Raw genomic sequence first — 288,358 nt, forward strand, 5'->3', positions numbered from 1 at the left:
CATAGATTGTGAATGTACTTACTAGATTTTTTTGCAGTATGAGACCACAACGACCTTGAAAGCTGCTTCACTTTATGTGCAAAGAAGTCCTATGAATCTATATTTTAAATTTACTGAATCAGTGAAATTACTTTGTCAGTTAATTTGCAAATGCAAGCTGTATTCTCCAGTTTTATTTTATGTATTGACACTAATCAGCAAAGGTGTACAATGTGATTAGAATGCATTTTGAAGATGCTTTCTGTACAGATACAAAATACAGGGACTAAAATAATGCTGTGCAGTGTATAGCAGAGCCATTTTTCGGCTTTGGTGTACTCAACTTTTTCAGTATTTAAAAAAGTGTTTTGAATAACATAAAAGTCTCTTTATTGTATAAATAATAAAATGTCACCTTATTGTAAAGTGTCTCTTGTTTAATGTCAAAGCAGATTTTTCTTAGTCAACAAGAGTTGTAGTATGAAAAAAGCATGTTTGTTTTAAACCAAAAACACAAACATTGTAATTAACATTTGAAAATGTAACTTTTATTATGAACATGTACTATTTATCTTTATTAGCAATGACTTTTTTTCATAATATGAGCATGCCTCAATCATCCAAAAGCTGTCTGTCTGTCTACCTACCTACCCACCTATCTACCTATCTATGCACCGACCCATCTATGTTAATATATATTCTACTGATTGGCTACTTAATAGAATCACATAGTAAGTTTTATAATGACTTACCAGCCTAGCCTACTTCTGATATTTCTAGTGTAAATAAAAAAGTTTATATTTGATATTTATTAAATGAAGTTCGCCTATAACAATTTCCCTTTTAGAAAATTACTGCATGACTATAAGTTTAGTCTTATGAAGATTATAAGCAAATTTTAAAATTAAGGTCCTGGAAATAAAATTTAAAAAATACACAAAGTTGGATCAACAGAGTAGATTATGTATACAAATACCTGCTTACTAAGTATTTAAACAAAGTACATTTCAAGATTTCTATGCAGTATACATTATTAGTCATGTTCTGTTGCTAATATCATAGAATTAATAAAAAAAGGTCTTCAGTACTTTTGTAAAAAAAGAAGAAAAAGTATTTTTTAACTGTTAGCACTCTGCAGAACCAATCTCTTTAAATTTCTTGAATCTAGAAGTACCAGATTATTGTATGGAAACTTGATACTAAGACATTTTTAAAAACCTTGTAAAGTTTTATATTCAAAATTGTGAGAGTAATTATAACAACACTTACTATTTTCTCCACCAATAACTATATCATGTAGCATTTCTGTGACATTAGAAACCTTGACAAAATGATTTCATAAAACATGGGGAAAAGGCTAGAAACATTTCAACTAGATTAAAACAAAAACAATATAGTGAATGTTAATTTAAAACTTATACTGAGACCAACTACATCACAAAAGTCCTATCATCTGTAATGAAAAGTCTGATTTTTTTTAAATGCCAAAGAACAATACTGAATAAAATTCAAGTCAATTTTATATAAAAATAAAAAGATAGAAATTGGATGGTCATACTCAAGTCAATTGGTCACATTATATGTAACACAAGCAGAAATGAGGGGAAAACCCATTTATACAAAAACACTTTGTCATTATAAAAATATTAAAACTACATTAAATAAAAATTCACTTTTGAAGACACTGTTTTCTATGTTATAAGGGAATAAAAATGAGTAAGATAAATCTTGTGCAAAGCATTCAGAACGTATGTATGCATACTATACATGTTATCACTATTACAAATGTACACAACACCTTAGAAAAATGTTATCAATGTAAGAATTCTAGGAATTAACATGACCAAGATTATAAAACAACTCTAATTTAAGTAGGAATTCGGTCCCTCAAATATTCCAGAATAGCGGCTGTTCCTTTCATTAATATGGCTGCTCGAGGAACGCGGAATGGATTTCCATCTAGTAGTAATGTTCTAAACAAAAGAGAGAAATTAAGAACTTGAACATTTTCCATTTGGGAGGCTTCTAATTTCATTCATAATTTTATAAATAAGATTTGTGTATTTTTTCTGTTTGTCTCTTTCAAATCTAAGCATTTAAAACAATTGGAATTATAACTACAATAACCAAAACAACGTTAACAAGTTATTACGTGAAAGGTACTGTGCTAAGTAATTTAAATTCACTCTCTTAGTTATCTTAACAACCCTATAATGTAAGTACCATTAATTTTCCTATTTTAGAGATAAGGAAACACAAGCTCAAGAAAGTAAGAAAGACTTGTCCAAGATCACACAGCTATTAAAGAGAGGAGCTATTATCATCTGAACCACCATTTAACCCACCCTTTCCCAATCTTACGACCATATACTAAATGGTTGAATTATACAGGGTGGGGCAAAAGTAGGTTAACAGTTGTGAGTACACAAAACACAATTCTTGGATTACTATTTATTAATTTCCATACGAACAACTGTAAACCTACTTTTGCACCACCTTGTATTTACACAAGTACAGAATGAGCATACTGTACCAAGGACTAAAATGTAATCCAAATATCCCCCTCCACCCTGGGAAACGTTGATCCATGTCTACTCTCTCCTACCCTTGATCAGACACACGTGTAAAAATCTACATGTTCTGAAATGGGGTTCAATTTAAGATTTAAGGGTTTGTTAATTTGTTTCTTTAATAATTAATGAAATACCTTAAATTATAAGATTAAGGGACTTGTAATTTTCAATAACTTGTGTTTGTGTAAACAAAAGTCAAAGGAATCACACCCCATTATATACAGCAGATCTAAATTATATCTTCAAATACTTCTATGTGCCTTGGGAATTCTTTAAAGATTGATTTTCTTAATTCACAGAAAAAGAAGTTAATTACAGTCAATTCTAAGTATCTGCTAATTTGTCTACTTGCTAAAATGTATTTCTAACCCAAAATCAATGCAGCTGGCACTTTCAAGGTCATGTTTTAACACGCACAGAGCAACAAAACATTTGAGTTGCTGGATGGACACATTCTCCACTGAGGCTGACCAGGTGATACTGCCTTCTTGTTTCAACTCTCATTATGTAAACTAGTGTCCTTTTCCTGGTCTATTTCATGAGACATTTTTTGCATTTTTGTACTTGTTGGTAACTTCACTATTTAAAATGGCCTGCAAATGTAAGGCTGATGTGCTCTCTAGCTTTCTTAAACAAGAAGGCTGCCATGTGGCTTATAGAGAAAATACATATCAGATAAGCTTCATTCAGGCATGAATGATAATGCTGTTTGGCCATAGTTCAATGTTAATGAATCAACAATATTATATAAGGTGTCTTAGTACAGAAACACACAAAGGAAAAAAAAGGCTATGTATTGATTAGCTGAAAATGTGACCAGAGGTTCGAAAGAACCAGCTCTTGAACTTCCCGAGGAGTAACGGTTCCATATTCACTAATTTGGTGCTTACAGAGACTTTATAGAATACAACTGCTGCCAGTAACGAGAATCAATTGTACTTGCCCCCTATAAAGCACTAATAAATGCTACCAGAGCAGATGCCAGCAGAGTAAAGTAAAATATGCCAAACCATCACCTACAGTTTTCAATGATGAAATTACTTGACATGTTCTGCTTAACTACTTGGCTTTCTGTTGACATCTCACACTCCCTTTATAGCCCCTTGACAAGCATTTATTGGGCGCTTACTGTGCTCCAGGCATTGGGACAACTCTTTTCTAAAGGAGCACAAAGAAAGGATATAAATGAGTCTAAACAAAGCAGGACAGGAAATCAGAGGAGTGACTAACTGCCTGGAGAATAAGGAAGGTTTTCAAATGTGATGTTTAGGTCGATTATTGATAAAAGCAGGGTAAAGGCACTTGAGGCCGAGGTAACAGCAAACAGGGTGAGAAAGGCCATGCCCCAGCATGAAGCCCACTTGAAATAAATGGTGGTAATCTGTAATTAGGTTTTGAAAAACCCTATATGCATGGCTAAATATATTTCCCTGACATTTTTACGCAGTAGTTTCAGGTTACATAGCGTGATGAGAAAAGTATCACTAGAAACAATCAGTTACTTTATTTATACATATAAAATACCATATAAACAAAGCTAAAAACAATTAATTTGGTAAAATCTGGAAAACAGAATTGGGATTCTGGGTTATTTTTAATAGGACACTACATTTTTTACTTCAACATTCCTGCTAGAGTACCTCAACAGAAACAAACAAACAAAATGACACTTTAACAATGCAATCAAGCAAATGGAAAAACTTAGTAGAATGGAGTAGTTACCTCAAGTTCACACAATTACCGAGCTCTGGTGGAATTTGTAAGAGGTCATTATTTTGAAGGTCCAAGGTGACCAGATTTTCCATTGTCCTCAGTTTCTCAGGGTCCAAAGATCCAACCTGATTGTTACTCATCAAAATTGTTTCAAGTGTAGGGATTCGATACAGAACTTCAGGTAGTATTTTGAACCTATTTAAATAGAAGAGAACATCTAAATACATTGAAATCAGTGGCAAAATCATTCCTTCAAATAGACGATCGTAAGTTTGATATCTTTTTTTTTTTAAAGCAGTCTTTCTTTTTAAAATATCTTTATTGATTTCAGAGAGGAAAGGAGAGGGAGAGAGAGAAACATCAATGATAAGAGTCATTGATCAGCTGCCTCCTAAATGCCCCCAACTGGGGATTAAGCCCGCAACCCGGGCATGTGCCCTGATGGGGAATCGAACCCTGATCTCCTGGATCCTAGGTCGACACTCAACCGCTGAGTCACGCCCGGCTGGGCTTAAGTTTGATATCTTGATACACTTTTCTTTAGTGTAAGTTATTTTATATTTGGTTTAAGTCCTATAGTCAAGTTTGTCAGAAAATAACTGATTAGGGAAACCTTGAAATATATGTTAAATGGAAAGATTTGCAACAGTTTCTATTTATTATATAAAATCAAACGAAATTCTCCAATGTTTTCCTTTTCACATTCAGGAGACAAGGAAATCTTCCTGAGATTGTGTGTAAAATGTCTCCATGTAGGTATTCTTCCTTATTTCACTTTTATTTCTTATGTAACAGAATCACTGCCAATATTAAGTAAAAATTCAAAGTTCCTATTTTGCTTTGACTAAATTTTCAAAAATGAGTGCATTTTTGGTTCTTGAAAAGATGACAAACTAGCATAGACTGCCAGCTTCCTCATCCAAAGCAACGATGAAAATGCCACAAGAGAGATAAGAAAGCTCACGGCTCTCAGAGCAATTAACACAAAATCCTTGAGGGTCTCGGGTGACAGAGGCTAACATGGTTTCAGTGTGAGACAAACTGTTTCTCACAAAGTGGACTAGAACAGACAAGCATGGGCTGTAGGAGAACTTTACAGCCTTTCACTTCCCCATACTGCCCTTCCTTTGCTGCCTTGATATAAAAAAATGCAATAGTAAAGGGTAAACTCAAGGCAGCTCTGAAGGTCTAGCGGGACCTCGGAGTCAATAACTAGGAGTACAAATGGACCAAACTGCCTCCAAGTAGTCCCTTTTCTTCCTCTTTCCCACCAACCCATGAACAAGGTAAATCAAAAAGCTGTGGTTCAACTGTTAACGTCAACACAGAAGAGAGGGTTAACTCTTGCCACTTCCGAGAGACATTCCTTGACAATGCAAATGATAGCTCAATTGACAGTTCAATAGGGAAGTGACGGTTAAGCCGGAAACAAAAATTAGGAGAGATCTGAAAATGAATATATTTTTAAATAATGATGACAATGGCTCGGCCAATGTGACTCAGTGATTTGAGCAGCGGCCCATGTACCAAGAAGTCACCGGTTTGATTCCCGGTTAGCATACATGCCGGGTGGGTTGTCAGCTCAGTCCTCAGCAGGGGGCATGCAGGAGGAAGCCAATCGATGTTGATGTTTTTCTCTCATCTATGTTTCTCTCTCCCTCTCCCTTCCTCTCTCTCTCTCAAGTCAATAAAAACATTTAAAAAATGACAACAATGGTATAACTTACACATGAGAAAGCAAAAATAATGAAGCTGAAAGAAAATTTAAATAGGCAGCATTTTAATATCACTATGCCTTAGCTTCCTCATTCATCAATGCAGAATCAAAATAGTACAGAACTTATACACTTATCAGTATTAAATGAATATATTTGAAGTCTTAAGATAGTAGCTGGAATACAGTAAATGTTAGCTACTAATATTTAAATTAAATTGTTACCAAAATCAACTTTTATCATAGAAAACAATTGCGGTTGAGCCCAACTTCTGAAGTCAAACCACTTCGGTTCAAATCCCAGCTCTATAATTTACTATCTGTGTGAATCTTAGGTGAGTTAGCTCCTAATCCTCCATTTTTAAATGGACATAACTGAATGTGCCATGTCAGCCTTTTGTGAGAATTAAATGAGAAGATACATGTAAAATACTTAATCCAGTGTCATCAGATAAGTTCCCAGTAAATATTAGTTATTCTTAATAATTAGCAGTATCTTTATAGTATTTAAAGAATAAACTCTAAGTTTCATTTGGCATAAAAAGCTCTTAAAAGTCTGGGTACTACTTACATGCCCAACTTCATTTGTTACTTGCACTCCTCTAGCTCCTCACTTGATGGTCATTTAATATGGCCATATTAAACTTCTTGAAGCATCCCAAACCCAGCATGTTCTCACATATGTGTGCCTTAGCACATGCTACTTGCTCTAACCTGGGATTTCTTCTCCCTGAGTGTCTGGCAAATGTTGGCCTAATTTTCCTGTCTTAGTTTCAATGCTACCTCCTTTACCTTCAGGCAATTTCAGGAAACACTTTTGTCTGTGCACTAAGTTTCCATTACAGCAATTAAAATTATTATAATGATTTCTACAATCAGTTGTGAAAATCTACTATAAATCAGTTGGGAAAATTCTAAGAAAGCAACATCACTTTAAATTCTAGGTAGAACTAAATGAAAATAAATCTGGATATTTAAATAAAGTAAAAATATAGAGCCTTTTTGTTTGGGTTTTTCAGTTATATTCTCTAATTAAACCTACAGATTTTCCATAGAATAATGGTTAGTCACAGATTTGTCTGTTCTGTGTCTTACCTATTAAAGGAAAGATTGATTGTTTGAAGTCTTATCAACGATTCCACTTCTTCAGGCAAAGAATTTAAAAAATTGTTTCTAAATTAGAAAGAAAAAGAAGATTTATAAAAAACATTTGTTCAGCTTTAATTTATAATTAAAGTGTTGATCAGACAAAAGAATACATAGTTCTGTTTGTCAATCTTCTATCTGGTTTGCTTAAGGCTAAATCCTGAGAATGCTAAATCAGTCAGTTGCATCAAGTACTTGATTAGTGTGCCAAATTCACTGATAATGTAAATAACTCTTTAACAATAGATTTAACAGGACAAAATTGGTAAACAATCCTCTTATCTCCTTCAAACTGAGTTCAGTAATACTTCTCACAATCAGGGCCCTTTAGATTATGCCTGTAAATACCACATTATTTGGTACCGCAGATATTTGGTCGGTGTCAACACATATATATCTTGCACACAGACATGAAATTCTATTCAAAAAAAATTTTTAATAGTATATGAAAAAAAACAGGAAAGTAGAGAGATTCTACTTTTATGCTATTTACTTTCAGAAAAGGAACAATGTGAAGCAAATATTTTTATGTGTTACTTATAATTTTGCATAAGCATGAATCTAAAGAATGTGTTAATATTTTCCAGTATTTTAAATAATTCTGCCATATCACTTAACTTGTAAATTGCCTAAAAATGATAGATATATGATTAAAATACTTCCTAAATGCTTAATTTTAGAGTTATCCTAAAGTATTATTAATAAACTAAAGACCAATTTCCATACTTAGGAAAATATGAGGGAACAGGCAAAAGTTACGCAAAACTCAAAGACAAGTTATAATGGGAAAGTGAAGAATAGTATCAATACATACCTGAGATCTAAAAAAGTCAATTTCTGAAGCATGCATAATTCCAAGGATATAAAGGAAAGCTTATTAAAACTGAAATTGGCATCAGAAACCATTTCCTTCAGTTCTACAATCCTGAAACAAAAATAATTTTTAAATGTTAGTACTTGAATTCAGAACTTCAAAACTACAAAAAGACCATAGTGGGGGGAAATCCTATATTATTTCTGCTAATTAAGATTTTCTGTGACTTTTACTTTTCTCACAAAAATTTCAATCAGTTTAGCTGTGTAACTGATAAAAACAGATTTTGAAAAACAGTCTTAATATTATCTGTCCCAGAATTTCTACTTATCCTTAAATGTATGTTGAAGTTTAAGAACCCATTTATTTTATATTTAAGCCAATTATGGACAAAGAAGAAAAATCAAATCTAGGCAATTTTTACGCTGTATTTCGTTAATGACTTGAATCCATAAAATAAACTGTCAGACATACATCCTATAACAGCTGTTTTTTTTACTGCATAATATAATACCATCTGGGTACTTCAAAATGTTTTTTAAATATTACATGTCCACATTTTAAAAGTATAGTGTAGTATTTATTATCCTAATTATTATTACATTTACTCATGACTGCAAGAGAACATTAAGTTAATTCCTAGGTTTGTTGTCACTACTAAGCAACTTAAGACTTAAAGAGGAAGACTTGCCCAGCAGGGCGTGGTTCAGCGGTTGAGCATCAACCTAGGATCCAGAGATAGGGGTTCGATTCCCAGTCAGGGCACATGCCCGGGTTGTGGGCTAGGCAGCCAATCAATGACTCATCACTGATGTTTCTAACTCTCTCCCCCTCCTTTCCCCTCTCTGAAATCAATAAAGATATGTTTAAAAAAAAAAAAAAAAAAAGACTTAAAGAAGAAGAATTAAAAATTTCTAAGTAAGCCAAATCAAGCTTAATAGTTTAAATGTACGCTATTAATTTAAGTATAAGAACAAGAAATGCTATATATGGCTATCCAAGAAATGAACTAAACTATGACTATAAATCACTTTTGTCTATATTAGCAAGAAAGAATATCAAATATTGTGCTAAAGAAGATACAATGAAAGATGAGTTTGGATGTGTAACTGATAAAACTTTTTTGGAAAGTTTTTGTATATATATAGGGAGAGACCATGCCCATATTCTTTGATTTAGTAATTCATCTAGAAGTCTGGCCTAAAGAAATATGCTGTTTTATTTATTGTCATAATCAACTTTATAATATATAGATACATTTGATTTTTAAAATATTGTTTATAGCCTAGCTGGAGTGGCTCAGAGGTTGAGCATCAACCTATGATCCAGGAGATAGCAGATGGATTCCCAGTCAGGGCATATGCCTGGGTTGCGGGCTCGATCCCCAGTAGGGAGTATGCAGGAGGCAGCTGATCAATGACTCTCTCATCACTGATGTTGCTATCTCTCTCCCCCTTCTCCCCTGCTCGCTCAGAAATTAATAAAATATATATTAAAAATAAATAAATAAAAGTATTGTTTACAACATAGGGAAATACTTATAAAAACAAACCACTCAAGATACAAACTGTAATATAATTATAAATGGGGAATAACTCGAAATAAAATATGCCATTAGTTAATGTCAGTGATGGGACTATAAGCGATTTGTCCCTTCATTTAGTATAAAATTTTATGAATAGATACTATTTTTACAATCGAAAAATAATATGGTGAAAACTTTGACTTGTGAAATAAAAACTTAAGAAACAGAGAAAGTGGTTCAGAAACTGTAGAGCAAGTTATGTCTTCACTATATTTCTTCTTTGGCCTTCTAAACTGCTAAAATTATGATAAAATAACTGTTCTAACAGAATAACATTGCTTTGCATAACCAGATTGTGGGATAAAATGAGGAAGTAAGCAATAAAGTCAAGTCTTTTAACTACTTTCATCTTCTTTCCCAATTAGCTTATTTGAACCAGGATCCACACGACAATCTTAACCTATCTGACAGCAACATTAAATGCTCAATTATTCTATCAAATATTCTCCAAGCCCTTTAACTAAGAGAGAATGAAAAGATGAACTAGATCTCCTTTTGCAGTGGAATCTCTTAGTTATCATCTTTCAAGATCTACATTCCCAAACTATGCTCTGTAAAACAAATTAGTTTGACCTTTTTTAAATTTTAAAGGTCTAAAAAAATTTTTTTGCAGTCAGATGAAAGCCATTCTATTTTCCAAATGTGTCATTTTTTTCTTCTTTTTTAAAGTATTTAAGTACTTACTAAGTGCTAGGCACTGGTTAAATGCTTTATGTGGATTATGCCATTTAATTTAATTCTTATAAACAGGTACTAATATAGGTAATAATAAATAAATTATTATCTCTACTTCACAGGTGAGGAAACTAAGGGCAGCTAGTTAACCTGTCCAAAGCCAAACAGCTGGTAGATCTGGGCTATAAATACAAGCAATCGACTCTACTGTCCCAATTCTTTAACTTTGTCCTATCCTGTCTCCCATACTGTTGTTTTAATTGCGAGGTTATCTGTCACCTTTCTCTAGAGATAGAATTTACTGCAAGAGAACAATCATTTATAAAAGTTCAACATTATACTAATTTTTTCTCATAACCTAAAAATTTTGCTATGATTTACATCAGCAAAGATATATTAAACAAAATATAATGCAAAAGACTTCTAATATTGGAAAGTGAAGAATCCTTTGCTGGGAGGAAAATATTAACAGGATTCAGTCAATTTTATTTTTGCTATCAGTGGAAAAATTCAGTGGCTTGGCAATTCATTAATATAAAGCCCCAAATGAAAATTCCTATTAACCTACATGAACCTGGCTTTGGATAGTCTCTTAAAACTTTCCTCATATATTTCCTTATGTGGCAGAAAGTAATTTAATACTTTTAATTCTAATATCTATTATCCAAGTTTAAAATGTAAAAAAAAAAGTTTAAAAAAAACATACATATATACACTTCTCGTAAGAAATATTAAAAGTATGTCAGGAAATACTTAAGTACATTTTGCTAAATCCCTCAAGTATTATTAATGCAAGAAAATTTTCATATACTTTCAAATTTAAAAACTATGAAAACTATTTCGGTAACTAAGATGAAACAAAACTTAGGATGAGTCACAACTTAATAGAAATGGCATCACGAACAGTTCTTACCTTTTTGGAATTTCACATAGCTGATTCTTACTGAAGTTAATAGAAGTGATAATGTTGCTTTTTACTGCATCAAACACTTCATCAGGAATCAAGGTTGTTTGTTTATCACTAAATAAAAAATGTTTAAAATCTGCATCATTCTTACAAGCCCAGACAAAATATGATTATTACTTTTCACTTTTAAAGAACTTTAAAGATTTTATAAGAAAATTTTTGAAGGGAGTTGATTATTTAGTTCTGTAAAGAATTCCACAAAAACCTGCCAACCCACAAAATGTTAACTGTCAGGAATTCAGACAGCATTCTGTGTCACAACATATTATACCTTCTAAGCATTCATATACTCATTATGAATAAAAACAGAGATATATCTTCAAAGTCTAAGGTCTAGAAGTCATATAGTAAATGGATAGTAATACAGTAAATGGATTCCTCTACCTCAGAGTTAAACTAAATCTGTAATTTTAAAAACTGTTTTGCCCCTTTTTAAAAAAATCTCTTAATAGGGGTTAGCTGTCAACTTTCTTTAGGTATATAGTTAAGTGCAAGATAAGAATCATCTTTAAATGTTCAACACTGTATTAAACTAGTGTTCTCATAACCTAAACCAATTTCTCTTTCCTTAGTGTGTAACAAGGTAGACGGGGTAGTGGCCTTAGAATAAACTATTCCTGGTTCTACCATTAAGGAGCATTGTAATTTACCTTCCCTGAACCTCACTTATGTGAAATTAGAATCTAAAGAGTTATTCATTGTTATTTATGCCATATCTTTTGCAAATGTAAATATAAATTTCCTTTTCAGTAAGATTAAATTTTTCAGTAAGATTTTTAATAAAACAAATTTAATCTTAAATAAAAGTACAGAACGCTAACATTTAAGTTTATTGATGTTATAATTAGCCATTATCCTTATATTCTTCTTTTATAATTTTTAATGCTTAATACATCATCCATTTAAAAGCACCCTTGATGAAATATCCACTGAATGACAGTATGTACAAGACAATATTATGTGTACAACATGGGAGAACTGTGTAAGAAAATCCCTGTAACACAAGTAGGAAAAAAGACAGCCTAAATTTCATAGCTATTATGCCTTCTACGTTTTCTGCTTTAGGGCCCCATTTTCTGCTGTGCATATGCAGCATTTTTATCTTTTCTATCAGCAATGTTCATCATGGAAAACTGATTTATTCTAATCAAACTCTGATTCACATTATTTTTAAAAATTATGTTGAAGGCATTTATGCCTTAAAATTGGAAATTAATTTGTATCTTAAATAGTGTACTCCTTTCCAATTAAAGTCTCTGAGGAAAACAAATTACAATAAATACAGAATCTAAATAATCTAAGATGTGTAGTCTTAAGTGCTATTTTTTTTATGCTTTTGTGATATTTGTCCCTTTAAAAAGTAGGAATGGTTACCCAAATAAAACTGTACCAATATTATTTTATAGATTGTTTGGAGGATTAAAAGCAATAGCATATGTCAAGTACCTAGCACAGAGCCCTGCACAAAACAGAAGTTGAATAATGGTGTCTATTCAGGGTGGAGGGAATGGAAACCAGAGATAAAAGAAATTCTAAGCTAAGACATTCTAAGGAAATAAATGTCTCATCACTCAGCATAGAATTTGATATCTAGTAGGCTTCAAAAATATCTACTGAATAAGTGGGTATATAATGTGGAATATAAAACATGTGAGGTTGCCATGCTATGGCATGAGAGAAGAGAAACACAAATATAAGTATGAAAAAAAGCATACTTACTACCTTGTGTCAAAGAAGGCAGTTGGCTTAGAGTAGTGATTTCTAACATACACAAGAGTGGCAGACAAGAGGTGAGAAGAAGGTGAATGAAAGATAACAAATCTGAAATGAAGAGTGTATCCTGACTGCCGAGATGGTGGCTCCTACTGATACATTAGGAAAAGAGGCCAGATACTGAAGTTGGCTGTGTAGATGATTAAACAAACCTGGTCACTCATATGACCTGAGTGACCACTGTATTTCCCTTACATCACCAAGCCAACCACTGCAATCACTTTGATAGTACTGGTTATTTTTATCATTGTTGCCTCACTACTGATAGAACACTTGACAACCACTCCTAGTCGTTGCGTAGGTATCTTCTTTCTCCAGTCAAATACACTTTCATAATATATAAAAAATTTTAGGCTTTGTCTCAGTTTATATACCAACACTGTAATTGTTTCAGATTGAATATATGTGCTACCAGAGCACATTATTACTATGATATTATTTGACTTTCATTTAGATATATTAATAGGATACAACCTCTCAAGCTTTGCCTGCTTGGGATGTTCATTAACTAAATGATATTTATTTCTTATTTACCAAAATAGACCCTCCCCCCCAATATAAATCCTCTCTAGATGCTTGAGTCAGGAAACTTTATTACCAACCAATACTGCCACACTTTTATTTTTTATAATAGCAAAATGTACTTTATTATAAAAATTTTACTATTAATAACCACCGATTTATCTTTAGCATAACAAACACAAACCACCTAAGGAATGGGCATTTAAGTTCACTGTACTTTTAATATGCTTCTATCTCATCACTGTTTTTACAACTGCTATTATTCTAAGTGAAGCATACTAATGCACTCTTCCTCACCCTTGTCCTTTCCAGAAGGATTATTTCTGAAAATTTCCTACATTTTGTTATGTTTAAAAAAATGAATTTCAGTCCCCAGCTGGTTTGGCTCAGGGGTCAGGGGTCAGAGCATCGGCACAGGGACTTAAGGGTCTCAGGTTTAATTCCAGTTAAGGGCATGTACCTCAGTTGCAGGCTCGATTCCTGGCCCCATTCGGGCATGTGTGGGAGGCAACCAACTGATGTATCTCTGTCTCTCCCTCTCCATTCCACTCTCTCTAAAAAAGTAATGGGGAAAAAATCCTTGGGTGAGGATTAACAAAATAAATAATAAAAAAATCAATCACATACCTATAGTCTAATATTTTTAATGTGATGATGGCGTGTACATTGACTCTGGATTCACTTGGTAGTGTCATGGCAGTCTCAATAGCAGAGTCACTTTGGCTAGGTCCATCATCTGGGGGGAAAAAGTTATATAAAACATACACACGCATACACACACACATACACACACATAGATAGTACAAAGTCATTTTGAAAAATTATGAAAATGCATAAAAATAATATATATGATTTCTTGATATAATTGGTGAGAATGTCCTTAGTCGTATGCTTTATTTCCAATCACTCAAATCTGAGTTTGAATTTAATATTAACAGAAAATAAAGTTACTATAATAAGGCTTCAAAATCTATTAATTAATCCTACCATAAGGAAACTTAGAAGTAGGAAAGAACCTTCAAAGGATAACTAAATTGTCTCAGAAGAAACAACAAGGAATCCTTCCTCTTAAGCAAAATAATATGGTCCACTAGAAAAAAAATGTTAACACTGCTACCAAAACAGGATTATTTCCCACAAAATGTCTACCAAACAGGTACATGCTTCTCTTTTCATTTTAAGATACAATGGAGCAGGTTACCCCCAATCATTTAAAACCTGGCAATTTGCATAATCCAGTAAACTTTTAATATATTATCTGCATTAAGATTTAAAAAATTTTTTTTTACAAATGCAAGATTTTATTTTCAGTAGACATTTCCTAACATTTCTGCATACTCACACATTCACACACAATCAACCCTCTTACTAATCTAGAGACTGTTTAACACTACCTTGGCAATATTCCCCAGAGTGATCTACAGATTCAATGCAATCCCCTAGCAGAATTCCAGCTGACTTCTTTGTAGAAATTAAGTTGATTCTAAAATTCGTATGGGATTGCAAGAATCCCAGAAGAGCCAAAACAAGCCTGAGAAAAGAATAAAGTAGGAGCTACTTCCTGATTGCAAAACTTACTACAAAACAATGGTAATCAAGATAGCATAGTACTGGCACAGAATAGAAAGAGGTCAATGGATTAAAACTGAGAATCCAGAATGAACCCTACATTTATGGTCAATTGCTTTTCAACAAGGATGGAGAGACGATTTAATGAGAAAAGAATCGTTTTTTCGACAAATGGTTCAGGGAAACTGGATAGCCACATGCAAAAAAATAAAAATAAAAATAAAAATAAAAAACGAAATTGGACCCATATCTCACACCACACATAAAAATTTACTCAAAGTAGATCAAAGACATAAATGACCTAACATATAAAACTTAGAAGAAAAAGTAGGGGAAAAATCTTAATAAAATAAGATTCCAATAAGAATTTTTAGATATGAAACCTAAAGCATAAGCAAATAAATCAATAAAAATTGACTTCATCGAAATTCAAAAAGACTTTTGTGTTTCAAAGAACACCATCAAGAAAATGAAAAGACAACCCATAGTGGGCTAGAAAATATTTGCAAATCATATATCTGACAAGAGACATATCTAGACTATATAAAAAACTATTACAAATAATTGATGAAAAGATAAATAATCTAATTTAAAATTGGCAAGGGATCTGAACAGACGTTTCTCCAAAGACGTACAGTAGCCAATAAGCACATGAAAAGATGCTCAAAATCATTAGTAATCAGGTAAATGAAAATCAAATCTACAGTGAGATACTTCCACCCACCAGGATGTCTAGAATCTGAAAGTCAGAAAACACCATGTTGGTGAGGATGCGGAAGTATCAAAACCCTCATACAATGCTGATGAGAATAAAAAGTGGTGCAGCTGTTTTGTAAAACAGACTGGCAGTTCTTCAAATGACTAAACATAAAGTTACCACAGACCCTGCAATTCTGCTCCTAGATATAAATGCAAGAAAAATGAAAACATATGTTCACACTGAAACTTTTAAATATACAAATTTAAAAGAATAGAAATCATACAATGTCTTCTTTCATATACAATGTAATTAAACTAGAAATTAGTAACAGAAAGACAACTGGAAAATGCTAAAATATATGGAGATTAAACTAAACATCTCTGGCCAGTGTAGCTCAGCTGGTTGAGCACTATCCCATGCACCAGGAGGTCCCTGGTTTGATTCCTGGTCAAGGCACATGTCCAAGATGAGGGCTCAATCCCCAGTACGGGGCATGCAGGAGGCAGTCCATCAATGTTTCTCTTTCATTGATGTTTCCATTTCTCTCTCCCTTTCCCTTCCTCTCTCTGAAATCAATAAAAACTTATTTTAAAAAAACAATAAACAAGACATTTCTAAATAACATGTGGTTCAAAGAAAAAATCTAAAGAGAAATTTTTAAATAGTTTTAACTACATGAAAATGAAAACACAATTTAACAAAATTTGTTGGATGAAGTAAAAGGAATGTTTATAGGTAAATGTACAGCACTGAGTGCATATACTAGAAAAGATAGTGAAGCATTAAAAATTTAATTTGTAGTATCATTTTCTCCTTTGGTAAATGTTCATGCTTAATGAATATATCCTGAAAAATGTGTTTTGTCTTTATTTTTTTGTCAGATTCAGCAAATGCAGAAGATATTCAAATACCTGTTAATATACTTCCCAATCAATATTATATATACTCATATATATTATTATATATAATTATGTATTATACCATATATATAAAACTCACACATTATGCCACATACATATATGCATACATATGTATACATATATATGTGTGTGTGTGTATATATATATACACATATATGTATAATACCCATACATTATACCATAAAAGTTACATTTTGCTTTGTTACATTTTCTAATTGGTACACTGTAACACACAAATCAACATATTAAAGACAGAACATTATTATTGTTGATTTAAGGATATTTTTATAACTTCAACATACTTATGGCCTATATGGATTCAGAATTAGAGCCACACCTGTCAAGAATCATTTCCTCTATTTATAACCAAAATATATGTACATTAATGTACTATTAACACTTCACTACCTTTCATATTCTCCTTCAAAACACAGAAGAAAATTGAAAAGTACCTTTAATCTTGCTTCGTAGATATTTTAAGATTTCTTGGGTCCCTTTCTGAAAAGGTGAAAAGACACATATTCACTAAGACATTTCTTAAAGTTTTTTACATCAACATGTACATTTGAACTTCGAATTTAAGAACTGAGGCTGATTTCTAAATATGCTTACATTCATAATTTCTCTTCGAATGGTTCTCATAGGATTTCCTTCTAGAGCCAGGAATTTCAACTGAAGTTTTCCCAATGAATAGGGCAAACTACAAAAGATTAAATTGATTTCAGGGAAAACATTAAGGGTAAGTATAATTCACTCAAACAGTTGACTATAAAACTAACAACATATATGTAAGGGTCAAAGAAGACCCAAGTAATGTAGGCCTACAATACTTCCCTTTAAGGTAAATGCTGTACATGTAAAAGAAAAACCAGATTTGTTTGAAATTGCCATCTTGTGATTGCTAAAAAAGAATGTGATCTATAAAATATTCACTAAATTGTATCTAGTGCTAAAAATTAAAAGTTCAATATACTGTATAAATTTTAATGAATCAGTGATTCAAAATAGCCATTCTCATTGATACTAAATGTTTAATTTTGCCCTTCAAGCAAGTAAATAAAATTCTTCCCAAATTTAAAAAAAAAGATTTTAATCACCCAATTCATATTTTCATTTGATAAGAAATTTTTATCTTTGTCACACAAAAAGATAACCTGTTGGATATCCAATCTCAAAGGTAAACATCTATAATATACTAGGTACTGGTGTAAGGATATCAAGATTCTTGTCCTTAAAGAGTTCTCGGTTCAACAATGAAAAAAAGAGACATATACAGCTAAGAAAATTATAATAAATAGGAATTCATTTATGTTGCTGGTAAGCATTTAAAATAGTACAGCCACTCTGGAAAGCAGAGTCTTTTAAAGTTAAACATACACTTTCCATACAACTAAGCAATCCTACTCCTTTAGATTTACCCAGGAGAAATGAAAATAATGTCCACACAGAGATTTTTACATAAATATTCACAATAGCTAATAAACTAAAAATAATTCAAATGTCCATCAACTAACTAGTGATGAGATGAATAAATTGCAATATAGTAATAAAAATGAACTGCTGATACACACAATCACATGAATGAATCGCAAAAGCCTTATGCTACCTGAAAGAAGACAAACACAAAACTACATATCGTGTGATAAAAAAGGCAAAACTACAGTAACAAAGCACATCAGTAAATGCTGGAGAGTGGGATATTAAAAAGGGATAGACTGCAAAGGGTATGAGAAAACTTTAGGGAGATAGAAATGTTCTGCATGGCTGTGACGATGATTATACAAACATATACATTTGTCAAAAATCATCAAATCGTATGCTTAAATTAGTGCATTTTATTGTATATAAATTATACAAATGCTAACAAGTATAGTTGCTATGAAAGTAGTGATATAGAAATTAGCAAGGGGGAGAAGGGAGTAGCAAAGCCTAAGAAGAGAAATGGGATTCCATCAGTAAGGGAGGACAAGGGCATTTTCCGGTAAAGGAACAAAATAAAGTCAGTACATTTAGAATTCAGTGTAGTCTGAGAACAGCACACCTATAGGAGTGAAAGATGATATAGAAAGAAAATCAAGTCTGACTGTGAGATACTCTTAAATTTTATACTAAAAAGACTGGCCTTTATTTTGCAAGACACTGGTTCCCAATTGTTGGAAAACCAGAGGCATCAAAATTTCCTAGGAACTGTTTAAAACAAAACCCAAAACAGTTCTACAATCCCATCAGTAGAGATTCTTACTGTTCTTCATTTATAAATTAAACTTTATCATACGCATATATGTGTATGTAATAAGAAAAAAAACCTATAAATAGGGTTTGGTATTACCCATGGATTCAGGCATCTACTGGGGTCTTGGAACATATCTCTGGCAGACAGCGGGGGGACTACTGTATTTTTTTTTTTCCTTAAAGCTTCTTAGTGATTCTGATGCATAGCCATATTTGGCGAACAGTGCTATAACAATAGAGAACCATCAAAGCTTTTTAGTAGAAGAATAACCTGATAATTTGTATTTTATAAAAAATTTTCTGCTGGCAGTATGATGAATCAATATTTTGGTTAGAGGAGATTCTGGAGAGGTACACAATGAACAGAATTTTCTAAGTAGAAAGTATGAGGTTAGAGGTAACGAGAGAAACTAATACTTATTAACTACCATTATGTTCTAGGCTCTGTGATAAATACAGACATACATATAGATACAGATAGATACAGATATAGATGACATATAGATGTATAGATACAGGCATATAGATAGATATAGGTATAGATACACTTTATATCCAGAGCTCTGGAAAAAGAGGAACATATGTGTCAGAAATATTTCTACCAATTACTTTATTTAATATTATGTATCATAGTTTTTGTTTTAAATGTTTGCTTTCCATTGTCTTTATACAGTAGCCAAAATAAAACTACCATGTGGAAGAACTTACATGTCATTATACATAAGAGGCAAGATAATATTTCATTCACTAGTTGTAAGGTAAGTATTTCCAGGGATATCCAGGTCACTTACTAATTGTCATAAATAGAAGTTAAAAGTGTCATTGTCCAAGCATTCAAAACTATGGCCAAGACATACCATATGTCATATGTACATTGTGAAAAGAATTATAATTTTTAAAAATGCTTATTAAAATATACACAGAAGAAAACCTGCCTTGCCTAACCTTTCACCTTCCATGAATAGCAAACCATGTTTTTGACATCCAAACACAAAACCTCAGACATCTAACAGGTAGTCTAAATCATATTTTTTGTATCTATAGAAATAATTCCATCTCTAAGTACAGGGTGGGGCAAAAGTAGGTTTACAGTTGTTCATATGGAAAATAATAATACAAAAATAAACCCTGTGGTTTGTATACTCAAAACTGTACCTACATTTGCCCACCCCACCCGCATATTCTAATTTTATAACATTTTGTTATGATTCTTTGCTCACTACCCTCCTTCTCCCCCGTCTCCAACACAGGCAATCAACTGATAAAGACTACTTATTCTAACTCATCACACCTCTCACATCTTTCCTCTTCTTTCCATTCCCATTTTCAACACAGTCTAGGTCGTTATTACATGAGAAATCTACAAAGCTGTCAGTACAGTGAACTGGAACTAGAAAGTGTTCCTTAATGCTAAATATTATTAGATTAATCTAATAGAATTTATTTAGATTTCTCCCCTACAAAACCACTCCTATCCAATGTATCCTATCCATTATCTCCAATTTAATTTTAATGAGGTTACAATAAAATTGGTCCTGTTCTTCATCTTTCAATAGTTCCCCACCTCTTAACTAATGAAAAGGGACACTTCATAGGTATTTCAAGGACCTCTTCCACGTGGCCTCAACTTATCTTTTAAGCCCTAAATTCTCATAACCTCCCTACTTGCACATACATATTCATCAATTCAACTTGATTCCTTGTTCTCTGAATACATCTCCACAATTTTCTGAGCTTTCAAAAGCTTTGTTTGCACAGTTTCCTCATGCCAAGTGTTTCATTCTCATCATCTTACATGTGAAGTTGAAAATCGCAGTCATCCTTTAAAGATCACATGGTGGGACTAGAATGAAGCATGACTGTGAAAGTGAGCACATTCTTAAATGTGTGCCCTAGGCAATGAACTTGCCTCACCCTAGTCCCAGTCCTAAAGATCATCTAAAAATATTACTTCTTCCACAAAGTCTGCCCTGACACCTCCCAATAACTTATAATTCCTGCAGCTACTTCAAGGCCCCAAAGCATTTTATATCTCTTCCATGGCTTTGCATGCATCTAACAAATTCAACAAATATTTATCAGGAACCTTCTATGTATCCAGGCACTGATCTAGATGCTAGAGCAGTGAACAAAAGATAAAAATGCAGCCTTCTGAGAGCTTGCTTTCTAATAGGTCAGAGTAACTTGTAAATGAATCTCATTCTATCAATATATAAGCTTGCTGTCAAGGCCAATATCTAATTATTCTTTGTAGGTCTGTACATGATACCTGCTCAGTAATGTTTATTAAATTTAATTTAGAAAAAGAACTCTACGTGTTTTACAAATATTTTAACTTATTAATTATAACCAAATACAGACATAATTTCTTATTCATTTGATCTTTAAACTTACCTACTAATATCATTGTTGCTTAGGTCAAGCCTTTCTAATGATTGTAGTAGTGTAATTTCATCTGGAACAGATTTTAACTTGTTATCCCGAAGGTCTAGCACAAGGATAGAATTCAGATGCTTAAGATGTTCTGCCCCTAACATTTCAATTTGGTTTTCACCTAAATGTAATTCCTACAAAACCAAAGATCAATCATGTGTATTTCTGTAATCAATGTTATACTACATAATGAAAATAAAATTGAAATCTTAATTCTGAATCACTGAAAAGCACATAGAAAAACCATAACTTCCTAATTACTAACATGCTTAACTTTTAAATTACAATTAAGCTACCTTACGGCTAAAGAAAAATGGCAATAAGAAATTTTCAAGTAATTTAAAAATAATTAAAGGTTTAACCTGGTATAAGGTTCTAAGTTTATAAAACCAAAGAAAAACAATGATTTAGTAGTTACATTTATAGAATTAATAAAAATACAAATCTGAGAACTCTACTGATGAAAGATTAAAGTTTTAAAACAAATCAGTATAAATTTTCAAAGTTATTTATATTGTTATCAGTTTGTTATTCAACATTTTCAATAGTAATTATTATATATACTGATTTCCCATTAACAGTATCTAGAATTACCAGATGGATAATTCATCTTATAAATTATAACTTTTTCAGTTCTTATAACAACATCAGCATCCTGTGTAAGAGGAAACTCTTTTTAACACTAATGCATAAAAGTATACACAAAGGAAAGCAAAGCATGGCAAATTTAAAAGACAACGTTAATGCTACATACTTATAACCAAAGGAAAGTAATTAATTTTAAACAGAACTGATTATGACCAGGTAAACATGAGAGGTGGCAACTTACAGAAATAGATATATATTCCTTCCTGGTTTGCTGGTATTCCAGGTCTCCAACAGTATGACCCCAAAGTACCATGTTAGCCTCATCAGCTACTACTTCTCCAGTTATAAACTACTCATCAGATAAAATGGACAAATTTCTATTTTTCAAGTTGGTTATTTCTTTTTTTTTTTAATCTATTACTAATAACACGATCAATGTATTTAGTCATATTAAAATTCTGAGAACCATTAATATAGGAAAAACATAGCACTTACAATACATATTTCCAATGTAAAGCAAAATTAAAATTTTTTTTCATAATTAACTTTTGGAAGATATATAGTTATTTAATAATCAACTAAATAGTACCTTTAATAATTTACAAGAAGGAAATTCTGGTAAAAAACGTAATTTATTCCTCCGCAAATAAAGCAATTCCAGTGATTCCATGCCAGCTAATTCAGGAGGTATAGTTTCCAACATATTCGAATTACAATCCAAATGCTTTAATCCTGTAATACATGTTTAGCAAAAAATTAAATTACTTTAATAGAGAAAAAATATTGGTCTATAATTTTATGTACATTCAAAAAATACAATCATGAGAACTTATGTACCTGTGCTATTGTATACTGCTATAGTAATCAAGAATCCTAGAATACCACTGAATTAAATGAACATGAACTAAGATTTTTTCATTTAATTATAATCAAACAGGACTGATATTAAAATTAATATTTAATAATAGTCCACATCATCTTTCTAATAGGATTTAAAAAACAAAATACTTTGGCTCTGGCTGGTGTGCTCAGTGGTTAGAGAGTCAGCCTGCACCTGAAGGGTCATGGGTTTGATTCCCAGCCAAGGGCACATACCTGGGTTGCAGGTTCAATCCCCGGCCCCGATCCAGGGGCATGTTGGAGGCAACCAATTGATGTCTCTCTCACATCGATGTGTTTTTTTTCTCTCTCTCCTCTCTCTCCTCCTCACAAATGTTTGCATCTAAAAACCCCTGATTGCAAATACAAGCAGTATGCAGTGGAAAGAGCAGTGGGGATGGAATAAGAGGACTCAATCCCTGGCTCTACAATTTATAACATAATTTCTAAGCCTAGGTTTATGAATCTTTAAAATGTAAATAATATGCATCTCCTGTAAATTACAGAACTGTTGTGATGGCAAAACTTTATAGTAAAGCATTTTGAGTTAAAAAGAACCATACAAATGTTAGGTATTGTTCTGAGGATCCAGTTATTAATAGTGAAATAACTACTAAATGTCCTACTGATAATAGCTTAAACGTGTCACTGTCATGGCTGAAGGACAGAAAGCATCTGATAATTAATTATACAGTATATTAGGAAAACTGCTGTATATTCAAAGTATTTTTTCTATTGATTTTCCCATCTTTTCATGTATCTCAAGATATTTCCACTCAATTTATGAAAAAAATACACACACAAAAAAACAAAAAACACGCTTCTTATATACTCACTCCAGATACCATGTTTTATGTTTAACTCTACTTTCTAATACCTTTATTTAAAAATTACAAAGACAAGCAGTCTTAACTATTGGTATCACAAGTAAAGGCTCCCTAAAATGTCAATTTGACTTATGCAAATATAACTTCTGAATTCCTATTATAAATGACAAATAACTATTAATCTAAAATAAAATACACAATTTTACAAATTCACCTCAAAATGATCTGTAATCAACTGTACAAAATCACTGCTATGATTTCCTTTACACAAGGGAGGGGGACTTAAAAAAAGAAGAGGACCTTTATATCATTAGCAAAATAGACTAGATAAGGTAAACAGTCTACAGCTAACACACACTGTGGTCATCAACCAAGAAATAATAATATTTTGTCTTTAAACAAAAAAATCAGTTTAATGATTTTGGACTCTAAATCAATAATTCTAAGATTAAGTATACTTATTTAAAAGGTACTAAAATGTACCTTATACTTTAAATATGATGGCTCAATGGAAAACTGTAAAAACACTAAATTTTAACATTTTAAAAAAAAGGATTCATACTTTAGACAAAAGTAGACTATCTCTTGTCATTTTAATTATGAACTACGAGGAGGATACAGCTAAGACATAACCATATGTCACAGGCAGAAACACCTATGAGAGGGGAATAACCTCTTAGTGAATGTTGAATAAATTAAAGAAAATTTAGCATAGCTCAAAACCTTAATCAATTTCTCAGGTATAACATTTTATTACAATTTATAATATTATTTTATTTTCCTTTTTTTGATATGCCAAAGTATCTTTTTCGTGTTAATTATTGAGGAAGTTGATAGACAATAAAGGCCTGGAGAAAATCTGACTAATTGCTATTGTCTATATTTACCACAATAAATCTATTATTATTTTACTGCTCTGCAACTACTAGTATTAAAATTTATTTTTCTAAATGTAAGTTGCACCAACTTCAAATATATGTATTTTTTAAAATAGAGGTTTACTTTTCATTCCACTTATTTCTGCTGGCAAATTCTTCAGTTGATTACTGGAAAGATTGAGTCGCACCAGACTGGATAGAGAAGAAAAACTAGCAGGAACAGTTGTAAGACAATTATTTGAAATATCCTTTAAAAAGAGAAAGACAGAACAAATGAATGAACAAGTAAATAAAAATAAATAAATTATCCCTAAAGGGTATTTCAGAATTTTGCAAAAATTGAAACATTATTTTTTAAAAATGATTTCAGAGGCGATATGTTTTATAACCCTCATTCACTGCCAATTTCACAAATCATCATTCATTACCTCAACATTCTGCGGGCCCAGTACGTGACCAACAATGTAGCAGAGAGAAATCAGAATGAATTATGACTTAAGAAATAGTTTACAAAAGGGGTTCTATTAAGTCATGCTATATCATGTATCCTGTTTTCAATTAAAAAAATCCATTTGTTTCTCCAATATTTATTGAGTATCTGTGATAAATAGGGAATAAACTCTATGGGTAAACTGTAATATGAGATGAAATACAACTATGTAAGAAAGAAATAGTCTTGAAAAAAAGAAAAATAAAGCTGAAAATATGGCCATTTTAATTTTTGAGGGACAAATATTCCCTCATGATTTTCTACTGACCTCAGCAAGTCTACTATTCATCCATTCAAACTTGCCTCGATCAGCATTTTTAAAAACATGCTGTTATATTGTAAGCAATATAAAATAACATATTATCATAATCTACAACATACAACATAATAATCTATAGCTCCAATACTCTAAGCTCTAAGAAGTAACAGATTAATAAGTAAATATTATATAATATTAGAAGTTACTAACACTAAATGCAATGTAGTATTCTGGATTGGATCCTGGAACAAAAAGAAGAACATTAGTGGAAAAACCGGGAATCTTAATAAAATCTGTAGTTTAGTAATATTGTACCAAAATAAATTTTTTATGTTTTACAAATGTCCCATGGTTATGTAAAATGCTAAAACTAAGGAAACCTGGGTGAAAGGAATTTGGGAACTCTGTACTGCCTTTACATTTCTATAAATCTATAATTATTCCAAATAAAAAGCTTAAAAGTTTCTACTAGAGAAAAGATATTAATTCTTCACAAATTCATTTTAAATACCCAAATCAACATATTACTGATAAAGTTAAACATTTAATTATTGTAGTTAATAATTAAATTAGATATAAAATATAAGCACATTGTATATAAATTAATCAGTATTTATGCTGCCAATTCTTCAATAAATATTTATTTACTACCATTATGCTAAGTAGTTTTTACATAGCTAAGAAATATTACTAGCATAAATTATTACAGATGCTTATACTTTTAACATTTTAATTACTGTTGCTCACATTATGGTTTATTTGATGCTGAGTCCTTAACACAATTCTCAACTGAATCATCCTTTCATTATGCTACCTATAATCCAGGAACCCATAAAAGGAAACAACCGGGAAACTGTTATAGTTTACTAGGTTTCCTTTTTATTATAGACTCTGTTTTTAAAAAAAAAATTCACTTGCTACCTTTAACAAGTAAATTTCATAAGAAAATATGATGGTTCCTTCCTTTGCCATTCACTTATCTACCTCTGTCTTTTACTTTCCAAACCTTATTTTCAATCTAACCAGACTGACAGAGATACTGAAAGAATGGTTGAGGAGAGTGTGTATTTTGATTTCAAACACTAGAGCAGACAAAGGGAAATAATCACGAGGGATGTTTTTACAGAAAAAAAAAAAAAACAGACAGAAAAGAAGTAATTTTTCCCTTAAAAAAAAAATGAGTTTTCCAAACATGCAATAGGGAAAGGAACAAGAATATAATATTAAATAACTATGTGGAATAGAGATTGTTACAACATAGCTAAAGTCTTTCAGATAGGATACCTTACAGTGGAATGTTACTCCTTCAGAGGTAAAAGGGGGGAGAGGATACACTTTGAAGTCAAATTGGCTTATGTTAAAATCCTGAATTCCTTACTTACTAGTTGAATGATTTCCAATAAGTTGCTTCTTTTTTAGAAGCCTAGTTTCTTATCTGTATTATGGAATAAAACTATCTACCTTATCATATGTAAAGCACAAAACAAAGTACCTATTATTTATATAATACTTAATAATATTATTAAAATAGTACTTCTATTGCTTTAGTTATCTCTACTTAAGATGTGACACAGATGTAAAAAAATTTTGCCAGATAATGTGGCCATTTTGAAAAGTAGAGAAGAAAAGGCAGGCCTTAAAGGGATTATATGGGTACTCAGAGGGGACGCTCAAAGGATGGGAAACTATAAGGCCTATAAAGGAGGAAGTGGAATGGATATAGAAAAGGGAATTGGTATAATTGATATATGCTAAAGACACCTTTCCTCTAATTTGCTAAGCCATAAAAACCTCTCAATAACAAAGTTATCCCCATCACCCCTTTTGAAAACTCTACTCCTAAATTAAAACCTAAGGTGATTTTATAAGAAAACAGGAAAAAACAAATCTATATTACTAATGTTTTTAACTACCTAATTTCTGGTAATCTAATCATATAATCAGCTTCCCATTTTCTCATGATTTTAATCATATATCCAAATTCTCAGCCTAATGAAAAATGCAATCAGCCCCAAATTATATAAAAATTGGAAAATCACAGCTTACCAAATCTTCTAAATTGAAAAGTTGTTGAAATCCTTCTGGTATGCAAGTTAGTTCATTATGCTGGAGATACAGGCCCTTTAGGTTTCTTAGGTTTGTAATTTCTTCAGGGAGTATTTTCAGTTTGTTATGGCTATTAATTAATAAATGTTGAATAATTGGTTGACAACATAGTAAATATTTATAAAGGTTTTTTAATGCTAACCAACTACATGGACTCATTAAAAACATGGAATATGGTTACTAATATTAAAGTTATCAAACTTCATACCTTAAAAGTATACACACATTAAATAATAATCTAAGGTTATTACATTGAGGGTTTCAAAGGAAAACAGCAAAAAAATAAAGGTTTTAACCAAATAAATAAGTTGTGAACTTTTGATTGCTTCCTTGTAATCAACTCTTAATTTTGCATATAATGTGAAAGGATACACTGGACTCTTAATATTTTATACTGTATTTTGTCAGAATTTTAGAATTTTGACAAAAATGTGCACACATACACACTACAATGGAGTCACATCTTATATGGAGTTAGGTTTTAAACTTAGCATCCAACACAAACATAGCTATTTCTGTCTGAGGGCCTGTTCATTTGAATGTAATGTAAAACTCCACTCTTCTTTGTACTTTGTTTTAATGTTTCAGCTCAGTCCTTCTATAGGGATATTTAACTTATTTGTTTAAGAGAAGTCCCAAGTCACCAAGGATGATACACACTCCCTGATAATTAAGAGATGACTTAACTTGTTCCCAGATTTATCTCAACTATTCACTTAGGAATTCCACTCTATTTTCATGCCATATACAATTATTCAGCAAATAATGGAGAAATGTGTAAGGGGGTAACTAACCATAACCTTAAGTTATACTAAAATAAAACTAGTTGGAACAAAAATGCTAAAAGATGTGTTCTAAAATAAGAACCACTAAAAACTGTCAAAAATTAGTTACTACTGTTGGTTATGTAATTAAAATTTTTGTATATTTGATAAGGATGTAGTTGAGCAGAATTATATTTCTAGCTATATACTTCCTCCATTTATTTTCCTCATTTATTTCCTCTACCCTAATGTTCATATTTGTTGGAAGCTAAAACTAAAGCCACATGCACTCTATTCTCTCTCACCTCTTCCTCTCAACCCTCCCTATTCCTGTTTTTGAAAGCCACATCCATGCTTTGACTTGTAAGGAGAAATTCTAATGTAGTTCTAAACAATAAGCACCTATTTTTTGTGTACCTATTTTTATATATTTTTGTTAATTTATGATGATTTTAAGTTTCCACCAGATGAGTACTGTTATTTGAGGTACTGTTTTTCTTCAAACCAGTTAACATACCTTCAGAAAACAGAGACTTGGCTATATTAGATAGATCTGTAACAATATCTATTTTATAAACCATAGTTTTCAAACTATGTTTTGAATACTTAAACCTTTTTGCCTTTTCTCCTAAATGAAATCTGCCCTAACCCATTTTCTCCTAATCTGTGTATATGTAACATATAAGGCAGTTATTCTTTCTTGAAAGTCTGGATGTGCAATAAAGAGCGTTAGCCGCCTAGCCTCCCATATATCTATCAATGAGTACCAGAAGCATATCCATGGAACCCCAGGAGCCCACAGAAAAGATTAAAAACCACTAATATCAAAACCATAAAGTTTTTCATCATTAATGAAAGAACTGTTTTCAATATCTTCCTATTGCTTAACACTTAGATATTTTTAGAATATCAAAGTAGCTTAAAACTTGAGATATCAACAAAGAGGTTTTCTAAAATAACCACATAAAATTGTTTCACAAAAATAAAACAGAAGTTGGGTTTTGTTTTTTTAAATCCTCACTGGAGGATAGATTTTTATTGATTTTTAGAAAGAGAAGAAGGGAGAGACACACAGAGAGAAGAAAATCAATCAATTGCCTCCCGCATGCCCCAGAGGGGATCGAACGCACAACCTAGTTATGTGTCCTGACCAGGAATTGAACCTGCAACCTTTTTTGGTATGGGATGACACTCCAACCAAGTGAGCCACTGGGCCAGGGCAAAACAAAATTATTTTTAAAAAATCAATTGGCCTTAAATTTGTAAAGCCAAAAAGCATGTAGACAATTCTAAAACAAAAAATAAAAATAATCTGAGAATTAAAACTTACAATTCTTATTCTGCTTTAACCACTTTCTGAGGCAATACAAAAATACTTTATAGTGTTAGAAAAAAATTTTAAAGAATACCAGGTAGATAGCATTGGGGGTGCTAATGGTGGTGGTAGTAGGGTGGGGGGGATTAAGAAAAAAAGAAAAAAAGAACTCGCCCGGCTGGTGTGGCTCAGTGGTTAAGCATCAACCCCTGAAGCTGGAGGTCACAGTTATATCCCTGGTCACGGCACATGCCCGGGTTGTGGGCTCGATCCCCAATAGGGTGTGTGCAGGAGGCAACTGATCAATGTTTCTCTCTCACTGATGTTTCTATCTCTCTCTCCCTTTCTCTTCCTCTCACCGAAATTAATAAAAAACAAAACAAAACAAAAAAACAACAACAAAAAATGGAACATTAAAGTACACTCTTAAAAAAAAAGAACTCACGGACATGGACAACAGTGTGGTGATTGCAGGCGGGGGGGGGAAGGTGCTGGAGATGGAAGAGGGCATAGAAGGGATAAATGGTAATGGAAAAAATACAATATTTTTTAAAAAGAGAAAAGAAAGAAGTTTAAATTTTACCTGACATTAAGTTTCTGAAGATTTTCTAATTCTCTTATAGCAGAAGGAAGGGATGTCAGCTGATTGTCATGTATCTAAAAGTTATTAAAAGAGTCAATATCTTAATCTTAAAATTAACCATACATTAGCTTTGCCATTGTACAAAATTCTTCAACAATAATCCCGTTCTTCTAATTCAATAGCATCGAGTTGGGTATTGGAAATTTGTTCTGTGTATAGAAGAGGAAAAGGATTTTGAAACTGATCAAACTGCTGTTCAGATATCATGAAGTTATGTCATCACTATTAAATATTACAATTAAAAAAAAACTTCACCTCACTGAGTGGAATTTCAATCTCAAATATGAGATGAGAGGATTAGACACTAACAACAGCCCTCTGATGGCATGATTTATGTCAACATACACAAAAATAAATGAAAGTGGATAAGGGATTTCTCTCAAGTACTCAAAGAATCATATCGTTTTCAAGATACCAGAAACCTTAGAGAATACCTAAGCCAATCCATTCATTTCACAAATGAAGAAAATAAAAAACTTCTCTAGAAATTTGACTAGATTCAACTTTTCAGATATGAATGGGAAGATATTTGATGTTCCTAAGTTAAGGACATCAGAATTGGATAGATTGTGAAATAAACTACTCATTTTATCATATGCCATGGCAACTACAGACTAAAACATAGTCCCTGAATAAACACACAAAAATTTAAGTTAAAAAATTTAAGTCAATGTTGAAAGTTAAATTAAAAAAAAATTAATCTTAAGTACAGTTGACCCTTGAACAGCTTGGGTTTGAACTGCATGGCTCCCCTTATTTACATTTTCAGTAAATACTGTAGATGTAGTTTCTCTTATGATTTTCTCTTTCCTTTTTTTTTTTTTTTGTTAATCCTCATATGAGGATATTTTTTTCCATCGTGTCTCAGAGAGTGGAAGGGAGGGAGAAAGGGGGAAGAGAAAGGGAGAGAGGAAGAGAGAGGGGGAGAGAGAAACATAGATGTGAGAAAGCCACATTGACTGGCTGTCTCCTGCATGCGCCCCAACCAGGGCCAGGGAGCAAACTTGCAACCCAGGTATGTGCCCTTGGCTGGGAATGAAACCTGAGACCCTTCAGTGCACAGGCTGATGCTCTAACCACTGAGTCACACCGGCCAGGGCCCTTATGATTTTCTTAATAACAGTTTCTTTTCTCTAGCTTAATTTATTGTAAAAATACAGTATGTAATATATATAGCATGCACAATATATGTTAATCTACTGTTTATGTTATTAGTAAGGCTTCTGGTAAACAGTAGGCTATTAGTAATTAAGTTTTGAGGGAGTCAAAATTCATACAGGGATTTTCAAATGTGCAGGGGACTGGTAGCCCTAACCCCTGCATTATTCAAGAATCAACTGTACTTGCTTTAATATCTAGAATAATAATGATATTAAAAATAACAGCAATAGCCTGGCGAGGCATGGCTCAGTGGTTGAGCATCGACCTAGGATCCAGGAAATCGTGGTTTGATTCCCCGGTTTGGGGCTCAATCTTCAGTAGGGGGAGTGCAGGAGGCAGCCGATCAATGACGATCCTCTCATCACTGATGTTTCTCTCTCTCTCTCTCCCTCCTTCTCTCTGAAATCAATAAAGATATATTTTATAAAATAACAGCAATAGAAAAATATGAGTAGCAGCAACCACTTGTTAAATACTAATTCTGTTTGTATGCATTAACTCACTTAATTCTAAGAACAACGTTTATAATTAGGTAGTAGTATCAGTCTTGGTTTATAGATGTGGAAACTGAGGCACAAAGAGGTAACTTTCCCAAGTTTATACAGCTATCAAGTGGCAGAGTCAAAATTTGAAACATGATGTTCTGACTACACACTCATAACCATTGTTATGACTAACGATAATTTGTTATTCTTCCTTGTATTTTACCAACTGAAATGGGTTTTCTGCTTATCAAAGCCTAAATTTAGAATCAGAGTCTCCTCAACTAGTGACCCATTTTTATAATCAGTCAACTTACATCAAGAACAGTGAGTGCAGGCAGGAGTCGGAGGTCATCTGTAAGTGACTGAAGTTTATTGTTGGATATGATTAATTTGGTCAAATCCGTCTGTTCCCACCATCGCTCAGTAGTACTGAATGAAAGATTCTTAGCTTCCTCAGGGATATCCACATTTATTCTCCAGACACATTGAGGAACTATTTCCAACACAATCAGAGCCAAAAAAAAAGGGGGGGGAGGGACAGAAAACAAGTAGTTAGATACTAAGTGACATACTTTTATTACTTTTGTAATAGCTATTCAGTTTACCTACTAAAAAGCAATTGCTGAAACAGTAAAAAAAACATTTCAAATAAGTCAAATAACAATGAATTGTAACTAGATTAGAGTAAAAGTTGATTTTATTCAAAAACAATATGTGATATGTATTTTACATATTAGATCTCACTTTTATCTTTATTCAACTATATTTACTATATATGCACTCTGCATAACACCTAATGGGTACATATATACAAGGTAAAGAAGAGATTCTACTATTATTCTAACAGAGTAACAAAAGGCATGAAAATCAACATTTATAGTCTGAGAAAGCACTGGTAATAACAATAGCTAATAATAATAATAGATATGATTTACAAACAACAGGCAGTTTTCTAACATACTAACTCATTTAAACCTCATAACAACTCTGTGAGGTAGGTGCTATTACTATCCTTGTTTTATAGATGAGAAAAATGGGACACAGAGAGAATTGTAATTTACCCAGCATTATACAGCTACTAAATAGCAGCGATGGGATTCAAACCCTGGCAAAGCTATATTGTCTTGCCTCTCAGTGAATATTTAGAAGGCATATCTGACTCTGATAGCTGCTCTCTATTTTATCTGGCATATTCAACAGAAATGATAACACATGTCCACACAAAGGCTGTACTTGTAAGCTCATGGCAATTTTATTCATAATAGCCCAAAACTAGAAAAAACTCAAATGTCTATAAATAGGTGAATGTACTATTATTTTACAATAAAAAGGATAAGCCTCAAAAAAAAAACACCCAGAAAACATTATACTATGCAAAAGAAGCCTAAAACAAAAAAATCACAAGTGTATAATTCCATTTAAATGAAATTCTGGAAGAGGCTAATCTCTATTGCAAAAAGCAGATCAATCACTGGTTATGTGGAGTACTGAGGTTAGATTGACAGCAAAGGGGCATAAGGGAAATTTTCAAGTGTTGGAAATGTTCTATAACTTGATTGTGGCAGTAGTTACCCAACTGTATACATTTGCCAAAACTCATTAAATTGTACACTTAAAATGGATGTGCATACTGTTTGTAAATTATACCCCAATAAGGCTAACTTAAAATAAAAAAGGATGTCAATTTTTAAAATACAAATAATGTAATTTTTGAACCTTATGTGCATATATACAGGTAAATGAATAAACAAATATCTACATATATGTGTGCATATATATAAAGGAGAAAAGAAAGGCTTGGAGTATAACAAAAACTTATTATTTAACAAATACAATTCTTTTTTCTTTTTTTTTTAAATATATCTTTACTGATCTCAGATTGAGGAAAGGAGAGGGAGAGAGAGAGATAGAAACATCAATGATGAGAGAGTCATTGATCGAGCCCACAACCTGGGCATGTGCCCTGACCGGGAACCGAACCCCAATCGCCTGGATCCCAGGTTGACGCTCAACCGCTGAGCCACGCCCGGCAGGGCTACAAATACAATTCTTAATAAATAAATTTGAATAAAGCTCATGTTAAAATGCTTATGTGACTATGAATTGTTCGAAGTGTCATTTTGCTTCCTTGGTACCTAGTACAATATCTGGAAGAAACACAGATAGTATATGTATATAACAAATGCTATTTAAATAAGTATGCGGCACTCCCCATGGCACACAAACACTTTCATATTTATTACCTCATATACTTCACATAAAATATCTCTGATGATGCCTCATACATATTGACAGCAATCTGAAAGAAGCCAAGTTTAATAATATCTTTTGAACATAATTCATAATTTTGGGTAATAATATTTGGGGATAATAATAAAGATAATGAGGGGACTTTTTAAAAAGTTGGTATATTTTAAAAAGTACAACCATGTGTAGGCCAGTAAAAGGGACAATTTAGTAAAAGTTTATCAGAAAAGAGAGTAATAATCATTTTCTTTAATTACTCTGATTATGTCAAATATGCTTCTGTAGATTTTTATCTATACTTCCTATAACACAGATTTTAAGACCCGTATCCAACACGCTTCTGTGCTACTTCGATGTATCACTTACTATTAAGTTATTAAGTGGAGACATATAGCATAAAAAGATAAAGGACAAAGATACTCAACAAGAAGAAAACAAACAATCCAATTTAAAAATGGGCAAAAAATCTAAACAGGCACCTCACCAAAGAAGATATACAGATGGCAAATGAGCATATGTCTTTAAGGATCAGCAAATTAAAACAACAAGATACCATTATATAGCCGTTGAATAGATAAACACCAAAAACCAGATAATGCCAAATGATGGCAAAAATGTAGAGCAACAGGAACTTTTATTCATTGCTGGTGGGAATGCAAAATGGTACATACACTTTGGAAGACTGTCAATTTCCTACAAAGCTAAGCATAGTCTTACCGTGTGACCCAACAATGGTGCTCCTAGATTTATACCCAAATGAGCTGAAAACATGTCCACACAAAAACCTGCACACAAATAGCAGCTTCATTCATAACTGCCAAAAGCTAGAAACAACCAAGTGTCCTTCAAAAGGTGAGGGGATAAACAAAATGGTAAATGCATACCATAGAATATTATTCAGTGATAAAGAGAAATGAACTATCAATTCAAAAAAAGAAATAGAGGAAACTAAAATGCATATTGCTTAGTGAAAAAAGCTAGTCTGGAAAGCTTCATACTCTGACTCCAACTATATGACATTTTGGAAAAGACAAAAATACATAGAGTAAAAAGACTGGTGGTTGCCACAGCTTCAGGGGAAGCAGAGTAAAGAATGAATAGACAGAGCTCAGGGGATTTTTATGGAAAGAAACTATTCTATATGGATGGTAGATACATGACATTATCAAAACAGACTGGTACAACACTGAGTAATATAAACCATGGGGAAAAGGAATTTGTTTTTGTCATTCTTATAGTATAGGATTCTGAAAAGAGATGGGAGGTCTTATCTAGATACCTTGGAGTAAGATTTCAAAAGGGTTTTTGTATGTTGTATTAAGAACTTTACACTGAATCTTGAGGGCTATGGGGAGTAAATGTTCTCAGTGACATAAGATCTGTGCTTTGGAAAGATAACTCTTGGAAATGACACTGATTTAGGACAAGAAATCCAGGAAACCCCTTAGGAGGCTATTGAAATGATAACAGCAATAGCCAACTTTTACTGTGTACTTTTTATGTACCAGTCACTTTATGCATATTAGCTCCTTTAAACCTTAGAAGGTTCTATTATTATTATTATTACCACTTTTTCTTTTTTTTTAATATATCTTTATTGATTTCAGAGAGAGGGAAGGAGAGGGAGAGAGAGAGATAGAAACATCAATGATGAGTCATTGATCGGCTGCAGCCCAACACTCGGGCATGTGCCCTGACCGGGAATCAAACCCTGATCGCCTGGATCTTAGGTCGACGCTCAACTGCTGAGCCACGCCCGGCCGGGCATTATTACCACATTTTAAAAAAGAAAATAAGACACAGAAAGATTAAGCATCTCAAAGTTACATTAGCAAAGAAATGGAAATAAGGAGCATGACTCATAAGGAACTATAGACAGTTCAGAATTACAGTGGTTTGGGTATTTAAGGTTGACTGACAAGAGATGAAATTGAAGGCTACAGCTAGATAAATACTTTCTATATTATAAAAACATAAATTCTTTTTTGACATAAGCTACAAATACCATGTGCCTCTCCCATTTATAGCTTTTCTCTCCTATGAAATGTTGTACATTCACCCATTCAACATCGTTTTACTGAGTACCTAGTGTGTGTCAGGTATTGTGTTAGGCCCTATTTATACAATAATAACCTAAAGAGCACTGATCCATGTCATCATGGAACCAAGAGTCAAAATTCATTTGCTCCCTAAAATTTTAACAGACTAAATCATCTGGGTCTAGTCAATAAGTACATTCCAACACATCACTTTGTTATTTGGAAATACTCATTCACTTACTCCACTCACAAATGTTTAATAAGAATCTACTATGTACCAAGCACAACTTTAGTACTAGGAATACAACAGTGAAAAAACTAAGCTTGACCTCATGGAACTAACATTCTAGTGAGAGAGCAGAGAAATCAATAAACAAAAAAATACATACTATAAATTCTGAGAGTAATAAATGCTATTTAAAAATTAAACAGGTAAGAGAACAGAGTGTTAGGAATGGTATTTACAGGAAGGGTTGTTAGGAAGAGCCTCTCTGACCTGTGACCTCTGAGCAGAGTCTTACAGGAAGCAAAGGAGTGAGCCCCAGTCCTTTAATATAAAGAAAAATATTTCAAGCTTTGGGAAAACCAAGTGTATATGCATAACTGTAGTTTTAAAATACTTATGTTCCCATTGATTAAAAGCTTTATGAGGTAGAGCAGAGATTTTATGTCATTCATTCATTCATTCAGCAAGTATTTGCTTGGTCTACTCTATACACAACACAATTAAAAAGCAATCATTAGAAGGGAAATGAAAAGTTTTAATACAAGATAGCCTAAAACCTGACTATAAATAGAGGAAAACATTACAGGAAGGATGATATATTATCTCTTTCCCCACTTCGCACTACCTTCCAGATAGTCAGAAGAGCATCTGTCTATTTATTATTCATTCATGGTATCCAAATTTGTGCTTGTTGATCTTTATTAGGTTTATGAGGATGGTCCCAAATTCACTCTGTATGGCATCTGTCTTGATCGGCAATTTAAGAAATATGCTCATTATTCCTTGTACTTGGGACTGCCCAGCTGCTCAAAGTGTCCTGTCAGGGAACACTGGCATTCACTAAGTTCACAAACGAACTGATAAAGTACAGAATTTTAGATCGAATTGAGAGGAGGGAAATGAGGGCCAAAGAAAAAGTATTTGCCCATCATTTGATAGCTAACTTAGTCACACGTTGTGTTGTTTATCTCAGAGACTGGGAATTCTGGAAGACGCCCCGTTTAAATTTTGGCCCTATTCCCATCAGGGTCCCTTCACCAGACATTCCTGGAGAGAAAGTAGGAACCGAACTGGGCTGACCTTGTCAATGGAAGTGCGATGAGTGCCTCAATTAAAGCAAAGAGATCCTGGCTAGAAGGGTGAGACAAAGGCGGCCAAAGCCAGGCTAGAGGACAGGGAGGCTGCCTGGAACAAGTGCTTTCTGACAGGACGCAAATCGGCTCGTACCCTGGATCTTACCTTCACTGAGGTTCCGACCCGACAGGTTTAACTGGCCGCTCTTCCTCGCCGCCTTTAACAGCCCCTGGGGTACTGAGGCGCCGCAGTCTCTCCTTTCAGCTCTGAATCCCGCTCGGGGATCCCGCTCCGCGACTCCTTTCAGACGCGACATGTTTCAACCACCGCCTCCAGCAGCGGATCCCCGCGCATGACGCTAAAAGGCGGCGCCGCTGTGGGCCCCACCCCTCCCGGGGGCGCGCGCTCTGTGCGCCGCGCTCGTGGCCGGGCGCCGGGCCTTCGCTCTTGGCGGCGCGGTCCAGATGACGTCACTGTCCGTGACTGGGGCTGGAGGACAGAGGAGCCCTTCCCGTTGCCGGTGCTGGCCTTGTGTCTTGGAATTACTTCGCTCAAGTAAGTGTGTTTAACCAGCTGAGGGAGGACTTGAGGGTTTATTGTGCGCAGGATTACTGCGACGCCATCCTTCTCATCTGTGCCCCCGCCGTGGTCAGGGTTTCGGGAAAGAACCACCTTCCCCTCTTCCTTCCCCTGGCCTGAACTGAACGTGGGCCTTGACTAAAACTTGAGACCTGGGCGCGGTCTGCAGCCGAGCTGGACCCCGGCCTGTGTTTGTCGCTGGTCGTGGCGGCGCCAGACCGCCGCCCGGCGTAGAAAATAAAACAGATTTCTGTTCTTCCGGACTATACTCGATTCCTAGAATTCGTGCATCTGGCCTGTTGTTGGAGTTCATAGCCCAGCATAGGAGGTAGTGTGAGATGGAAGGGAAAAAAGCTTAATAAATGATCTCTCCACCGGACGGTTTTGGTGGGTCTAGTGGAGGCGCAAGCTTTCGTGTAGCGAAAACAGCTTGGACTTTGGAATCCCAGCTGCTTCTGCATCTTACAAGCTATGTAACTTTAGGCAATTTACTTTACCTCTTTGAAATCTCACTTCTTTACTCATTTAGAGATAACAACTTGTATCTCATTTGGTTTTTAAAATAATTAAGTGAAGCTAAAGTTTTAAATATTGAGCCCTTGGTGAAGCAAGGGACTCCAGAGTAGAAAGGGAAAATTTTGTTAAGTCTGTTTTCCTGGAAAGTTAGTTTCTGTATGAAATGTATAGTTTGATTGATTGATTGATTGATTGAAGAAATAATTAAGCATCCATCATCTTTAGAATTGTCCCGTATACTTGACTTTTCTTTTCCCTGAAGTGATTTTGTTTTTAAAAGCATATACCGGGAAATGTCCTCCTAAGCTCCCATCAGCTCGGGCTGGGGATCGGTAGGATATTTGGGAGGTAGAATGACAAAATCTGCACCACACAGTTTTGCCTGAGTCCTGGCTCTTGCTACCTGTAACATTGGATTTTTAACCCCCCTTCTCGCTTTTTTCCCCCCTCCTTTTTAGTTCCGTAGAGTCCTGTACACTAAGAGTGAACAGCAGAAAAGTACCAGTAGTTATACTACCAAGCAAGAAAAGAGTGGGTTTTAAAGCAAGGTCGATCGCAGTTTTTTAAAGCTCACTAATGAGGTCTCCCCTCCCTCCCAGTTTGTCTTGACAATAATGATAATAGCCACCTTATTAAAGCCCTTAATAAGAGCCACACTCAGTGCTAATAATGCCTCTTTTGCTGTCTCTTATTTAGCACAATGACCAGTTTTGCACATGACAAAATTGATGCTAAAAGGAAGTAAGAAACTTGCCTAAGGTCACAAGTTTCTATAAGTTTTATGGCCAGGAATTTGAACCTAGATCTCTCTTCAAAACCCTTCTTATTAATCATTATGATTTGCCTAGTGGCTTTTATTTCATCATTTTCAACTTGCTTTACATCCTGGAGCCATTTTAAGGGACCCTTCAATTATGTTTTAGAAGACATTTATTTATTAGAGAAGACCCTTTTTCTCTCTTGTAGGATTTAACAACCTATCTTTGGAGGATGAATTGCTCAAGTATCAAGTTTTACAATAGCCACCCCTCCCCCTACAATAAATTTTTCAATGTTGTTTTAGATAACATTTAAGGTGTAATTTGTTAATTTGTTTGTTTATTTATTGTGCTTCTACTTGAAGTTAAATATTTCATTACTGATGTTTAGTTTGCCCTGGCTGGCAATCGGATCAAACGACAACCTTGGCTTATCTGGATGACACTCTAACTAACTGATCTACCTGGCCAGGGCACATTGTTGCATTTTGTGTAAGAGAAGCATAGCCTGTTTAATGGAAAAGTAATTCTGAAAAATCCAAGTGACTTATGCTCTTGGTAAACTACAATAGATATAAAGTGACATGTAAAAATTTTACTAGTATATATCCATTGGACACTATGTATTGTACCTGTGTAGCAAGTGTAAATGAAGGTGAAAATTATTTCCTCACGCAATTCGGAAAAATACATATTTTATCTCAAATTTATGGAAACTGAAAGCTTATCAACTTGAATTGAGCTTGATTAGAGAGTATATTTATATATAGTTATATGTGGGAATTAGCTTTTTATATCAACTGTATTACTTTAGGAAGAATGCATTACAAATTTTAAAAACTCGGCCCTTTTTAAACTCGGCCCTTTTTCAACATGAACATTTAAGTGAAAGTGTTTTTTTAAAAAATGGGTTATTACAGGGGCTGGAGTCTTCTGCACAAAATTTTGCCACAAAATTTGTCTACCTATAATTTATTCATTTTATTAAAGTAATGGAAGGTTTCACTCTTCTAGCTTTGTGAAATTAAAAGAGAATGTGAAGAAACCAAAAATATATTGAGCCTAAGAATTACATCGGCCAAAAAATGCTGTTTTGTTTAATAAGGGAAAATAAGACTATTAACACAGTAAGAGTAGCTTATCTCCACCATTAAAATTTAATGACATTTTCAAACAGTGTAATATACAGATCATGCATCATAAAAATCTACACTTGAAACCTATATAAATCCTATTAACCAATGCCACACCAATAAATTTAATAAAAAAAGTTTAATGACATTTTCAAACATGGCTGTGTTACTCTTATGAGCATTGCTACATTAGATTTTTTTTGAAGCTGAAAGGCACAAGTCATAAGGTGGATTTATAGAGGCAAATGGAGAAATTGTAGTAAAGGAAAATGCCATTACTTTGTGCAAAATTTTAAAGGACGGTTATTTAAAAAAATGTTATCAGATAAGCAAAGTGAATTTGCTTTGCAGACATTTCTAGGAAGTTTCTTTTTGTGTGAAGTAACAGATGTAGATTTAGCCTACTTTGAATCAGTATTGTTTGTCTTTCAGAATATTGCATTATCTGTGAGAACTCCAATTTTATGATAAAGTTATTTATTGAGTGAACATTTTACTTTTTAACACTGGCATTATTATTAATATATTGCTTATTAAATGTTTTTTTAGTTGAATTTTTTACATTCTTATATACTTATTACTCAAAGTTTTCTTTCTGTGTTTTTCCCTTACTCTATCAATAGGTGTCTTTATATTATCAATATTGAGTACAAAATTATATAGGACACTGAATCTCCATGTTTTAAGTATTCAACTTTAAAGATGTTCGTTATATGTCTTAGTTCCCTTTAAAAATTTCAGTTTGCAGTTTTGCATTTGTTTTCCTTTCAGGTCTATAACTGCCATCTTTTAAAAGTAGTAAAAAATATTGTGTATTATTTCTTTGAACGTAGTACATATTTTGCATTTTTAGTCATAGTTTCAGATGTGGCTTTGAATTGTATTCTGTTGTATTGGAGTTGTTTGTGGCAATTTTTTTTCTGATGGAGACAGTGTATTTTATTTTAGATTATTCATTTGTATAGTTTTTGTTCGCAGTGCTTCTCTTTTGTTGAATCAGAAAGTAATGAACTTGCTCTAGGAAGTTTAATGTTTGATTCAAATGTTGGGTTATAGTCCACCTGCTTTAGGAAAATATTTTCATTTTCATTTTATAAAAAGGCTTTTAACATGTTAGTGTTTTTCATGTGGAGAAAAGTGGAGGCACTACTTTTAAAATATTTTTCTTTTAATTCTAATTACTTTTAGTTTTCTTTTTTGGTTTATTTTCTTTTTATTTAAAAAAGCTGAAATCGGGTAGTTGTAAAGCACTCTTATATCATTACATTAAAATATTATGTTATCATTTATTGGTTTTTCTTAAATTAGCTGAAAGTGTTCCCCATTCATTATTCCCAGTGATTCTTACTCCTAACCTTCATTGGCTGTTTTCTTGCTCATTTTTCAAGATTAATGTATTCTGCGCTAGCCAGTTTGGCTCAGTGGTTAGAATGCTGGCCTGCGGACTGAAGTGTCCCGGGTTCGATTCGGACCTGGGTTGCAGGCTTATCCCTTGTTTCTGGATCAGGGGGTGTGTGGGAGGCAACCAATCAAAGTGTCTCTCTCACGTTGATGTTTCTCTCTCCCTTCCACTCTCCCACGCTCCCTGAAAAGCAATGGAAAAAATATCCTCAGGTGAAGCATTATGGCCTTTAGCTTTAGCATGTGTCAGGAATTCATATTGTTTCAAACACTTAGTAATATTTTCCTTTGTTTTTTTAAATCTGTGCTTATGGTCATTTCCTAGTCTGTTGCTCTCACCCATGTCAGAGTATACTATTACTTAAGATAAATCAAACATATGTTGTGTCTTTTGAAAATAAGAATAATACTCTTGCTCTGAAAATGTAGAAGGGTAATTGAATCCTTCCTAGAAAGAGTTTTTCATGAGCCCTGTGTTTTGTCAGAAAAGGAATGTTTTGTTTGACCACCCATCTGTCTTTGTATGCAATTGGTAAAGTGCTTCCTTAGGATCAAAGTGAATGTGAAAACTTGAAATTTGTCGGTATCATGTTTCCATTGCAACAGACTCTTAAAGGAGAAAGGGCATCTAATAATAGTATATTTCATGTTCACTACCACTTAAACAGTTTACAAAGTATTTACACATTTGACAATAATATTCTAAGATAAGACAAAAGTATTATTCATCCATTGAAAAAATGAGGAATAGTATTATTATTCATGAGAGAGTGGAACACAGACTTGCCTGTAATGGTATTTACCATTTGTTGAGTGCCTTTGTGCTGTTGTAGGTGCCTCATTCATATCCATAGTATTTCAGATCTTGGAAACTTTAAATGATGTCATTATTCTCATTTTTCACATAAGGGAATTGGGGCTCACATGGCAAGTTACAGGCAGCATTTATAGTAGCTGACAACATGCATAGGAGAATGGAGTGGGAGACTTCTACTTTGTTACACTCATATAGCTGTACACTCATTTAACATTTTGCATTTATTACTTTATAATAAATTTTTACTATGCCACACACAAAAAAATGTTAAAATGTAGGATCTTAAATAAGAAACTTCTGTGTATATATTCACTCTTCTGATTCATATTTTTCATGTTAATGATGAAGTAGCATTAGTCCAAGGTACTAGCCCAGAGTAATTGTAGAACATGGAACCCAGTAGAGGTAACCCAACCATTCATTTGTAGAGTAGTTAATGTTTATCTTTACTAATCGTTTGCATTAGTGGTTCTCACGTCAGCCTCACAACAACCCAGTGAGGCAAGCATTATAATTTCATTTTTCAGAGGAGGAAATTGAACCAGAAAGTAATGAACCAAAGGTCACAGTTAACCTAATTGGTGATAGATTCCATGCCTATTCTCTGTATCTATGAGTCTGTTTCTGTTTTTTGTTGTTGTTGCTCGTTTATATTGTTCTTTATGTTCCACATAAAAGTGAAATCATGTGGTATTTGTCTTTCTCTGACTGACTTATTTCATTTAGCATCATACGCTCTACATCAGTCCATGCTGTCACAAACAGTAAGATTTTGTTCTTTTTAATGTCTTGCCTACATTCTTAATCAATTGTAATGCCTTTACATGTTGTAAAGATTAAAAGGCATTTTAAAAACATTCAGTTAAGGTATGTTATCTTGTTACTGGGTTGAGTACACTTTAGTTTTTTATAGGTTTTCTAAGACCTTAGAAATAATTTTCTTTCATGAAGAGAAACTAAATTTTAAAACATAGGAGGAAAAGAGTTCAAATGGTGCAAATGTTTAAGTCCTTGATTAGAAAAATCTGTTTAATGTTAAACTGCTTGAAACTGTTCAGAGTAAAGATACATATAACTACTGGATTTTTTTTCCACTGGATTTTTTTTCCACTGGATTTTTTTTTTTAAGATTGCGAAACCTTTTCTCAATTCAGACTGCAGAAGAATCTCACATAGCATAGAGGATAATACTGAGTAGTCAGTACCTTGAGCTTCCCCATTCAAATATTTCTGTTGACCCCATTCAATCAAAAAAGCCAAACGTGTACAAATAAATTGACTGATTTCCAAGCATGTGCGCCATAGCTGAGAATACTGTGCATATGCATGTAGGCAACAGTATCTTAATGCTCAAACTACTACTTTTTTCTCTTTGTTCATCATAAAAATAAAGCTTTGAAAAATGGGCACATACAGATTTTTGCCTACAATTTCAAGGTGCTCACAAATCCTGTGCTGTCAATTTTTAAATGTAGGTCTAGAATCCTTGCTGTTAATAGACAATATAAGTTGAACAGTATGAAGCAAGAATTTGGAAATAAACTTAAGTAGACTTTTATTCTGTCTTGGGGTGTGTGTCCATCCATCTGTTTATCCGTCCTCTAATGCTAACTCATTCTTTAATCTCTTTCCTTCATTTAGATGAAGCAGAAGAAAGGGGAGTGTGGGATTTACAATTTTGATTTTAAAATAGATATTCATATTTGTAGATAGAACTAGGAGTAGAATGGAAATACACTTATCTAATTTGTAGAATTACAGATACAAATTAAAATAGATCTGCAGATAAATCTCTTTAAAGTTACAGATTTGTAAGCAGCAATTTATTTCCTAGGTTTTTCTTACTCCTTTCTTTAGCCAAATACTTTGAGAGTTTATCTCAATCAAATTTCCCTGTAAATCAAACAAATGTATTCCTGTCTTTGTTCACCCAGACTTTGTTGAGCAGATTATGTGAAGCATTTGTAAAGTTTCTAGCACATAGATGATACTCAGTAAGTTTTGTCAAATGCTGAGTTAGTTCCAGTGTAATATTGCTGGGCATTAGAGACACAAAGATCAATGCATTGCCTTCCCTGTCCTCAAAAAGCGTATTTGCTAGGGGAAAGGATCTGCTTAACTAGTAATTTGATAAAAGGCCTGTTGCTTTTGCAGATATGCAAAATTGTGTCCATTTGGAGGACTCCACCATCTTTTCCATTAGTGGATAAGAAGGTGTTTAACAGCAGAGGTGACTTGACTTAGCCAACTGGGAACCTGGTGTCCAGCGGTAGAGTAATAGTAGAGACTTGTACCTATTCTGTCTTTTAATTTGAAAACTTCTAAATACATGAAGTTTTTATTCCTTAGAAATGTCTTTGCTACAAGTGGTTTTCTTCTGTTGTTGTTTTATTGAGATGTAATTGACTTATAGCACTGTATAAGTTTGGAGTATACAGCATAACGATTTGATTTGCATATATCATGAAATTATTACCACAATTAAGTTTAGTTAACATCCATCATCTCATATAGAAGTAAAATAAAACGAAAAGATGTTTTTTCTTGTGATGAAAAATCTTGGAATTTACTCTTTTAATAATTTTCATGTATATCATATAGCAGTGTTAAGTATAGTCGTCATGTTGTACACTACATCCCCAGTACTTATTTATCTTATAACTGGACGTTCATACCTGTTAACCACCTTCTTCCAGTTCCTCCCCCCCCACCCCCTTTCTGGTAACTACAAATCCTGTCTCTTTTCTATGAGTTTGTTTATTTGTTTTAGATTCCACTGTGAGGTCATATAGTACTTGTCTCTCTCTGACATATTTCACTTAGCATAATGCTCTCAAGGTCCATCCATGTTTTTGTAAATGACAGGGTTTACTCATTTTTATTGCTGAGTAATATTCCATTGTATACAAATACACCACAACTTCTTTATCCATTCATCCATGGACACTTAGGTTGTTTCCATGTCTTATTGTAAATAATGCTGCTGTGACATGGGAGTACAGATACCTCTTCAACATAGTATTTTCGTTTCTTTCAGATATATTCCCACAAGTGGGATTGCTGTATTTTATGGTAGTTCTATTTTTAATTTTTTGAGGAGCCTGCATATTATTTTCCATAATGCCTTATGAATTTACAGTCCCAGCAGTAGTGCATAAGGGTTCCTCTTTCACCACATCCTCCCCAGCATTTGGTATCTCTTGTCTTTTTGATGCTATCCATTCCAGCAGGCGTTGAGGTGATATCTCATTGTGGCTTTGAATTTCATTTTCCTAAAGATTAGGGATGCTGAGCATCATTTTCTGTACCTATTGGCTATTCATATACTTTTGACAAACTTCTATTCAGGTCCTTTGCCCATTTTTAATAGGAGTATTTGTTTTTTCTTGTTGACTTATATGACTTCCATGTATGTTTTGGATATTAACCTCTTTTCAGATATATGGTTTGCAAATATCTTTGTCTTTTCATTTTGTTGATGGTTTCCTTTGCTGTGCAGAAGCTTTTTAGTTTGTTGTAGTCCCATGTATATATTTTTTATTGTATTTGTTGTTTGTGTTTTTGGTGTCGAATCAAAAAAATCTTGTCAAGTCCCATATCAAGGGACTATTTTCCTGTGTTCTCTTCTAGGAGTTTTATAGTTTCAGGTCTTTAATCCATTTTGAGTTACTTTTTGTGAATAGGGTAATATAGGGGTCTAGTTTCATTATTTTATACATAAGATCTTTTAGAAGCTTGATACTGGAAAGAACTTGAAGCTTATTCATTATGACAGGATTGGTATTGTTTTAGAGGGTTTGCTTAAAGCATTATTTTCTAATATTATTTGATAGACTTTCTTGCCAATATCGAGCACCAGTTAAAATTTTTCTTGGTAGTGTGCTCGTGGTGGTCCCCCACCTATGAGCATTAGGGCACCATTATGGAGAACCTGTAAGTTTTCTGAATTTCAGAAGCCTATCAGAAATTACGCATTATAATATGCATGTAGAAGCTATATGGCTATATAGGCCAAAATGGCAGGACACTTTTTCCTTGGTATTAGAAACATTCAGATATAACAGGAATCCTTCCCTAACCCATTCTCAAAAATGCTCTCTGACTCTTCTCTATACATACGTCTTTCACATGATAATGATAGGAAGGATCTCCATATAAGTCTCTTTGAAATATGAACTAGAAAACATTCATTCAAAAAAAATGGTCTTCCTACTTTTCTTCAAACTTGTTCTTATCCTCAGGACCTTTCTAATTTTCTATTTCATCTGCTTGGATTGTGTTCCCCCCAGAAATTCAAATGGCTCAAATAACACCATCTCCCTCATCGTCTACCCTGTCTTATTTTCATCACAGCACATTTCTCCCTTACATCTTTGTATTTTTTATTGAAAGTTTCCCATACTAGACCCAAAGTTTCATGAGATCAGGGACACTGCCTGTCTTTTCTCTGCTATATTCCAAATGTTTAGGAAAAACCCTGGACCATAGTAGGTGCATAATATTTGAAAGAATTTGCAAGTTTTTAAACAGCCTCTTATAATACTAGAGTTAAAGTAAATAACACAGACATGATACCTGCCTCCAGATTCTGTACTACTTGTAATCTTGCTTAGTTGGGAACCTAAACAAATCTGAAGTGATTTAAAACTAGCATAGGTTGGATATATTTGCTATTTTACTTTGAAATATATGTTACTTGCCTTTAGCTTTTCATTTCTATGGGAAACACAGTAATACGCAAAGTAGTTAAGTTATTTAATCTATTTATTAGACCTAAAATGATTTTCAGAATTACAATTCATCTCCTCAGCTCCTGACTGAAGTAGGTTCTTAGAAGTGAAGTGAATTTTCTCAAATCATGCTTAATGAATAATCAGGTAGTATTTTAAGCCAGCCTTCTAGCTCCTAGTTCAGTATTTTTTCTAGCTGATTGATTATTTGAAGTAAAATATTAAAAAATACTCCATATTAGAATAAGATTTTTTCCACTTTGTTTCTTCATATGGAAGCATCATCTATCTGTATGTTCAATAAGTTATTATACACAAACTCACTTATGATTATTTAAAAGATTTTTATCTTATCAGAGAACTATCTTTTTCTTTGGTTTGAGTATGTAATTTTAATTATGAAATATGTCAAACATACAGAAAAGTGTAGAATAACAAAAGATTTCTATGTATCTCCCACAGAGAATAAAAAGATTAACATTAAAAAAATATGCATGAACCTTGCTCTTGTGTTATTTGTCCTTTTATCACAACATTGTAGCATGCTTAGCACATAGTAGGCACTCCTACTAAGTATTGAACTTGTTATATGACAAAATTAAAACAAGTTTGATGTCCTTTATTCAAGGAAAACAATCCATAGATTGGGGACTACATTGCCTCCCAAGCAGTAGGGCACTCTTTCCAAGGGATTTGGGACAAGAGTAAATTTTAGACCATTAGAAGAGGCAATGTGGAAATGGCAAGACTGGCCAGGATTTTCTTCTGAGACTTTAGCAGTTTCTATTTTCTGAGGCAGCAGTTTTCAACCTGTGTGCTGCTGGTGTGCTGCAAGAATTTTTAAAACATGCAATACCTATTTAGTCAGGGACCGCTTTTCCCTTAGAATGTCAGATACAAAATGACAACAGCCAACACAGCAGTAGTCATCCGGTGTAAGTCAAAATCATACCTTTTTTTGCTGTGGCTGGTTTGTCTCAGTGGTTAGAGCCAGACCAAAGGGTCCTGGTTGGATTCTAGGTCAAGGGCACGAACCTCCCTTGCAAGTTCTATTCTTGGCCCCATCCCGGGCCTTGTTCTGGGCACGTGCAGGAGGCAACCAATTAATGTGTCTCTCTCATATCGATGTTTCTCTCTTTCTCTCTCCCCGCTCTTTCCTCCCCTCCCCTTTCTCTAAAAAATTCAATGGAAAAAATATCCTCGTGTGAGGGTTAACAAAAAAATTTTTTTTTCCTTTTTTTTTTTTTAGTAATTTATGTGTGTCATGAGATGAAAAAGGTTGAAAATCACTGTTCTAGGGTAAGGTAAGCCCGCTAAAGCTCATTCGGATGGTTTTGATTGGCGGTTTCCTTCACAGGTGTTTTCCCTAAGTGTAAGGTTGACAGATTTAGATTTGTGATATGGGTGGGGCCCCGGGGGCAACCTCCATTTTGTATGTCCTGATACACAGATTATTTTTATGAAACTTAAGAATCTAATTGGCCGTTACATATGTTGTTTCAAAATGAGAAAATACATTACTGACATTTTTAATATTTGTAGATACAGATTTATGACTGACATACAATTAGTTGTAATTTTGCTGAGGGTTACATTCACGAACCCATCCCTCTTTTATATAAAAGTTAGCACAAGTGTGTTAGCTAGTAAGTAAACTAGCCGGTTGGCTCTACATCAAATCTCAACAACTTTGTGTTCTAATCATCTCTCACAAATTACACTCTTGACTGCATTATTTCATACAGGTATATTTACTTATGAAAATATTCCATAAGGCCTCAGTTAACCTCCAAAAATATTCCAGATCGGGTAAATTAATAATTGTCATAGAATACATGGCTCTTTATTAAGGCTTATTTATGCGTGTGTTCAACACATTTATTGAGCATTGACTCTGACAGACGTTGTGCTAGGCCCTAAACTGACCCAGAAGATTCACAGCTTTGCGGGGGGGGGGGGGATGCGTGTCAGCACAAAGTTAAATATCCCCTGTTGTTAGGCAGAGGGGAGGAAGCCCTGCCTGCCTGCAGACGCGTGGCAGCAAGGGAAGAAGGGCCTGCGAAGAGGGCAGCTAGATACCAGGAGGGCGGCCATCGGTAACTTCTGCAGGCGCAGCGCAGTGGGAGCTTCAGGCAGGTTTGGGGGCTGCAAGTCGTTGGATAACACTGATGGAAGTGAGAGTGTAGATGAGGCCGGAAAATTATGCGAGCATGTAGTTAGAGTCAAAAGCTTCAAAAATTATTACGCAAAAATATGCACGTAGAGCAAGTTTTTCTGCAGTTTTCAGATCTTATACTTGAAGTATATTTAGATACCATACAATATGCTTTTAGATAGTCGACTTGTGAAGTAAATTAGCTTATAAAGCACTAGTAAGTGTAACATTAAAATAGATATTTTTGAAGGTTTACCGACAAAGCAAATTATAACTTAATGTTACCAAAATGTATGTAAAGATGCAGAAAATCTTATACTAGTGGAGAGGAAAATCTTGGTGGGTAGGGTGGGAATTTCATGGCTTACTCCACAGACCTGTAGTTGACTGTATAAAGAAATATCGTGGGCATCTTTAATTAAAGAAGTTACTAAAGTGTGCATTTTTATTTTGCAGGGGAGTGAATATTGCCTTTAAAAAAATGATGCCTTTCACTTCTCTTACCAAAAAATATAAAAAAGGGGGGAGCGAAGAGGGATGACGTCTTTCAGCAGCCCGCGGGGCTTCTCGCGGTCTCCCGCCTGCGCGAGACTCGCCGGGCCTGCGCGGGGCGGAGCCGGCGGTGACGCGCCCGGGCCGCAAGGCATTGTGGGGAGTTCTGGCCGCGGTTGAGGTGGTTGGAGGCGAGGTGGGGGTGGCCGTTTGTTTGCTCGTGGTCTCGAACTCGCGCGCTCTGTCCCCTCCCCCCGGCGAGTGGCGGGGCGGAGAAACGGCGGCGGAGGCAGCAGCAGCGGCTGTAACAGCGGACAACCTCCTGTCCCCTCTCCGGCGAACCGGTTCCTCTCTCCCCTCCCTCTCACTGTTTGTTGTGTGTTTGATGTGTTAAAGCAGGAGCGAGAACGCGAGCAGCGCCATGAGCAACACCACCGTCGTCCCCGGCACTGCGGGCCCGGGCCCCAGCGGCGGGCCGGGCGGCGGAGGCGGCGGAGGCGGCGGCACCGAGGTAATCCAGGTGACTAATGTCTCCCCGAGCGCTAGCTCTGAGCAGATGCGGACCCTCTTCGGTTTCCTAGGCAAGATCGACGAACTGCGCCTCTTCCCGCCGGAGTGAGTATCGTCCACCATCACCGTTTTTGCTAACTCCTCCCTAGCCTGGGCCTAACCACACCATTTCCTTGTCGATGCTTCCCTATACCAGGTTGCTTTAGTTGAAGCTGGCTGTTGCATTTACTTATAAAAGAGTTTGCATATTAGGCTTACTAATAATGCGAAGAGGCCGGACCAAGGTTTGGGGGATTAGGAGACACTGGCTCTTAATCTCAGACTTCCCCCTCCCCCTTAAATTGTGCCAACGTGGTCGTTCTTTGGGCAGTTAAAGCAAGATTACTGCTTTTTATGTGTTTGGGTTTATCTTTTTTAAAAATCAGGTGTTTCTTTGAGTTCTTTGGAAAGTAACAAAATTGTCCATTGCTATATAAATGTATTATTAAACTTTGTAGGCGGTGGTTCACTTATTGCTAAGTATTACTGTTCCGGGATTCTGGCCTAGTGAATACAGATTTAATACTCTGACAGACAATAAATTCAGTGAACCTGACTAGTTTTAATGACAAAAAATGGGTTATAGCCGAACGCTAGAGGTTTTTTTGTTTGAATCATGTATACATTTATGATATGTTACAGTTCTAAATTTTTACTAGAGAGTGCATAGCATTTTGTTTTTATCCTGTTCTCACATTTATTATTTTAATTGCAAAAGTATTAAATGAGTGGATTGTAAAGAAAAAAATAATCTATGAAGTTAGATAAGATGTGATAAATATCAGAACAGACATCAGGAATAGAATAATCATGATAATAATTCGGAAGGGTGAAAATTCAAATGTTACTGTCAGTATGTTCTCCCATCCCACTTAGTTTTATAATTTCACTTAAGTACTAAACAAGAAATAGAAATCTATTGTTTTGGTGGATGTAATAAATTGTAACTCTACATACATTTGTACGCCAAAATAATAGAAGTTGACCATACTGTGGTATTTATTAAGTATTCTGTGTTTCATCACTTTCTATTTAAAATACTTTGAAATGATTCTTGGTAATTTTCAAATTGTTTTTGTGTTGTCTTTACTATTTAGGGGAATATACATTTGGAGAGAGATTTTAGGATTATTTGCATGAAGTGTACATTTCTGGGAACATAGTAGTTATTTATAGTAGTTATTATTTATAGTTGTTATTTATAGTAGTTATTATTTATAGTAGTTATTTTGAATGGAAACTCAATTTGCTTTGGTAATGACGGACAAATAACTTTAATAATATGAACATAGAGAAATAGATGTTTTGCAACTACTTGGTTTTTCTCACAGCATACCCCTTATTAAGTTGTTAGTAAAATTAATAAACAGTAAATGGCAGAAAATGAGTGACACATTTGATTATTATAATCATGTTGAAGTATTTGAGATACTGGATTTATTTTACAGAATAATTTTTTTCCACAAGTTAAGAATTTTGTTATAGTTGCTGACCTTGAAGTGTTTCATTTTGAAAATGCTCTTTTTATGATTCATTTATTTAAAAGATGACAAAGGGAGGTGTAAACAACTTTCTGGTTTATTTTTTACCCATTGTGTGGTCAGGATCTTACCGGGAGTTGTGATGGACCATCATGACTTTTTTACTTTATAATCAAAGGAGTAGTTTCATCATGTAATCAGGATAGTTGATGTGCATCAGATGACATGATATGGGATACTGTACATTAAGAGGACTTTTCTGTATTGGAAGGAGGAGTTGTATATTGACACGTTTTGCTCTTTGACTCCTTCATATATGTTCCCACATACAGACTATTTTCTCTTCTGAAAATGTACAAAGTTACAATATAGTGAATGCTATATCACCTTAATGGCTTTCCCAAATTGAACAGTATTTATGTAGATATCTACTTTTGTTGCTAATCTTAAATCCCAATAGCTAATCTGACCTGCACAATTTGGAAATATTTTATTGATAATTTCTTTAAGCTTGCTACAGTTTTCAATAGCTTGCTGGTGATCATGTGCTATAGAGTCTTAATAGTCCAAAAGGGTTCAGATTACGTAAAACTGACTATTATGAAGACATTTGCCACATGATTTTTTTTTTTTTTTAGGGTATGTATTTTTCCCCCCAAAGGCATTCATATCCACCTGAAACTCTTCTAGATATAGCCATGACATGCGTGTTTCCTTTGTTGCTCAGATGCCACCTAATCTGTTCCCTGATCGTCCTGTATAAAAAAATACAGCACCCCTGCTTCGCCTTTATTCAACTTAACTGCATTGTTTTTCTCTATAGTACCAGTCATCAACAAGTTAAGTTTAACTCTCCCTCTTTAGAATATGAGGAGGCCCTTGAGATCATCAATAACTTGTGAGATGGGGAGGGGGGGGCATTTTCTAAAGTATATACGTGACTAAGCCCCTGCCTTTTTGGGGTGAGGGGAATCCTGGGATCTGGATCATGCCAAATACTTCAGTAGCAACCTCCTCAAGAAGGTTTCTCCCTTTGTCTTATAATTGAATCCTTTTATTTCTTGGTTTTTTTAAGCCAAAAATTGCTGGCTTAAAATTTTACCTAGGGATAAAATTGTCTGTCTTCACAACAAATAACATTGTAACCTCTCTTCAGTATGACAGCCTTACAGCCATTGAAAGTATCTCTCAGTGTTTCCATTTATTCTCTTTAAAAGAAGAAAGGTTACTTTAATTCTGGTCCTAAAATGCATGTTGGAAATTCAACATTGTGTGTTTATTATACGCTAGGTGCTTTCCAATTTTATCTTACTCTTCCCTTACAAGTGTAGGGAGAGAGTGTATTTAACCCTATTTCACAAATGAGTGAACTGAAATTCATGTAGGTGGTTTCGTACACCCACGCCACTCTACCAGTGTCAGACCTAGTATTGGAACTTAGATATTGTGATTGTCCTTTATCACTTGATCATGATTTTTTGATTTAGCCTAGCAACTTGTGAGTGGAATCACTCTTTTACACTTAGTAGGTATTCTTCGTGTGTTTGGTTTTAGTGGGATTTCATTATGGAAAATACAACTGGAGTGTTGATAGGGTAATGATCCCAGTAAAGCATGTATGTCAAAAGTATACAATAACTAAAGGCTAGTGTAACACTGTAGGTAAACTTAAATTCATAATTTAAGTAATTATTTCAGTGACCAAAAATAGATACTTTAATCATCATATAAGTAACTTTGTATAGTTAAGTAAGGGAGAGGACTTAGTTTACCTTAAAAAATTTTTTTTTTAAATAAATGCAGCATTTTACTGCATTCAGAACTGAGTAAGAACACACTGAGGGAAAGGGCACGTGAGGTCAACAAGGTCAAGTTTCCAGGTTAATGTTATTTGTTACAAACCTGCTATTTGGGGGGCTTAGGAGATGCTTTTGTTTATAAGCTCAAATTTATCTGCTCAGAAATGGTTAGCACAGTATTAAGGTGGGAGTTGAAAGAGTGGCATCAGTGGCCTAAACCAGAAATTCTCATACTTTAGTGGGCACAGATATCAACTGGGGATCTTTTAAAAAACAAAGTCCTCCTATAAAAGGGATTCTCAGATTTAGTGGGCTCGAGATGGAAAAACGTCTGGATTTTCTATATGCATCTCACAAGAATCTCAAACAATCCTTACAGGACACTTGAAACGTTAGGCACAATACCACCACTCCTAGGTAGAGGGCAAGAGCATCTGCAGAACCCCCTTTTCCTGTCTTTTCCTTAGTTCTTTTTCCTGCCCTGTCTTGTTTATATTTGTGAAGATGAGTAAAGACAGCTACATTTTTAGAACTGGTACTTGCACAGAATACTAGGGTATGAATATTAAATTCAAGCATCCGTCTTTTATCTGTTTCTTCATAATAAATTTTAACTGAGAAATTGTAAGACTATAATTGCGGGGCCAAATAACAATGGTTTTAAATTAAACCATGTGAAGTGGGGAGAGATGCATTATTTGCCCTTCTGAGTCATCTTACTGTGGCTGTCTTTTTCATAGTGTTTAAATTAATCGTATTTTACCTCACTACCGCTTGCAGGTTTGCTATAGCCCAAGTAATAATGGTAGCATTCCTATGACGAGTAGGTAGAAAAAAAATAGTAATTATTTTAGGATTGCCAAGTAAATGGAAACACATGAGCATGTAGGTAGTACTTTCTAATGTTTTGTTGTTGTTTTTTTAAAGAACTCATTATATTTATGTTCTTTAAGAACCTAATCCTTGACAGTCATTTTTTTCTTTAGTCACATGACCATAGTGTCAAAGAAATGGTAGGGGTCGCTTTTTAAGAAATTTAAGTGCCTACTACTTCCCAAGACATTGTTAGATGTTAAGAGTATAAAATGATAGCATTTAAAGAGCTTTTTAATTTAGTGGTAAAAATATGGATGTCAGAAAAGAAATACAAAGTGCTATATATGGCTTTAGTACTAAAACTGCTGGAATTGCCTTCTTTCCACATTTTTATGTACACTTGGAAATCTAGTTTATTAGGAAGGTTAACACTAAGCCTCATTCTAATAACATTCAAAGATACTACAGTATTTTCCTTTTCATTATTGAGTCTTAAGATGTAATTGGCTTATTATAAAGCAGAGGTACCCTGGATGCATATAAAAATTGTCAAAGAGAATTTTAAAAAAAGAAGGGAGGAAGCGCTTAGTACTTCATCAGAGATCTCAGTTTAATTGCTGTGGAGTAGAGAGCCAGGGTATTTTTTTCTCCACAGAAGATTCTAATGTAAAACCAGGATGATGTGATTACTGCTGCCATAGGGCATTGGTTTTAAAATAACTTTAGGTTTGGGATTAGGGAGCAACCCCTGCCCATATTTAATCTTTCCCTTTCACCGAAAGTTTTGTGGCAGAAATTTGAACCACCCTATATTTAAAACAAAACAAAATCCACATTCTTTATCTTATTATTTTTTCTTTAAATATATTTATTGACTTCAGAGAGAGAGGAAGGGAGAGAGAGAGAGAAAAACATCACTGAGGGAAACATCAACATCAATCAGCTGCCCTCCTGCACACACCCTACTGGGGACTGAGCCTGCAACCTAGACATGTGCCCTGACCAAGAATTGAACCATTGCATGGGTTGACACTCAACCACCGAGCAACACCAGCCAGGCTAATTTATCTTAACAGGCTGCCATAGCTTGTACTTCAGTACTTGCTTTTGTTTCATCTAAGAAAGCAATTCGCTAAGGGAAGTGACTCCTTTGCTTATTGAAATTTTCATAATACTAATACTTAGGGGTGGAGTACTGTCCCCATGAGTGCTTAAATTTTTTTTTTCTGATACCATCAGTGAAAGAGGACAAGGGCATTTATTTAGCAGGCAGGTCCAAAAAAACTCAATTGTCAGATAAGATACACTTTTCCACGATATTTTGTTCCTGAATTGGCAAATTCTGTATGTTTTTTACTTTGAAAAGTTTTCTAAGCCAAGACTTCTTGTTACCTGTATTTAAAAATAACTGGTATTGGTATTATTTTTAAAATGTTGACACTTCTGTGGTCTGCTCTAACTCTGAAACTTGAGTTTCAAACTGTTTTTAACTTGGTAAACTGTAAAATTAAACAATAATTGTATACATGCAATTTGCTACATGAGTTTAGTGGATAGTACTTTATTTGTAATGTCATTGTTTAAAACTAGTTAACTAAACTAATATGTGCAATTAGTATTTTTATCTGCCTATTTTGATTTTGGAATGCAGGTATGGGTTTATGAATCATACATTTATGTTTCAGCTGATGTTCTTTTTCTCTACTTTTATGTAATTTGTTTATCTTTCAGCGATTCACCTTTGCCAGTCTCTTCCCGTGTCTGCTTTGTTAAGTTCCATGATCCGGACTCAGCAGTTGTGGCACAGCATCTGACAAACACTGTATTCGTTGACAGAGCATTGATAGTCGTACCATATGCAGAAGGTTTGTGCTTTGTTTACCTATCTATGTGGGCATCCAATGATGACCATCTACCTCAGTATAGTTTTAGAGTGAGCATTAGTAGCATGTTAAAAATCTAAGCTATTAACATTTTGAAACCCTTGTTATACTGTGGCCCATATTTTTACTTGTAGGTTTTAATTCAAAAGTTAGAAAACATCTGTTTTTTATAAGATACCTAACTATTCCATTCTTTTAAAACATTTTTAAGTTTAAAACCATGTCCCTAGTTATAATTCCTTAAGATACATTTACTTAGTTATTGTAACATTAAGTTTTATGAAAAAGTCCTGAAGGTGAATGGTTCACTCCATGCACATTTACACAGGAACCGTCAAATAAATGCATGATGTTATTTTTGTTTTGAATAAATGACTAGGCTTTATTTTCTTAGTGCTTCCACTCACTGATAACTTTAAAAAAAAAAAAAAATCCCACATTGAATTCCAGTATACCAAGGGTTGCAATTATTTTGGTTTGTATGAAAGTTCAAGATTTCCTATACCCTAGGTGCCAGATGGGCACTGGGTGTTGTGTTTTGTTGTTATTGCCAGATTTTCTTGTTCATTCTTGCTATATTTTCTAGAATATCTCTAAATAATAAATTCTTCTCTCTGTTATTTGTGTGTGTGATTTTTGTAGTGGAGAAGGCAAATGCAAAACTCTTCCAGATGACTGAAAAACAGTGGGTCCTCTGCAGCTACAGGGGATTCTAGACATTAACTAAAGGCCAGCAAGCACTCAAGTCCCCCAAGTGTTTTCCTGGTGTAACCATTTGTTAACTACATTTTCTCTCTTTTTACATTTTAGGCTGTTAAAGTAATTTGACAGAAATAATGAGCAGGGTTTGGGGATCTAAAAAAAGCCACTGTGACGAGACAACACTATTTAATTCCATTTTGTAAAATTTTCTAAGCCATATTTTATAGTTTGTTCCCAATGTACTGCTACTTTATTTGCTTTTTGTTAACTATAAATTTTGATCTAAGAAGTAACTGAAATATAAAATTACTGGATTTTAAAGGTGAAATTACTGGATTTTGATTAAGTTAATAATTACGGGGTTTTAAGTTAATTTACAGCATTAAGTTAATTCTGACCAGGAAATGCTTTCCCCTTTCCTTAATGTACCGGTCAGTGGAAGCACAATCTTGATATTGTTAACTTTGGATGCTATCTCAGATCTTTGAGTACCAATGTGAACATTTACACCATACCTTGTAAAAGTTGTGAAATGTGTAGTCCTTAAACGTAGAAAAATTGCCTCTGGTTTTCTAAAGAAATTAAGTTGCATTCGTAGATGGGTTAAAGGCATCTTTATCTCTATGATATTAAAGTGTGTGAACCCAGTTTTAAGGTTTTAAAATATATATACTGATAAACATTTGATTTAGTGTGTTCTGATTAAGCATTTCCTTTTATATCAGTGTGCCTGTTGTAGGATAAAACCTATCAGCAAAAGAAAATTTACAAATTTCAAATTTAGGATAAGTTAAATATAGTTTTTGGAACAAGGGTCAAATCATGTGAGTAATGTGCAAAACATTAACCTTTAAATTTAAAGAATTATTATTGGCTAAGTATTATATCATAGTTCCCAAGCCCTGAACATAATACAGTATATCATCATATAATTGGCCTTCATAAGTATTTTTAGACCATGGTAATTTTTCTGGATCTGTTTCAAAAGTGAAATATTTAGGAGAGTATGTAGAATTTCTGAAATAATTAGTTCTGCAATCTATTTTTAGTGTATTTAATAATGGTATGGTATGCTGTATTAATGTTATCTCCACTAAATAACCGATGTACTCATTCCCTTTGTCACTATTCACCCTAGTTTTAGCTCTTACACTTTGGTGTTGGTTCTCGGTCATGTTTTAGAACAATAGACACAAAGTCTACGGTAAGGTATAGTCTTAATTGGTAAAATTGAGATAGCTGGATTTGGAAGGAACTCTTAATAGTAATGGATTTGGGGGTTATTTAGGTTCCTTGGTTAATGTTTGTTTCTTTTGTCTGTTTCTTTTTCTTTCATTTCTACACATTCATGCAGTATTTCATGGTTCTATCAAAGCAGCAGTAAAAAAAATACTCTTGACGCATGAAAATTAACTGGTGAGGGGCCTCATTGCTATTTTTAAATTGTAGTTTTATTTTTAAATAGTCTTTTTTTAATCAGAGGATCAGATGCATGACTTTTTTTTAATGGATGCAGATCTTCTATCAGGTGTCTCACAGTAAATTCAAGAGGATTTTAGTTTTCCAGAAATGTTGCAAATGCACTAATTTGAGTAAGATGTTGATATTTAATATTATCCTCTTGAGACATAATTTTGCATGCAAGATTATCCCATAATCTTTGTAGGTTTGTTAATATTGATGCATTAATGCCCTATATCTAAATGATCTTCTCCCTCCCCCTCCCTCCATAACTCTGGGTATCTAAATTGATGACAGCTCTGACACAAGCAAGATAACAGTGCTGTGTAGTATACATTTGTTTATATTATCGGCACTTCTCAGTATAGGTGGAAGGAACCATTACCTTTATTTAACAGTGGTTTTTCTTTTTTGTTGTTGTGTTTTACAGTTCTTTTCCCTGGTTCAGCCTGAACTATATACCAGGCCCTGCTGAAAATACCACCCAACAGTTTTCTTCTGCAGCTTATCCAGTTTCTCTTAAGTGCCCTGTACATATTGTATGTTTTATGATGAGATGCAGTTTCTTAATATGTATTACAGAAATACTACTGGTATTTGCAAATATATAGTTTAATTGTATTATTGAACTCTCATTTTGGGGGCTTGGGCACATTAACAGATTAATCCATCTGTATAGGGCTTTTGCTGTTGGATAGAATTTAAATTGTGTACATAAATAATTGTCTTAGGACCCTTAGATGTTATCTGAATACACAGATTAGGCTTTAAAAACAGACATACATGTTGTTTTTGGCTTTAGGAGTTTGGCTAAGTTAGCTTTTGAACTCACACTGTATAGCAGCATTTTTTGGTATGGTTAGCATGGCACATGTTGGAATATAAAGCATTTTACTGTACAGGTAAGGAATGTGCCATGTTGTTTTACCTATTCTCTCTCTCTCTTATTCCCACACACACATCCAGTGTGTATTCAGAGACCTTCAGAAACATTCATTTTCATGAGTCAGCAAAAGCCCTACACTTGATTCCAACAGAATATTTCCTTACATACTTTTCTTCTCTTAATTTTTACAAAATTTGTATGGTAGGTGTAAAAGAAAATCATAGTAACTGTACCATATTATTAACCCCTAAATCAAACTTTTTTTGTCTTGTGTATCTTGATTTTTCTGTGTGCTTTATAGTGAAGCAGCCGACACGAGTCGTTGTTCATAAAACAGCTTTTGAAAGTTGAGAGCACACCCCTGGAGAACCGACTGTGCTTGCTTACGTTTGGTTCATGACTTAAAAATCGAGTACAGGTGATGAAATCTTGGCAGTGTTAACAAAAAAGTAGTGTGTATTGTGCTATTTTTTTTACTCTAGAAACTTAACCATTTGTAGAGAAAAAAAGGAAACAAATTTTCACACATTGAAGTTTCATTCTGACATAAAATTAATGATAAATAATCATAGAAATCAAGCTTTATATTTTAGCGAACATAAGTACTTTCAGCAAACTCAGGTGGTGTATCAGGGAGACATTTTCTGGGTGTTTTTGTGTGTTTTCTGTCTTGCAAAAGGGTGTGTTCTAATGCAAGGCTGTTTCTCTGCAGGAGTTATTCCTGATGAGACTAAGGCTTTGTCTCTGTTGGCACCAGCTAATGCAGTGGCAGGTCTTCTGCCTGGTGGTGGACTCCTGCCTACTCCTAACCCACTTACCCAGGTACTAGTTCTAATTGAAATCTTAAAGGATTGAAAGAACACAGAATTGTGGATAAAGCTAATCATATTTGAGCTTTTTAAGTGCTGTGATTCTAGTTCACAGAAGGATGTCACATGTATAATATTAAAGGCTATTGCAATCATAAATCCTAAAGAGAATCTCTTGAAGGTTGCATTTTAAGAACATTCTGAAAATCACGAATATCTGTTACATTGGTTATGTCCCTGACTCTCAAAATAACCCAGTAATATGAAAAAAATCTCATGGAGCATAAAGACTTCTGTTGAACATGCTGTTAAAAAGAGTATGTTCATTTGGAACTAGGAAAGAAAATAAAAGTGAATTTCAGACTGTTTTTTCTTTGCCAATACCTTTTGTTCTTTTGCTCTTATCTTGGGGTTTTAATTAAGTAGGTGGCTTGAAATAAAAATGAATTTGTGGATATATATTTGATATGGGGGGGGAAGTATTCAAGTTGGAGAAAATTTTACTGGGTAATGTTTCTAACCCTGATAATGCTGTAAAAAGCGTATCATTTTAGAGCCAAAAGATTCTTTGAATAGCATGTATTATAAAAACTCAAAGATTGTAACTGGTTGGTGGTTTCACAGATAAAGCAAATGATGGAGCCTCAATTAGAACTTTATAACAACTTTGATTCCTTTTATTAAATCATTTTGCTTGTTTAAATAGTTTAGTTAACTGTTAAATGATCTGTATGGTATTATAGAAGGAGACAGATCAGGAATGCCCAGCTTTTTTAGTATGATTTTGTCACATATAAAATGCGGGTCTGAGAAATTTGTAAATACCTTTAATGTATAAAATTGTGTAATAACTGAAATAGTTTATGTAATAGTATTAACACAGTATTTTAACAGTACTCAGTAAATAGTTAAATTACAGAATATTTGGAACCTTGTATTTATTAAAAATTGAGGCGAGTAGAGCTTTTAGCAGTGTTTTATAGAGAAGGTCAAACTGCCTTCAGAGTTACAGGATTTTGCATGGTTTGTGTCTTAAATTATTAATCAGAATTATATCAGACAGGAGACAGAACCACACAGTAATTTGAACAGGGAGAGTTTAGTGTAAGGAATTAGTAGCTTGTAACTGGAGCTTTGCTAGGGGAACTCTTAAGGAATTACATGAATTGCAGATATAGGAAGCAACCATTACTTCTAGTGTTCAGGAAGAAAGAACACAAGGTAAAAAGAAACATTTAGATGAGAGGGCTTTCCAACCCCCCAAGATAAAATTCAGACATCCTTTGAAAGGGGTAGATACTAAAGAAGTTTTCCAGGGTGCCACGGAACTTGTTAGGAAGCTGCCCAAGAAGATGGCTCTGAAATGTTCTGAGAGGTGAAGGCCACTGGGTATCCCACATAGCTCTGCAGTAACAATCACAAAGGGGACATAGGAACCAGGAAGAGGAAACCCTTCCACAGTGTCATTCCAGCTGTTTTAACAAGCCATCTGTCACTGGAGAAATGCTATCTTCAGTATCACAAAACGGCAAAGAACTGGATTTGGGGCTGAGAATCAGTAAATGTTTATAATTGGAAGAATATATTGAAAAAATTTTTTTCTAAATTCTGATTGTAGGAATAAATGTGCTATAATGACAGATGGAAAATAAGGCAAGAAGTAGGCAAACTATGCCCATTTGTTTATGTATTGTGTATGCCTGTTTTCGAGCTGTAATGGTATAGTCGTGTAGTTGCAGCAGAGATCATGTAGCCTAAGGACTTAAACTAGTTATTTGCCCTTTAGAGGGAATAAATTCCCCCACACACACACAGTGTAGGGAACAGAAGTGAAATTTTAGATAAATAAAATTTGTAATTTCACAGATTGGCGCTGTTCCATTGGCTGCTTTGGGAGCTCCTACTCTAGATCCTGCCCTTGCTGCACTTGGGCTTCCTGGAGCAAACTTGAACTCTCAGGTATAATTTAATACCCTTCAACTTTAAGCTCATTCTTATAATTAAAGACTTTATTTTATCAACTATTATTATGCATTTCAAGAGCTAAAGATAACTGATTGCTATGATACAGCATTAACTTTTTTCTTATATAATCTTGTTAAAGAGAGACTTAAATGGTCACTGCATTATTAGCTCCTTACCCATTAAGGAATTTTTCTTTATTTTATTTATACATTTACTTTTTTTAATCCTCACCCAAGGATATGGTTTTTTATTCATTTTCAGAAAGAGAGGAAGGGGGGGAGAGAGAAACATTGCTTGGTTGCCTCTCTTGCTCGCCCTAACTGGGATCGAACCTGCAACCTAGGTTATGTGTCCTGACCCAGGAATCAAATCCACAACTTTCTTGGTGTGCAGATGGATGCTCCAACCAACTGAGCCACCCACCCAGCGCCAGAAGTTCTCATCTTACGTAGTTCAAAGTAGAGAGTTCCACGGGAATTTTAACATAATCGTCAACATGTAATGGAGTTTTTGTTTTCCTGTCATTTACTCACTTGAAAATTTCATTTTCTCGTAATTTGGCTGAACTTTTTTGGAAGTCCTTCCTTTGTGGAAATTTTTTGATTTATTATATTGGTTTTGTTTTACGTTAAAGCATTACTTTCCCTCAGAAAGTCTTAAAATAAGTAGGTGGTAATTGTTCTGTAAAATCTGGATTGTTCAGCTTTATAATGTTCATATTTAACTTGGTAAAGCTCCTCTGGATATCCAATCAATACTATAGCCACTAATGTCACCTGTTTCTTTTTTTGTTTGTTTTAACGTGGCTACTAAAAAACTTAATATGACATTTGGCTGGCATTGTATTTCTGTCGGTCATCCATGTGCCTGAAATGTTACTTTTTGTAGGTTTGCCAGGGTGTCCTAGAACATTTCAACATCCTAGAAAAATAAAATAGAAATCAGTATTGTTTTATGTATTCTCACTGTTGTTACATTTTTTTGTTTTCACAGTCTCTTGCTGCAGATCAGTTGCTGAAGCTTATGAGTACTGTTGATCCCAAGTAAGGACTTTTTCTCTTTCCACTGATGATATGGATATAGTATATGAATATCTAGAGAACAGTTATTTTTTGGTAGCTGAAAAGAAAGTTATCTCAAGACATTCAATACATAATTCAGTTTTCTAGAAATGGGGAGAAAAAATCCAGTGCTAAATCCATCTGTAAGAGGGTTTTGTTTTAGTGTAATTTTAGTTTTCAAAAGAATTGTGAATAGCTTATACCAAAATAACGGGAAAAGAACTAAACATTATCTTTAGTTGGTTCATTTAAAAAATATATATTGAGTACCTGCTATAAACTTGTACCTTTATAGCATTTATATTCTATTCTGGAAGGAAGACATTATTTAAATATAGTAAAGCATGTGTATCCAACTAGAGGAAGTACAGAGGTGCTGTGGAAACTTATTACAAGAACTTAGTTTGAAGATCAGGGAAGCTAAGCCCTAGCAGATGAATAGAAAAGTTAGGAGACAGAAGTGAGGGAAACACAATCCTAGAGCAAAGGACTGGCATGTGTCACCATAATGCCATATAGTTTAGGTACTTCAAAGAGCTCTCTTCGTGCTGTAACTTTTATATTTCCTACTTGTAACAAAGTCATAGTTTAATTGGTAATTTGATGGTATTTTAAATTTGAACTGAATGCTGTTTCTCCTTGGTGAAAGTCACTGTCAGTAAGTGGGAGGGTGTGGGAGGAGAGAGGACAGACTCATTTCACTATAGTGGTTAGTGGACTTTTTTCTTAAAAGTTATCAGATAAAATCTAAGCATGTAACTATCACCTAGCTTATAAAATAAAATATCATCAGTAAAGTTGAAATTTCCTGCATACTTATTTTCACTTACAGTTCCCACTCTCCCTACAAATAACTACTGTCCTAACTTTGGTGTCTAATTTTTTCTAACATGTATAAACCCTTAGAGGTGCATCTTTAGCCTTTCCAATTAGGAATTTCTGAGTAACTTTGGTGTAGCATTGGCCTCTGCCTCAGTTTCTTCCACAAACTTAAAATGCTCTTCCCCAACAAATTATGATGTAAAAAGTTTGGGGTTTTTTATATCCTCACCAGAGGATATTTTTTCCATTGCTTTTCAGAGAGAGTGGAAGGGGGAGAGAAAGAGAGAAACATCGATGTGAGAGAGAGACATCAATTGGTTGCCTCATGCACGCACTCTGACCAGGGCCAGGGATCGAGCCTGCAACTGAGGTATGTGCTCTTGGCTGGAATCGACCTGAGACCCTTCAGTCCATCGGCCAACACTCTTAATCACCAGTTAGAGCAATGTAGGAAGTTTTTACATCATATAAAGAAAAGTTTTATTAATCAAAAGTCTTTAGCATCAACATATTCCCATGCACTAGCATTTCTCAAAATGTATTTATAGAAAGTTAATGAAAGATCAGCAGAATTAAATAGGCATTTTTCTTATTTCAGACATACTCTCTTTAAAATGCAGGTGCCATTTAAATATTCTAAAGGGTACTTATACTGTGTATGGTTTTACCAAAATAATAGAGTCCTCCCCCTTTTTTCCAAGCAATATCTTACTAAAATGTTACGTGAAACATTTATGTATTTATTTGAAATGCTGTTTTGCGTTTTAAAATATTTCAGGTCTCAATTATTGGTTCTCTTTTAGGTTGAATCATGTAGCTGCTGGTCTTGTTTCACCAAGTCTGAAATCAGATACCTCTAGTAAAGAAATAGAGGAAGCCATGAAGAGAGTACGAGAAGCACAGTCCCTAATTTCTGCTGCCATAGAACCAGGTAAAATATGTTTATGCACTTGTGCTGAATCTTAAACTATATGATTGCTTGCAAAAATGATTATTGCATCAGTTTGGAAATTTTTTTACTTAATATTGTCATTTCCAAATTATGATTAAAAGATCATGTAGTGGAGTTATTTTCAGTAGGGTTCTATAAGTTGGGTTGGAGTTGACACCCAGACCTACTTGGAAATATCTAGAGACATTTAGTTGTCATGCTCGTACCAAATGTATCTCGTGGGCAGAGGGCCAGGGATGTTGCTAAAACATCCTTCGGCATACAGGACAGCCACCACCCCTGCTTTCCAAACAAAAAATAATCCATTCCAAAATGTTGGTAATGCCTAGGATTATCTAATAATTGGTGTGATATTTTTGCTGTTTTTAATTTATGGTTTGGAGGTTTGTAATCCTTTATCTTCAGTTCTGGATTCTTTTTCCACAATTAAATGTTGTTTTATTCATTTTTCACTGTTACTTTTTAGTAAGTGAGAAAAATTCTAGTAGTTACTGTATTCAGAAAGTAATTTTAAAGTATAATATTGGATAAATTAATACCAAGTGCTTTGTGTGTGTTACCTCATTAACAAAATACTAGCCCAGGGTCACATGCCAAGTAGTAGGAACTTTTTAGTACACAATTAGATCTATGACTCCAAAGCTAGAACACCATGCTGTAGCTTTGTTCATTGAAAACATAACTAGAATGACTAAAAGTGTTTTCTATATGAATTTTTTTCTCCAAGATTTTTTGTTAATTACTAATGATGACGTTAACAATGAATTGAATTCTATTAATGAAGTGATCTGAATGTGTAAGGGGGAGCTCATTCTCACTGACATGGTTGTTCATAAATGCAGTGGCTTTATTTCTCTTGTTACGGGTTATTTAAAAACTAACAAATGGGACAAATCATTCTGTGTTTCTCTCTTACACTTAACACAGTTGAAAATTGGTGAGGAAGAGGAGAGACAGATTAAGAAATGTAGTGAGAACAGAATGAATGACTTTCTGAATTTTAAGCCCAAATATTGAGCCTGTTTATCAACCACTTTAACATAATATACATTAATTTATTTAACAAAGGAGCATAGCGCTAAGTGGTGAGGAAAGAGGGAACATCTTGCTGGACCAAGAATTTAAAATACTTATTTATTATTAAATTACATTTATTTTACAGTTAAGTGCTCATTGGGGAGATGTTATTAGTACATAAACAGAAAGTTAAAGTATTAATCTTGGTGAAATGTAGTTACATTTAGGAAAGTAGAATCTAGGAGTGGGAAAAGGGGCCACTTGTTTATAAACCTCTAAAAAGAAAAAGGGTGAGATAACCATTTTCATAAATTATTTTGTGGACAACACTTGACAGCCTCCTGAGTCTAGAAAGTGAAATTGTCCGTTTGGCTAGCTGAAAATCAAAAGTCTATTTTTGGATCTACCAAAATCCTGCATGATTTGTATAACTTAAATAAGCTTCAACATTTCAGTTGTAAAATGATCACTTGTAACATTTAAGGATTATATGTAAAAGCTGAATATTAAGATAAAGAAATTCTTAGATTAATGCATGAATGAAATTAATCTGTTTGGTAATTTAAAAATCTGGCCCGGCCGGGCGTGGCTCAGTGGTTAAGCGTCGACCTAGGATCCAGGCAATCAGGGTTCGATTCCCTGTCAGGGCACATGCCCGGGTTGCAGGCTGCAGCCAATCAATGACTCTCTCATCATTGATGTTTCTATCTCTCTCTCTCCCTCTCCTTTCCTCTCTCTGAAATCAATAAAGATAAATTTAAATAAATAAATAAATAAATAAATAAATAAATAAATAAATAAATAAATAAATAAATAAATCTGGATTTCTTTCCTTTTAAATCCAGATAAAAAAGAAGAAAAACGAAGGCACTCAAGATCGAGATCACGCTCTAGGAGGAGGAGGACTCCCTCATCTTCTAGACACAGGTTAGACTGTGGTATTCAGTCGCTTTTGGTATTCAGTTGTGCCTTAGACAAAGATAAGTTCTCTGTGTCACATCCTTCTTAATTTGCTTCCTGTTCACCTAGCAGCTTCTGGTTAAAGTGTGCTTTAGTAACTAGTGCTGTTAGCAGAGTATGCGAATAAGTGTTCACACATGTATAAATGGAGTAAAAGTATGGGCTAATAGAGGTGATTGATACTTTAAAACGCCAAAATATCTAGGGGTAAGTTGAAGGCACAGGGACTTGAGCACTAAATTAAGTTTAGTACCATGGGAAGAACCTTACTTGAAACTGGACTTGAATTCTAGTTCTTGCTTTTCACTAAACTTCTAAGGCTTAAGTTGGAAGGTCATCATGCAACCTATAGATTACTTCTTTGATGCATGAATATTTATTTGCAAATCACACGACTTGCTGTTGTTTTGAGATTGTTTTTTGTATTACTGGATAAACTAATTGGTTGTATAACTTTTGTCCTACCTAGAGTAGGACTGAATATAAGTGTATTCTCTTTTCCACATGACATCCCTGTGTAAATTTATAATGTTCTCTGGACCAGTGTATCTCAAACTTGCTGGTATTGGGACCTCTTTTACTTAATGGAAAATATGAGAATTCCAAACAGAGTTTGTTTATGTTGGTTATAGCTGTTAATATAGGCCATATGAAGATTTAAAAACAGTGACAGTAAACCCATTCGTATTAACACAACTTAGAAACTAAACTTTTTAAAGAAAAGAGTAGAAGAGTGGCTTTGTTTTACTTTTTTTGCAAACCTCTTTAATGTTTATAATATAGACATACAATATTCTACATTCAACTTACTGCAATAAATTTTGGTTTTATATAGAGAAAATTTGGCTTCACACAAACATGGTCAGAAAAGGGAAAAGTTATTATATAGTCTTCTCAGGTAAACTACAACTAGTGTTCTTTGCCATAACACCAAAACTTGACGTGATAGTTTCTTAGAAGAGCTGCAGTAGGGGATCTGAAACCATAAATGAACCTTTCATACACTGTTACATTAAAATCTATTGATCCTTCCTTACACTTTGAGTGGGTCTTTTCCCCAAGCGTGCTTTTTTGTAAAATTGTGCTTTGGTGGTTTGCAAAAATAATTGATTCACTGCTATGTACAAGTTTTCAAATGTTGAAACATTTTGTGATATAACAATAAAATGACATTTGGTGCTCCCACCACAAATCTTATTAGAAAATGCTGTCAGTTCAGAATGGTGGGTTCAAGTTTTCCAAAATTTTCTCTTGGAAGCTCAGATTTTTATCATTGGCAACAAATTGAGTTGTTTTCCTTGAAATGATAGTCTTCATTCATTTTTTAAGAAAATGGCTGCCAAATACCCAAGTCTGAACAACCATAGTTGACCACTTGTTCTTTGAAGTAAAAGTAATATTTCATGGAAAAGGCAGTTTAAGTTCAAAACTCAGTCCCACAAGTGCCTCTCTTAATACAGCCATTGAAGTTTAATAAATATCAGAAGTGATTTATCCATACTTCCGATTTTATTGTATAGGATATTGCTCAAGGGACTAGATTTAATAAAATTGATATTTGTTACTGCTTCATCAAAGACATCCCATGTGAAAATGACATTTTGTTTGTTTGTTTTTTCTTTTACTGCAAGTGCTTACTACAAATGCCTGTGAAGAATACAGTGACTAGGGCAGTTCAGTTGCCACTACCTCGGTTTGTGCTAAGGAGACGCCAGCACTTTTACACCACCATTGCTTTTGCACTCTTAGTGAAAATGTCAAATGTCAACATGGTGAAAAAGGCAAATAATATCTGTTATTATTTTGAAAATAATTTTGACCTCATGGACCCTATGACATTATCAAGTCATTTCTTGTTCATTGTCTTCATCTACTCAGCTGCTATAGTAGAATCCTCTAAACTGAGTGGCTTATAAACAACAGGTTTGTTTGTCACAGTTCTGGAGGCCGAGAAGTCCAAGATCAGGGCACCAGCAAATTTGGTGTCTTGTGAGGACCTACTTATCAGTGAGCCATCTTTTTGCTGTGTCCTCACATGGTAATGGGCAATGGGTCTCTCAGATCTCTTTCAAAAGGACATTACTCCTAATCATGAAAGCTGCAGCACCCTCTTGATCTGATCGCCTCCCAAAGACCCCCACCTTAAAATATCACATTGGAGGTTAGGTTTTGAATAAGAATTTGGGGAGGGACACATTCAGTTCATAGCAAAATAGTAACATGGTTGTCCTATCTGTTATATCTGTTTCATTTCCTTTTACCTGTCTTTCCCCACCCTGTCTTATTTATTTAGTTATTTATTTATTTAATATGTCTTTATTGATTTCAGAGAGAGGAAAGGAGAGGGGGAGAGAGAGAGAGAGAGAGAGAAACATCAATGATGAGAGTCATTGATCGAGCCCGCAATCTGGGCATGTGCCCTGACCGGGAATCGAACCCCGATCCCCTGGATCCTAGGTCGACGCTCAACTGCTGAGCCACACCCGGCCAGGCCTGTCTTACTCTTCTTAAAGATGTCTTTTAAAAACTAAGATTGGGATCATGTCACAACTCTATTAAACCTTGAGAAGTTCCCTATTGCCCTAATAAGATGTTAAATAAAACCTTAGAATGGCATTCAGGGTTTTTTTATCTATTCAGCCTAGTTTTCCTTTTCACACTTGTCATTTGCCACTCCAAAACAGTTAACTACAGTACTGCTGTGTTTTTTGTATATAATACCAAGTACATCCAATGGCTGTCGTATTTTAATTTGAATTACTTTGATATGACTAGTGGGAAATAACAGTGAAACATTTATTTCCTTGAACAGAGTGTTTTTGGACACTTGTAATAACACTTCATAACAGATCATTATTATGGATTGTTGTATCTTAAGCATCCTGGCTTATAAAATTGACCATTACTTTCAATAAGCTTTCTTACTTAGATACATTATACACTAATCTGTATTTTCTGATTTTTTAAAAGCTCATATAAACTAATGTGTTCAAGTGGCTCTGTAGTACATTACTCTTGAAAGATAACTGTTTTGGGACCTTAGAGTAAATAAGTTGATGTGGTACTTCTGCTTACTAGATTTTTTAAAATTTTTATTAATCACGTTGTTTAGGGGAAAAAACCTGTAAGAATGAGAGTGTGGTTTTCTACATCTATATTTTTTCTGTACACATTCAAAGGCAGGAAAAATGTGTGGTTCAGCTTAGCTAAAATAATTGTGGAATCTAATGAACACAATGAATTGACCAACAAAATAAGCCTCGAGGCATGGAACAGAGTGACATATCTCAGAGGGTGGGGGACGAGAAGAGATAGACCAAAGAACTTCTATACTTATGTGCATAGCCTATGGACAGAGACACAGTAGTGTGGTGAAGGCCTGGCGGGGGAGAAATGGGGGACATCAGTTATACTGTCAATAAAATATATATATATATTTTATATTTTATAGGGTCAGTGTTTCAAAAATACAGGCGTCCCGAAAAAAATGCACACACACTTTAACAGCTGATAGCTCAATTTTTAAAATGAAATGTATTTTAATAAACACTGTCTTTATAATTATTCAAAGTGTGTGTGCTTTTGGCGGGGTACACCCTATATTCGTACGTTTTAAGTCAGGGCACTATAGTAATTTCTCAAGGGTACAATGGCCAATAAGATATAAACACCTCCTGTCCTTACGGAACTTACAAAATGGTAGGTAAGCATTACATGAAAATTTCCTAGGATATAGACATGTTAAGAGGGAATTGTTTTAGTGAATGGTTTCATATGTGGTCAAATATAAGAGGTGATTAAAATAAGAATTTATTGGATTTAATGAGACACTAGTGATGGATTTTGAAACAGCTGTTTTAGAGAATGATGGCAACAGAAATTTTGTTAACACATAAGTTAGATGAAAGAAGAGGGTCAATATTTAACGCATACGCCTATACTAAGGCCATAGTGCTAGGCTTTATAATTCTATTTGAATTATGACTATTTTGCAATGTAAGTGCTATTATTTTTCTTTGCTGAATAGGCTCAAAGGTTAGCTGGCTTATAAATGAGATAATTTCCATTTATAAAATGTGTATCCTCTGGCACCTTGAAAAGGTGAAGGCAGAAGGTTTAGAATATATTTGAAATTTTTCATTGAAAGTGGTTGAATGATTACTAAAAGTTAAATGATTAAGCAAAAGATTGCAGTTTATTTTTAATCTTAATATAGAAGAGAATAAAATATAGGAAGGAGGATTAATGATAACATCAAAAGGGTTCTTTATACTTAAATTCTGGGAGAGGAAGAAAGTATAGGATGGCGGAGGATCGAAGAGGGTCCGGAGAGAAACGTTTCTGTTACACGGCATGAAACTGATACAGAGACCGTGAGGAGAAATGAGAGTAAGAAGTAGTTTGTACTGGATTTTATAAATCTATAAGGCCTGCATTGCTCTTAAATTGCAAATTAAAGAAGTAGGATATATTTTAGAGGAAAACAATTAGAAATTGTAGAAGGCAACTTTAAGTGGTTTCCATTTATAAAATGGGAATAATAATGGTACCTACATTATAGGCTTACTATGAGGATAAAATGAGTATTTGTAAAGCACGTAGTAAGCATATATAAGTATTTGGTAATTGATAGATTTAACGTGCAATAGTGAGGAATCTAACATAATACGCTAAAATGCTATATAATGACAGTGATGCAAATAAATCAGGTTTGGTTTTTTGGTTTGCTCTGGTCTTTTTTTCATTCTCTAGCAGTATTTTTAAGTTCGGTGTTGTAGTTTCAGTGGGCATAGGACTAGTTTGACAGGTTTAACAAAAGGTATTTCATATTTCTAGGGTATCAAAAATGTTTATTATAATGGACCAAATAAATAATGGCAGCAAATGGCAGGAAATTGTCTCCACTTACTGATCCTTAGCCCATATATCTGATGTCTTTTATCTGATACTAAGTGAAATGGTCACAAACAAAACTAGTCTTATTCTATTTATATATGTGTATTGGCTTTCTTTCATTAGGCGGTCAAGAAGCAGGTCGAGAAGGAGATCACATTCTAAGTCAAGAAGTAGGCGACGATCCAAAAGTCCCAGACGGAGAAGATCTCATTCCAGAGAGAGAGGTAGAAGGTCACGGAGCACATCAAAAAACAGGTACAGTAGACTGTTAACAGTGGGTGGGAAGACAAATTTTAAGAGTTCCCAAGACCCCAAATACTGTGCTACTTAATAAAAGAGGTGGTAATGGGAGATAGAGCTAGAGCCAGGGAGAAACTATTTAAAATTTGATGAGGCTGCCCTGGCCGGGTTCTCAGTGGTTAGAGCATTAGCCCTCGGACTGAAGGGTCTTGGCTTCGATTCCGGCCAAGGGCACACGTACCGCAGTTTCAGGCTTGATCCCTGGCCCCAGTTGGGGCATGTGCTAGAAGCAACCAATCGATATGTCTCTCTCACATCAGTGTTTTCTCTCTTTCCCTCCTTCCTTCCTTCCCTTCCTCCCTCCCACTCTCTCTCTGAAAAGCAATGGAAAAGATATCCTCGAGTGAGGATTTTTTTTAAAAAATTTGATGAGACTAACAGTTGTTTTCCTGTTTCCTTGTAAACTGGAGATTTCTACTTGGAACTAAAGACCTAGATAAGATTTCTTTGTAGTAGAAGTTTTTAGCTGTCCTACTACCTTTCTTTATTTCCTCCTTTCCAGTCAACCACCCTTAAAGGATTTAGTGCTACCATCCATTCCTCATGATATACCAAAGAGCTTATGGCAGATAACCATGCTTTAATACTTATTAAGATTTGCTATATGCCAGAGAGTAAATCATACTTAGAGAGTCTCTTATCCCATGATTTGGGACCAGTAGAGAATTGAAGTGAGGATTTATTAAAAAGCAAATATCCCCACCCTGACGTTTTACTTAGACTTAAACGTGTTCAGTAATCAGTCTTTCTCATTTAAGGCAAAACCTTTTAAATTAGTATGCCTAGTCTTGAGTAACACATACCAAATTATTCTTTTCATTCATACCACCTTTAAAGTAGCAGCTTCCCTTTATCTCTTTCTAAAATATTTGCTTCATTTTTCTAGAAGCAGTTCTTTATACTGCTTTATCTATTTATGTAATTATGTAGTTAAAGGACAGCAGGGGCCCAACAAAATTTATTCTTGGTAAACATATAACTCAACTGGGAACATAAGTCCTGGGATAGCTTTGCTGAGTGTCCAGCCTGCAGCAAGGCTTTTAGTCACGTTTTACAGGGTGAGTCATCTCTTAATTCAGTCAAACAAACAAGCTTCCCTAATAACCATCTATCATACAAAAAGGAACTAGTCATTCCTTTGCTCAAAGGACTTTCTTTATACTGGTAAAGAGATGACTATATGCAGGAAGGACCATTATTAGTGATGAGAGGCTCAACTGAGAAATGACTCGAGTATTAACTTGAGATGGATTTGATTGGACCCAATGAGGAGTGCATGGTTTCAGGTAGGGAATGTTATTTACGGAGTTAACATAAATTCTTGAAATAGCAAGTATTTTGGTGTAGAACGACCAGGAAACAAGGTCAAAAAATGTAAGGAGACTACAAACAGAAAGCTTTATTGTTCACACTTAGGAGTTTGCACCTGACGCAGGAGGCAGCTGGAATGGATTGAAAAGTGATGAACAGGGAGTTGATATTTTTGAGTTTGTACTTTGAAAAGATTTCTGGTAAGAGGGTATAGGATCAGTTTGTGGAAAATATGACTGGACTGCTTAAGGAGGGACTGTTATAATGACCTAAGAATTAGATGGTAAAGACTTGAATGAAGAGAGGGTAACTGATGGAACACGGTGACCAAGGAAGGGAGGGGTGGGGGAATCAGTTTAGAGCAATGAAAGGGACACCTTTAATCTCTAAAATTATAGAATAGATAAAGATGGGGGTATATGTATGTGTTTATGGATATAAGGGATTTCTCATTCAACAAACACATTGATCCCTTTGCTCAGAGTCTTGGGGAGAATGGTAATCTTAAGAAAAACGTGCTGTGGTGAATAAAAGTCAATTTACAAGAATCTGTAAAAAGATTTAATATTGAGGTATGGTTACAGTACCAGTCAGTTATGATGTAATATTTTTTCTAATAGCACTGAGTAGCCCAGAATAGGCAGCAGCAGAGAAAAAGGTGGAAAGTTGGCTTGGTCCATGATAGAGGTTAACTTGAGGTGTGTGCTTTGGAAGAACATTGAGCATTAATTTTGGTAGCGCATTATGGGCTATTGCCTGGCAGAGGACAGAGCGCCGTGGTGGGTTGGGAGACAGAAGTCATGTGAGAGAAAAACTATTGAAGAGTGTAGAGACAATTATTAAAACTACCGATGTTTATTCTAGACAATCAAGAAACTGGCCAACATCCTTCATCATTTTCTCACTACAGTCTACTTTGCTCTCTATTGGAAAGAATTTTTATGTACAATACCAGAAAAACAGGATTTAAAAAAAATTTTTTTACCACAAATAATGCCATTCAAATTATGTTTCTATACAGTATCAGAGTAACATTCATATTTTAAGAATGGAATTAAATCTCACTTTGCTTTTGGTTTTTATTTATAGCACTGTGTAAATTTATATGAGCTGCAACTTCTAATGTATTCATAAATTGTGTTTATTAGAGACAAAAAGAAAGAAGACAAAGAAAAGAAACGTTCCAAAACACCACCAAAAAGTTATAGCACAGCCAGACGGTCCAGAAGTGCAAGCAGGTAAGGCTTTATGAATTCTTGGCATTTCTTAAACTTTATTTGCAAGGATATCATAGATTGTGAATACATGTTTTCCAGTACCTACAGGGGTAGGCAGAAGTAGGTTTACAGTTGTGAGTACACAAAACACAGTTTATTCTTATATTATTGTGTTTATTTTATATGAACAACTGTAAACCTACTTTTGCCCACTCCTGTATATACTTCAGTGTTGACGAAAATGTATGCACACTTCAACACCTGATAGCTCAGTTTTGAAAATGAAATGTATTTTAATAAACACTGCCTTTATCATTATTCAAAGTGTGTGTGTACATTTTTTGGGACACCCTATATTAAATGGCATAGAATAATGCATACAGTTAGCCCTCACATCTGTGGATGAGAAAATGCCAGAGTATATGAATGCCAAACTAGGTCTGAATGGAAGATGGGGAGTGTGTAACATATTTTTCTTACCTTACTAACTAGAGGCTTTTTTTTTCCTTTTTTTTCTTTTTCCTGTCGCTTTATTTAATGTACTTAATCCTAAGCACTCTACCTTGCTTAATTATTGGATCGCCTTAAGTTAAGGCATATTCTTTAAGTTTTTATCAAATACCTACTATGTGTTTGCAGTTGTGCTAGTCTGTCAAGGAGCACAGAAATAAAACAACATCTCTTCCACCTAGGGAATTTGGAGTATGAGTTATACAAAGCAGTAGCAAAAAGTATGAGGTATACAGCCCCAAGGAACTTAATAAATATTTGATGAATGAAAAGTTGTGTGTAACGTTTCCAGGACCTTGAGGGCGAAGAAGGTGTGAGGTACCACACAGGATGATAAAAGGGTTTTATTTAAAAAAAAAAAAAAAAAAACTTCTATAGAAGCTAGGCAACTGAAATTACAGGGTTTTATTTTTATTTTGTTTGTGCCTGAATTGTATAATGGTCATCTCGCAAGTCCTAATAACTTCTGAGAATATTAACAGAAGCTGTACATCTTCAACACTGGTTGCTCAAATCAGTGTTATGGACATGGTTTGCTGGAGTATAGGGTACCAATTTGATCTCTGTTACCATTAACTCTTGTTCTCTGAATTTTACCTAATGATTTAAAGATAATTTTTTACTAGCCACCTACCTTACATATTACAACATATGATCCTGTATCTCTTCTGGACACAGATGTATGAATCCAAAACTGATTTCTTGAATTTTCAGACAGGTTTTATCTCTTGAATCAGAACTTTTGTTAATCAGTCTTCCCTCAAGATTAGCAAATCTAATATCATGATGATGTAATTTAAGAATTGCTGGAGCACTTGCCAGTTTGCTCAGTGGTTAGAGCATTGGCCCATGGACTGAAGGTTCCCGGGTTCGATTATGGCCAAGAACACGTACTTTGGTTGCAGGCTCAACCCAGCCCTAGTTGGGGTGCTTTCAGGAGGCAACCAATTGATGTTTCTCTCTCCCTCTCATCCATGTTTCTCCCCCGCCTTCTCCCCCCTCTCCCTTCCTTCCCCTCCCCCATCCCCCCTTCCACTCTCTGAAAAGCAATGGAAAAGATCCTCAGGCGAGGATTTTTAAAAAAGAAAGAATTGCTGGAAATTAGGGGTTTTCTTAAGGGCATTAAAGGAAAGGCACATAGTTTGAAAAAGAATTGTGGTTTATTATTATTCATTTGCTTCTTTAGCTCAAAACCATGTTTGAAAATGTGAGTTCCTAGTAGAGCTCTGTCATAGATACCTGTGGTGTGATGTGTCTGTATTTTAAAGTCTAGTTTGTACATTTGTGGTCCTAGAGAGAGACGACGACGACGAAGCAGGAGTGGCACAAGATCTCCTAAAAAGCCTAGGTCTCCTAAAAGAAAATTGTCTCGCTCACCATCCCCTAGGAGGTAAGAATGTTAATGATTTAGATCTCTTCTTTTGATTTTTGAGAAACTTTGTTTTCTGTAAAGTTCTTGTGAATGTGCTTTTATGAGACCGTTCTAATAAACACTGTTGGGGATTGGGCATTTTAGACCTGTGACCAAATTAGCTTTCTTGCCTCTCTTACTGTGCACGGCTAGTATCCAGTGTTTTGAAAATGGATCTTTGCTTTTTTTTTTTTTTTTTTATTGATTTGAGAGAAACATGGATTTGTGCTACTTACTTATGCACTCATTGGTTGCCGCGTGTATGCGCCCTGACTGGGGGCTGGACCTGCGTCCTTGGCGTATCAGGATGGCGCTCTAACCAACTGAGCTACCCGGTCACGACCTGTGTCCTCTATATCGTGTGGACTTGCTTGGGTCAAGTTCAGCATCTAAATAAGCTAAACTTATACCATTTCGGGTGAAACTGCTCCAGTGTGTCCCTTGCGCGCCTTGTTGAGAAGGCCTTGCTGTCACCCTAGGCATAAAAAGGAGAAGAAGAAAGACAAGGACAAGGAGCGAGGCAGGGACGAGAGGGAGCGGTCGACGAGCAAGAAGAAGAAGAGCAAAGACAAGGAGAAGGACCGGGACAGGAAGTCGGAGAGCGACAAAGATGTAAAAGTAGGTTTACAGACTAATTTAGTTTGGCATTTTGGGTGGTACTAGTACTTGTAAGAAGTGATTTTTCTGTGAAGACGTTTACTTTTATTATTCTCATTGGCAAAGCAGGTTACACGGGATTACGACGAAGAGGAGCAGGGGTATGACAGCGAGAAAGAGAAGAAAGAGGAGAAGAAACCAACAGACACAGGCTCCCCCAAAACAAAAGAATGTTCTGTGGAAAAGGGAAGTGGAGATTCCCTAAGAGAATCCAAAGTGAATGGGGATGATCATCACGAAGAAGACATGGATATGAGTGACTGAGCATCGCCTCCCGGAGTCCACCTGTGTACATGCATCAGTGTCATTCCTTTGTGTGATTTCTTCATGCTGTATTTGTTCATCTCAAACCTTAGATGTATACAGCTCTGAGCTATAAATGGTTATAAAGCTTCTGATATTGATATTATTTACATCCAAAAGCTTTTAGAAAATGATATGTGGGTAACCAATTCTTGACATGGTGAAATCTGAAACCAAGCAGTTTTACTATTCTGGTGCTGCTTCATAACAGAAGTGAAAAGCTGCATGCATCTACAGCAGGCATGGATTGTTTATGTTGTATGATCTCCTTTATTAAGTAAGTTCACTTATAGTATTTCTAGAATTCGATTCATTGCCATAATAGAGCCATGTAGGGAATGCACTGATTGCATGTTAATTGTGGCAGGAATATCCTCAATGTCATTAAAATCCTCCAACATGATGGATCTACTTATGGTCTTCTTTGTACACATGACAAATTAACATTGTTATAGTTACATCTGGAAATAAGCATTTGAAATAGATAATCCTTTAAGCCTTGTGGCTGAATTTTTGTGGCTTTTGTTTAACTTTGAAAGGTTATATATGCACTAACCTTTTTTGATGGCTGCTTAGGCTTTAATTACAGAAACAAGATTTCAAATGAAACTGTCTTTGGCAGTGAGTAAATGGCATATTTTGAGTGGAGTTGTATACTTTTTCATAAGGTGTTTGGGAATTTTTTTTTCCTGAAATAAATTATTCCACACCTACATCAGTGAGTTATCCGCCTATCTTGAGTCCATCTGTAAAAGAAAGTTGTATCTTGTCCTAATTTTCAATTTTCCACTTTTATTAATTTGTTTTAATCTAGTGTTGCAAAAAGAGGGTAGTGCATTTTAAATTGACCTTCATATGCTTTTAAAATGAGACAAATGTACTTGATAATGTACTTCTTATTTGATCTCAAGTTGTATAAAACCAATAAATTTGTGTTACTGGTACTGCAGTAGTAATCTTATGCCCACAGTGATTCCATGTTAAATGCAAAGTAGTTAGGCAACTGTTTTCTTAGTTACAGGAGTTTCAAGCTTCACTTTTGTGCAGTAAAAGCAAAAGTAGGCTACAGTCTGTGCCATGTTGATGTACAGTTTCTGAAATTGTTTTACAAGACTTTGATAATAAAACCCTTAAACTTATGTTCATGTTCCTGTAAAACCGTATTTGTATTTATTTACAAGCTGTTGAATGTATGACATTTACCTCATTCATTTTACAAATCAAGTTCTTTCCCCTTCAATCTACATATTTACATAAAAAATCCGTCACTGTAGTGATTAGTTGCCATCAGAATTGTCAACAGTTTAATTTCTATCTAAAACAATCTGTTTCTTAGTGTAAATTTCTCCTATTTTGGGTGTAGGGATTGGGTTGCATAAAGCAGTGAACTTTAGGATAAACAAATGATCCCACCTATACCTAGTAAATTTATATTTTCAGTGAAATACTTGCCTTTGCTGGAATAGTATAGCAACTGTCAATGGTATGTATCTATTGTACAATACTACATAGTATATTTATTCATTTATAATATGAGTAGTAGTAGAGTGGCTGGGATTAAGGGGGAAATAAGACTTGGACGTATAGCTTTTATCCAAGTCTGACAATTTTTTTTAACTTTTAAAATTGAAATGCCATATAGAAAAGCAGCATTGTTTTTACAGTTTGTAGTAACTTTTTAAAGATTTTATCAAAAGGAATTTTTGTCTTCTAGTAAGGTTCCTAATAATCACTTCATTTTAGAAACAGTTGATCGCAAATGATATTTACTTAAACCTACAAAAACTAGTAGGTGAAGGTTGAACCATATGACATTGCCATTTTTGTAAATCAATACAAGTAAAATGTTGGCGGTTTCACCTGGTTAAACCTAGTATTAGTCTACTTCCTCATTTGTAATCTCTGAATACAAATATACTTAACTTTTCAAAAGGGATTAAGAACTTTTTGGCTATAAAATAGTGCCACTGCTTTAGATGCTGCAGTGCAGGGAGTCCATACTTAGGTTATTTTTCAGAGAACATTTTATGCACAGTGGTAAGGTTGCACAGGGACACAAGCCTTTTTTAACACAATCAGTTGAAATCCAGTGAACACTGCCTCCACACTGAGTTTTGTTCTGTATTTAGTAGTAAATGATTAAAAAATAAAAGTGGTTTTGTTAGAAAAAATGTTTGTCCTATTTATTTGCTTAAATTCTTCAGGAGTGAATGAGAGGTAGTAGCTATATGAGAGTCCAGTCATGAGTTTCTGTTTCACTTACAGCGGGGAAGACCTGTGTCTGTTACTTTGATTTTCCTAATTGTAAAGATTGATAACCTATCCTGCAGTGCAGTTGGTAATTAGGGAAAAGAGTGCAGGCCTGCGTTGCCTGGGTCAAAAACTGGTGCCTTCTATGGAACCTTTCAAAATTAGTTTAGTTTGGGTAATGTTTTAGCAAAAGCATGCAGATAAGACGGAGGAGGCTATGTCGCGCTCCATTGTGAAGCCGGGTTTTAGGTGATAATCTAGTGACTTCAGTATAGGTCTGGAAGGGAGGTGAATGCCAGGTACTTAGGAAAACAATAAAGGGGGGCTTCTGCTGGAACAGTACAAACTCATTTTACTTGAAGTTGCATCTTACAACTAAGTTCTGGTGTGGGTATCGGACTGCACAAGCCAACTTCCTCTAGCAAGAAAAACAATGCCACTTCCTTCTGCTGAGCTGCAGATGAAGTGCTTCGGGTCCATACTGTTTGAAGACGGACAGATTTTCAAACTGGAAGTGAGATTTGTTCCTTTTTTCTCAAGCCTAGCTGATGGACTTCATCCCTGTACTATAATATTTCTCTAATCGAGTACATGAGTGGTGTTTACTTTGGTTAAATATGGATGGTACGGAAATGCTACTGGTACTCTCAAAAGCTTCCAGAATGTGAGGCTTTCTTAAAGCAGCAGTTTCTAAGTGAGACTAATTCTGGAGCTGTCGATTTTGGAGTCTGTTTAACTCAGTTTTAATTTTGTTGCCATTTTCATTGTATGCAAAACTCATTTAGAAGTTCTTTAGCAAAATAACTCATGTGTGAACCATACTAATTCTTTGCCTGTGGGAATAATCTTGAGAATATAATTATTACTAGCAACCTAAGGCAATTCACAGAATAATATTTTTAAAATGTCCTTAAAAAAAAATCGGGCAAGTGACATGTTCACATTCTTTTCAAAATTTCCCTTTGTAAAGGTTATTTTCCCAGTGCACTGTCACTAAAATTAGTATCATGTCTTTTTCTTAAAAGCTAGTTAGCTAAATAAAGTAGGATGGTTTGCATAAGGAATGGGAGGCTAAGGGTCACGGCAAATGGAATGTTAAAATTCACTTAGATACCAAGTTTTGGAAGGAAGCATGTAGATTAAAAACATTTTAGCAGTTAGCATTCAATCAAAGGAGAAGGAGATTTGTTAGAGGGATTTGACCTTAATTATGGGAGCTGGTTAAGCAGTCTCAAAGCCGTATGGTCTTCGCATGATGCTGGAGAATGAGATTCACAGGCCGTTGGGAAGGGAAGATGCATCTTTGGAGAAGGAAGAGTAACTTAACCGTAGGCACAAGCTGGCACACACAAGGATGGGCTAAAACTCAGGTCTCACTGCTTCTGACCTGGGTGGCATGGCAGGAGCCAGGACCCTTCATCAGGAAGCTAAACACACACCTGAGAAGGTAAAGTAACTGCAGGCCCGGTTCTGCCTCATCCCAAAGGGGCCAGCAGGTACCCCACAATGTGTAGAAACTATGAATTTCTGCTTCACTTCTCTCCACAACTCCTTCACCACCCATTTTCATTAAAGCATCCCAGCCAGTCACTGTCAGCCACCTCTAGTGGCCAAGCATGCCCTGGGAGGTAAGTAGTGGGTTTTTTTATTTTTTACACAAAGTTTTTACTTTAGGCTAATTAGTCGCTTACCTGCAAAACATGATTAAATTCAGGAATGATTGCCAAGTATATTCCTTTAAAACCCTTAGGAGATTTTGCTTAGTTATTTGCAGGTGCTGTGGCAAAAGTGAAACTAACTGTACCTACCACAGGAGCCCAAAGTACTAAAATAAGCTGCTAATTTTAGTTCATCATTAGGTAGTACTGTAAAGAGGGTCACATGACCTGAAAAATGCAATAATACTTGAGATATTTTTAGATAGCAACCTAAGATGCTATTGCCTCAGATTTCTGACATAAAATGCTTTGCAAAAGTGGTTTTCGCTAATTCATAGTACACAACTGATGGGCTATTACCAAGTTTACCAGTGGTGTAATACCCACTCTGTCCATTTATCTCTTGGGCAAGTTTCACTGTCAGTTGTCTTTGAAAGTTTCCGGTTTCTAAATATAGCAACTTTAGTAAGAATACATTTTGTTAATTTTAGGAAACATGGTTAAGATACCTTTTGCTGGATTAATAGCAGAGGCATATTGTGTTCCATACTAAATAATTCTCTCACTCAATTTTAAAGGTAGGACTTCAAATTCACCTAGTTTTGACTGCAACTTTCTCAATCATGCTGTTCGCAAATAAAAGTAACATAAATGAGAAAAGGAAGCACCCCTTAATTCAATCTGAAAACATTTACCCCAGCCCTTTTTTGTCCGCTTGAAACAGGATCAATTCTGTAGACTTAGTGAAAAGCAGGGAGAAGGGGCCACTAAAGAATCATTCACTACCCTCCCCAAAGGTGTGAATTACAAACTGTCCATGAACAACACTATGAAACCCATTTCTATTAGCGTGAGTGGGCTCAATACCAGTTCAAAGCAGAAAGAGACTGAATTGTTTTTCAGCTTCTGTCAGCTATTAGATTCTCTGAAATGTGTTCATTTCCAGACCATTGTATGTTCCCAGATTCACAATAATCGGAGCACATCTGCTTTATGCTTCTTTTTTATGAAGTCTGACAATTCTCTATGAACATCTACAGACAGAAGCAAGTTGTCTCTAGGGAATTATTTTCTTTAAGACAAATATCCTATCTTTTGATACCACACTGGTGGCAGGAATATTGAGCATTTCAAAATAGTCATTTAAGGTGGCCATTTCACAGTCCCCCATTTAAATTACCTTCAATCACAAATAGAAGGCATATAGAATTTTAAGGACCTACATTATAAAATTGAATTTTCATGTGAGATTAAAATATATGGTGTTTTGATTTACTTACTTGAAACAGAATATAGCTTCATTCATTAACTGGATTAAAAGGCACATTTTGAAAAGTTTACTGTGAAAAGTTTATTTGCATTAATAACTCCTTGTTTTCACCATCATAAGAGATACTGACATTTGCTTGTCCTTTATGATCAAATAAAAGACATTTGGAATGGATCATCTCTTTCTACTATTCTTTACGAAAGAAAAAGGTAAGAGTTAAGAACAAAATCCAAGTGCAAAAGTTTTCAGTAGTCTTCCTACCTCCAGTGTACCCCAGCAAAATATTCACAGCTTTTAGGAAATTGATAAATTCCAAGTTGCAATTTACCATGTTTTTCCCCCACTAAGTTGTATGTCCTTAGGTAAAAATCTACAGTACATTCCTGAAAATGTATCATTCCCACAAAGTAAGGGAGCCTAAAAGCAACAGTGATCACTACCATTCTGTGTCTCAAACCTCACATACTCAAATCACTGACAGGATAATTCAATCTCTAAGTCACTTGATCGATAAGCATTCCCAAAATAACTGGGATCAACTTTCATTCAATAAACCTAGTCTGGTTTTACCAACTTTTCCACAAAATTCAACAGACCCACATCAGGTAGTAATTGGTCTTTGAATTTTTAACTATGATTATTTTTCTCATTATAAAATGTATTTAATAAAATGTCAACATATGCAATGTGTTATTGGCATGAAAGATGCAGCTTTAAAGATGTTTATTATAAAAATTTTCTTATGATTGATGCTTTGGATTTGTAAATAATTAATCATCTTTTCAATAAAGGTTTCTAAACTCATTCAAATTATTTAAAATTCTGGAAGAAGTTCAAACTACTGGTCACTCTAAAAAACCTGACAGATGCATTCTGACACATTTATCAGGATACATTTAAAAAACATTTCTTGAGCTAACTTCTTAAATACAACATAACATTAGGACTGTTACACATTATTCTCCCTAATTTATTTTCATTCTTGGACCATCAAACCATCTTGGAATAAACATGAAAAATTTTAAGTGCGAAAATGAGTAATGCATGATTTTAACACTTTGAAGATAATTAAAACCAATAAATATTTTCTTGTGACTTAAAAAAATAAACAGTAGGAATTATCAGTCTTGTGTACATTTCTGGAATTTAACTTATAACAAATATATTCTGTTAGCATATAAAATGTTTTTACCTTACTCTGAAAGCATTAAATATGTAGGGATGTCCAAAATGTGAGTTGTTGTTTAAAACTGACATGATCGCATCCTTACTCCACTAAAAACAAACAAAATAATCAGAATGATGTGCACTTATTAGGAAGCTAGTTTAAAATTTTGGAAGATTTTTAAAGTGCTGAGATTTGGAAGAGGACTATCTTTAAGCATGCTCATCATACCCTACTATGAACACAAAAAAGACTTTAAAACTCAAGTTTAGAAAAAAAGAAGAGAGGTTCTATGAAAGGAAGATTAGTAACAAACATTTACCGTTGAAAAAAGAATTCAGGTAAAAACAAATAGCACCACAATGAATTGCACTAAGGTGCTAAAGGAGGTACCTTATTCCCTGCAGAGTGAACGCTCCCTCTGAAATGTATTGCAACATATAAATGCAACTGTTTAATGGTTACCATTTGGTTCATTCATCTACAGAAAACCGCATTCCTTTCTAGTTCATCATATTGAACAAACATTCAAATTACTGAACTATACATAAAGTTACATAGTTTACATTTTATGAAAACAAAGTTTGAAGGAATATTTATAAATGTCACCTTGAATATAAGATGACAAGTGTAAAAGGGCTTCATATCTCTTAAGACATTTAATTTATGTTAATGGTCCAGGAGTGTTTTAGATATAACTATAGATATAGATATAGATATATATGCATATATATTTCAACAAGAAGTGTAAAAATTTTTAAAAACAAATCACAGCACTCATAGCTGTTTTACATAAGAAGTACTTAGGGTCATTAAGGTGTCAAACTATTACACTATAATATGTATATTTTTAAAAAGACTGAAAATGGCACATCAGGAAACTTGCTGAGATACTTATTAGAGGCCTATTTCATCATGTCATATCACTGATGTGTCAGTTCAACGAAATTCCCTTTTCTTCGCTGAAAGCATCTGTCCCTTCTACTTCGCTTCACTGTGGGGTCTCTGCAGCCTCTTGCCTTCCTTGGTGAGGTGGCATCATTTTCCATGTCAGTTAAAGATCAGGAAAACGGCTCGGATCTTCCTTGTAGTCATCAGGTATAGTAAAGATGGAGCCATCAAATTCATCATATCGAAACTCCTGAAAAGTCACAGTGGCTGTGATTGTAGGAAACACAGGTATATCTAGAGAAGACAATCAACGACAACATCGTAAAATGAAATGTTAATCTACTTATAGACCACAAAATACTATTAAAGATATCCATACTTCTCAAATGTTAAAAAAAGAAAAAACATTATTTAAGTACCAAACCAATCCTAATACCTGTTTATTACTTAGTGTGAGTGTTTTGGGGAAGGATTTATTTATTGGTGAGAAGAGAAAGATACCGAAGCATCAACAATTACATGACAATCTCAAGTTCCCATTGCTTCCCGATCTTAAATGTAATGCCAGCCTCCACCAGTCTTTCTTTATTTTTCTTGGGGGCAAAGGGACAACTAGCGACATTTGTACTTTTTGCATTCTGATATCTTTCCTTCAGATTAGAGTATGTATTATTCTGACTCTGAGCTAATTTATTTTCATTCTAAAACAAAATCCTTTTTGGAAATACTTTCAACAAAATGAGTCCTTTTTGTCTTAAAAAACTAAAAACAATCCATCCCTTAACTATATGGGACAAAGATAGTCTCATCAGAATTAGGTTAATATCATGCCACTACAACCCAATATTCCTCTAAATAAAATACATTTCTGGCTGAAATTATGAGTGAAATGTTATATTAAAAATTGCCAAATACTTTAATCACTCTGCTTAATTTTATTACTAATATAAATTATTGGAAAGAACAGAAATCATAAAATCTGGGTTCTGATTCCTACAAATCATTTAACTGATGTGCCTTGGGGATTTCATCTACAAAATACTCTAAATCTCCCTTGAAACTTTGGATGATTCTATGAAAGCTAAATCAAGTGTCTACCTAGATAATAAAGGCACACAGTAAATTAAGTTTATTTGACTGTTACAAACCTAGTATTTTATTGCAGAAATATTCTTATGATTAAAAAAACAAACAATTAACATAAAGAAATAAACATAGTTTCCAGTTATTTCTGGGGGGAAAATCATTCACTTGTGCCTACTACATGCAGATGCTGTTCTAATTCAGGCATCAGCAAAGTAAAGCCCATTGCCTGGCCTGTTTTTGTAAGGCTTCTGAGGTAAAAAAAAGATTTCACTTTATTTTTTAATTTTTCTAAATATATCTTTATTGACTTGAGAGCGAGGAAGGAAGAGGGAGAGAGAAAGACAGAAACATCAATGATGTCATTGATCGGCTGCCCCCTGCTGGGGATGGAACCCACAACCCGGGCATGTGCCCTGACCGCAAATCAAACCTTGATCTCCTGGATCCGAGGTCGATGCTCAACTGCTGAGCCACGCCCAGCTGGGCGAGATTTTATATTTTTAAATGGTTAAAAAACAATATTTTGTGCCGATAAAATTACATGAAATTCAAACTTCAGTGCCCATAAGTAAGGTTCTATTGAAACACAGAGTGCCACTCATTTCTGTACCGTCTATGGCTGCTTTCATTCTCCAACAGGAGTTGGGCAGTTGTGACAGAAACCATATGGGCCACAAAGCCTAAATATTTATTATCTTTCAAAAAAAGCTTTAGTCATTGGATATACAACTATAAATAAGAGAAAAACATCTTGTATTTATGTAGATTGCATTCTGGTTGGGAGACAGAGATAACAAATAAGCAAAAAGTAATTGTGACTAAGTAGACAAAAATAAAGCATGGCAGGGAGTCCCAGTGTTTGGGGATAAGAGCTCTTGAATAGGGTGGTCAAAGGAAAACCTTAATAAAGTGACCTTTCAGCAAAGACCAAAGATAAGAACAAATCATACAGTTGACTACAGAAAGAAAACTCCAGGAATAAGTACAAAAGCCCTAAAAAGAAAGTGTTTTATTCCGGGAACAGCCAGGAGACCAGTGTGACTGCAGCCACTGAGTAAGGGGGAGATAAGCAGATGAGCTCAGAGGAAAATGGGCACCAGATCAAGTGGGATTAAGATCTAGGAAAAGTATTTGGTTTTTACTCTGGATGAAATAAAAGCCAATGGACGGTGGTGAACAGAGTAGTAACATGTTTTGGCTTACATGTTAGCAGATGAAATGCAGCATGACAAGAGTAAAAGGGGAGCAGCCAGAGATGCAAGAAGAAAACCAAGAGAGGACTCTATCCAAGTACTCAGAGGAAATTTGAAGAAAAAATATCCTTCATTGGGACAAGGACTCCGCAAAAAGTCTCAAATCTTGAAGAGATTTAAAAAGGACAACAGTGCCCGGCAGGCGTGGCTCAGTAACTGAGTGTTGACTCATGAACCAGGGGATTATGGTTCGATTCCTGCCTGGGCACATGCCCGGGTTGAGGGAAAGATCCCCAGTAGGGGGTGTGCGGGAGGCAGCCGATCAATGACTCTCATCATTGATGTTTCTATTTCTCTCTCCCTCTCCCTTCCTCTCTGAAATCAATGACAACATATTTAAAAAATTAATAAGTAAATAAAAATGAAAAGAGCAACAGAAAAGTATCTGGTACATTTAACATAACAATATGATTATCAATAATAAACACAGTAAAAGTGTGGTTTCGGTAATATTGATGAAGCAAGATAAAATGGATCTGAGGAATTATACAAAGGTTATATTTACTGTATGTTTATTTTTCTCCCCCACTAGAATGTAAACACCAAGAGGGTGGGAACTTTTACTGTCTCTCATGCCTAGAAAAGCATCTGGCACGTAGCAAGCACTGATTAAACATCTAACAGCTGGACTGATGGGTGGCACTAAAGGCTCTCCTGCACAGAGCCTAAAGCTCAGAGGAAAGTCAGTAGAGAAGAGACTTATATTTCTCCTGAAGCTTAAATTGATGTAAATCTAAGCCTAACCTCCTAAAGAACCTTTAAACAGTCTCTTGTTCCCAGTGTTCTGTTATAGTTAAGATAAATATGTACAAAATGAGATTTTACTGTTTCTAAAGATAAAATTAAGTTTAAATATTTGAAACTAGAATGTATGAGTATTACTTATCTATAAATAGTGGCTGTTGTGTTGACTCCAAAAACATTCCCACTGTCCACAAACTCAGAATCTGTTAAAAATTTGGGCTTAGATCCAGTCTCCCTATTTCACATTAAAAACATTATCACAGTGCATCATAAGTTCACCCACAACCTCTGGTATGAAGTATTTGCATATCTCATACATTTCATTTAAATCAAGTAGATTTAGAACTATCATCAGGCACTTTATATACTTGACAAAAGATGAATACCAAAGCATGTAATTACTGAAAAACTTAAAAAATTTTTTTAGCAACTAGGAAATCCATTTTCCTTCAAAGCATATTTCTTATTAAATGTTAGTAAACAATTCCATATTTCTAATACACACAGAAATTACAAGCAATTTTTCTCTTACCTAGTTTTACAGGGAAGCCTGGAGGAAGCTTCATTTGAACAAATTCTCTAAGCTTGTTAAAGTGCTTGAAGGGAGCTATTACTTCCAAAACATTCAATATTCTGAAAGGTAGAGAGAAAAACATGTTCCCGTTGGTTAAATGGACTTCTCTGTGTCTTCATGTTGTTTATAACCACAGGCTTCAAACTGAAGGATGAGGAAATGATACCTCCTTCTTCCTCTGGAGATTTTTATTATTCTTTTTAACATGTCAAAGTTCAAAACTTTTACATTTTATATTGCAGGCATAATTTCCACAGTTGTTTGATTTTAGGTCTATATTTAAATGTATTCAATGCTTACACCCATCTTCTTCCTGAAGTTTACACATCCTCGAATTCTTTACTTCGCGTCACTGTTTGGGTATCTAAATTTCACTGTCAATTTTTTGTGTGTGAAGGGCCTTTATGTGCTTAGTATTCCTCGATTCCTTGAAGATTTGATAAATGAGTGTTTCTTTTTTGCACAGTCAAAGGGAAATTTGGCTGGCATAAAATTTCAGTTTATATTTCTTTCCCTCTCAACTACAATTTCATAATGTCTCCTAGCAATGAGTATTGGACTAGTCATTATACTGTAGCTTCTCTTTTCATCTTTTGGTTTGATGGATTTTATTTTCAAGTAATATTATTTTTCTTTCAAAAAGGGGCCTATGACTGCTATACTTCTTGAATTCATCTGTCTTTTTTAATTGCCTTTATATGTAAATGACATCTTAGCTAGATATACTATCAGATCACACACCATCAAAGCAATGGCTATTTGTTTTTGCACTTCAAAGGTCTCAAATGAACCGCTCAGATGCAAATATTATTACAGCCTTCAGGGTTGATTAGCTTCTTTCATAAACTTATATAGTTAATAACTAACTTACGACTGAATTCCCAAGGGAAATTCCTGGCTCATGGCTATCGTGGCTTTAAATGTTTTCTTACTCTCTTTGCACACCAGTTCTCTACCGAGATGAGGAGCTCTAAAATGGAAAGAAATAGACATATATTAGTAAATATATTAGTAAACTTTCCCCATGTGCTATCATCTTCTTAGGAAGAATCAGTCCTCTTCCAATGACACTTATTAATATCACAGATTTTCTTACTCTGAGCACAGAAATAAATTTAAGTTTCGCTAAAAGAAAATGAGATGTATAAGAAATAAGACAAGGATAACAAAGTACAAAAGTGGAGAAAAATGATGAAACTCAATAAGTTTCACACTGAATATAATTTTAATAATCACTTTTAGGAACAAAGCAAATCACAAAAAACCTTTATAATATCATTGTGTATCTTTAAAATAAGTTATTCAATTCAATCTCTTTTACTGTCTACAGTTCTCAGTGCTGATCAATAACTATGTGAAAAATAATGAATTGTATATTAACTATAGAATAGTGTACGATGGAAACATTTTGGAGAAGTTAGAAAAGTATAATAAACCTTCAATACAAAAAATAATAATCATTATAACCTCTTCCTAAGCATGGGGGTAGGTAATATTTTATTCTCTACTAAAGGAAAATAGTATTTTCTACAAAGGACTATAGTTTATTTCACATGGTTGGCCAGAAAAAACTTTTTATTTATTGATTCATTCAAAATATTTGTAATTCATCATTCTTTTATTCAATAAACATTTGCTGAATATAAACTATGTGCTAGATACGCCACTAAGTATTAGTAATGTAACATTAAGCAAATGTCTTACGTAAGGATGGTGAGAAGTAGTCTGGCATAGGCTAAAGCACAGAAATAATGACAGGAGATGAGCTTGGAAAAACCAAAAGCAGATAAATAGTGAACACCCTTACACACCGTGCTAAAGACTCAGGATAATGAGAGAACACAAAGGTTTAGCATAAAGTGAACCCAAGTAAGCAACAGCACTGGGCAATTCCTCACATTATATTTCCTTAGAACAATATCCTATAGGGTTTTTAGTGAATGTAAATTGGCAGCAAGGATATAAAAAGAAAGCTCTAGCCCGGCCGGGCATGGCTCAGCGGTTGAGTGTCAACCTAGGATCCAGGCGATCGGGGTTCGATTCCCGGTGAGGGCACATGCCCGAGCTGCAGGCTCAATCAATGACTCTCTCATCATTGATGTTTCTATCTCTCTCTCTCTCTCTGCCTCCTTTCCTTTCTCTGAAATCAATAAAGATATATTTAAAAAAATAAAAAATAAAATAAATAAAATTGTTATCCTAAGCTTTTTTTAAAAAAAAAGAAAGCTCTATAACTTAGTGCACATAATTGGGGATACTTCACTTTCATCATGCCTAATCCATATTTTTAAAGGTAAAAGAATTGCTTCAGACAAAACTACTAATAATTCTCTCTAAAACATTTTTACACCTAAATATTCATGTGTTTTTATAAATTATTCTTTTTAAAAACCAAAGAACACAAAATAAACAAACTAAAACAAACAAAACTTACTTTCCATTTTCAGCAGATATATATTCTTCCCATGTAATAGTGTTCTGAGGAGGAGGGGTAAGGGACTGTCTTCGAACCGGCTGCCAAAAAGGAAAAAGAAATAAAGAGGGAGAGGGAGAGAGGCAGAGACAAATACATGGAGTGAGAGACAGAGACAGAGACAGAGACAGAGACCGAGAGAGAGAGAGAGAGAGAGAGAAAGGAAGGAAAAAAAGACATATTTTTAAAAATATAAAATCAAAACATACAATATACTATTAACTGTTTAATCTCTTCAACACAATGCTTTAAGAATTTGCTTCTGCCTGGCTGGCCGTGGCTCACTGGTTGAGCAGCGACCTAGGATCCAGGAGATCGAGGTTCGATTCTCGGTCAGGGCACATGCCTGGGTTGAGGGCTCAATCCCCAGTCAGGAGCGTGCAGAAGGCAGCCGATCAATGACTCTCTCATCATTGATGTTTCTCTCTCTCTCCCCCTCTCCTTTCCTCTCTCTGAAATCAATAAAGATATATATTTTAAAAAAAATTGCTTCCAAGATAGTTCCATAGTGATTTAAGCTCTATCAGTAATATTTATTATGAATTTTTTTCTAAATCTCAAATAAGTCATCAAATAAAACCCATTCATTCAATGGTTTGATCATCTAAAATGTTCTTGGCATTATGCTAGAACGTGAACATGGGAACTACAGAGAAGTACAAAAACTAACCCTGACTTCAAGGAGTTTACAACTCGAAGGAAAAAAACATATATGAACAGTTAATCAGAAATATAAAATACTGTATGATTAAAGGCCAAATGAGCTTACAAAAAACTGAGTAGTACAGGAGTTCAGAAAAGCGAGCAATCTTCTATGGATAATAAACTCAGACTAGGGGATTGGGGCTCAGATTTATATGAAAGTAAAATATAGACAGACTGTTTATTTGATCAGTAACACTGGTAAAAGGTCATGTCAGATTTTAAAACTTACACCTTGTCTTTGTAAAATATGCCTTTTGGATCACTAGAGAGAAGCAATATACTTAGAGCAAGAAACGATTGGGGTAAACCTCAAAGACTCAAAACCCATCTTTAGTACTTCTAGCTTTGTGACTTCAGATAGATTAATTTCTTTAAGCCTCATATTCCTTTCTATAAAGTGGAGCAATGACACTCATTAAATCACTGTAATAATTAAATGATATGAAAAATAAAAAATACAAAATATTTAATACAATGCCTATGTTAACAACTCCAATGTTTTAAAACAGCAAAAAGAAAAAAGAAAACTTGTTGAGGTGCATATGAAATCATTTTTTAACCTGTAGAAGCTGAATTTGAATATGGCGCTCAATTCAGATTAGGCCACTAGAGGATCCTTTGTTATTCCCCAATATAATGTTTTGTTATAATCATCACTAATTAAAATTCATACATTCGGCCCAGGCTGGTTTGGCTCAGTGGTTAGAGCATCAACCCGCAGGCTGAAGGGTCCTGGGTTCGTTTCTGGCCAAGGGCAAGTACCTCAGTTACAGGCTCAATCCCCAGGCCCAGTCGGGGTGCATGTAAGAGGAAACCAATCAAAGTGTTTCTCTCACATCAAAGTTTCTCTCTCTCTTTCTCTCCCTTGAAAAGCAATGGAAAAATATATCCTCAGGTGAGAATTAAAAAAAAATTTTTTTTTTAAATTCATACATTTGAGTAACTAACCTATGTTTACATGACTTGCAAGTTCCCTTGACCAGGAATCAAACCTAAGACCCTTCAGTCTGTGGGTCAATGTTCTAACCACTAAGCCAAACAGGCGAGGGCCAAAAGTATCTTCTTTGATTTCTGACCAGAAGTTGAAACCTTAATTATTTAATCTGTATTACTTTGTTCTATTATATAGCTATCTGAAATTATACTACGTCTTAATTTCAATGTGCAAAATTATAGCTTACTAAAATGCCATTTGAAGACACCTTTAACAATTCAAGTACATCAAGTTACAATTTCTGTTCTAATGAAAATTACGTTGTATGCTGTAAGTATAGATAAATCAATCGAAGACGACTGGCAAATGCTCACGAAATGCTATTCTATAGTTTTTTTCCATGTACTTATCCCAAAATGGTTTGCTGCCAAAATTAAAGATAGCAGTAACCACCACAACAAAATCATTTTTTAATAACTCAATAAAATTTAAATCACAATATAGGTCCAAAGAAATTGTCTGATCAACAGTGGGTGAGGGAAGCAGCTTTGTAAAAAATTAGCTCAGCATTTCCTCTCTCAACTCGTTTCTATTTCCTGAGCATAGCATGTCCTATATCTCCTAGTGATCAAGATACCAGTAAAAGGTGGCTTCTGAAGAATGAAGTTTGGTGAAGCTCTTACTCTATCCCAAAGCCAAAAGAAAAATGTAGAGTACAAAGAGGATCTGGTGGGAGGAAATAGGATCACACTACACTAGCAAGATCACAATTTTAACTTAAACACTGAATGGGGATTCTCAAACGCTTTACATCCTGTACTTATTTAATTGAACTATGGGTGATTCACTCAACACATGAACTTTCTAAACATTAAAGTATATGCCTGGCACAGACACACACAGTATTACCATGAATTAGTTGGGACCTGGCATACCATTCCGAAAAAATCTGTCTATCCCAAAAACATAATCTGGCACAATACCACAGGGGAGAGAAAGCATTCAAGGAATTCAAGCCTCCTCATAGTAGCTTTTAATCTTTTTACAAATGTGACACATTTTACACCACAACCCAGCACTCATACATATACATATTTACACAACACATACACCCTGAAACTATTGTTTTATAAAGTAATAATGATCTGTACTGTGTGATGTGCTCTGGTTTTTCTCTATTATCTTTATTTGGATTTGAATTTTTTTTTTAAAAAAAGGGTGGTCACAACCCACTAAAATTGATTTCATCATTTACTAAGAAGTCCCTATGCTGCAATCTAAAAAACACTGCTTTAAAATTTGATAAAATGTTACCATTTGATGAATCTTGATAAAGGATATTCAAAAATTCTTTGAATTATTTTAGTACTTTTTTTGTAAGTCTAAAATTGTCAAAATAAAAAATAAGAGCCCATCCTTCACCCTGTTAGGGAATAAGACTGCAGAAGCAGTTAACATGTCTCATATCCCTTTGCATTTCCTAACACATGCTAAATAAACATTTGTGGGAAGTTATAGGTTAGAAATGATTTCATAAAGTAAGTGGGCCTTTGCTTAGGCCTTCAAAGCAGTCGATGATTTCACTCGGTGAAGTAGGAAAAAGAATATATGCAAGGGGACATGGATTAAAAATGAACTCTGGGTTTCACGCTTATAAAATGATTTAATCTGTCAGTGAAGCCTCAAAGACCAAGAACAGATTCACACAAGTTATCACCAAAGGCCATATCAAAAAAAACAAAAGGTGTACATAGTGAACAAAACCGACGAGTGTACTTACATAAACTCCCTAAATGCCAGGAGTGAAGCATACCACCTCTCTCCTTACAACATTACAAATTAGGAGTGAAAGTTATACCTCAAAATTCTGCTCCATGATGTTTCCACCTTTACTCAGACTCTCCATAATGGCCTTATTTCGAAGAATATCTTCTTCACTGAGGTGTTCTCTTCTTTTTCTTGATTCTAAAACAAGCCCATTCACCAAATAAAAGTCTGCCAAAAAGTTTCCTACTCTTTCCTAAAACAAAATCAAATATTTCAAAATAATAAAAAAATTAAGTTTGCCTTAGATTAGAAAGTCTCAAAGTAATATACATATACCTGTTTTTTCATAAACATGTAACATTAAGGTATAAATAAATATTCCTTTGGTACTTGAAATTATCTAATTATCTTATGCATTCTAGAAGTTGAAAAATATTTAAAATTACACATTTCAAACTTGTAAAGAAAAAATTTAAATGCACAGATGTATGGCAGCTAATCTGAAAATGAATTAAATTTAAATAAAAATACCACATAGTATTCCTTTAGAATCTACTCCCAAGTAGCACAAAGCTATCTGAAATCTTTATTTAGCTGATAGTCAAACATCATGAGTAACAAGGAGGGGTCAGGGATAATTATTGTTCCCATTTTATAGATAGAAAAGAAAGTGGAATAAAAAGAAACAGTCTAAGTCACATAAAAATCTCTGGTACAACTAGAAATAGTTAACTGTTCCAAACCTCAAGTTACAGCTGCTTTCAACAAAGAGTGAAGAACAGAGCAGTCCAGCTCACCAATACAGCTGTGAACATTAGGAACCGGGGAGAGGGGGACTCGAGAGGTGTAAGGGGCAGCAAGAAGAGAGTCGTTTCCTTTCAATGAAGCCCCCTCCAACATCGAAGTCACCTTTTTAACAGGCCCAACAGGTGGTCAGAGTTTGAAATGCTTTACTTCAAACAACATGATGAAAAGCAAGCTTCCCATTTCCACCTGCATGCAAATCACTTCATCTCCATCTTACTATGTTTTCTGGCATTCCGAAACTATGTGTTTAGAGTTGTTTCCATGTCCACCTTGCTTTTGGTGACCTCCTATCCAGTCACCAGAAAGCAAAGCATTCTGCACCTGTTTCTACCTACAAAATGGGAACCATAAGCATTACTGACTCCCTCCTTACCTGTCAAAGATTTAAGGAGATCACCTAGGCGCTGTTCAAGAGCTTTGAGCTGCTTAGCAGTAGCACTAGATGAATAGCAGCTTCAATTTTTATCTTCTCTTGAAGTGATCCTTCTAATGCTGTCCAGAAGAGCAGAGTACAAAAAATGAGACTTAAGCCAAAAAATGTATTGCAGTGTATGATCTCACAACTGGGAATCCTATAATGCTATTTGTTGCCAAAGAGGCTTAGAGAGGAAAGTTAATGAGCCTAGATCTAAAGTGAGGATTTTTCTGCGGCTGTGAAATACTCAGGTGATAATTATCAGTTTTTGAAATCTTACAATAAAAAAGCATTTATTAAAAGTAAACCATCATAGGCTGACTGGTGTAGCTCAGGGGTTGAGTGTTGACCCATGAACCAGGAGATCACAGCTCAATTCCCAGTCAGAGCACATGCCCCGGTTTCAGGCTTCATCCCCAGTAGGGGGCGTGCCGCAGGCAGCTGATGGATGACTGTCACCATTGATGTTTCTATCTCTCCCCCTCCCTTCCTCTCTCTGAAATCAATAAAAAAAATTTTTAAAGAAAAAAGTAAACCATCATAGAAATAAAAATTTTAAGTGTGTATTTCTTATAATTCAGCCATTTTATTTCTTGCTATCTATAACAGACACTGCAAAGAAATGTAAAAGAATGGTAAATGCAACATCATTCATAATGGCAGAAAACTGGACACAAATGTGTGTCCATTCATCTAAATGTCCAAAAATAAGAGACTGGATAAATAAATTACAATACAGCCATACTATGGAATACTATGCAGTGGTTAAAATATCACAACTAAAGCTACATATTACTACAGATATACGTTTATGGGAAGCATAAAAAAAGTCTTAAGGATATACAAATGGATAACCTTCTGCAAGGTGCTCTGGGATTGAGTAGTGGTCACGGGGGACTTTTTAGCTCTGTGTGTAAGGTTGTGTGGAGGTTAATTTTATGTCAACTTGGCAAGACTATGGTGTCCGGTCCTTTGGTCAAGCACTAGTTCTAGATGTTTCAGTGAAGGTATTTTTTAGATGTGATTAACACTTAAATCGGTAGATGTGGAATATAGCAGACTACACTCCATAATGTGAATAGGCCTCATGCAATCAAATTGTAGGCCTTAAGAGCAAAGACTGTTTCCCAAAGGAAGAGCAATTCTGCCTCAAGACTACAGCAAGAAACCCTGCCTGAGATTCCAGCCTGCAGAGTTCAGAATCAAGACCACATCAACTCTTCCCTGAATTTCCAGCCTGCTGGACTGCTCTATATATTTCAGACTGGCCGGTTCCTACATTCACATGAGACAATTCCTTAAAATAAACCAATCTCTCCCTACCCCTCTCTCCTTTTCTAAATATCTATTTGTATATCTATAAATCTCTATACCTATATCTATACCTATATATCGATATACCTATATGTATATAGGTAGATATTTAGGAGAGAGAGATCTCCTATTCTTTTTGCTTCTCAGAGAACCCTGACTATTAATATGGGCTGTTTTTGTTTTTCCAGTAACAACATATTCATTTTTACTGTAATATAAAATTAAAATAATTTTTGAAAGCAGTAAGTCCTGCCCCTTACTTGATCTAGTTACTTACTCTTCGCTTTAAAATTTTATAAAATGCTTCTTCATGTGTCTAATTTAAAATTTTTTTGAGTATATTTTGAACATTAAAAAAATTTTTTTGATTGATTTTAGAGAGGAGGAGGGAGAGAGAAAGAGGGAAAGACAGGGGGAGAGAGAGAGAAACATCGATTTGTTGTTCCACTTACTTACGCATTGTATTCACTGGTTGCTTCTGGTATGTGCCCTGACCGGGGACCAAACCTGCAGGCTCGGTGTACTGGGACAATGCTCTAACCAACTGAGCTGCCTGGCCAGGGCTTGAACATTCTTACATAGTCTCTTGCTGACAGATAAATGGTAATTATGGAAAAAATTTACAGTTAACTAAGGGGAAATCTCTACTGAAATTTAGTAACAATGTTGTAGAAATGTAAGCATATTTAATTGTAATCATAAAAAGAGAATACTGAGAAACAGAAATTAGATAAATAGTTTAGAAGTCTAAAAGTAGAAAGAAAGAAGGTCCAGGGAAATGAATGCAAAGGTGTGTCCCTCTTTGTGGTCTTCCTAAGGAACAAAGCACTAGGGAATATAGTGAAACCATGTGAAGACACTGCTCCTTGTATGATAAGGCAGCTGACAAAAAGAATCTTTCCCAACATAGGATTCAAAATGAGCTAAACTGTCTCTCCTGGCTTCTTTAAGAATATTTTCCGCCCAGCCGGGCATGGCTCAGCGGTTGAGCATCAGCTGGGATCCAGGGGATCGGGGTTCGATTCCCAGCCAGGGCACATGCCTGGGTTACAGGCTTGATCCCCAGTCGGGGGCATGCAAGAGGCAACAAATCAATGACTCTCTCATCATTGACGTTTCTATTTCTCCCTCTCTTTTCCTCTCTCTAAAATCAATAAAGATATATTAAAAAAAAAAAAAAAAGAAGAATATTTTCCAACTCTGCAACCAACCATTATAATTCCCTATGTGGATGCAAAGAGGAGAGAATAAACTACCTGACGACAATTCAGTAAGCTACTTTTTCCTGCATTTCTATGACATTATTTTGGCAACATTAAATACTAAACAATCCTTAATGTTTAAAAATCTAAATTTGTACATACTGTTTTATCTTCCCGAAAAAGCCATCCTGTCTGGGCACGTGTGAAAGAAATTGATTTGGTTGATAGAGTTGCAGAGTAAATATCACTACTCATTAAAATGTCAACCTCTTCTTCTGTTTCCATCTCTGATTCCTGGGGAGGGGGTAAATGTTAAATATAAGAACCTAGGTTTTCAAAGGTTATTAGCATGACATATGACAATAACAAAATGTTAGGAATTTCTAAAAAGGAAACATTCTTAAAAATGTGAAGCGCTACTTATTCTAAAAACAATTATAGAATTTTAAACTGCATATATTTAAATAAGTTAGAATTATGACTAATTATGAATCTATCAATTATATCCATTCAACATTTATTGAACAGTTACTACTTATATATGCATATTAGAATAAACAAGTATTTCCTGCCTTAAGGATTATTGCTCAAAACCAGCTTTTCTGTAATTTTTAGGCATAAAATACACACATATACATACCCTAAATACCAGTACTTTGGTAATCTCATCAATACTATAACATCGGCTAATGTTTATACTACTAACCTTAATCTCTGGTTGACCTTTCATCAGTACCATATTTCTAACTTATCTCTGCCTAGTTAGCAATGCTGTTCTCATTTAATATTCAAGAGGTCAAACTATTTAGTAAATATCTGAGTCAGGAATAAAGGTCAGCAAACTATGGCCAGCAGGCCAAATCCAGTCCACTACATTTTTCATAAAGCTTTATTAGAATATAGCTACAATCATTCATGTACATAATGTCTATGGCCGCTTTTATGCCAATAACAGCCCAGTTGAGTAGTTGTGACAGAGACCATATGGCATACAAATATATCTAAATATCTAAAATATTTATTACCTATACCTTTACAGAAAGAGTTTCCCAAACTCTGGCCTAGAATGTATTGATGCTGTATTAGGCACCAGAGAATACAACTAAATGAAACCCATCCCTTTGAGGAGCTTAACCCAACAGAGGAAGAAAGCCATATAGACAAATATAGCAGAAGACACTCTATGATACCATATTCAATGGAAGCATAAAAAAAAACAAGGGCCACCTGGCAGGGGAGGAAGTGACATTAAGCAGTGCCCCACAGGTATGAGGGTGCAAGAAGAAGGGCATTCCAGGAAGTGGAAACAATGTGAACAAAGAAATGATTGGCTAAATAGCCTGGCAGATCTGGAAAAATGCAAAGAGCTCAGTACTAGGATATCTACATAGCAAAGTAAGAAACAGACAGGAAAGTGAGCAGGAGGAACCATGTCATGCTAAGGAATTTGGATTTCACTCTGTAGGAATAGCAAACTTTTAAAATGTCTTTAAAGAAGGCAGTTTTCATGAAATTGTTTTCCATGTTCAATCTATCTCCAATATGTGAGAAAATTTAGAAGCAGACAAGAAGGGGGCCAGGAAGATCAATTATAAGACTTGTGATAGTCCAGTTGAAAGATAATGTATCTAAATTAAGGCATTAAAAGTATGAATAAAAAAGGAATACTTATAAGACACAGGGAGAAAGAAATGACTATACATGATCTTTAATTAGAAAACATGGGAATACAAGAAAAGATGTCAAAAATAACTCCTAGTTTTCTGGTTGAATAGAGAATGATGTCACTCACCAAAAGGAGGAAAATGGAAGAAAGGGCAGGTTTGGAGGGAAAATACTGAATTGAGCTTTAGACAAGCTAAATTTTGAAGTTATCTGGGAGACATACATGACATCTCATTAGGCATTTAAATAGACACATCTCTGCTCAGATTTATCTGGGATACAAATATATGCTTTGTGAATCATCAACCTATAGGAGGTAGGTAGAGCTGTGTGAATGGAAGAGATTATTCTGCCAGTCTGTAAAAATAAGAACTACATCAGAGGCAAATCTATATTCAAGATAGCAAGGGGACGGGAAACAATGGACCAAGGTCAAATCACAAGGAAATGAATATTTTAAGAACTGAGTTATCAATAATAGCAAATACTTCAGAGAAGTCTAATAAAGAGAGGGTTGAAACAAGTGCACTGATTTTAGCAATGGACTCAAAATGAGCATCATCCCAAACTCCAAACCTATTTCCTTTTCCAAATGCCCCAGTTCTATCAGTGGAACCACCATCATCACTCCACTCTTCAAGATAGAGTCACTACACTCACCCTTAAATCTTTCCAATTCTTAATTCACTCAATCTATTAGCAAGTCCTATTATTTCATTCTTCGAAATGTAAGTCCTAATTTCTCTTTCTTAATTCTGCACTACACCACCCCAGTCAGGAACCTCATCCCCCCTCAACTGTATAACCATAAAAACTTCTCCCATAATTCCCTGCCCTCAATCTCTTTCTTTCCAATCCATTTTGCAGATTAACTGTGTGACCTTGGAGATGTCATTTAACATCTATAAGCCTCAATTTTCTCATGTGTAAAATGAAAATAATACAAGTATTTTACTTTGACAGGCTATTTTAAGAATTTAATGAAAAATACTTTTTAATTAACTAATGCTTAATATAATACTAATATATGACAGTACTAGATATACACTATTAATACAGTACCACTATCCATAGCACCTAGCAATGTCTAGCATTTATTAGGTGCTTGATAAATGTTTAAGAAAGGAAGGGAGGGAAGGAGGGAAAGTGAAAGAAATACATAGATTAATTCACTTATATTACTTTTGGATCTTATCAATATCTTGTTTAAGAATCTATAACTCTGGCCCTAGCCAGTTTGGCTCAGAGGTTACAGTGTCAGCCGGCGGACCAAAGGGTACTGGTTCGAATCCCGCCAAGGGCACCTATATTTGTTGCAGGCTCGATCTCCGCCCTTGTTGGTGTGCATGCGGGAAACAACCAATCAGTGTCTCTCTCACATTAATGACTCTCTCTCTCCCTTTCACTCTCTTTGAAAAGAATGGAAAAAATATCCTTGGGTGAGGATTAAAAAATAAAAATAAAAAAAAAAAAAAAGTTAATTAATTTAAAAAAAACAAACAAAAGAATCTATAATTCTGTTACCAACTACAGGAAATCCTAAGTTATCTTTCTGGCTCTTAAGGCCTTCCATAAACCATATCGCCATACTCAACAAGAGGAACCTTCACTGTACTCAGATCTCCTTTCTGCTTCCCCAAAGACCATTCTTATTCCCACTTCCCTGACTGTACTCACCCTGTGTGCTCCACAAGGAATACCTTCTCCTCTTCAATCTAAATCTTCATTGCTCAGAGCCAGTTAGGAAACTACTTTTCAATAGTACCGTACAATGTAACTAAGGTCTCATCAACAGATACGGTAGTAGGAAGGTCTAATCTAAGAGATGTTGAGGAAGGAACCATAAGATGTGGTGAATGATAATATGGGGAAATGAAGTGGTGAAAAATAAAAACAAAATTTAAAAAGCAACAGTGACAAAACAAAATGCTAAGAAAACTTTGTAGGCCTATCAATGATACTGAGATATCAGAAAAGCTTTGTCTTTCCAGCATCTCTAAAAGCTGGGAAAGGGGCCTTCAGGGAACAAAGGATGAAGATATTGGTGCATACAGTTCTCAGTGGTGGTTCTGGAGGCAATACCAATATGGATTTATGATGTAACAGAAGGAAGATAACTTTGTACTCTAAGAAGGAAAAGATAAGGGAAAAGAGTGAGGAAAAACAAGAGTACAGGCAGAGAATCAAAGTAAGTGTTCATAATCAGGAGACAGAGGTGGTCAGCAACATTTTAAAAGAAGCTAAGGTTTCAAGATACTAAATAGTGAAAGGGCCAGCACAGGTTCAACAAATGAGAACTACAAGGAGAACTAAGAGAAAATGGAGTTCATTTAACTAGCAGATCACCAGTGAATTATGAGCAAACAGCTTCAATGGATTGGTCAAGATGAAAACCAGATGATAATTAAAAATAAAAAGCTAGTAGTAAGAAAATGAAAGCTTTAGGATTGACCCATCCAATTATACCTTATGCCTTTTAAAACAATTACACTGAAACTTGGTTGCATACAAAGACATTTTTTAAAAACCATTTAGAATAATGCTCACCTCATGGTGTATTCGCTGATAAACTTTTTGTTCATTGTCTAATACTACAAAAGATTCAGAGGGTGCTGCATCCCCATTGAAAATGAAGCTTAAATCCCCTCGTTGGCACTTCATGTCAGTAAAGTCAATGAGAGTAGTGTCAAGCCTGTGAAAGATGGGTAGATGAGAAATTCTGACAAATTTCAATAAAACTCCATAATAATTAAACAAGCTTTGTTCCTTTCAAACTCAAACCAAGATGCTAATACCATATTAAAAGTCAAATTTAAAGATAAGCCCTGCCCAGCTGGGCACGGCTCAGTGGTTGAGCATCGACCCATGAACCAGAGTCACAATGTGATTCCCAGTGAGGGCAGGTCAGGGCACATGCCCAGCTGTGAGCTCGATCCCCAGCAGGGGGCCTGCAGGAGGCAGCCAATCAATGACTCTCATCATTAATGATTCTATCTCTCCCTCTCCCTTCCTTTCTCTGAAGTCAATAAATACACACACACACACACACAAATATATATTTTTTAAGATAAACCCTGGCAGGTATGGCTCAGTGCTTAGAGTGTTGGCCCTTGCACCAAAGAGGCGGGTTTGATTCCCAGTCAAGGGCACATATTTGGGTTGCAGGTTCAATCCCCGGCCACAGTTGAGGTGCATGCAGGAGGCAACCAATCAATGTGAGATCTTTCACATCTCTCTCTCTCCACCTTCCTTCCCTTCCACTCTTTCTAAAAATCAATGGGAAAAATATCCTCAGGTAAGGATTAACAACAACAAAAATTTAGAGATAAAAGCTAAATTTAAAATATCTTTTCTACCTGCATTTCATTTTTCTGAATATATAACTCATTAAAAGATTGTTCCCCATTATTGAAGTCTTGTGCCCTTGCTCCCTACCATTTCCTTACTGTAGCTATTCCATAAAAGTAACTGGGAGGAACAGAAAAAGAAAGCAGACCTAACGTTCCTTGATTCCTCTAAGACCATGTTACTGGTTCAACGGAGCATTTAAGAGGGATGAAGCAATGGATATACCACATTCTTGGCCTTTTGCTCTACATCTATGTCTTAGGCCTAACCATCAGGTACCAAAACTTGCTTCATCCTTCCACATAGTAACCCATTTAACTTACTCCAAATTCTTAGCCTTTCTGTTTGACTTCCCAGATTCAACTAGCATTCTCTTTTCCAACATCTCCACGGCCCGAAAATGTTATGGATCATTCCTGTGTCAAAAGCTCACAGATTCACACTCTTGTGCTCTTTGGTAACCAATACCTGGCATATTCTACCTCAATGAGTTGGTCTCAAATAAAATCCACAAATCACTACTTGCTGAAATTAGGGAAAATACTGGAATGGAAAAGTTCCCAAGTACCCTGAAGTCCTTCAATCTTTGAAGGCTTTATAAATTGCATCAGGACCTCGCTGACTGGCTGCTCAAAATATAGTACTTAACCGAAGAAATGGGTTCACACATCTGTTATAAGATGCTGATCATGCCCAAGGAAACACCTTTACATCTTTGTGAGAGACTCACTCTGGCTACTGAGTTTCTAATGCAATTATAAGAATTCATTACTTTGTAGGCTTTTCAGTTTTTACCCTGGACAACGCAAAGTGAATGGGCATTTGTGGTTTCCCTACACCGAAAAAGCTGAGAAATGGAACATTTCTCACATACTGCATCAAAAGAATAACTAGGTTTACATCAACAAAACTAGTGACTTTTAAAAGTGAAAGTGAGCCCCGGCCAGTGTGGCTCAGTTGGTTGGATATCATCCAGTGCACCGAGAGGTAGCCAGTTGGATTCCCGATCAGGGCACATGCCCAGGTTGCAGTCTAAATCCCCAGTAGCGGAGGGTAAAGAAGGCATCTGATCGATGATTCTCTCTCAACATTGATGTTTCTATCTCTCTCTCCCTTCCTCTCTCTCTAAAATCAACAAAAACATCTTTTTTTTAAAAAGTGAAAGTGATACTATTAATAATTTTACCAGAACAGGGGTGAACCAGAGAGAGAAGTTTGATTACCCTATGTGCAAGAAGCTCTTTTCTGAGCCATAGAAAATATACGTATCCCTCAGAATGAAATCAAGAAGCACTAAAAAAAGCAAGTCAACAACTCCTATAGGAGTGAACCCTGTCTGCTGCTTTATAGCTACTATTGTGCTACTAGTGCCTACACTACTAAACATGTCCTGTTATTGCTTGTACACGTGGCATGAGAAAATAATGCCAATAAAAGAGGTTTATCCCCTACCTTTATGAGGTGTGGACTAATGATAGTATCAAAAAGAAACATCAATTTATGTAAGTGCCCTATTTGGACTCCAAGCTTCAGCTACTAGGAAACTCTATACCCCAGATAAAAAATTAAAATAAGGGCCAGAACACTCTCTGCCTCCATTCCATTCTTGCCCATCTTGGATGAGAGTGGTAGTGAGCTTCAAGGGGTTAAGGGTGAAAATAGTGAGAAAAGAGATACAAAGGGAGACAAAGACAGACTGACATGGTGATATTTAAGCTCCTAGATGTAGTCACACCCAAAATCAGTCACAGTCGATTTTATTTCATCTGTGTTTTTATAATTTGCAACTGAAATAAGACTATCTAATACATCGTCTGCAATATCCCTGATATTAGATTGCCAGGTAAACATCACACATGCCTCATAATGAATGATAAAATTTATCATGATGGTATTTTAATGTATTAACTAGTCTTTGGCTTTAAGCATATGAACCTAAATATTTTAACTTTTTGCACCATGATGGCTATGAAAAACAAAACATTCTTTATACAAATGCAAAGATTTACATAAAAAATATTTTTTATATAAAAACTTGAAAAATGCTAAATAAGACTGAAAAAGGAAATAGAATCTTCTCTTGAGACAGGAAAAGACTGAAATGGGGCAAAGTTTGCAATGATCACTTCAGTCAGTGGGTAAAGAGCACCCCAAATTATTCAAATTAATAATAAAAATGTTTTAGTACTTGCAACAATAAAGTTGCTCACACTTTCCTATTTCTACTAAAGTATTAATCTCTCCTTGACACCAGAGAAGACATTTTACAAGATCAGCTGGCTACCATGAGATACAAGTAAACTTTAAAGATTTCTTTGAACATAGTTTAAAATTCAGCTTCATTTGAAGTGATATTTTTTTAAAAAATTAATAGTCTCATGACATTTAAGGCTGAAAGTTTTTATTTAACGTTAACAGACTTTTTAAAGTCAATTCTTGTCATATATGCAAAAAACCTTTATCAAACATCCTAAAATCCAGCCTCTCCATTAATGTGGTAAACTGTGTTTGGTAACAAGAGCTTTAGAACCTATCACATTTCTCCTTCATCCTCGGCTGCTAGTAAGCCCTAGGTCTGAGTGTCTCGCTACATTACAGTACCTTTCCCTTAACCTGTATTCTTTAACACAGTGATCCTCCCTCAGGCTCCTATTCTCATGTCTCTATTTTAACCATTTTGTGCTTTTATTTATTACCTTATTATATAACATTTATCATAAAATTTACTTCCAAAAGTCACATATAAACATGAAACAATTTTTTAAAAGAGAAAGATGCTCTTTTTTTCCTATTTCTAAAAATTAAACAAAACTAAAATTAACCTTTTTTAAAAAAAAGCAGCACATGGAAGAAAATACTATTCTCCCAAAGTATCTACTACCTTTGGCAGCACCTATATTAAACATTTTTAAATTGATGGATAATTTTTTGATGACTCCATAATATATTGCAAACAATGGGCTGCTGAATTAAATCTACATCATTATCAAATCCTTGCTTAGTTTCTCGTCTATATTTTTCTGCATTTTCCAAGGTTTTATAATTATCATAAATTTAATGTGCATGAGCACTACCATAATTAAAAATATCTGAGGAGGCTATTTTGAAAAAACAAAAAACCAAGAAACTTCTTCTTTAACCAAATTCTACTGCTTGAGAATAATTACCCTAGAACTTACTTCCAACTAAAGGTTATCTCTTCACTAGAATTCATATTACATAATGAATTTTATAAAGAGTATATTTTTAAATATTTCTGCCTTGTTACATGGTGAGAACTGATAGGAAGTCAGAGGTCCTGGCTCAGCTATTAACTTGCAATAGGCTCCTATAAAAATCACTTCACCTCTCTAAACTGTCTCATCTATAAAACAGTTTATATGAAATAATATTTTAAAACATTTCCAGTTCTAGACCCTTAGTTATCCAAATTACTATTCTGGATATGTATAAATATATATATGTATATGTAATGTTTTATATATATAACTTATAAATATACTAATATACATGTATATATAAATTGGCATATTCAGTAGCATTATATATAGTTTCCATATTTATATTTAATTTATAAATATACCTATATTAATATAAAGCTAAAGATATAAGGAATGCTAAAAGTAAAATTCTGAAATGAGTAAAAGAGATTTCCCATAAGATCCAGTAATCAATCTTAGTTTTAAAAGGAAACAAAAGAAAATTAAAATTAGCCTTAAAGAGTACACTAGAATAGGTAAATGACTGAATAAATGAATGGATTCATGGATGGGTAGATAGGGGACAGAAGGGTATAAGAGTGATGGGGAAGAAAGGATATTATGAGTTAGGTCTTCCTTATGTGTCCCTTTTCCTTAAAAAGCCAGGATCAAGGAGATGACCACCTTAAATCTTCTTAGTATTACATCATGTTCTTCACTGTTTGCCTTCTAGATACTCTGTAGCTGAATAAGAATAATACCTCTGTTTTAATCGAGAGTTTATGCCTTTGGTTATCTGTAGTATGTCTCAAATGAGAAAAAATATTGTGACTATACTACAGCATGTTTAAGTTATAAAATACTACATCCAAATGTAAGCTTTAACTCAAGAGAGAGAAAAAAACCTTTCTCTAATCTCAATTTTCTGTTATTCAGAAAAAAAACTGAATCATCTTACCTGATATTGATACCTTGTTTGTATATTTTACATGCATCAGAAGGCAGAATTCGGGAAAGTAAAGGCACTGTATTTTTTTTAAAAAAAGAAAAGGTAAAAATTAATTAGAATGTAAAGATTTTAAGAATTTACCAAAATTCTAATAATTTCCTTTAAAATAGTATTTTCCCACTTAATATATAAAGCAATTTTGAGCAACTTCAAGTATCTATTAATTTAATTATATTTGCTGTATAGTTCACCACATTCCCCACCACCACCCCTGCCCATCCACCAATACAGTAGCAGAGCTGATATGTTACTTACGGCTTTATATTGCAGGATATTATTACAGATGAGAAAGCTATGCCCTATGGTAACTAAACCCTCCTGAATGGATAACCAGATGGCCCTGAATCCTATCTGATCCTTTATATAAAATGTGATTATATAATACAGTAATGTGTATAACAGAAAAAGATATTTTTAAAGCTAAATAATTGAATTTTGAGTTTGAATCCCAAATATGTGACCTTGGTTACTTAAGCACACTGTACCTCAGTTTCAAAATCTATAAAATGGAATCATACTATTTACCTAGAGATGTCTACATTCCACTGTTGCTCACATTCGTATGACAGCTACCTTTTGATAGTTTTTTATTATTTATTATCTGCTACGTTTGGGGGAAATTCAAGTTATTCTATGGATGAATAAATCTGCGTTAACAGGCGATAATAAACTACCACATACCCAAAAAGCTCAAAATTTCTGAAAGATCACATCAGATATGTATGAGTGTGTGTGTGCATGTGTCTGTGTAAGATATATTACAGGTATATTTTTAAAAATTCAGTGCTTAAAATGGGTGATAAATCAACATGGGTTAGAAAGGAACAAAAACTTAAGGGAAAACTGAAGACTAGTTTTTAGTTAACTTTTTCAGAAGTATCAATATTTTCTACTTAACACTAAAGGTACACTTAACATATCAATGCCTTTTTAAAATCGTGAGAGGTGCTTGGCTCAGTGGTTGAGCATCAACCTAGGATCCAGGAGATTACCGTTAGATTCCCGGTCAGGGCACATACCCGGGGTGCAGGCTCGATCCCCAATCGGGGACATGCAGGAGGCAGCCGAGCAATGACGACTTTCTCATCATTGCTGTTTCTCTCTCTCTCCCTTCCTCTCTGAAATCAATAAAGATATATTAAAAACAAAACAAAACTGTGAAAGGTTGTTTAATCCAAAATGATTTCCAGCAATGAAGAGTTTTCTAGACATTTTATTATACAAAAGTAAGAAATGTTTACTGCCCAAAGAGAATGAAATACCAACTAAGAGTTACACTAGTCAAAGAATATAAGAAATCATTTTCTGATCAAAATTTCTTTATATGAAACAACAGAAGAGCAATAATAGCATAAATTTATGTAAATGGTCAAAGTTCTTCTTTCATGCTAATTAACTGAGATGCAGTTTTCCTGTTCTCAAGCATTTGATGTAGGATGAACAAGATGGTTAGAGGAAGACAGCACTCTAAATCATTAACCGAATTTATTACATCTTTTGAAGTAGTATGGTAACCTAGAAACACACAATTTAGGATCATATCCCAAAACCCACTTGTCAAAAAATCAAAAAAGGAAGAAGAAAGGAATGCAAAGAAAAAATAACAAGCTTAGAAGTAATTTTTCATAAACACAATTTCAAAAATTATTTCATAAGTAAATCCCAAGAAAATAATCTAATGCAGCAAATAAGAAAGCCACTTAAAAATGAAGCAAGGAGAATGATGAAATATATTTGTAGTGATTGAAAATGTTTCTGGAGAACATTTAAAGATGTTAAATATGTTTATGTAAAATATAATATAAAATAAAAAATCAGGATATGAAAAAAAGAAGCTGGGGGATTTGAGGGACTGACATAAAAAACTAAGAAAGGAAAGGAAAGAGGGAAAAGTACAAGCAAAAAAGAGTGCTGCTATTACTGCGTTCTAAAAGTAGAGCAATTGAGCCCTAGCCAGTTTGGCCCTGTGGTTAGAGCGTCAGGCTGAAGGGTCCTGGGTTCGATTCTTGCCAAGGGGACATGTACCTGGGTTGCAGGCTCAATGCCCGGCCCCAGTCGGGCATGCGTGGGAGGCAGACAATCGATGTATCTCTCTCTCATCGATGTTTCTCTCTCTCCCTCTCCGCCCCCTTCCGCTCTCTCTGAAAAGCGATGGAAAAACTATCCTCAGGTGAGGATTAAAAAAAATACAAATAGAGCAATTTACATTTTTCCATTTCTGTGATGACTTTTTCCTTTTCCCATGTAAATTGAACACTTAAACTCTCTATATTTTAAGTTATCTAAGTGTAATCTGAGAGTCTAACACAGTATTGCAAAGGTAGCATAATTCACTGAACTGAAAAATGAAGTCTCTAAATTTAAATTTTGATTTTGCTACCTTACTCCCTGATTTTAATTAGCATTTCTAAGCCTAATGTTTTCCATCCATGATATGCAAATAATGATCCCAAATATATAGGGTACAGTGAATACTCTGTAGATTATGAGATAAAGAAATTTTTTAAATTATCAGTTTTTCTGTTGAAACATGCTATATGCACAATCCTAAATTTGAAGTAGAGATTATGATACTGTAAATGAACACTTTACAATATATACAGGGCTCCCTTAAAAAACATGATTTCATTTCATTCATAGCAGAACAAAACTTTGCAATAGATTGGGCAATTATTATCCCCACTTTAACCAAGTCTGAAGCTATTTTCATCCAAACACTGAGTATAACCCTCTGAGAAAGTGTGCATGCTCCACTATCTGTAAATTAAACTGAACCCTGGGATCTCAATATTTCTTAGATTCCCCTTACTTCTGGGTTGCCTTTTTTTTTAATATTAGGGGTTTCGACAAGGAGAAGAAATATGCTTAAACTCTAAAATAAAGCTTGATACTCAAATCTAATAATAGAAATTATCCAGTGTTTTTTAATCCAAAGTGTCTAAGCTAAATCTAGCCAATGAGTTTTAGTTTTTAGAATTAAGTATGACATCTAACCATCAGGTGCTAGTTTTGACACAAAATCAGAAAAATCCTTTATCAGCAATGAAACCGATGTGCTGACTTTTTGGTGACAAAGTCAAGTTCTCAAAGAAGTAACACTTTCAACAAGTACCTCAGTGGTTGCATCATGAATTTGATTAGGCAGCATGTACAATGTGTTTATATACAGATGCATGTACAGCTTCAGGAGTGATTATATCCATTTCTATTTCTTTATACCATTGAACTGTCACTTTTAAAATAATTTAAAACATTTTGCTCAGCAAGATAAAAAGACTATTTTGGAATTTTTTAATTTATTTTTTAATCCTCACCTGAGGATATATTCTGTCTACTGCTTTTCAGAGAGAGTGGAAGGAAGAGAGAGACATCAATGTGAGAGACACATCAATCGACTGTCTCCCGCACGTGCCCCAGTTGGGGCCGGGAACTGAGCCCAGGTACGGGCCCTTGGCCAGAATGGAACCCGGGACCCTTCAGTCCGCAGGCCGATGCTCTGACCACGGGGCCAAACCGGCTAGGGCTATTTTTGTATTTAAACCACTAATATTACTAAGAAAATCAGTTAAAGAAACAGTATACTCAAGGGACATCCTTAGTTTAAGGTCATGAAGGAAGATAGGGGTCTCTATAGATGAGATAAAAAACAAGGTGAAAAAATGTATTCAGGCTTTAGACCAATTTGACTTGGCACTCTGTTATTATACAAAGCTACTACAAACCTTTTTTTCTCAGTGGTCTATTACATCAGGGCTTATGAATGACATATAAAGCATAAAGGCAAAGTAGGCCTATCAGAGTAACAAAATCATGTGTGATTTTGATGGAGCCAAAACTAGCCTGATGAGGTAGAGTTGTAACAATTTTGGAAAGAACTGATTTTATTTAGGAATTAAAACTTTACATTTAGAGATTAAACATACTAGGAAAACCTTAATAGTTCACACTGTAAAGTATTATGCGGCTATTAAAATAAATGAAGTACTTCCTCGTGAACTAATATGGTAGGATGCCTATGATATATTAAGTAAGAATGACAAATTGCATAACGACATAATAGTATGATTCCATAAAAAAAAACTGAATGCTCAGTATACACATATATATATACAGGGGTAGGCAAAAGTAGGTTTACAGTTGTGAGTACGTAAAAGTTTATTCTTGTATTATTTATTATTGTTATTGTATACATTTTTATTACAACTGTAACCCTACTTTTGTCCACCCCTGTGTGTCTTTGTGTGTGTGTATTTGTGCATACACACACACATTTGTAAACATTAAAAAGGGTTTGAATGTATTAGCATGAAACATTAACAGTGGTTTCTATAGTTGTCAATATCTGATTTACTTTTACAATTATTTTAAGATTTATTTTTATGATTATTTTGGGGATAAATATCACAGAGCATTCATGTATCTTTATGTAATAAAAGTTAATTCAAATGCTTTAAAAAAACATATGTAAACTCATTATATCCCAAACTATATATAGATTACATTTTTTTAAATTTTTTAACAAAATTTAGTTGTTTTTGTAGTTGTTTAGTTAGTAAAGGTCACTGGAATCAAACTTCCTATTTGGACAATGGAGAGAAACTTATTATTAAGGTAAAATAAATGACTGCAAAATATCTAGGAATTAAGGTGTTTCATAAATAACAAACATGTGTGACCAAACAGTATGTTAAGACAGTGGCTATTAAGTATACAGGAAAAGTAGCAAAAATGACTGAAAGTTAATAAAATATACATCAAATGTTAACCAAATTCTGCACATTCAGGGATTCAAGTACCATATTTCAAACTTCCTTAAATTCCAAAATCTAATAATTTCATAATTATACTTCTCTTCCTTCTGAAAATTCCTTATAGTAAAGTATTATAATATTTAAACCTGCATTTTATTTTTTAAAAACGTAAGACATTTTTAATTTTAAAAGTAAGAATTATAGCCCTGGCCTGGTAGCTCAGTTGGTTTGAGCGTCATCCCGATACTGCAAGGTTATGGTTTAATCTCCAATCAGGGCACATACAAGAATCAACCAATGAATGTATCAATAAGTGGAACAAATCGATGTTTCTCTCTCTAAAATCAATATATTAAAAAGAAAAAAAAAGAATTATAAAAGTTACTATTTAGACCCTGGCTGGAGTGGCTCAATGATTAGCGCATCAGCCTGCTCACTGAAGGGTGCTGGTTGGATTCCTGGTCAATGGCACATACCTGAGTTGCAGGATCAATCTCCGGTCCTGCTTGAGGTGTGTGCCAGAGGCAACCAATCGATGTGTCTCTCTCACATCGATGTTTCTCTCTCTCTCTCTCCTCCTCGCTCCTTCCCTTCCACTCTCTAAAAATCAATGGAAAAATATCCTTGAAAAGTTACTAATCAGGTTGAGATAATTAAATACCACTTCAGTGCTTTACATTCAATGTGATGGAAAATATTAATTTTCTTTAGGGCAAGTATAAAATTTTTGTTATGTAACAAATATATACAATTGTTATCTTTTATTTTATTTTTTAATATATCTTTATTGATTTGAGAGAGAGGAAAGGAGAAGGAGAGAGAGAGCCAGAAACATCAATGATGAGAGAGTCATTGATTGGCTGCAGCCCGCAACCCAGGCATGTGCCCTGACCGGGAATCGAACCCCGATCGCCTGGATCCTAGGTCGACGCTTAACCGCTGAGCCACGCCCGGCCGGGCCAATTGTTATCTTTTACACTTGCAATTCTGTGTGTGTACATATTTCATAGTAAAACATAACACACTCTTACCCCAGCTTTGAAAATCCCAGTGAAGTTCTAGATAAAAGTCACCTAGCTGGGAAATGAAATATGAATAATTATAAATGCACCTTAGTTAATAGCTCTTATATCTACTTAACATTTTACTTTTTAAAAGCTGTTATCATTTAAGGTCTATAGACAAAAACAGAAAATTTCATTGTTTTAGAATTAGATAAAAAGAAAAAAGTTTATTATTTAAAATAAAACATTACAATAGCACACATTACAACATTTAGCTACAAAAGAAAATATGCACCACTGTATACTTTATAACAACATTTTAATCACAAAGGAAAATATCTGAAACTGAGAGGCATTTAAATTTGCATCAATAAATATTCCATTTCTCAGCATAACTAAAATAACAATAAGTATTATTGTAAAAATAGTTAATGACTTTAGAAGTGTACTAAAAATGATTTCCAAAATGATTATTTGTGTACCTCATAATGGTCTAAAAAAAAAAGACCCATTATAATAGAAACTTTTATTTCTGAAGGTGGTAACACATAGATTTAGTAAATCTGAAGTAATATAAGAACTATGTAAGAACTATAGAGAAAATTTTTATTTCACAAATTAGAAGCTAAACACCAAAAGACTATAAATATTAAGTAAACTATTACAATCAAATATTCTCCAAAAACAATTATCTTTTCAGAACTAAAAAAAAAAAAAAAAAAAAGCATACACTAAGAAAAGACACAGTCATCCTCACAAGTGTATCTTTCTCCCACAGTTCTTTTAGGCATCAAAAATACAGAAGAAAATATCAGAAAATAAACCTCTCTTTCTGTGCCAGCACCCTCAGTTCTTACTATCATGAAGCAGGACACAAAAAAAGTTCTGTTACATAAGGAAAATGCGAACTGCTCCTACTAGGAGCAGTTGCTTCAGCTCTCAGAGTATCTTCTAATCCAAAGGACAAAAAAAATTGTCATTAATTATGACCTACCTCCTTTTTTCTTAGAGCCCTCATCTAATGTACTGAGAGCAGTAATTCTTTATCTACCTTCCTAGTTCAAAGTAAATGGTGCTTCCCGTAAGAGTACATTTATACATCATAATCAAAATATTTTATTTTATTATTCCTTAATTTAAGCAGGATTTTTACCACTTTTTGACCCTTAATAATTAGTGAGAAATTAGACCGTAGTTTTTAAAATGCTTAAAATTACAGTGACAATTATTCTTGGAGTGCAAAATCAGCAAAAAAATATAGCCTACCTCTTTCAGGGCTTTTAATAATCGAGGTCGTTTTTCTTCCACACTTTCCCTGGATTGCTGCTTAAGCTTCCTTAAAAGAGCTGTAACTAAAATTTAAATTAAAAAATAATTAATTTAAAATAGATTTCACCCTGCTAGAAAACACCACTAGCTTTTATACAGATATATTGAGAGATATAGATATTGTGAATAAGTTTAGTAAGAGTATTATCCTGAAGGATATTGAGATTAGATACCTCAACATCAATTTATATTCATTCACACTAGTTTTCCTAGTTTTTAATCATCCATACGAATTTACCTGACTAAGCCATGATTTACCAATCCCAGTCAGATGATGCAATGTCCTGCTATTAACACTGATCTAAAAGATCTCAAAGTTAGCAGATCTCAAAAACCCCATTGGATACGACTTTTCTAAAAATATAATTATCTGCAATTGTTACCAGGTACTGTATATCTGTTCATTTCTTTCCCTAGAGGTTGTACTCTCACATACTACTAATACAGAATAAAAATACAAAACTCAATCCTATTCTATCTGTGAAAATAACTTCTGAATCTAAAAAAAACTGAAAACCTCCTTAGTATTTTCTCATTAGTTAAGAGATCGTAATTTAAACACTGCGTTAAAATGCAAACCCCCAGCTTTACTACTTATTTATTAGCTATATATAAACTTGGACAAGTTACAGAATTTCCCCAAATTTAAATTTCTTTTTTTTTCATTTGTCAAATAAGAATAATGTCAAAATCTAATATCGAGTTACTGTTAAGCCTCAATATAAATTGCTTACAATTGTGCCTATAATTAAGTAAATATAATTTTTATCTATCAGAATGAAGGTCTAAAATTGACTAGCAAAATCAGTCAATCCCTAACATTTACTGAAATAAGGGAAAACACTAGGCTCGAATGAACTAGCAAAAATAAGGCTAGCAAAAATAAGAAGATGGAAAAATGTGCACTGAGATAAAAAAAATGTATACAAGGTTAGGCCAGTGTTGCTCAGTGGTTGAGTGTCGATCTATGGACCAGGAGGTCATGGTACAATTCCCAGTCAGGGCACATGCCAGGGTTTCGGGCTCAATCCCCAGTAGGGAGTGTGGAGGAGGCAGCCAATAAATGACTGTCTCTCATTGATGTTTCAATCTCTCTCTCCCTCTCTCTTCTTCTCTCTGAAATCAATAAAAACATTTTTTTAAAAAATGTATACATCAATACATGCAGATTTCCTCCTGGTACTGACATATTTTTTCATAAACATATATACATATATATGCAAAAATACTATTTTTTTCTATTTTACAGTATGTGTTCTTATAAACTATTGCAAGCCTATGTGGAATAAGGACAGAAACAGAGGTTTATAAAAAAAATTAAAAAAAGAAACAGAAAGAAGATGGTAGTGAAAGATTGGACCAGATTTTTTTTGTCCACATAGGCCAAATTAGGAAAAGGCCAAAGAAAAATTCTGAAGAACAGTAAAATTTATTCTTACTTTTAACCACCAGTCTAACAATAACTCCAACATATTTCAAAAAGCCAAAAATCAGTCCTAGCAGGTTTGGCTCAGTAGTTAGAGGGCAGCTGGCTGACTGAAGGGTCACAGGTTCAATTCCAGTCAAGGGCACCTACACTGGTTGCAGGCTTGATCCCCAGCCCCAGAGCTTGTGCAGAGGCAACCAATTGATGTGTCTCTCTCACATCGCTGTTTCTCCCTCTGCCCCTCCCTTCCACTTTCTCTTAAAAAAAATCAATGTGAAAAATATCGTTGGCTAAGGATTAGCAACAACAACAAAAAGCCAAAAATCAAAGAACAATGTTTAAATTACTAAAGGTCTTTCAGAATAGTACAAGAGGCTGAAACCTAGAAGTCAAAGAACAAGACACCTGATCTCGTTTATAAACTAGCTCTGTGCTACATATATATTTAATACGATAAAAAACTCAAAGTAAAAATAAACAAACAAACTAGCTCTGTGACCTAGGTCAATAGTTCCCAAATACAAATCTGCATTTCAGTGCCCAGTTGTTCAAGTTTCCAGTGATATGTAGCAAAATAAAAATATTGGGAACTAGGATGGGGTTTTTTCCTGTATAAATCACATACTATTTTAACTCAAGAACTATTCTTGCTACTATTTTTGGCTTCAAAATGTCTTCTTTAATAAAATGATCATAGAAGAAAGCAGTTTGCTTTTTTTAGGTTCTTCTATGCTAAAATAAAAATGTTAGCTATTCTGCATCAATCCTCAAATTTTTTTTCTGGTATGTGAAATCCAAATAGTCTGGAACCAATGACCTAGATAATCATTAAGATTGTTTACAGATTCAAATTTATATGAATCTGGTTAGCCTTCATGTTGGTTATAATTTAACTCTAATATCAGAGATACATTACCCAAATGTAGTAGCTTTTCTTCCTCACTATAAGCTCAAATACTTTAATAAATCTTTATTCAACCTCTCTTGCCTTCAAACTGAAGTGGACCTCTGTTGAATGTAAAACATGAAAAAAATTCAATTCCTAGATTGAAAAGATATCTTAATGTAAAGCAGAATATTTTTTCAATAACTAAATATGCTAGAACTGACTGAAGGCATTTAGTAAACAACACAAAATGACATAAAAATGACCAAACGTTAGCCCGGCTGGCATGGCTCAATGGTCGAGCATCGACCTATAATCCAGGAGATTGAGGTTCGATTCCCAGTCAGGACACATGCCCGGGTTGCAGACTCAATCCCCTGCAGGGGACCTGCAGGAGGCAGCCAATCAATGATTCTCTCTCATCACTGATGTTTCTATCTCTCATTCCCTTTTTCTCTCTGAAATCAATAAAAAAATATATATTTTTTAAATGATCAAACATTATGAGAACACTGATCTGTAGTGAAGTTACTGAGGTCCTAAATTAATTCTGGAGGAGTCACTGTTACTCGAGATAATAAATTTTCCTTATTCAAAAAAAATATTTTTTTAATGACCAAACATTATTAAAAAGGTAGTGACAGCAATATATAATACAGTAATATATGCAAAAGATTTTTTTGTTGTTGTTAATTCTCACTGAGGATATTTTTTCCATTGATTTTTAGAGAGAGTTGGAAGGGATAGGGGGAGGGAGAGAAAGAGAAAGAGAGAGAGAGAAAGAGAGAGAGAGAGAAACATCAATGTGACAGAGACACATCGACTGGTTGCCTCCTTCTCATGCCCTGACCGGGGCCGAGGATCAAATCTGCAAACCCAGACACATGCCCTTGACCAGAAATCGAACCCACGACCCTTCGGTCAGCAGGCTGACACTTCAACCACTAAGCCAAACCAGCCAGGGCACAAAAGAGATTCTTGTTCTATGAGACTTCACATTTTAAAAAAAGTACATCAATTCAAACTTTCTTATGGAAGCAGAAGTAAACATTCAGAATGCAATTATACAAAATTACCACCATATTTTTGGGGTCTCAGTATTTGTACTTCCATACTGTAAGAATCTTAACATTTTTAATTGATAATGAAACTAAAATTATCTTCATTTAGAGGATTTGGATGGTATTAGACAGAATTCATACTCAAATGAACAATTCCAATAAACTACAATTAATTTAACTTTCTCTTTCCTTCTCCCATATAAAGTATTTTTAAAGTTTTCAGTTTATTGTTCCAAAGCTTCTGGAACTAAGCCCTATAGCTCCAAGTATTACTTAAATCTGTATCTTCTGCTGTCCACTTTCTTTTATGCTCCAGTCTAATTACTTCTCATTTCTTACTTGGACAGTTCTTCCTGGATGAACCACACATAAATCAAACTCACCGAGCTTAACACCTAATAATTGAAATCCCATATTGTTCTTCCTTCTACATTCTATAAATCAATTAATTAATGAGATCCCCATTAATCCAAGATATAGATCTTGAAGTTACTCATAATCCTTCTATCACTACCCAGGAGATAATCAACCATTGTCAATTCTTTCATGTAATTATCTTTCTAATCTATCCCTCACTTCTGTAAGCACAGTATCTCTTATTTAAGACAAGATTACCACATGTGATCTAAAGATATTTTTTTCTAAAAGTCTACTGCCTCCCACTCAATTAAAAAGTCTTGGGTTTTATCTAATAATCTCAATCCCTGCTTTGAAGTCGTCTGGGGTTTTGCAATGACTGGAAATTGAGCTTAAAATCTTGAGTAGCATATAAAGCAGATCTCGGTGTGTCCCCTTTACCATTACAACTTCATCTCCCAAAACTACTCTTCCTCCCTTCACCCATGTTTGCCTTGTAGTCTCATTTAGGAAGCCACACTGAAATACAAGTTCTCTAAAATATGCTTTGTTGTTTTTCACATTTCCAGGCTTTCCACACATTCTGCTTCTGTATGCTAGAATGTCTTTACCCACCTTATTAAATCCTAAAATCCACTGAGAGTTCAGTCAAATAACCAACACCTTGCAAAAACCAGAATTACTTTCTCCCTCAACTGTTTCACCCTAGTACTTTGTATATGCTTCAGAACACTACAGAATATTCATTGCTCTCTCTTATCAAATTACAATGAGTTCCTCAATGTCAAAGCTAATGGCACATCCCTACTTTATTTCAGATGCATGTGGTAGATACTTAGAAGACAAACCTGTTCCAATGAAGCTTACTGCAGAGAAGGCTCCCTTGTAATTGAACTGAGATCTGAACAATTATAAGAAGTTGGGGCAGAAGGATGTGTAACTATGAGAAACTAAAAGGCTAGCAATGCTGACACACGGAAAGCCATGTAGAAAGAACAAGATAAGGAAGATAAAAAAGTGACACTATCATTCTGGATCTTATAAACCAAGTTAGAGATTTTGATCTTCATTCTAAGTACAGAAATTTTGAAAAGGTTTTAAATAGAAGAGTAATATGACTAGAAAAAGAAACTAAGAAAAAGTATGTGTGTGTAATAAAATATTAACAGTGGTTATCTCTGGTAAAATAATTTTCTTCTTTTTACTCTATAATTTCCTAATTTTCTATAATGAATATCATTATTTTCTTATAAGAAAAACTATAAAGTTTTGAACAATTCAGGAGAGTTATGGTAAACAAAAATCCTAATACTTTACAGAAATTTTTTTTTTCTCTTTTTTTCTTTTATATCTTTATTGATTTCAGAGAGAGGAAAAGGGAGAGAGAGAGACAGAAAATTTTTAATTCTTGATAAGTAGTCTTAAATTTTCTTTGCTGGTTTTAGTCATATCTTCATTAATTCATTGAACAAATATATGTGCCAGGCACTGTTCTGGGAGAGAAGAGATAAAGGATGAATAAGCACCTATATGTGACTGAGTCCTCACAAGGCTTCTATCAGGACACAAAGTAGGGAACAGGCACTGTTGAACAATTAATTAGAAGTGTGCTGAGTACTGCAAAGAAAAAGAGTGGACCACTTCAAAATGTATGAAAAGGAGAAGTTAATCTACTCCAGGAGTTGAGGAAAGATTTCTCCCAGGAAGAACTAAAGTTGAAATGCGAATGAAGACGACTGCCAGTTCTGGATAAGACTGCAAACCAACATGGAATGCTGTCTCTTTCCCTCCAAACTAACCTTTGCTGTGCTACAAAAATAAGACAGAGGCTAATAGAATTCCTAAAACTACCACAACATACATGTCATAACGTAAATCTGTACAAACTACGAGCAACTCCTGGAAAGATAGCTAAGTCTCAGTATGGATAAGAAATGAGCAGTCTAGATCAAAGAAAAGCTAGAGACCATGGGTGGGGGATAAGTCAGGAAAAGACTTTTAGATTGTATCCTATCTCTCCCTGATAAAGGCCTGGGCTGATCAGTGTTCACCAGGTAACCATTATAAGGCAGAGAAGCAACATAATCTTGAAATTTCATTAATTTTAAAGGAAATAATTCTAAATAGTCTCTGAAAAGTAATTTAGAATTAGCTTGCTGCTCTGTAGCCCAAAAATATTAGCAGAAATCAGACCAAAAAGACAAACAGGTCACAAAGTTTTCACTAATAATTTATAATATTAGATTATCTATGTATTAATGTAATTTTCTATGCCCAGAAAAGTTTAATGTAACATAAGCTAAATAATAAAAAACGTATGTCATAGTAATTTAAAAAAATTTCAAAATAGAAACATGTTTAACATCTTTATAAATACATTCACATTAATATTTCTAAATATGTACCATAAGGGTTGTGGAATTAATTGTCCTTTATGTTAGTAGTTAAATATTTCTTTCATGTGATAGGAAGTAATAAAAATACAATTATTGAATAATTATGGACATACAATTATATAAATAATTGGCAATGGGATACTATTCAGAATGTGTTTCTAAGATATCACTGTACAGAAATAACTTTAAAAACAGGCCTTAATTATGCACCACAATTTTTACATTAAAATTTATTATTATATATCCAATAACTGATTTTCTTAGAAAACTCTGTTTATTGGCCTTCCCATAGATTATGAATTACTAAAGAGTAGAAACTATGTCTTCATTCTCTACATCTTATCGTATACACGTGCTTTCTAGTAAGGACTCATTAAATATTCACTAATGCTGAATAAGAGAATCCTTGAAAGGCATTTAAGTCTCAAGATGGGTCAGAAATCCAGGAGCCCACCTGGTTTCCTCTCTACTCTGCTAATCTTTAGAAATACCAGAGCCCTGTCTGCTAAGCTCAGTTGGCTAGAGTGTCATCCCGATACGCTCTAGGTTGTGGGTTCGATCCCCAGTAAGGGCACATACAGTTCCAAATAATGTTCCAAAAAAATTAAGCAGCTGTCAGAAAGGACAGTCAGGTTTCAATGTTTTTTAAAAGTCTTTCATTCTAAATGATATAAAATAAAATAAAAATAGGAGAACAACAATAGGGCAGAATGCTGTAAAAGGAGAAAAAACAAACATACTTTTAAATGTAATTCCTCCGTTATCTTTACGTATTATCCAATGTTCAAGTTCCTAATAATTCATATATAAGTTTATAAATAACTACACACTTTTCATAGTATGGAAAGTAACACTAGCAGAAAAATATTTCAAATGCATCCCTTCATATTTTTAGACTATATAACAACAATGGTAATTTATATTGCTTACTCATCTGTCTATCTCCATAGCTGATGGCTTCCGCCAGCGGGCTCCATCCCTGAGCATTTTTCACCTTCACTGGAGCATTGTGAGCCAAAAGTAAATGGGCACATTCTGAAACATAAAGTGGTAAAAATATCAAACATAATGCAATTTTTAGAATTTCAATATAAAAATCATGTAAAAATTCAGGAAACGAAATTAATAGAAAATAGATCTATAAAATAGATACTGTACTATGGAGAATTAAATATATTTTTTAATTCCTATGTGTATCTAAAACAGGTTATTTCAGATCCTCAAATTCAGTAAGTATAAACTGGATCTCTCTACAATAGAAGGATTATGCCCCCTAATAACTGTTCTCAAGAGCATGTTGAAAATATTTTCTACTCTAAAAGATAACCTAAGAACCTCAAGAGTAATTTACATCAAACAAAAAAGATCTGACTGTCTATAATGTCAAATGAAGAGGTCATTATTTATTTTATCTCTTAAACAAGTGAACAAACTTAGTGGCATTAATAGTGAGATACTGGACATTATGTATTTCCTAAAGTAACGCAATATAATAAAGTTCATAGTGCTCCCTGGGTCCCTTTCTAGAGCCCCAATGCCCCTTCTCCCGGCTCCCTCCCCTCATCTCCCCAAACCCTCTCCACTTCCCAGGCCCCTCCCCTAACCCAGAAACACAACAAAAAGTTCATAACATCGCTTATGCAGTACTCTTTCCAGAAATGTTTAACCTGAACCTAATTAAGTCTCTATAGCTAATTTTCAATTTACAGAAAAGACAGGAAACAAAGAAAAAGTTAAATAATATGAGAAAATAATCAGATAAATCTCAGATGGGGACAGTCTACAAATTAGCTGGACAAGACACTTCAAAAAGGTACACAGAAGGAAGAAAAATCTGGGCAAACTTTTCTAGATTAAAATAAAGACATATCAACCAAATGCAATGAGTAAACCTCGAATGTGTTTTGGTTCAATATAAAACACCTATAAAAAACATTTTCGAAACTGAAAAAAATCTGAATTAGATATCAGATATTATAAAAATATTATTAATTTTCTTAGGTGTGATAATATCATAGTTATGAAGGAGAATGTCCTTAGAGATGAATGCTGAAGTATTTGGTAGTAAAATGTCATTATGTCTACATCTAATTTGCAAATGGTACAGTGACAGTTATATAACATGCTAAGATAAACAAAAAGATAATGTAAATATGATAAAATGTTAACAATTACTGAAACTACGTGGAGAGTGTTTCATCAATGTTCATTGTGATAATGCTTCAGTTTTTCTATATATTTGAAATTTTTCATAATAAAGTGTTAGAAGAAAAACGAGATGTAAAAAGTTTTTAAGGAATAAATTTAAGCTATCTCAATAGACTTAAAGGAATGTCCACATTGTACTACTAAATGAAAATGCAGAAGTATATTATGACCCCATTTTTTTAAAAGGAATAAAAAACTACATACATGAGTGTGTATTTAGATACATACATACATATTGGTATATAATAGTAAGCATGGAGAAAAGTATAGGATAATATCCAGCAAGTTAACATGGGTTTATTGGGAGAAGGGGGGTAATAAGGAGAGAAAATGATAAACCACATAAAAAGAATTTTTAGCCCGGCTGGGTGTGGCTCAGCGGTTGAGTGTCGACCTAGGATACAGGCGATCAGGGTTCGATTCCTGGTCAGGGCACATGCCCGGGTTGCGGGCTCGATCAATGACTCTCTGATCATTGATGTTTCTCTCTCTCTCTCTCTCTCTCTCTCTCCTTTCCTCTCTCTGAAATCAATAAAGATATATTAAAAAAAAAAAAAGAATTTTTAAAAACAAATAAATAAATAAAATTGACCCTCCCCTCAAAAAAACCTACCAGGGGATTTTATGTAGATATGTGTATATATGTGCACATATAAATAAGTTAGGGAAACATAAACATGAATAGATATCTACAGACTTGTAAAAGTATTTTATGATAAAGATTGGAGGGAAAAGAAAAACATGACGAAGTACCGCATGTAGTGATTCAACTTCAGTGAAAACAAACTAAGCCTCAGTGTTATAAGGAGGAAAGTGTACAATGATACCCATTAGGTTATTAATGTTAATTACATCAGAAAAACAAGTAGGAGATATGATGCTTTTATACAAGGGGTTGGCAAAAGTGGGTTTACAGCTGTTCATAATGAAAAAGACATGCAGGTTATGACTATTACAGTAGCTTTTAGTAACTTCTATGTTTCTCATACTCACAACTATAAACCTACTTTTGTCCACCCCTGTACATCTTTGTTCTGTATTATTTCAATTATTTCAACAGGCATGTATTAATAACTTAAAAATCATTAAAGAAAAAATTTTAATTTAAAAATATTAATAAGCAAGATGCACAACAGTATCTAAAGCAATATCCCAATTGTGTAAATGAAGGTATAAGATTAGTATGATTTCCATATATTCTAGACATGTCAACTATGTTTTCTGATATACCACAGACGCTGATGAACTGGTGACCTTCACTCACCAATCACAACTCAACTGACGCAGGAATGAGCAATTAAGGAAAAGTCAGATAATCATAGATGTGCCAGTGTCCTACGACATATTCTCATATATTAAAAAAAACCTGGATCAATCAAATGCCTTCTCTCTGTAATTTAAAAATGAATAATAAGAAACAAGGTAGTTAACAAACAGGTACTAAGGCTAAAAGAATGCATGAATGTGGCAGAGAGAAGTTAAAACCTGAGTAGTGTGGACAAAATAAAATTCCCCCCCAAATTACATTCCAATGTATGAACAGTTTTTGGGAAATACACAAAAAATGATTTTGATTAGTGGAAATAAAAAGCTTATAGGACAGCCCGGCCGGGCGTGGCTCAGCCTAGGATCCAGGAGATCCCTGTTCGATTCTTGGTCAAGGCACATCCAGAGTTGTGGGCTCGATCTCCAGTGGGGGACCTGCAGGGGCAGCTGATCAATGACTCTCTCATCATTGATGTTTCTGTCTCTCTCTCCCTCTCCCTTTCTCTCTCTGAAATCAATAAAGATATATTAAAAAAAAAAAAAAAAAGCTTGTAGGCCAATAGCTATTAATGAAATTGGAAAGATTAGCAAAAAACCTATGAGAACCTGTAGGCTACACTATAGAGTTCAGGCTATATCCTATAGTTGATGTTATAGGATGACTAATTTAATTTCCAAATGATATCCCAAGTCACACTTACAGCCAAAAAGCCTCTGACTGGGAATCGAACCTCCATCTCCTGGATCATAGGCTGATGCTCAACCACTGAGCCACACTGGCCTGGCTTCCTCTGTATTTCTGATTCCCTCTCCCACCCGCAACTCTCACCCCAAGCCAGCCTAGGCAGAACTAATTTCACAAAAGAAAATATGTATCCCCAAAATAATTCATGAGCATGCCAGTCATTCATCACTGTGGCTTGGCTTGGCTTGAGATGAACCAAACCAATCAAACATTTTTGCTCAAAAATTCAGAAGCCCAAAAAACTAAATAGTTGGTGGTGAACACTGAAAACAGAGAGTCATGAAGATTTAGGATTCCAGAACAGTTATTTTATGTCATGTTCAATTTCCTTAAACACTGAAAAATAAATCAAGAAAAGGGAGAGCCCAGCTGATGTTGCTCAGTGGTTGAGCGTTGACCCATGCACCAGAGGTCAAAGGTTCGATTCCAGTTAGGGCACACACCTAAGGTTGTGGGCACAATCCTCAGCAGGGGGTATGCAGGAGGCAGCTGATCAATGTTTCTCTCTCAATGATGTTTCTGTCTCTCTACCCTTCTCCCTTCCTCTCTCTCTCAAATCAATAAAAACATATATTTAAAAAAAAAACCAAAAAACTAGCAAAAGAATTGTTGCTTTCAACAAAGCAAGTTCTAGTAACATCCCTGGGATCAAAATATATTGAGATCAAAATAAAATTAAAAATATATATACATATATATATTGAGATCAAATGTTTATACCAACAACTACATTACACTATAGTACTATAACAGATGTTCATAATAATACATGTGGATCATTGGAAATGAAAGTCTTAAAAATTAATGAGCCTGTTTAAAAAAAATCAAGAGTATATGTTTTAAAAAAACTTTTAGCAAACACATCTAAAATTTTAAACTCTAGCACTCAAAAGGTTGCCAATCAGCCATCTGGAATCCTCACTTTTCAGGATTACTGGGAATCCAGACGACTAAGATTTTATGACATCTAGGAATAGCCTTATAAAGTAGATCCTTTAAATCACTTGTCTATGAGTTGTTTTTTAAAGAATAAACAAGTGTTAAATTTTTACAATCATCTATTATACAAAAGGCTAGACTTTGAGTTTTGGTATACAAAACAGTCCATGTTAAAGAATCTTGTAAGCCTTTGAATATTAAAAGTACTACAACACTTAGTCTTTTTTTTAAATATATCTTTATTGATTTCAGAGAGAGGAAAGGAGAGGGAGAGAGAGATATAGAAACATCAATGATGAGAGAGTCATTGATTGGCTGCCTCCTGCACACCCCCGACTGGGGATCAAGCCCCCAACCCGGGCATGTGCCCTGATTGGGAATCGAATCCCGATCACCTGGATCCTAGGTCGACGCTCAACCGCTGAGCCACACCCGGCCGGGCAATAAATCTTAATATATGAAAATAAGAGTCTCCTGAAATTATAAATACTTGCCTGACAGAATAACCAAGTATGAAAAAAACCCACAAAAACATAGTTTCACAAGGCATAAAGGTAAGTACAAGATTTCCACTAACTCTTTGAAAAACCTGCTGTAGAAACTGAGAAAAGATTTATTTTTAATATAGTGAATCCTAAGCTCAACGAGTAAATAAAATAATCAGGTTAATTTTTAAAACCTCAAAAGAAAAAATTCCCATGAAATTTTTAAAACTGACTATAACAAAAGTGGAGTTAAATGTAAAAACAGAAAATATTTACTAACCTTTATTTCCTAACATCACAGCAAGATGTAAAGGAGTGTTTCCTAAAATAAAATGAAAAATTAAATTAGTGTAAAAACAGGAAAATGTGTATTTTAAAGTGGTTTCAGCTCCTTCACAAATTTCACTGACAGATTTTAAGCAAAGCAAATGTGACTGCAAAATGACCCTGCATCAAATTTCAAGTTAAAGGATGCCATGGTTTCCAAACATAATGCATCCAACTCCTCTTCCCTCTGCCAACCCACCCCGACCCACTCCCCAAAATATACCCATTCTGCTGTAGGAATTTCTTCTCCAAACAGATTTCAAGCTTCCTTTGCTGCTAATTTCTCTATCATATCGTTCTTTGTTCATTCAGCAAACAATTTAAATACCTACTATGAACTCATTCTTGGGGACAAATATCAATAAGACTCAATCCTCAAGTTCTCAAAATTCTTCTGTTAGAGACTAATATGAAAATAAATCATTGTTATATTATTTACTAGAATAGAAGGGAGTGTAGCATGATAACAGAACACAGGGCAGAGCTCCTAATTTTGCCTATGCAGAGAGACTTAAATATTTAAGACAGACCACACTGAAAAGAGTCTTGAAGAATGTGTTAGAAAATTTGTAGACAAAATGCAACACTGACCAGTCTTCCCTGTAGCAAAAAAAAAAAAAAAAAAATTCCCCCAAATTACATTCAAATATATGAACAGTTTTTGGGAAATACACAAAAAATGTTTATTAGTGGGAATAAAAAGCTTGTAGGACAGCCCAGCCAGGCATGGCTCAGCAGTTGAGCATCGACCTATGATCCAGGAGATACCCGTTTGATTCTCAATCAGGGCACATCCAGAGTTGTGGACTCAATCTCCAGTGGGGACTTGCAGGGGACAGCTGATCAATGATTCTCATCATTGATGTTTCTCCCTCTCTCCCTCTCTCTCTCTCTCTCTCTCTCTCTCTCTCTCTCTCTCTCTCTCTCTCCCCCTTTCTGTCTCTGAAATCAATAAAGATATATATATATATATATATATATATATATATATATATATATATATATTTTAATTGTAGGACAATAGCAATTAATGAAATTGGAAAGATTAGCAAAATACAAACCAATGAGAACCTGTAGGCTACACTATAGAGTTCAGACTATATCCTATAGTTGATGTTATAGGATGACTAATTTAATTTCCAAATGATATCCCAAGTCACACTTACAGCCAAAAAAAACCTCTTGATTACAGAAATCAAAGCTTTAGTAATATTTTAAAATAAAGTTACTAATTAAAATTTATGTATATTCATTTTTAGATATTAGCATTTTTACAGAAGTCTCTACATGAAGAGGTTTTGCCAATAAAATGAGCTACACATGTATCAAGAAATCATATACAAGATAAAACAAGACTTGATTACTTTTCTAAGAAGTCTGTATATGATCTACCCTAATCTCATAGCTGGGCAAAACCTGCCAAGATGATTAACACACACACACACACACACACACACACACCTCTTTTGCTCAATAAAACCTGAAGAGAATGGGGAATTGTTGACAAAGACAGCAAGATAGTATTTTATGGAAAATTTACAAGACACAAATTCACTAAACTTAAATTGTATCTATAAATAATTTTACCAAAAAACAAACTGTATCACAGTAAATATCTTCGTCTTAGTCATTAGAAACAACAGAAATGGCAGACTTCAAGATATAATTCACATTCTGGTTTTCAGAAATAAAAATTTGAAGAACAAATTTCCATCAGTGACTAGGCAATATACTCCCCAGGTTTCACACCTCAGAATTCAACCTAGCTGAGATCTGGAAACCACTATGATACAATTGTTAATAATCATACATTGAAGCATGTCCCAGAAAAGACATGATTACCAAAGTCACTGGTATAAGCTATTTTCCAAAAAGACAAACTTCAATCTCCCCAAAATGTCACACAATTAGGGTGAGCTATCGTCTCAAAATGCTATGTCATAATGTTAGAAATACTTATATGGGTAATAATAAAAACAAGTCCAATGAAAAGGTATTTTGGTTTTAGAACAGCATTGTTGATGTATATAATTCAATATGGAATATGCAATAAAGAAAAGTATTTTTCGCTGCAGATATTTTTATATATGAAGTTATTAAAACTGATTCTCTCTTCCCATGTTGAAATCATATACCTACCTCATAAAGACACTACAGAAAAACTCTAAGAAAAAAAACCAAGCTATGTCAGTGAATTTTCTATTCCCCCACCCCTACCCCCACACCTGCAAAAAAAAAAAAGGTTAGGGACTTTCAAATGATTTTTCTTTATAAGGAATTCTCAGTAATACGCAATTTTTCTATTGACTAACATGTACAATTCAAACACTAAATGAAAATGCTTAACAACAATTTTAAATAGTCATCCAGTGATACCACATTAGGAATCATCTGTGGGTCAGTTCAGTAAACTATTCAGTGCCTTCAAAGATTTCAGCATATAAAAGGTTAAAAAAAAAAAAATTTTCACATATAAAAGATCCTGAATACCCAAAGCAATCTTAAGAGAGAACAAAGCTGGAGGCATCGTGCTCCCTGATTTCAAACTATATTACAAGGCTATGGTAATCAAAATAGTATGGCACTGGCACAAAAACAGTCACACAGATCAATGAGACATAACAGAGGGCCTAGAAATAAGCCTATGCATGTATGGTCAATTAATTTATGAAAAAAAGCCAAGAAGATACAATGGGAGAAAGGACAGTCTCTTCAATAAATGGTGGTGGGAAAATGGACAGCCACATGCAAAAGAATGAAACTGGATCACTATCTTACACAATACACAAAAATTAAAGTGGGTTAAAGACTTGAATATGAGACCTGACACCATAAAAGTCATAGAAGAAAACATCAGCAGTAAGTTCATTTTAATAATTTTAAAACAAATACCTGACCATGTTACACTTCTACTCAAAAGACAGGAAGCACCCCATATTTTCTCTTTGACATGGAATAAAAAGTTCTTGATATTTCCTTTCTTTCTTCTATTTTCTTCCTCACTCTACATCTCATCTGAACTGCATACAGTATTCTCTATTAAGCCACATTCTCATGCTTTTACACACATTTTGTTAATCCTTCATAATATGCCATCTGTCTGGCATATTAATAGTCACCTTTCAGGACCTAAACATCACCTCTTCAGTGAATCCTTCTCTGGTCCTAGGCAATAAGATGCCCTATGCTCTCCTCCAAAGCTCTCTATACCTATCTATTTATTGCAGCACTTGTCATACAAAACTCTACTTTTAATTTTGTGTAAACATCTCTCTCCTTCGTTAGATGTTAACCTCAGGATGACAAGATACATATTTTGTTCATTTATGTATAACAAATACTTTGCGTACACATGACATTCAAAAGTGTCAGTAAGCATTGGTGTATAAAGGCATAAGAAAAAGCTCTGCAGTTACAGAAACGCAGCAACTAAACTGCAACAGGTACTACCTTAGGCAAGGGTTGCAAACTCAAATGTTTCCATGATTAGATAATGTAATTGGAAAGGTTTGGGTGTTTTCTCCTAAATAGTTAGAAGAATATACTTGTAAAACCATCTAGCCCTGGAGTTTCCTTTGAGTGAACATTTTTATCATCAGGTCACTGTCTTTAATAATGACAAAGGTACTTATGTTTTCTAATTTCTGTATTCATTTTGAGAAATTAAAATTTTCCAGGATTCTGTCCGTGTCATTTAAATTGTTCTTTATTGGTATGCATTTTGCTAACAATATCCTTTTACATTAATAACCTCAGAATTAATATATAGATGCCCCACTTTCACGCATATTTGGCATTTGTGTGTTTTTGTCTTTTGATCAGTCTGAGGTTTATTAATTCTATGCACCTTTTTCAAGAACAAAGCTTTGGTATATTGCTAATGTTTATCAAATTCAATAATTTTTGCTCTTTTTATTATCTCCTTTCTTCTACTGTAGTTGGGTAAAATAAATTTAAATTGGAAAATTAAGCAAATTAAGTTGTTCTTTTTCAAAATTCTTGAAATGAATTCTTAGATGACTGATTTTTTGGCCTTTTTCCCAATATGTCTTTATCCTATTAATAATTTCTAGCTTAATTACAATGTGACCAGAGAACAGACAACATAATTTCAATCCTCTGAAACATGTTAGATTTGTTGTATGGCCAAATCTGGTCAATTTTTATAAATTCTTCCTCTATCTTGAAAAGAACATGTAACCTGCAGTTGTTGGATCCAGTTTTAATTCTGTTCATATTTTTCTTTATATTGACTTTATCTTTATTGTTGAGACCATTACAGATGTCCCCCGTTTAACCTCATTGATCCCCTCCACTCCACATCCACCCCACCCTCAGGCCCTCCCCACACCAATGTCCACATCCATGGGCCATGCCCATAAACATACAAGTTCCCTGATTAATCTCTCCCCAACCACACACACACCCCTCCTTCCCTCCAAGATCCCCTCAATTTATTTCAAGCTTCTATGTCTCTGGATCCACTTTGTTCATCAGTTTCTTTTATTATATTTCACATATAAGTGAGATCATTTGGTACTTGTCCTTCTCTGACTGGCTCATTTCCCTTAGCATAATACTCTCTAGTTCTCTCCATGCTGTGCCAAAGGCCGAAAGGTCCTTCCTCTTCACAGCTGCATAGTGCTCCACGGTGTAAATGTGCCACAGTTTTTTTATCCACTCATCTACTGATGGGTACTTGGGCTGTTTCCAAGATCTTAACTATTGTGAATTGCGCTGCTATGAACATAGGGGTATATAAGTTCTTTGCAATTGGTGCTTGGGGTTCCTTAGGATATATTCCTAGAAGTGCAATCACTGGGTCAAATGGCAGGTCAATTTTTAATCTTTTGAGGAACCTCCATACTGCTTTCCACAGTGGCTGCACCAGTCTGCATTCCCGCCAGGAGTGCACTAGGTGTCCTTTTCTCCACACCCTCGCCAGGACTTGTAGTCCGTTGACTTGTTGATGGAGCCCTTCTGACAGGTGTGAAGTGATACATCGTGATTTTAATCTGCATCTCTCTGATGATTAGTGACATTGGGCATTTTTTCATATGTCTCTTAGCCATTTGTGTGTCCTCTTTGGAGAAGTGTCTATTTAGGTCCACTGCCCATTTTTTAATCGGATTGTCTGTCTTCCTTTTGTTAAGTTGTATAAGTTCCTTATATATTTTGGATATTAACCCTTTATCCGATGTGTCATTGGCAAGTATGTTCTCCCATACAGTGGGCTCCCTTTTTGTTTTGTTGATGATTTCCTTTGTTGTGTAGAAGCTTTTTATTTTGATGCAGTCCCATTTGTTTATTTTCTCTTTACTGTCTTTTTGTCAGATTGTCATTATAGGAGAAATCTTAAAATCTCCCACTATAATTGGAGTTTTCTATGTCTTGTAGATCTAGCAATTTTTGCTTGATATATTTTCAAGTTATGTTATTAAGTATAAATCAAATCTTTATATTTTCTTGGTCCAATAAACTATTTTTCATTATGAAGCATCTCGACCTCAGGTGTTTTCTGCTTTTTAACCTATTGTGATGTTAATAAAACTATAACAACTTTTTTGGATTGATATTTATATGAAATATATATTTCACTCCTTTCATTTTCAACTATTATGTCATTACATTTCAGATGTGTTTCCAACTGCACGTAGTGAGGTATTTTATCATACAGTACAACAATAATTATCTTTTAACTGGAGCATTTAATCCAGTTTTACCTAGTATACTTACTAATATATTGGAGTTTAAATCTACCACCCTGTCTTATGTTTTCTATTTGCCCTGCCGGTTCTATGTTCCTTTTTCTCATCTTTGTTACTTTCTTCTAGATGATTACTTTCATCATTCCATTTTGTTTTTTTATCTATGAGATGAAAAATATATTTTTTTATTTCACTATTCTTTTCATTGTTATCCTAGAGATGCACTGTCTCTAGGATGTGGGTGGTCTACACTGACATGTGCCATCGTGAGACTTTGAAGACAGTATGAAAAACAAGAATATAAAAATATCTCAATAATGTTTTATACTGATCATAATGTTGAAATATTTTGGATATACTAGGTTAACTGTATTATTAAAATTAATTTTGTCTACTTTTTATTTTATGTGGCTTTTAAAAAATTTAGTTTAATATATGGCTTGTTGCACTTTATTTAGCTATTAGCACAGCTCTAGAGTTTCAATACACATCCTTGATTTATCAAAGTCTAATGTTAAATAGTACATTACCCCCATTCAGAGTTATGCAATTAACTTAGAAAACTAACTTCATTCCCTTTATCTAGGCTTTAATGCTGCTGTCATCTAGTCCCACATGGTTTTATTTTTACCTTATAGAATCAATATTCATTTAGATTTACTTACCATTTTTGTTGCTCTTCATTCCTTCCTACATCTCTAACCTCTCAACAGAATCATTTGTCTTCTATCTGCAATAAATCCTTCAGTATTGCTTTTAGTGATGGTCTGGTAAGTGAATTCTCAGATTTTTGTTTGTGAATGTCCATTCAACTTCAGATTTGAAGGATATTGTACTAAGGGTACAATTCTTTTTTTAAAAAAATATATCTTTATTGATTTCAGAGAGAGGAAAGGAGAGGGAGAGGGGGAGATAGAAACATCAATGATTTGAGAGTCATTGATCTGCTGCAGCCCGCAACCCGGGCATGTGCCCTGACCGGGAATCGAACCCCGATCGCCTGGATCCTAGGTCGACGCTCAACCGCTGAGCCATGCCTGGCCGGGCAAGGGTACAATTCTTGATAGGCTGTTACTTTCTTGAGCATTCTGTTTGGCCCTATGGTTTCCTCTTTGTTGAGAGGCTAGCTACAGGACTTTCTACTGCTCCTTTGAAAGTAATGTGACCTTTTTTCCCCCAGACATTTCACTCCAATGTGGATTCCTTTCTTTTAAGTCTGCTTCGGTTGGATCTCTGAATTGGTGTCTTTCAGCAATTTTAGAAAATACTCAGCAATTATCTTTCCAAATATAGCTTTAGACCCATCTTTATCTCCTCTCCTGGGGTTCAATTAATGTAGAAGTTCTCCGACAATTTTTTTTTTTTAAATTCTTTCTCTGTCTTCTTCAGGATCTAAACTGTGATTTCAGTTATATTTTCCATTTAAGAATTTCTACTTGGTTCTTTTTTAAATATGTGATTTAAATTTTTATAGTTTCCACTTCTCCAATAAAGCATGTAAATTTGTCTCTTACCCCCAAGAACATAATGAGGCTCTGATGGGTCTGTTTCTCTTACTGTTTCTCCCTTGTTTTCATTCATGTTGCTCAGCTTCTAAGTTATCATGCTGATCATCTTTAATTATACACTGGATATGATATTTAATAAACTCTTTCTATAAAAGCCTAAGAAACAAATCCTCCAGAGACTTACATCTGCTTGGGGTACTAGACTACAGGATCAAATAATTCCAGCTTTTTTGCAGAAATTGACATGCTAATCCTAAAATTCATATAAAAATCCAAGGGACCCAGATATCTAAAGCAATCTTAAAAAAAAAAAAAGTTGAAGGACTCACACTTCCCAATTTCAAAACTTGCTATAAATGCACAGTAATTGATACAGTATGTACTTGCATAAAGATATATGTATACACATCAATAGATTCAAATAGATCATAGACCTAAATGTAAGAGCTAAAACTATAAAACTGTTAGAAAATAAAACAAAGGAGTATATCCTTGTGACCTTGGATTAGGTAATGATTTCTCAAATACACCAAAAGTACAGCCACAAAAAAATAAATAAATTGAACATCAAAATTAAAATGTTTTGTGTTGCAAAGGATGACACCAAGAAAGTGAAGAGACAACCCAGAGAGGAAGAAAATACTTTGCAAGTCATATATTTGTACCCAGAATGTATAAAAAACTCTTCAACTAAATAATAATTTTTAAAAAAATTAAGGTAGGAAAGGCCCTGGCTGGTGTGGCTCAGTTGGCTGGAGCATCGTCCTATACACCAAAAGGTGGTGGGTTCAATTCCCTATTGGGGCACATACCCAGGTTGTGGGTTCGATCCCTAGTCTGGGCATGGGAAAGAAGAAACCAAATGATATTTCTCTTTCACACTGATGTTTCTTTCTCTCCCTCCCTCTCTCTCTCTGTCCCTCCCTTTTTCTCTCTCCCCCTTCCTCTCTCTAAAATCAATTTAAAAATGATTTAAACATGGAGTCTGCATAGCCATTTCTCTGAAGATATACACATGGCGAATAAAAGCACATGAAATGATGCTTAAAATCATTAGCCATTAAGGAAATATATCTCAAAATTACAATGCAATACTACTTTGTAATTATTAGGATGCCTATAATAAAAAAGACAGATAATAAGTGTCAACAAGGAGGAGATATTGGAATCCTCAAGCACTACTGTTGGGAAAGTAAAATAGCACAGCCACTTTAAACAGTTTGGCAATTCCTCAAAATAGTAGATATAGAGTTACCATATGACCCACCAAGAGGTATATACCTAAGAAAATAAAAACATGTACACACAAAAACTTATATACAAGTACTCACAGCAGCATCATTCATAATGGGCAAAAAGTAGAAACAACTCAAATGTCCATTAATTAATTAATGTATAAATATAATGAGATACACCCATGCAATAAAATATTATTCAGCAATAAAAAGGAATGAAATACACTGGTACATGCTACAACATTAATGAACCCTGAAAACAATGTGCTAAATGGAAAAAAAAGCCAATCACAAAGACCACATATTGTGTAACTGCATTTATATGAAATATCTAGACAATCAAATCTACGAAGGGTTTTGTGTCATATTATATTGCTTCCAGGATAGAACACCTGTTAGTCCTCAATATAATTTCTGTATATAATCACATTAGATTACTGTTAATAAAAATTTCTCTCATAATCTAGTTTACTTGATTGTAGTGGCATTATTGTATTTTAACGAGTCAGAAGAGTTCATAGGTTTTGTTATTTCTACAACATTTTACCCAGAAGTAAAATCCATTTTCATTCAGTAAATATTTACTGAGCACTACTATGTGGTAGACACAGTGCTAGACATTAAGAGATTCAACCATTAACAAGCTAAAAATAATTCCTGCTCTCTGGGAGCTTATATTCATAAAAGAGAGTAAGAGAAAAATAAAACAAATAGATTGTGATAGGTGTTAAGAAAAATAACAAAGGATAGGACTGAAAATAATAGAGAGAGACATACTTTTTGATACTTTGGTCAGGAAAATCTCTATAAAAAGATAATGTTTAAAATGAGATCTGCCCTGGCTGATGTGGCTCAGTTGGTTGGGCATCGTCCCATGCATCGAAAGGTTGCTGGTTCCATTCCCGATCAGGGCACATGCCAGGGTTGCAGGCTCGATCCCTGGTAAGGTATGCAGGAGGCAGCCAAGTGATGTTTCACTCTCACCCAAATGTTTCTTTTCTCTCTTTCCCTCTCCCACGCTCTCTAAAAATCAGTAAAAATATATTTTTTAAATGAGATCTAAAAGATAAGTAGGAACTAAGAAATCAAAGAATGAGAAGAAAAACATTCCAGACAGAGGCCAGAAATAACCTGTCAGATTCAAGGAACTGAAAGAAAACAAGGCCAGAACATAGAAAAATTGACAGGTTTGTACAAGATTATATCAGAGAAGTAGGCAAGGCCAAATCATGCAGGGCCTTGTAACTATGATAAAAAATACAAGCTTTTAAGTGGAGAAGGCATTAAAAAATCTTGAGCAGGGGCACTGCTTTTCAGAGAGAGTGAAAGGGTTTGAGAGAGAAAGAGAGACAGAGAGAGAGAGGGACAGAAGAAACATCAATGTGAGAGAGGCACATCGATTGGTTGCCTCCCGCATGCGCTGCCCCTGGGCCAGGGAAGAGCCTGCAACCGAGGTACCGTGCCCTTGGCAGGAACCAAACCCAAGACCCTTCAGTCCGCGGGCTGACGCCCTAACCACTGAGCCAAACTGGCTAGGGCAAAAGTGGTGTTATTTTAAATTCTTTATTTAAAAATTAAAATAGCTGGTGTGGCTTAGTTGGTTGAGTATCATCCCATTCATTGAAAGGTCACTGGTTCGATTCCCAGTCAGGGCACGTGTCCAGGTTGTGGGCTCTCCATCCCAGGTCAGAATGCATGCAGGAGGCAACCGATCAATGTTTCTCTCTCACAAAGATGTTTCTCTCTTTCTTTTCTCTCTCTCTCTCTCCCCCTTCCCTTCTTCCCTCTAAAAAGTCAATTAAAACGTATAAAACCTTTTTAAATTAAAATAAATTTCTTTAATGGCTGGCTTAAAGATTTTTATTACTGTTTCTGCATTCAGTTGGTATAAATGTTGTTTTGGTTTGCAGTATATAAAGAAATCCAGATTCAGAATATATGCAATTGAAAAAAGAAGTATTTTGATAGCCTTTTCCAATAATTGGGTATATTCTTTGACACTACAAAACTCTTAGTAAATGGTTATGTCTTAAAGGTTAGTTGCAATATGAAATTTAAAACCACATCAATAACTTTTTGTACTGTGTTTGTTAAATTGAAATCCATTGGTTTCTCTTGTATTTTAAATAGATCTTTTACCGATATATGATTTTGTAACATCATGCACTGATCATCTGAAAAATACTGGTTGACTGAGTTACGCAGATCTTCTAAATGTTAACCATTTTACTATACAAAATTTTAAAAATTACTGCCTGGCCGGGCGTGGCTCAGCGGTTAAGCATCGACCTAGGTTCCAGGTGATCAGGGTTCGATTCTGGGTCAGGGCACTTGCCCGGGTTGCGGGCTACGCAGCCAATCGATGACTCTCCCATCACTGATGTTTCTATCTCTCTCTCCCTCTCCTTTCCTCTCTCTGAAATCAATAAAAGATATATAAAAAATAAATAAATAAAAATTACAATTGGTAGTATCACCAATCTAATCAGTACAGTCTTTAAATACTGGGAAACTGTAAAGCTTAAAGTGAGAAATCTTTTCCAAATACTAATTTTTGTTTCAAAGTTTGACTTTCTTCACTGGCAATAAATACTGTCGATTGTTTTCCTTGAAGTCACAGGCTCACTTCAGTTATTTTCCAAAAAATGTCTGCCAAATATCCAAATTGAAATAACCATTGTTTGTCTGTAAACTGGATTTTTTTTCCAAGTAAAAAGGGGGTTCTGTGACAAAAGCAGCTAGTTTGGCTTACAACTCAAGCAACTATACAACTGTTTTCCCTTATTTTCTCTTTAGTATGCAGAACAACATCATGCATAATCCATATTATGTTAAAGAAAATCAAAAAGATATGTACTTGAGATTAAGACAATAAAATTAATAATTTCTACAGCTTCATCAAAGACATTAAGAAAAATGGCCTTTTTAATTAAAACTGCATGTCTACTGGCAGGCTGGTGCCTTGATGCATGCTAAGGTTCTAACAATTTTATCCACTACTGCTTTTGTACCATGAGCAAAAAACGTCAGCACAGAGAGAAAGGCAAGCGATGGCTGTGTATTATCACAAAAACAGTTTTGACTTGATGTGCCCCCTAACTTGGGAGCAAAGCAGGAAATTACAAGTACTAGAACCAACATAGCTCCAGCCTCTACAGACACCTTCAAGTCTCATCCAAGCAAGGAGTAAGGGAGAATTTCTGCATTTTCTCTTATAAGTGTTACTATACTATATACTAAATAAAACTCAGACATGTGCATGTTACATCCAGTCTGTCTTCAACTCCTAACCAGCTCTATCTACCTTCTATTTCCAGAGCTACTCTCCCTTACTAAAATAGCATAAGTTGACCCGTGCCCATCCAAGTTTTTGCTTCAGAGAACAGCCAGAGTTTTACTCCTCTACTCAAAATCCTCAAATTGCTTCCTATGTTGCTTAGATAAAAGCCAAAATCTTTAACAACGGTCTACAAAGTTCCCCCAGCACCTCTCAACCTCCTATCTCCTTCCACTCTACTCCTTGTTCCAGCCACACTGGCCTTCTCCCTATTCCCTGAACACGGTACCTTTCTCTGCATTTGCTGTTCTCTGCCTGAAACTGTTCTGCCAGATATCTGCTCCTTAACTTTTTTTAGATAACTGCTAAAATTTATTTTATCACTGATGTCTTCCCTGAACCTGACTTCAATGAAATACTTACTATCTCCCCTCTCCTCTCTATTCTCCTCATCCTGCTTTATTTTACTCTATATTTATCATGACCATAAATTTCTTGGTTTGTTTATTATTTACCTTTCCCCCTTTAAAATGTAAGCTCTAGGAGGGCAGGAACTTTGTTTTGTTCACTGCTATAAACCAGACCTAAAACAATGTTTATCACATATTGTGAGCTCAGTATATGTTACATGAGGGAATAAATGAACAAAGAAAAGGGAAAAAATGACAAAGAACCATTAGAATAGTGTTAAAACCTGTTTTCACTCTCCAAAACACATTTCACCCCAGGACAAAGCAGGTCTCCACAAGAAAGTCAACCAAAGGATATATACACATAAGAGAATATGCAAGACTGCACCCATGCTTTTATATAATTCAGTACAGTGCTGAGTAAGAGGGAGCATGCATTAACATGCCTGATAGATATCTACCACCAAGAATCCAAACGCACTGAACTCAGTTACACCAGTAGCAAACTACAGATGACTTGATCAGCCAAATAGACCTCATCTTGTAGCAAACTAACAGGCAGTATAAATTCAAGTATCAGATAAAACCTCAAGTGAAGTCCTGAATCCAAACCTCAAAAACAAGAAATGTCTTCTGTTGTAAGGTACTTAATACCAAAAGTGAGAGCAAGATGTTGCTATTAATGGGTATTACTATTATACGAGCCTTCGAAGTAAAATATTTTCAAATGCAGTCTCCCATTTGAGACTGTAATGTCCCAATACATTATTACATCTACCTATTTCAGTAGTTTAGTAAATAGTATAATTTCATAAAAACCAGTTTGTAGAGAAGCATGGTCTCAACCTCAGATCTGCTTCCTAGTGTAGAGATGGCCTTCTCATTTTGCTGATAATCTTCAGGATTTCAATAAGAGTAACAGGCTCAACAATAGATGAAATGCAACTAAATCACACAATTAAACCTCACATATCCCAACACCACCATTCACAATCTTCAGTTAGAAAAAAGGACCTTTTCTTTTTTTCCTAACCCGATTTTACATGCTTCAGTCTTGCTCTAAATCTGATTCTTCCAAATCACCTCCAATGAAATAAATGGTATATATATGAACAGGAACATAGTGTCTGTCTACCTAGCCCCCACCCAATTTTTGAGAAACAACATTCGTTTTCTAGAACCCAAAGCATCCTGACAATTACACTGTACTCTGCATTAGATTCCTATGACTTAATAGTGACATTAACTTGGGGCAAACATACTCAATTCTCCAATGAGACTCCAGATTTCTTCTGCCTCACAGAGGATGCCCAGGACACATCACTCATTTCTGCTTCCTTTTTTCCCCAGAGTGGAGGGTCAGAATTCCAACTCCTATGGTAGCTCAGTGTAGGAAATAGGAGAAAAGGATTCCCCCCTCTCTCTTCTGAGGTAGCTCTGCAGATGTGTTCATATCACAATTCTAAGCGGTAGGTCACATTCTATAGTGCTAATGATGACGCTATCAGGAAACAGAACCACTTAACCCATGGACAGTCCTACTCTGCTGGAGGTGCACATGAGGGAAGAGGTGAAAGGTAGAAGGTCATATCCATATAGTCATTAAGATCAACTGAATCAACCCAATAGATGAACAGAGTGACAGGATTCAGCACATCACCCTCATATCCAGTGAAGGCGTGTAACACTTTAATGGATTATCTTGGGTCTCCAGAACCATTCCAAGGAAAAACAAGGTCTGCTTTTCAAAAACAAAGTTCAGAAAAGACTACAAAACATGAGGAGAAGAGATATACAACTACTAATGATCTTTTATTTTAATATGTTTTTCTTGATTTTTTAAGAAAGAGAGGAAGGGAGAGGGAGAGACAGAAACATCAATTGGCTGCCTCCTGCACGCCCCCTACTGGGGGTCAAGCCCAAAACACGGGCATGTGCCCTGACCAGGAATCGAACCAGCGACCTCTTAGTTCATGGGTCCACACTCGACCACTGAGCCACACTGGCCGGGCTACTAGTGTTCTTTTAAAGATGTGCTATCATAACCCTCCAGGCTAAAACTTCACCTGAGGCTTAATTCAAGATTTTTGCCATGCAAAGTTTAGCTTTACAGTTATTTCTTCTCATACAGACATATTATGCATTATTCTCTTGCATCACCTACTATAAAGATTTTAGTGACAAAAACAGAGAAAATAATATCAAAAGGGAATTTAAAGACTTATAGAGAATAAGTCAGAATAAATATACCATATGAACACCAAATAGATTTGCCTCAATTCTCAGCTACACATTAATCATTTCCTTATCACTTCAATGAGTTACTTGCATTGGCAGGAATACTCTAAATTGAATTTTAAATTTGAAATCTATAATCACTGTGTGAAATAGCTTCAAGATGATTACACTACAACTCAGTAAAAATAAAAATTAACTGTGTATAGAGAAAATGGCTTATCGCATGCCAGGCAATGTAATTAAAGGCAGTAGAAACTGCCAGACCTCTCAGAATAGATCAGAAATTGTTCATCAACTAGAAAAGGCTGGTTTGAGCAATTTATATATCAATGACTTTCATTTTTGACACCTAAAAGCTTCTGACTAATGGCCAAGAGAAGGTGCTTAACTTCTAAGGATATGTAACTCAATTAAGAAAAAAGTAAAATTACATGTTTAACAAATAGGAAGTGCAGTCAAAATCAAGAAAGTCTTCCATATGCTTCACAGTCTCAATTCTAAACGTGAAAAAGAAAATCATGATGCTTTGTTTAACTACCAATGGCTAAAAGTTATTCAGGAAAATCTAATACTCAATGCGAAAAATAGCTGAGACTTTAACTTTAATTCTATGCTAAAGAAAAAAATGGTATATAACTAAAGATATATCAAAGATATAAAATTTAATAAATGTGAATACATTTAATGTAATGGGTCTTTTTACCCACCAAAAAAAGCTGTTACTAAATATACAATGAGTCACAATCATTTGGCATATCTGAACACAGTATATATATATGATATTATGGCTGTTACTGTATTTAACTTACATTTCAAGAGATTTGTTTACATCCAAATACAGTAGTCCTCAAAATAATTGATAGCTCAAAAAAAGCAATTCATACTCAACCAACAATTTACCACAAAAGAAAAGGCTCTATCCTTGCTCCTATTCAATTTAACAATAAAAAAGGAAGAATTAAAAAAACCAGAGTTTCACTAAAAGAAGATGATTAAAATTTTCATTTACTTTTTTAACACACACATAGCATGTACTGTGTTTCAGGGTCCACTCTAAGCACTTCGTAAACAATGTAATATGAAGAATGGATCCAGAAGTTAGGAATGTTTACCTGATGATAAGGAGAACATGATAGCTCTTGTCAAATATCTAAATGACTATCATGTGAACAAGGTAGCCCATTTATCTGTGCCATTAAATAAAAAAGACACAAAACAAACAAGAGTGAGAGATTTGGGCTCGGTAGAAAAACTATGAGCGCTCTCCAATAGCAGAATCTCTCTACACGCCTACTATAACCATTAAATGGGAAAATATATATTAAAACACTTTGCTGTAAACTGCCACATACACATTAGAATTGACTTCTTTGCAATATATCTTTTCTATTTATCAACAGAAATATTTATAAAGAGGTTGATCATGGGCTTTGGAGTCCTAGCTATTAGTGCATTTCTCATCTTTGCAACTTACCCTAAGTATGCAACTTTAGGAAAGTTTTCTTTAAAATAAGGATGAAACTATCTGCTTTGCAGGTTATTGTGAGAATTAAATATGATAATGTGTATAAACACTCAGCATAGTGCTGACACACTCAATAAATTCTATCTATGATGCTATGATGATGATGACCACCATCATCATCTCATCATTATAATGTGGAAGGAATCTCTACAGTGAATATAAAACTATGTGATATGGCATGGTATGACTGTATGGCTCTGCTATGCACTGGTATGAGTGTACCATTCTGCTATGCACCTGTCATGTTACAACAATCCAAATATAATATATAGCTTGTTTCTGTCTGGGTGACTTAAAGAAGCATTTATCTTTTGTAATTTGAAAGGGAAAATATTCTAAAAAATCTAAATGAAGTATCCAGGTTACTAAAAATCAAGAGTAAAAGTAACAAAATATAATGAGGAAATGATGCAGCTATAGAGGAAAAGGGGATTAAAGAAGTACCATATTAAATATAAGCTACTCTTCCTAGGAACCGTGACTGCAGGACATGAGAATGTATACTGAAGGAAAAAAAAACAATTAAACATTCCACAGGTATGCAAATCACTGGTTACATCCATCAGAAACATCAACAAATATAAGGGTAGCTAAGCACAATGCAAACATTTGGTATATCAAGGCAACTTAAAAAGTAAATTTCAGTGGGCTAAGGGCAAGCGTTTAGGGGTATTTAGGATTCCAATTACTTTGAAAAGAATTTGTATTTTAACAAACCAGCTTCTAAATGTTGCATTATAGAATATGGAAGCCCAATAATCTTGCAATTCAGTACCATTTGTGATCAATGAAGAAAATCAGTTCTAACATACCATACTATTGTACTTAGTCATATTCATCTACCTCTTATTTAAAAAGGAATTAACTCTAAGAAGGAATCTTTCTTTCAAAGGCAATGGCCATAAAATAAAACAACTACTATGAAGACCAAATCTGAAAACCTTCTTAATAATTGACTAGTGACCCATAGCTACAACACTTCTCCCACTAGCAACTCTTTCCCAAAGAGTAAATTATAATTACAATCAACAAGCAATATTATTATGCTAATTGCAACAATAGTAAAATAATTAAATAAATTATATGTAGGAATGAAAAAATGGGTGCAGTTTCCAGGTATTTGATTTATGATAAATGACAGGTAGTGATATTATTACAATATCACTAAATTCAGAATTCAAGTGCAGTTGTTGAAAAACAACCAACAGAAATCTTACTTCAGCTCAATTTTTGCCCTAATTTTAGGTAAGAAGCCTAGAGTCCAATGGAATTGACAGCTTATTCCACAGGCAAGTATTTTATCAATGTATTATATTATTTTGAGCAGAGTTCAGTGTGTTCTAACTGAATGTATGCAACAGTCATGTTCAGTTAAAAGCAAAGTGAGCATCATTTGCCACCTACCCAGTTAAAATGGTCTATTTATGAAATGTTGAAAATATCAGTGTTTACATTCATTTTCATTAATAAATTTACTTTGCTTAGAGGTCAACTCAATCACATTGTTTTTAGAACTTAAAAAAACTGGGGGGGAAAATCAGCTGACAAGTCAAGAAGTCAAAAAGTAGAAATAAAGCCTTTGAATAACAAATGATACTACATTTTGTCATATTGGCTTTGATGAAGTTACTATGAAAAACGACAGTAATATTTTTAGTCACAGTCATCAAGAGGAAACATTAATATTAGCAATTGCCTATTTTAAACACGCAAAAACCTCAAAACTCCACTCCAACAAAATGTTAGCTACTCAGAAGTCACTTTACTTGCTCTAAGTTATCAACTGCCAAGAAATTTAAACTGTGTGGCTTTCAAAAATCAAAGCATTCTATAGTCCATCTTAAATGCAAAGTGCAGATACTTTGTATCAAACTAAGTTTCCTAAAAGCAGAAAAACAACAACAAAGAAACAACAACCTGGCAGGTAGGAATCACGACCAGTTTCAGTCAAGCTGGGGTCTGAACCTCCCAACTTGGTCAGGAAGGTAGCTGAGCAATATATATAAGTCCAAATTCAAGATCCCAAGGTGGGAGATGGGGAGAGAAAGCAAAGAAACATAGTTCCATAAACAAAGGAAGAAAGCCAGGGTGGATGAGAGGCAACCTAAAATTTCTCATAATCAAGAATCAACACACATTGAAGGCCTGTCTCAAAGACAAGCAAAACGGCTTCTTACAGGAAACTTTGAAGCGGGCAAAGAGGAAACATTCCTTTGCACCCACAAGAACCAATCCCCTGACCACCGGCATGCTATTACTGAATCCGTCAAGATTTACGGGCATTTGGCCCGGATGGTGAGCAAAGGAAAGCAGGGTCTGTTAGAGGAGAGCCTAGGACTGGAAAGGCCTGGGGAGGCACACCCTAGGATCGGGAAGAAGAGGTGGAGAGGGGCGAGCACTCCTCACCGTGATTATCTTTCTGCCCGATATTGTGCGTGCGGATGAGAGAGGACAGTCTCCTTACATCCCCCTTGAAGACGCACTCGTGCACTGGGTAGTGTGCCGGGCAAATGCCTCCGTCTGCGGCGACAGCAACGGGGCCGGTGCCCGCTAGAAGAGTCTGGGACTGGGAGGCGGTGGAAACCGAGGAGTTATGCAGCGGCAGGGCCGGCGCGCCTGGGGGATTGGAGGAGGCCGGAGCTGTCTTCAGCTGGAGCCGGTGATGATGGTTACTGAAGATCTTATGACAGGCTTTGCCGCCCTTGCCGCCGCCGCCGGTGCCGACCCTGCCTCCAGTAAAGGTGCCGCCGAGGGCAGCCGCCGCTTCTTCATCCCCAGGCTCCAGCAGGTCCCCCTCCTCTTTGCTGGGCTTGTGGTCCCTCCGCAGTGAGCGGATCTTCTCTCCGGTCATCGCCGCCAGGGGCAGAGAGGGGTCCGGGGGGCTCACCGCCGGCGACGGAGCAGGCGCTGCGGCGGCACAAGACGATTAGAGCGGTGGCCGGGCGCCTCCGGCGCAGCATGAACTCCTGGCGAGCCCCCGAACCCGGGACAAACGCATCTCCCGGGGGAAGAAGAGCAGGCTCTCGCCTAGGTACGAAAGAGCGCGCGCTCGCTGGGGGGAGCTAGTGCTCAGGGACCCACGACGCCACGATCCCGGTGCCCGCCGCCGCCGCCGCCACAGCCTCCGCTGCCTCAGCCCGAAAAACAGGGCACTGCCATCTTCCTCCGGCTTCTCTCGCGAGAGCTCCCCCGGGAGGGAGAAGAAAGGAAACACCGCGATAGGTGAGCGGCCCGCTCCCTCCCCCGCTCTGTCTATTCCCGGAGCGAGGCGGAGCGCCGACGCCTGCCGCGCCCCGTGATTCCGCCTCCAGCTGGGGTTTCCGAGCCAGAAGACGGGGAGCCGCACCCGCTGTGGCCGCGGAGGTTTGATGCATCTAATTAACAGTGACCGAAAGCCTCCGACCTGTAGGCTTCCCGCAGAGGGCAGAGCGACGCCCCCGCACACAGGATGTGATGTCACCGAGATGCACGGGACGTCCAGTCAATCAACGTTCGCTGAGCGGCTACTTCGCGCCGGGCGCGGGGCTAGTAGGTGTTTAAAACGCCGGCCCTGGCTCGAAGGAGCTCAGCGGAGGAAGGAAGATAGACAACTGGGTTTCATATTTAACTGCACGAGGAATGAAGTGGATGCGGGGAGCTAAGTTGCACACACAAAAAAGGAGAGGAACATTTTAGGGTTGGAGTGTCAGAAAAGTCACCATACGAGAGCTTAGGGGCTGACCTTGGAAAACAGGCTGTTCAGCAGACGGGGAGACGGAAGGTCACGCAAATATTTGTCGATGAATCAATTTCGGGCACGCGTCAGAGTGTGCGTGGGCCGTGGACGAAGGAGGGTGGCAAATATGATTGTGTAACTGGAAGCCCTGGCTCATCGTGGGCTGTCTCGACTCAGCGTGAAATTCTAAAGGAAGGTAAGCCTGACGTCCATAAAGCTTTGACCAAATAACTCAAGCTGTGGGGAACCGGAGTGGAGGGAAGTTAGCAAAATGTCCTAAAGATCTTACTCATTTCTCTCTCCAAAGCCCCGTTTCCTCCGACAGCTGCTGCTCTCAAATCTCTTCTGTCTGCATTTTTATTACCACCTCCCCCCCCCCCCCGGAAAAAAACCCCCTCTGTGGGAACTGGCCTCTCTTCCTGCCCCCTGCCACTCAGGCTTTCACCTCCCATCTTCTTTTAAATCTATTCAAATCAGTTTTTCTTCCCTTCTTCCTTTTTTTAAATTTTTTTTAAATTTTTTTGGTGGGGCGTGGCGTGGAGTTTCTGCTAATGACGTTCAAGCATTGCCCAATTAGCACCTCAAAGGATCCTACTCGGAACACACACACACGCACACACACACGCACACGCACGAATATTTTGTTCTTCAACAATAGCCAATATTTATTGTTAACTCCAGACCAGGCAGTATGCTTGGCACTTTATATATTATCTCCTTGTGATAAGTATTATTTTTAATCTTCACTTGATAGTTGAAAAAACTCAGTGCCTCAAAGCTGGAATGCAACACAGTCAAGTATGATTCCAGGGCTAGAGAAATAAGAAAGGATCAGGTCATGTAGGACTCTGTCATCTTAAACATTTAGACTTATCCTAAAAGAAATGGGTAGCCATTTAGGGATGGTAAACGGGAACAGCATGATGAAATCTGCCTTTTAGAAAAGCCATTCACTCACTCATACTTTAGAAAAGTATGTATTGAGAATAGATTACAAGGGGGCTACTCTAGAAACAGGGAAACAGAATAATAATAATAAAATATAATAATATGTTAATATTTGAATACAAAAGTCTGGACAATATATAAATCACACAGGGTGAACAGTCATTATTTGTGGAAGATGGAATTGTTAAATCATATATTCCCTGCATTGCTTGAATTTCTTTTTACAAAGTATTACATTTTTATTAATCAGAAAAATAATAAATTAATTTTTAAAGAAGTAATGACAGATTATGAGAGTATGAGCCAAGTTAGTCTATCTACCATTATATCCATAAAGTATTACTGGATCCAGAATTTTTAAGTACCTTATTAGTAGTTGCCTCTCTTGGACAAGTGTGGAAACTCCTAAGCATCCTCCCCAAAAAATCGAACACTATAGACATCAAAAATAATACTCAGCTCTTACTTTTAAGAGGTCCACAGTGTAATAGGGGAAATGATATTGTGAAAAAATACAAGAATTGAAATTATGTGAGATTCTGATATAATACAGAAGAGAATATTATTCGTTATATCTGGAGGAAATGAAAATCAGATGAGCAGGAAATCTTTCAGGAAAAGGTAATGTCCGGACTAGGTTTTAAAGAATATACAGGGCCCGGCCCACATGGCTCAGCAGTTGAGCATTAACCTATGATCCAGGAGATTGAGGTTCGATTCCCGATGAGGGCACATGCCCAGGGTTTAGGGCTTGATCCCCAGTAGGGAGCGTGCAGGAGGCAGCCAGTCAATGACTCTCTCATCATTGATGTTTCTATCTCTCTCCCTCTCTCTGAAATCAATAAAGACATATTAAATATATGTATCGATATAGATATATCTATAGGAGTTGGTCAGTTGGGCAAGGGAAAAAGATATTATAGATAATAATAGCTATCATTTATTGAGAGCTTCCCATGTATCAGGCCAGACAAGTTTCAATAACTGTTGATTTAATCCCCACAAGTCTATGGGGTACTTAGTATCCCCATTTTACAGATGAGGCAGCTGAGGCACAGAAAGCAGCCATTCAGCTGATGAGTAGAGGTAAAGAGAATAGTATGTATAAATATAGCATGATATCGAGAATCACTGGAGCATAGTATGTGATGGGAAAAGTGATGGTAAATGAGACTAGAAAGAAAAAAGGAAAGGGTGGGCTAGATTATAAAAAGCAACTGTATGAAAAAAACTTGGACTATATATGCTAGTGTGAGAGAGGAACAAACTTTCCTCTGCCCTCAAGGTTCTTCTGGCTGGTCTAATAATCAAATAGACATGAGACAAATTAGCAAGAGAAAATAACCATATTTAATACCTACATATGTATGGGAACCTCTCATACATGAGTCAGAAACCCCACAGGCATGAGAGGTTCAGAGATAGAAAGGATGATTAATTACCTAAGACATCCTGAGCTAGGGATGAGGTAAGGTGCCTTCCAGGCTTCAAAGGATGATTACAGGATGATATAAGAAAAACAGACCTTCCAGAGACCTAGAAGCATGGAACAGACTAATGAATCTCAGAGGGCAGGCAGGGATTGGGGAATAGTGGAGAGTAACCGAAGAACTTATATGCATGTATGCCTAACACCCCATGGACACAGACAATAGTGTGGTGAAGGCCTGGGGAAGGCGGGGGGTGTCAATGGGGAAAAAAAGGGGGACATATGTAATACTTTCAACAATAAAGATAAATTTTTTAAAAAAAAAGAAAAGCAGACCTATAGAAGTTTGCCTTACCCTATAGATAGATCAAAAGAAGTTCTCTCTGATAATCTCTTATAGGCAAGGCCTCTAATTCAAATTCTTCTATGTAGTTAAGGGAAGCAGGCAGAAGTTTCTCTTGAACCTGAGGTTAAGTTGCCTTCAGCCCAAAACATTGTGCATACCACAGAGGCACATCTTAACGAGACTCATTCTGGACCCCACACTAGGCAATGGAAAGTTTGCAAAGGATTTTAAACACAATAAAGACAGGATCACATTTAATCACCGTAATGTAAAATCAACCCATATGAGATTTTACCAGTGTTCTCAGCTTCACCTACTATCACAACGTCAAATTCATTCTTCATTCTAACCAATGCAATCTGCTGACAGTCGCTTAGCCTCTCTCATGCCTCCTTCATATCTTTGCACATCAGTTCCATATGTCCCACACTCATTTCTGTTTCATTCACCTAGGTACTTCCTTTAGCCTGTCTAAAACTTGTTCAAATTTTATCTCTTCTTAGCACCAGTTTTTTGTTTTTTTTAAACTTGGTATAGAAATCAGGGGTCCAGAAAATTAAATCAAACTAAACCTCTAAATAAAAATTCAGCACATCCTATTATGAATGTAGGCCACAAACTACATAATGTTAGCAATACCTATGCTTTTGCAACCAAAAGAAACCACAGATATTTTCATATAACATTACAGTTGCTCTAGATCACTCAAAATATCATTTACATTCATCACTACCTCAAAATTATGTTAATAATTATGCCCACCACTAGATCTTGTTCTTTAATGAGTTAATAAAGAAACACATATATTATTATATCACAAATTTGTTTTAAAAATTATTTTAATAGCTTTTTTAATACACTATATATTTTTTGTTAACCCAAGGTATTGTATGCATTTAAGACATTGTCCTGCCTGGCCCGCATGGCTCAGGAGTTGAGCGTGGACCTAGGATCCAGGAGATTGCGGTTCGATTCCCAGTCAGAGCACATGCCCAGGTTGCTGCAGTAAGGGGCCAGCAGGAGGCAGCTGATCAATGACTCTCTCTCATCACTGATGTTTCTATCTCTTTCTCCCTCTCCTTTCCTCTCTGAAATCAATAAAGATATATTTAAAAAAGAAAAGAAAAAAGAGGGGAGGGGAGAGGAGGAGAGAGGAGAGAAAAGAAAACCATTGTTCTGAAAGTGGGTCCCTAGGCTTCACCATACTGCCAAAGAGGCCCAAACAAAAGTTAGTAACTCTTTCTTAGGAGTCTTTAATGACACTTGCCCTTTCCTCCCCTTCTCTCCTATCCAACACCCCATCATTCTGAGTAAGGTGCTTCTCCTTTGCCTTCTTTCAGATTTCCCATTTTAACTTTTGCATCCCTCTTTGATATTCTTGTCTGCCTCCTTAACTAGTCCTTTGAGCTCTGTGAGTGCTAGAACTATGTTTATCACTGCTGTATGCATACTGCCTGACAGATAGTAAAATAGTGCTTAATATTAATAATAAACAGCCCAGCCAGTGTGGCTCAGTGGTTGAGCATAGACCCATAAACCAGGAGGTCACAGTTCAATTCCCAGTCAGGGCACATGCTAAAATTTTGGGCTGGATCCCCAATAGGGGGGTGCAGGAGGCAGCCAATCAATGATTGTCTCTAATTCAAATTCTCTCTCTTTCTCCCTCTCTCTGAAATCAATAAAAACATATTTAAAAGTATTAATAACAGTTGTAGAATTAATCAAACATTAGAACATAAAACCCCAAGGTATCTACAATGTACCAAGACAGCTATAAACTAAGAGACAAGATGCTAAATACATTTAAATAATCCCAATCTGACTACACTGAAGTTGACTACTAACCTCTTGGATGCTTATGTGAGGCCCAAGAGGAGATATAACATTTTGCTTTTTTTTTCATTTACAGGTAACAGTAAATTCAACTGAAACTGGCCTAAATTAAGGGGATGTATTGACCTCTATAACTTAAAGGCGAAGAGATGTTTTCATGGGTGACTGTCTCCAAACCACATGTCAGTTTTTCGGTGACTCTCCATGAACCTTCCCCTGTTTGGAACACCCCCTGACGGCCCGCTTCCCTCAAGGACACAGATGGCTGCCAGCAGGAACAGGAGCCACGTGCGCCCACCTTCAGATCCTGAAGGAGGACCCTTGACCACAAAAGTCTGGTGCTTGACATCCATAAGAGGACTCCCTCCAAACCAGGCCTGAGATGCCTAAACAAATCCCGGTGGCAGAGTTTACCCTGATGAGCTTTGCGCAGTGAGCACTCATTTCTGAGCTCCGAGGTGTAGGGCCAAGCCTCAAAACTGCAAAATTATTTCATAATGAGAATGAGGTGAGAAAGATGATGGGGAAACCAACTCAAGAGAGGTCAGGAAAAGTGCTGCAGCCAGAGACTTAAAATGAAATTTGACTTGGGTAAAAAACAAAACAAAAAAATGTTATCACAATGTCTTGGACTAAACATGATTAAATATGTTGTGATTTTTAATTGTATTAATATGTAATCAATAAATAACTTCACTGTTACAAAATATTTACTTTTTATTCAAATGTTATCAATACAGAATTCAATCTAACAACTCAACTATGTAACTCAGTTATTGAATTTACTAGGTAACACTCTGGTCCTATAGACTGCACTTACTAATTTCCCTCCTGGAGTGACTAAGAATCCAAATAATGACCTATTTGCTTTGAATAGTGGAAAGAAATACCTTCTGGTAAGTGTCTTTCAACTTTTTTAATGAGGATTTTGTTAAATGCCTTACAATTCACTAGTACCCGACAACAACTAGAGGATTAAGCCTGGCTCTAACAATGTATATTTCTGAATTTTAGCAGAAACGTATGTATGTGTTTTAGCTTTAGATAAACAGAGCACCTAATCCCTACCCTGGTATTTTCATCTAATAAAAGGGATAGTATCACAGTATGAAATATAGAGTGTACTGTACAAAGTAATAAAACCTCATTGGTTATATTTTACAAATGTGTCAACGAACCTAAAATTAAGAATGGTAGTTCCTAATCTTACTCAAGTCTCCTTATGTTGTATACTGATATATTTCCAATGTAAACATTAGAGCAAGTTTAGTCTCCATCTTTTTTTCTTCTTCTCTGAAGGTTTGTGTTTCATATTTTCACAATAATCTAGAATATAACTTCCTACACTCCATATTGGTTGAACTAGGCCTTGGAGAATTTAGGATAGATGATACAGCCGCCAGCCTAATGAAATTATCACCTTGAATATCCCCTGACAACATTACTACCAGTACACTGACAAATGGAAGTAACAAATCCTATAAATCAATGCCTTCTTTACACATTTCACATCTATCTCCCTAGGTTTTGGTGTTTTTCTGTTTTCTCTACATCTGCACACTTCCTTTCTCAGAGGCAATGACAGTCACTTTCCTTCTACTATTTTTGATCAGTAATTATTAGTGATTTAGTCAGATTTCTATTAAGTAAGCAGAGAAAATCAGAGAGACGAGTTGCCAAGGAAACCCAGAACTAATAGCTGTGGAAGTTCCAGAAGGAAGCAATTCCTCTGAGACAGATGAAACACACAGACTTACCACAGGAGAAGGAGGGAGGAAAGATGCCAGGAGCATAATGAGTGTACAAATCAATATGAGATGAAAGAGAAAAAACAAAGTGCAACATTTACAAATGAAATTATTTTTAGATCACCAACAAAGGCTCGTTACAAAATATAGGACACAGATGAATGGGCTTTTCAGTGAAAGAAGAGATTAAAACTCAATAGGTAGATATAAGGGTCAGTGCTCAGCAAATGTAATATGGAACCTACCTCCATCAGTAATACCAGTGGCCATACCTGTATATCACTTTCATTATTCTTAATTCTTCCTTCTCCCTTAGCCCCACATTCAACCAGTCACCAAATCTTGACCTTTATAACTCTGAGATAGCTCTAAAATTGATCTCTCGATTTTGCACTGGCCATACCTGAGATCAGGCTACTATTGTTTGAAACTGTCTCCCATTTTCCATTCATGCATGCATATGCAAAGAAACCACATCCTTTCACCCCTCGAATTGCCAGATTTATCAAATTAAATTTGACACTCAGTTAAATTTGAATTTCAGATTAAACAATTTTTAAATTTTATTTTTCAAATACAGTTGACATTCAATATTGTTTTATATTCGTTTCAGATGTAGAAGAGCGCTTAGACAATTATATAATTTGCAAAATGATTCCCCCAATAATTCTACCCACCTGGCACCATTCATAGTTATTACAATATTATTGGCTATGTTCCCTATGCTATACTTTATATCCCCATGACTTTTTTGTGACTGCCAATTTGTCCTAATCCCTTCACCTTTTCACCCAGGCTCCTAATGCCCCCCTCCCTGACAGCTGTCAGTCTGCTCTCTGTTTCTGTGAGCCTCTTTTTATTTAGTTTGTTGTAGTTTTTTAATATATCTTTACTGATTTCAGAGAGAGAGAGAGAGAAGCATCAATGATGAGAGAGTCATTGATCGGCTGCCTACTGCACGCCCCCTACTGGGGATTGAGCCCAAAACCCAGGAATGTGCCCTGACGGGAACTGAACCGCAATCTCCTGGATCCTAGGTTGATGTTCAATCAGTGAGCCATGCCTGGCAGAGCAAGATATATTAAAAAAAAAAAAAAAAAAAAGTCACGAGGATGTAAGTAAAGCATAGGGAATATAGTCAATAACATTATAATAATTATGTATGGTGCCAGTTGGGGTACTGGAAGATTGAGGGAAACACTATGTAAAGTATAGGATTGTCTAACCACTAAGCTGTACACTTCAAACCAATACAAAATAAAATTAAAAGTTAAAAAAAAACACATAATAAAAGAAAGAAAAATGGTATTGGAGGAGAATGATATGGAAACCCTGGATCACCAGAAAGGTGAACAAGAGGGTCCTAGAGCAAATTAAGCCTGAAACATCACTGGAAGCAAAACTGACAAAACTGAAGTTGTCCTACTTCAGGCACAACATGAGACGACAGGGTTTTGGGCAAAAATAATAGTGCTGGGGGGAAAATATCAGGCAGCAAGTAAAGAGAAGACCAAATATGAGATGGATTGACTCCATAAAAGAAGCCATAAGCTTGAGTCTACAGGATCTGGGTAGGGCTGTTGAAGCCAGGACATTGTGGACATCACTCATTCATAGGGTCCCTAGGACTCAGAGGCGACTCAATGGTATATAACACACAAGGAGGCATAAAGAAATTCCATCATGTGTGTGTTTGTATTATGTATGTATTTTTAGTTTTTCCTTTTTTAAAGGATATTTTTGTTTTATATCTTACGCTTAGTGGTGCATATACAGATTGTTAATATGATTAGGTTTGTTGTATATGTCAAGTATTTATAATAAATATGTTTAAAATCTTTAATAGCCTTCTAGATAAAGTTCTAAGAACCAAACATGGATTACAAACCCTTTCATGGTTTCACTGGTCCTGTTTACTCCTCCTGCCATTTCCAATTTGTAAACAATAGTCTGGTAATGTTGAACAATTTTAGCTAAAAGTTCTCCAAGCCTTAGTCCATACTATCCCCTTCAGCAAGAACTCAGCTCCACCTTCCTTCCTCTTGTCATTAAGTCTCACATTAGTTGTCAATATCTTCAGGAAAGCTTCTCTGGCATCTAATCTATGTTTGGCTTGGATACTTTTAGGTAGTTCCAGAGCAGTCAGCTCCTTCACCATTACTTACTTTTCTGTATCTCCCATTAAAATATAAACTCTAAAAGTATAGAGATATGGCATATTCACCCTAATATCCATGGCCCCTGCCCAGTGCCTGATACTAATGGGCCCTCAGTAAATATTTGTTCTAGGAATTAAGTTAATTAATAATGGGCTGGTTTATTGAACATTCTTGACACATGCTATAACTTTACTTTTTATATAAACTCTGCTTTATAACCAGTAATTAGATGGAATCATAAATCTTACTACCTCATAGTGTGTAGATTAGAAATCATTACCTGAAATAAAGTTCTCTTCTGTGGTTTATATTGCAAAGTTTGGTCTCAATATCATGTGTCACTAAAACTAGGTCTTGTTTTTGTTGTTTAGGATTAGCACATTGTGAGTGTTCCTCAGCTTGTACAAATCACACTTAGGTATATGCGGTAAGTTTATAAAAACTGCTCTGTATGTCTATAAATTCAAACTTGGTGAATATAGTAGGCATTATTCTGTTATATGGTAGGTATTATGCATTGATACCACTTGTATTATGGAATCTAGTAAAAATTGTGTTGTTATCTATATTTTCTTCTCAGTTTGCACACTTTTCACTCATTCCCTTAAAGTCCATGTGCTGCTAACTAAAGATTATGATTTCCTAACAGTTCATAACCTTGTATATAAAATCCAGTGCATTATTACCTTAATAAAATAATTCAGCTTTTCTTTACTATGGATTCTCACCTTTAAGTTTTCTCTCTTCTGTTTTTTTTTTGTTTTCTGGATATTGTTATTAATTTTACCAGTACTCTTCCTTCAATTCTGATTTTAAGTTGTTTTGTAGAGTCTTTGCTTCTTAGCATTTCCTCATTCTCAGTAATAGAAGAAAAAGGAGACAGTGGGGAATAGTTGAAGCTGGAGCACTTGGCACAGGGAAAAATAGTATATGGAACAGGTATCATGAGGATACCATCTTTACTCCAGATGCACTCTCTTATTTATTTCCACTTCTCAAATTTTCCATTTCCAGCTCTCAGGTAATTCTTATCTTCGAATTCTACTTTTGCAGTTTCCAAAATAGTATTACCTGGGTCATTTTGAAGCAATATCAAGAGTAGAAAAATAACAAAAGTAAGTCTAGCAATCATTTGAGTATTGAGGCCCCCCTATGGCTGAAATCTAAACTACTGTGGTTCCTTGACTGTTAGGAACATTTGGCTCAGGGAATGCAAGACGACTATTGTTTGGGGAAAGCTGGCAGACAGTCAAGAGCCTTCTATCCTGTCACTTGCTATAATGGATTTACTATAGTCTGTAAGCTGGTCCTCAGTCTGACAAATAAAGAAATCTAATTTTGTCAGCTCTCTGAGAGCGAGTCCATTTTCCAGAGATGGATTTAAGATAGCCAAGGATAAAAGACTAATATATCCGAATTCCAATCTTGAATGAATGATCAAGTGGACTAGAATTAGTCATCAGCACACCTCCTTGTAGACAAGCGCACAAAAGCCAAGTAAGCAGAAGGCTGCCTGGTGAGCTTGGAATCAGAATGAGACGAGTCAGTTATTTGATTCTAATGTTTAACGGCATTGTGTTTTGAGAGCCTGAGGTACCCTTTTCCACAGGAGCAAAATTTCTGTCTGTGGAGCAGATGGAGACTTACAGACCTGAGAAGCACCAGCCCCCTCCTCACAAGCACACCATGCGTGGATGGCCAGGGCCAACTCCTGCCTCTGTGGCTCCTTTTTCTGTGCATACTTGGATGACTAACACCCCTAGTTCCCCATTCCCCAATCTCATATGCATCTACTTGTTACTTTTTTTCTTCAGATATATTGAAACAGTCCATGTTATTGTGAAGTCTGAACCAAGACTCCATAATGTTTCTCTATGCCTTTGCTCATCTCTCCTCAAATTCACTATGGAATCATTTCAAATTTTAACTTTCAAATAACTGCTTATGTCCCTTATTTTTACATCTTGGGCATTATTCTCACTATGGTATCTATATACTGATAACACATAAAATAAAAAGCAATGTTTCGTCTCAGGAAGTAGGAATTAGGACTATTGCTAATGAATGAAATCTACCAATTAAAATATGTTAGATTTTTAAAATGATCCTTCAGCATGTGTACTCAGGCGTGTGTGCACACACAATATAGGGCAATTATTCTTAGTTCTTGAATTAACTATAGATTTTTTTTAACGGAGTAGGAGGAGAAGAAGAAGAAAAGCAGGAAGAGGAGGAAGGAAAGCAGAAGAAATTCATTCACATTAATTTTAAGTAAAACATTATGATAAATGTATGGCTTCATTTTGATGAAGTAGTCTCCGATACTTAAAGACCATCTATTTTTTAAAACACCATCTTTTGCAAGTGGTCTTTCATACATTTAGGCATTTCCTATCATTCTGTGTTCCTGAATTTTCTACAAGTCCCAGATATTTGCATTTTCTTCTTTCCACTCTCTATTGTTCCTTGTATAAAGATTAGGTCGCTTGTTCGATTCCCAGTCAGGGCACATGCCCAGGTTGCTGGCTCAATCCCCAGTAGGGGGCATGAAGAAGGCAGCCGATCAATGTTTCTCTCTCATCAATGTTTCTATCTTCCTTCTCTTAAAGTCAATAAAAACATTTTTTTAAAAAAAGACAATGTAAAAAGTAATAATAATTGGTCTTTGTAGTTTCTATAGTATTAAATCCTATCTTTTAAAAAAAATCATAGTATAAGTTATATTCTTATACAATATACAGGATTGCATTAAGACCCAGTATTTCTTAAACAATATTATCAAATAAGCATATAAATCTCAAATGCAGCAAAAGCTAATCTTTTTCTCACTGTCATTTTTTAAGACTTTTTTTAGAGAAGTTTTAGGTTCACCACAAAATGAAGAGAAAGATGCAAAGATTTCCCATATACTTCCTGACCGCACATACGCATACGCCTCCCCCATGATCAACATCACTCATCTGCTACAATTGGGAAACCTGCATTGACACATTACATTTACCCAAAGTCCACAGTTTACACTAGGGTTCCTTTTGTTCTTGTACATTATAAGGGTTTGGGCAAATGTATGACATTTATCCACCGTTATACTAATATACAGACTATTTTCACTGCCCTAAAAATTCTCTACATTCCATTTCCATTACATACACTTTTTACTCACTCAAATACATATTGTTCATTAAGCACTTAGACTAACAAACTTTATTTCTTACATGCATTATTAACATATTCTTCAATTAAGGTACAATCAATCATTAGAGTGAAATATATTGCTATTAAGTCATAGTGACTCTAATTTATTGTGCCTTATGGTTGGCTGTTCAAATAAACAGAGACTTGCAGGCCTGGACATGGTTAACCAGTTACAGAGTCAATATAAACAATGGGGTTATATTTTGAGTAATCCAAAGGAGAAATTACTTCTATTATCATAGGAACAGAGAAATTACAAGACTGATGTTCATAAGAATAGCCATTCATCAGTTGCTGGCTACATAACAGACACTACACTAGATCCTTTACTGTCATTTTCACAGTGAATCTCTCACTGTACATCTCAAACCACCTGTGGTAAAGAAACGGCTTTGTTTTATTCACAATCTGTTGCAGACTGATAGTTTTGTACAGTACAACAAAAACAAATAGATAGAAAAATGAAAATTTTAAATACCATAAAACTATATTAGAGTCAAAACACATAAAATTCCTCTGTCAAATTTATAAAAGTTTATTTACTATAAAAGTTTCTATTTCTCACTCTTAATTTCTGATCTTTAACAAATAGTTCACTGATGAGCACTGATATGCAGACACGAAGTAGCACTATCCTATACAAAAAGGAATTACTATTTACACTCTTCCGTTGAAAAAATAGAGGCTCAATAACTAAAGTAACTTACTTGAATTTATTCAGATAATCAATGGCAAGACCAAATTTATCCAGAATCGATTACTAATTCTGAAGTTTTAAATAGATATGATACACAGTTTCATAAACAATTCTAAAATTGTGCTAATACAGTAGCTGCTAGTCTCATGTGGCTATTTTAATTTAAATTCTATAAAATTCATTTTATTTCTTCAGTTCTTCAGTTGCACTACTCATTTCAAGTACTGAAAAGTCACGTAAAGCCAGTAGCTACTATATTGGAGAGTACAGTTAGAGGGACTTTGCCCCTTCACAGAAAATTCTATCCAACTGTGTAGCTCTAGAATATCAATAATTCCACTTAGGGATTATTTCATTTATAGGCTAGTATTAGACACATTTGGGTTGCCTGCTTGGCACACAATGACCCCCTCTTCTTCAAGAAACTTCCCTCTCATCCCCTGCCCTCACCTGTCAGTCATGGCTTATTGAACCAGCTGTGGACACCTTTCTAAAGCAAGCCACATAAATGTGTCTTTTATCTTTAGGAGTAGGTACCCACAGATCTTACAGTGATTCACTTACATGAAAAAGAGAACACTCATAATCTACTAATCCCAAGTGTTCCCCTGATATTTCCATTACCCACCTGGCATCCTACATAGTTATCACAGTATTATTATTATTACTTAAGTATTATAAGAGTTTGAGCCAAACTGAGGACAACTGCTAAGAAGCAAAATCTCAACAGATTGAGAAAATGCTCCAGAGAACCGCAGTTTTGCAGTTTATTTATATATCAGAATCAAAGGAGAAGACAAGGTTAGTTAATGAAACCCATTGGTGGCAGATTAGGGAGGTGAGAGAAAGCAAAGAGGGAAATCTCTGAGACTGGATAAAAATGGAGAGACACGTACTTCTTTTATATTAGTGAGTACAGGGTAGTTAACCATTAACGTTTGCAGCACATAGAGATGGTATTTGGGCAACAAGAGAACAATGAGGGGTTCTGTGAGCTCCTGCTGCGGTGGGAGGTTGTGCCCTGAGGGGTCTGGAAAAAGGGGTTACTGACATTCCAAAGGTATGTTCTGTTAGATGCAAAAAGACAACAGACAAGCTCAATTAAAGTACAGATTGACCTTTTTCAAGGAAGATACCAGCGTAGGTTGTGACTACCCACAATAACTTGCTTTTAGTTAGGAAGTTTTAATTTCAGACCATCCAGTGTGGTTACTTTCGGTCTCTGAGTTTGTAAGGCCTTTGCCATGCAGGTCTTCCCTGAGCTTGTCAGGTTTAGTATGTGGCCCTTTTCTTCTTTTTGTCCAGTTTCCCCTTTTAGTCATAAATCAACCCAAAAGTATTACCAGTGAGACAACGAAGCTTCAATTCTTGTCTTCTTGAAAGATTTTAATCAAGAGACAAAGTGTACAAAAGGAAGCAAGAATTTATTGACCGCAGCAAAAACTCACTTAGGACAGTAAAACAAAGGGCACAGAAGAGGCAACGGGAGGGCCTAGGCGGGGCTGCCTTGGCTCACTGGGAAGCCAGAGAAAAGGGGGCCTTGGGGACAGGTTCAGGGGGTTAGCCCGGGATGAGCTGCCGCTGCCCATTGCTCCCCTGGTTGCAAGTCTCACTGGGTCCCTTGGAGGTTAGGGGATGGGAGCCTGTGGGGGAAGGAGAGGGGGAAGGAACGGCGCAGGCGTGCTCCCTGGGGCAGTGCGCGCTGGGACTGTTTTCAGGGGTTTTAAAGGCCGCATTTAGGGGAGGTCTTAGGGGAAGATCAGTAGAAAGCTGATGCTCCAAAATGAGGTTTATTCTCTTAATTTGTCTGTTCTTGGGTGTGGTTGGCAAATGGCACTAATTGGATCTGTTATCTGTCTCCCTGGGTGGGGTGATTTAGGCTATTTACCCTCTGGTTGTGGAGAAGTGCAAACCATTTACTCTTTTTTAAAATTTACCTTTATTGTTGAAAGTATTACAGATGTGCCCTTTTGCTCCCTTTTTTTTTTTTATCAACTGAGATAATTTTTTATTTTTTAAAAATAATTTATTTTCAATTACAGTTTACCTCCAATATTATTTTGAATTGGTTTTAGATGTTCAGCATAGTGGTTAGACAATCATATACTTTACATATTCTTCTCATATTTATAGTACCCACCTAGCACCATACATATTTATTGCAATATTATTGACTATATTCCCTATGCTGTACTTTACATCCCAGTGACTATTCTGTAACTACTAATCTGTACTTTTTAATTCTTTAACCTTTTACCCAGTACCCCAGTCCCCCTCCCCTCTATTAACCACCAGTCCACTCTCCGTGCCAACTTGGTTGACCATGATGTCAAAATATGTGGTAAAATATTATTCTGGGTGTTTCTGTGAGGGTGTTTTTGGATGAAATTAACACTTAAATCAGTGGACTTCGAGTAAAACAAATGGCTCTCCATAATGTAGGTGGGCCTCATCCAATCAGTTGAAGGCCTGAGTAGACCGACCTCCCCTGAGAGAGAGGGCATTCCTCAGATTGACAGTCTTCAGACTTAAACTGCATCTTTAGCTCTCTCCTGGGTCTCCGGTTGCCTGCCTACCCTGTAGGTTTTGGAATTGTGAGCCTCCGTTATCATGTGAGCCAGCTCTTTAAAATAAATGTCTCTCTATAGATCTGTATCTGTATCTATACACATCCTGTTGGCTCTGTGTCTCGGAGGAACTTGACCAATACAACAAATATCAAAGCGTTAAATTTACTTAAGAAAATTCTCCCCTTACCTAGACTGTTCATTCGTTTTGGGCACAGTTTATACTGGTTTTCTGATGATCAAACTCAACTCTATGATAAAACAGCTTTCTCCAAGCTTTCATGGGTGATAAAAATCCTCCAGGATATTCTACTTCATTTCAAAGACCTCTTTTCACTTCATGAAAGTAAATTTTCCTTACAAAATTCTATTAAATCGGGGCCCAGGATCATTTAAACTACATCAACTTGTTACAGTTAAATATTTATATTGCCACTGTCAAGCAATATTGTATTTTAATACCGATTGCATTTTAAAAAAGAAACAATCTTGAACTTGCCAAAATAGCGTTCTTGAAAAACTTCCAAACTTATGTCAAACTCCCCTCAGCTCATGCTCTCCATGGCACTGTTTATATATTAGTCAATGTGTGTCAAGATGATGATAATTAAATTTCACTTGAATTTCAAAGACAAAGTGATTAAATTTGAACCTGAATCTCTTTAAAGGTGGCTCTCTTGTATTTCTCAGAAGGAAAATTCTACTTGAGTGTTAGGAAGAATATAATTATTTGTTCAAGATACTGGATCTTTCAAGAAACAATGCAATATTATCTCCGGTGGGAAGAGGGTAATCAGAAATTCAAAGCAGATGTCCCCTTTTGCCCCCATTCTTGGTTTAAGGAAGAAGATAGAATTTACTAGGTGGGTGCAAACTGCTGCTTAACTATCTGTCTTGGTTTCCCTATTCTGCTTGTCCTGGAATTTTCCTAGCTTCTTACTATCCTAGAACAAAAGGATGCATTGACAACAAAACTTTTGGTTGGAAAGTCTTAGTGTCAGCATTCCTCTTGCTGGGGATGGGGCAAGACCATAATCTTCTATGACAATCAAGGCTGCATTTTTCAAAAGGAGAGGCGGGTGAATGAGAGGGCCTCAGATACTGTATGTCTTCATTAAAAATATTCTGTCCCTGGCCAGTATGCTCAGTAGTTAGAGCGTGAGCCTGCACACAGAAGGGCGGTGAGTTTGACTCCCGATCAAGGGCACATACCTGGGTTGCAGGCCGGGTCCCCAGCCCTGGTCGTGGTGCCTGCAGGTGGCAATCAATGGATGTGTCTCTCTCATATAGATGTTTCTCTTTCTCTCTCTCTCCCCATCCCTCCCTTTCTTCCATTCTTTCTAAAAGTCAGTGGAAAAAATATACTTAGGTGAGGAATAACAAAAAAAAATAAAAATTAAAAAAAAATATATTCTGGATTATTTCTAATCTTCAAGCTATTTCTACTCTGAGTTTTTTGCTGTTTGTTTTAAGTTTTGTTTTTTTGGCATCTAGTATAACATTTACATACTAGGAACGAGAGCAATAGTATTTATTTTTTATTTTATTATCAATTAGGAACAGAAAATGCCCAATATTGGACACAGATGAGCCTGAGGGAAACAAACATCTCAGCCAACCAAAGAACCCTTTGCATGTATCATCATAATTTTTATTAAGCTAATAATATGTTTTCCTCCCTTATCTATCATTTGTACTTTATGATAAGTTTGGCCAGGTGAATGAAGACACCACTATTTCATTATTCAGAAGCTCTAATTTTTCTTCTGCCAATTAGTTTCCATAGAAATGACTTCATGGAGAGGATTAAGTTCAATTTCCCAATACATTGGATTTTCAGTATCAATATTATAGGTTTTATTAGCCTCAGGTGAAGTTATTTTGCCTATAAGTTTAGTATTATATCATATTTCTGTAGCATTTAATGTAAAGTTGGTATCATTACCAAAGTCAGTGTAACAAAAGAATTTTCTAAACTTTCCCAACAAAAATGTTCCTTTCCCATATACTGTATATTGTTATTTATTGGGGTAGATATGATAGGCCAGAACTGGGTGAATTCAAAATTCCATATAGATTGAGGATATAACCATTCACCTTTCCAATTTTCATAAATCAGATGAGATGGGTTCCCATTTTCGGTTAGTACTATGATAATCCTGTTTTGTTGTTGCAAGCTAACTTACATGAAAAAAAAACAGCACACACCCTAAAATATATAGCATTTATTATGTTGAAAGTATCTTTTATTCATTTAAAAAGTTTATTATTCTAAATAACATGTCTAATTGTAATTTTTAAATAAAGATTTTTGGTATTATTAATGTTGAGAAGGTAATATATGCCCATGGTATAAAACTTGAACACAAAAGTAAATACAACATAAACAAAAGTACTTTTCCACTGCAGAGCTATGGTCTCTACTACCACAGTAATTTTTATGCACAATAATCCATATATATCTGTCTAAAATGATTACAAAATGGAACATATTTTTGAAAAAGTGGGTGAAGAACATATACATCGTTTCTACATTGCTTTGCAGTCTCAGAAACTAGAAATCATAACATACCAGCTCATATAAATCTCCTCCTGCGTCTTGTCATTCTGCAGACTGACTGACCGATCTCCTATAGATGGATACATAGGCTGTTTTCCACTCTTTTGCTATTAAAAATTGCAAAAATAGGTATAAAGAATACCCTTGCTCATCTTTACATACACGTAGGAATACATATGTAGGACATATTCCTGTAAGAAAAATTGCTGAGTCCTAGGAATCCTTGATGCATAATATTAAGCTACCATCTAATAAAGTTGCCTCAATTTATGAGAATAAAAAGTCTTCATGTAGAGCATTTATATTGGTGCCATATTTTAAATAATCCTTTATTACAGTAACACTAAATAAAGCATTCATATTTATGCAACTCAGAGACTGTCCACAAATAGTAGGAGGTAAATTTATTAGAGCTGTTTTTGACCCTCCTGGTCCCTAAGCATCATATCATATAAATGTACCTATGTACAGTTATACATAACTCTTGGGATATTGAGAGCTGTTTATTTTGTATTCTCCTCTTTTTTAATTGGTTTATTAAAGTTCCAGATCTTTAGCTAAGACTTTGCAGGAACAGAAATATTCCTAAATTCCCTACTCCTAGAAAATAGTCACAACAGTAAATAGGACAAGTCTGTATTGTTTAGGGAACAAGGAGATTTTTGTTGTTTCTTTTATAAGAGTGATCCTTGTGAGAGAGTAGGGCTCTGGGTGCAGGTGACTGGTAAAAAACAAGGGAGTATTCCCTTTTTTCTACAAGAATGTTGCTGTCAAATGTGTGACAAAGAGAGCATTTTTTTTGGTAAGGATTTGAAACTCCAAATAGTTGTGTGTTTTTTAAATTCTCACCCAAGGATATTTTTTCCATTGCTTTTCAGAGAGAGTGGAAGGGAGAGAGAGAGGGAGGGAAACATCCATGTGAGAGATGTTTCACATCAACTGGTGGCCTCCCAACCAAAGTCGAGGTACCTGCCCTTGGCTGGAATCAAACCCAGGACCCTTTGGTCCATAGACCGACTCTCTAACCACGGAGCGAACCGGCTAGGGAGCTCCAAAAAAGTTTTTTTTTTTTTTTAATCCAGACTATTATGTTTCTCACCAAGAAGAGTTTTTCTGGGTACATCAAAGATAACGATGCTTTAAAAAAGCTCAAGTTTGAACAGCTGTTAGGATGCTTGCGGGAGTTCTGCTCGGAGACACGGCAAGTCCTGGGTCATTCCGGAATTTCGCGTACCTTAAACGGCAGGCTGCCTTCGGTTAATGAGAATCCAAGCTGCACACTTGGCAGCTTGGGCCACGGGTGTTGTAAGGAGTCCACACTCCGCGGCTCGCGTGCGTCAGCGCCGCCCTCAGGACAAGGGGTGCGGGCGGGCGGCGGGCGGGGAAGGTCGGGTGCAAAGGTGCGGCGAGAGGACGCGGCTCCCGGGGCCTGTTTACAGGTTCCTGTTTCATCACACCCGGCCAGTCTTTCTCCACGTCCCCGCCAACCTCGGGCCCGAGGTCACACAAACAGCCCGGGTGGCTCGCAGGCACTCTCCAGGCAGCTTCCTCCGGGCGGGGACTCGGGAAACTCGCCCGTGGGACAAACACCACGTGGAACGCGGACTCCCGCAGCGAGCCGCGAGCTCTGAACCGGGAAGGGCGGGCCCGGGGACGCTCCGGGCAACGCCTCCACTGCCAGCCAATGAGGAGCGGGGACCGTGTCGGGCTCTTCGCTCATTGGGTGGTTCTGGCTCCGCCCCCCGGGAAACGCAGCCCTCCGGGGCCGCTGAAGGCTCAGCCTCAGAGCCGCGGAAACCGGCTTTTGTGTGCTCGCTGCGAGTCGGCGACTTCTTTAGCTCCCCTCGGCCGGATCCTTCAGTGTCTCTTCCAAGCCCTCACGCCCCAGTTTCCTGGATTTATCTTCCTCGCTCGCTCTTTTCCTCTGTCCTCCCTTCGCAGCTCAGCATGCAGAAAAAAGACGTCTCCCCACACGGGTTCCTGCCCAGCTTCCAGCATTTCGCCACGCAGGCCATCCATGTGGGCCAGGAGCCAGAGCAGTGGACCTCTCGGGCTGTCGTGGCCCCCATCTCCTTGTCCACCACGTTCAAGCAAGGGGCCCCCGGCAAGCACTCGGTGAGCGGGCCCCGTCTGGGGAGGCCCAGGGTTGGGCGGGAAAAGAGAGACGGCTTGCAAATGAAAAAGGCACCCAGGGAATTTATAAAGTGGCTTATACATCAGGAAGGCAGCCGGGAAGGATGTTTGCTACATCTGTAATCCTTGCAATAAAGCTTTGTATGAGATGGTTCAGTGATCATATTTCTTTTGCTAAGCAGGACTAGAAGGAACAGTTTGTCCAGCTTGCCTTGCCATCTAGATTTGGACTTAAATGCATGCGATTCTGGCAAATTTGCAGTTCAGAAACTGAGGGTCATAACTCCTTTGAATTGCTTTTAGCAGAAACAGTGATAAAGATATATATAATGAGCCAGCTAAAAAAAAAATTAGGGGTTTTACAGCTCAGAATCAAGATCATCCCCAATAGCTGTATTCAATTTTTAATAGTTATTGAGTACTTGCTATTGAGATACATACTTACAAATGTTATGTCAGGTGTATTACATGTATTCTCTCAGATAATCCTGACAACAGCCCTACTCTGAACTAAATTCTCGTTTTTCTCATGAAAAAACTGAGATTTAGGGACAAGTAACTAGCCCAAGGCCACAGGGCTAATGAGTGGTGGAGCTGGAATTCCAGCCCTGTTCTGGAACCCCACTTGTGCTCTACTCCAATAATATTAGCAATAATCTAACTTATTACATCATTTAAGCAGTGTGGTTTAGTGATTAAAAACATAAACATGTAGTCAGAGGGCTTAGGTTTGAGTCCTGACATCACCTCTTATGAGCTGGGTGACCTTGAGCAAAGTTACTTAACCTATTCAAGCCTCAGGCTGATTCTTTGTAAATGGGTTAATAATAGTACCTACCACATAAATTGTTGATATGTATTTTAAGCTGTACCATATGTTACATTGTAATGCACCATATGCATGGTACATTATAATTGTTCAGTAGTTTGGTATTTCATGGTGTTCACATTTACACTTTTTTCCATTTGATCCTCAAAACAACCAGGTCAGAGGGCAGGGCAGGTATTACACACTTTTTAGAGAAAAGGAACAGACCCAGAGTCATAGATAAATGACAGGTAATGCTTATGAGAGAGCCCTCTTTGTTAATCACGTGGCCTTTCCCATTTTGGTAGCATACTTGATGGATCTTAGAATATTTAAAAGTTTCTGGAGTTCAGAAAAAAGTTAAATGTGCTTTGTGGGCTGTAAACCTTGATTAAACTCAAAAACCTCTTCAGTGTGTCATGCTATATTAAGTGGAAGAAAATTCTTTTAGACTTGACCCTTTGTTTTGTCAGGTAGAATTCTAAGGCATTTCTACAACTGGTTTAGGATACTTCTAGCTACTATATTTTGGAATCATTCTCTGTATACACAGCCTGTCTTCCAAGCATGTGGTTTGCGCCTGGTGCAGGGTTTTGTGAATGTGTGGCTGCTGGAGCTTCAGTACAAAAGTTAACCATTTAGCTATGATTTTAATAATTAAATGTTTTCAGAGAGCCAGCAAGGATGTAAAAATCCAGAAACTCCACTTAATACCTTAAAAAAAAAATCAGTTAAGAGCATATAGAGAATTTGAGGGGGCTGAATGAGAAGCATCTAGTTCTCCAGTTCTATTTGGAAAGCTATTGAATGAGCAAGGGGCTAGGAATTTGCCTCTAAAATAGGCTTCTCTTCGCCCGTCCCCAGACAGAGTTAAATCTCTGCAGTGAATATTTATGGAAACATGGGGTACCTTTCTGTGGCAGTTACCATATGAGTCCAAACAGTTTTTTTCTGCCTGGTAAGCACAGCTGCAGGTCACATCAATTAGGTGATGGTGGCAAGAGACGAGACTATCTGGAGCCCTATAAATTATGTCTACTCAGTTTATCAAAAACAAGGAAACGAAGCAACACAACTTAAACACACATATATATTTCTTTATAACTAATACTGGGAGCGCCTGAATAATCAGAAACAAAGGTGTAAAGAGTGGTTGTGTTTTGTTGAGTGCTACAGGAGGCCAGGGGGTAGGGGGCGGAGGGTAGAAAATTATTGAATTTTCACCAATGTTTAAATCCTGGGTTTAAATTCTGGCTGTGACACTCCCTATAATATTTGGCTTTACTTTCCTCAAAGCAGAGCATGAGGATTAAATAAAATGACTGGATGAACACAGCTAGTAGGATGCCATACACCTAAAAGGAACATAATACAAAATTTTAAGAAGTATTGTGTGGAGCTGCTTTGCCAAGACTTACTCTCTATTTTTTGAGCCCCTTTTGTAGAGCCCAAAATCTCATCCTTGAGCATTTGTAGAATCTGTTCATAGCTTCCTGTTGGAAGCTAAACAGAACTTGCATCCCTGATTTCTTAGGAAATTAACAATTTTATGAAATTTATTCCCATTTATGGATATTGAGATTGACTCTGGGAAATGCTAAGTAACTCATTGGTGTATGTAGCTCATAAGTGTCAGGTACAGAATTCTAATCCAGCTTGGCTGACTTCAGCGCCTCTGCACCACTACACTGTTAAGCTTCTGATAGCAAGACATGTCATAAAGAAATAATAAAACTTTATTATAGTAGGATGAACCCATAGTTGTGGAGTCATCTAGTTATAACTGATAATAAACTTAGATTTCTGACTTGTTTTCTTCAGGGATTTGAATATAGCCGTTCTGGAAACCCCACCAGGAACTGCTTGGAAAAAGCAGTGGCCGCACTGGATGGAGCCAAGTACAGTAAGTGATTCCCAATTCCAAGTTTGTGAAGCCTGGAATCCATTCTTATATGTATAGAGAAAACCACAGAAGCACAGAATGTAGAACTGGAATGAAATAAGGGTTAGCTAGTTCAAAACTGTTATTTTACTAAAACATTGAATTATTTCCCAAAGGTCCCACAGCTGGTAGACTATGCATATGTATGATTATTAGGTAAAAATAAATATGAATTTTCCATTTGGTATTCATGTAGATACTCTTTATCTGAAGCTGTCAGTATAAATAGATAAAAATTACCAAAGTTTTATAACACTACCTCTGAGAATATAAGCTTTCTAATATTCTGGTTCCTTCACCTGATTGTGCCTGAGAACAGCAGCAGGGTGCATTTGCACTAGGCAGGTGCCATTGATAATGTGCTCTCAGAGATTAGAGATTAATCCTTGGATCTTGTGTGTTTTTTCACAAGGGCATGGATTGCTATTAAGTCATCTTTGTATTTTTTATGTAAATGATACTAAATGAGGGCAAAATAGTGAATAGATATAAGTCTTAGGAGTTTTGTCACAGCAAGAGTGTAGAAATTAGAAATATTAATAATGTGAATTATTGGGTTTGTTTGGGATTTTGGAAAGGAGACTGGTTTTATTTTGGATGAGATTAAACACAAAAATGTCAGGCACTTTTTTCAAGTGGGATCCAGAAAACATGGTTGTTTTTAACTGAGATTTCAAGTTTAGCCATCTATGCGTTATTTATTGGACCACAGATCTGCATAGTTGAAAACTGCAATCCTCACCTGAACTTTTCTGAGAAGATTTCACAATAATTCTGTTTTCTAAGTTAATTGGATTATCCTTTCTGCTAGTCACAGGTGATTTTTTTCTCTCATCAAGGTGATCTTATTGATATTTTGTCAGGATATTTTCTTTTACAGTGTTTAATGTGCACAACGCCAGTTATTTATTTTATTTTATTTATTTTATATTTTATTTTATTATTTTATTTTATTTATTTTATTTTATTTATGTTTGTTCAACATGAGATCACATTTGTTTAAAAGAGATTCTACATTAAAAAATTTTTTGAAAAATTATTAAATTTATCAGGCATATCTCAGGTCTAATTTTGAGTTTTGTTAAATTATTTGCTCAGTTACATATCCGTGTGGTTAATGAATCATATCTTAGCTCTAGTCCTCAAAATTGAAATTTCTTTAGAGCCTGTTATTTTCAAACTGTAATTTAATTGGCAATTGGCCTTTTATTTCAGAATTTTGTAAAAAATTGTTTCCTTGAGGTGTTTCAGAGAAATGTTATATAACCAAAGTAGATTTATATATTTTTTATTATATAGATATTTCATCTTCGAAATTGAAAGGAGGATTTTGTCCCGGGACTTCTTAAGACTTGTAGTTGTGATGACTGTCCTATCAACAGAGAGAGGGGCACAGAGTAATGCAAGTGAAGACTGTAGGTGTTTTTAACCTATTGGCCTGACTTTTTGGTTTACTCTAACTTGGTTTTTATTTTAGGTTTGGCCTTTGCTTCAGGTTTAGCAGCCACTATGACTATTACCCATCTCTTAAAATCAGGAGACCAAATTATTTGTATGGATGATGTGTACGGAGGTAGGTGACCTCTCACATTCGTGTTGTGTCAGCTGGTATTTAAAGATAATAAAGGGGGCCCTGAATTATATTAACGATGTTGCCAAGGTTATTGATTGTGATCTTCGAAAGGTGTAATGGACACCTCCCTGCTGGCTCAGGCTTGGTAAAAGAGGAGTTTAAATACTTAGGTCCATGCTCTGGAACTGCTTATAAGAGAGACTGAACAGTAATAATTTTATTCAAGCTGCTGGAATGAGGATGCAGGGCTTGATCAACTTTTAGACGTATTCTGCTCTGGGGAAGACAGTGTTTAAGGGGACAATGTTCTAGTGTAATTTAAAATTTTGACCAGCAATGAAGAGGAGCTGTTGTAACCCAGGTCACTCTCAAAAGAGCTTAACTCTAACCACCCCTTCACCCTCCCCCACTTTTGGTTTTAGGGAACCTTTTGAAAATCTGTTGAAAGTTATGTCCCCTGTCTCCCCTGAAGAGTATACTTAAGATGACACCCAATGCTTATCATTTTAATTTTAGGGACAAGGGGTCTGACCCCTTGAAGCCCATCAATGGATCCAAATTTAAGAAGTTTTGTTCTAAAGAGTGTAAATGCAAGTTAAAAAGGGGAGAGGAACATCTGTAATACTTTCAACAAGAAAGATAAATTTTTAAAAAATCGAGTTATTTAAAGTGGCAAATGAGTAGGTAAAGAAGGCAGATTACCCGTACCCTTGCTTAAGCAAGACGGATTTTTGTGTTCAAACCAACAGCAAGATTTTGTGTAAATATACATGTATGTGCCTGATGCTTCCAAATAATTAAAATGTGACTTCTAGAATATTATTATCCTATTTGGACAAAAACTTACATCTGTAAGTTCTTTGAAGGAAGGGACTCACTCATCAGAAATTACAAAGTGCTGTGTGTTTTTTCTTAGGTTCCTATGATAGTTTGTTAAATTGAAATGATAAAATCTCAGACCTTTAGCTACTTTTATAGTGCATTATAAAAACCTTATGGCAAATATAGCACAAAGTCTTGAAAATTGCTGTTGACTTTTAACAATTATTTATATTTTCAATCTTTATTACCCAAGGCCAGTCTCTACAGAACATCAAAATCCAGTATATTTTGATCAGAGTATTTGTCTTTTTTATTGTTGTTCAGCTGTTAATAATAGTTTTCCCTTTAAATTTTGCATATGTAAAAATCAAATTCCAGAACAGTGCTTATAAAAGAAATTATACTAAGTTGAATAATTTATCTTCTTTCACTATAAAATTCTAAGAGTTTGATTTACATTGTCTCATTTTTCTATTAAAGCGTTCAGAACCATGTGACAAAAAGATTGAGAAAGTACGAAGAATAACAACTAGTTTTTTTTTTTTTCTATTACCAAAGTATAATCAGATTGAAAATTTATTTTGAACAATTCATCGATATTGGTTCATTTATTTTAGATTTGAGTACTAGGAAGAAATTGTTAAAAAAGACACTGATGCTTTGGGGAGCATGCCCCTTAATATTTGAAGGATAGAGATTGTGTATTTTGAGAAACATTTTCTGCTTTATGTCACTTGGTATGGATAATCAAGTATGTTTTATTTGACTCTTTAACTTAAAAAAACCCAAGCCTTATGTCTTTACAATATTTGATAGCTAAACTATTTAACCAAAGTAGAATTGCTCTTAGTTGTATTTTTCTTGGTGATTGATGTTTCCTTATATTTTTTAAGTGATTATACCTGTAAGGAGTGAACATTTCTTAATACAATATCCTTTCCATTTTACCTGATTCTCTCCTCCTCAGGTACAAGCAGGTACTTCAGGCGGGTAGCATCTGAGTTTGGATTAAAGATTTCTTTTGTTGATTGTTCCAAAACTAAATTACTAGAGGAGGCCATTACACCTGAAACCAAGGTAACTCGGTTTTGTGTTGTCTTTTTCCCCTGTGATGTTTTGTTTTCATTATTTCTGTTTACTCGGGGACATAACTTAAGTCTGAATAACAAACTTTATTAGAAACCTTTGGAAACCCTCGACAAGAATAAGAGGTCTGGTGTCTCCTAGGTGTTATAGCATAATGATTAGGTACTTACATTCTGGAGTGGGATCTAAATTCTAATTCTGCATCATAGTTGGTATATGACAACTGGCAAATTATTTAACCAAAGTCTCAATTTCTTCATTTGCAAAATGGAGATAATTATACTTGCTTTATAGAAAGGTTGTGTGAATTAAATGAGATAAGGCTTATGAATGCTTAGTACAGTTCCCAGTGCATAACTGTTAAAACCTTCGTTAGCAAAAGCACACGATTCTTAACTGCATTACCAAGCTAGTATTGGTAACAGAAGTCATCACAGAAATTGGGTTACAGAAAAGAAAGCTTGTTAAGCCCCCCAAGCCCCAAGCATAATGGCTTTTTATAAGGGTTCTATGGGATACTTAAGTAAAAGAATAGAAGTAGAGAAGGGCCCCTAGCAATCTTTAGCCTCCACCCTGGGAAGCCTGTTTGCCACCGGAAGGTGTGTTGTGCCTGAGTGAAAGGCAATCGAGATATACTTTCTTGGGAACTCATTTAAATTCTGCATGGGTAGAAGAAGGTCCAGTGTCTTTAATAAGTCAGCCCTTTCCAACTGTTTGCTAATGATTAAAAGGTTTGAATTGTGCCCAAGAGTATGTTGCAATGACTGCTGAAAAATGAAAATCTTTTCTCACACGTGTTTTCTGCAGTAAAACTCTAGAATTTTTGTCCATTTATATAGGTAATAAAAGAAATAGTAACTCTTTTAACAATAAAATTCTTTTCTTTGGTCTTTTAAATAACTATCAAGCATTGACTATGTGCCTGAATTGTGCTAGATTTTGGAATATACGGATATACATGATTCTGTCTCTTTTTTAAGTGAGCCGTAGCCAGGTTTCCTGTGGTGTGTGTGTGACATTTCTTCTTCACTCTAAAACCCATGCTCTTCAAGTCCTTGGTACTTATAATTTCTAGTGCATCTGGCATTATTTAAGTTAATAATACCGACATTTTTGGCATTACAGAGATAGTTCTCTTTAATGAAAATTCTGGGATATAACCTTAGATAATCTATGTTATCACTGAGAACAACATTTCCACACTCTGAATTATGTCTTTAGAATACATTCTCTCTTCTTATGGAAAATAATTACAATAATTAACCTGTGTACTTTTTTGCTTATATGTATATCATATCTCTTGATCTTTACAGCAACTCTGTCAGGTAAATATTACCAACTTCATTATACAGATGAAGAATTTGAGGAGCATAGAGGGCAAGTTAGCTATGACCTCAGAAATTTATGGGGGCCTAGGATTTGGATGTGAACCTTCCAATTTCAACTCCCGGGCTCTTCTGATGTAGCCTCCCAGATGGTCACAATATATGGGATGTATGTTTGTGCAGTGTTTTTTTTTAAATAAACTATTGTCATTTACTGAATTGTTTTAGCTTGTTTGGATTGAAACCCCCACAAACCCTAACTTGAAGATGATTGACATTAAAGCCTGTGCACAAGCTGTCCATAAACGCGGAGACATCATTTTGGTCGTGGATAATACTTTCATGTCCGCTTATTTCCAGGTAAGTGCAAATAACTTTTTTGGTATGATTAGTGGACTACACAGATACCTGTAATTGGGTTGAAAAGATATTAACTAATGGTGGAAAAGGCCCAATTATAATTCTTTGTCTAATCAATAACTATGATTAGATTTTATGAGTTTGAAAATGATTTTAATGTAAACAAGTCCTTCCTTCCCTTAGGTTAATGTCTTGCATGGGGCTTTGTGTATTTTAACTGTTGTCTTAATTAAAGCTTTTAGGTTTTCTTAGGACATGTAAACTCTCCAAAGGTGTGACCTTATTTTGTGATTGTATCTGTCAGTGCCTTGGGTGTAGTAGGGACTTGAATGTTTATGTGCTGGTTGCAAGTTAGCAATATTATTTTGCAGTCATTCCTAATGTTTTTATCTGACCAGCCTTCCAAATAAAAGGAAAAAAAACAACTCGCTGTACTCTGACATCTCAATGTATGCCACACATACTTATTTCTTCATTTCTCTTCCTTCTTTCTGATTTCTCTTTCCAGCACCCACAAATTATGTGTAGAACTTTCTATCTTAACCTTATTTGTTATGAACTTTATGTTTCACATTGTAGCTCTAAGTATTTAGAATGCACCTTTTAGACCATCCTTCCCTACCTACCCCCCTACATACATCTTTCCCCTCCCCCAAACCTTCCCAATTATCCTTCATTTCTTTCCCTTTTTTCTCTTATTTTTTCCAGATTCTTCCATTCTGTTCTGTTTGGTTCCTTTTGGTAGATCTTCTTGGGATCTCTGTAACTGAGTAGTTGTCTGCCCACCCCCAGCCCCTCTCCCTCTCTTCCCTCTGAGTAACCTGACTTTGTTTCCTTTCCTTTTTAGGAGTTACCTTCTCCCAGCTCTTTCCTTCCTGCCTGTACCATGTGGTCCATTCTTTTTTCAGAAACCCCAGCACATTTTCTTCCACTCTTCAATCAGGCACATGTTTACAAGCTCAATTGTTTACATTTCCCCCTGTCAGTCCTGGGTTCCTGAAGCCAGGCCAGGCGTCTGCCTTCATGGGACCGGCTGACTCCCTGGAAAGCTGCATAAGCCTGTTCTCCACCATCCGTCCTTTGTATGCAGAAGGCACCCCCACGCCCTTCCCCTTGTCCACTTTAATTCATCTCTAGGTCACTTATACTACCCAATACAATGTAAATGCCATGTAAGTAGTTGTTAGACTGTATTGTTAGGGAGTAATGACAAGAAAAAAAGTCTGTACACTGTTCAGCCCAGACACAACCATTTTAGGCCTAACTACATAGTATCCATCAGCAACAGTATAACTTTCCCCCCCAAATGTTTGGTTGGTTGAATCTGCAGATGCAGACCACGAATATAGAGGGCGGACTGTGTCGTTAGCTGCTTCCTGTTACAAACCTTGCAACAGAAGACCTCGGAAGGCAGTCCACTTCTAAGTGAAAATCTCCTGGCCTTATCTTTTTGTCCCAGGCGTTTTTCACTCTTAGATAATCTTTCTCTCAATCCCTGACCTGTATACCTCTGGCAGTAGGCCAGTTAATACAGCGTAGCTGTGATCTGGCTGAGTCACAGTGAGTCCTGCATATTCTCAAAGACACGGCGTGCGTTGTTTTAGCCTGGGCCTGTCCAGGTTACTCATCAGGCTCGGCCCTCTTTCTCCTAGTACCAGTCACTAGAATAGGTCCAGTTTTTCTACCTTCCTGAGGCCGACATCACATTGCTTGCGACAGGGATGGCAATTTGCTTCATTTCAATCTGGATTCATTCCTGTTGAGTTAATCAGAATTACACTGTTTCTAGGCAAGCACATGTATTGGTTCTACAAAGCAAATCCTCTGAAAAGGTTCTCATTGTTTTATCATCATGAAAACTGGATATATTCTTTTTCTTGCCTGACTTTTGTCCTCTGGATCTTCTGTAAGTCTCACGAAAGGCAAAAAGGACAGATTTACCAGTATAAGGTTTTAGAGTAGAGCTTCTGGGTTCAGGTGGTCTGGGTGGGAGTCCTGGCTCTACCAGGTTTTTAATCTGAGTGATCTATTTTATTTCTCTAAGTGCCTTTTCATCATCTGTACAATTAGAGTCACAAAGGTACTAATTTTATTGAGTTAGGTGAAGTATTTTACACAGTGCTTCACTGGGTTATGTAAAATATTTAACATGGTTCTTGGCACATAATAAGATCAACAGATATGAGTTACTGTTTTTTTTGTTGACCGTAGAGTTTATAGAATGCTAGTCTTGGAAGAGGCCTTAGACATTGTCTAGTTTGACTCCATCACTTTAAAAATGAGCAAACAGATATGTAGAGAGTGCTTTGAGCAGTACCCTACTTAAAACCTGTTTATGAGCCCTGGCCCAGTGGCTCAGTTGGTTGGAGCGTCGTTCCCATTCACCAGTGGGCTGAGGGTTTGATTCCCGGTTGAGGCGGGTATGGGAGGTAACCCATCAATGTTTCTCTCAAAAAAAAAAAAAAAAAAAACAAAACAAATAAAACATACCCTCTCGTGAGGATTAAAGAACAAAAAACAAACAGTTGTTTATGAAACATGCATAGCAACCTGCATTAATACCTTCCAAAGATGAAACAGCTAGTGAAGCTAACACACACACACATGCTCTCTCTTTATTTTATTTTTTAAAAATATATCTTTATTGATTTCAGAGAAAGGAAGGAAGAGGGAGAGAGAGAGAGAGAAGCATCAATGATGAGAGAGTCATTGATCAAGCCCGCAACCCGGGCATGTGCCCTGACCAGGAATCGAACCCCGATCGCCTGGATCCCAGGTCGATGCTCAACTGCTGAGCCATGCCCGGCTGGGCCATGCACTCTCTTTAAAGAAAATATAAGTGGAAAAATGTTGATAATATATTATTTAATGAATAAGTTGATTATATAAAAAACTTTTAAGACTAAAGGATTAATTTGCAGGACAGTCAGGTGAGGGAGAACAATCCAAACAAGTTTATTTATAAGTGATTTAAACTTGGCAAAACTAGTATAATAAAAGAATAATTAGCAGTCAAGATCACAGCAAACCAAGTGAATAAACACAGCATATACTGCCGGGTTTTAATGATTAAAAACCCAAGAGATTTTTTATCTTACTTGACGTAACCATTGCTGAGTGTTCATGTTAATCACCTTACGTGTTTACTGAATCATAAGAATGCCAGCATTTCTGCTGTAAGCCATAAACTTAGGGGCCAGTCAGTAATTGCTCTAAAAAAACAGGTTCAGGAGACCTGTTGGCCTGAGTTTATCTGCTATTTCTAAAAAATTTGCCTGTGGCTTGACTATTGGATTGGGTCCAAAACTTTGTGTTTTTATCTGGGGGGAGGGAGGAAAGGGAACAATAATATCAGAGGTCCTGGAAAATTTTAAGATTGCATATTTTTGAAAAGTTATAATAGGAATGGCAGTTACTATAGCAAACAGGCAAGTAATGAAGCATACTTTCAAGTGATTTCTTATTTAAAATAAAAACATTTGTTCTTTTCAGCGACCTTTGGCTCTGGGAGCTGACATTTGTATGTATTCAGCAACAAAATATATGAACGGTAAGACAAGTGGAATCTGTACTTTGAATTTTCTTTTCCATGGATCGATGAAAATAGCACAGGGCTTGACATTTTGATTCCTTTTCTATTATTATTATTCAGGTTTTCTCGGTGACTCATGTAGAAAGTAAAAAGAAAAAATTATACTTTAATTAAATAGATTTCATTTATAGCAGACCAAACTACGCTCATGATTTTTGAGCAGAGGTTTACAATTTACTATAAAAGATTATACTTTTATCCTGCTTACATCTTTAAATGAAACATTTACTTTTTATATGACTTTTATTATTTTAGGCATGGCTTTTGCTATTGTCCGATTGAATCAAGTTTATTTAAATTTATTCTATAGGGCTTTTTTTCCAGAGAGTTCTTTCAAGTGAAAGTTACAGTTTAGAAATTATAAGTTGAAGTAAAAGCATACATTGTTTTTAACGTAATGGTCTTTGTTTTGTTTTAGGCCACAGTGATGTTGTAATGGGCTTAGTGTCTGTTAATTCTGAGAGCCTCCATGATAGGCTCCGATTCTTGCAAAACTGTAAGTATGAAAAAGTTTGGATTATTTTATGCTCTCAGAGGGGCTACATTTAATCTTTGTATTTCTACTAAATGTTGTGAAATGATAGCATTCTACTAATTTAGAGAGAAATGAGAAATAGAGGTAAAAAATTTGGATCTTTAGAGGAGAGTTAGAAAAACTGGATTATAATGATATTGTTATAGCATAACTGGGCTTTACAACCTGACATGCAGGGTGCGTTTTGTTATTTTTCAAATCCATGCTGATTTTGAACATAATGTGCTAAAGCCCAAGTGAATTTTTAGTTTTAAGATCTAATGGATTTTTTCTTTTCTTTTTTTAAAATAACAAACCTTTGGTATGGTGACATTCTTATACTATACTTTTTATATCTGAAATGGTGAATTTTAAGTAGCACTTAAGATATAAACTTAAATATTTTTCAACAGATGTCTACACATCACTTCCTGTTTAGATTGTTTAATTATCTCAGTCTCCGCAGGAGTTATTTGAAGAGACTTTGATTATTACAGTTTGACAGACACTTAAGATACAAACATAATTAGGGATAAAAATACCCTTCTAAGAAATAAGTATTAAAGTAACAAAAGGGAGGGAAACCAAAACTTACTGCTTGGTAAGTTTCTTTTTTTGTTGTTGCTGTTAACCCTCGCCGGAAGATATTTTTTTCCATTGATTTTTAGAGAGAGTGGTGGGATGGAAGTGAGGGAGGGAAGACGAGAGAGAGAGAAAAACGTCGATGTGAGAGAGACACATCGGTTGGTTGCCTCCCACATGCGCCCCCACCCAGGTACGTGCCCTTGAGCCCTTGACCGGGAATTGAACCTGCGACCCCCTGGTGGGCAGGCTGACGCTCTAACCACTGAGCATGCCGGCCAGGGCACTTGATAAATTTTGTTGGTAAAAAGTAGAAGTTTGGTCCACATCCTGGAGGCATTTAAAGTCATAGGCTGCTTTAGTCAAAAGCTAAATAGAATGTCTGTAGAACATTCAGTAATAAGGGGGGTTAACTGCTTTTTTCTCTATGTGTTGTAATGCTTTTTCAAAGAAATACAAGGTTCAGCTATGTGAGTATGTGATTTTATTAAGATCGTAGAAAAGCTATTTATGTTCATACTCCAAAAGTTACTGTTTGTACATAGTTCTCAGCAAATTCATTTTCCCTATCATTTTAAAGCCCATTTCTCTAAGCATAACTTATGCTTCATTCTCATGCTTCTGATTTGATATATTAACTCCCCCACCTCTAAAACTCAAGACACACTATAATGAAAAAGAGGGGTCAGAGAATTTTGTGAGTTCCTACCCACCTTCAACACTAACCCAGGACATATTTATTTTGCAGCAATTGGGGCAGTCCCCTCTCCTTTTGATTGTTACCTCTGCAGTCGAGGTCTGAAGACTCTACAAGTCCGAATGCAGAAGCATTTTGAAAATGGAATGGCAGTCGCTCAGTTTCTGGAATCAAATCCTCTGGTAGAAAAGGTCATTTATCCTGGTACGTTAATCTGATTTCTAAGCACATATTCTTGGGATTATAAGGCTTATCCTAAGCATCCTGAGTAAGTAACATTTATTGGTAAGTTAGGTGCTTTCATATTTTTTCATGTTCATTAATGATTGAACGCTGCTGTGTGTCAGGCCCTGTGGTGGGTCTGGTGGTAAAGAAGACAGACATGGTCTCTGGCCTTGTGTTGCCTAGAGTCCAGAGGACGCCTGGATGTTAAGAAATCAGTCTTATGCATTAGATCGGCAATTTTCAACCTTTTTAATCTCATGGCACACATAAACTAATTAATAAATTCTGCAGCACACCAAAAAATATATTTTTGGCCAATCTGACAAAAAAAAAAAAGGTATGCTTTTGATTCATTTATACCAGACAGTGATTGTTGTTTTGGCTGTTGTCATTTTTCATTTGACAATCTAAGGAAAAAGAAGTCAGCACACGGGAGCAAATCGTCAGGCATTGCATGTTTAAAATTTTTTGCAGCACAAATTTTTGTTGAAAATCGCTACATTAGATGTTCCTGTGATGGTCTTTAGCTTGCGAGTTTGTTCTACCTGTTGCAAGAGCGCAACATTGTGCTTTCCAGTTGTTTTGCATATAGTCAGTCTTACCAGCCTGCTATTCTGCATTAGCTCTAACTTTCATCTGGTTTAGATTGGAACTTGATACATCTCAGTTAGAGATTTGATACTTATACTCACCAAAATCCCCCCAAAGCTCTCTTCCTTTTTAAATTCCTTCACATCTCACAACCTGAAGGAACACTCATGTGAAGTTAGCTGACTTACATGTTTACTGTTTGAATTTATTTTACCAGTTGTTTGAATTGTGGTGGTCTTAAGAAAATAGTTATTTGAAACTCTTTGAGATATCTAGCCATGTAATCTTAGGTGCACAGGAGAATTAAGCCTGATCCCTTCCCTCAAAGAACTTTACTAAGCTAAGGCAGAAATACAGGGTGGGGCAAAGGTAGGTTTGCAGCTATTCTATGGAAAATAATACAACAATTAATAAATAATAATACAAAAATAAACTGTGTTTCATGTACTCACAACTGTAAACCTACTTTTGCCCCACCCTGTACGTATGAGATTAAGTGCCCTATACGCACCTGGGTAAAGAGGTGTACATTTTGAATGAAGGAAGGGAGAAACGTTTTGGTCTGAAGTATGGGTCGCATTTGTTAAAAAGGCTTGGACAAGGCATTTCAGATTCATTCAGTAAATATTATTAATTGCCAGCTATGGACCAAGCTTTGTACCAGCAACTGGAATCCAATAATCAACAGAAGAAATGGATTTTTCATGGAAAGACACCAGGTGTCAGACCAGTGGGGTCAGACCGGACCTGGGTTCAGCAACCTCGGTACTTGAGTTCTGGCTAGGAGAGAATTCAGAGCCAAGACTCCAACTATAAAAGAATATTTATTTAGAAAATCACAAAGGTAGAAGTAATTCATAGGAGAAATGGGCTGAGGAAACAAGTTATAGAGGCAAAGAAAGGGCCCTTGGAGCTTGGGAGTGAGGAAGGTAAAGGTGACCTGCCTGGGGGGGATGGGAAGGGAAAGGGGGGAAAGGAAAGGCACTGGTGCTCTCGACGGAGGGACAGCTGGGTTCTCATCCTAAGGGTTTTAAGGATGGAGATTTTAGAGGAAGTCCCAGGGGAAGATCTCAATAGATTCAGCGGCTTTCCTGGTGTGTCCTTTCTGGGTCCCGGTCTCTGCCGATTGATTGATTGATTGATTTTTCTGTGCCAGGGCAGAGGGTCATTATCCAGTGCAGCTGGTCCTGAGGTCAACCTTGGCGTTGCTTGTCTGGTTTTGCTGCTTTTCTGGGTCTGGAACTGAAATACAACTGAGGCCTAGATGTTATCTCTAGGGAGGAAAGGTCCGGGGTTTCCAAACCAAATGACCAGTGATACACTAGGGAGAAAAGGTCACCCTGGGGACGAGGTCCCACCCTACAATTGTCCTTTGCTAGGCACCCAGGGATTTCTACCCTGGTGACCTTCTGTACCTGGCCCATTGTCCTTGCTCTGCTCATGTGTGTCCAACTGCCTATTACAGAAGGCTGGTGAATAAGACAGATATTAAGCAGGACCATACAGAAGGATGTAATTAATGAGGGGTAGGGCAGTCAGCGTGGAGAATGTTCCAGGTTATAGGACAGCAGGGACAAAGGTCCTGAAATGAAAAATACAGTGTGCTACTTCTGTTGTAAAGAAAACAGGTGTGGCTAGAGCGTGGAGAGCACAGGAAACACAGGTCAAAATGAAGCTAGAGAGAGACGGGGGCCAGAACAAGTAGCCAGCTGTGACCGTCCTGTAAAGCTCGTTCATTATTAGGCTTATTTGTAGTTTACTGAGCAAATGGTGATTTTTGTTTTGTTTTGAAATTGCATGTTTGACTCTAAAATAAGACTTTGTTACAGGGCTGCCCTCTCATCCTCAGCATGAGCTGGCAAAGCGTCAGTGCACAGGTTGCCCAGGCATGATCACCTTTTATATTAAAGGCACTCTTCAGCATGCGGAGACTTTCCTCAAGAGCCTAAAGGTAAACGTTCAAGACAGGTTCATTATTTCTCGCTTCCACCGAACTCAGGTTAATGTTTTTGTACCTGCAAGTCACAGTTGACTTCGGGGTGGTAGCAGATATCCGAATATGTTTATTTATTTAGCTCTCCAGATACTGCCATCAATTTGAGAGAGCCAGAATGTTCCAATGCATTGGTTTTCCAATTTACTTAAAAGTAAACCCCGTTTGCAGATGAAATATTATGTGAGACCTCCAAGTAGCGTGCCGTTAGCGCGATGCCCAGGGCTGTGCTGAAATCCAGCCTGAGAGTGGCTTTCCGAACCCTGTGCCTCCCAGGCTGCATCTGCCTGGGGTGAGGGAAGGGAGGTCTTGGTCTAAGTTTCACAGTGGCTGCAAATTTTCAGGGGGCCGAGGGGGGGCGGGTCTACCAGATTAGTCAAAGCGCTACTGGTATCTAAAATTTGTCTACATCTAAAATCAGAACGATAGCAGCGCATGTTTTATTTAGTATGACTGTGAGAGTAATTTTTAAAATTCTATGATATGATAACGCTAACTACCAAAGCTGAGTTCTTTTTTCTTATATTGGGGGGGGGGGAGTTAAATGGATGTATTAATTTAATAAGTGATACATATTAACAAATGAGTGTTTAGACATTTAGATATTTTTATTTAAAGGGTAATCACAGAGCTAGGTCTCTAGGTTTTAGAGCTCATGTTGAGTATTATTTAAGTATAGGGCCAAATAGGAAGGTGTAGGAGATTCGCCTTTTATCAGCTTTTAAGGTTTTAAAAGTTTATACATAATATGTCTAATTAATGAAATTGTTACGGATTTTATTCTCATTTTTTTTGCCTGACTTGCTTGCCCAACTTACAGTTTTGTCATTATCACTGTTTCCCATATCTGTCCTAGGGCCATTTTATTAAAAACGTTTGTTTTAGGTTTTTGTATTTTTATTTCAGTGGGAGATCTAAATTAATATTTTCTTTGCCGTAGTTATTTACTCTGGCTGAGAGCTTGGGAGGATATGAGAGTCTTGCTGAGCTTCCGTAAGTATATTTTTCTTTCTCTTAGTATTTTAACTTTGATGTCAGTTTTAATGATCATTTGGGAAAGGAATATGATAAAACCAGAAATAATTCAAGATATTTAATGTTCAGAACACCATGGTACTATTTAATCAGAATGGATTCTAACTCCATAGAGTGGAGACTGATGAGATCTAATGGAGGCTACTTTTCAGCATCCTCCCAAATTTATTTCCATCCCCCTTCTGTCTGAAGGAGATTCCAGCATAATTGTATGTTAGGCCTTTGGCCCGTGGCTACTTGTTCTATCCCACTCTGCCCTGGGAGGGAGGCTGGTGACTGCCCTGGAAGGGCCGATTTCAAGCCTCCCTGGGAAATGCGGAATGTGTCTCTGATGAAACACCTTCATGCCTTGATCATCAGAGGAGGTTCCCAGCTAGATATCATCAAATATCTTTGTTCCTGGCCAGACAACAAGACGTCAGTTCTTGTCTTCTTGAAGGACAGATTTCAATCAAGAGACAAAGTGTACAAAAGGAAGCAAGAATTTATTGACCGCAGCAAAAACACACTTAGGACAGTAAAACAAAGGGCACAGAAGAGGCAATGGGAGAGCCTAGGCGGGGCTGCCTTGGCTCACTGGGAAGCCAGAGAAAAGGGGGCCTTGGGGACAGGTTCAGGGGGTTAGCCCGGGATGAGCTGCCGCTGCCCATTGCTCCCCTGGTTGCAAGTCTCACTGGGTCCCTTGGAGGTTAGGGGATGGGAGCCTGTGGGGGAAGGAGAGGGGGAAGGAACGGCGCAGGTGTGCTCCCTGGGGCAGTGCGCGCTGGGACTGTTTTCAGGGGTTTTAAAGGCCGCATTTAGGGGAGGTCTTAGGGGAAGATCAGTAGAAAGTTGATGCTCCAAAATGAGGTTTATTTTCTTAATTTGTCTGCCCTTGGGTGTGGTTGGCAAATGGCACTAGTTGGATCTCTGTTATCTGTCTCCCTGGGTGGGGTGATTTAGGCTATTTACCCTCTGGTTGTGGAGAAGTGCAAACCATTTACTCTTTTAAAAAAAATATGTTTTACTGATTTCAGAGAGAGGAAGGGAGAGGGAGAGAGAGATAGAAACATCAATGATGAGAGAGTCATTGATCGGCTGCCTCCTGCACACCCCCGACTGGGGATCGGGCCCGCAACCCGGGCATGTGCCCTGACTGGGAATCAAACTGGGATCTCCTGGTTCATGGGTCTAGGCTCAACCACTAAGCCACCCAGGCAACCATTTACTCTTAAGTGTCCTTGGTTTAGGGAAGATAGGATTTATTAGGTGGCTGCAAACTGCAGTTTAACTATCTGTCTTGCCTTCCCTAGCTTTTTACTATCCTATAACATCTTTTCTTTCTGTTCAGCCTTGAATGGCTTCATGTTGTTTGCAAGGTAAACCCAAACCCAACTTGTTATTCCTGGACTTCACTGTCTGACCCAGTGAATTCATTTGATTTTTATTAAAGCACCAGAAGATATTACATATGAAGCAGCCTAAGATTAGACAGTGCAGCACGTTCTTTTACAGACAAAGAAAGAAAGATTCAGAAAGTTTTGCCAATTACTCAGATTTCACGTAGGACTATGTTAGCAAGGTAGCTCTTGAGGCTTTGCAATGAGGGGAGGTAAAAGCAGCCTGGACCTGGATTTGATCCAATTACTTAACCTTTGAGCTTCAATTTTTTAATCCATAAAATGGGTTTAATAATTAAAGTAACAATGATCTCTTATTGATTACATGTCCCACCAAGCATTCCTGAACTATATCCTGACTTCATTATATGTTACCGTAACCATATACTGTAATTATTGCAGGGATCAGTAAACAGCATTACCTAATAATTTTCAACTGTACTAAATGCACGTTGTATGTTTCCGTGTTTTAATTTCTATAAACATCTGTGGAATAACTATGTTCTAGAACCATTGTACTGAGAGGTATCAGCGATTCCCAAAATTTAGGCACATTTTCTGCCCTCATAGTAGTTTATAGTTTCTGAGGAGAGTTAGGCGATTTCTCAAAGTTAAAAAAAAAGATGCCCAAATGATGATTCATATAATTAACATAGCACCTGTAAGTTTTGTTAGTCTTTCAAGGAAATGCCTGCTAATAAGTCCAGATGCATAAGAGGGCACACTCAGCATATGAAATTGAGTTATTTTTTATAGTAATGAAAGGGTTATTACTTTAAGGGGAATTTTAAAAATAAAACTCTCCTGATTTGTTTAGAGATTTGGTTTAAAGTTGCTTGGCCCTCAGACGCTCCAGCTAGGCCATAGCCCGGATGCCAGTAGATGAGTGAATTTAGGTCAGAGCTTGTCTGTTCTATCGCCCTCCTTCTGTGTCTCCCAACTCGGCTGCAACTAGTGCAGCATTGCAATAAGGGAGGAGGGAAGCCGAGCCAGTGTGTACTGAGTTAGTCTCCCAGCCTGAATACATGTGTTTCCTGACCTTAGAAAAGTTGTTTATACTCTCTCCACCTCAGTTTTCTCAATTGTAAAATGTGGATAATACTGTGCCCAGCTCTTGGGGTTGTTGTGAGAACATGGGGAAAAATAATTCCTCATCTAATGCTTTGATTCATATTAAGAGCTCAGTAAATGTTGACTACTGTTATGAATTATTTTTTATTGGGCATATGCTATATTACAGGTACATTCCAGGTACTTGTAAGTGCTTTGTTTATGTTCCTTCCGTTAAGGACTGTGACAAACTTTTAAGATAGATGTTATATCCAATTTTTATCCATTAAAAATGAATTAATGCACATAAATGACATGTCTCATGATAAGCTTAGAAGTGATAGCTACTGTTATTTCACATAAGGAAATCGACTCTGAGGACAGGTAAGTTTTACAAGCCCATACAGCCAGTATGTGGAGGGCCTGAGATTCATACCCAAGTCTAGGTTCTTATTTCTACCTGTGCACTCTCTTTTAAGAAATTAAGAGCCTGAAAAGGCAGAACATTTTAAGGAGGATGTTTGGGTGTAAAACTTCATTAGAGTGATGAAAGAAGATATCCTTACTTTGACCATGACTGAGATTTTCTTTCCATGGGTCTGAAGTGAGATGGAAGAAAGCAGCTTAGGCATCGATTTTGCTGGTAGTGTGCAGGGGAAGGTTGAGCACTGGTGGCAATGTGCATATTAGGGCTCATAGAGACTGTAAGCTCCTTGATGCCTCAGCCCACAGAGCTTTCTTCCTTCTGAATTCTGGTGGCCCTTCTTGTCGCACAGGCTTGCCATTTGCTGTTGGCATTTTCTGTTTTGTGAATTGTCATAGCCTTTAGCTCCTGCTTTTTTATCTAGGGTAAAGAAAATAACTCATTCTTTTTGGTTCCCCAGTTCTTACGATACTGCCTGACCCATAGTAGGTGCTTTACCTTTACACATGTGTTGTGTGCCAGAATTCCTAATGCACACTGACTGTTACTAGTGATCCTGGGTTGCCTTTTCTGGATCTGCCTCAGAAGGTCCAGTTCTGGATTGATTCATTGATCCGGAAGAAAATTAATTCTGACTGGCTCTTGGTCCAAGTGGCATCGTTTAAGTCCAGCTGGTTGATCGTGGGGTATATGATTTCTGACCAAGGCCTCATTCAGACAAGGTGTTAAAATCCACGCACTGGAGGCTATGTCCTTCCCCCCTGCATGGGGATGCTTGACTGGCACCTTCGGTGTCTGGATTTAGTATACCTTACTGATACTGTAAAAACAATAAAAGATCTTAGAGTCCACTTAAAAGAATGACTAGAAAAGATAATATTAAACAATCTTCCCCTCCCCCTGTTTTTTTGCCTATGAAAAATTATAAGTGTATGAAGAATGTGATATTTAGAGTAGGAAAAATTGGAAGATAATTGCAATTTATGAGACAGGAATATGCCTCCGCCGATATAGTATAGTGATGAAAAACGTGCTCACTTTCCCTTCCAGGGCGATTATGACCCATGCATCAGTGCCTGAGAGCCACAGAGATGCCCTTGGAATTAGCGACACTCTGATCCGCCTCTCCGTGGGCTTAGAAGATAAAGAAGACCTACTGGAAGATATAGATAAGGCTTTGAAGGCGGCAGTAAGTCTTTAGTGTGTGTGGCTGTGTGTGCGTAAGGGTGCCTGCTTATTCTTGGGGGTGGGGCTCACTATATTTTTTAAAGAAAGGCCTTGCTCTGAACTCTTAAAGGTTTGCTCTTCTCTCCCTACAGTAAACAAGGTTTATAAATGTGCAGGAAACTCAGTTGAAGCTCAGATTTAAAACATGATTGCATCCAGAAAAGCCCTTAGGGGAGATGGTGACATCATTGCCTGTTTAATAACCTATTTTTGTTGTGCACTGTTCTTATAGCACCCTCCAAAGGCACGTTGAACCTAGCACACCCAGAACTGCAATTCGAAGTTGCTTCCTGAGAGATCAAATCTTCCGACTAATCGAATGGACCATTAATGAACTTCTGTAGAATTTTCAAGTGGAAATTTTTAAGGCATCTCATTGCCTTTTTACAACTGTAATCTTCCAGGGGTCATTCCTGTTTTCAACAGTTTCCTCTTTCTCTTATTAACAGGTCAATTCTGTTAATATCTTTTTGTTAATTTTGGTGTACATTTACCTCTTAAGGAGGTGAGATTTGTATTACTCTTGGGGATTGTGTTCTTTTTTTCATAGTTTAAGATTTATATTGATCATGTTTACAATATAGTGATGTCATTTTCTGAAGAATTTAAATTATTGAATGAATGTTTTTAAATCAAGTGTGAGTTTTCATATTGTTGAAAACAGCACTTAAAACAATGGTTTACACTTAATTATCATAAGCCAAAAATCAAGTGCTTGTAAAGTCTACTGTGAAATTCTACTGATTTAAGGTTGTGTTTACTATTTAAAAAAATAAATCTAATTATCAAATGTATTCCATTTTGATATTTCTATATTATGTGGAATTAACTTGTATTTCTGGGGACTTTTAATTCTCAGTTTTTAGAGATCTCAGCCACTTATGATAAATTTTATAAATTCAATTGTATAAATATCATATCCAGATCTTAGTATTTGCAGATTAGTTATAAATTCTACACATAGCAGGTCAAAACCACTTTTATAGACAGAAATAATACTTTTTAGATTTTTATCCTAAACAGCAGATTTGTGAGGCTAAAGGAAGAAATGCTTAAAACAGAATCTTTTATAGTTTAAGTGCATAGCAAGTTATTGTCAATAAGTCATAAGTCAAATAATTAGATTTTTAAAATTGTTTGTATGCTAAAGGCTTTCAGTCATTTGTTTGCTGTCACCATTTGTTTCAGTTTTTAAAAAAGCATATTGAACTTGATTAATAATAGTGCTGGGTAGGAGGGGAATTCATACTAATACACGTTCTCATATTGCCCATGTTCTGAATTACATGTACAGTCTATAAATTCTGTCAGTAGGCAGCAGCATTTGAGGCAGGGCACAGCTCACTATGGTTTCTCACAGGCCTGGTTTCTTGCCGTTTCAGGACCTTAGGATTGTGGAAATAAACAAAGACTAGCCAAATGAGAAAAGCAAAGGCTATTTATTCTGAGTTTGCAAGGGAGTCAGCTGTTGTTACTTGTGTTTTGGCAGAGACTCAAAGGCAAGCAGAACATAAGGAATTGTAGAAATTTTAATATCTGTTGACATGGATGAGAAACTAAAATTTCCATATTTAAAATTGTCAGATGGCTCTCAAATGGATTACATTAAATCACTGTTAGAAATGTTCAAAAAAGGCACTAAGTACGCCAAAGGCAGACGGAGGAGTGGAAAAGCTTTACCAGTGTAAAAAGGGAAGGCTTCAGGTGTGCCCTTATCAGAGCGCTGGCGCTTGGGAAGCTGTTGGCGGGCTAATTTGAAGTGGGGCACCCCTCTGTGATTGGTTTGGGGTGTGTATTTGGCTTTCTAGAGTTGATCCTTATCAAAAGCAGGGAGAAAAATTAAGGGAAGCTGTCAGTTATGAATCAAGTCCTGGCCGTTTGGAGCCAGTTGCTACAGAAGTGATTGTTTAGCTTCCCAGCTTGTCGCTAGAGATAGCGATAGGTTTCCAGCAAGTCTGATGTCTAGCTCCCTGGGCTGCTTATTGTACATAAGGGAGTTGGTTTTCTGGGGAGGTAGCTGCAGACTGAGTTAAAGTTCTAGTTTTATATATGGTCTATCCATTGTCTATTTGCATATTCAGTCCCAAGAGGTTCTGGTTAGCGGTAAGTAGCTACCATTATGTTAGGGTTCTCCAGAGAAACAAAGCCGATAGGATATGTGTGTGTGTATACATATATATGTGCATATACATACATGTGCATATATATGGAGAGAGAGATTGATTTTAAGAAATTGGCTCATGACTGCAGGGGCTGTAAGTCTGAAATCTATGGGGACAGGCTGAAAATTCACATTAAGAGTTATTGCAGTCTTAAGACAGAATTGCTTTTCCTTTGGGAAACCTTAGGCTTTGCTCTTAAGGCCTTCAACTGATTAGATGAGGCCCACCCACATAATAGAGACTGATCTCCTTTACTCAAAATCTACTGATTTAAGTGTTAATCACATCTAAAAAATGCCTTCACAGCAGCATCTAGACTGCTGTTTGACCAAATAGCTAAGGTACCATAGCCTAGCCAAGTTGACACATAAAATTAACCACAACCATGTTATAGGCGCTGTTCCTTACTGCCTGAGAAGGCAGCATTATGTTTATTAGGATTTATGATGTTTATCTGCAGCTTTTGGTTATGTTCCAGCACGTCTCTCCCCATTAGCGTAGTTCACGCCAAGATGATTCAGTGTTTCAAGGCTGCAGCACACACTCTGCCCCATTTATAGTGCAGGTGCCTTTGTCGAGGGGAGCGTAACTGGATAGCCGTGTTCTAGTCAGGCGAAATGGGGGCAGGCTCCCAGGATACTTTCACTGAATTGCTTTAGATGACACGTTCAAAATCCTACTCTACCCTTGTGTTTACTACGTTCACTGTTGAAATTCTGAGTGCAATTAAGTAGGCACACAGCATCATGTTTATTTTATACGGCTAGGTGACATTTAAGAGAAAACCTTATTATGGAGCCAGTAAAGTTACACAGTAGCACTAGTTGAGGGACTAAATCAAGGTTGCGCAAGTCACTGTTTTGTTCATTTTATTAGTGTATTTGATCTTAATGACCATTAGGACTGATTTGTTCATGTAAGAGTTGCCCCATAAATTAGGATCTTTTTTAGTGAACTGAGAATTAGCACTGTCTTTGAATTGCAAGTTGCACTTGGGCTCTCAGGTCACTGTGGAGTAGAATGCCAACACCGAGGACAGCTCTTTGTGAAGCATTTAATTGAAATATCCCCCTTTCTCCCTGGTTGGCCTCCAGACACTGGCAAAGGCAAGAAAGCTCATTTTCCTCTAAAGCTTCCAAAAGGGGACCCAATTGTGTTGATACCATAATTTCATTCCCTTTGAGATCATGTCAGACTTGTAACCTACAGAACTGTAAGGTAATAAATTTGTGTTTAAACCACTAAATTTGTGACAGTTTGTTTTACCCGCAACTTACACAGGCAACATTTCAACAAGCAGATGGGGTTTTGTGGGGACCGTTGCATGTCTGATAAAAGATATAAATGAACGAAATATGGAGGCAGATAGACACAAAGGGCAAACTGGGAAGGACCATCTGTACAGCATGTGGACTATTAGTAACAAATCTGGAATGGCAGTTTAAGGGCTTACAGTTTATTAATGAATGACTTATTTCAGATTTTAAAATTGGAGAGAGATAAAACTGTAGGAAAATTATAAGAATACTAACTTGGAAATGGTATTTTAGAGGATTTGGGTAGTTGAAGTGGGTAAGGCTGGACTTAAGGGGATTAGTCAAAGGTTCTTATAAGAGTCCTAGTAATAATAGAATAATTATATAATAATATTATTGTGATAGCATTTGTCACCTGTGTACACTGTGTGCTAAAAGCTTTTTGGATTGTCACTGACTTTTCCTTACAGCCTGTGAGATATATGCTATTATTATCTTTATTTTACAGATGAAGATATGGAAACTCAGAAAGGTTAGGCAAATTTTCATAATTATATAGTTGGCAAGTGATAGGGCTGGGACCCAAGCCTTGGCTCCTCCACTTGCTCTTTGGGACCCAAACAAGAATGGTGACTCTGTCTTGAGTTTCTTTAATCATTTACATCTTCAGTGAGTCAGTAAAATATTTACGCAAATTGTAACGACAAAAGCAGGTACTCAGATTCTTATTTTGTTTTCTCACATTTTTGTTCCTTGGTTTTTAAGTGAGGAGATTGGTTCATAGGATACCATTTAAATGGGCTTAAATGAAGAGTTTCTCATATCATATTAACAAATATTTATTGGTCACTTGGTATAAGGCCAGCAAACTCTCAAGTCGCATGTAAGTTAAGAACTGATCATGTTTTAATAAGGGGAATACAGATATTATTTTGAAAAATATTTTAAAGTTTAATGCTTATTGTGAAAATTTTGCCTCTGAAATACATTTCTTTTGCTAACTTAAGCTTATAGCCAACTTGCAGAACTCACCTTATTTACTGACATAATACATAGTTAGCAATATGGTTTGCTTGAAAAGCCCTGGAAAGGCTGCCTTTCCAAAAACACCCTCTACATCCAATGTTATCTGAAAGTACAAAACATTACACCTTCTTTGAAAATTTAATTTATTCTTTTAAATAAATTTGACATATTACAATTCATAAATTTAAGATGTATAGTGTGCTACTTTGATACATTTGTATATTGTAATATGATTTCCATTGAAGTGATATTTATCACATTACATCATTAGAGTATGATACTATTGACTGTATTCTTTATACTGTGCATTAGATCTCTATGGCTTATTTGCTACTCGTTACAAGCTTGTATCTTTAAACACCATCAACCTTGTCGCTCCATCCCCCAGCCCCTGGTAATCACCATTTTACTCCCTGTTTTTTTACAGGTTTAAATTTTTTTTAATCCACAAATAAGTGATATTCTAAGTAATTGTCTTTGGTCTGACTTATTTAATATATACTCAAGATCCATCCATATTGTTGCAAATAGCAGAATATTTTCCTTATGGCTGAATAATATTCCATCGATTACACACTCTTTTTATTATCAAGGATTTATTTTAATATGTTCCAGATAGTTAATTCATGTATTAGTTCATGACATTATATGAATTCAATGCATTTGTACATGCTGATAGCAAAGACTGTGTAGAAGAGTATAATTTTGTGTTTCAATTCATCTTGAATTGTTTAAAACTGGAGTGAAGTTTCTAAACACATCTAGAAATGTGTAGACAATACAGATGTGAAACATTGTTTTTAGCACAATCATGATTAAGAAATGAAACACATACTAACTATGTAAACAATGCAGTAACATGCACCTTCTATAAATATCATTACATTATAATACTTCATAGAAGATAAGAGCACTGTATGCATTACTTCTTTTGTGTGTTTTTCTTTTTTCTTTTAAATTTATCTTTATTGTTGAAAGTATTACAGATGTTCCCTTTTTTTGCCATTGACCCCTTCTACCCCACACCCACTCCCCTCCCCAGGCCTTCACCACACTGTTGTCTGTGGCCATGGGTTATGCATATCTGCATATGAATTCTTTAGTTAATCTCTCCCCACCCACCCACTCCCTCCTTCCCTGAGATTCATCAGCCTGATCCATGCTTCTGTCACTGGATCTATTTTGTTAATCAGTTTATTATGTTCTTTAGATTCCACATATAAGTGAGATCACGTGATGTTTGTCTTTCTCTGCCTGGCTCATTTCACTTAGCATAATATTCTCCAGGTCCATCCATACTGCCCCAAAGGGTACGAGATCCTTCTTCTTTACAGCTGTGTAGTATTCCATGGTGTGAATGTCCCACAGCTTTTTCATCCACTCACCTACTGACGGGCACTTGGGCTGTTTCCAGATCTTAGCTATTGTAAACTGCGATGCTATGAACATAGGGGTGCATATATTCTTTCTGATTAGTGTTTCAGGATTCTTAGGATACATTCCTAGAAGTGGGATCACTGGGTCAAAAGGCAGTTCCATTTTTAATTTTTTGAGGAACCTCCATACTGCTTTCCATAGTGGCTGCCCCAGTCTGCATTCCCATCAGCAGTGTACCAGGGCTCCCCTTTCCCCACACCCTCGCCAGCACACGTCATTTGTTGACTTGTTGATGGAGCCATTCTGACAGGTGTGAAGTGATACCTCATTGTGGTTTTAATTTGCATCTCTCTGATGATTAGCTTGAGACATTGTCATAAAGTTAACATGGTTCCTTTCAGTAGGGAGCCCACTGCCTAGTTGAGCAAAAAGACGTCCAGCAGCCCGGCCGGCATGGCTCAGTGGTTGAGCATTGACTCATGAACCAGGAGGTCAAGATTTGATTCCCGGTCAGGGCACATGGCGGGGTTTTGGGCTTGATTCCCAGTAGGGGGCGTGCAGGAGGCAGCTGATCAATGACTCTCATCATTGATGTTTCTATCTCTCCTCCCTTCCTCTCCCTGAAATCAATAATAAAAAAAAAGATGTCCAACAACTTGTGTGAAAAGATTGTATTATAATAAAGATGTGAGTAAAATACTGTGGGAATCAGAGAAAGTTTCATAGGAGATCATTTTTGAATTAAATTTGATGAATTACTAAGAGTTAGGGTATAACAAGAGATTAAATATTTCCTTCTCCATATGCAAATACCCCTGAGGCTTGAAAAGTTTAGAAGACATATATATTAAGTATATATTGTATCACAGGCACTATGTTAGAAAATGGGAAATTAAGAAAACAAATAAGACTTGATTCTTTCCCTTGACGAGCATGCAGTTTCCTAGGGAAAAAGAGGTTTATGAAATATGTATTTTTAACACACTGTAAGAAAGGACGCTTTACCTTGATGGGAGTAGGTGTGGGTCAGGGAGATTAGACGCTGGAGGAGGAACCTTAGGATATGAAAAGGGAGGCCTCAGTTAAGGCAGGGGCAAGAGAGAACCTTGGTGGCCCAGAGACAGATGAATTTCCCAAAACAATTAGGAGTAACAGATGGGGAGGGGTGGAGAGCTGGGGGAGGAAACCAGCTGAGCAGCAGTACAGAAGGTTGCAGCTCACGTTGGTAGAAAAAAAGCTGAGGGACTACTTTTAAGAACAGCAAAGCCTAATATTCAATTTTAGATTATTCATGTGCATTAGTAGAAACCTCATGCATTTATCTAAACTTTCAGTAAAGTCTGCTATATAAGAAGTACCTCTTAATACAAATCAAGGAAAAGTGGCCGGATTCTACACTTGAGGTAGTGTGGAGCAGAAAGGAAGAATTGGAGGAGGTGATGTTGAAATTCTCCTAATACCAAGAACTGAAGAGTAAACTGATCACGGGAGAGTGAGTCTTGGGAAACAGAGATATTTTGGGACAGATGTGGCATGGGGGATGGGTTGAAGTATCATCAGTGCTAGAATTGGAATTAGAGGTATGAGAGGGAGAGAATATATAATGTTTTAGTAATGAATACCCTCATGTAAGTTAGTTTATCTATTTCTGGACAACATCAAGTATCAAAGTCCAGGTTTCTAGGAAAGGAAGGATCTCTAGAGAGAATGGGCCGTATGAGAAGATTGTAGAATGAATATGGGAATAATACAGAAACTTTACCCACTTCTCTCGTTGGCAAGCAGGACTCCTTACCTGAGTCATGAGTCATTGATTATCCCTTGTGTCAGACTTGCTTGTGCCAAGGAATTGAGTTCAGGGGTCCACTTGTGGCCAAGAAATCGGCCATTTCTGTTTACAAAACTATTTTATGTGTTTAATTGCCTTTAAATAGAATGAAATCAATATGATACACCTTCAGGGATTTTGATTCTCAATGAGCTACATTCACGATGCAAGCTACATAATTTAGCTCTTTGCACCTGGGTTCAAGCTAGTTTTTGGGCCTAAAATGTGGAAGTCAAATAAAATTATCTGGAAATTCTGAGCCCATTTCCTAGGCAATCTTGCCAATAAGAAAAAAAGTTCACTGGCTATCAAGATCTAACCATATCAATCGATTGCAATTTAACATGGCCATTTTGGTTAAGGAATAGCAGGGAGATTTAGTTTCTATACAAATAGTTTTCCCTAAAGACACTTTATGTTATTAAGCCCTGGAACTCTAAAATCAAGATCAAGCACCGAGATCTGCCTAGAGTGACTGATGCTCCAAATATGCTCAAACATATTGTGCAAGGAAGCTGGCACTAATTTAATCAGCTGAGATAATGGGATAGGATTCCCGGAATTTATTGACTAAATAGCTCCCAGTAGTCCAATCTTTGGGACTGGATCAACACATCCAGATTTGAATGTAGACCACAGAGTGGACCCTGCTCCTGTTTCATGATACTTGCAGATCTGAATCGTGGCGTAAGAGCTCAGGGAGAAGGGCCTATTAGCAAAGCCCACATAGAGGGGTGAGTTAAGTTTCTCTTTTTTTCACAGAACATTTTTGTTTTGTCTGTTCTTTAATATATATATTTATATTTTTATTGATTTTTAGAAAGTGAGAGAGAGATAGAAACATAGATGAGAGAGAAACACAGATTGGCTGCCTCCTGCACACACCCTACCGGGAATCGAGCCAGCAACCCAGGCATGTGCCCTGACCAGGACTGGAACTGGTGACCTCGGTGCATGGGTCGATGCTCAACCACCGAGCAACACTGGCCGGGCTTTAATATTTTTTATTTTTCAATTATAGTTGTCATTCAATATTATATTAGCTTCAGGTGTACGATATAACACTAGACATTTGTATAACTCATGGACAACAGCGTGCTGATTGCGGGGGTGGTGGTGGAAGAGGGCATAGAGGGGATAAATGGTGATGGAAAAAATTAAATTAAATTAAAAAAAAGAAAAATGCAAAACTGCAGCAGAGAAGGAAAAATAAAAAAATAAAAAAATAAAGGTAATAAAAACACCTCAGAACAAATTGCCTGAAATTATCTATGTACAAACATACACATAAATGTACATTTTCTCATGACAATGCTTGACTTCCTTCCTCATTAAAAAAACAATGCCTTACAGTATCTGGCTATTGATATTTTGTCTGTTTTTAAAATTTTTATTCTTATTTGTTAAATATATCTTTATTGATTGTAGAGAGAGGAAGGGAGAGGGAGAGAGAGAGAGAAACATCAATGATGAGAGAGTCATTGATCAGCTGCCCCCTGCTCGCCCCCGCCGGGGACCGAGCCCCCAGCCCGGGCCTGTGCCCTGACCGGAATCGAACCGAGAGCTCCACGCCCGGCCGGGCTTTTGTCTGCTATCTATCTGAGCCTGTCACTTGTGTTTTGATTTAATTTATAGTGTTTTCTGTTACACAAGAGTTTTGAAGTTTCATTAGGTCAAATTGTTCTATTTTTTTCTTTGTTTTCTGAAATTTGTGTTTTATTTAAAAGACCATTCCACTTCAATATTAGAAAACTATCCTTTTATATGTCTATAAATATTTTTATAATTTTAACAAATTTATATCTTGAATGCATCTAATGTAAGTTGTGAGGTAGAGCTAACACTTTCATTTATTTATTTTTTGCCATACATTGTTTTTCCAAACCTTCTCTGAAACTATTTACCAATGGTACTAACACTATCAAATAGACCACCTTTTCTCTACTAATATGAAATGCTACGTTTTTCATAAAATACCATGATGTATACATAAGTGTCCATGTATACATCTAGGTATTCTTTCTTGGACTCATCCATTTTTTTATTGTCTGTCTGTGTACACATACAACATTCTTTAATTATTATAGCTATTAAATTACAATTCCAGGTTTCACATGTATTCCTCTTTTGGGGAATTTTATTGATTCATGTTTTCAATAGCAGAAGGCTTTGGTAATTACAATCAGAAACTCTGGTCAGATCAGCTGGGATTCTTTCCTAGGACCTTCAGAAAGGACCTTGACCCTTACTTTTAGCCCAGTGAGGCCCATTTCAGACTCTGACCTCCAGACTTTTATGAGAATAAACTTATGTTGTTGTAGTAACTAAATTTGTGACAGTTTATTACAGCAGCAATAGGAAACTCATTCATCTCCTTTTTTAGGACTTTTATGTTTTTGTGTGTAAAATGCCAACCTCAAATCAACTTAAAATTTATGTTTATATGTAATGTGAGGGAGAAATCTGACTTAATATTTTCCAAAGCCTCCAACAACATTTGTTGGATAAACTGTTCTTTCCCAACCAATATGATAGGTCAGCTTTATCACATACTGAACTTACATACACATGCTTCTGTTTCTGGGGAATTTATTTTGTTTCATTGCTCTATTTACCTATTCTTAGATTAATATAGTTTTCTTCTTGTACTATAAATTTATAGAATATTTTTATGTTCAAAAGAACCATTTCCCTATCAGTTCTTTTTTTTTTTTTTAATAGAAACTTTCTTGGCTATCTTGTCTGTCCCCCCACAGAGAAACTTGCTTACATTAGTTATATATAAAATTAAGCCTTATTGTGTTTATATAAATGGCATGTGCAGACTATAAAAGGCTGGTATTAAAAAATTTTACAATGAAGGAAAAAAACAAACACTGAAATATCAAGTAAAAATATCCATTAGTATTTTAGGTGATCATAATTTCAGAAATCTGTTTACACAAATATGTGCAAGGACAGATTAATAAGATAAATAAAAAATAACAAATTTTTACATAGCTATGATGTGGCAGGAGCTGTTTTAAACGCTTAGCATGTGCTAACTCATTTACTTTTCACAATCACCCTAGGAAGGAAGTATTATGTCATTCCCGCTTTTCAGACAGGAATACTGAGATAGGTAGAGGCTCTGGAACTTTGCCTAAGGCCACACAGCCAGTAAATCTGAAGCTAGGATTTGACACCAGTCAGTGTCACTCTGTAATCTGGACTCTTAATCATGGTGCCACCTGAGAGATATAATTTTATAAAAATAGGATCTTGGAAGTAGGCGACTGAAGCTTCAGGTTGTACTTAGATTAGTCTTTTTTTTTCTTTTTTTCTGTCTACCACAAACTCACTTTATTTTTTTCCAGTGATTCCTTTGTCATTACAGATAACTTTTATTTATCTATTTATCTTAATTGAATTTATTAGGATTACATCGGTTAATAAAATGATATAGGTTTTAAGTGTAGAATTCTACAATACACAATCTGTGTATTGCATTGTGTGTTCACCATCCAAAGACTAGTCTCCTTTCATCACCACCTAGCCCGTATTTACCCTCTTCTGCCCCCCCCCCTTCCCTCTGGTCCTCACCATTCTTCCCTGACAAAACACTGGCCCTTTCTGACTTTTGTTGCCAGGCCATGGCTACCTTTAATGGGTACATTAATTAGATTTATGACTGAATCCAGTTAAGCATCCAGTTAAGCTTTTTCCTGTTCTCCTCTTTAATTTTTATTCCTGTTCTCCAAAAAGAAAGGTTGTTTTCAGAGTTCTCTTGACTAAAGCATTCACAGCAGATTATAATTATCCAACTCTCAATGAGTAATTGGTCTCTGGATATCTGTTCTGAGGTTATAAATTTGGGCTGTTATTAATATCACCTTTTCTGACTCACGCTGCAGTCCTGTAAAGTAGTTATTCCTATCCTTACTATTTTAGGACATATGAAAGTTCATAGAATGACTTCCCCAAGTCTCAAAGTCATGTCAGTGTCAGGACTCAGACCCCGTGGCTTTCTGATTCTTATAACCAACCGACACAGCTTTCTCTGTCATTCAGGAGACTGAGACCCATCTCAGAATGGGGATTACACAGTCCAGTGCTTTTCCTCCAAACAATGGAATGCAGGGAAATGAAAGAAAATGGTATTTAAATCTGTCTATTTGAACCTCTTAGTGAAGACACAACTGAAACCAAATAAGGAGTTTATTTTTATAGTTTTGTTCTTTGTAGGTTCATGCTAGACAAACAGTGGAGAAGAGCTTGATGAAGGCAAGTCTCAGATAAACAGAAGTAAAATTCTAATCAGTCACATTCTTCATTTTCTTTTCTCTCCAATTTAGTTCTGGTTCTTGTCTAGTTTTGCTGTCAGGCTGCCTGGGAGCCAGCACAAGAGGCAGAAAGCTGGGATATATTCCAGCCAGAGGGTCTTTTCCGGGTCACTTTCATACATTTTTATACACTGAAAACAAGGATTTTTCTGGCAGAGCGAAAGACTGGTTAATGTCTTGTCTTTCTTTAGTATCTCTTTAGACAGGTTCCCTATTTTCACCTGACAAGACATAGCTGGAATCATTAATAATATTTTCTCTTTATATTTAGTCATCTGGTCATTGTTTTACACAATTAATCCTTTGATGTTAAAAAAAAAAGCCATTCAATGTAAAATTCCTTTTTTTCCTATTGAGACCAGGTTTTACCACCTCTGCTTAGAATGTCTCTAGTCATTTCTCTAAACATAGCTCAAATCCCCAAATCCAATAATAGATAACTTGCTGACCTTGAAAAGAAACACGTGAAGTTACAATTGGGTGATAATTTGTTTGCCAGTGACTATAATTTGTATGTCTGGCCTTTTCATGTGGTTGAATCCTTGGAAAACTAGCAACTGTGTAAGTGTTTTGCACGGCTTCATGTTATGAAACTATGTCATTTAAGTAAGATACAAATTAGTGACACAGGTGAGGGTTTTAAGGAAAACTTCAAAATGACGAAACTCGTATATTTTAAGAGACCCCATGACATTGTAGAAGACAGGAAGCAACCAAATAACCTGTCACTTATGCGAGATCCAACTGTTTCTGATCATCTCTACCATTCCATTTTTTCTTTCCTAGTCCCACCCTACTTTAACCAGTATTGCTTTTTCATATACTTCATAAGTTAAATGGATTACTGACTTATTAAAAAAAAAACACATTAAAGGATCAAATAGTTTTTCTGATCAAATAATTAGGGACCTGTATTGCTCTGCAATGAAAATCTAATTAGACACTCCACTGTGTACTATAGAAATAGGACATAGAAATGACTACAACATAGCCCTGCTCTTTAAGAGATTATAACTCACAAAAAGATAAATCTAAGACAGTGCGGTTAGTGCCGTGTGAGAGGTATGCAGAGCACTGAGGAGGGCCCCCCTAATTAGGCTAGAGGGAGGTTTTGGTAAAGATTTGTCAGAGGTGATGAAGCATGAGCTGATTCTTAATGGATGAGTAAAATTTAGACACATGGGGAAATAAGAAAAAAAGAAATCTGCTGATAATTACTGAAATATTGATTTGCATATTATTTAAACTTATAGCAACAAAATTTCTATAAAATCCAAAGGATCATTGTTATTACTCTGCTTGGGAATTTCAGGATTTATTTGTAGGAACCATCTTTAACTTTTGAACTTCATTTTATTAGACCCTATTGCAAGGGGGAAAATATCCTTAGAGTGATAAAGTTAGTAATGTTTTACTGAAATACTAGATTAAGATGACTGGGTTGTATTTTGTTGAATTTGGAATTTAGTATTCAGATTTCTCACTGGGCAAAGTAAAAATAGATGCAATTTTTGACCGAGTGGTGAACAATCACAAGTTATTATTCAGTTCTTGACTCAAACAGCAAAACTAATTGCATGAGTTACCAAAGACTGACTGAGTCACCAAGGTGCAACCATTTTCTCACAAGATCTTGAGGAGGTGCCACCAGAAGCTAAGGTAACCCCATTAAAGATTTGTCCTAAGGAAAGTAGTGAATAGTGATTATAAGTAGAGCAGAAAGTGCCACCTAATGGTCCTTGAGGGAAATATACACATGTATTTTCTCAAATGAAGAGCTGCAATTTTGTTTTCCAAGTCTATGCCATAGCCTGCTTGGTTTTTTGAGTTGCAAGTAATCCCAATAGTGCATATAATGACAAAATGTTTATAATTTTAGACTTGAAGGTAGCAAGAACAGAAAACAGGTGACCTCAAGTGATGAGAGTTTATGGAAGGGATATATGTCTAAGAAAGAAGATACAGGAAACTCAATGACTGGCCCAAACAGCCAGATCTCTTAGAGAACTGGAACAATGGCTCCTTGTTAAAAAATTTCAGCAGTTCTAGAGATCTAAGAGTCACTTTGTTCATCCTGTTATCATATCAGAGGCATTGGTCACTGTGTCCCACTCTCAGCCATTCAGCAGAACAGTAGCAGTCAGATATCTACTCCCTGGGAAAGAGACCCAAGATTCCCTCACTTAAGAAATTAAACAGTTCCATCGAAAAGATCTCCCTGTGTAAATAAATGGTCATTCCCTTCCAGGTAACCTGAAAGCAATGGATGCCAGTCTTGGCCCTACCTGTGTAGCTCTCAAAGTTTTGTGTACCTTAGGATCTCTTGGAGGGTTCATAAAAACAGATTTCTTGAGGGAAATGTACACATGTATTTTCATCTTCAGAGCTTCTGATTCACTACAGATGGGATAAAGCCAGAGAATTTGCCTTTTTAGCAAGTCCCCAGATGATGCTGAGGAACATATTTTGAGAAGCCCTCATGGATGTAGTATCCTCAAATCAGCTTTTCAGAGTCTCTTTATTAAATATGAGCAGGCGAAAAAAGATCAGTACATATTTTGTGGTGATTTGTGGGATTTCAACAATGAAAGAGAGAAAAAGACAGAAATATGGAGGGAAACAGAAGAGAATTTAAAATTTTTTTGAAAAAAGTATCACAGTCATTTATCCATTCATCCATTCAACAAATATTTGCTGAGTGCCAAATACGTGCCAGGAATTGTTCTAGGATGTGCTAGGGATGTAGCAGTGATGTAGTCTTCAGAGGTTTGAGGAAAAATGACTTTCAACCAAGTATTCTATGCCTCAGCCCAATTGTAACTGACGTGGAGGGACAGAGCAAATGCATTTTTAGGTATGCAAGGCTGCATCTTCCCTGCATGACTTTTATTTCTCAATGAAGTTTGATGAGAACATACTCTAGAAAATGAGGAAGTAAACTAAGAGGAGGGAGGGTGGGGCCGGAAGCACAGTGTGAGAAAATCCTTAGAACCACAGTCATGAAATAAGTCTGACATACAGCCCGGCCTGCAGCAGGAAGATCGAAAACTCCGAGAGAAAGGTCTCTGGAAAAAGTAGAGATTTCATAGAGGATCTCCTCTACTGAACCTTAAAAAAAGGAGATGCTGCCCTGGCCGGTGTGGCTCAGTTGGTTGAGTGTCATCCTGGGCCCCAAGAGGTCACCGGTGGTTCGATTCCTGCTCAGGGCACATGCTCGGGGTTGCGGGCTCAATGTTTCTTTCTCTTTCTCTCTGTCTTTAAAAATCAGCATACACACACACACACACACACATATTTTAAAAAAGGAGATTACTATAAAAATAAATTTTATGAAGAAAGAAAAAACAGTGAAAAATTGCAGGAAATCTGTACAGGAAAGGAAATAAAATCCCTATAAAGTTCTTGGCTTTACAAATTCCTAAAAGCCTAAGGAGAGGTTAACAATTTTAACAATAACTTTATATAACTGTGTTGGGAGAAAAATGGAGACTAGATGGAGAGAGAGAGGAGAGATCTAAATGCCCGTTCATTATAGTAATGAATAAGTAAAACATAAAGGGACTAAATAAAAGAAATTAGAAGCCTAAAAATATTTCGAGATTTGATGTGAGCTATCAGAATAAATAGCGGCTTGGCCGCGTGGCTCAGCGGTGGAGCATCGATCTAAGATCCAGGAGATCGCGGTGGATTCCCGGTCAGGGCACATGCCCGGGTTGCGGCCTCGATCCCCAGCCGGGGGCGTGCCGGAGGCAGCTGATCAGTGACTCTCTCATCATTGATGTTTCTCTCTCCCCCTCTCTCTTCCTCTCTCTGAAATCAGTAAAGGCATATTAAAAAAATAAGAATAAAAAGATGGACAGGTGGAAAGAGAAAAGATATAGTATAATTGCTTTTCTTTATTAGACTTTTGATTCCATTTTATTTTTTTAACTCTATTCACATATTACTTTGACAAAAACATTTTAGAAAATATAAAGCAGCTGTAGGTAGAGTTAATCTATTTTACGTTAGGGCTTTTCTTGTATTAGGAAAACCCATCTTCATTCTTATTTTAATTAATTGAAAGTAAAGAGTTTTTTGTTGTTGTTCAGAAAGGAAGAGATTCAATATTTATAAATATCTTGCCTTCAATCAGATCGGACATTGAAAAATAAGCTTAAGAAGACAATACTGGAGCCTGTAAGATTCTTGCTATAATAGGCCTTACCAGAGTCTGAATTTGATGTTCATCTAAGCCTATGTTTATTCATTCAACAAGTATTTATTGTGAATGGGTTGTGTACCTAGTGTTGTAAAACTCACAAAATTTGTTATTATTATTAAAACATCATCCTACTTATGCTAGTGTGTTTTCAGGTAGGAAATCAGAAATTGAGGAGAACTGGCATCCTATGGGTAGGGTCCTCTCAGGATCTTTAGGCAGGAAAACAAGGATGGAAGGAAGGTCTGCTTTTCCTGGCAAGAGAAGCTCAGTGGGTTTGGGGATTTAATGCTCTCAGGTTCATCTGAGTTCACTCAGATTTTCCACTGCAATTATGAGAGGCAGTGATTTAAATTTACATTGCAATTTTGTAACCCAACTGTGACTGTGGGACTGAACACCAAAAATCAGTGTCCAGCAAACTGCCCGGAACACGATCTTTTGACTAGATCCTTAGGGAAAACATTGTAGTAAGTCTTGTATTAACAAAATTTTCAAAATGGTTTGGCAGAATTTGCTTGTCCCTGTAGAATTGCTCTTTGAAAAATAACTGGCAGCCAGTTATCTGTCCCCTGCAACTGTAATGGCCACCTGGTCCTTGTTTATTTGCTTAGGCATGGCCCAAATTAACCACCTCTTCCTCTGAGAGATCAACATTTAATTTATTATTCTTCCTACTGTCCCCATTCCATCTAGAATCTGCGTCTATTACTGCAAATAGCAAAAAGTGGAGATGGCAAACTCAAATAAGTTAAATGAGGACATCGGTTTTTTTATTCAGAATACAGGAGACAACATAGCATTGTGGGTAAGCACCTGAACTGTAGACCCAGGTGGCCTGGTTTTACCACCTGTAGAGTGCTGAATGTTAGCTGTTATTATTTACATAAGTGTATAATCAAATAACTTAAAATACTGTATATTTAAAAAGTCATTTAATCTAATGTGGAACATTTCAGAGGAGAATATTTTAAGGACAGCTGTGTATATAATACCTCTGGTGCAACCAGTGATATTTCATTTTCTGAAAATCTTGGAATATTTAGTAACAATTTGTAAGGCATTTTTAAGGCTTTAAATACCTAGGTAATATCTTATTATGGTAAATAGCAAACCAGTTATAAAATACATAGTAAAATACCTTTTCTAGTATCAGAGTCAATATCTACCTTTTTTGTTGCTTACCAAGAGTTACTGAGTGAGGATTTTTATTTAATTTTCCAGTCAATTCATTAAATGATGATTTGACTCTGCCTTACTCCATTTCACTGGTTGTTTGACCTGACTGGGGTTTTTATGTTTGTTGTTAGCTGCTTTATTTTTATTTTTAATTTTATGTAGGCAGAGCATTATTTTACAAGGTGTGGTTCTAATCAGTCATTCAGTGATGACCTTGCCAGGTTTTAGAGAGAAATAAGATCAAGTCCCAGTTACCAAGATGCTCACAGTACTTTCGTGTAAGAAACATTTTACATTGAGCCCGCACAATGGCTTAAGCCCTCTAGTGGAAGGGTTAAGAGCTTTGCCATATATGAGCATGAAAGCTTGCTAAGCCTCTTTTTCTCTTTGTCAAACAGGAGAATGGGACCTGACTCATAGGATGTTTCCCAAACGTGGCTAATTATAAGAATCACATGAAGCTCTTACAAATATATATATTCCTGCACACCTCCCTTGAAATCTCTGATTCAGTAGATTGGATGCAGAGCCTGGGGCTCTATATTTTTAATAAGTATTATAGGTGATTTTTATAATGAATCAATGTTTTGGAAACACTGTCCTAGGGCAGTGGTTCTCAGAGTGATTTCTGGATTGTATTCTAACCAGTCGAATCAGAAACTCTGGGCCTAACAATCTGTATTTTAAAAATCCTCCTGGTGATTTTGGTACCGACTAAAATTAGAGAACCACCCAAATGAACTCATGATTAATTATAACATAGAGAAGGATCAGAATATCACCTTCTAAAATATAACCAAATTGATACCGCGGTTGCCAGGCATCCGTGCACTTTTTGTCAGTGTTGCTTCATATGCAAAACTGGGAAAATGGTGAAATTGTCTCACAGCTTAGATTCCAGATTTAGATAAAGAATTCCTTATAGACAAGGCTGGTGGCAGATAACATGGCTGCCTTATTGACTTTTTTGGTTAATTGCACTCATATTTATTGGGTACCAAAGTGCACTTGAAAACATGTGAGATAGTTCCTGCCATCAAAAAATATACAATCCAGATGGAGCAAGAAACGTGTGTCATATTTGATCTTTAACAACTTATTTAGCCTTTATCATTTCTATTACCACAAACATATGCAAATAATCTTCACATTCTGTTGAGTGGAGCTCTGGAACATTTTTCTTCCATTTCTCTCCTCTTGCGCATCACTTCTTAGAGCCAACCTTTCTCTCTCAGAGCCTCTTTGGGACTTCCTGCCCTAAGGGTTTCCTTCCTTTTGTAACTGGTTTGATGTTTATAATAAAAGACATTATCCAGATGTCTTCACACTGCACTCAGAGGGATCTTCCAAAAAGCCAAAACTTATCATGTCACTTCCTTTTTTGAAAACCTCAAGGTCTTCTCATGAGAAAGTAGAAACTGTGTTACTTCTCCTTAAAGGTCTGTAGAATCTCAATCCTTTTGCCACAGCCTCTTGTCAGGCTGAAGGGCTGGCTTTGAGTGTGTGGGTAAGTTCAATGTGTAGCACCCAAAGGTCATGACAATGAAATTGGAAGGCATCCTGATATATCAAGGGAGGTCTAATCTGGAGGATGGGATATGACAAAAAATTTAGATATGTCCCCGCCAGTGTGCCTCAGCGGTTGAGCATCGACCTAGGATCCAGGAGGTGATGGTTCGATTCCTGGTCAGGGCACGTGCCAGTGTTGCAGGCTTGATCCCCAGTAGGGGGCATGCTGGAGGCAGCCGATCAATGACTCTCTCATCATCGATGTTTCTATCTCTCTCTCTCCCTCTGCCTTCCTCTCTCTGAAATCAATAAAGACATATTTTAAAAAAATTTAGATATGGAGGAAAGCTTTAATAGGCATTGCTAGAATACATATTCTGATCTTAGGTGATCAGTACATTTTTAACATAATCCTTACCTGTGAGTCAGGCATGGGGGCAGGAAGCAGGAGTAACTTCACCCCTTTCAAGAGAGGAGACTTGCAGGGAATGGTGATAGATACAGACCAAGGAGGCTAGGATCAGGGAAAGATGCTAGGCTCTGGATACCTGGGTTTATATGCAAGAAAACCAAGGTCTGAACTAGAAAGAAAACCTGCTTAGTGGATAAGCAATTTGGATGGAGCTCATCCATTTAGACAAAGAACAGAATGCAGAATTATTCCAGACCACAGGGGCTATTGGATTGCAGCCTATATTTCTCCTACTTTGGTCAGAATTAGGGCAAGTCGTCAGACCCTGTAGGAGTGAGGTCTCCTCCTGGGAGAACACGGGAAAGCTAAGGAGTGATTTATGATAGTATGTAATTAAATTCTCAAATAACGAATACAGATAACATGTCTTATGGAAATCATCAAGGGTAGATTGCTGAGACCAGCTTAGAGGGATGATGGTTTTATTGAGACAGCTGGACAAGGATATAGCAGTCTTGGAAAATGGATCGGATTTTTAATAACAGATGAAATACATAATATATATTATAGCTAAAGTATATTGAATGCTTATTGAGTACGAGGCACTAATAGACATGTTTTTTCTTAATCTTCACAATGGTGCCTCTTTTACTAGTGAGGAAACCGAGGGTCAAAGAGGTTAAGTAACTTGTTAAAGGTCACAGATTTGAGGAGAGAGCTAGGATTCAGACCAATAATAGAGTGATAAGAGAACTGGCTTTGGTTAATGTAGCAAATTGCTCTTTTTCATGAACCAGACACAATCCCATAGGTGGAGAAGACAATGAAGGGGAAAGAACCAAGTAGTTTTCAACCTCTTTCTGTTTATAAGGAATGACTTTGAGTGGCATGCTAGGGGCTGGAGAGGGGCCTGGTTGGATGCCTATTCCCTTCATTCCTAGGAATTGCGAGGTTGTCCAGAGTGATTATTAAAAGGCTGCATATCCACTCATTAAGAAATGGCATATGGAAAATGGCTTTCCCTAGTTCTTTGAAGACCAGGGATGAAGAAAAATCTATCACCCCTAATTAAATTCCATTTTCTTCTTTTGTATTTTAATTTAAGTGTTTTTCTACCACCAGTGTTAGAATAACTAGCCTGCACCTTATGAAATAATTAACCTGATTAAAATCCTCAGTACGTCATATAAGTCAATCATAGAAACCATTTTAGTTTAGGGAACAGTGAAGATTTTATTTCTAACTCAAGCACAGACATTTCTGTTTTTCCAAAATCAAGGAATTTTTTTGCTACTCTACAATTGTATTGAATTTGAAAATAATTATATTTTTCTGTCTGGTAAAATGGAAATATTCTAAGGTAGAATGAAACATTTAAGCAAAATCTCAAAATAGTGATAAATATTGAAAAGTTTATTATATATATATATATATATATATATATATGTTCTTCACTGGAAAAAAGAAAAGTTTATTGTAGGTTGATTTTTCTCCTCTGGAAAAAATCTCCTCCTTCTGGAAAGATTATGCTGGGAATGATTCTTAATATTTGCAATTGGATGCTTAGAAATACACAGCTTACCTAAATGCATTAAATAAAGTTCTTAGAGACTCAGTGTTATTGCTAAGCCAACCCATAATTTTTGTGCTCCCAGGGATTCAGAACATAAAAATAAATTTTCTGTACAGCTCATTTTCCGCAAGAAGAAATCTAGTAAGTGGTCTGTGTTAAAAATAGAACTTAAGATGATTCAAAATACTGAGAATCACAGAGCAATGGAAGCTTACTGATTTAGGAAAAGGTTTATGGTTTCCTTGATTAATTAATCTTTCTGAAAAATGAAAATGTGTTCATAATTTATTTTTGATAAAATTCAATGCACAATCATTGGAAAATTCAGATCACATGAAAAAACTGAAGATATCAACAATTCAGTTATGGATGCCACTGCTGTTACCATTGGGGTGAATATATGGCTGGTATGCCCATTTACCCTTCCCTTTCCCCCTTTTTTCTTGCCTAGAACACAGGCCTGAGGTCATGAGGTGCAGCAGTAGCTACCTCCTGCAGAAGATGGTGGAATGGAAAGAAAAACAACCTGGCTCTTGGATGACATTGTTGAGCCATTGTCAGTCCTGAACTGCCTATCTCCAGAGCTCTGGTTGACCAGCCATGTAAACCCCCAATTTATTTAAGCAACTGTTCATTGGGGTTTCTGCTACCTGCAGACAGTCATTCCTAATGATACCAAATCTCATGTTAATATTTTCCAAAAAATTAGTTGTTTCCAAAAAATTGAGTGATCCATACTCTCCTTCCCTAATTTTATATACATTTTAAAATCGCATACCAATTCCTATTTGCAGACATACCTGTTCCAAATGCATCGTTCTTTCCTCTTCATCTATCTGTTTAGTCCTTTGACACCACTACACTGTATTAATTGTTGACTCTGATACTTCTTCCCTCCTCCATCTCCTACCCATTGCTTTGATTGGTGCATTCTTGGATTTTTATTTGTTTTATGGACAAGTCACTGTTTTTACTTTATGCAGCCTTTCTTTCAAGAATTACAACTACGCAGTTTGTTTTGTAACCATAATTACTAAAGGTGTTCCATTGCATTCTGTGTTAGACATTTCCCATTTGCCCTCCCCTGTGACTTACCCATTTCCATGTTACTTTGGATGATAGCTTTTGGGGAGATGGTTCAGCAGTATTATTTTTTTAAAGTAAAACTTTCAGGCAGGGTATGGTGATATGGGGCCCAAAAAGGATCTGTACTTTTTCTTGCTGTGCCTTTTGCTGTGACCTTAGGTAAAAATCTGTCCTGCGCGGGGCCTGAATTTTAGGACAATTCTCTTAGCACACATTCCCCAAGGCTACCCCATTCCTGTGAGTAAGGCCTTGGAACATTACATATTTTACTCTAAAATCTAGCTCCTAATTTTTATGTTTCTAATAATGGCCTTGTTCTTTCAGGAACCAAGATTAAAAATGTTGGGCTCCTAATTTTCCTTTCCCCTACACTTAATATTTTAGAAGCCCCCAAATTTATCACTATAATGTTCTCACAGACAAATTTTCACTTCTTTTTATACTGCCATGGTCTTATTTCTGACATTTTTTACTAGTTTTTATTGTATTTTTAGTTTCCTTATCGACACGTCTCTTGATTTTATCCGTAGCTGTTCAATCATTTTCCTAAGAAGAGGTATGTCTCTCTTTTGCTTAAAAGGCTTATGTTGAATGTTCTCCTTTTGGCCCTCCAGATCCACTCCCTTTCTGTGGCCTGCTCTGTGCCCCGGGGGCAGACCCGCATGAACTACATCAGCGAACTTGCTTGCCTCTGGCTTCCAGTTGGGTTTAGCCAGTAGGAGGCACTAGCGAGAGATTGGAGGGAGCAAGCAAGGAGTTAGGCTGCGTATGCATTCCCCTGGCTCTCTTCTTGCTCCACCACAGGCTGCCTGTCTTCCCTCATGTGCAGGGACTTACGGTTATAGCTTCTCTCTATAGGTTCCAGCATTGTCTTCTTCCATGTCCCCCTTCAGGACTAGTGGTGGCAGGAGGTTGCTCACCATCCCTTGCCAGCGTCCCTTCCTCAGCCCACACCCTCTGAAATAGTGTCTTCATCAGACTCCACCCACTGATGCCATCTGCACGCGCTATTTGCTTCAGACCTTGATCGGTACAAACCTTAAAATGTCTTTCCATTACCTACTACAATGAATATATCCTGCTCGGCCCCAAGCAGAACATCAACTTTCAGGCTACTCTCTTAATTCATCCCTACATTGATCCAGTAAAACTGGTTTAGGCACAGTTCCCTGGATAGACCTAAAAAGCACCTTGTGTTTTCTTGCTTGGAACATCCTATTTCTCTAATGTCATCTGTCAAAGACTTGTTACCTTATTTTCATAGTTTAAGTCAAATGTCACCTTTTCCATGCCTTGATGAGCTCCCTGGTTAACACTTGTATATTCCCTTGTTTTCTGATGCTTTTATTCCCCTTGTCTTATTACTGTTAATGTGTTGTTGTCCCCACTACTTTGCAAACTCTTGGGGGCAGGGGCTGATTATTATGCCCCTGTGGAATTTTCTGCATGGCAGTGTTCAGTAAATATATAGTGGATTTCTGTCAATTGCACTGGTTAAATTTAAAGATTCAGATTATTTTAAGGTAGGGCTAATGATCCACATTAGATAGAATATTTTAAAATTCAGGTGTTATGTTATGGTAACTGAGGAAAACACAACTTTGGTAGACAACGGAGGTAGATAGTAAAGAAAAGTCAGGAGTATCTTTTCATCATTCATTTAAAAAATATTTTAAAACACCTTTTTTACTGTGTATCAGGTACTTTCCTAAGCATCAAAAAATGTCTTATTCATACCCAGCAACATGGTATTAATACTTTTTAAAATTAGAAAGCTAGAAAAAAATTAGAATTTATGATCAGTTACTCAATGAGCAGTTCTATAATTACATGTCAGATGATTTTTATGACAATTTTAAGTCACGAAAATAAAAAGCATAACTTAATTTCAAGCATTACCAGGAAGTTAACAAAAATACAAGAATTTCTTCACTATATCTACTGTGTCACCAATAGCAGTGTAGCTGAAGATTTTCCCATGTTCCCAGCAAAATACCGTAATTTACAAGAGGACTATCTAGATTTAGTTTTGTTTTTGAGAATTAGCAGAGACAGAGGAGCCAACTGCTAGATTAAAAAAAAAAAAAAAAAGCCACAGGGAATATTCATGACGGCATTTTAATTTATTATCATTCATATGTTTTGAATTGTGGATTCTTTTGTATATCTGCTCCATAAACAAAAACTGCTTCTTAGGAGATTGAGGATCTTTTCAAGTGAATAAGAGGAGAAAATTGTAAATAGAGACAATCTATTTAGAGAATTTCTCTTCTGTTATGCCATCCTCCAAAAGTATTTCTTTTTGGTGGTTTTACTCAGTGACGTTGCCTTTTTTTTTTTTTTTTTTTAATTAATGCTATAGTGGTGCAAACCATGGCATTATGCTCTTGAAGAAAGAAAGGGCTAGACCAAACAGAACTGTTGCAAAATAAAGATCCTTATTTGGTCACAAAAATCTCAAAATGGCGATGTGTATTTACTGACTATTTATAAAAGCACACAATCACATTTTTCAGTTTCTTATGCCCACGAACTCTAGTGAGTTAGATTTCAAGCGTGGGGAACATCGATGCGCAGAATGACGGAGATTCATGAGCAGCCTAATTGTTAACTGTTGTTCACTCTCAGGCGTTTCAAGTTTGCAAACCTCTTCTGAGTTCTTGGGTCCTGAATTGTTGGTTCGGGCTTGACATCCCAAATGTCACATATATTTCAGCACCACTGTTGGACTAATTGATATAAAAATCAATGACCCACTTCAGGGAAAGTTAAGTTTATCACCTTCTGTGGCATATTATCTCTAATTTAGTAAGTTAGCTTTATGGGATGAAACACTTAATTTTTTAAAAGATTATACGAAATGGAAAGATCAAAAATCTAAGGGGCTACAAAACAGTGGATATTTCAGATGAATTCCTATTTCTAAGATTCTTCATGTTTCCACCAGGGCTTTGCAAGTTCAGAACACAGGATACATTAGTCTGCGCTTGAAGGAACTTAGATCCCAAAGGTGAGATTGTGTCTTCCACTCCCTAAAACAAAACCAAATAACAGCAAAACAGAAGACCAGTTGAAGAGGCGTCTTTAAACGTTTTCCTTGAAAATAATGGTATAAGTTTAGTATTTGCTTTCTTTCACTCCTTTATTTCTCTGGAGGATGCTGCTGAGAGGTCTGTGTTGGTTGATTCACCCAAGTCTTTGGGAGTGAGGTGAATGGCTAACTTTGGTAAACAAATAAGAAATAGATTATGTTATCTTCAAATTGTGGGTGCCACAAGCACTGTTTGGCCCTAAACCTTGAAACTTTCCGTTCCTTTTAGTTAAGTAGTAGTGCCAGTGCCCGCCTGTTTCTGATGGAATCTCTTCATGAAAGTTCTTCTGTGTTTGTGTTAGAAGTTTTGTGTCTGATTAACTTGAGATCCCCAAATAAGGTTTAATATATAATACATTTTATAAATAAAATAAATCAGTAGAATTTTTTACGTTAGTTGAATCAAAATGGTTCAGTTATATTTTTAATGCTTTTTTATGTAACAAAATTTGACAATCTGATTTTTCACATTGTTTGAACATTAGATTCTCACTACAAGATGTGACTATATAAGAAGGGGGAAGCTTTAATTTTTATTATACGATGAGATTTTTTCCTGTATAACATGCAAATGAAAGTTGTTTTTTCTCATAACTTCTTTCTAATTTTTTTACTTCAGAAAAAAAATAAAGCATCTATACCAGATTTATGATCTAGCTCTCTGCATATAGTATTAAAATGCTATTATAGATTAAGCATTTGAGGCTCTTAATATGAAATTAAAGTTGTTCGATTTTTTTTTCTTAATCTTTCACCCTTTTCACCCAGCCCTTCAAACCTCCCCATCTGACAGCTGTCCATCTGTTCTATGTATCTATGCTTCTGTTTCTATTTTGTTTGTTTAATTATTTTGTTGATTAGATTCCACATATAAATGAGATCATATGGTATTCCTCTTTCTCTGACTGGCTTATTTCATGTATATATATGTACATATATATATATACACATATGGATGTGGAAAAGAGTATGGTGATAGCCAGAGGGAAAGACAGGTGGGGGGCGGTGGAAGATGACAAAGGAAGAATAGATGGAGATAGAAAGAGACTTGACTTTGGGTGGCAAGCACTCAACACAGTGTGCAGATGATATTTTATTGAGTTGTACGCTTGAAGCTTGTATGGTTTTATTAACCTATGTCACCCCAATAAATTCAATAAGAAAGAGAAATATATACAACTGAAAGGGAAAAAGTTATGTGATTTCTTGGGGCACCCTTAAGTCATATAGCTCATTGCCACTATTGATAGTGGAAAGGTTCTGGCAGGCCACCCACAACGAACTATAATTGGACAATGAACCCAAGTAACAGGTGAGAAAGTTGAGAAGGTGGAGGAGAGTAGAAAAGCAAAGCACAGTAGTTTTTGGCCTTCATGCAAGAACTGTGTCTTCACTGTAACTCCGGACCCCGTCACTGACAGAATCCCAATAGTTTTCCAACGTGGGTGTTACTGGCTCTCGGTATAACTCTAACCTTGTCATGCATTTCCCAGTTCCCCATGCCTCATCCCTCACAGTGCTAGTTATCTTTTAAGATATGTTTAGCCTCTTATGGGACCTGAAACAATGAGCCCTGGTACCAGAGTCTCTATTGCTCTAAAGAAAAAGAGAATACATTTAATTCCAAGAGAAAAATGCTGTCTTTACTAGTCTCTGGAGGTCCTGTGTTAAAAAGGAAAGTTCTTACAAATTCTAATTCATTTAAACAGCCTCTTAGATTTGTCTCAGTGGTTTGTTTTAATGGTTTGCAAAAATGTTTAGAAAGAAAAATAAAAAAGTTATAAGGAGAAGGGAAAGAAGGTTACGATAGCCTCTTCAAGAAGCAATGGAGAAATATTTAACTGCTAAATCAGTTTTAAAGCATGTTGAAATCTTCAGGATAGCTGGACGATAAGTGTTGATTCACTCCCAGTGACTCCCTTTGCAGTAACTTTGTGAGATAAAGTGAGAAGACTATAAAATGCATCATAAAGCCTATTATCGAGGATAAAAGTGGAGTCCGTTTAGTCACCACATTTTTAGTGGCATACAAAGTGCAAAAGCCAACCTGAGAAAACAATGTGAATTCAACTAAAATGCTAACTGGGTCTCAGGCAGTGTGGTGTGTGCTTCAAGGGCCATTCGCTAATGACATGGTTTTCTTGTTCTCAGAGACCTCAGAGTCTAGTGATGAGGATGGTGCCAGTGGTGGGAATGAGAAGACATCTGTTGGTCAGGAAATAAAGTAAACACTCAATAATTATCATAGATCAGTATGCGATGAGCAACGTTCATCATTTGTTTTATCTGTTCATTTATATTAATGGAGCACTTGTTAAATGTACTGTTGGATAGAGGAGGCGTTACTTCAGTAACCTTCTGCTCAAGGGTTCTGGTAGAGAGGGAAGGAGCAGGAATGCACCCTGGCTTTAGAGCGTGGGGAGGCACAAGCGAGGTGCTGTAGGGTCACAGGCCTGAACGTGTGTGAAGGGAAAGATTTAGGCGTCACAGGAAATGAGGCTGGAGTCATTGGCAGGGGTCAGAACAATGGCAGCCTTTTGGAGAGACAAAGACCTATGATAGGTATAAAAGAGAAAATTTAGGAAGTTACTCAGGCAAGTTAATGGGGCAGGGAGGTGTGTGAAATCTCTCCCTGGCCTAAGGGAGATGCCACTGTGCTGCCTGGTCACGGGGCTCATGAAGGCTAAAAACATCATGATGACAGATAGGCGAAAATGTTTCTTCAGATTTCTTAGAAGCTGCTAAAAGCAGAACTTAAAGAAATTCTCATGTACTGGTGATGCAGAATCTTCCAATTGTGGTATTTTTATAGGAATAACTTACAATCGTCTTTTATATTCCTTCAGGCAGTGAAAAGAAGACTGATGCACTGAAATAACTTCTGGTGAAATGTGCTCGTTTGGAAGCCAAGATCTATGAAGAAGCTTATAGTTGGAAATAAAGTAGCAGCATTAACCTCATCTTCCTTTGGCAAGGGAAGGAGTTTCTGCGGTAATGCTGACCTTCCAGGAGCAGAGGCAGAATGACGTGGTGCAGAGGGAACAGAACACAGACTGACTGGGGTGTCTGCCACGGTCTGAACTTGTGTTAGCCCAAGATTTACTGACGTGTATGCTAAAATCCCAACATTCAAGTGGATGGTATTAGGAAGTGGGGCACTGGGGAGGTGTTTAGGTCATGAAGTGGGGTCCTCATAAGTGGGATTAATGCCCTTATAAAAGAGACCCCAGAGAGCTAGGTTGCTCGTTCACCACATGAGGACACGGGGAGAAGTGGGCAGTCTGCAACCCAGAAGGCGGCCTTCGCCCGAACCCAACATGCTGGTACCTTGATCTGGGGCTTCCCAGCCCCCAGAACTGTGAAATGTAAATGTTTGTTGTTTATAAACCACTCAGTCTATGGTATTTTTTTTATAACAGCCCCAAAGAACTAAAACAGTCCTGAAAAATAAAAGAGCAGAAGAGAGCAGAAGAGAAAGCAGCAACAGTAGGCAATCCAGGTCCCAGGAGAGTTCCAGAGTTCTGGTTGCCCTGCTCTAGAAATATTCCTGAGGGGCAGGGAAAGCAATGGAGGAGGCCAATGGGGGAAAAAAGAGCACATTTGTAAAACTTTTAACAATAAGATAAATTAAGAATAAATAAATAGATAAGTGAATTAGTACAGAAATATAGTGAACCAATCTTGAAAAACCTGCAGGATATTAAAGTGAACATTTCAGACCCTTATAGTCTATGTTTTTTGGTTTAGATTTCCATGTTGAATCCAATGACTACTTTACCAATAAAGTCCTGACAAAAATGTGTAAGATGAAGTCAAAGCCAGATAAGGCGGATTAATTTTGCTTTGAAGCTCCTGAAATAGTTGACTGTGATGGGTCTAGTGCTGACTGGAAAAAGGGAAAAGCTTATAGTTAATCAAGAAAAACAGAATCATAGTTTCCAGGCAGTGTTGGGACAATTCCTGAACAAGTATGCAGTGATTCATTCTTTCAAATTATCTTCTTCAGTCTACTGGTAGCATCTGAGGATGAGAGGGACTGGAGGCTCGCAATTCACGCTAGCACCAGGTTTTGAAACTGGGCACTTCTGGAAAATATGGTTGCACGTTCTGTGTGTGGCGGTGAGGATAATTTTGAAGAACGTGAGGAAGGGGGAGAGTAGGTACTAGAAAGTGAAAGATGAAAGATGTTGGGTGATGCTGAAGTTGACTCCAGTTGTAATTTTTCGGTCAGTGTATCCTTCATACATTTCTAGGAAAAAGCCACCTGACCCGCTGACTGGATGCAGCAGTAAGAGGCAAGCACTCCTCTGTGGGGCGTGAACATGTGGTAGTTATGTCAGGACATCAGGCTTCCTAGGCGGGAGATTCCGTCACTGCTACAGCAAATTCTCATTGATGATGCTACAAATAGCGTGTTTTCAAGTGAGCGGTTTTCCTTTTAACTTCTTTCTTTTAAAATTTTACTTAACTTGTCACTTACATGATAGCAGACATAAGAAGAAAGCTCTTACAGCACTTTCTACAGCCTTGGGTACCCGGCATCTTGGAGATCTTTCCAGGCCCTGCACCGAGGGAGGGAGGGAGGGCCTAGCTCAGAGCCCAGGGGTGGGAGGGTCACTGGGTCAGTAGGGAAGATGACACAGTGATGTGACTCAAAGGGTCTCAGAATCTTTCGTAACACTCCAGCAAAAGGATCTGCTCTTCCTTTCTTTAGAAGAAATCCAGATGTTGTGTTTACAGGAACTAAAATCTTCTTCAGGCAAAAACAGCTTCAAATGTGTATTCTCAGAAAAGCCAAGTTGCGTAAAGTCGTGTTTTCCTTATTTTTTACATTATAATTTTTTTTCATTTTTCTCTTCCAGAGAACGGGGCAGGGGAGGGTGGGCACACAGGCTGTCATGTGTTACCTTGAGGGTTTATCTTCCTATCTATTTAATCCTTGCTTGTAGGTACTTTGACTGATGTTAGAGATCATCTCCAAGGTTTCTGAAGCTGTTTGTCACTAAAGGCCTGGTGTGTTAGTCTGGAAAAAAGTGATATCTATGAATCATTAAGACCTGTGCAGAAAAAACCCTGACTCTTTGTGCCTATAGTGATTAAAGGAAAGACATTGTTTTCATAATATAGAGCTGTGAGACATGAATCCAGCACAAAAGAATGAAACATGACAAAACACAACTGATAAGCCTCCTGTGGGCTAGAGGAGGGAGAAGAGAGGGTGATGGAGTTGGGCATGTTTCAAAGTCTCTGAGAACCAGCCCTGCGTGCTCTCTAAAGGGGGGGGGGGAATGACTCCCCAAGAAGTACGAGCATCTGCGCTCTCTCTCGTTTCCTGCCTGGAACCACACACCAGGTCACCCCACAGTATCATGGGGTCCCCATGCCACCAAGTCAGGAAAGCCATAAAATAAAGCAGCAAGCACAGAAAGTCTATAGATCTAGTGGCCCTGGGTGGCAGGGAAGAACTGCTAATTTTCCTCATGTCCTTGAGGCGGGCACAGCTGTTAGCTGAGAGACAGAGAGAGAGAGACAGAGAGAGAGAGAGAGAGAGACTTGGTAGACCTGAGAAAGTCTTACATTCTTGATGAGGGACACCTCAGAGGCGAGAATTCTGGGCCTTCAGACAAGACCAGGCGGGAACTGGGCGGCCTCAGGGAATGTCAGTGTGGCCCGACGATGTCCTCTGAGCACTGAGTGAGAGAGAAATGTCACTAGATGGCAGCAGAGCGCAGGGCCCAGGCTGTGAAGACGAGAATTGGCTACCCTCCCTTCACGCTCAACCTCCCGCTTCCCACCATCGCTCCTTAGGAAAAGCAGAAAATGACAATTTGTAAATTGGTCAGAATGACTGAGTTTACTCTTAAAGTAGTAAAATTCTGTTTTCTGCTTTAAATTTAGCACGCAGCACCACCAACTCCCAGAACACTGTAAGGTCTAATTTATTAATAAATCCCTCATTCTGTATCGCTCATGGCAGTTCTGTTTTTTCTCATTGAACCCTGTTATAGAAATTGATGTTGGTTGTGGGTCCAGAGGAACAAAACCTTAAGGATCGCTATTTTCATTTGGTTCTGGGTTACCTGGCATCGGTTCTTGGATGTGAGTAGATTGAAACGCAGTGATAACCTTGTTTCCATTGGTAAAAAGGACACCTGCTTTTCATGGGATGCAGTGGCGAAACAGTTACCTACATGATCATCTGTAGACACTTTATAATTCAGGTTCTGTGGAAGGCAAAGCTGTTCTGAAGGGCAGTGATGGGAGGTTTCCGGTTCTAACCCTGACTTTGAGTGGGGAACTAAAACCCTGTGCTCATCATTTCCTTCCCCCAACTTCTCCAGGTCACTTAGAAGCAACCAAATTACTCCATTATACTTACGTTAGGGTGAGCAACGATCCTGTTTTGTCAAGGATCAAGGGGTCACCTGGAATGCCCAAACTGGGGGAGTCCCAGGCAAACCACATCCATTAAAGTGCACTAGGACAGCATTCACTTGATTGCAGAAATTACTTCTGTCATTGACTTGGAATTTATAGGAAGGATGATTTCCACCACAACTCTGTTCAATTCACCTTTTCGGCCGGTTTGGAAGGCAGGCATATCTTGGAGAATGAAGAGGGGTTACTTCACACTTAGTCTGGTAGTGACTTAAATTGCAACTGATTTTCCAAATGAGGTTTTGTTGCTGGAAAAAAATCAACACATCCTCTGGCACTTGGTAACTCTTTAACCTAGTGAATGCTTTTTTTCTCTATAGTTGTTAAAAAAATTGTTAACAAAAACCAATTTGCTTTGAGTTGACACCTTCACTATCCTACCTCAACTACTTATGTCAACTGTCTAGCATTTTACCACTGTCAGGATGTATTGATCAGGGTTCTTCTGAGGAAGAGCAACAATTGGCTATACAGGCATACCTTATTTTATTGTGCTTCCCTATGTTGTACTTCACAGGTACTGTGTTACTTTTAAAAAAATTTAAAATATTTATTCATTCATTCAATTAAATAAATTTAATTTATGTACAATTTTTAGGATTTCATTTTATTACAGTATATTGTTATAATTGTTCTAATTTCTTTTAGTTATTGATAATCTCACTGTGTTTAATTTAAGTTAAATTTTGTCATAGATATGTATGTGCAGGAAAAAATATAATATACTGTATATATAGTATATATAAAGTTCAGTACTACCGGTGGTTTAGGCATTCACTGAGGATCTTAGAACATATTCCCCGTGAATAAGGGGGACTACGGTACATTAAATTAGAAGTCAAGACTAGAAAATTATTTAGGAAGGCTCCATAGAATCATAAACCAAAAAAGTACTACTACTTCAGAGATAAAGGGGAAATCACAATGAAAATTACAATTTATTATTATTGTTTTTATTTTTAATTAATTTTTTATTGTTCAAAATATTACAGATGCCCCTTTTTCTCCCCAATGACCCATTCCCCCTCCCCAGTCCCTCACCACACCATACTCTGTGTCCTTGGGTTATGCATATATGCATATAAATTCTTTGATTAATCTCCCCCCCTCCACTCACCAGCCCCCTTCCTTCCCTCTGAGATTCGTCAGTCTGATCCATGCTTCCATGTCATTGAATCATTTCTGTTCATCAGTTTATTATTTTCTTTGGGTTCCACATATAAGTGAGATCATGTGATGTGTCATTCTCTGCCTGGCTTCTTTTGCTTAGCACAATATTCTCCAGGTCCATCCATACTGTTGAAAATTACAATTTATTTAGAATTGAATGACAATGAAAGTTCTACTCATGAAAGTTGCTAAAAAACACATAGAGGTTCATTTATAGCTTAATTTGAAAATAATTCAAATTATTTAAGCATCAGCTCAAAAAGCTAAAAAAAATGATGAAAGGAAATAAAAAAGGAGGGGAAGAGAAATGAATAAAATAAGAAATAGAGGATCAACAAAGTAAATAAAGCTGGTTCTTTATTAAGATTTAGGCTATACTTATAAAATTTGCTATATCTGAAATATTGTCTTATGATTGCTCTGTCATACAGACAAGGAAAGGAAGGATGCACATTCAAAGAAGAGGATTTCAGAATTTTTCAATGAACTTTTGGTCTCTGTTATCATGTTACCTAATCATACAATTGCCTTCCTTTCTTTAGTTTCTATTGTTAGTTTACGTTCTGAGAAATAAGAAAATATTTTCCCTTTTCAAATTCACATGGTTTAGGAATGAATAAATTTCCTAGTGTATTTTCTCATGTGTGTTAGTCCCACTACAAATTCAAAGCAAAATATTTAAGACAAAATTAAATATAAATGTAAATATAGATATTTACAGGAAAATTAGTTATACATTCCTCACAGAGAAGTAAAGTAGAAAGTATATGTGGCAAAAACCAAATTTCTCCTGAGTGTGAGTGGAAGTACATTTGGGGTGTTTCAGACATACATACAAAATTGGTGGAATGTACTTAGTAAGTAAAAAAATGTTTTTCCTAAAATTTCAGGGTTCATGTTTTATTTAGTTGTACCTTAATATTTTGCACCTAAACCTGCTCTTTGTAAGGGGTCAAGCCTTTTATATTATCCAGAATGATTCCATCTATTTTATTATTAGTTTACTAATGGGAATTGTCTGTGTCATAGACTTATTTAATCTAGTTGATATGCTAATAAATTCTTGGAGAGAAAACATGTATTTTATTGAATTAGTTACATTTTTGTAAATGGAAATGCTGTCATTTTCTCCTCTATGAAACCTTAATTTCCTTGGTCAAATTACTTTAAATAGGTCACCATTGAATGCTATAAGAGGTAACCAAATAAATTTTACAATCATAGAATTACCTGGAAGCCTTATTTAACGTAATAATGAAATAATGAACCAGATGGGTTCATTATTTTCTCTTTTCAACATACCTCACAGTTGAGGAGAAAATAATATTAGTCTCAAATAAGAATATTTTATTCTTTCTCAACTCAAAACTTGTACTCAGCTTCTTTTATTAGAATTAAATCTGCTCTTATGGTTTGTATATTTCCCGTCTCATCAATTTGTTAGATTGCCATTTTATTTTCAAAAATAAATAATCTATGTACTCTTTAGATTATATTAGTCTAAAATTGGTTTTGATAGTCATTGTTGAAGGAAATGAAAAGAATTAGAAGTTAAGTTTAGTTTAATAGATATTTACTGAACTTCTAATACATGTTCAGTGTTGTGAGAGAAAAGAACCATAAGAAATGGCTTTGCTTATTTCAGTCAAAACTGACATGAATAATTCATTGTTCAAATTAATGGTGCGAAAGTTAAGTGCCACTTTTGACATTTCAACTTTTGTCTACCAAGAGAATTATCAACATAAAAAGATTGGACTTTGGTTCATTCACACAACAAATGCTTGGTGAGCACTTATATGTGACAAAAAATAATTGTGAACAACACAAAACTTGCATAGTGATGGCAAAAACCTAGAAAAGAGTTTGATAGGGAACAAAGTTTTCTACTAAAAGGCATTTCTCAGATTTCAAAGAGTGATGAGTAATATGGTACTCTTTTCCCCTACTCTTAAAAGAACCCCAAGGGGAGACCTGTGATCAACATGCCAATTCTGTCCTGCCCACATTACTCAGAGAAACATGGTTGATTGATTTCCAGGTTTCAGTGGGTATTTGACAGGACATTTGTCAAATGCTCCCATTCAAATTCTCACTTTTGGCTTGAAAGACCAACACCTTGGTTTGTTAAATCCATGCAAAACTGAGATTGTGGTTAAAACAATAAAATGGCAGAGCCTAACATGTAATGGGGATGGAATTTTGGAAAACAAAATCCTCAGAACCCCCCCCCCCAAAAAAAAAAAAAACACACCTAGGTCTAGATCTGACCTGTGGCAAATTCATTCTTGTTTGCCTGGGAATATTTCAGTCTTAAAATGCAAAATCCGACATCCTGGGCAAACCAGAAAGCTGGCTACTTTACTGTAAGCAAAGGTAGAAGGATGTACATCTTTAATAGGGAGACATTCTTTACTTCAACCTGCAATCTGTATTGACTGAGAGCTCTGCAAGAATAAAAATGTCATCTGCTCCTGTGTCTGTCACCAAAGCAATGAAAGCAAAGTTGTACCCTTAGCAAGAGATCACATGAAGATCCAAAGTCTCTGTTAAATTTAGGTCTCTTGTAAGATATGCTAAGATAATGTCCACACAAGCTCTTTCTTTAGGATTGTTCTATAAGGAATTGAGCAAAAACAATACTTATTTTTTGAGGGCATTCTATTGCCAAAGATACACAAACTTAGCAAGCAACAGTCTGTGATTATTTAACCCCTATGGTTATAGTTGGAGCCTCTAAACATACACGAAGTAAGAGGGGGCTATGAAAACCACGCAGGTCCAGGTAAGGCATTCTCTATAATGTCTACCTCACTGCCCTGGAGGGTAAGAAACAAAGAGAATCCCAGTAGGAGCAGAATGAAGATCTGTGGAGGGCCATGGACAGGGAGAAGATCTAGAGCTGAACTGTCTAAACTGACTATAATCATTAATTACATGCGGCTATTGAGCACTCGGAGTGTGGCTATTCCACACTGAGATGTGGCGTCAATGTCAAATACACACTAGATTCCAAAGACTTAGTATGTAAAAAAAGAATATAAAATATCTAATTAATACTTTTCTCATATTGAATATAAATTGAAATAAGATTTTGGGAATATTGGGTTAAATATAAATATAAAAAATTAATTTCACCTAAGTTTTTTGAGTGATGTTAGAAAGATGGTGGAGTAGGCAGTCCCATTCCACATTTATGAGAAGTCCAGAATCCAACTAAGAAGTTGCAGCACCCCCAACAAACACTGACTTGGAAACAACTGCATTGAAATGGGTAATAAGAGCAATTCCAGTTTATCTGTGTCATCTCCTCCCCTAAAGTGGCACAGCTCAGTGCTAGGAGAGATCAACTCAGGTTGTGACTTCTACAGTTGTGTGTGTGTGTGTGTGTGTGTGTGTGTGTGTGTGTGTGTGTGGAGAGGGTCAGTGGAACATGGGCCTGGTCTTCCTGCCTTTCACTGTGGGCCCGAAGGGGCTGGTTTGTCTTGCCTACCTGAGTGCTGAAGAAATGGCATTACCTGGATGCCTTGAACAAGTAGGAACAAAGGAAAAGGGGAAGAAAACTCCCTGAAGCCAACACAGGTTTGCAAGATTGGAAAAAGACACGGAACTGAGGCTTCTCCTCCAGTAAGGAGGGAGGAGTATAGGATGCCTCCAATGTCCCTGGTCTTTCAGTGCACTTCCTGATGGGCTATTTCTGTCTTGCCCCACTTGGAAAGCTGAATGAACTGGCATATGTGACTCTTGGGACAGCTAAGAACAAAGTAAAAGGGGCAGGTTGCTTCCTGCCCCTGGCCTGGCTCTGTGAGATTGGGAAAAGGCACAGAAATGAAGCATTTTCCCAGGAGGGAGGGAAAGGAGTGGACACCAAAGGCAGCAAGAGACTATAGGCTCCTGAAAAAACAAAAGGACTGGATGCCTGAGGCAGCTAGGGACAAAGGCCCAGAATTTAGCCATGTTGACGCAAAGTCTGGGAGAGGTGGCAGTTTGTTCAAATGTGCAGAGATCAACGAAAAATTACCAGACCTTGAAGAATCATGAAAAGATAACACAACCCAAAGAATAAAATAAATCTCTAGTAACTAACCCTAAACAAATTGCCTGACAAAGAATTCAAAATAATTACCTTAAAGAAGCTTAGTCCCTTTGAGCTGCTGTAGCAAAATTGCCCAGAATGGGCAGCTTTACAACAGGTATATTGACTTAATCTTCCTGAATAGGTTTTTTTTTGTTTTTTGTGTTTTTTTTTTTTAATGCAGAACTCCAATTGGAATCAAATTATGAAGTAAGAAAATTAAATCTCTGTCTTTTTAAAACATTTATTTCCCTGCTCTGTAAAACTGGTTACCAAAATGTCACAATGCTAAGCACAAGATACATGCAATTGGGAAAGAATTGGAGAGATTAGATTAAAAGGGAGAGATGTGCACTTAATCAAGGAGAAAGGTATCTTGAAGGCTAATAAAAAAGAAAGATATTACAGGCTATATTTATATACTCTTTGTCAGGGATGGGTGAATCTAAATGATTTTGTACTATCAAGATATCTTGTACAAGTTTCTGGAAAGTATTATACTCAGGCTCATGCTTTATTGCCAATCGCCTTTGTCTTAAACTTTGAATGTCATGTCTGATTTAAGGGAAATATTATCCATCTGATTCTGGTTCATTTCTACTTTACCTATCAACTTAGTTTTTTATTTGCAACATAATCTCTGAAATAGAGGGCTTTAGAAACAGCTACATTTAGTTTTCCTTTACCTCTCATAATACAACACATTGGAAACGAGAGTCCATAAGACCTAAATAAAAAGTTGTAATTGGTATCTATCGGTATCTCTTCAAGTTAGCTACCATATAAAGTTGTGATACCCACAGTCGACAACTTAAACTGGGGTCGTTCTCCTGGTAAATTCTCTGTGGAACACTGCAAGATAATTTTTTGGCAGAGTCAAGGAATTTAACTTTTATAATCTGGGAGCTTTTTTAGAGTTGCTTCAATTCAGCAAGTGGTTTATTGAGTACCAACAAGGGGTTGGGTTCTTTAGGGAATGAGAAAATTGTATTAGTCACATTCCCAACCCTCAAATAACATCAAGGTTTATTGGATCGATTAGGCATAAGTGACAGATTGGAAGGTCAAAAAGGTGTTACTGGACTTGCAATGAGAACTGTAGAGATATTTTGGATTTATCAGCCTGGAGAAATAAAATAGGGCTAGATAGAGGCCCTGTGTGTGTGTGTGTGTGTGTGTGTGTGTGTGAGAGAGAGAGAGAGAGAGAGAGAGAGAGAGAGATTTGGGCTTTAAGAGATATTAACAATAATATATGCATGAAAAAGGCCAGAGTTGGGGGGTTACAAGTGTAGGGAGCTTTTAATAAAGGGTTACAACATTAGTATGATGCAGGAATATCATAGATATTTGGGCAAGGGTTTCATGTACAAGGCAGGTCTGTGGAAGATTTGTGTTGGGGAAATGCAATTTTATTCTCTCTTTTTGTCTCTCAAACATAACCTTTACCCAGGATTGGTGAATGCTTTGTACCAAGTGCCCTTGTTAAATTATATAACTTTTCTCATTTTGCTCTTGTCACCTTGAGTTTCTTTATAGACAGCTAAATAACCAACCTCTTTAGAATGGCTTGACTTGGTAGATAGTTTAAAAATAATTTTTAACCTTTGGAAGTGCTGCTTGATTGTTATAGAAACCAATGAAATTTCCTGGGGAAAAAAGCTTTATGGAACATTGCAAAGTTATCTAGTTTTCCAATTTTATTTATCATTTCTGTTTTCAAATACATTGAGACAAAAATGGACCCTTAGGGTACAATTTTGAAAGAATGCAGAGATTCAGAAAACACGCGTGATCTTAAAGTTCCCCAGGTTCTGAGTAATACAATATAGATATTAATTTTATATGTGAAATTAAGGCTCTTGCCAATAAAATTTCTTTTATCTTACTTACTCAGAGGAAATGCATATCTGGTTGAAATGGCCAATTTCCTGTTCTGCAAAGTGGTAATAGTCAGAGGAGGGTAGGTTGAGATAGAAAATAGTTTCCATTATTTATATGACTCCCAGTTGTTTAGCTAGTAGTAGTTTTTAAAAATCCCTTTGCTGTAGAAATGTCAGGTGGACTGCGTCATGGTTTCAATCTCACTGCAGTCCTGGGAGCCCATAAATAATGAGAGCAGGGCAATTCAGGGGACTCTGACCAAGAACCTAAAAGAAGACACTGTTTTTCTTTCTTTCTTTCTTTTGTTAAATGATGAATCGCAATACATATATTTTTAAACCTAATTGTTTTAGGGATCCAGGTCTAGCTAGTATAGATTTCAAGCCAGAAACCATGTACAAAAACAAACAAATAAAAAATAAGGATATTTTTTCATAATAGTTTTTATTTTGAGCCCCTCTTCTGCCTGCTGGTGAAGACTAGCTCTTAGTTAATTCAATCATTTTCGGGGTACCTAACCTCCTACTCATTTCCTCCATATTGTATTGAAGTTCCAGAGAGCATATGGGGCTCTAGGACAATTTCATTGCACCCTAGGTTATTGTTATCTATCCACTATGACATTAGCTGACATGTACATTATTTTTCCACTTTCAGGAATTGGTCCATGTGTACCACTACTGTACACTGCTTTCTCAATCACTTGGCCTCTGTCCCCCACTTGGTGTACAAACACCCTTTGGCTCTGCTCCTGGACCCCAATGATAGAAGGAGAAGCTCCCCATCTAGACCAGCCTCACAGGCATCCTGTCTACTATTCTCCTTTGCTGCGGAAGGGCACAGCTGTCAAGTTCTTCTGTGCTTTCGGTGAAAACAGAGAACACAGATCTGCTCTCCTCTCAGGTTCCTGGGTTTCTCTGCCTCTCAGTCTTTGGCCCGTAGGAGGTCTTCCTTGGAGGACCAAGAGCATGTAGACTTTTTGCTTTCACTGTCTCTTCTCTCCTTCCTCCCACTGTCCCACACCTCCTCTGTCAAAGAGAGTCTCGATCTAGTCTGGAGGTGATGTGAAGGACTTTTCCTTTTTTTTCCTTTCTAATCTATCATGGAAAATGTACATTTTTATGTTTTTAAGGGCTTCAATTTTGGGACCTCAGAAACTCAAACCCTTGAAAATGAAATATCTTGGGTTTTGAAACTCAAAAGCCATGTCTCTGCCTTTCTGCCGATTCATCCCTCTCCCCGAGACCATGCATCAGTATGCCTGTTTGTCTTAGGAAGAACCACAGGAAAACAGAGTTAATATATCAAAATATATACAGCCACACTTGCGTTATTAAGAATATTTATGGCCATGTACAAAGATTATTTATTTTTATTGTTGAACATCTTGTTTTCAAGAACTGTGAAGAGTCTTACCCAGAACTAACAAGTCAGCCTGCTGCAGTCTCATGAGTGATGATAGAAGACATGAGACTCGTGAGCCAGAGACAAAGGTTAATTTATTATTCACAGAAATAGCAGTAGCCAGGAAAACAATCAACATTTTGGTGTCATTTCTTTTTTTTCTTTTTAAAAATATATCTTTATTGATTTCAGAGAGAGGAAAGGAGAGGGAGAGAGAGATAGAAACATCAATGATGAGAGTCATTGATTGAGCCCGCAACCTGGGCATGTGCCCTGACTGGGAATCGAACCCCGATCGCCTGGATCCTAGGTCGATGCTCAACCGCTGAGCCACGCCCGGCCGAGCTTGATGTCATTTCTGAAGCCCCAGTTCCCACCAATGGTGCCAAGATTGACAGATGACACCTGTATATACAATGGGTTATGTTATAGGAGAGGGACCTTCAGCTTTGGGAGCCTGAATTACCCCAAAATTTAGTAGCTTAAAACAACAAAATTTATTATTTCCCAGTGTCTGTGGGTCAGCAATCTGGGCACAGATTAGCTCAGGCACAAGACTGCAATAAAGGTGTCAGCTGAGTTTGCAGTCTTTTCTGAAGCTTAGCTGGGGTAGGATCTGTTTCCGAGCTCACACCCCTGGTTTTTGGTAAGATTAAGTTTCTTACAGGCTTTCGGACTGAGGCTGTCTCCACATGGCAGCTTGGTTCATCAGGGTGAGCCAGCAGAGAGAACAAAACAACACCAGCAAGAGAGTGGCAGAAGAGTCTTGGAGGTAACATCTCAGCATTTTTACTGTATTCTCGTCATTAGGAGCAAGTCCTTAAATTCCAGCTCACACACATGAGGAGAGGATCACACAGGGAGTGAACCCCAGGAGGAAGGAGATCTCTGGGACCCTTTGAGGAGCAGCCTGCCACAGATACATTTATGGATTTACTTATAAAGATATAACAATACAGAAAAGTTTGCAAAGCATCTTAATGTACTTGAAGAACCCTTGACATCAGACTGAGGACATGGTTTCTCACTTAAGCTCTGCTATTAATTGAGCAGTTTACCTACATTCCATGGGTCTCACTTATTTTATCTCTAAAATGAGTATATTGATAAAGATGTTTGAAAAATCTCTTCTTATTCTAAAAAAAAAAAGACTAAAATCAGTATTTCAAATGTTTCTAATATTTCAAAAGAAAGTAGTGGAACAATAAAATGAAAAAGAAATATATCTTTGCATAGGTATACACATTTGGTACCCATTTTTATAACATAGGAATTTGAAAATTTGATTTACTTTAAACGTTTTTAATATCTGGCTTTTATAATTGAATACTATTGTTTAGATTGCTCTGTGAGATCTTTGGGGAAACACTAAAAAAGCTAGAAATTTCACTCTTTGCAAGGCCTATAAACTGAAACTAGATGCTTTATGACTTTTGAGGGAGATTCAATGAGGCCCTAACACTTTCTGATTGGTCTCTTGGCATTATCTACTCAAAAGCATTTTTATTAGGAGGCTTTATTGAATTTCTCTATGTGTAGAGCTTGGAGGACGGTTTATGGCTGCCAATTTTTTAAGGTGAAAAAGCTTCCTTTATTGGAGGAGAGAAAAAAGAGTATCAAATGAAAGGAGTTAAGCTGAAAGTATAGTTGTTGCCTCTTCCAGAAAATAACCAAGAGGAAAATTATTGGTAAGATATTCCATTTTCACATAGATAGGGGCTTGTAACAATTAAGATCATTTTTTCATTATAGGTAATGCAATATTCAATGAAGTAAATGCAACAAATTCAAGTCATTAGGTACTTTTTTTAAACAATAAAGTTAATAAATAACCATTATAAAACACTTAAAATACATTAAAATATAGAGAATAACTATAATTTACTATTACATACTCTCCAAATGATCATCAATAGTGTTTTAATATGTTTGGAATTGTTCATAATATTTTTAGAACCTAAGGTTATACAAATTAATAAAACATGGTCTCTGCTTTTAAGATATTTGTATCTATTGGAGAAAATAGATCTATATATATATAGATGATTAAAAATCAATATGGTAAATTTATTAAAGAAGATATGCATCAAATGTGGTGGAAGCATGAAAAAGGGACACCTAGTTCAGTCTGGCTGTGGTGCATTTAACTGTCAGAGAATATTTCTTGGAGGTGATGCAAGAGTCAACTTTATTTATTTAAAAATTAAAAAAATTATTTTTTAATTACAGTTGACAGTCAATATTACTTTATATTAGTTTCAGGTATACAACATAATGGTTAGACAATTATATATTTTATGAACTGATCCCCTCAATAATTCAAGTACTCACCTGGCACCCTACATAGTTATTAAAATATTACTATCGTTCCTGTGCTGTACCTTACATCCCCATGACTATTTTGTACTTATCAATTTTGTACTTCTTACTCTCTTCACCTTTTCACCCAGCCTCCCAACTTTTCTCTCACCTGGCAATCAGTTTATAATCTGAATCTATGAATCTGTACCTGTTTTGTTTGTTGGTTTATCTTGTTTTTTAGATTCAACATATAAGTGAAATCATATGGTATTTATTTGTCTTTCTCTGTCTGACTTATTTCACTTAGCATAATACCTGCTAGCTCTATCCATATTTTTGCAAATGGTAAGATTTTATTCTTTTTTATGACTGAGTAATACTCCATTGTATATATGTACCACCTCTTCTTTATCCACTTGTCATATTGATGGGCACTTGGGTTGCTTCCAAAGCTTGGCTATTGCAATAAATGAAACACTTCTATGGGAGTTGTGCCCAAGAGGAGTCTTGAGAGATGAGGAAGGGTGAGCCAGTTGAGGAGATGTGGAAAAGAAAATTGCATTCACAAGGCACCAAGGTGTGGAACAGATGGTATTCAACCTCAAACATCATACTTCTTCCCCTAACCTTGCTTATTTCTTTCCTCCCCACAAACTCTTACATCTAGACAGAGGACACCATGATAGAAATGATGATCTGTTTTTTTTCTTTCTTCAGATCTCAGGAGCAGTGAGCATATATACAATTTTTAAGGTCAATGCTTATCTAGAATGATGCTATAATACAACAAACCTGGCAAAGCTAAGAAGCCCAGTGACTCTGCCCCCATGCTTCTCAGACCTGCCTGCTTTCTGTTATATAACCTCAATCCCGGGCAGCGTCAGGATTACTGTGGAGTTTTGGACTTTTAGATCATCTCAGTGGTATTTAAAAACAAAGTTCTTTTTTCTGGAATCTAGGATATAGAAAACTTGAATAATTATTATGTAAATTTTCTGATAACAAAAATGACCAGTTTTTTCTTGAATTCCATGGAAATGTTTTCTCTCAATAAAAATAATTGGTGATATGTCTGTGTCTTTTTTAAAGGCTAGAGTCATACTTCTATGAACACTAGAATTTTCCTTTACAACAGTCTTTCTGGGAACAATATCAAATGCAGTAAGTTGATTGTGTGGCAATCCAGAAAGTCTCTTTTGTTGTGTGTTTTTAATTTGCTAAACATTAAAGATACAAAAAATTCTTTCAAGTCTTTGTCAGATGTTCTTAGATGGCAAGATGCCTGTGCACTTGCAAAGAGTCCCAGTTTTAGTGCCTTTGGGCTACTATAACAGAATACCACAGACTGGGTGGCTTATAAACAACAGAAATTTATTTCTCACAGTTCTGGAGAGGCTGAGAAGTCCAAGATCAAAGCTCTGGCAGATTTGGTGTCTGGTGAGAGCCTTCCTGCTAGTTCATAGTCAGCCAGTCATTTTTCTGGTGGAAAGTGTGATGGACTCCTCTAGGGCCTCTTTTATAAGGGCATAAATCCTATTCATAAGGGCTCTGTCCTTATGACCTAACAGTCTTTCAAAAGTCCCAGAACCAAATACCATCACATTGAGAATTAGGTTTCAACATATGAATTTTAGCAGGGAGGAACACAAACATTTAGTTTATAGCAATACCTCTTTCAAGTTCTTGGTTTGGGGCAGGCAGCGAGCTAGAGAGGATTCATATAATATCATTTATAGTTCTTTACACATAGTGGATTCTCAATAAAAAAGAAATGAATGAATGAAACTCATAAGTAGATTGGAGTGTGTGTGTGTGTGTGTGTGTGTGTGTGCAGATTCAATAGCTTTTTCCCCCAGTAGCTTCTTAACTGGTCTTCCCATTTCTGCCTTTGTCCCTCTATAACCAATTCTTTTTTTTTTTTTAATACAACATTTACAGCCTTTATTGATAAGATATAGCCATTAAGCCAAAATTCAGCCATCAATATCCACCCTCATTTCCCATTCACAATGAATGAGAATATATTTTACTTTAAATGGGACATAGAGCCAAAGTGCCAAATATTAACGTATAATCTTAAAGTCTTAAAATCACACTTGAAATATCAAAAGAAGCAATTCCAAAATCATGAAAGCTTGATGAAGTAACTACACAGAAAAAAAAAGACATTTAAACCATTTCACTTTAGGTGTATTTTAACTTCAGCCTTTAGAAAGCATACTTTATAAAGTCACTATTCATTTAAAATAAACACGTTTATAAAGAACATTAAATTTAAATTTCATAGTTGCTTATAAAATGGTACTTGAAAGGTTGACCTATATAGGAAATGAGTCCTGTCAAGAGAGATGGTAAACTATAAACATAAAATATACCACAATGTTAAAAAACTCATAGTGTTCTATAGGAAAATCAATAAAGATAAGTTAACCTTTCTGGGGAAAAATGTATTTAGCATTAAAAATTTAAATGTAAATTTTGTATATGAATTCAATAAGGAATATGTTTAAACTGTGCATTGTCACATAACCATCTATTTTGTGTAAAACAATAAAGTAATGTACTTTTTGAATATGTGTACACCAAAACCAAAAGATTATTTTTAATTTTTCCTTTATTGGCAACTTTGGATGCATTTTTAGGTTTTGGTTCCCAGAAGGCATTTTATACAAATCTTGAAGCTGCACCTATGTCCATCTTGGCAGCTTGTTTCTTGTCTGTCACTTCCTTGACTCTGGTCATGTATACTCTGATTCTTTTCAATTCCTGCTTTATGGAAGTTTCCTTAGGATTAACTCCCTGAGTTGCCAAATAAACCCAAAGCATTGAATTTAATGTGTAAACAGAAACTAAATTCACTTTTGCTTGCTCAAGTGGATGCAACTTCTGCAACTTGTTTCTAGAAACACATCATGGTCTTCATCGGGTCATCTATAGCACCAATGGAATTCACAAGTGTTGATAAATGCTCATGAATTTCTTCTGGATAGTCTTCATTAAGTTCTCCTGCTGTTATGACCAAAGTGGTACCAGTATGGTTGGTGAGGGCCCTCTTCTCATTGCAGCTTGGTGACTTCTTGTATTCTCACTTGAGGAAGGTCACCAATTCTAAAGAAGCAGTCAGACTGATCCTGTTACAAAGAAGTCAGATCACGCCCCTCTTTGGTTTAAACCCTTTATGGCTGCCCATCTCACTCAGAATAAAAGCCAAACTCCTAAAGCTATAAGGCGCTGCATAATCTGGCCTTTGTTACCTTTCTAACTTTATCTCATATGACCCTCACCCAGGTCACTCTCCTCTAGCCACACTGGCTTCCTTGCTGTTTATCATAGAAACCAGGCATGCTCTTCTCTCAAGGCATTTGCACTTGCTCTTCTATCTGCTTGAAATGCTCTTCCCACCCAAAATATAAAGACTCCCTCTCTCTTTTGAATCTTTGTTGAAATGTCAACTTCTCAATGAGCCTTGCTGACCCATTCTATTTAAAGTCACAGCCTGTCCCACTCCTTACCCCCATCCTTGGCTATCCCTCTTATCACCATCTAACACACTATATAATGACTTTTATATATTGTCTGCCTCCTCCCTAACATCTCCTTCACCCAATAGAATGAAAACTCTATGAGGGCAGGGATTTTAATATATTTTATTCACTAATTTATTTATTTTGCCCAAAACATACATAACACATACATAGGACCTCAAGAAATATTGGTTCAATGAATGACAAAATGAAGATAAGTGTGTGGTGTATGTGGTCTTTAATAAGATTGATAGGTGTGTTAATAAGACTTTTAAATGTTCAGAGCAAAGCCTCTCTCTGAGACTTTTGTTTTCCGTGTCTTCTTCAAAGTCTGGGGCAGAGCAGAGCACTTGAAGAAAGGAACGGAATCGAGGAGAGTCAGTGTTTATCTGGGTGGTTCAAATTTGACCAACTAAGTAATGGGAAATGGTTGATTTCATGTAGTATAACTCAGAAGTCTTGTCCAATACATTAAAGATTTTAAAAAAGTCTCTGTATACTTTTTTCTTTCCCTCAAACATTCACCAGTTTTCATTGATCTTGATCTGTTGTACTGAATTAATCTGTAAGTATTTTATGAAGTAAAAAAGGTAGAAAATATTGCCCTACTTTTAAACTTTTTTTTAATATCATAGACTTTAGCTCATGGTATTTTGGGAGTTTTCAAAAACTTCTTCCCAACTTATTCCCTTTATGTAAATATAATATAGTCCTAAGAAACTGAAAGGATACACATGCTTTATATATGCATTTATTCAACAACACACTTCATTATGACCATATTTATTTAAGAAATAGTTATATAGAATTTACTATGTTCTGGGCACAATATTAATTGCTCAAATTCAGCAATGAACAAAGCAAAGCTCCTATATTGCATGCTTCATAATAAATTATGTAGAATTTGGAGTTTTATACTTATAAGGGGATGTGGAAGATATAGTAAAATCCACTAATTTTACAACCAAATAAACTTATACCAGAGATCTTGAGTGATTTTCCACAAGGTCACCCAGTTAATGTCAGAACATGAGCTAGAAGCTGTTTCGATGATTTCTACTACTTCTTTGGATCACCCGTTCTTGCTATGAATAGAGGAGGAGAATACTAAACATCTTTTCGTGAGTACCCTGGGATCTCCTGCGTTTCCTAGGGCATAACAAAAAGGTTAAATTTCACATATTCATGTTTAGGGCTGTTGTGTAATTTGTTGTTATTTTTATTATGGTTTTTATCCATCTGTCCTACAATCTGTTCATGTAGCCCAGGCCAGTTACCATGATAAAAACCTTTGTTGTGTGTTCTGAGTTATATTAGTTGTCTACTGTCTGATTAACATTGAGCCTAATTTATTCCAGGATCAGTTGGCTGTCCCTTGTAAAGTTGGTTATTTCTTTAGAGTCAGTAATTTACATTGCTATTAAAATGCCGAGAATATGAGATAGTCCTTCAGCCTTGAGAATGAGGCAATTCAAGGTGAAAGTAGTCAAGGAGCAGCCTTTTTAATTCAGGTGTCCTGACCAATCCTCCTGGAAAATGAATGAAAAAGAGAACTCTGGGGGACTTAATTTTTAATAAACTAACACATTACTAATCATCTTGGGTACATCCTTTCAGTTCTGCCAGAAACTCTGAGAAATAGATTTGGCAGAAGGAAGAAGCAGACTGAGTGATGTCATGCCTCAGCATTACACTGTAGGAAGCAAGTGAAACATAAGAGCGCTAATATTTCAGCATTTAATATAATCCTAAGGGTAAATAAGAGGTGCAGGAAAATGGATGGTTACGTCCCTTGAAGGCAGTGGATGATTTAATTTTATAGCCTATTTCAGTCCACCTTTAAGCATATTTTATTAGGAAAAATTTGAGACATGCATTGACCTTTATTAATGCATAACATAATGAAACAAGTAGTACTTCCTTCCTAAAACCCTATTACAGCAACATTAGTAAATGTTACACAAAAAGACCTGTGTATGTGGGTATATTGTCACTCAGAATGAATTAAAGGCATCAAAATAATCTTTTGCAAGATATTAATTGGTGTTACAAACTAAATCAAATGAGAGGTGACTTTGTCAAGCATCAATCTCTAGATTCTCATTTTTCTTGTTGCCCTTGATCCCCCCCCCCCCCCCCCCGTGTACCTAAATGCAGTACATGAGTGAAACTACAACTTAGAGGAAGACTGGATCTAACCACTGCGAGCTGTCTTTCAGTGAGACCGTGGGGCATTTCTAGGACCATGGTCCTCCCTGGACATTATCAGGTTTCTCTCTGGGAACTGACACATAAATCACTTTCTGTGACTTTATTTTTTTAAATATGTTTTTATTGATTTTTAGAGAGAGAAAAAAGGAGAGGGAGAGAGAAAGGGAGAAATATGAGAAACATTGTTTGGCTGCCCTCTGCATGCCCCCTACTGGGGATGAAGCCAGAAACCTGGGCCTGTGCCCTGAATGGGAATCGAACCTGTGACCTCTTGGTGCATGGGAGAAAGGTCAACCAACTGAGCCACACTGGCCAGGGCGCTGTGACTTTCTTATTCAAAGAAGCTAAAGGAGTTTAGAAACCAGAAAGTAGTTATTTAGTGCCTGATCTTTAATGATACAGAAAAGCATTAGAGTGATTTGATATTAATTTTTTAAAGTTATAACTTTGTTTAGAAAAATAACAGTGACCATAAAATAAGAAGTGACCAGCACATAAGCCTTTGGAAGACAGTTTTCTCTTGCCAACCTCTCTCTCTAGGGTGAACTCACAGACAGATGCTCATGCTAGTGCTCTAGAGACATCCTGTTTATTTCCTTGTAGAAATAAAGAAGCAAAATCATTAATGAGATGATGCTAGAGAATGCCAGTGGCATTCTTTTCTTTTTCTTTCTTTTAAATTTATCTTTATTGTTGAGAGTATTACAGGTATCCCATTCCCCCCCAAATGACCCCCTCCACTTTGCTCCCACCCCCTTCCCAGGCCTTTACCCCGTTATTAACTGTGTCCATGGGTTATGCATATAACTTCTTGGGTTAATCTCTTCCCACCCTCCACCCCCCTTCCCTCTTTCCTCTGAAATAGGATTGTCTGTTGCATGCCTCAATGTCTCTGGATCTATTTAGTTCATCAGATTCTTTTGTTCATTAGCTTCTTCTTAAAGAAGACCCTTCAACTTTTCCTGTAGTGCTGGTCTGGTGGTGATGAACTCCTTTAGCTTTTTCTTATCTGTGAAGCTCTTTATCTGACCTTCAATTCTAAATGATAGCTTTGCTGGGTAGAGCAATCTTGGTTGTAGTTCCATGTTTTTCATCACTTTGAATATTTCTTGCCACTCCCTTCTGGCCTGCAAGGTTTCTGTTGAGAAATCAGCTGACAGTCATATGGGTGCTCCCTTGTAGGTAACTAACTGCTTTTCTCTTGCTGCTTTTAAGATTCTCTCTTTGTCTTTAACCTTTGGCATTTTAATTATGATGTGTCTTGCTGTGGGCCTCTTTGGGTTCCTCTTGTTTGAGACCCTCTGTGCTTCCTGGACTTGTAAGTCGATTTCTTTTCCCAGGTAGGGGAAGTTTTCTGTAATTATTTCTTCAAATAGGTTTTCAATTCCTTGGTCTCTTTCTTCCCCTTCTGGCACCCCAATAATACGAATGTTGGGCCTCTTGAAGTTGTCCCAGAGGCTCCTCATACTATTTTCATATTTCTGGATTCTGTTTTCTTTTTGCTCTTCTGGTTGGGTGTTTTTTGTTTCCTCATGTTCCAAATTGCTGATTTGATTCTCAGCATCCTCTACTCTACTGTTGATTCCATGTAAATTATTCTTCATTTCAGTTCCTGTAGCCTTCATTTCAAATTGGTACTTTATTATGTTATCGATTTTCTCAGTTATTTCCCTAATAGTCTGCTTAAACATCATTATAAACAAAATTCTGAACTCTCTGTTAGCTTGCTTGGATCTATTTCATTTAGTTCCTCTTCTAGAGATTTCTTCTGTTTTTTCCTTTGTGACATGTTTTTTTGCCTCCACATTTTGGCTGTTTCCAGGTGTTTGTTTCTATGTATTAGGTAGAGCTGCTATGTCTCCTGGAATTGGTAGAGTGGCTTTGTGTAGTAGGTGTCCTGTAGGGTCCAGTGGCTCAGCCTCCCCAGTCACCTGAGCTGGGCCTTCTAGGTGCTCCCCTGTGTGGGCTGTGTGCACTGTCCTGTTGTAGTTGAGCCTTGGTTGCTGTTGGTGTCCCTGGGAGGAACTGACCCTCAGGCCAATCAGCTGTGAGGACCAGCTGCAACTACAGCCAGAGAGCTGCTGTGCTGGAGACACCCTTATGGATTAGGATTTACTTCAGTGGAGCTTTGGTGTTTACCAAGTGTGCCCCTTGAGTGTCACTCGTGGATGTGGTAGGGTTGTAATCCAGCGTGGTGGAGTCTGAGCACCAGGTGCACTGTCTGTGGGGCCTCCCTGGAGGTGCAAAGTCAGCCTGTGCCAGTGCCTTGCCCAGGGCCACCCAGCATGAGCTACATAGCAAACTGTAGATGGCTGCTATTTGTGCTGGGCTTGGAGGTGCCCAGGAGAGGCCAAGCTATGAGCCAATGCAGCTGCTGCTAGTGCCAGGCCTGGGGCCGCTTATCAAGCCTTATGGGGCCCGCTGCTGCTTGTTTGAGAGGTTTTAGGAAAGTCCTAAGCATGATGCTTGAGAGGCCACTTGTATAGAAAAGCCACTGGATGAGCCTGCAGGTGGGAGGGGCGGGGCCTCTGGGAATCACGGGGCGGGGCCAAAGGTGTGAGTCAGGTGCTGGCGATTCAAACATGGCGCCTGCCTGCCGGCTGTGTGCCGGGAGGACTCGCCAAAGGAGCCATGGTCTCTGCCAGCCCTTCTGCCCGGGAGGAAGCCGCCCCTCCAGCTCTTGCTCGGATTTCAGGCAGGTTAGTCCCTCCCCGAGTGTCCCGGGTCCTTTCAGGCTGCTGCCCGGCGCTGGGCTCAGAGGGAGCGTCCGAGTGAGTCCGTGCCGGGCCCTTTAGAGGAGCTGCTGGGGCTCCCGCAGCCTCCGCGACCCTCAGGGACAGTCCCCGCTGGTTGCACAGACCGGAGTTGTGGGGATGTCTCTTCCCAGCCCTGGAGCCCTGGGCTGGGGGCCTGCTGTGGGGCTGGGACCCCTCCCTCCTCCAGGAAACCCCCACCACTGAGATACCCTTCGGGGTTTCAACTGCGGCACCGGGTGTGGGCCCGTGGCAGAGTCTCCTATTCAGCCCCGATCCGCCCGCGTCTCCGCCCCTCCTCCCGGTCTCGGTGCTGCTTCAGTTCCCTGGTTGTGAGACTTCTGTTCAGCTGGATGTCAGGAGGCTGAGTGACAGTGGTTCTGTGTTTTAGCTGTAATTTTGGTGTGGTTGCGGGAGGCGGCGGGGGCAGCTGTTCCCTACGCGCCATCTTGTTTCTCTGCCAGTGGCATTCTTAGAATGGGAAAGTCAGCATTTCTAAATGGCCTGGCGTATAGTTACAAGTTTTCTTTTATATGAATTTATCTGGTAGTTTTTGTTTGTCACTTTGCCATTTCTCTTTAATGTATGTACTTGGAGCGGGGAAGGCTGGCCGTAGGATTAGAGAGAGTAATTAGTCCAACAGAGGCCTGAGTGGAGCAGCAGCCAGGGTTTTAGCAGGCATTCAGACACTGTCTCTTTCATTGTGCATGTTTGGACAAGTTACTGAATTTCTCTAAGCTTCAATTTTTTTAGTTGTCTAAGGGAAATGATAGTAACTTTTTACTTTTTCAAGGTTGTTTTGTGAATAATGTGTGATAGTAAATATAAAGTCTTTAAAAAAATTCTTGGTAAAATAATAGCAAATCAAAGATTTATTAGACTAGTCCTTGAGGAAACTAAGTTTATCATCATATTCCAATTAGTTTCAATGAAGAAATATTTGTTATTTTGCCTACTATATGCCAAGCACTGTGTTCAACCTCAGGATATAACAGCAGACAATACAGAAAAAGAGAGCTCTTGGACCAGATGGCAGTAATGGTAAAGACTGAAGGAAGGTTGCTATGGGAGGTGTCCTGATTTTTACAGTTCCCGAATGGCTCACTCTCTTCCTCATTCCAAGAAGAGGCCAGGAGTCTTTTATTGACCTCATGGTTGAAGTAATTGTATATGCCCAGTCCAACATTGGGTTTGACACCCTTGTAATAAAACTATTATTGAAATTCTATGATACTTTGATATCTACTAAATGTTAGGAAATCTATTTCTCAGCTTGTGTAATTAATGTATCAAGATATAGAATTTCCAAGTAATCATTTTGTGGCATATTGATACTATTATAATAGTCTTTTTTGAATCACTATGGAAATTTGAGATACAGACTGAACATCTCTACAGAATGATATTCATGAATACAATTAATATTTAACAAGACTATGTCATTCACATATAAAACCAGATGACTCCAAGACACCAAATTCTTGATCTTGTGAGTTTGACTCCAAAGCTGAATTGTGGTGACATATTTTCTTTTCTTTTTTACTTTTTCATTTCTTTATTTTTATTTTCCATCACCATTTATCCCCTCTATGTTCTCTTTTCATATTTTGTATTTAGATTATTTTGATCTCACAGGCTGCCTTCTTAAGGATTTCATGGGAGTCTACCAGGAACATTGTACTTATATCTACTGCTATTTATGGGGTTTCAGTAACTGGGATTGTTTTAGAGTTAAGGCCCTGACTTGGGGCAAACAAAAAGCAATAATGTCAACCATGAAACGAATATGAAGAATATACTACTATCACTTTTGATCAATAAAGTAAGAAAAAAAATCATTGCCTTTACTTAGTTCTAAGCATGAATAGTTTGAAGTGATAGTAAGAACTTCCTTTGACTTGGCCCATATAATATGGATATAATTTTCATCTTGCTCTGTGCATTAGAACTTACATTCATCCTTCAAAAATCCAGGTAGAGCCCAGCCGGATGTGGCTCAGCAGTTGAGCGTTGACCTAGGATCCAGGTGATCAGAGTTCGATTCCTGGTCAGGGCACATGCCCGGGTTGCGGGCTCGATCAATGACTCTCTCATCATTGATGTTTCTGTCTCTCTCTTTCCCTCTCCTTTCCTCTCTCTGAAATCAATAAAGATATATATATAAAATCCAGGTAGCAATTATTTTCCCATTAAAAAAAATCAGAACTTCTGATCCTCAAGAAATATTTTTTTTTACCATACTATCCTGAAAAAATTCCAGCAGAACATAAAAAACCATGGAAGTTTCCATTAATTTATCAAGTATATCATAAGCAGATGTAAAATTTTAGATAATTTTTTAATATTAACAATTTTTTAAAATCAGAAGTTAATGCATAAACATACTGAGTCTCCCTTTTATTCCAGAGTCATTCCTCCCTTTTCTCCTACTCTTCCCACCTCTACCATCAACCAGCTACTCCCAGAGGCAACTCATTACCAGTTTTTGTGTGGCTCTTTCTAGGATGTCTGGTCTGGGCTAATGGCGAGGACATGCGTAGGCAACCCAGCTGAGCTGTATCTACAAATTGCACCAGCCCGAGCTGCAGACCTACGAGTGAAGCTGCTTCTGATTCCGACCCCAAACTGCGAACTCACCCCCAGTTATTCTAGTCTTTCTAGAAACAACAAACCTGTATTCCTGACTACAAGTTTCATGAACATAATGAAATGGCTATCTTACACAGCTAAGTATTAGAGTGGTTTGTTATGCTGCAGCAGGAACTGGATAGTATGTTTTAATATTTATTAAGGCTAGACCTTAATCATTATTCTTTTTCAAAAATTTTTTGATTAGTTTTGTTAGGAATGTTTCCTGAAGCTCCTGTTGTATCACCATTACCACTAAATATATGTATATAAATATTATATGTGTAATTTTCTTAGGTTGTCTTAAAAAATATACTACATGAAAAAGGAGATGTGTACTGACAGTCCCCTACTTTTAATCTGGATTTCCTTCCTTTGGTTTGGTGGGGTGAAGGGAGAACAGCTACTTTAAGTCTATTAAACTCTACCCTTTCTCCTGAGAAAATCTCTACTCCGATAGGGAGCTATGCCCAACACTACCCGTGTTTGTAACACAGTATTGAATAAGAATCTGAAGCTTCAGTATGATGCATTTTGCTTCCAAACTTCCCATGAGTGGGAGATGGTTGGGAGAAGTGGATTCTCTAGTCTTATAGGGAGGAGTGGCCTTGGTACTCCAATTTTGAGTGTACTTTTCAATATTCTCACCAGGGAAGGCTTTGAAGACCTGCTGGGCTCTTTAATTAGAGAACCTGTTAAAGCAAGTGTGTCTTGCAAGGGTAGAAAACTAAAATTTCCAGGATCATTCCAGAAAAATCCATATTGAGAAAGGAATTACATTATTACTTATCAAGGAACTTGCTGTGCTCTTGGAATAGCTGGTTGATGGTGTTTAGTTTTTTCCCCCCTGACTCCACCTTTTTTTCCTGCCTCCTACCAGAATCTGGAAAGAGCTACATTGAGTTTGAATGTCAGTTGCTCATGCAGCAACAACCACAATAACAACCTCCCCACCAGAACAAAGAAACATTCATGGCCCTAGTTAACTGCTTTGATGACCATTAGGGGCACACAAATTTACTGCCTCTTATCAGTGGACAATCATCTACCTTTACCTCAGGCTTCCACAAGTAGTTTGTTTTTTCAAAGATATGTAATTAAGAAATTGGAATAATAAAAATAAATCAGAATAATATTGAGCTCTGTATATCATATTGAATTAATTGTAACTCAGTAAATTCACATGCTGATGATCTGGTCTAACCATATAATTTTACATATGAGGAAATTGAAACTAAGAAGAGTAAAGGACTTACTTAAGGTGACAGAGATAATGTTAGGTTCAGGCCTGAAATGCAGACATCCCAATGTGAATCTAGTCTCCCTTCTTCCTCCCTCCCTCCCTCCCTCCCTCCCTCCCTCCCTCCCTCCCTCCCTCCCTCCCTTCCATCACTTTTTCTTTTTACCTCTCTATAATACCATGCTGCCTCCTCAGGTGTCTAACAGGCTTAAAAAATGGGGACTCTTAGGTTAAGTTCTTTCTTAGCACAACTGAACGTTCACAGGCCTTTGTGGATTTTAGTACCACTCTAAAATCAAAGCATGGTAATTTTTAAGAGATTATTCCAAGAAAAGCAGATGCCAATACACAGTTAAAAATGAGCAAAGTTGAGTGAGAAGAATTTAACACTAATACATCTGTCAACCAGATGCTTGCCTCTCCGATTCTGGAAACGTAACCCACCAGTGTACCTTATGATGGCCCCACCTTAGGGGGCGATGAGGTGAGTGGTGGCAATAGTATGGGCATGACAGCCTGTAAACTAAATTGCTCTTTTTCCTTAGGAGATCTCTCTTGGCACACAGGGCCCATGTCTTATTTGTGTGTGAATCCTGAGTACTTACGGAAGTGCAATGAACTTGAAAAATTATGTGGGAGTGAGATTGAGAAGGATCTTGACATAAGCCAAGAAATTTTGGTCTTCTCCATTTGCCCTCTCCATTTAAGTTTATTTGTATTCTGCTAACTTTACTCTTTATTCCCATATTTAGTGCCTTGTAACACTCACTAGGAGTTGATTGATTAGAAAGAATGAGGGTGAATAAGAAATGAAACATCTACCACTTGGCTAGACTTAGCTAGAGCATGAGGCAAATGAGGTAATGGATATGAGTTTAGTCTGGATTAGAGCCAGATGGTAACTCAAAAATATTGTCCCATGACCCTATAACCTCCCCTTAAACCTAGGGAGCTGCTTTGCATATGTTGGTGCATCAGAGAAAAATTCTGCCATTATTAACAGCCCAGAGAAGGGAGATGGTGGCTACTAGCACAATTGTGTATCAAAGCCAAATCCATTTATTTTCTCTTCCACAACTTAGATAACATTACTTCTCATAGAGTATTTGTGAGGATTAACTGAATTAATGTGTGAGAAAGCATCTAAAATCACCCCACACCTGCCAGAACGGCTGCCATCAACAACTCAAACGACAATTGCTGGCGAGGGTGTGGAGAAAAGGGAATGTACCCTGCTGGTGGAAATGCAGACTGGTGCAGCCACTATGGAAAACAGCATGGAAGTTCCTCAAAAAATTAAAAATTGAACTGCCTTTTGACCCAGTGATCCCACTTCTAGGGATATAGTCTAAGAATCCCGAAATACCAGTCAGAAAGAATATATGCACCCCTATGTTCATAGCAGCACAATTTACAATAGCTAAGATCTGGAAACAGCCCAAGTGCCTATCAGTAGATGAGTGGATAAAAAAGCTGTGGGACATTCACATCATGGAATACTACACAGCTGTAAAAAGAAGGATCCCTTATGCTTTGAGACAGCATGGAGGGACCTGGGGATTAATATGCTAAGTGAAATAAAACAGTCCGAGAAAGACAAGTATCACGTGATCTCACTCATGTGGAATCTAATAAACAAAATAAATTTGAACAAAATAGATCCAGAGACATAGAAGCATGAAACAGGCTGACAAATCTCAAGGGAAGTGATGGGAAGGAGGAGATTAACCAAAGAACTTATATGCATATATGCATAACCCATGACTTAGACAATATTGGGTGAAGGCCTGGGGAGGGGGAAAGATGTGGGGTGGAGGGGGTCAATGGGGAAGAATGTGTAAGACTTTCAACAATGGAGATAAATGAAAAAAATAATAATTAGAAAAATCTTCACTAACTGCCTTTGAAAAGTAGCAAGTTTGCCATAATGCTGACATTTGGGCAGATACTTTTATTTTATTTTTTTCTAAAAATATGTCTTTATTGATTTCAGACAGAGGAAGGGAGAGAGAGAGAGAAAGACAGAAACATCAATGATGAGAGAGTCATTGACTGGCTGCCTCCTGCACACCCCCTCCTGGGGATTGAGACCAAAACCTGGGCATATGCCCTGACTGGGAATCGAACCTCGATTTCCTAGATCATAGGTCGATGCTCAACCACTGAGCCACGCTGGCTGGGCAGGCAGAGACATTTTAGAATAGATTCAAGAATCAGAAGAGTTGTTGGACTACAAGGACTTTAAAGCTCCATCCCATCATGCGATGCTATTATTTTAGCTCTTTTGTTTCAAAGATAAAATAAAGTATAGACTGAGAAATAATTTTCCATACGGCCATCTCTTACTCATCTTTTGGGATTCAGCTAAAACATCATTTCTTGAAAGAGGACTTCTCAAATATTCCATCCCTAATCCATGCTCTCTCTCAGATAGCACACCACTGCTCTTATCACAAGTTGTACCACTGTATTTATTTAATTTTTTATTATTTATTCAATGCCATTACTTTAAACTAGATTACAGACTATATGAGGGTAAAAACCAAGTCTGTTTTACACATGATATATAACCACCCTATCTTATTTGCAATATATACAAATATAGAATCATGTTGTACACCTGAAACTAATATATGCCAATTAACATAAAAATAAATGAAAACAATTTAAAAGTAGTCAACTGTTTTCCATTTATATGTGACATATCCTAGTCAGGAAAGGTATGATTTGTCAACAAACACAATGTTAAATTGTCATATATTTGGAAAAATAACTAAAAATTAAAGTGTACATTAAATATAACCTATGCGTTACAGAACCCAAAATAGAAAAACTTTGTTTTTATTTGATTTATCTTATTTAAAATCTTACACTTTGTTTTATTAAAAAATGCTTGAATTATCCATTCATTTATTACAATTTAATTTTTATTGGAAAGATTAATTAATATAAAGTTTTACATCTGGCTGTGTTTTTATTTCTATCATTATTCTTGTCAGCTTCAATACTAACAAAAATGATTAGTTCAACATGATGACTTCTGAGGTCCATAATTTTCTAAATTATATCTTTTATTCTATCTCAGCCACCCCTACTGGAGCTATCCTACACCAGTGTTTTAGAGACTGCAGATTGTGATGTATTAGATTGAAATTAATTGAGTAAGTAGAATTTTAAAATGGGAATAGAATAGAATTTAAAATATCAGAGTGTATTTAAGGATAAGCATTGTTTTGTGAAAATCTGTATACGTGTACTAAATATCTACGTAACATTTCTTTCTTTTTGAGGATCTATAAAGTTTGTAAAATAGTACCGTCGACGTTGTCATCAATAACGGCAGCACCTCTGAAACCTGTTTTAAGCGCCTTCTCTTTTTCTACTACAGTTCTTCTAGCTCCTTTACGGCAACAGGTCCACCCGAACACGTTACCCCCTAGACCTCAGATTCATTGACTCCAACATTTTCTTACTGTCCAGTGTTTTCTGCTTCTCACTTTTGCCCTTGCCCAGGTTAGACTCCGTGATCTGTCACATTCATTATTATGGGCCTCAAGCCCCTGGTTACCCCCTTTCCTTCCATCTCACTTAATTGGCAGAACCAGTTACCTGCCTGCTTCACACTGTACCCGATCAGCCTGGAGCATAGCTGCCCTTCTGGAGACACACTTTTCAAACTGGCCTCACTTTGCCTTCATGACCACAAGTCTCAGGTAAGGTCTTGCCCCTCCAACCTCTCATTGCCTCTAACCACCCAGCCATCCTACTAGAATCCCCTACCCTGCCTTCCCGCGCTGAGGCGCTTTCAACCCCTTCCCTCTCCACTAACTTCCAGTATCAGCTACTTCCTCTCTAGTTCCCTGTGGTGAGTTTACTCATATCCCAGGGAAATAGGAAACCACCATAATACAATTAAGTTATCTCTCCATCAAATTTTCACTGTACTTTCATTTTCACCTGTGCACTATTCCCCCCTCCTGTGACTATAGACTGCTCTCACTGTTGTGACCTAAAGCCTAACCTGCAACTTGCTGCTTGACTTAGATCCGGTGACTTTTCCATACTTGCCCTTTATTTCTCTGCTTCGTAGTCTAGCTGGGACAAACACTGTTTTTTGTTTTGTTTTTTCGCCCTTTATGCTTCGTGTCTTGCTGGGTAAAACAGCAAGAGGACTGAGTAAGCTGGGGAAGCATGAGTGATGCTGCTGTGGGCAGCCAGGTGCAACCCAGGGTCATTCTGTGCCTACTGAGGCTCCACAGGGAGACATGGTAAAGGCTGGAGGGGGAATTGCAACACACTTCTACTCTTTTTTTTTTTAAGTATATCTTTATTGATTTCAGAGAGAGGAAAGGAGAGGGAGAGAGAGATAGAAACATCAATGATGAGAGAGTCATTGGGGATTGAACCCACAACCTGGGCATGTGCCCTGACCGGGAACCAAACCCCAATCGCTGGGATCCTAGGTTGATGCTCAACCGCTGAGTCACGCCGGCCGGGCCACACTTCTACTCTTAAGTGTTCTGAAAACAGCCCCTGCACCTGTATTCTGATTATATAACATGCTTTCCTAGGAAAGTCGTCTGGCATTTGTGGGAAAGCATAGCAAGACTCTCCTCCTTGTCCTACAGCTCCCATTGTGTCTATAAAATACAGTCCGCCCTTCTACTCCTTCCCACAGTTGTTTTCCTGATGGAGAACAAGGACAGGGTTTAAAGGTCTTTTCTCACTGGGACCTTGAAGTACTCGTCTGTAGAGTTTATGGGAAAGAAGATCCTCTGTTTTCAGTCTTTTCTGATGCATGTATTTCCGTTTCCTGACCTTTCCAAAAATGACCTTTTAGAAGCAGTAACTATTGGGAATGGGAAATAATACGGGCAACTCAAAATTTGTAACATATTCTGTTACAAAACTGACCTCAGAGTAATCCCTCAAAAGACTTATTATTATTATTTTTAAAAAATAGATCTTTATTGATTTCAGAGAGAGGAAAAGAGAGGGAGAGAGAGACAGACAGAAACATCAAAAACATCAATGATGAGAGAGTCATTGGGGATCCAGCCCACAGCCTGGGCATGTGCCCTGACGGGGAATCAAACTTCAATCTACTGGATCCTAGGTCGATGCTCAACCACTGTGCCACACCCGGCCAGGCTCAAAAGACTTCTTAATGGCAGATTCATCTACTTAGGCAAGTCCATGGTTTCCAGAAATCCTTGCAAAGCGTTGCTGAGAAAATCTGCATTCTATCCCATCTCCTCCAGGATGTGTTAATGATGGTTTAGGTTTGCATTTTAAAACCCTTTTAAAGTGCTTTCTTATCTGTGTTTGCCTTTCATTCTGGAAATGCCTTATGAGTCAGAGAAGAAGATAACATTGAAATTAGTGGATCAAATTTGACCAGGTTGCTCATGAGAACAGGATCTGGTGGTAGAACCCAAATTTGAGTATTCTTACATGATTGCATGACTATGTTGTGCAAAGTTCTGTTAATGTTCATCTTCTTTTTTAAGTGCCCTTATGACCCCAAGGAGAATGATCTTAAGTCAAAAGAATCAACCAACGAATGAATAAATAAGAGGAACAACAAATCAATGTTTCTCTCTCTCTCTCTCTCTCTCTCTCTCAAAGCAACTAAAGGATATTAAAAAGTTATTATGGTTAGATAATATTGAATGAATTGAGTGAGGAGGGAGATGTCCCAGAGTGTTTTCTAATGAGAAGATATAATAAATGGAGACTGGGAAAGCAAAGAGAGCTTACAGGTGATCAAGGAGCTAAAATAGGTTAACTAAGGCTGGTGTGAAGTGGGGGAAGCTGAGTGGCAGACCAGGACTCAGGGAACAGGGACAGGAACCGGGAATCTTATAAGGTATGTGTAAGATGTGTGTCTGATGTACCTTGAGAAAGAAAATGTTGAATGATCTAATTGAATTACCTCACGTTAACATTAAGAATGATTTAATTCAATTATCTCACTTTAACTTTGAGGAAACTAGAGTCCAAGAGGTTAGGTAACTTACTAAAGGCCACAAATTAAATTCAAAGCTGAGCTGGGACAAAAATTTAGATCAGATTTATGATCAAGTGCTGATTTTCTTATGCTAGTTGATTGGTTTAATTTAGTGGTCCTCAATATTTTCTATTATTGCCAGGTTATTAGAATAATCTGGGTGTTAAAAAAAATAATAGAAGGCTGAGCTCAGTCCCAGAGATTTGATTAAATTGGTTTGGGATGGAGCCTAGGGGATAGCATATTTTAAATGCTTGCTAGGAGATTCTTTTTAAATTTAATCTAATTTTTCAATTACATTTGACATTCAATATTATTTTGTATTAGTTTCAGTATACAGCATAGTGGTTAGACAATCATATACTTTACAAAATGTTCCTTTCAATATTTTCAGTACCCATCTGGCACCATACATAGTTATTACAATATTATTCACTATATTCCCTATGCTGTACTTTACGTCTTGTGACTATTTTGTAACTATCAATTTGTACTTCTTAATCCCGTCACTATTTTCATCCAGTCCCTTAAACCCCTTCCTAACTGACAATCAGTTTGTTCTCTGCATCTAGTAGTCTATTTCTGATTTGTCTGTTGGTTTATTTTGTTCTTTAGATTCCACGTATAAGTGAAATCATATGTTATTTGTCTTTCTCTGACTGACTTATTTTGCTTAGCATAACACCTTTAGGTCCATTCCTGGGTTGCAAGTGATAAGATTACATTCTTTTCTATGGCTGAGTAATATTCCATGTATATATGTACCACCACTTTTTTACCTACTCATTTATTGGTGGGCACTTGAGTTGCTTTAATCACTTAGCTATTGTAAATAATGCTGCAATGAACATAGGGTGCATACATTCTTTTGAATTAGTATTTTGAGTTTCTTTGGATATATACCCAGAAGTGGAATTTGTGGGTCATAAGCTAGTTGCATTTTTAGTTTTTTGCAGAACCTCCATACTGTTTTCCATAGGAGCTGCACCAATCTGCATTCCCACCATTAGTGCACAAGGGCTCCCTTTTCTCCACACTTCACCAACACTTGTTCGTTGATTTACTGATAGCAATTCTGACGGGTGTGAGGTGATATCTCATTATGGTTTTAATTTGCATTCCTTTGATGATTAGTAACATTGAACATCTTTATGTGTGTCTCTTGGCCATCTGTATGTCCTTTTTGGAGAAGTGTCTATTCAGGTTCTCTGCCCATTTTGAAATTGGATTGTTTGTATTTTTGGTGTTGAGTTGTATGTGTTCTTTATAAATTTTCAATATTAATACCTTATTGGATGTATCATTGGTGCATATCTTCCTCCATTTAGTAGGTTGTCTTTCCTTTTTGCTGTGCAAAACTTTTAGTTTGATGTAATCTTATTTGTTTATTTTTTCTTTTGTTTCCCTTGCCTGGGGAGATATATCAGAAAAAATATTGCTATGAGAGACATCTGAGATTTTACTTTCTATCTCCTCTTCTAGGAGTTTTATGGTTTCAAGCCTAACATTTAAGTCTTTAATCCATTTTGAGTTTATTTTTGTATATGGTGTCAGAAGGTGGTATTCCCTGTGTTGCTATCAAATGTCTTTTCAGGCTGGCTATATAGTTTCTACTCTAGGCATTTAGCTCCCAGCCACCCACCTTTTTTTTTTTTTTTTGAGAATTTTTATGAGTTTATTTGAGTCAAACTGATGATAATTGCTGGGAAACAAAATCTCTATGGATTAAAAAAATGCTCCAGAGAATGGCAGTTTTACAGCTTAGGTACATGAAATTCACTGGCGGTAGATTAGGCAGGTGGAAGAAAGTAAAATGGGAAATCTCTAGAATTGGGTAAAAAATAAAACTGAGAGACACATACTTCTTTTACATCGGTGGATATAGGATAGTTAACATTTGCAGCACAGAGAGATGGTATTTGGGCAACAAGAGAACAATGAGGGGATCTGTGAGCTCAGGCTGTGGTGGGAGGTTGTGCCCTGAGGGGTCTTGAAAAGGGGGGCTACTCTGGCATTCCAAAGGTATGTTCTGTTAGATGCAAAAAGGCAATAGACAGATTCACTTGTATCTTCCTTGACAACAATCAATCTACCCTAAGTGAGCCACCCACCTTTTGGGTGTGGCCCATTCTATTTCCCCTCCCCTCGCAGGTGGTCATTATTTATAGAAACCATCATTTTGGTTTGCTTTACTTATATGAAAGTTGTTTTACTTAACACAAAAGCTGAAATGACTGAATAGCTTTAAGCCTCTGATCTCTTTTCTCTTAGGGTAAACTTATACATGATAGAGCGAGTAAAGAGCCTTTGCAGGCTCTCTACCTTGTATCAGCTGGCACTGTAGCCCCTCAGGCATTTCCCTGGAAGCTGTTGGAAAAAAATACTAAAGGATTCTTATAGAAAATAAGGTTAGAGTAAAAAAATGATAGCATCTGAAAAATTCAAAATAATTGTGTGTTTTTGCTTTTCATAGATTAAGAATTTATCTTATACACAGTGCCTGTTATGTATCTCTCATCCTTAAAATATCTGTTTCTATATCCCCTCTCCAACCATCACTTAACACGATGAATATTTCCCCTACACAGGACTTGACTTATCTACTTCATTTATTATGGCAATTGAAGTGTTTTCCTACTTAAGATTAATAGGAGTTAACATGTCTCCTCTTTTAAAATCAAGTTGGATAACTCTGGGAGTGTTAAGGGAAGGTATCAGTTGTTTTAGGCTCCTTTTGAATTAGCTAAATGATATAAAATGGTTACACAGGTGTGCTTTGTGCCAACTACTGTTATAAATCCATTTTATATATGAACTTGTTTAATCCTTGCAACAAGCAAAAGAGATTGATGCTATAGTTACCAGATATGGAACCCGAGGCCCAGAGATGTTTGGAACCTTGTCCAAGTTCAGATGACGAATGAGTTGTAGAGCTTTGATGTCAGCTTACACTCTTAATCACAACACTACACAGCCTCTCTCAGTCAGGGTATTTCCCCCCCAACATCTAACCAACAGGCTAAACTAAAGGCTTTGGCTCTAATTAGAGAAGTAGAAGGATTTAGGTAATTTTGGAGCATAGGCCCTAAGATGGGAAGAAGCTTAGGGATAAAAGTTTGGATCAGGTGATGATGGTTACCAGGGGGGCCCAAGAAAAAGGGTGCTCATTGGAGGAAATAAGATGAAGTAGATAAAAAACTTGCTTTAAAAAAAAATCTTCTATCTATGATATAGAGAATAACTCTTTTTCTTGCAGCCACTCTTACTTCTTTGTCAAAGCTTCTTTCTTCCTTCACCTCACATTTTCCTTTGACTTAGGACCCAGGAGGATGCTCTGTAGCGTGTTGTGTCTAACTCCAGGCTACCTCAGCCTAACCACAGAAGTTCTTCCTGTCATTCGGCTCAGCTCGCCAAACTAGAAAACTGTAGCTTGCATTCAATAGTTCTTTTGCCAGCCACTTTTGTCTATGTATAAAATTCTCTAAGACACCTCAGGGGAGAAGAGGTGGCTAGTGAGGACGGGATTTGGAGGTGCTTGGGTCCTTTAGCCAAATTGTAATCACTATTGTAACAGTTGATAAAGTTTGCATTTAGCCAAACCTGAGTTCAACTTTGAGTTTTGCACTTATTATGTGACTTTGGATTTGGCAGCTTTGAAGATTAAGTAGATAAAGAAAATCCCTATTTAAAAAAGTTGCCCAGGCCAGCCCGCGTGGCTTAGTGGTTGAGCATCGACCTACAATCCAGGAGATCACTGTTCAGTTCCCAGTCAGGGCACATCCAGGGTTTCGGGCTCAATCCCAGCAGGGGGCATGCAGGAGGCAGCTGATCAATGACTCTCTCATCATTGATGTTTCCATCTCTCTCTCCCTCTCCCTTCCTCTCTCTGAAATCAATAAAAATATATTAAAAAAAGAAAGTTGTCCAGATCCTTTAGAGAAAAACATCTTTCATCCTGTATCCCTCTTACTTCCTTGCATTCTCTTTCTTCTTTCACCCCTCTCTGCCTCATATATCCTTGCCTCTAAGGATCCAGACCCAGAAACATGCCCTTTAGCCTGTATCTTCATCTATAAAATAACCTTATGGGATTATTGTGATCAAATGATACAATAGGTACATCTGGCACCTAATAAATGTTCAATAAGTAGCAATTCTATTATGACATTATATATACACATACGACATTTTATATATACATCTATTATATATTTATAATAGTGTGTGCATGTATAAATGTGTATATAGAGACTCACATACACATAAAGTCAAATGAAAGAAAATGTGAATATAATCTGTAAATATGACTTTGTTACTTGAAATGATTACATTCTGTTAAACATTTGTCAGGTTGGTTTTGGGTTTTTTTTGGGCCATATATAAATTATTTTTAAACCTTCAAAAATCTTCTCTTGTAACTTTGAATAGAAGAAAACAGAGCCCTGGGGACATTGGCAGGGGAATTTTTATTGGGGGAAGGAAAGGGTCTCTGTTGTGGGAATCCCCACCAGGCCACCAGGGGGCAGCAACAGATGTTCAGATAAATGCAAAAGCCAACTGTTCAGAAAGGAAAGGCAAGCATCCACAGTTGGATCTATCTAGAATAGATCTTAGTCCCACACAACTCATTGCCCAGGGTTTTCACAGCTGTCTTCTGGGCCTTCTGTGAGCAGTGGTTGGTATTTAGAGATCCAACGAACCATTGCCTTATTCTATTCATTCATTATATTTATGTAAAAATTATGAAGTGAAAATACTCTCTTGAATCAGACCTTACTCTTTTTACTTTTATTTATCAAATCTCTTCCTTAAAATAACCACATTACCAGGTGTAAAGGCAGTAAATATCTTCAATTACCTGGTCTTGAGGTAGGGTACATGTTTTTCTGGAGACATTCAAATGACCAATTTCCCACCAAATTTAAAATAAATAAATAAAAGCTGAAAACACTCTTTAGACTCAGGGAGAACCAACCTTGACATGCAGCCCTTGTGTTTTCCAAGGCTTTCAGAGCTAATGTGGCAGCTGGCCTTAAAAAACATGCTCTCTTGCTGTTGGTAGGAGATGGTCGTTTGTGCTCCTTACAAATGGTTCTTGGAAGATTGCTTTCCCATCTGGCCCAGCTCCAAGTCAGTGGAGGGCACCACTGCACCTAAATATTTCTCAGTTCAGGTCCCTAACTTATTAGCATTAATTCGTTGCTATGCAACTGATGGTTCCCTGTCATTTACCCAAGGTCTGATAGCATATCCCCAGGCAATCACATACCTGATAACATGTAAGGGTTTTCTTGTTGTAGCCTGATACCAGGTAATAGATTTCAGCCTCCCCCCAGGTAATAGATTTCAGCCTCCCCCAGCAGCCAGATGTTAAATGGCCTTATTTAAGATTATTATAGATGGGTAGAGGCCAATATTGCACAGATTTTTTGTCCTAAGAAAACGTGGTAATGATGCTAATTAGGAAGTATCTTGGAAGCACTTCTTGGAAATTATCATAAGGAGATAGGTGATATGCATTAAAGTTATTACCAATGCAATGGATTTTTTTGGCTGATAATAGAATGTAATAGGGGTGCAACCTTTGGATAATGGATCTTCAAATTCACTGCTAATCAGTATTTACAAGTTGCTATCATTAGAGAAGTCTATTTTCGTGTCCTTGGTTCTGTAGGAAAGATAAAATTATAGTTACTCCAGGAAAAAGTGATAATGACACTTAGATTGCACGTACATTAGAAGAGAAGCAGCACCATTTCTATCTTCCTAGGAGAGAAGCTACTGAACAAACATCTAATGCTGTAGTATAACTTCTAGTGTCAATACTATTTACATCTAAGCTATTTAACCTGCAATATGCATATTTTGAATTCTAAAAAAAAAGATTCTTATAAAAAGTTACTACTCTGCATCTACCATTAAAAAAAAAAAAAAAAAAGCAAGTGTATTTATATATGGCCATAGTTAAAAGTCAAGGGATGGCAGGTCTAACACTGTGGTGATTTAAGGTGTAAGGGGCCTGGTGGTTCCAGACACTGGGGTAGCTTATTGCGCTGGATTAAAAACAATTTTCTAGTAAAACAACTTTATGCGCCAGTAAAACAACTTTCTACTGAAACAACTTTTGCCAAGTCTTCCCTGTTGCTAAGCATGCTGCATCACTATCCAAGCGGCAGTTGATATCTGCTTAGGGAGGAAGGAAACATTTCATTGCATTCTTCAAGGATTCAGGTAACGATTGAATAGAAGACAGAGGAAGTAAAAAAATGGGTTTTGGGTTTAAATCAGCAGAAATTTAAGTCATAATGAGCGTAAAACTCCCATCTCTGTCCCTGGTTTTAATTCAGCCAGGAAGGCACTTTCACTCTCCCTAATGAGTGTTGCTGTTGGTGGCATCTTAAGAGACTTAAGCAGAGATGTTAATAAATAAGGAATACAGTAAGATGTGCACAGATGGGGAAATTCAATCATATTTCCCCCACCCTCTCCCAAATGTGGAATAGCTAAGTGGACTTTGAGTCATTGAATTTAGAAACAAACTATTTGTCACACTAAAAGTTTGGTTTTGTATTTATCATTAAAGAAGAACCAGCAAAACCAAGCATTTTATTGCACCCTTTTTTGTACCAATTCTGTCCATCATAATTCTTCCACTAGGGCTTTACCTTAAGTAAGCTGTTAACATTTGATAGGACTCCATTTCCCTATCTGTAAAGTGAGGGTGCTAACAACCTGTCTCTTTTAGCTCTAACTTTTATGTGCCCTCTGTAGATAATATTTTATTCCACTTAAGTCTCTTAGGGTATTTCTTCAAATTTTTAGAGAAAATAAAATATATAAATAAAATAATAAAATATTAGTTTATAAATAAATAATAAAATATAATTATTAAAGAAATAAATAAGTACTTTGAAGATATTTCTTGGCAAATTTAGAAAACTCAAGGATAGGGGATATAAATTTAATTTATTTGGATATGTGTAACTGATATGTTTTTAATGAATAAATCAGTTTACCAATTTATAAGATATGCTGTATTTCTTGTTCTTATATATGATATACAACCATAGATTCTTCTAAGCAGACAAAAAAGGGAAGAATTAGATTTAAGCTAAGGGCGTTTTATTCCCCAGGAACAGTATGGGGAGCAAAAAGCTAAAAGCAAGACTGAAATAATTTGAGAAAATTTCTTGAAAGCGTTATAAGATATTTTGAATATTTGAATTGTGGCTAAAAAAAATCGCAAACAGAAACTAAATTTTGGAACATAATCCTGGGAAACAGATTCTATAACTAAATGAGGGTTAAATTTAAAAATGCCTTGGCAATTCAAGAATAGGTATAGAAACACGTAAGTTATAAAAAGGTTTTAGATTAGGGAAAACAGATGCATATAATGATGATTCTGGTACAGCTCTTGGGGAGATAAACTGGGTATGTTGTATTAGCAATTGTTTCTGCTTATGATTTTTATAAAGAAGGCAACCCTATTAGAAAGAATATACTCTTCCCCTTAGGAAGTCACACCTGACTAGTGTCTTTAAATCAAAGGCTCTTAAACTGTGGTTCATGGATGCTCTAACTGATATATCAATAGGTCAGGAAAAGCCACATAAATCCCCTGAAATTATATATGAAGGAACATATGCATTTTTTATGAAGAAAAAAGTCACTAGTTTCAGTAGGTTGATAAAGATATTTGTGATTCTTCAAAGTTCAAGAAACTGTTCCAAATGATTATTTGGAAAGTTCCAATCTTTAGAGTCTAAGGATGTTTTTTGATTTGAATGTCCCCCAAATGTTGGTAAGTGGAAGAAATGTCAGAACACTTAAAATCACAAACTTAAGGAAATTTAGCCTGCCCCAAGGTGTAAGAAGATAGCAGGGGAAAAACAGACTGGCAATTGGTACTCAAAAGACACAACTCAAGAAAGAATGGTGCAAAGGGCCAACGTAACAAAACAATGAGATCTTTTCCTGGACTAGTGAGCAGTGTTCTGGAACTCAGGTTTGACTTCACTATGGCCCTTCAGCTACTCATTTCAGCCGAGTCTGCTTGCTTGTCTGTGAAACGGGGACACTACTGTATTGTTGGTCTGACTTCACTAGAATGAGAAATTCCACCCGGCAGATTTTCAGACAACTGGAGCATACTTCTTTCAGCTCTAAATGATATATGTTTTAGTGAGTGGGATGAAATGCTTTCTAAATATTTTATCTTCTAAAGTCAACTAAACTAAATAATAATGAGAACAATAGCTAATATTTAATGGATGCTCACTGTGTCCCAGGTACTTTTCTAAGTATTTTACCTATTTGATGTCACTTAACCCTAGCAATAACCCCATACGATAGGTCTTATTATTATCCCCACATATGAAAAAATTGAGACATGGTGATAAACTAACTTTACTTAAGGCAGTATAATCAGGAAAGCATTGGATCTGAGATTAAAATTCAGGACCTAGCTCCAGAGCTGAGCTCTCAATCACAATGCCAAAATGAATGCCAACTCATTTCTCTGTGATCCCTTGAGGCTTCCACGATCTCAGTACTACTGAGGAGTATGGCATTATTTATGACAAAATTAAATAGCTCAGATCACTGTGTAGTTCGAATTATTCTTTTTCTTTATAGCATTTCAGCATCCTTCTCAGTGTCTGACTTCATCTGTAATATCTCATTACTTGGCACTTTGCCCGACTATAGCTGTGTCGCCTGTCCTTACTGCCACTCTTCTCATTAGCATCTTTAGGAAGCTGGCAAATTGGACAGCCATGACTATTAGATTTTTAACTAAAGTTTAAATAAAAAAGCTCTAAGTGAGCATCTGAGGCCACCTCTATGAGAAAGGTGCTTCGTAGACCCTTTTAAATACACAAAGACCTTCTAAGGGCCTTCTAAAGGACTGCCTCACAGATCCTTCCTATTAAACAGCATGATTTCTAAGAATCATAAGGATGTTATTTTACAGAAACTTCACAGGGAACCCAAGGAAGAGAGGAATTACCACAAAGATTTTTGGGTATAATTTTTCTATAGTACGGTAAGTTATAAATTCATATTTTAAGAGTCCATAATATTAAAGAATTATACCAGCTTGGACTGAACTGGTCAGTAGTATAAGAAGAGACCTTTGAATGCCTGATGTTTATAGACTAAGAAAACTCTTCAAGTTAGCTGAAAATATAAAATAGTCTTTATGGAGGAAAAAAACAAAAAGAAAAATATGACCCAGGGAGCAGAACTAAGACCCAAGAGTTTGAAATCCAGAACTGCAGAAAATTAGTCTAAGGGAGCAATGCTGGTCTTTAATTAGGGAATCGACAGCAGGATGATGCCTGTAGAGACAGTTGTTATACACCAGTGCCTGCTTGTGTGTCTTCATTACTCTTATTTTTGAAGGAGCCATCTAGAGTTGTTTTCTTATGACTGTCTCATTTGTATATGGAGGGCACGTGGGGCAGATAACTTGTCTCTATAGGTCACAGGTCTTCAGACAGAGAAGGAGAATACTAAACCATCTATATCTGAAGAGTCATACACAAATAATCTCACTTGCACACAGATCTATTTAATTTACATAGTCAACTCCTAGATCTTAAACCCGGTGCCATAATGGGATGAAATGTTTGAAGAGTTTTTGGAGAGGGTAAGCATAATTTGCAAGTGGGAGGGATATAATTTGTTGCTGCCAGAGGGCCAACTGTGGTATATTTTATTTTTCAAAGATGGCTACAATAATAGTTCTTGTCCCAAAACGTTCTTCTACAAACTTCCCACTTCCCCGTGAAGACGTGGAGTCTGTCGAATTGGGCCAGCTTGCGACTCACCTATAACCAACAGGATGTGGTAGAAATGAGGCCGCATGATTTCCATAGTGAGGTTGTAGAAGGCCAGGTACCTTCTTCCTCGTTCACAAAAATACTTTTTCTTGAAGGCTTTAGCTACCACATACATAGCCCAATTGTTTTAAGACCATCGTGCTACGTGGCAGCCTGAATTAACCCATGCTACAGACCACATGGAAAGGCCCTGAAACTACATGAAGAAAGAAAAGGGTCTGACCAGCCCTCAGCTCTTCTAGCCCCTCGTTGTCTTGGCACCAGTCAGAGTCTAACTGCAACTGCCTGAGAGACCACAAGCCAGGACCTCTCCAGAGCTTCCTGAACTCCAGAGCACAGACACTGTGAGAGAGGACAGTGGATGTTCTTTTAAGCGACTGACTCTTGGGGTGAGTTATTATGCAGCAATAGACAACTGGAACCTGGACAATAGCCTTTGGGGGAAACTTAAACCTATAAATATACAAGCAGCAATATAAAATAAAGAATGCAAAGTAGAGCTGGTAATCAAATTATGCATAGGCACGGTGTACTGGTTGATTGATTGGATATCAGTTCTGATTATTCAGTTTCTTTGCCATGCTATCCATAAAATATTTTCCGTATAATTCCTATGAATATTTATGGTTGTAATGTTCATAGTGACGGCCCCTTTCCCCAATCTTCCTGCCACACACACACACACACACACACACACAGAAGTGTATGATAAAATGAATATCAGTGGGAAATAGTTGAAAACATTAGTTAGTTTTATTCTTACTATAGAATATGAAATTACGGTTTCAGAGAATGAATTATTTTTATATCTTTTGTTCTTGAGGGATATACAAGATCTATAGTTAAGTAACAAAAGCAAGTTACAAATAAAAATGTGGATCATGTTTTATAAAAACAATTTAAAAAATTCTGTATTCTGTTGGAGCACGGAGAAGCTTGGGAGAATACATAATACTCTACTAACATGGCTAATTCCAGGAGGTGGGATTCAAAGGAAGATTAAAAAAAGATCATTATCTTTATATATTGTTGCCTTGTTTTACATGTTTCAGCGAACATGTATACTTTTGTAATAAATAATCTAATAAAGTGAAATTGGAAGGTGAAAAGCAATAAATTTAAGTTGGTTGTGCCTGGTGAGAATTAGGGAGACTAGGGAAGAGATTGCTTAGTTTTTCTTTAAATGTCTTTGCATTTTTTCAGGTTTTACAGCAATCATTGGTATTTTTATTATTAAATATATGCTTGTAAAAACAATTTAAATATAGACGTTTAAAATTTTCTTTTTTCCTTGTTAAAAAATGATTAATCTGTGTTAAATCAGTCTGGTAAATGATAAGTGACTGGTTATTGTGCTAAATGCGTAATGAAAAGTTGCTTTCTGACAGAAGAAGCCACAGTAAAAAATTGTCATACAGACATAAAGAGGAAAAGAAAGATATGGAAAGTACCCTAATGACCAAGAAAGTTAATAAACAGTGTTCAGGAAAAAGTCTCTAGCAGTCTGCATAAATAGTAAATACTCGTTTAGGAGATTTTTTTTCTTCTTTTTGAAACTAAGTGATTTTCTTGTTCAGAGCAGGTGTATAGCAGGGCACAGGAGTTCACTTCAAATCAGTCGGTGCAGAGCTATGGGTCTACCAGGCTTTCATGAAGAAAGTAGTAAAAATTAGCCATGTTGCTTAGTATTCTGATATACACAAGTACTCTAATAACGCCCAGTATTATGATAAGAAGCTAAATCAAAAATCCATACACTGGAGAGTATGGGGTTAGTGGATAGAACAAACGCCCTTAACTCAGGTTAACTGCTATCATGACAATCCTAAAATCAAAGTGGCTTAGCACAGTAAAGGTTTATTTTGTGCTCATGTCACAGCCCAGGGTTGATTGGTGGAGGGACGGCTTCGAATGGCTATTTTGGAGCAGAGGTTTCTTTCATCTAATGGTGCTGTCGCCTTCAATATCTGACATCACCACAGAGTGCAAAGAGTAAGAGTGGAGCTTTGGATGTAAAAGGCTTTTGTAGGCCAGATTTGGAAGCAGAATACCTCACTTTTGTCCACATTCCACTTTCCCAGAACTTCGGTTCGTGATGCCAGCCCATCAGCACAGAGACCTGGGAATGCACTTTAACTGTGTGGCCGTGAAAAAGGAGGAAAGGTGGGTTGCCGAGCGCTGGCAGGCGCTGCTGTGCAAGGCCTCGTGGGGCAGGGCTCCCTGGCTGGCAGAGGCAGCTGGCCGGGGCCGAAAGAGAATATGCACAAATTTACTACAACGAAGCTAACTCCAGGTCCATGTAAACATGCTTGACTTGCAGGAAGGCGACATGTCATCACAGGGAAGTTGGGAATCTCATGAACCAAAAATATACATTCAAGTTATTCTAGGAGCCCTTCAGTGTAACACAGAGGCCAGCTTCGGGAAACCGCCGGCAGGGGCGTGCGAGCATGTTATTTTTTGGTGTATCCTCTAACGGATACACCTTCCTTTATGGTTTCTGCATCTGGCTTCCTTTCCTTACCTTTCCAAGGCTCAGCTCAAGGACTATCTCCTTCAGACATTTAACTAACTCAGCCTGGGTTGAGTGATCCTTCTCGACACAGCGGGCATCTTTGTGTCTCTTTTATTGCACATTGTGCTCTGTTAGGACTGTGCTTTACATCGTTGCCTCCACTGCTAGAGCCTGAGCACAGCAGCAGCAGGGCTGTATGCTTAACGTCTGTGTTCTTAGTGCTCGAAGCATGGTACACATGTAATTAGTATTTGCCCTATTGATTAATAAATGAATACATTCATGACTTACCTATATGTATATGTGTACATATATACATATATATAATTTTTTCACACTTAAAAAACAGTAATTAATAAATAGTTTTGTACTATTTGGTGATTGGATGTTTGGGAATCAAATATTCTAAATGAAAGGTAAGTTAGCTTCTTCGATAACTGTGCATATCTGTGATATGTGTCCATAGGAAGGGGGAAGTGAGAGGGACAGAGATTAAGTAGTAAGAAAGGCGAGAACTGCAAAACAGAGGGAGGGACAGGAAACGGAAAGGGATATGTGCTTGTTTATGTGCTTTTTCTGTGCGAAAATATTTTTATGCAAACTCATGGATTTTTTATATGCTACGCTAGGTGAGCACATTATGGGAGACTGGCTAAAAGTGTATTCCTCTTGGTATTACAGAAAGACACTATTATTTGCTGCCTGCAAAATTATGTGAATTGAGATTTAGCTACGTCTGGCTGATTTGTTGTACAAATGGAATCAGATGGCTTTCCTGGGGGATGACTCATTAGCCCTTCATCCTTTGTTAACGTTCTCCAAATCTAATAGTGGCGCTGTGTAATCTATCATACGGCTGTTATCAGACTTCGAAGAGGACATTTAATGATGTATTCTGGGTACACAGACAACTACATTTTGCTATTTGGGTGCTAAAGGGGTTTTCAAATTATCTTGGATGGTATTGTGACTCACTACAGCTTTGTACAAGGGCAGGAAAAAGAATCAGTTCTAAGAGCCTATCTAAATTGCCTTCACACTCCAGGGTGTACCAGCTATAGAAGGCTACAACTTCAAATGGAATGTCCCATTTCTCCTTCAAGGCACAGCCAATTTCACCCTGCTTCCTCCGCCCCCACAGGTTTATCTCCCAGCTCCCAACTCTGAACTTATTAGTGCTTAGTAGCTCTTGTACTCCTTTGATACGGTTATTCTTCTGTCCTGGATTGCTGTGTACCTTTCTAGATACAAGATAACACTCTCTAGTGAATCTGTAAACTCCTTGTGGACAGGGACAATTATTATTATTCTACTTTTAGAGTTAAAAATGTTGTTGGAAATTGAGGTGGATCATTCAGATTTCAAGTTTTTCAGGGAACTTTAAATGTGAGCAGCTTTTGTGTCTTCTTACATGTCTCCCACAATCAACAGAGCATTCAAAGTAAGTTTCAATGCTGGACTAATGTTTAAAAAAATCAACTAGTCTGAGTATTTTAAGGCTTCACAGTTAATTCTATTTATGAGAGTATCACTGTACCCCTAGTACTATCCAAATTTCAATTAAATGCTAAAAGCTTTATGGATGTTGTCTTGGATATGACTTTACCTAAGCCTCTGTTGCTCAAACTGGAGTATCAATATTTTCTGGGAGAACTTGGACTTAAAAACCACAATATAAATACAGGATAAATAATTGTTAAAAAATAAAAGCCAACTAACTGAAGAGAAATAAATCTTAGATTTACATAAGAACTTGTATAAAAATATTTATAACAGATTTTTATTCATAATCACAAAAACTGTTAACAACCCAACTGATCATAAGTAAGCAAACTGTGGTACATCCAAACAATAGAATGCTATCCAGCCATAAAAGGAACCAATTATTCATTCATGCAACAATATGGAAAAAACTTAAATACCTTGTGTTTTACAAAGTAAGTCAGATTAAAAAACTTCACAGTGTAATGCCCAAGTAAGTGACAATTTTAAAAAGGCAAATTATAAGAACAAAGAACAGACCAGTGGTTTCCAGGAGTTGAAGCAGGGAAAGTACTGATGCAAAGGGACACTTTTGAAGTCTTGTATCCTGATTGTGGTGTGGTTATGTGACTATATACATTTAGTAATACTCATAGAATATACACCAAGAAGAGTGAATTTTACTGTATATTAAGTAAAAATAAAATTTTTAATGCCAAGAAACCAGTGCAGGCAGAATGTAATAAAATTTGTACCTTTGGCCCTAGCAGGTTTGGTTCAGTGGTTAGAACATTGGCCTGAGGACTGAAGGGTCCCTGGTTCGATTTCAGCCAAGAGCACATACCTTGGTTGCAGGCTTGACCTGGTCAGTTGGAGCACATGAGGGAGGCAGCCAATGGATGTGTCTCTCTCACATCAATGTTTCTCTCTCTCTCCTTTCCACTCTCTCTGAAAAGTAATGGAAAAATATCCTTTGGGTGAGGGTAAAAAAAAAATTGTACTTTTGGTCTAGTAATTTGTTACATTTTTCTAAAGTAATTTAGCCATGTATTTACAAAGCCATAAAATTGTTCATAGCTTTTCATGCAATAACCCCATAGTGAAGAATTTATTGTAAGAAAACTATAAAGAATATGGGAAAACCGATATGCATATCGATGTTTGGTTCCTTTTTAATAGGTGAAAATGCTGCCTAATTGCTTTTATTTGTATTTCTATGTTTGCTAACAAATTTATATATTTTTCACATATTTAATAACCAGTTTTGTGGGAAAGAATAAGATTAATATCTTTCAGTGACTGAAGAGTAGCAGACCTTCTGTTCTTCTCTTTTAATAAACACGCAAGGCCATCCATTTCTGTGAAATGATTAGAAATAGCTTGGGATTTAGTAAAATTTTTACTCTTGTTGCTGGAGATAAACACATTGAAATAAAAAAATATGGTTGCTAGACAGGCTATTTAGTAGGATTTCATCTTAAGAGTCTTTCAGTACATTTCATATTTGAAAGTTTGTCCTTTTTGTTCTCTTAACCCAGTCTGGACCCTTGAATATGAGAATATGAGAAACTAAAATCGCAAGTCTTGTGCATTCTTTTTCCTTGAGAGCTTAAAATTTTGAACTCTACCCAAACTTCTCATTCTTTTTAAAAAATTCATTTAATTTTGGCAATGTGTGCCTTTTAGTTCATAAAGTTTTAAATCTCTCCATTAGATACTGCAAAACAATGTTTTGGAGAATTAAAAATAGATGAACTAAACCACAAAATGTTTTCTTTTTCTTTTTTTAAAAAATATATCTTTATTGATTTCAGAGAGAGGAAAGGAGAGAGAGAGAGAGAGAGACAGAAACATCAATGATGAGAGAGCCATTGATTGAGCCCACAACCCGGGCACGTGCCCTGACCGGGAATCGAACCCCGATCGCCTGGAGCCTAGGTCGACGCTCAACCTCTGAGCCATGCCCGGCTGGGTCAAAATGTTTGCTTAAAAATAGCCACATATTTCTCAAAAAATCCATTGAGAGGTGTTGCTAAAAATGAGCTAGGATGAAGTGAGAAGGTAAATATTCGTGGGTGAGAAGATCATTTGGAACAACAACAAAAAAGCCAGATACAGCAGCTTCTGATTTTCTTTCTTTCTTTTTTTTTAATATATATTTATTGATTTCAGAGAGAGGAAGGGAGAGGGAGAGAGAGAGAGATAGAAACATCAATGATGAGAGAGTCATTGATCGAGCCCACAATCCGGGCATGTGCCCTGACTGGGAATCAAACCCCGATTGCCTGGATCCCAGGTCGATGCTCAACCGCTGAGCCACGCCCGGCTGGGCAACAGCTTCTGATTTTCTAATCCAGTTATGAAGTGTTTCTTGCACATCTGGGTATAGGCAATGTTCTATGTACAATGCTTTAGTTGAGAACAAAATAGACAGTAGTCCTTTCTCTCATTTTGCTCACATTCTAACTTATTCAGAAATTGGAACAAATAGAATTTAGTTTATTCTCAGGTGTTTTCTAAACTAACATCTAAAGGCTTTACCATAACCTACAACTACCTGCATGATCTAACTCCTGAAGTTGGATAGGTAGTCAGAGACAGATCGATTTTCATCTAGGTAATGGCTACTAATATTTCACAAATATTAGATATTTTTCCAGGATAGATAGGGTATGTCTGATACCTTCACAACCTGGAATCCACAAATAACATGTTTTATTTGACAGGTCATTCTTAATAAGAAAGTCTAAAAAAAAAAAAAAAATCATAAAAATTAGCAAAAGAGCATAAGCCAGTTGTCATAGAAAAAGTTGGAATTTTGAAGCCAGGTAGATTTAGGTACACATTCTAATTCTTTTTTTTTATTTGCTGTATAAACAACTTCTCTGGATTTCATTTTCTCATTGGTAGAATGGCAGGGATAATATCGAGCTTATGTGATTGGATGAAGTAAAGTAGATTAAACAACTACTACTCAGTAGAGATCAGAAATGCTGGTGCTTTGAGTGGTAAAAATGGTGAGGACTGGAAAAGGAGGTTTTCCTGATAGAAATATACTGAATAAAATAAAGAAATCACTGACATTCTTTCTTCATTTTTGGTGTGTTGAGTTGCCCACTGCCTCTGTGATGTGAAGAAGTGATGTGGCTCCTCCATGGGAGGTCTACACGCTGCTCCCACCATGTCTCTAGTGATTCCTGAGACGTTCCAACACATTTTGCCAGCACTCAACACCAATATCGATGGACAGTGGAAAATAGCCTTTGCCATCACTGCAGTTAAGGCTGTTGGGTGAAGGTGTGCTCATGTGGTGTTGAGGAAAGCAGACATCGGCCTCACCAAGAGCGCAGGAGAGCTCACAGAGGATGAGGTGGGAAGTGTGATCACCAATATGTAGAATCCACGCCGACACAAGATTCCAGGCTGGCTCTTGAAAGACAGGATGTGAAGGACAGAAAATACAGCCAGGTCCTGGCCAATGGTCTGGACAACAAGCTTTGTGAAGACCTGGAGCGGCTGAAGAAAATTCGGGCCCACGGAGGACTGCGCCACATCTGGGGTCTTTGTGTTAGAGGCCAGCACACCAAGGCCACGGGCCACCAGGGTCACGCTGTGGGTGTGTCCACGAATAAATAAATCTGTAAGCCTTGTCTGTTAATAAATAGTTTATACACCTAAAAAAGAAAGTGATGTGAAGGAGGAAAGTTGAGTCAAGTACACACTTTAAGTTGGAACAAAGAAAGCCCCAAAGGGCCATTACTCAGGAGAAAGGTAGACTGATAGCTTTTTAGCTTTGGATTATAATTCTTTATCCCATGTACAAACCAAATTAATAGACATAGGAAAAAATGAGTTCTGCCTCCAAGCAATGTGGTAACTATAGCAGGAAGAGTTACAAATACATTCTTAACGCTAGGAGTGGTTTGAAATATGTCCCTTGGATGTGGTTTCCTTATACAATATGCAATATGAACTACTATTCATGGACCTTTGTCTTCCTACACAGTTGTCAATAGATTGGGGAACTGAATAACTTTCATTTGTGGAAGAAGCAAGGTAAGTGAGATTAACTAGAGTATATTAATAACACCATCCCAATCCCTACCCATACCCACAGACCTTATTTTCACATCAGCCTCTTCTTGTATCAGAAATGCCTAAAAGATACTGTTATATCACAAAGGAATTGCTCTCGCTTCAAATATTTAGGCATGATTCTAATGTAGCCTGTTTAATGTCTGAGGATCATTGTCACTCTTCTGGCTCTACATCTTCCCATTCAATAAAAACTGACAGTTTTTACAGTTTTTCCAAGTAAAACTGGATTTCTACAGATCCCGCTTGTGACTCATAATCTGGTCATGTTTGCTGCCTCACATTAGCCAAGTTTTTCATTTCCTGCACTAGGTCTCTATGATGTCTTCTGCTTTTAATTATACAGAAAGAGACAGCTCTAACAAGGTGTGCTAAAAATATACCCTGGTTCTGTTTTCTGCCCATGTCTATTTTTATAACACTAATCTTCTTTCTTCAAGGGTCATTCCTGTCGTTGCTCGCCACTGTACAAGTTGCTGGGGTCGGCAGGTTGCAGTCTTGTACCAGTGCAGATCATTGAGTATTTCATTCTTTTTTATTATAGCTGTTTACTTAGGGTGCAGGTGAGTCCTGGTTGGTTCAATCTATGAAGATATGTGAGCTTGACATGGTGGTGTCTAAGTTATTCCTTTCCTCCCACCTTGCCTACTTTTCTCCGAATCTAACTAATGTGCTCGACTCTCTTTCCTCAGAATAAATTCTTCCAGAGATTTCTTGGCATCTTTTGTAAATTGATATCCTGTTTGAATTTCTGTCCATTCTTAGGGATGGAACCTCAGGCTGTTGTGGCCAGACCTGAGTATATGTGAGAGGTTTTTGGGGGCTGAGAGGCTTTGGGGTCCCTTTACCATGGACCCAATAGCCCAGGAATTGAGTGCTAGAGGGCACATGGGAACCGAATTCTCAGACTTGGGTTGATACTTAAGTCTCATCTCTGGGTGGAATCTGCCAGCTGGCTACTCCACACAGCTCAACCCCATGATCATCTTGAGGCCATTGCTCTCTGATTTCATCGGGCAAAGGTGCAGGAAGGGATTTCCCCCCAAGTAGGTGGAGGATATTTGCTGAAGGGGTAGGGCTGGGCTTCTGTGGTGTCCACCTGCCAACTCCAGCACCTCTGGAAAATCACCACTCTAAACATGATTTCTGAAAGCAACTTATGTAATGAAAGGTTTCATGGCATAGAAAAAATGTTTTTGTTCCTCAAATGCTAAATGTGCTTTTCCATATTCCAGGCCTTGCACTTGCTCCTTTTACCTCCTTCTGGTCCCTGTTCAAACATTGCCTTCTCAGGGAAATCTTCCCTGATCAAATTCTCTAAAGTAGCACCCTGTACTCTCCAGCCTCTCTTATTCGACAGAGTGAATATATGTCATTCATGGTTTCCCCCAATATTTTGCATATTCTCGCCTCATTTTAATAGTTTCTCATATTGTGAATACAATATAGACTCCAGAATCTCTTGACAATGAAGTGCAGATACCAACAGTTAGATGGGAGGTTGTGACTTGGAAGGCAGCTGTGTGGCACACAGCTGAACATGGGCATCCACTGTGCTAATGCAAGTGTCAGCAGAAACCGGGAGCTCCTGGGGTGGCAGGAGCAAAGCAGCCTTCCTGACCGTGGCAAAGGCCGCATGGTGCAGAGGTCAGTAGCAGTAATAGTAGCAACAGCAGCTTCCTATGAGGTCAATTCTGTCATATAGTTCTGGGGGTTGTTATTTCATGAGCTGTCTATTAGCCCTTAAATTCCTTCTTATTGAGACAACTAGTGGATTCTATTAACTGCATATAAGACTGACTGATAGCAGACATTTATTTTTTTCTCTTGGCATTCCACATATTATTTACTTGATTGTCTGCTAGAATGTATCTCCAGTGTCTACAGCAGTGCCTGGTCCATAGTAGGTGCTCAGAAAATGGGCTAAACATACAGGATCTCTTTTGGTCTTTGATATTTTAGTCACTGGTATTATCTCTTGTTGCATAATTACCCCAAATCTTAGAGGCTTAAAACAGCAAGTATTTATTATCTCAGACAGATAAGGAGTCTAACACTGCCACTTTCATCGCGTTCTAGTCACTGAATCACTTAGCACTGCCCACACTTACAGGGAGGGGACCTAGGTGATTTGTTGAAGAGTGTCAAATAATTTTTGGACACACTTAAAAATCACCACACCACTAAAGCATGGAGTGAAAAAAAAAAGCCGTAGGGTTATTTCTCTTCTCTTTCTTGTATTGCTATCATCTCCTATTCCTTAGTCATTGTACCCTAATATTATTTGGAAAAACAGTATACCCATCTAAAATCCCATATTTTCGCCTCTTTGAGGTTTGATTTGGGCAGGCGAGAAGGTTCTGGGAGGCTGCTGACTCAGCAGTATGTTAACTTTCCACACTTCTGCCCTGTCCTCTTTCCTGCTCTTAGGAATGTGAATGTGATGGTGGGCCCTCTATTAGATATCCTGGACCATGAGCAATGCTTGCATTTACTGGGGTTACACTGGTTAATAAAATGATAAAGGTTTCAGGTGTACAATTCTATAATCCATCACCTGCATATTGTACTGTGTGTTCACTGCCCCAAGTCAAGTCTCCTTCCATCACCACTCATCCCCCTATACCCTCCCCTGCCGCCCCACCCCCATCTCCCTCTGGTAATGATCCTACTGTTGTCTCTCTATAAGGTTTTTTGCTTAATGCCTTCACCTTTTTCACCCAGGCCACCTGCTCCCTCCCATCTGACAGCTATGAGTCTGTTTTGCATGAACAATCTTAAGAATGAAATAGATAAAGCACAAAAACAGAAGGGTGACGATTGTGGAATCAGCATGCAGCCCTGGATGGCCTTCTTTTTCTATCTTGCTTAAACCAATATTACTTTCAGTTTCCAGTTATTTGTAGTCAAGCTAATTCTGATACCTGTATCCTTGGGCAAGTAATTAAGCTTATCTTTTGTTTACTCTCTTTCTTGGGAACTTGTCTGTCTCACCCACAGCAATTCACTGGCAGAGCTTAAGCTCAAAGGCTTCAATCCCAGTCCAGGTCTCCTCTTCCTGCATCACATGGGTTCCAGGGATGGAGAGGGAAGGAATTCTTTTCCAGGCACCTTGGGAAAGCCAGAAATTACTGAAATTTTCTTTCAGTTCTTTAGCTATCAAGGGCTTTGTATCCTAACAAACTTGAGAAAGTCACTAATGCCTTGCTAATTTTATTTTTAAGTTAGGTGACTCTCTCAGCAGGAGCAATATTGAGTATTTCACTTTCATTTGCTTTCTGTCTACTGAGCTCAAACTTATTCTTCACCCTATAGCTCACTGAGGCTTTCTGAAACCTCTTACATTCAAGCTCATCTCTTAGAGTCCTTTCTAAACTCTGGAAAACTCCCTAGAATGACCATAGTATATTGTCAAAACATTTATTTTTTTTATGTGCCAGATACCTTCAGTCATTATTTCTAAACCCTATGGCTACCTGGAACAGCAACGCTATTATTATCTCCATTTTAAAAGAGGAAATCAAGGCCTAGAAAATTACCCAGGGTTGCAGAGTTTAAAAGTAGCTGAGCTTCACCGGTTGAGCATTGACCTAGGATCCAGGAGATGGCGGTTCGATTCCTGGTCAGGGCACATGCCCTGGCTGTGGGTTTGATCCCCAGTCGGGGGCGTGCAGGAGGCAACTGATCAATGACTCTCTCATTATTGATGTTTCTATCTCTTCCTCTCCCTCTCCCTTCCTCTCTCTGAAATCAATAAAGATATATTAAAAATAAAAATTTTTTAGAAATAAAAATTTTAAAAGTAGCTGAGCTTGGATCCAAAACAGGTTCAGAATGACCCCAGAGCTGGTGTTCTTTCCACTTTGCTTGGTTTTTAACTTCACTGAAATCTTGCTGAACACATTCAGTTATAGTAGAAACAATATAAATGTGGAATGAAAATTACAATTTAATTGCCAAGTTGGCTGACTTCAGCGAGCACGGTCTTGGGAATCCATCTGTCTACAACATTTTTTCTTAATAAAATTTCTTGAAACCAGATCAGCAAATTCATGCATCATCAGCCAGGATGTGGGAATCACTTTACGGAATGCAATCTTATGATAAAATCATATTTATTGAAATAGGATTCTTTCAGAGGGCTGCATTTCAGTGAAAAAACTCAGTGACAAGCATTCAGACCTTGCCCACCTCTCTGTCACCTTCTCCTTGGGTCGTTTCAGATGAGCAGCAGTGTCACTGCAAAACACAGGGGTGCAGAGGGCAGTGAAGACTGAGAGGGGCAGGAAGGAGGAGGGTGGAGGAGAGAGAGCTGGTAGGAACATCCACGTTTTTTGGCTGATTGTTTTAATAACCTCCAATGCACTTTGGGGAAGGAGGGAGGGATTCACACCCGGGCGTTATGGGCGTGGCTGAAAATATGACACTTGACACGGACAGGTGAGGCTGACAGCAGTTCATTAGTCGCACGTACAGCCCAGGGAGGGAGCCACCAGAAGCTTCGGGGGACAGGCTTTGTAGTATCAAGGGGATGAGGAGCCTCCTGGTTCCCGTGAAAGGATGTGATGGGATAATCCCATGGGCTGGCAGGGACCTGAATGTGCTACTCAAAGATAAGAAGGGACTGCACTGGTCACCTTGATAAGGAGGATGGTTTGGCCAGAGGACCTTGTCTGTGGGAGCCTGTGGGGAGGGGACTTTTAGTTAGTTCATAGGAGACCCCCCAGTTTCACCAGATGTCAAGCCAACATGTAATATTCGGCCTTAATTTTAGGCCATATAGAAAGAGAGGACAGTTCTTTCTTTTATTTGGATATTGTCATGTGTGAACCTGATGGCTATGGTTAGAAGCATGACATTAACTTTGCAGCCATGAGGGGAAGCGTTGTAGACATTTCAACAGCGGTGGAGAAAAAAAGAGGGAGCAAGCCTGGGTCCCTGATGGCTTCTTCGAAGCTGCTAAGCTGTCCCTGAGACCTACTACCTGACTTCTTTTATACGGCGGTGAACCCCTACTGCTGAACCACTTTTTCTCTGTTCTTCTGCCTCTTGTTGAAGCATCCTGATGGGGAAGGCTGATGCTCCTACTATCTGGCAGGGACAAGGCCCGGTGATTTTATATGTGTAATGTCTTTTCTGTGACTGTTCTGGTTATTGGCTTGTATTGTTTATGGTTTTACTGCATAAAGGGTGGTGTAGAGTCCAACTTGGGCCAGAGCGAAGGACTAGAAAAATCAGAGCAAAAGCTCCAACAGGAAGCTATTTGGTCCCTTAGCCCCCTGCCCACCCCCAAAAGGAGCATCTGACTTTTATTTTACTCTTAAGTAGAATTTACATAAAATTTAAGCTGCTGCTGAGTGAGTCCTATGTCAATTCCCAAAGTATAAATTTAGCCACAGGCTATTGTGTACCCTCAGGCTTCCTTGCATGTGACTCCCACGCAAGAAGATAAAGCTGCCTTAAAACTTATTTTTTATCTATTGTGCAGTCCATGAAAAATCTATAGTTAACATAAGGTATCTGTCTTACAAATATGATAAAACAAGCTCCAAATCTAATAAGGAGCATGTTCTGGAATAATGGAAAATATTAAGAATATCACTTTCTGATTTCTATCTTCCTTGCATCTATCTACTTAACAACAAAATAATAAAAAAGAGGAAATTATATTACTCTCTTCTTTTGGGGAAAAATAAAATAATTTGGTTAAAGTGATATTACAAAGTGATTTTATTTGCTTAAATCTTGATTAAGTTGTTTCTGAGATGTTAAAAATTCTATACTGTCATTTTGAAAATTACCTATATTAAATATTATGTAATAAAATATTTAAAAATCCTCCTAATACATTTTCAGTGAAAGTTTAATTTAACAACACATTAGTTTCAGGTATCGGAATATAATTTTTAAAATACTTGTAATGCAATATTTCTACTAAATTAATTCAAGTTATTGGATTTCGGAGACTGCCAAAAATCTCATGAATTTACACTTAATAGAAAAAGGTTTATGTTTTCAAAATAATAAAAGACATTCAATCAATTGAATTCAGCCAATTCAAGGACTATGCTGTATTTTTCTTCCTAGCACTGCATAATCACATCATGCATTATATTTATCCCTTTTTTTCTTTTTTTCCTAACATCGATATTTGTTTAAAACATGAACAAATGAAGGACTGAATGAATTATTATACAGGGTGGGGCAAAAGCAGGTTTACAGTTGTGAATTTGTGAAACACAATTTATTCTTGTGTTATTATTTATTAATTATTGTATTATTTTCTGTATGAACAACTGTTAAACCTACTTTTGCCCCACCCTGTACTTACTTTTCATTAGGCACATATTGAGTGCTAGGACAGTTAACTATTTTTATACAGATTGGTTTATTTATTCTTCCCAATAAATAACTCCATGAGGGATTTATTATGGGTATGGACATTTCATAGGTTGAAAAACTGAGCATAAAGAGACTAAGTTCCTTGCTCAAGTTTACATAATCAGAGGTGCAGAGACGAACTAGGATTCAGGTCTGTGTGACTCCAGAGCTCATGTTCTTCACCGCTGACCTATCTACAGCTTGTAAATAAAGGTCTACAGATAATGAGGGGCCTGCACTGGTCCATGCCTCACTATAAAATTCATCTGCTTGATGACAGTAGAGATTTAAAGCAGCTCTTTGATCGAGGAAGCATTCTACGTGGCTTGCTGTACTAGAGCATTCTTGGCTCCATATCGTCCCCTCTCCTGCCAGGATTCTTGGCAAGGAGTCCGGAAATGCATCTGGGATGAACACTGAAGAAAATAAGGAGACAGAGGGAAGGAGGCCCTGTAGAAATGCGACATAGCCATTCCTACTGTCCTGAATCACTGACTTATTCTTCTGAGTGTACAAGCATACCCAAATCTCTTCTATCTAATGAGGAAGAAGTCTTTGTCGATATGATGATAAATTCAGCCTCTCTGTTCTTCAGGAATTGACAGTAAGGTGGGAATAGGGAGGCAAGAGCTGTGGCAGGGAAATATATTCAGGGATGTAGATTACTTAGCACAGGCACCTAACTCATCCTTTATTCCTAACAAAATCACAGAATCTTAGAGCCGAAAAAAAAATAAAGTTATCTACCCAGCCCCCCCCCCTTAAAAAATTTGTATTTAGGACATCTTAGTCCTATTTAGATGTAAAATCATTGGGGGGAGGAGTTTTCTATACTATCTCTTTAGTTTTGAAGCCTAACTTTTTTTTTTATACTATTAACCTATAATAAATATTTGTTGCCTGGGATTGCATTTCTTATTAAATATTGGTCTAGGGTGTTTGTAATAAACAAGGATATTTATCTCTTAAATGAAACAACAAGGCAAGTTGAAAAAAAAATCTCCTGGCTTTGGGTGCAATATGGAAGGAAGCAGATAAACCTGCAAGTTGTGCTGCTGAACTGGAGTCAGGGCTCTCAGGAGCTGTGTGTGCAGCCGCTGAGCTCCTGAAGGGCCTCTTGTTATTACCCAGAGGACGGGACATGGAGTTCACAAAAAGCTAATCAAATCCTTTATGCTTTTATCCAAAGACAGTTGTGAAACACCCAGAAAAAAACACCTTAGAATATAATACAGGCTTTAAAACAAGCTGTAAATTATGAAAGAGATTAAAGAAAGTAGAATTTGGTAGCTTAACTAAAACATGTAAAAAATATTGAAATGATGATTTTGATCATGGCAGTATTACACCAAAATAACACTGTGGCAATGATGACTGTGTCTGAAATGATTTTCCAATGACAGAACAGAAGAGTGCAAATCACAAACATGTCAAGGTGAGGCAATCGAATGTCCTTGACTATTGTACTTGCAAACCAACTAATTCCAGAAATAGTAGCTTTCAGTCTTGCTGTATTTATAGCTTTCTTCCCTTTCTCCTCTTAATTTCAAATCCCAATAGTCTGCCAGGAATAGAGCTATATACAATAGCTAAGTGCCTTCTTAAAATTTCCTAGTTCCCTTATGATTTGTGAAACTTCTATAGATTTCCTCCAGTGAATGCTGCAAAAATGATAGAGTTTGGTTGAAAGAAGTTCAAAAAAAAAAAGGTACACTCTGCTTTATGCTTCATCTTTAGGCTAAGAAGAGACGATGAAAGGCCAGGTCATGGAAAGCAAACCCAATCCTTTGCTTTCTATTTTCACTATAGGTCAAAGAAGGCACACTCTCTCCCAGGCCTGGGTTGGGTGGAGAGAAAACAACACCAGGTAGAGGTAATTTGAATGGGAGAAAAAAAACAATGTTTGGGGACTATAGAAGTCAGCAGTCCCCCCAGGAAACTAAACTACTATGTATCTTAGAAGAAATAAGGGGGGAATGAAGTTGTTTTGAGACCTGAGAGTCCGAGCTAGAGTGATCATGCTGCAGACACAGCTCAGTTCCTTTCTCTTATTCTTTATCCATCTATATTTCTCCATTTTTCTTTATTTTTGAGGTTTCCATGAAGTTTTATCAGAAAATTATTAGAGGAGCTTGTTTATGTGAGAAAACAATATTTCTCAATGTGTAGTATTTATGTCATTAGAAAAATTGAAACACTGGTCATCGATTCAGATGGTATTAAATTAAAAGCCTTTTTTGTTTTACTCTGTAGGATAGTAAAGAAGAAAGAAGACTTTCAGAAATGGATAGCCAGCAGATATGCAATTACATAATCAGACTTGAAGTATACATTCATTAATCCATTCAACAGATATTTCCTGAATACCTAATATGTGATAAGCAATTATGTGTTTCCCCAATACTCAGGCCCTGCACAGAAGCACTTTGATATTCACATGTACTAATTGCACACGGCAGCTTACTGTGGCATCTTTTTGAGAACATAAATGTGTGTAATATTTAGCCCATGATGGACGATTGCTTGAGCTATTAGGCTCGTCTATAAAACTGACATGTCGGTCATATTTTGGAGGATTCTTTTTCATAGCACAGCTAACCATGCATGCATCTTGCTGACAACTGCAGGAGATTAAATTTAAGACAAGATTTCAGGAAACCACTTAACTTCTCTGAGCCTCTGTTTTCTCATTTGTAAGATAGAAATAATCAGTTATTTTTCATCTTTTTGGATTGTTTCAAGAATTAAAATACATATCTAAAAGTTTGAAAAAAATTTAACTGCTATAAAAATGTAGCTGAAAACCTAAGGCCGACACTGTCAGTCATTTATTCAATAATAATTCTTCCCTCACGTCATGTATGTATCAAGTCCAATTTTATCCAATGGGACTATAGGCTTCAAGGATGCCTAGGTCTTTTCTCGGCCCAGGAAATAAATCTTAGTTGTCCTAAGGCAACTGGTTTCATTTTACTGGTGTGTGATAGATTTAAGAATAGTCAAGTGAATCACTTCTGGTCAGTAGACTAAGAGGAAAATCTGTCTGAGGAACTTTTGGAAAAAGTGAGAGGGCAGAACTCAGGGACATTCTTGTTTCCTTCCTGTGGAGGTTGTACAGTGAGGATGTGATGCCCAGAGATGCTGAATTAAAAAGAGGGCGTATGCTCAAGGACAAAAATCAGTATATGGAGGATGCCAGAGCCCTGATATCAACAAGCTGCTGAATTAACCAACTCTGGAGTTTCTCTACCCCTGAACTTCTTGTTAAAAGAATTGCTTGTTGTTTAAGAAACTTTGACTTGTGTGTGTGTGTTTTTGTGTGTTTTTTTTAAATGGTAGCTGGAATCATTCTAGTTGAAAAATAATTACTAGTTCAAAGCACTTCCTCAGCTTCAAATGCCAGTATTTACTTATTTTTCAAAGCCTGTTTTGCTGAACCGAAGTGAAAGTTTGAATTACTATTCAACAAAAGAATTCAGGCTTCCAAGTCTTCTTTTAGCAATAGCAGTTTAGGTGGAGAAAAAAGAAAGGATTCTAATTTTGCTTTTCTTTTAACAGTGTAGATAGATTGAGAATGTTATAAAGAAGAAATGCAGAAGTGAGAACAAAGTATACTTTTTTCCCTCAGTGTTGTTATTATTGTAACATCATCACAGAGTGAGGAAAGAAAACCTCATAGCCATTAAATACAAATGAACTGTTTTAAGTAGCGACGAGCTGCTGGGGACCAGTTAGCCTTTCTTCTAAAAGTTCAGAATTTCCAAATATAAACAGTTTAATTTCATTGCATTCTAATCTTTTGAGAAGAGTGTTCTAAATTTATGAGATGTAATCTGGCACACATAATTTAATGTTAAGTTTATATTTTGGTTTTAAAAAGATCTTTGTTTTGGATGTCATTGTAAAATCCTTGGAATCTAAATATATGATCTTTTTCATGAAAGAAATTAACTAGACACTCATAAATGAACAGGGCTTTTATGGAAATGGATCTGACCTAAAAAACCAAAGCTGTTCTGGAGTTTAGCCAGAGTTTTAATATTGCTTTAATCAAAGGTAACACTTTCTAAAAGGCATGATGTTTGACTTCATAATCTAATGTGTGTTTTTCATAGTTTAAAGTAGAAGGCTCAAATGATATGAGATACTTTCCCAATAGTGTACATTAGTATTTAAAAGATAATGTGTGCTGACATTGATAATTCTGAAATCTGCAAGACCCTCCTGGGTCACAAAAGTCCTAGAGACTGAGTGAAATGCTTAAGAGTGTGCTGTTTGAAGACATGGGATTTTGGATTTAAATGCCTACTCTATATTTACTGTGTCACCTTAAACTATTCATATACCATTCCCTACACACCTTAGTTTTTGCATGTGTAAAATGGAAGCAAGGGAGGTGTGTATAACACTTACTTCATAGGGTTTGAAGAATACATAAAATGATTTATGTAAGGTACTCAGCATGGCGGTTGGCCCATTAGAAGTGCCAAACAAATGCAAGCTATTGTAGACAAAAAATACCCAACTCCTATTTGTTTATGTAAAGCATTAAATTTTCTAAATGATTTGTCATAGCACCCCAATTAATTTTTGAAACAAATGAGAAGAAAATAGGACAGATACTGATATCACCATTTTATAAAAGATGAAAAAGGGGATTGTTAACAAGATCATTCCAGGTTCATTAGTCCAATATTTGTTTAACAAATATATATTGAGTGTCCACTATGGGCCAAACTATGAAAAAGGCACCCCAAGATACATATTAATGAAAAAACCAAAACAAGACCTGCCCCTCTGTACATCTGTTATTTTTGCCACCTATCATCCAGGCCCCATTTTCCCCTTTGGCAATTTACAGTTTCTTCCTGGGTAATTTATCTGTCCTCCATTGTTTGCAAACTGGTGGTGCAGAAGGATGTACCATAACTCAAGGTAATCCATCTCACTTGCCTGGGTTTCAGAAACTTGTGGGGGAAAGACACAAGGATAAAAATAATTGCAGTTTATTTAACCCTGACGAACTGTCTATTAGTTCATGTAAAGATACTCAGAGCTGTTCTAACTTCTCTCTTGACTATCTGATGCTACAAGGTAGATAACATTCCATAATAATTTTTCTTTTTGCTTAGGTTAACGAATGTCAGATTATATTGCCTTCAGCCAAAGAAACTTAACTGATGGAACCTTTGAAAGTGCGACATAATTCCCAGAAGTTTTGGAATCTGTTTCTAGGAAAAACACGGTTATAATGTAGTGTGGCAGACATGAGATTGCTCTTAGTTTTAATTTGTACCTAGGAGGAAAAACAGTATTAATGTATTAATGTTCCTTGTACAGCTGAAGCAAAACAAAGTAATGGCAATATTTTTCTTAGGCTAATCTATTAATCTGGTTCTTTACTCCCTATTTCTGCTCCATTTCTCTTTTCCATTCTATAACCAGCCAGGCTCTGCTGTCTTTCCCTTATATATTAGTCAGCATTTGCTGCATAATAAACTTAAAATTTTCAGTGTTTTAACGCCAACACATATTTGTTTTTTTTCCACTTATGGGTCTATTGGTGAGCTGGGCTTGGCTTCCATCTGCATGTTTGGTCTAGATCTGCTCTACGTGTCTCCTCCTTCTTGGATGGAGTAGGTTCCTTTCTGGTAGATGACAGAGATTCAAATCCCAAGCCAAATTCTGAGAGCAAGCCTAAAACTTCTCCTTGCATTACATCTGCTGCAATCCATTGGCTAAATTAATTCACATGGCCAATGCCAATATCAGTGGAGCTGGGGAACAGACTCTGTTTGCTTGGTGGGTGATACCACAAAGTCATGTGTGATTCTATAACAAGCTGGGACAGAATAATTGGAGATAATAATCCAGTTTACCACATCTCCCCATGTTCTCCTAGAGCCCTGGAGCACTTCCATTCTATTTATCTCATGCCTTCAGAATCTAAGGGGAGTAAGGTAGAAAAGCAGAATCCTAGGTAATACAAACCTATTTAACCTGTCTTAAACCTTGTGAATGAAATATCACCTTCAGGAACATTTGTGATCTTGCTCCAGCATATGTTATCAGTTTGGCTCAAGTAAACTCTTATAAAAATTCTCTAGAGGTTTGGACATTTTTTACATTGAAAACTATGAAGCACAGAGAGATGAAGTGACTGGACGAGGGTCACAGATGATAAGGAGAGAAAGACACCTGAAACCCCAGGCTTGGGAGTCTCAGGCCTCAGCCCTTTCTACCTCAGATTGCTTAGATAGGACTAAAGAGGCAAAATGATGTTTGTTTTCAATGAAACGTTTAAGGTTTTCTTCATGGTCAGACTAAAATAACCTAAAACAGGTCAGAATTTGATAAATGAGAGAATGTAAAAAAATGAAAATAAAAATATCATATTAGTTGAGGTTTTTTTAACTTGTTAATTTTTATTTATTTTTTGTTCTTATAGAACTCCAGTGAGGTTTATACATATGAAATCTGAAATTTAGAAAGGTTAAGTTTTCACAAACGTAAGAAAAGATTAATTGCTCTAGAGTTACGGCAACAGGTAGTCAACAGAACTGGTTATAAACTCGGTCACTTGATCAACAACTGCTGCAGTGGGTGTACTTTTATAAGCCAACCAATCAGGGCCAGGCTTTTGCTTCTGAAAGTCAGCCAATCAGGACTCACTCCAATAAACACATTCCTGAGTTTCAACCAATCAACAATAGTCTTTATCCCCCAGTAATCAGGCTTCTACAGGCCTCTAAAAGATTCCAAGGACTACAGGCTTTCCCCAAGTCCTATGGAAGACCAGCAGAGCCTGTGCCTGATGGTCTCTTTCTTGCCATAGTAGGTGTCACATTCAAGTTTGTCTTTTTGTTTCAGATAATGTGTGATGGTCTCATGGACCTTTGACAGTACCTTACCCAAGTTTACACAAATGGAAAATGGTAGAATCAAGCAACAAACAAATTCCATCTGATTTCAGAGCCTAAACTCTTACCCAGCCTCTTCTCCTTTCATGATAGGTAGTTATTGCCCAGGTACTCTTCTCTGGAAAAGTTTAGCCTCTGGGAAAATTCAACTCTTAGATTATTATTTAATTTTGCCTATCTTATCTATTCAACTAACTTGTAAGATCAGTTGAGTCTTATACAATTTCACATTCCAGTGGTAATTTACCCATTATTAATTTATTCATTTAAAAGGTATTCAATGAGCCCAGCTGGGCGTGGCTCAGCGGTTGAGCATAGACCTTCAGGATCCAGGTGATTGGGGTTTGATTCCCGGTCAGGTCCCATGCCCGGGTTGTGGGCTTGATCAATGACTCTCTCATCATTGATGTTTCTCTCTCTCTCTCTCTCCTTTCCTCTCTCTGAAATCAATAAAGATATATTAAAAAAAAGAAAAGATATTCAATGAAGTGTTTAATATGTGCCAGGCACCATGACAGTGATGAAATTAAGAAGTTTTAGCTCTCAAAGGTTGTCAGCTTAACTGCAATGTGAATTGTGCTACCATGTATTCAGGGTGCAGTGGGACCAGAGAGGAATAAGTGCCTATATTTGTATTTAGCACTGTGGGCACTCAATAATAAGCTTCCAAAAGACTGATATTTGTGTATTAGTTCTTTGGAGCCGTTATTTTAGAACAGAGGGAAAAAGTCCTCGAAATAATGAAAACACTTCAAAAATCAAACATTGAATCAGGAATTGCATTTACCCAAATCTGGGTTATTTGGGAGGAAGCCACATTCTAAATATGTAGTTTATCAAGTGGAAATACATACAAGGCAATGGCATTTTCTATTGTTCTAAAAGTTTAGTTTTATTTTGCTTATCTGCTGCAATTATAATTTTCTAATACAGAATATTACACATTTTAGGCAACTGATGAAAAAGATTGAGAAAATATGGAAAAAAATCCTTTCATGATGTTGAGTAAAACAGGAGCTGGCTTAATAAGGAGGCAGACATTTACAGTGATCCTCAATTTACATTTATATTGTTTCTTTTTATTTTCGGTACAAGCTATTTTTTCTGGATTATTTCTCACTCCTTTCCCTTGGTACTTTACAAGTTTTGAAAAACTGATGTAATCACTGAAATGAAAGTTTTTTTCCATAAGGAAAAAAATCTCTAGTTTATACAGAAGATGCCTGCTCTAGACACAGAAGCAGTGTTTTCATTCAGACTTGATTAATGAGTGGACACTGGCTTAGATTGCAGTGCTCTTTTTGCGTTTCCCAAACAACGATGACCTTTGCAGATAAATTTCCTGGCTGAGCCAAGAACTCAGGGCCACTGGATGCTAGTCATGTCTGCCGCCCGGAGAGCTGGATTCTCGTGTGCCTGCTAGTGCCACATGGATTTGATGTGAGATAATGAATGATGTCTACTGAGTTACAATGACCTGTGGCCTTGGTTAACCAGAAAGATAGCAAGTGCGTTTCCAAAGGTTTAAAACATCACTGGAAAAATGAGTTTCAGTTGCAATTATGGCAAACAGTTTGCCTTTGATCCCTTTCTTAAGGAAAACCTGTTACTTCACAACCCATTCTTGCCCCTCTCCCCACACCAACACCTTTTGGATTTTCTAAGTACACATTCACTCTTACGTTCTGAATAGATATTTCCTTCCTTTATCTAGAATGTGTCTATTTACAAACCCAACACCAGGAGGTAACTGCTTACTGCGATCAGATAAAATTGTTCTAACACAATTAAAAAGAACACTAGCTATAATTTATTGATCATTTTTAAAATGCTTTAAAAGCTTCATGTCAGTTAATGCTCACACTATCCCTATAAAGCAAGTATTATTATTATCCCCATTTTACAGATTATGAAGCTAAGTTTTAGAGAAATAAGTCAATTGTTCAAGTTCTTGGAGCCATTAAGTGGCAGAGTCAGGCTTCCCATCCAAGTCTTCTTGACTCTAAAGTCCATTTCCCCCCCACAGTGCTGCCTCACATGTATCTGTGACTGATAAGGGCTTTCGAGGGACATTTGTAATGTGATAAGGGACAGTGTTCACAGGAATGCTGTCTACCTGAGAATTTTAAGTATCAACAGAAACTTGTGGGGAAAGATACGTTTTGCTCGAGTGGTAGTTCTGAGATTTCTCAGTGTCTCATAGCAAGGCCTCCTGTTCCCGAGGCTAGCGGTGTTCAGCACACCGGTGAATGTGACGGTGGGAGCAGCAAGGAGAGTCCCCTGCTGTGTGCAGCCTTTCCCCTCGCCACTGAGGTTATCTCCCTCTTTCTATCAGAACATAAGGGAGTAGAATCACAGTGCACAGGGTGATAGAACATTAGTGTTCCATAATCTTAAATCCTTCATCACAGAGAAAATGAAGCTGTGTCCCAGTGGGATGTAAAACCGAAAACAAATGAACAAACAAGATAAACAAACAAACATAAACTCATAGACACAGACAACCGTACAGTGATTACCGGAGGGAAGGGGGCGGAGGGGCGGCCCAGGGTAAAGGGGGTCAAATGCATGGTGATGGAAGGAGATTGGACTTTGGGTAGTAAGCGCATGATGCAATATACAGATGACATATCATAGACTTGTCCACATAGTTTTTTTAACCAGTATCACCACAATAAATTTAATTAAAAGAACCCCCCAAAAACCCAAAAACTAAAGGAACTGCATCCCAGGAGTGAAGTGATTGAAGTTCATGCAGAACTGCCGTTCTGCCCTGCCTCCCTCCCCTTCTCTCTGCCTCCCTGTCCTTTCTTCCTGCCCTCGCCCTGCCCTCCCCTCTCCCTCTCCTCCCCTCTCCCCTTCTTCCCCTTCTCTGCAGGCCTCTGTCTCTCTGCTTCTCTCTGCGAGCATTGATCAGATGCCTGTTACGTGTGGGTCCCCGTGCACTGGGGATACCGCAGAGCAAGTTCAGGAAAAACCCTTCCCGTGACCGAGCTACACCGACCGAGCGGGAGAGGCACACGGCCGGCAGCTGAGCCCGCACAGTTCACACGCGCCAGATGGGAGGGTGGCTGCAGGAAATCCAGCAGAGGGGTGACAGGAAGAGGGGCCAGGGATGCTATTTCAGTAAAGCCCTTCTTAGGCAGGGGCCGAGGAGGGACCCGGGTTGGAGCAGCAGCGGGGCCTGACCTGTGTGAGGAGCAGCCAGGGGGCCAGCAGCCCAGAGCCCTGAGTGGGGCCCAAAGCCACAGCACGAGGTCAAGGGAAGGCAGATGACCCCTTTGTCTGACCGGCCAGTCAATATCTTCATGGCAACCTCGATGCCTCTTTTTAAGAGGTTCACATAATAGTGAGTCTGACTAATATCTCCTTTGTAACCATCGCTAATGTTAGAGACCTTCCAACCAGAGACATGCAGGAGAGAAAACCCGTTGGCTTGGAGGCAGCCTCCCAATGCCAGTCCCGCTGTAACTAGCTGTGTCATTTGCCTTGTTTAAGGTTTTTGTTTTCCCCTTCTCTGTAAAATGGAGGTAATGTTAGCTATTTTCCTGGGTTGTCATGAAGACTGGCTGATTTAATCATCATAATAAACTTACGAACTAGCAATTATTATCATTCCCAGTTGCAGATGAGATCTTGAGACTCAGAGAGACTGAATAACTTCTCCAAATGGCAAGGGGAGCGCCAGAATTCAAATCCAGCGGGTCTGGCTCCAGAGTCTGTATTCTTAAGACTTTTCTATACTATCTCCTCCACTACATGCTTAATATTTTATTATAGCACTCATTTATTATTGTAATTTTTAATTTTCTTTTGTCCTACTGCTCAGACAAAACCGATTATATACATCAATGCTGGGACTAACAAAGTAAAATCACCTGAAAGCAATGTATTAGCTAGATTCCAAGCACAGTAAGGTTTGAAATGCTTTATACAGGAGAAATTGGGCATGTGCAGAGTAGCAGAGGCATGGTAGATAAGGTTGTATGAGCAGAGTGCCAACCAGGATGACATGGGTCGTAGTGGTTAAAGATCAGGTGATAATAGGTCAGGTAACAGCAAAGGTAAAGAGTTGATACTGGGAATTGAAAGCCACAGGAGGACAGTGATGTGATGTGATGTGAAGTCTAAGGAAGTTTGTGGTAGCAGTGATTGCATGTGCTTTGGCACAGCATTTGCTGGCAAGGAGAAAAGAAAAGTAATAAAGTGATAAATTTTGTCAATATGCATGGACATATGGACAATTTGGGCATGGACCACCCTTTCTATTACAGGGTTGGAATGACCAGACAAGATCTCTTGCATTGACAAATACAGCATATGTTAGTTTAGTGTTTCCAATACATAAATTTCCTTCATGTATTTGAAATACATTCATCTATTTCCTGTAATAGTATGTACTTAATATTTTTTCTTTAAATGACAATATTTTGAGAAATGTGCACATATTTATTTTTAAAGCTAATTTTATATAAGTAGAAAACTATATTTTTTAAAATAGAAAGTAAAAGCACTTAAGATAATTATGTTGATCATATACCACCTAAACTCATCTCATATATAAAGAGTAATAACCATGTTATGGTTTGGAAAACATTGCATTATCTCATTAGATTGTTACATCAGTATGTTCACTATTTTATCTGCAATCAAAGCAAAGCTAGGAGAAATTAGGATTAAGTGGTTCTTAGGGTCACACTGTTGCTCATAGGCAGAACTGGGGGGAGTACCGAAGTTCTTTGTTCTAGTCTGTATTTATTATGGCCCATGAGGAGGCAACTGCTAAAGAAGGTTCCTAAAAGGAAGAACCTAAAGTGGATGGATAGAAATGTGCTCCAATTTGACCAGGGAGCAATGCATTGTGGTGACTTAGGGATCTTGGTAAGTGGAGAGGCCCTCGGCTATTTAAAGGTCCTAATCCTCAATGTGAAAGCCTCCTAGGAGCTCAGGTTGATAATGAGGTCTCCACCCTCTTATCTATCCCATCCCTGGCCACTGAGGTTCAACCACAGTCTGAAACAAAAAGGAGCACTAGGAATAAATTTTAGTCTGGAAGGCTCTCAGAAGCCCTGAGGACAGTCTTATGCTTATTTAGAAACTAGAGCTCCTTAAAAAGTGGCTCTGAGAGAGGAAGATTTTGGGAGTCAAACCTCTGAATGAACAGAAGTCAAGTGCCAGCCCTCTAGCTTTTTTCCCATGATGCTTTGAGAATCCAATCTAGTGACATGAAACCTATGGACATGATAGGACACAAGAGACATGGGATGACTTCCAACTGGGATGGTGGGTGGGGTGGGATGAGATTTCAGGTAGTTCCTGAAGATTCCAAGTCCTAACAACAATGCTAATAATCATATATCCAAAAAGAAATTAAATGACATATTCATTAGAGTTAAGCATCTTGTATTTAATTAAGATGCAGTAGATACTACATAAGTGTTTATTAGAAAATACAGGAGCGTTTGCATTTTTCTTGACACAATGGGAGATTATATACTGGGTTGAACCTATCTTTTTATTGGCAACAATGACAATATTGGTCATTTTATATAATTCAACCTAGTCTTTTAGAGGGAAGTATGAATTGGGCATTACAGACTCCTATTATAATTCCATAATGAAGGTTTTGTTAAAATTGACCAAGCCACGTGACTTTTCTGGATCTCAGCTTCTTCATCTCTTTGATATTGACATTGGAATAAACTGTTGGTTGCAACTTAGAAATTTTAGTTTAATTAAAATTGGAAAAAATTATTGCTTAAAATTTTATTCAGTAAAAATATTTCAAAATATGAGACCCAGAGGAAACTAGTTTTTGTAGCTGAATTTTTTATTTTGAGATACTTTAGATCCACATGAATTTAGCTATAAGAAATAATGTAGAGAAATTCCATTTTCTCTTTCATCTTCCTATCAGCCTGTAATGATTTTTTTCCCATTCAGTTTGAGATCTGTTTCTTGGTGACAAGTAACTTTTAATTGAAATCTGGATAACTTTGTATTATGCTCTGGGACTGTGGGTCTTATTTATACCTTCAGTTTTAGCTGGCTCTTGGCATTGCTCCAGGGAGGAGGAGGAGTGCTCCCTCGTTACTGCCACACTGAGGTTTTCCTCTTGGCCTTAAATGATACCAGAAGTGGCGGCTCCTCATTGCTGCTGGGTAGGGGTGGGATTTATGATTCCTCAGATGTCTTCGCTGACACTGGAAGGGAATGGGGAGGAAGGAAAGGGGCTTGTTACTGATCATCAGAGATGATGTTCCACCGGGCAGGGCGTGGCTCAGAGGTTGAGCATTGACCAAGGATCCAGGAGATCGCGGTTCGATTCCCAGTCAGGGCACATGCCTGAGTTGTGGGCTTGATCCCCAGTCGGAGGCGTGCATCATTGATGTTTCAACTCTCTCTCTCCCTCTCCCTTCCTCTCTCTGAAATCAATAAAGATATATTGAAAAAAAAGAGAGAGATGAAGTTCCTGGCTCCCTCCTTGGTCTTCTTTGACACCTCTTAAGTAGGAACGGTGGGAGATCTCACTATAGCCTAGCAAGGATGGACGTCTAGGCTCCGCACTCAGCCTTTGCTGGTGTCAGTGTGGATGGGGCCACAGCTCTTCTGTGGTGTTTCACCAGAGTAGAGCAGTCACTGTCTAAAAGCTTTCTGTACTCCTTGACTGTCCCTTTCCTGGTCCTTTGGCTAGAGAGAGTAGAAAAAAAAAGCTGGGGCTTTTTTTTTTCCTATGCTCGTCCATTGGCATTTCCAAGTTGCTAGCTTCTTCAACTCCAGGTGTGGGATAGACGAGGTAAATAGAAAATAGAGGGAACTCACTGTAATATTATTCCTTGGGTCCTGAGGTTCTTAGCCTGTCTGCTGCTTCTCTCTACTTTTCAGATACTATTTATGATTATTTCCACATCATGGACATAATGTTCAATTGTACTTGATGGAAGAAATAGGAAAAAAGTTTATCTGTTCCATCTTCCTGGAACTAGAGGTTTTGGGAAACATAGTGTTAAAAAAAACTGGTAATCCAAACAAATTTTTGAAATAAATGAAATGTAAGGTTCTTTTAAGCTTCACTGAACCATGCTGTGATTCTGAGGATAACAGACTGACTGCCCAAATGACTGACTTACTGACCTTCTGACTGATTGATAATAAGCCATCTTCACGTTTATCAAGAAAAGAAATGATATATGCCTAGGATAAAGTTGACACTCAGTGATTGATGTGTTATATAAAGGCTATCTTTTCCTTCATTAAAACCTTGTTTTTGCATTACCTAATAAAAACATAGAAATTCTAGCTGTTCTTTACTATTAATTCACCTATTTACCTTCAAGTTCTCCTGGTCACTATGGATTCAGGAGATGTAAGAAATGAAGTCTTAAGAAAATTGCCCTGTTTATTTTCAGGCCCAACTTTTCTTTATGGGGAGAAAGGAAAACTGGTGGCTCTTTACTCGTTTCACAGATACATTACTGGATATTTAGCTTGACTTCATTGTTTAGGTACATTTGAAAAGTAAGGGAATATAAGTAGAGCCCAGTGATTCTGGCCCTGACACACTTCTACTATGTGAACTTAATTAAGGCTTATTGAGTTACAGGTCTGTTTGCTGAGCTACTGAGTTGAGTCCATCCATAGGCTCAGCGAGTCACTTCATGAAAGAAATGCCTCAGCTCCTCTGTGGCACAGCCAAATCTCACACTTCTATCTGGAGGTCATTTTTTGTACTCAGTACTGCAGAAACAGTAATTTGGCAATTGTACAGCTAAGCAACTGCTCTGTAATAATAAGTGTCTGTTAATGACTCAAAATGCAATTCTCGGAGACAAAATTTGATAGTTTGGATGAATGGAAGAAAGGTGTTTTCTCCATCAGCAGGTTACTGAAAATCGGTACCTGAAAGGCAGGCTGGCAGGTGTAATGCCAGCCCTGATGTTTATTGAAATTGTTTATGGAGCTCTCAATGAGTTTTCAAAAGGATCCTGGCAATAACAACGAATAAAATATCTTAACTGAAGAAGCCAAGACCAAGGAATCACAAAGTTTCTCAATTTCTTTTTTTATTAAAAACAAAACGTTCTTGGCAACTCCAACAAACTGCAGATCACTCATGACAGCAATAACATGTCATTGCCAAAAACAATTTTCTACAGTCCATACTCGAGCTAACTGTGATATTTGGTCATAAAATAGAAGAGCAGACATGTAATAATAACAATAATAATAAAACTATTGTTATTTTCTGTTTTCCTACAAAACCAGCAGCCATGAGATAATTTTGTTTGGAAAATGCTCCTTCTCTTATCGGAGTTTTTGGACAGATATTGGAAGCAGGAAGGTGATATTGGAAGTACACAAAAGCTTGCTCTCATCATGATTCTGCCAGATATGTTAGTAGTAGAACATGGCTCTCCCTGACACTTTACAGCCCAGGTTGAGAAGAGATAGGTTCATTGTTTCTTCTCCAAGACACATCGCTTACATACTACCTACTCATCTACCGAGCTCCTTATCTGTCTTTCCCTCTGTCTATCTATATATTCAGTAAATTATGTATCTCTCCATCCATCCATCCATCCATCCATCCATCCATCCATCCATCCATCCATCCATCCATCCATCCATCATCTTTCACAGTACCTTTCTCTCTACCTAGAAAAATAATAAGATAGTAAGGGAGAAAAAGGAAAGTAAAGGGAAGAAAGCAATTTAAAAGACATATAGAGCAAGGAGAAAGAAAGAAGAGAGGAAGAGCAGGATGATGAAATGAGAGAAACACTGTACTTTGATTCAGAGTGTACTTTCTTCTTCAGCTCCATCGCTTCCTGGCTATATGACCAGAGACCTATTTGTTGAGGTAACTTTGGTTAATAACATTATGTAAATTTCAGGTGTACAACATTATAATTTGATATCTGCTGACTCTATTGTGTGCTCACCACCTAAAGTCTACTTTTCTTCCATTACCATATATTGGCCCCCTTTACCCAGTTCGCCTTTCCCCCACCCCCTTTCCCTCCAGCAACCATTATTCTGTTGTCTGTGTTTACGAGCTTGCTGTTGTTTTGTGAGCTTGTTTGTTACTGTGTCTATAGATAGAGGAATGGATAAAGAAGATGTGATACATATATATATAAAGTAATGAAATAATAGTCATTAAAAAAGATGAAATATTGTCACTTGTGGCAGCATGATGGCTTTTGAGGGTATTATGATAAGTGAAATAAGTCAGATGATAGAGACAAAATACTTATTATTTCACTCATATGTGGAATATTCAAAAAAATAACAAACAAAAGGAAATGAAAACAAACTCATAATAATACATTTTACTATATGGTTCTATGCATTATTTTCTTTTATCTTACAATAACCCTGTGTATGATGTGACTGCAATCTTTCTCTTGTTCACGTTTAAGTGAGATGGGGTTTTTAAAAATTTCAGAAAA

General features: G+C 36.5%; 4 protein-coding genes and 2 pseudogenes across 8 annotated transcripts; 3 read left to right on the forward strand and 3 right to left on the reverse strand.

Annotated features, from left to right (window-relative positions):
* Nucleotides 1–505: 505 nt before the first annotated feature.
* LRRC40 (leucine rich repeat containing 40) lies at nucleotides 506–37,627 on the reverse strand. Its single transcript, XM_016216796.2, has 15 exons — nucleotides 37,462–37,627; nucleotides 32,025–32,203; nucleotides 30,005–30,078; nucleotides 27,283–27,412; nucleotides 24,612–24,735; nucleotides 22,493–22,635; nucleotides 21,277–21,449; nucleotides 17,263–17,350; nucleotides 17,103–17,148; nucleotides 14,089–14,197; nucleotides 11,113–11,220; nucleotides 7,940–8,050; nucleotides 7,075–7,152; nucleotides 4,275–4,460; nucleotides 506–1,952 (listed from the first exon to the last, which is right to left on the reverse strand). The coding sequence occupies exons 1-15, from the start codon at nucleotides 37,610–37,612 to the stop codon at nucleotides 1,847–1,849; spliced, it is 1,806 nt and encodes a 601-aa protein (XP_016072282.2). The 5' UTR covers nucleotides 37,613–37,627; the 3' UTR covers nucleotides 506–1,846.
* Nucleotides 37,628–37,784: 157 nt separating this feature from the next.
* Nucleotides 37,785–78,784, forward strand: SRSF11 (serine and arginine rich splicing factor 11). 4 transcript variants are annotated; one of them, XM_087820514.1, is made up of 13 exons: nucleotides 37,785–37,851; nucleotides 50,277–50,492; nucleotides 56,254–56,387; nucleotides 60,167–60,276; nucleotides 62,130–62,222; nucleotides 63,222–63,271; nucleotides 64,915–65,042; nucleotides 66,926–67,007; nucleotides 72,060–72,191; nucleotides 74,696–74,785; nucleotides 76,548–76,664; nucleotides 77,165–77,303; nucleotides 77,409–78,784. In XM_087820514.1, the coding sequence occupies exons 2-13, from the start codon at nucleotides 50,299–50,301 to the stop codon at nucleotides 77,604–77,606; spliced, it is 1,467 nt and encodes a 488-aa protein (XP_087676640.1). In that variant the 5' UTR covers nucleotides 37,785–37,851; nucleotides 50,277–50,298; the 3' UTR covers nucleotides 77,607–78,784. The 4 variants fall into 4 exon arrangements, with proteins under 4 accessions (XP_087676640.1, XP_087676641.1, XP_087676642.1 ...); XM_087820515.1 differs by having other exon boundaries at nucleotides 77,412–78,784; XM_087820516.1 differs by having other exon boundaries at nucleotides 37,786–37,851; nucleotides 76,569–76,664.
* A 5,645-nt stretch (nucleotides 78,785–84,429) lies between these two features.
* Nucleotides 84,430–145,824, reverse strand: ANKRD13C (ankyrin repeat domain 13C). Of its 2 annotated transcripts, XM_016216791.2 has the most exons (13): nucleotides 144,863–145,822; nucleotides 126,509–126,550; nucleotides 121,516–121,620; nucleotides 114,397–114,482; nucleotides 113,158–113,203; nucleotides 107,325–107,391; nucleotides 102,366–102,510; nucleotides 98,316–98,447; nucleotides 94,507–94,668; nucleotides 90,971–91,050; nucleotides 89,408–89,506; nucleotides 88,495–88,595; nucleotides 84,430–85,173 (listed from the first exon to the last, which is right to left on the reverse strand). In XM_016216791.2, exons 1-13 carry the CDS (start codon nucleotides 145,305–145,307, stop codon nucleotides 85,043–85,045), a joined length of 1,641 nt encoding a protein of 546 aa, XP_016072277.2. In that variant the 5' UTR covers nucleotides 145,308–145,822; the 3' UTR covers nucleotides 84,430–85,042. The 2 variants fall into 2 exon arrangements, with proteins under 2 accessions (XP_016072277.2, XP_016072279.2); XM_016216793.2 differs by lacking the exon at nucleotides 126,509–126,550 and having other exon boundaries at nucleotides 144,863–145,824.
* A 19,651-nt stretch (nucleotides 145,825–165,475) lies between these two features.
* Nucleotides 165,476–187,718, forward strand: CTH (cystathionine gamma-lyase). Its single transcript, XM_016216811.2, has 12 exons — nucleotides 165,476–165,768; nucleotides 168,416–168,497; nucleotides 170,014–170,109; nucleotides 171,899–172,008; nucleotides 173,571–173,702; nucleotides 177,195–177,252; nucleotides 177,713–177,790; nucleotides 179,139–179,291; nucleotides 181,733–181,854; nucleotides 182,837–182,889; nucleotides 186,835–186,973; nucleotides 187,244–187,718. Exons 1-12 carry the CDS (start codon nucleotides 165,601–165,603, stop codon nucleotides 187,262–187,264), a joined length of 1,212 nt encoding a protein of 403 aa, XP_016072297.2. The 5' UTR covers nucleotides 165,476–165,600; the 3' UTR covers nucleotides 187,265–187,718.
* A 43,660-nt stretch (nucleotides 187,719–231,378) lies between these two features.
* On the reverse strand, nucleotides 231,379–257,628 carry LOC107540090 (nuclear nucleic acid-binding protein C1D pseudogene; annotated as a pseudogene).
* Nucleotides 257,629–264,691: 7,063 nt separating this feature from the next.
* LOC148092447 (small ribosomal subunit protein uS13 pseudogene) lies at nucleotides 264,692–265,146 on the forward strand (annotated as a pseudogene).
* The last annotated feature ends 23,212 nt before the right edge of the window (nucleotides 265,147–288,358 follow it).

This window comes from Miniopterus natalensis, chromosome 9, assembly GCF_054644295.1.
Source record: "Miniopterus natalensis isolate mMinNat1 chromosome 9, mMinNat1.hap1, whole genome shotgun sequence".
In the NCBI taxonomy this organism is placed as follows: domain Eukaryota; kingdom Metazoa; phylum Chordata; class Mammalia; order Chiroptera; family Miniopteridae; genus Miniopterus; species Miniopterus natalensis.

Excerpts from the sequence above, each read along its gene's own strand:
- LRRC40 (XM_016216796.2), bottom strand. The coding sequence starts at position 37,612 with ATGTCGCGTCTGAAAGGAGTCGCGGAGCGGGATCCCCGAGCGGGATTC. Across the intron at positions 11,221-14,088 it reads TTAAAAATATTAGACTATAG|TGATAAACAAACAACCTTGA; the intron begins GTATGTGATTGA and ends TTTTTTATTTAG. Across the intron at positions 4,461-7,074 it reads ATCAATCTTTCCTTTAATAG|GTTCAAAATACTACCTGAAG; the intron begins GTAAGACACAGA and ends CTATTTAAATAG.
- ANKRD13C (XM_016216791.2), bottom strand. The coding sequence starts at position 145,307 with ATGACCGGAGAGAAGATCCGCTCACTGCGGAGGGACCACAAGCCCAGC. Across the intron at positions 98,448-102,365 it reads ATCAGCGAATACACCATGAG|GAATCAGAGATGGAAACAGA; the intron begins GTGAGCATTATT and ends CCCCCTCCCCAG. Across the intron at positions 91,051-94,506 it reads TCATGGAGCAGAATTTTGAG|CCGGTTCGAAGACAGTCCCT; the intron begins GTATAACTTTCA and ends CCTTTTTGGCAG.
- CTH (XM_016216811.2), top strand. The coding sequence starts at position 165,601 with ATGCAGAAAAAAGACGTCTCCCCACACGGGTTCCTGCCCAGCTTCCAG. Across the intron at positions 173,703-177,194 it reads TCATGTCCGCTTATTTCCAG|CGACCTTTGGCTCTGGGAGC; the intron begins GTAAGTGCAAAT and ends TGTTCTTTTCAG. Across the intron at positions 186,974-187,243 it reads ATAAGGCTTTGAAGGCGGCA|CACCCTCCAAAGGCACGTTG; the intron begins GTAAGTCTTTAG and ends CTGTTCTTATAG.
- SRSF11 (XM_087820514.1), top strand. The coding sequence starts at position 50,299 with ATGAGCAACACCACCGTCGTCCCCGGCACTGCGGGCCCGGGCCCCAGC. Across the intron at positions 50,493-56,253 it reads CTGCGCCTCTTCCCGCCGGA|CGATTCACCTTTGCCAGTCT; the intron begins GTGAGTATCGTC and ends TTTATCTTTCAG. Across the intron at positions 65,043-66,925 it reads TTCTGCTGCCATAGAACCAG|ATAAAAAAGAAGAAAAACGA; the intron begins GTAAAATATGTT and ends TTTTAAATCCAG.